Consider the following 250,222-nt stretch of genomic DNA (forward strand, 5'->3'; position numbering starts at 1 on the left):
CTCAGGACTCGAAACTCATAGAGACCAAAAGGGCTGCAAAAGGCAGTCTTTTCTTGATCCCTGGGATCAATTCTTAATTGCCAATATCCCTTTACCAGGTCCAATGATGAGATGAACCGACAACCCCCTATGGTTTCAATCAGGTTGTCTAGCCTGGGCATTGGGTAGGCATCAGGAGTGGTTACACGGTTTAATTTCCTGTAATCGACACAAAACCTAATGCTCCCATCAGGCTTGTCCACAAGGACTATCGGAGAGGACCAAGGACTAGAAGAGGGGACGATTATGTTCTCCCTAAGCATCTCGTCCAGCTCCTTCCGCACCTTGTCCCTATAGGGTCCCGTTACTCGGTATGGGGATACTGCCTGCGGGGGTGCATCCCCTGTGTGGATCCGATGCATCACTCCCTTCACTATCCCCGGCTTGTTGGAAAACACCTGTTGATATTTACTAAGCAGCATTTTTAATTCTTGCTGCTGGTCTTGGGTGAGTGCAGGACTGATCTTTACCTCCTCTGGGTTGTATTTTACTTCCCCTCTACCCTCCCAGAAGGGTAATTCAGCTTCCTCACTCTCAGCTGCTTTTATAGCAAATAGAACCCTCTGTTCCCCTCTGTAGTAGGGTTTTAGGGCATTCACATGAACCACCCTCCTTGCTTGGTTCTCCTCCTGCTCTATTAGGTAGTTCAGATCTGACATCTTGGAAATGACCCTATATGGTCCTGCCCATTTGAGCTGCAGCTTATTCTCTCTGCAGGGCCTAAGCCAAAGCACTTCCTCCCCTGGGTCAAAGTGCCTCTCTCTAGCTTTGCGGTCATACCATGTTTTCTGTTTGACCTTCTGCGCTTGCAGGTTTTCTGCTGCCAGCTCTAGATTTCGCTTTAGGTCATTCATCAAGGTGTCTATGTAAGTCACAACGTCTTGTGGGTCATCCTGGGTGATCTGCTCCCAATTTTGTTTTATCAAATCAAGGGGCCCTTTCACCCTTCTCCCAAATAAAAGTTCGAATGGACTGAACCCGGTACTGGCTTGTGGCACTGATCGATAAGCAAACAAAAGGGATTGCAGCTTCTGGTCCCAATTGTTTGGATTCTCTGCCAAGTAAGCCCTAATCATGCGCATTAGAGTCCCATTGAACTTCTCAGTTAACCCATTACTTTCCGGATGATAAGCAGTGGTTTCCTTGTGCTTTATTCCACAGATTTGCCATAAGCGTTTCATGAGCTTTGACGTGAACGATGCCCCCAAATCTGTGATTATCTCTGAGGCAAATCCCATCCTGGACATGTACCCCACCAAAGCATCTGCCACTGTGTTAGTTTCAATATTAGTCAAGGGTATGGCTTCAGGATACCTTGTGGCATGGTCCACAATTGTTAGGATGAACCTGTTCCCCCTCTTTGTGGCCTTGGGCAAAGGTCCCACAATATCCACCCCTATGCATTTGAACGGAGTGTCAATCACAGGCAAAGGGCACAGCTTTGCTTTGGTCCTGTCGCGGTTATTCCCCTGCCTTTGACACACATCGCATTGTTTACAGAACTCCCTGATCTGCTTCCCTATGTCAGGCCAGTAGAAATTCTGTGTGATTCTCTGCTGTGTTTTGTTGACCCCTAAGTGTGCAGCAAACATGTCAGAGTGCCCCCTTTGTAAGATCATGGGGCGATACTTTTCAGGTACCACCAGTTGACTTTTGATCCCATCTCCCCCTTTTGAGATGTTCCTCAGGGTTTCTCTATATAAAATCCCCTTTTTCTCCAGAAATCTCACTGGGGTTTCAGGTGTTAGCTGGGCGTCAGTCACCTGTTCAAAACACTTTTGGAGAGTGGCGTCTGCCTTTTGCTCCTGTCCAAATCTGCTGTCTGTGGTTAAGGTTTCCACCACAGCTTCTGAACTTCCCCCACCTGCTTCCGTCTCTGGCTCATCATTACCCCCCTGAACTGTCCCTGTGGTGGCTTGTGAGCGTGTAATCACTAGCACCCGTTTCACATGTTCAGCCAGGTCATTTCCCACGAGCACAGCTGCTGGCAGAGTCGATGAAATCGCTATCCGCCAATCTCCCCTCCAGCCTTGAAAGTTGACAGGTACCTCTGCTACTGGCAGAGAGATTATCTGCCCCTCAATCCCTGCCACCTTCATGCTCTCATTTGGGATTATAAACTCCCTAGGAATAATATCTGGATGGCACAGGGTTACCTGGGAACAAGTGTCCCGCAGCCCCCTATACTGACGGTCAAGTATTCCTACGTCCACCCCGGCTGTCTCAAACAACTGAGAATCTGTTTTTACCAGCAAGCAGCGCTTTACCTCCCCAAGAGGACCATTTTCCTCAGCCTGATCAGCAGAGGTAGCTGTTCCAGACTGAGTAGTCATGGCAACAGGCTCCCTCTGTGACAATGAGCTTTGCTCTTTCTGGACACAGAACACAGCTTTTGGCTTGGTCCCACTAGAATTCTGAGGCACCATTCCTTTTAGCTGCTTTAATTTCTCACACTCTGAGATCAGATGACCCTTTCCCTGACAGAAATAGCATTTTCTAGTGTATTTGGATTCTCTCTCATCTTGTTTCGGTTTTCCCTCCAAATTCTGAGGGCTTGGTTTCATGCCTGAGGGCTTCCCTTCACCATGGGCCCCTCCCCCTTGCTGGCTTTTCCCTGGTCCCTGAGAGTACTTGCTGTAGGTTTCTTTGGGTTTACCTACAGATTTCCCCTCACCCAAGGGCTTTCTTATTTGGGAGATAAAATCCGCGATCTCTGCGGCTGCTGCCACAGATTTCGGTTTCCTTTCCCTCACCTGGAATTTCAATTCCCCATGCAGAACTGAATAGAACTGTTCCAGGGCTATCAAGTCTTTAAGCTGTTCATAGGTCTCTGTCCCCTCCTGCGATAGCCATTTCTCAAGCAGCCTCACCAATTGGGCCCCCACTTGGGTAAAAGTCTGTTCTGGCTTCTTGGTAAGGGACCTGAATCTTTGTCTCAGCTGCTCTGCATTTATCCCATGTCTTGCAAACACCAGTTTTTTAAACTCTGCAAAATCTTTCATCCGTTCCTCAGGCATCTCGGCATAAACCTCAGCCAGGCTACCACTGATTAAAGAACGCATGATGGTCATCTTCTCAGTTTCCCTCACTGAGAAGTCCACAAACGCTCTTTCCACTAAGGAAAAGAACACCTCAGGACAATCTCCCTTGTGGTACACAGGGAATTTCTTCAGGTCAGCCTTAGACAGTTGGCCTCCCTCAGAATCCCTATTATTATTATTGTTCTGGTTCATCATTTCCAGTTTTCTTAATTCAAACGCCATTCTTTCTTTTTCCAGAGCAATTCTCTCTCTCTCCCTCTCCATTTCCATTCTTTCTCTCTCTCTCTCTAATTCAAATTGCCGCTGTTTCTCTCTTTCCCTTTCCTCCATTTCCCTCACCCTCAGTTCATGCTGTTGGGCTATGAGTATTTTTCTGAGTTCTGGGTCTTGCTCTCCTGTGCTGTCACCTTGCACTGAGCCAAATTCATCCTCAGAACCTTGGTCAATCTGGGGGTCTTTCACTTCACCCATGTCTGTTACTTGACTTCGAGTCAAGGGCATAATCCCCCCTCAGAACAGGCTGCTTTAAAAAGTCAAGCCTCAAAATAAAACGACCACTTTTTTCCTTCTTGCCTCAGAACCAGCTCTCCTAGAGATTGCTGCTGTTCTTCAGCACTAAATTTGCAACAGTATCGAGTCAGAGCCTACCCCCCTCTGCTGGGCCTCTCAGCTGGCAAGCTAGCTCACTGTTGCTACGCAGTTTTGCCTCAGCGTTTTCCCGCCAAAATCAGGCTGCCTCAGAGCACCTTAATCTAAGTCTCCCCAGTTGGCACGTTCTTCTACTAGCGCACCTCCCCGTGAGGTACACCTAGAAGATTACCTACGCGCCTCAGACTGTCCCTGACTAGACCCCCCTTGCTCTGGGCACACTTGCCAAGGCTTTGCTGGACCGCTGGACAACTGGACCAGTCGTATCCCACACGCTGGACACCAATCAATGTGACAAACCCAGACCTACTGGGATCTATCACACAGTTACTAAGCTGCCACCAACCATTCCCTATAATAAGTCACACAGACCAGGGATGGATTTTTAAACAACAAAAGAATAAGGTTTATTTTAAATACAAACAGGGTAAATAAAACAATCAGGTGAATAAAATAAAGTAACGTGGCTTATTCTCACACACACAAGCATACAGTTTGGTTCACCTAGAACCTTTAACTTAAAGCACAGACCCTGAACCCATCAGTTCTGGCTAACCAACAGACACCTGAACCTTTCAGGTTGGTACTCTGACACACAGTAGTACCCTGTCAGACACCCAGACTCCCACAACAGCTTCTTCTTCCCCAGCTGCTGCTTCGTCCCTCCCAGTGTCTCACAGTCTGTCTCAGCATCCCCTCTTCACCACACAGGCATCACATATTTATACAGTACAGCCCCTCCTCCTGATGTCCCGCCTTCCACTCTCCATAGGATGGAACTTTCCCTCCAAACCCATGACAGACAGGTAACATCAGTGCTGTTATGTAACAAGATGAACAGCAACAAGTGTGAAGGAGAGTGACTCCCACTCATGTACGTATATGCACTACATGTGAGCAAGAAGCCGGGGTTCTGGGGTTCTTGCTTGTGTGTAGAGCCTACACATGGCCAGGAACGTATCTCTACAGGAAATAGAAAGACCGAATAGTGCTATAGTCTCACTCTTCCTGGAGGCACATTTTGTGGCAATGTGGGAAAAAGTCTCCCACAGCGGTTGTTCTTCAGCTCTTGCCAAGGGTAGCTAGACGGGTCCTCTCCCTGTTCTACTTCTCCTGGCAGGCATTCCACCCCCGGCCAGGCCTCTGAGGGTGTAATTTATTCTGTCAATGAAGCAGAGTTTTAAAATTATTATTTGGATGCGATTTCTTTTATTATTGTTCCTGCAATTATACTTTAATTGGTTTGTTTTCATGTTATGTTTTAATTAAGAGTTTGTTTTTAATTTTATCATTGTGTGCCAGCTTGCGCACCCTTTTTGGTGAAAAGATGGGGCATAATTTTTTTAAATAAATAAACAACCTTCTGTTGCCACATTTTTCTTTCTACCTCCAATTCCTTCTGTTCTGCTCATTTTGGCACAGTCCATTTTTTCATGTACATTACAAGGTGGAAAAGTTATTTATTTGTAACTGTATCTCTTCAAGTGTTTATCCATGAAGTCATTCTGTGTGCAAGACCTGTTTGTGTGTAATTCCTAGAGACCACAAAGAAGAAGGCCTATACAAACAAGCAGAGCGATGCTACCATATTGGCTTGCATCAGGTGATCATTTGAACAGCTGGACAGATATTGGCACATAGATCATCTTCACAGAAGACGTGGAAGCTTTAAAAAGTAATGTGAACAGGGGGAAAACTGAGGTCCTCCAGAAGTTGTTGGACAACATTATCCAGTACCTATCCCATGAAGGAACAAAAAGGTCACCTACATTTTTTGTCACTTTCCTTTGGCAATTCTTCCTTTTTAAAGAACATCTACTGAGACATGGATGTGTGGGAGGCCCTGACAATACCAATCAATCCCACAGCATGATCAAATGTTTGAGGCAATGGGAGTGGCAACCCACAGATATCTGGAGTGCCACAGATTCCCCAGCTGTGAAATAATGGGGAATATTGAATGGAACATCGACATCAAAAAGACTAAGATCATGGCCACTGGTCCCATCACCTCCTGGGAAATTGAAGGGGAAGATATGGAGGCAGTAACAGACTTTACTTTCTTGGGCTCCATGATCACTGCAGATGGAGACAGCAGGCATGAAATTAAAAGACGCCTGCTTCTTGGGAGGAAAGCAATGACAAACCTTGACAGCATCTTAAAAAGCAGAGACATCACCTTGCCAACAAAAGTCCGAATAGTCAAAGCTATGGTTTTTCCTGTCGTGATGTACGGGAGTGAGAGCTGGACCATAAAGAAAGCAGACCGCCGAAGAATTGATGCCTTTGAATTGTGGTGCTGGAGGAGGCTCTTGAGAGTCCCCTGGACTGCAAGGAGAACAAACCTATCCATTCTAAAGGAAATCAACCCTGAGTGCTTACTGGAAGGACAAATCCTGAAGCTGAGGCTCCAATACTTTGGCCATCTCATGAAAAGAGAAGACTCCCTGGAAAAGACCTTGATGTTAGGAAAGCGTGAAGACAAGAGGAGAAGGGGATGACAGAGGATGAGATGGCTGGACAGTGTCTGCGAAGCAACCAACATGAACTTGACACAACTACGTGAAGCAGTGGAAGATAAGAGGGCCTGGCGTGCTCTGGTCCTTGGGGTCACGAAGAGTCGGACATGACTAAATGACTAAACGACGATTGAATGGAAAGCCCTTCTTCAGGCCCAGTGCAGCAGGAAACCAGAGACGCAGAATCAAAGCATCAGTAGAACCCATTTCTAATGCATGCATTGCCCCCCTTCCATCTGTACAGCATCTCTGGGCTATCTTGATTCCATAAGTAGTGACATAACAATGTCATTATGCAAGAATATCTCTCTATCCTTTTAACAAAAAAGGAGGAAAAATCTGCACTATAGAGTGACTATGATCTGCCACGGTCACTTAGTTTTAGTGCTGCTGACTCATGGGCTGAACTTTACAGATGACAGAAGAGCACAGCTTAAACATCAGGAAAGAACAACATGTTTGTTTTAGATAAAAAGCCCAGCCATCTTTATTTAACCTAATATTTGGCAGTGTTGCTTGGATATACAGCAAGAACAAAGCTTGCCTCTGTCTTCTCCAGGAGTGCTGTGTGAGGAAGTGTTTGGAGATCCTGCTGCCTCCAGTTATGGCAGGCAAACCTTCTTGTCTTTGGGCACTTAGTTTGCTGGGAATAGGGAGGAAGCAGAGGGAATGGCAAAATGGACGCCCCCTGTACTCTGCCGCCTGAGGCAATTGCCTCAGTTCATCTCACAGCAGAGACATCTTGATTCTGTTCATAATTACTTTAGCCCGTTCATAACCAGCCTTCTGAGGAGTTTGTCTGCAGTTTGTATGATGGTTCCTTGGGCAACCAGTCCACATGCAGGAACACACCTGAAGTGTTTACCATTCTGGCACAACTTTTGATAACTTGCAAGCCACACTGATACTGTAGGGTAGGAATTTATGGAGCTAGAATAATCTCAGCTCTGTAGTATAATCAACAGGAAAGTTCAAGATGGGTAATTTTATCCTCACTCTTTCTCTGTGTGTGTCTGTGAGGATCACTACATGGGCATTTAGCTTGCTGTTTTGGTCTGCTGTGTGGAGGGGCTGGTTTGCTCCCCATTGCCAGCAATCAGATGTAATTGAGCAAACCAGCTCACTCCAGCCAGAGCATTCCTTCCTGTCAGGGGCTACTCTTTTTTAGGTGCACACTCTTTTGGTTTGTTTCCAGCACATGCGACCACTCAGATTGAACCAAATTGGTGGCCTGGCTGTCCCTTTGGAGAAGCTGCTTAGTTAGAAGCTTCCTCTGGGCTCTCTTTTGGAAGGGTGATGCTTTAGATTTCTCTTTAATTGTTGCTAGGGTATCAATGATGCTTTGAAAGGTTTTTTTTTAAAGAGCTGCCAAAGTATCACTGATTCACTGTATCAGTTAGCAACAATGAAAAAGAAATTGCAAGCTTTGTCTCCATTCCCCTCCAAAGGCAAGAAAGATTTAATAGGAAAGCTTCCCATTTCTCATGGATCATTAAAGCTGCTTGATGAAATGGAAAATTTGCCTTTTAAATCTTCTTTTTCTTTGGAGGGGAAGGGGGGGAAGCTTGTGATTTCTGTGGGTGTATCCAGGAGAACAACTCTTTGTTCAAACAAATCGTGGATAAACAACGATTCGTCAGAAAAACTTAGCAATGTGAGTGCTTTGCTCTCAGGTACTGCTAGTTTCTTCATGACACTTGTTGCTTTAGGATCATGAAATATCTTTTCAGCAGAGGGCCCATAAGCAAAAGTACATTATTTGAACAGCTGAAGATGACTTCTGAGAGTTTACGATGGGAATACTCTGACCTCCAAACACCATATATTGGCAGCTGTTCTAAAAAGCGGGGGGGTGGGGAATACAGGAGGCATAGAATTCTTTTATTCATTCAGTGAAGACTTTAAAGACATTTGGCCAAGAAACCAGAAATGTATTTTATCTATTTTTAAAAAAATAGCTGACTATTCTAATAGATTGATAGCAAAGCTGTGAGACATTCTTGTGTACAGCCATATTGTCTAACCTGAACAAGATAACATCATGCCATCATAACAGTATCTTCCACCCTCAAACGAGGAATAAAACGTTTTGCTTTCAAAGCAAGAAGTCAGGATTGAAACTGGAGCAACAAGAGTAAGGAAATTCACACCAGAGATCATCCTTTCCCTAGCCTTACTGGCAACAGGGCACATGGATGCGTCCTCTTGAGGACTCCTCCTAGTTCTCAGTTGACAAGCAGTCTTCCAGCAGAGGTGTGACATATACATTTCTAAAATGGAAGGGGCTCAGTGTGCTCATTCCAAAGCAGGCAACCCAGTTCTTGCCTGTACACCCAGATAACGCCTGTAACCTCACAGGCTTGGATAGTAGCGTCCTGCATGACTGGACCACATGCTTGACACTACACCCCAGAACCCTTGATCATGACCAGGTGCTCCTTGGTAGATGCCCTTGGGCTCTTCACTGGACATGTGCTTGAAGGCAGCACGTTTGAAAACCACACTGTGAGGACAATAGATGTGGTAAGTGTTGGAACGGGGGGCATCACACCAGGCAAAGAAAGAGAGAACCAATTTCAGTGTTGCATTTTTTTAATGAACAAAAGGCCACAAGAGCAGGTTGAAACACACTTTTAAAAATACCTTAAAGACCCACTTTAACAACTGAACTCCTGAGAAAGAAGGGTGAATTTTCAAAATGAACTGATGTTGTAGCTCAAAGGGGATGGAGTTTAGGTTTTGCTTAGGTTTAAGGAAGAAGAAGAAACAATATATGTATATGATTGTGTTGCAGAAATAGCTTTGTGTAAGTTTCAGGAAGTTTAGGTTCATAAGAGAGGGTCAATATATTCTAGAAGGAATATAGCTATACATTGGGCACAGCCTTGTGGAAGCGAATGTATAATTTGCACAGCCATAAGAATTTAGAAGCAAAGCAGGTTTAACTAAAACAGTTATACTGGAAATGGTGACACTGTGGGCGTTTACTCTGAATTAGTGGAAGATTCTGATAGTCTGAATTAATTGCCCCTTTTTTTATAGAAAGGGGGAAGAAGACGCAAAAACATGACATGGTATGTGCAGGGATCTTCCGTTGTTGCGGTCATGTGAGATTGTCTTCCATAACAACACTTCCCTAGCCATTTTTACTCAAGTATTGGATGACATTTGGTGCAGTGGAAGTTGGACTTTTAAAATCACTTATTTCTTTCATATCTAAATGGTTTCAGTGCATGAAGTTGAGTGGAACTGGGTTTGAGTCTGTTTCTTCCTGCAGGAATAAGCTCCTACTTCAACAGAGCACAGAACATAAATTTTACAGTTGACACTGATGAAGAAAAGTTTGTCTGTGTCACAAACTCAGAAGAGAATGACCTCAGTGGAGGGCAGTAGATTTCTGCACTAATACGAAGAGGCTACCCTGTGCACTGTAGTGTGGGAAAAGAAGGGAGTGTGGGAAAAATCCAAAGAGCGCTGGGAGGTGACATAACTTAGGGTGACCTCTGCTGTGCATTCCCAGAGACAAATTCAAAGTGTGCTGTAACTCATAAAATCGGGAGTTCTTTTTTCTCAAAATCACCACATTTGATTTGTGAGTACCATTCACTTCCTTAAAACAGAATTACCAAGAGGAGAGATTGGGCAAATTTTTGCCTCTAGCCTTAGAGGGGAAAAAACATTTTTTTTCCATCTCAGTGTGACCTGTCACCACTGTTAGCCTCCCACCCACACATGAGATGTAATAAACAGAATCGGTGCTTAAAGATCAGCTATAGATCTTACAGATCCTCCCACTTATTTTCTCCTCCCTACATCAATTATATGGTCTCTACCATTTTCTTCTTTAATACAATTCTGGCCAACTCCTTTACCTTCACTTGTAGCTCCTACTATAGTTTGGAAACAAATTCATTTTTTGGATAAGAATTCCCAGAATTCCCCAATCAACATAGCCAGCAACTATTTCTACTCAGCAGCTCTCAATATGTGGTCCAAAACAGTAATCCTTGCAAGCTTTCATTCCTTCGACTTGTTTGCTGCGTGACCTGGTACCTGCTTCAAATGCTACGGGTCAAATGGTTTTTGAAGTGAGGGGCAACTGAGTTCTTTTCCCTTCCCCATCACTGTGGCCTTAGTGTGTCATGTGGGAGGGAGTTCCGCATTCAGTGATCACATGTATGGGCCTCTTTGTATATATTACAGCAGGCATGTGTTGTGTCTGGAAATGGCATGCAGGCCTTGCTGGGGGAATTGTGCTGCCCAAGGTTAAAAGGAAGCATCTCTTCCGCATGCCCATGCCACACAAAGAAGCCAGCTGGACTATGGGCAAAAGTATTAAGCATTAGAGGCAGGATAGCATCTTCTCCTGCTTGAGTGCAGCAGCCACAGGCTGCTTTCCCCCAAATATTTCCACTGCTTTGTGATAACACCCCTCCCAGCATCTGCCACCTGATGTGGCTGCAGCATTTTACCTAATGGCGGGGGAAATCCTACTATGCTTCCATCAGGCTGGGTAAGCGCCTGATTCTGAATCATAAGTGAAAGTAAACTGCCTTAGATGGAGTCCGTCCATTGGTCCAACCCACCTAATGGCTGAGTGGGGTCCTTCAGGGCCCGTGGCAGAGTTTTTCCCCCCCCCAGAACATTTCCACTAGAAATGTCAGGGATGGAGTCTGGGTCCATCGGCACACATAACAAGTCCTGCTCTATCACTCCAGCACCGTCTCCAAATCGGGGGGGTGTCGCATCGGCTGAAGCAGCAGGAAGGATTTTGATCCGAAGGTTAACATCTGACCCGAGGTCAATGAGAAGGGAGACAGCTTCAAGGAGCACATTGGAAGATTTATATGAATTGGGCGGCTGCCATCTGCATATGAAAGTTAAATCAGTCCTAATTGCCGAGTTCGTTTTGGAGAGGAACCCTGCTCCCGGGCGAGCCAACAGAGAGGAGCATCAAACCTTATGAAAACATTACAAACACATGGCCCAGCTGGAAGGTTCCCTGTGTGAGAGCTAAGGGCTTAAGAAACCACACTTCAAAGAGATATGAATAAATGCTTCCTGGAAGCAAAGAGACAAGAGAGGCTTATGTTTCCCCGCAAATAGACACGGGCTTCTGTGTACCATCTTTCACCTTTCTCCTTGCCCAGACCAGTTGTAGCCTGGTGGTATTAACTGATGCCTTCAGTTTAAATGGGGACAGAAGGAGAGGGGACTGCTCTATGAGCTGGGCTGGAGAAAATGGCTCCCCCTCCAACTGAAAATCCACCCCTAAGGTCTTTCCCTTTTCTGCCACGCCTGATCAGGCTATGCTCTTTCCATACTTTCACAAATTGGTAAGTCCACTACAAAGCTGGGAATTGTTATTTTTTTTGAGGATTCTGGGAGTTGCAGGGGTTTTTTAAGTAACTTTTCAAAGCTGGCATCTACTGGAACTGGGCTGTCCAAGGACTTATTAAATCAAATTATGGAATGTATTAAGAGCTAGTGTGGACTGGAACTAATATGAGCTGCATTAAGAACTATTTGCAGAGTGGTTGTTTGCCCTCAAACAGTTTCTGCTCTAGAGATGGTCATGCATTTTTTTAAAAAAATGAATCACCAAATTCATTTAAAAATCACTAACTCGTTGATTTATATTTGTATGAATCAATGCTCCTGACGAATACGAATCAATGAATTTTTAGTGATTTTTTGATTTGTCAATTCATTGGGCTATAGAAATGGGTTTCAAATGCAAAAATGAATCAACAAATTGATTCATCAATTCATCAAGAAAAAATGTAAATTCATTATTTGTGATTTTTTTTGACCTTGACAAATCACGAATCAAAACAAATTGCCATTTTTTCTGATTCATGCCCATCTGTAGCCACCTCTCTAAGTCTCAGTTAAAAAGGGAGATGTCAACAGATGTTTTCAGTAGACAGAATGGATGAGCAAGGAGCCTTGAAATATGTAGGTTGAGGGTGGGCAGTTTCTTCCCAAGAACTAGAGAACGGGCTGCTTAGGTAATGCCATTCATACCCACACACAGTTCCTTGTGGGAAGCAGTAGTGGGTGCATCTAGGGCTTGACCTCAGACCACATTGTAGGGACCCATGTCCCAGGAAGTCCCTGAATGATTACCCCAGGAGCAGGTGACAACTCTCAGTGGCAAACAGGCCTGACACCTTCACTTAGGTTACCACGAGCCTGTTGTAACCTAACCCAGTGGTTCTTAACCTTGGGTTACTCAGGTGTTTTTGAACTGCAACTCCCAGAAACCCCATCCAGCACAGCTGGTGGTGAAGGCTTCTGGGAGTTGCAGTCCAAAAACACCTGAGCAACCCAAGGTGACCTAACCCACTAAAGATGATTTAGGTGAGCTTAAAATGTGAAACCTAACACATTCTGGGTATTTCTTTTTATCATGGTTGTCAAACCTTTAAAAAAAAGAACTACTCTGCTTTTAAAATATTAGGAATATATTAAATATTAGGAATGACATGGAAGCAAGGAGATGAGAAATATTGCTGGTGTATTTCACGGGTGAAATAATTCGTATGGTTGTTTAAAAACCCCTCACACTCAATAAGATCATTACCATCAGCAGCTAAAATGGTTTGGAAATAGGACAGGGCCTGGGGCTCCATCAAAGCACAAGCTTGCTCCCAAGTTCAAGGGCCCAATCATTCTTTACAAGGGTCAAGGGAGAATCCAGGAATTCACCAAGGAAGCATACAGCTTCTTGAAAGCTGGGCCAGCGTCCTGCTGAGAGAATGCAAAGGCCTTCCTGAAATAACCCGAGACAGGGCTGCAGATGGCACGGGTATTGGCACAGTCGATTTTGTTCTGTCTGTGTTTGTTGCTCGGTAACTGAAGCTTACAGAAGCCTTCGGGGCTGGCGTGCGCAGAGCTTCTTACTCAGAATCTGGAGGGAGGAAGGGACCAGCTGTCCTTGGTCTGGCTGGTTGCATCAGACGGCCAGATCCCCTCCTGCTTTTGTTCACAGAGAGGACACCTCTGCCGTTCCTTATCAACCTTCAGGTTTCCAGGTGAACAGAGCCCCTCTCCCCTCAAATGCATCAGGAAGCCTCTAGGCCAGGGGTCTCAAACATGCGGCCCAGGGGCCATTTGCGGCCTGCCGGATGATAGTTTGTGGCCCCCGCCTTGCCTGCCCCCTCTGAAGTGCCCATGTGTCATCTACTGTCAAGAGTCAAAAAAAAGCCTTGCCTCGCTCGCCGGCTCTCTCCCAAGACAGCGCCTCTTACACCCTCTATCCAGAACTGCAGCCTGCCAGCCAGCCCGCCTGTCTGCTGGCTGGCAGGTTGCAGTATCAGCCCGGCCAGTGGCTGCCTCAGCGCCTGGCGGTGCTTCCTCCTCCTCTTCGTCCTGCTTCAGCTGCCTCGGCTCTGGAGGCTGCCTGGGCTCGCCTCACAGAGTTTGCTCCTCTGTCGTGCTGGGGGTAGCTGCTGCTGCTGAGTGAGCCTGTTTTTGAGGGGGGCTTCAGAGGAAGGTTGCCAGACCTCCGTGTGTGTGTGTTTGTGTGGGTGTCTGCACGCACACCTGTGCCCCCCACCACATTCTGTTTTATTTCGCAGGTACCAATGTGGGCTTTTCTCATTTGGCAAGGCGATTCTGTGAGGGTTTTAAAAAAAATTATGTCGTACCCTTCCCCCTGGCTAGGCGGCTGCTGGCGCTCCCTCCTTATCTGCTTCTTTGTCCTGCTGCTTCTGCTCATGGTGGTGGTGAAGAAGGAGCCGGAGGGGGTTGTGGCTGGCAATGAAGGCTTGCGCACTCCCCCTCCTCCTCAGAGCCCCAGCCGGGCTAAGGAAACTCCTGGGCGTCTTCCTCGGGTTCTTGCTCCACTTGGTTGGAAATCTGATGTGGCCCAGCCTCACCCAGACTCTGCCTCCAGCGGCCCCCAGGTAAATTGAGTTTGAGACCCCTGATCTAGGCTTTCCTCCGAGTAGGTTTGCCAAACCGCAGGGTACTCCTGGCTGAGGGGATTGTTATGCTTTTCTGGGTAGGGAGACCAATCTCAAGGCAAGTGATGCCCAGAGGAGGGGAAACTTAGATTTTTGTATCTGAGAGTGTGTTTTTTTTTTATAGCCTGCTCACCCTTTGGTACTCATGCCCTGATGGCGCCAGGACACAAAAGTGTTGGAAGATGTTGTGCTTAGCATCCTCCCAAGCCTTGTCTGCTCTGCTTCTGTGACGCCGCAAGGAGCCACTCACGTGTGACCACCTTCCCTATAATTTTTCAAGGCCCAACTCTCTTGACTTAGGTGTTGGCCCTGAAATCTCAGGGAATGGGAGACTGCTGCCGTGGCAACCCTGGATCAAAGACAGCCTTGGGAAAAGAAGGAGTGAAGACGACATCTCTATGTGGTGGAAAAGAGGTCGGTAACTGTTTAAGTTATGAGAGCCAAGTTACATGATTGTAAGGCATACAGCTAGCGTCATAGTAGAGGCCACCTGCTAAGGAGACCAGTGCCTCTTCCCTTCTCTTCCTCTCCATACTCCTCTGTACCACCCGTAAACCTCTCCAGAAGGTTTCTAAGGGCACTGAGGAGAGGAGTACGCTGGGAGACATGGCCTTGTCTCCCCTTCCATTTCCCTAGACAGAGGCATTTCCCTCTGCGGAACAACAACATGAGATCCTGAATTAATTCTCAGCCTTCATGCAGCACTTGCAACCATGTGCTCAAAGAGTTTCGGTTCACTACATACATTATGCCAAGGCTCTTCCAGATGGAGGGTTGGTTCTTCGTACAATGCCAGGATTGTCCCTGGCAGTGCCTGTCTTCTTCCTGACGGAAGAAGCTTGCTTCGACATGTTTGCTGACAACATTTTTGTCCTCTTCTGAAGTTCAGGTTTCATTTTTGCTTTGGTGTGTTTGAGGAGGTGGCATTTAGCCCTGTGATAAAGAAGCAATATTTAAACTTTGTTGCTGTTGAAGTTAAAAACAGTAAACGTACCCCCTTTGCTGTCCTTTTGTGTCCGAGAAACCAACTCACAACATCCTGACACTTCTCTCTTGCTTGCAGCCTGACGGCTGTGCCCGCAAGGAGACTGTGCTGGCTATTACCGGGACGAGCTGAATCTCAGCTGAAGACATTGCCGGGGTTGCTGCCACTGCTGCCCGCTTGTTGGTGACCCTTCCATGGCATCCAGCCACTTTGCATTGCCTCACCTTTAGCCTTCTCTTCAGTGCCACCAACCTACCCGCCTCCCTCTTTCTTCCTTGTTTTGTCACCATTTCTGCCTCAGTGCCTCTCTTAGGCCAGGCAGGAGCAGTACCAATTGGCCCACTCTTGTGTGGTTAAGCCCTAGTCCAAGCAAGCAGCTTGAGTGAGAATCGGAGAGGGCTTGCACTCCTTTGCAAGGAACAAATGGGGGTGGGAATGGGAAGAGGTCACCCCTGCCTGGAAATGAGCCCTCAGTCTCCTGACCCACACTCCTGTCAGGCAAGTTGTTACTGAAGAACAAAGAGGAAGCAAAGTCCTTTAGATAGAATCAGTGCCAGCTACTGGAACAAAACAAAACAAAAGGAGCCTCCCCCCCCCCCCCCAAATGATGACAATTCCTACTCAAATTCTCTCAAACAAGTGTTCTTCAGTATTTCTAAGAGCATGAGAAAAGCAATACTGAATGTGGTAAAAGGCTTGACCAGTCCAGTCCCGGGCCTGACCCTGGTCAAGCAGATGTCTGTAGAAAGCCCACAAGCAGGACATACGCACCAGAGTTTGGAAGTGTTGATTTTTTTTAATGACAGCTCCCATTGTTCCCAAGTGTGCATGGCCATATCCATGGTGAATTCTTGAAATAAGAGTCCAAAAAATGTAATGTGTCTGAGCTTTAAGGAGTACAATAGCAGCTCATAACTGGTAGGCCTACAGCTATACCACCCTGAACGTGCCCGATCTCATCTGATCTTGGAAGCTAAGCAGGGTCAGGCCTGGTTAGTACTTGGTTGGGAGACTGCCTGGCAATACCGGGTGCTGTAGTACTCATAACTGGTAGGCACAGATAGTTCAGGTTGGCAGCCAATTCCATCATTCTAGCACAGGTTGTGTCAGGAACCACTTTTGGTTTGCCCCAAGTAGGGTTGCCAGGGCTGAAATGTGAGACATTTGTGTTCAGGTTGCTGTATCAGGAAAAGGTGAGCAAGATTTGGGAAACGCCACCGCCACCCCTCAGCCACACACTTTGCACTACGGATACCAAGGTTTGTGCAACAAGAATGCTTGCAAGTCAAGATGGTGGTGCTCCACGCCCTTACTTGCTGCAAACAGTACAAGGTTCCTAGGGTTAGCACACCAAAAAGCCAGGAGTGTGTGGGATGGATCTAAAAGGGAGACAGAGAGGAATACACACTTAAAGACTTCATGCTGAGACAGCAAATTCTGGTGCCAGCTGGGAGTGGCAAAAGGTGAGTGCCCTGGGTTCAAAGCTACCTCACACACAGAAATCAAACCATTGCCTCCACTTGTGCTCCTCATTCTGTGATTTGGACAGGCATAGCAGTTTGCTGAGATTTTATCTGGTGGCCTTAGATCTGGCAGCCCTAATCCCAAATCTCTTATACAGCTCTTAAACCTATGAAGAAATACATATGCTGGAGAGAGGGAAATGGAAACTGTACATGAGAACTTGCCATTCAATGGATTTCCTGGAAGATCAAGTATGAGTAACATTCTGCACTCTGAACTTTTTTTAAAAAAAGGAATTTATCTAAAATTAAATGCTATATATATTTGTTTTATGTATTTTTAATTGGTACTACTGTGCAGCGATCTGCCAAGAAATAAACTTTTTAAAATAACAGATACCACTAGAGTCAGGATCCAGTTTGGTGAAGGCCAAAACATGCTTAGTCTACCGCATAAGATGCATAAGAGAAGTGGGAAGATTCCTGTGCTCTGGCAGAACCTGCTAATACAAAGATCTGCGACTCCCTCTTGTGACGGATTAGCTGCAAGTAAAAATGGATAAATGTTGTGGCCGGTGACAGCATACATTCCACAGCAGAACTTGGATGTAAAGAGACATAGTTCTCTGTAATAAGTTGTTTTTGAAAAGGTTGGGTGGGAGAGTGCTAAAGTTACATTTTGAGTTATCTTACAAGTGAAAATGAAATAACTTCTTTGGTGTAATGAGTACTCTTTTCTAGTTAGTTTAAAAGTTACTTTGAAGAGCATTTTATGATATTTTGGGACAGTTTTTCAAAATCTTTCTAAAAATTCTTTTGTCAAATCCTAAATTCTTCTACCTTTGAAAAAAATATAATGAAAAATAATGTGCAAGATAAGTTATTTTTTTAAAAAACAGTATAACGAGTAACAACACCAAATTACTTTTTGAATATTGTTGTTGTTGTTCAGTCATTTAGTTGTGTCCGACTCTTCGTGACCCCATGGACCAGAGCACGCCAGGTCCTCTGCCTTCCACGGCCTCCCAGAGTTGGGTCAAATTCATGTTGGTAGCTTCGATGACACTGTCCAGCCATCTTGTCCTCTGTCGTCTCCTTCTCCTCCTGCCTTCACACTTTCCCAACATCAGGGTCTTTTCCAGGGAGTCTTCTCTTCTCATGAGATGGCTGAAGTACTGGAGCCTCAGCTTCAGAGAGCTGTCCTTCAGTGAGCACTCAGGGTTGATTTCCTTCAGAATGGATAGTTTTGTTCTCCTTGTAGTCCAGGGGACTCTCAAGAGCACATGTACTAACAAGATTGAGTTACTTTTTAAATGCACTTTTCCAAGTTTTGTTCCAGAGAGCACCAGTGAGGTCTAGTGAAGAGTATTGGACAGTGACTGAGGACATCTGACCTCAGATCCCTACTTGCCTTTGAAATTCACTATATACAAGTACAGAGTCAGGGTCCTCTCTGTGTTTGCCTCCTGCTTAGTATGCATGCATAGCTTGGCTGGCTGGTTGGCTAGACATGGGGACAAATTTAAAAAATGAATTGTGATATTTGTGAAATATCGCTGATTCATGGGATATTCATCCGTTTGCATTTGTCAGGTCCGCAGACCCTGACAATATGAAGGGATGAATACTTCTCCATTTTTATTCATCCCTTTGTGCAGGCTGGCTGTGAGAATTGAAACCAGGGTTTGCCTTCCTGCAGCCAGCCTGCTTTTCAATGTCCTGCTGATCAGCTGTTTGGCAGGACATTGTGTTTTAATGAAAAATTGATGAATCTTCACTAATATTTGGTGCATTTTCAATTTGTCCATTCGTCAACTTTGATGAATGATAATTGTTCATAACTGCACATAATGCTGGCACACAGTTTTTTACAGAACCATTCCTGAAATGTACAGTTGTAATCATATTTATTCCACTCCCATTGCAAATCCAGTTTACTGTCAAAATTTACAGTCTTTCAGCTGTTTGCAATGAACAAATCAAGGAAAAACAATTGAAATTGCTCAACACAATGAATGTTTCATGTGCTTTCCTGCACATATACCATATGTTTCTAAGATGCTCACAAGTGCAAAGTAGTAGTGAGGGATAGTCAACACACCCACACTGTTCATTTCAACATTGGACATAGATGTGTATTATCTTTCTCTGTTAACCAAAAATCTGCATAGCACTGGTATGGAACACACTTGGCAGGAGACACAACGAGGAGAGAAATGGGACCAGTAGATCTACCCGTCCCTACATTATTTGCAGGTGTATCTGCAGAAAACCGAAACCACAGAATTCAAGTGCTCCATTAGCTACATGATGATGTTGCTAATATAGAGGAAGGAAAAGAGAACCTTCATTACACACAAACAGTAAAATGAATTCACAGAATAACTTGAAAAATAATGCATACTTCATAAAATCCACCCAGAAAAGTCTCCTTTTTTAAGTGTTAAAGCCATCTGATTGCTGATAGGCACACAGTTGAACCCAATGAGATTGCATCAGTGGAAATAAATGACTATTCATGTTCCTTTCCATAAACAAAAGTGGCAAATTTTATCATAGTTATTATTTATTCATTCAGTTTATTAGTCACTTTCTAATAAATCATTTTATGTTTCCCAAATCAAAACTTAGGAAGTCTCCAGACCAGGATGACATATGCATTTTGGCAAGTTAGAATATAAATATAATTTTTAAAAAAACTCTATAAAATCCACATACGTTTTTGCATTTTGCTGATGCAAAGAGAACCAGAATTGTACATTGCTCCTCTCAAGGATATTATTATCTCATCAATACTAGGAAAGGCTCCTGGATCAATGATCCATCAGTTGGAGTACTGTTTTATTACGAGCAAAGCAATAAATACAACTCTGAGCAGAATGTGCCCAATTGTTGCAATTGTTCCAATATTTTTGGCATCCGTGCAAATTGACATTAGATTCAACATTTTCTCAGCACTGTGAAACATTGCACACCCATGACTGACAATGTCTAGCAGAGTGAAATGTTAGTTTGGTGTAATTTTTCCTATTTATACGGATCCCTGGTAGTTTGTGTTGTTACTGAGTGTAGTGTAATAAAACAGTTAATAGCAGGGGGGCACAATTGAAACTGTGCTGCTCTCACAACAGCAAAATGCCCCCCCTTGTACAGAGACTTTTCATCCCTCACTTGTATTGCTTCATGGTCACGTGGCATATATACCAGGATGTGTATGCCAATAGTGGCAACAGCCTCCCATGGCAACTTTCCCTCAGAAAAGTTTCAGCACAGTTGTGCACACATGCCATAACAGAACTAAATGGTTCACAATGTGACCGGAACAAAACCATTTTGGGCAGGCAGGAAATTATGCATGGTTGGGGGACAAAAGATTTGGAAATGGCCATGCATTGTGTGACTGCAAAATTAAGATGAGAACTCAATGCGGCATAACTAGAAAACATTTCACTGGTGTGACCGCAGCCACAATTGTGCTTTTAACATCATCATTATCAACAACAGGCCTTCGTTTATCCAGGTAGAACTATTAAAAATAATTTATGGATACATACGTAGCATGCCTTCATATTTTCCTCTCCTTTTTTGTACATTTGTGGTTTGTGGCTATTGATCCTTTGTTGCTGAAGCCTCTGGGTCATTCTTGTTGTGACAACTACCACTCTTGAAGGAAAAGCTGCAGCTGCTGTTCTCGGCATCCTGGTGAAACTTTGGAAATGGTGTGGAAGTTGAAGAGTTGTATCCTGGTACCATGTTTCCCCCAAAATAAGACAGGGTCTTAAACTAATTTTTGCTCCAAAAAACATGTTAGGGCTAATTTTCAGGGGATGGGTTTTTTTTTCATGTACAACAATCTACATTTATTCAAATACAGCCATGTCATCTTCTTCTGATTGTGCACAATGGTGGAGGGTGGGGTTTCACTAAACTGGAACTTATTTTTAGGGTAGGGCTTATATTACGAGCATCCTAAAAAAACATACTAGGGCTTATTTTCAGGTTAGGTCTTATTTTCAGGGAAACAGGGTATTATCACAACTATAGAGACAGAATTCTATGAAGATTTACAACACCTTCTAGAACTGACACCAAAGAAAGATGTTCTTCTCATTCTAGGGGACTGGAATGCTAAAGTAGGGAGCCAAGAGATAAAAGGAACAACAGGGAAGTTTGGCCTTGGAGTTCAGAATGAAGCAGGACAAAGGCTAATAGAGTTTTGTCAAGAGAATAAGCTGGTCATCACAAACACTCTTTTCCAACAACACAAGAGGCGACTCTATACATGGAAATCACCAGATGGGCAATATCGAAATCAGATTGATTATATTCTCTGCAGCCAAAGATGGAGAAGCTCTATACAGTCAGCAAAAACAAGACCTGGAGCTGACTGCGGTTCTGATCATCATCTTCTCATAGCAAAATTCAAGCTTAGACTGAAGAGATTAGGAAAAACCACTGGGCCACTCAGGTATAATCTAAACCAAATCCCTTATGAATACACAGTGGAAGTAAAGAACAGATTTAAGGAACTAGATTTGGTGGACAGAGTGCCTGAAGAACTTTGGATAGAGGCTCGTAACATTGTCCAGGAGGCAGCAACGAAAACCATCCCAAAGAAAAAGAAATGCAAGAAAGCAAAGTGGCTGTCCAACGAGGCCTTAGAAATAGCAGAGAGGAGAAGGGAAGCAAAATGCAAGGGAGATAGGGAAAGTTACAGAAACTTGAATGCAGATTTCCAAAGAATAGCAAGGAGAGACAAGAGGGCCTTCTTAAACGAACAATGCAAAGAAATAGAGGAAGATAACAGAAAAGGAAAGACCAGAGATCTGTTCAGGAAAATTGGACATATTAGAGGAACATTTTGCGCAAAGATGAACATGATAAAAGACAAAAATGGGAGGGACCTATCAGAAGCAGAAGACGTCAAGAAGAGGTGGCAAGAATACACAGAGGAATTATATCAGAAAGATTTGGATATCCCGGACAACCCAGACAATGTAGTTGCTGACCTTGAGCCAGACATCCTGGAGAGCGAAGTCAAGTGGGCCTTAGAAAGCCTGGCTAACAACAAGGCCAGTGGAGGTGATGGCATTCCAGTTGAACTATTTAAAATCTTGAAAGATGATGCTGTTAAGGTGCTACATTCAATATGCCAGCAAGTTTGGAAAACTCAACAGTGGCCAGAGGATTGGAAAAGATCAGTCTACATCCCAATCCCAAAGAAAGGCAGTGCCAAAGAATGCTCCAACTACCGTACAATTGCACTTATTTCACACGCTAGCAAGGTTATGCTCAAAATCCTACAAGGTAGGCTTCAGCAGTATGTGGACCGAGAACTCCCAGAAGTACAAGCTGGATTCCGAAGAGGCAGAGGAACTCGAGACCAAATTGCTAACTTGCGCTGGATTATGGAGAAAGCCAGAGAGTTCCAGAAAAATATCTACTTCTGCTTCATTGACTATGCGAAAGCCTTTGACTGTGTGGACCACAGCAAACTATGGCAAGTTCTTAAAGAAATGGGAGTGCCTGACCACTTTATCTGTCTCCTGAGAAACCTATATGTGGGACAGGAAGCAACAGTTAGAACTGGTCATGGAACAACTGAGTGGTTCAAAATTGGGAAAGGAGTACGGCAAGGCTGTATATTGTCCCCCAGCTTATTTAACTTATATGCAGAATACATCATGCGGAAGGCTGGACTGGAAGAAACCCAAGCCGGAATTAAGATTGCCGGAAGAAATATCAACAACCTCCGATATGCAGATGATACCACTCTGATGGCGGAAAGTGAGGAGGAATTAAAGAACCTTGTAATGAGAGTGAAAGAGGAGAGTGCAAAAAACGGTCTGAAACTCAACATCAAAAAAACTAAGATCATGGCCACTGGTCCCATCACCTCCTGGGAAATAGAAGGGGAAGATATGGAGGCAGTGTCAAATTTTATCTTCCTGGGCTCCATGATCACTGCAGATGGAGACGGCAGCCCTGAAATTAAGACGCCTTCTTCTTGGGAGGAAAGCGATGAAAAATCTTGACAGCATCTTGAAAAGCAGAGACATCACCTTGCCAACAAAAGTCCGAATAGTCAAAGCTATGGTTTTTCCTGTCATGATGTATGGAAGTGAGAGCTGGACCATAAAGAAAGCAGACCGCCGAAGAATTGATGCCTTTGAATTGTGGTGCTGGAGGAGACTCTTGAGAATCCCCTGGACTGCAAGGAGAACAAACCTATCAGTTCTAAAGGAAATCAACCCTGAATGCTCACTTGAAGGACAAATCCTGAAGCTGAGGCTCCAGTACTTTGGCCATCTCATGAGAAGAAAAGAGTCCTTGGAAAAAACCTTGATGTTAGGAAGGTGTGATGGCAAGAGGAGAAGGGGACGACCGAGGATGAGATGGCTGGACAGTGTCTGCGAAGCAACCAACATGAACCTGACACAACTCCGGGAGGCAGTAGAAGACAGGAGGGCCTGGCGTGCTCTGGTCCATGGGGTCACGAAGAGTCGGACACGACTAAACGACTAAACACACATAGAGACAGAAATATTTGTGTAACACTTTATGAACAAGAAAAGGAAACCATTCCTCAAGAGTAGCAGGCAAATCCACACTGGCCAATTTCTGGTCCTTGGTAAGAACAGTGTTTGGAAGGAGCTAGTTAGAAATGGATAGATAGCGTGCATTCCTGTGCCATTTATTATTTATTTTCTTAAGGTTAGTGGAAGCAGCCAATGTTTCAATGTACATTTGAGGTTTGTATTACTTCCTTTCTCAGTAACTTATAATTATGTTACATTATCATTACAACTTAATGAGGGATAAATTTACTCATTTTGGAGTGTAACTGTCAGTCTTAACGTTACTTTTAGACTTTTGGAATTGTCCCTTCACTAAAAGGAAAAGAATAATGTGGTTCCCCTCCTGTCTCACACTCCATCCTGGGTGTTGAGGTGGCAATGAAGAGGATATGTGGAGATTGTGTTCACTACTACGAGCCAGTGTTTACTAAAAGCATTTAAAACAAATGTTTACTTTTCAGGACAATAAGCAGAAATGATTTTTTAAAAAAATGTAACTATAACAGTAATGGTAACCAAACACACTATTACAAGATGGTGGATACTTGGCCCAGTAATACAATGAGCAAGAAGAATCTTGGAATCGTTGTAGATTATGCATATGAACCAACCGTGCAATGTGGCTGCAAAAAAAAAAAAAAAAAAAAGAGCAAAGGCTATTTTAGGATGCTCCAAATCCTGAGGTACTAGATCCTCTCTATTTGGCACCAGTTAGGCTTCATCTTGAGTTCTGTTCTGGACACCACACTTCAAGCAGGATGCCAACCAACTGGAGCATGTTCAGAGGGGGTAACGAGGATGTTCAGGGGGCTGGAAACCAAACCCTAGGAGGAAAGACTGAAAAGAACTGAGCGTGCTCAGCCTTGAGAAAAGAAGACTGAGGGGAGTTTTGATAGCACTCTTCAGACAATTGAAAGCTTGTCATGCAGAGGTGGAGAATCTGTTCTCTGTCATCCCATGGTGCACAACACGCAACAACAGGCTCAAGTTACTGGAAGCTAGATTCTGGTTGAATGTTCCAACGACCTTGGGAGGCGGTGAGCAACACTGGAGATATTCAAGGAAAAAAAAAATAGACAAACATGTCTGATATACTTTGATTTGGATTCCTGCATTGAACAGGGGGCTAGACTCGCCTTACAGGCCCCTTCCAACTCTATTACAATTCTATATATTTTTGTTGTTTTGTTTTGGTGCTGTAATTGTAATTAATTACTTATAGAAAGTAGCATTCCAGGCTCCGGCATGCAAAAAGGACATGTGATATTGCCTTGCTGATGTTTTTCAGCGTGTTCATGGGACTGACTAGAACATGTGTACTCTGGAATCTGCTTGTTTGAGTGCCCCACTACATAAAGCCTCACAGGGTTTAGGGCTTTAAATGTGTGTGACGTTATGAATTTTAAAAAATTGTACCTGGTGTGGTGTCGTAGAGTAACAGACTGGGACTCAGGAGGATTGGGTTTGATTCTCCTCCCCCTTGGCCATGAAAACTCCCTGGGGGGAGTGGAACTGGTGAAACCACTCCTTCAGTATCTCACGGACCTTGAAAAACTTGTTAGGGTTGCTACAAGTCAGTTCCAACTTGAAGGTAAAGGTTCCCCTTGACAATTTTTGTCCAGTCGTGTTCGACTCTAGGGGGCGGTGCTCATCCCTGTTTCCAAGCCATAGAGCCACCGTTTTGTCTGAAGACAATCTTCCGTGGTCACATGGCCAGTGCGACTTAGACACGGAACGCCGTTACCTTCCCACTAAGGTGGTACCTATTTATCTACTCGCATTTACATGCTTTTGAACTGCTAGGTTGGCGAGGAGCTGGGACAAAGCGACGGGCACTCACTCTGTCGTGTGGATTCGATCTTACGACTGCTGGTCTTCTGACCCTGTAGCACACAAAGGCTTCTGCGGTTTAGCCCGCAGCACCACCACGTCCTTTCGCAGTGCCACGTCCCTTCGCAGCGCCACCACGTCCAACTTGAAAGCACATAACAAATCATGTTTTTTGTCATGGGACTTGACTAACTGCAGCTCTTTTTGGTAATTTTGCACTTTTTAATCTAGGAAAATCTATAGTGTTCTCAAAGTTTCTACAAGATTCCCCACATTTGGGCCCAGTTCAGCAGTGACAAGGCAGCTTTTCATCCAAATCCATTCTCTCTGGTATTCTTTCCAAGGAGTCCTGAGAATATTCAGATCTGCTTCACACCAATCAAACAAGGAGTAGATGCATCAGCTGTGGGATATTTCAACAGCCACTGGTTGCTTGAGACAAGGGAAGGAATTCCTGTACTAGCACTATGTTGCCCGAATGTGTGAATGAAGTGTTAGACCTTGAGCCCAAAGCGAAAGCTCTCCACTTCAGGTACTTCCAGGTGGACAATAGCCACGCCGGCTCAGTCTGGGAAAGGCTATCCAAGAAACCAGTTTCCTTGAACTCTGAAAGAACTCAGGAAGCATGTCAGTGAGAGAAAGAGTTGCCAGGAAGAGAAACTTTCTCTCTTTCTCCTTCTTTATCTTCTCTCTTTTGTGTAAATGTTGGAAATTGTTATATTACATTTTTTTTATTCTATGTTTTGTGAGCCACCCAGAGTAGACTATGTCTAAATGGGTGGCATATAAGCTTAATAAATAAATAAATAAATATAAATAAGAAAGAGAGGAGTGAAAAAGGGGGGGTCACAATGGGATTAGAGAGAGAAAAAACTCATAATTTCTATCTATTTTTTCGCTCCAGCCTCATCTCTTTTATAGATACTGAATTATCACCCCAAGGAAGGTTGTCAGCAGGAGAAGAAAACAGTTCCCCACTCCTTTCTTAAGCAGTGCAGACCTAGATGTATGGTGTGGCATTAACCATATAAAGACATTGGGGATACTTGAAAGTCCCATTTCTGCACCAAGCAGAAAATGTGTAAAACTGAAGATTTGTTGGTGTAGTTTGTTTCGGTCCAGAAAAATAATTCCATTTTTTATATATGAAAGATTGTGAACAATTAGAGATCTGATGTTCTATTGCCCACTTATCTGGAACCCCCCCTTTTGGGGTGTATGTGATGGCTTTGCAGTCTCAGAGGAAGGCAGGTGGGAGAAAGGAAGGAAGGGAAGAAAGAAGGAAGGGAGGAATTCACTTGGACAAACACCACAGACATAAACCAGAAACAGTTTTATCTAATATTACTTGTTTCGACACAACATGTAGAGCTCAAAATCCTATTGCACAGCTCTGCATGTTCAAAGGCAGTGTTACATCATGGAAAATCACTGCTGACTGAAGGGAAAGTATAATTGATTTAAAGGCAATTTTGGGGTGCATATGACTTGCACACAACCCAACAAAGTCACATGCACCATGAAATCACCAAAGGAAACTTTTAATCAGTGGCAATTTGCCAATGATGATGACAATCCATGTTGCATACACAGAGAGCTGCACAATAGGATCTCAGCTATTATGTGCTACAGATACCAGATTTTCAGAAGAGAATTCCAGATGTGTGATGTATCTAGCAGGGAGCTTAGAACCAAAAATAATATTACCTGTCATCAGATTATTTCGAATTGGTGACCCTTCCCAGGTTTTTCTAGCTTTAGACCAGGGGTCCCCAACCCCAGGTCTATGGCCCGGTGCCGGTCCGTGGTCTTCCTTTAACTGGGCCGTAGACATGGAGCTCCACCCCCCACGCGCACGCACGGGGACCATGTCGGGCTTGTGGAGGGGCATGTCATGCTTGCGGGTGGGCGTGTTGTGCTTGTGGAGCGGTGTGTTGCATTTGAGCGTATGTGCATGAGTGCAACATGGCCACCTGCAAGCGCAACATGCCCACCCACTCTCAAAATCTGCCTGGCTTCTAATTTCAGCCCAACTGGGAGCGGGAGCAGCAGCGGCGGCACCTACTTGGCAAGCACGGGGCTTCCTCCCCGCCTTGTAGGGGCTGGGTCCCGCTTGCCCCCCTGAAGCGCCGACATGTCCAGAAGGGGATCCTTCTCCCTGCCCGGCAGTCTTCTCCCTCATGGGTTTGGCACCACTGGGGCTTCTGCTTTTAGGTCTCTCTCTCCCCCCCCAGCTCTTCGTGGGTCACCTGGCGAGGCTGCTGCTGCTGTCACCTTGTCCTCTCTGCGGCTGAGGTGAAGGGGGGGCCTGCTCGCAACCTGGCCACACACTTTTCCTTCATCCCGGCTGACACTCCTCCGCTCCCTGCCCAGACATGCCACGGAAGGGGGTGATGCCAAGAGAACAGCCTTCTCATGCACGCTCCCCTCCCCATCTCCTTTCGCAAACTGCTGTGGAGAACTCACGCCCGTCCATCCATCTGTCTTGACGGTCTGTCGCTACTCCCTCCCTCCCTCTCGCTTTCTTTCCTTTTCCTTTCCTGTTGCTGCTTGTTTGCTGCCACCGCCAGGGCCGAAGAGCTGCGGCCAACAAGGAACAAACAAAAAGGAAAGGACTCTTGGTATCTAATAGAACAGAACAAAGTCTATTTTATATTTATTTCTACCATATAGGCAGAACACAACATATTTCAAAATATATTGTTATTGTCACCCAGTAGTTGAACATGTGTAGCCCCAAAGACTGAAAGGGAGCAGTTTTGCTTCAGTGTGAGTAGAATTCTTTCTTCAGGCCCCGATGTAGTCTAGTTGTATGTAGGGCCCGCCATGTACCACAAAGAGCTCTACCATCCATTACTCCACTATTCCTTTCCATCGTCCAGTATATGATTTCTGAATCACCCATCCCCTTCTGCCTAACTAAATGCGGACTGAAAGAGGAAAAAAGGAAATTCAATTTTTAAGCAAGGAACATCTTACTTCAACATGTCCCATTGAAGAGACAGTGGTCTTCTCATCCTTTTCCTATTAGAGGCTGGATGTCATTGTGGCCATTCTGACCATGCATGCAACAACTCTAAACAATGGTATTGTGTTGTATCCAGACCAATAATTGATTATTCTTCCTTCACTGCTTCTTCCATTGATTTTATCTTTTACCTGTATGATCAGCGGTAACAATCTGTCACAAATTGCTACAAATACCATCTCCATCTGCAGCTCTTGGAAACTTCTGCTTAAAATTTATAAGGGTCCAACCGTTGGATCTCTATCCTTCAGGATCAAGAGGAGAGCTTTTTTTTTCTTATGTCCAAATGGGAACGCCATTAGTTTGATGTTTTCTTGATAAATAAGCAGTGCTGATTATATGAGCCCTGTCTCGGTAATTCACTTCTTGTGTGATAAGAGGCAGAATCAGTAGGAAATCAGTATAGTGTCAGGCCTGTGATTATTCTTGTGGATATCTTACATTTGGAGGGGTGGGAGATGGAACGTTGCTAGTGGCAATCAAGACTGCTTTTGGGATGAAGTATGAACCTGAATGGCTGAGAAAGTCCACGGTTAAGTCCGGATGAAAGGTAAATGTAAGTAATTTTGAAAAGCCAAGGTCTCTCTAACTTACTCCGCTCCCAACGGCTGTTGAGGCAGGAAAGCAGCAAGTGGGCAAAGACCAACTGTCAAGAACTTAGAGCACTGTTGCTCCAGCAATCATGTGACATCAGAGGTCATGTGACACCTCTCATTATGTCCTCAGCAGTATGTAAATAGTTATTTAAATGTCTCTCACATTCTTAAGCCCAACCAGGCTGCTTGCAAGAGTGAAATAAAAGTCTTGTCCTGTGGATCATAAATATTTCTGCATCGGCTGCTGTTTTGTTTTTGTTTTTGTTATAAGCTCATAAATGATAAGTAGTATCTCCAAATGAGCATCCATTAACTACCTTAGTTAATGTCGTGGAGCTATTTACCTACTCCTTTTTAGGTCAAGAGTCAAGAATGGAATATTAGAAGATGTTGGAGAACTCATTGCCATTCAAAGCACTATTTATGTCACAAATTCAGGTCCAAATTCAGAAAATGGTAGCACTAAAATAAATCTTTCTTTTTCTTGCCCTGACTTAGAGCACAATCCTAACTAGGCAGGCTGGCCTTAGGCTGGCTGAATCAGACTCTCACAATTAAGAGGGAGATGCCTGTTAAAGGTACAGTATGCAATTTCCCTCAAATGCAAGTCCTTTCTGCATCTGCCATGAAACCCATTGCAACACCAGTTTGCACGGTAGAAGGCTAAGCCCCTCCTAGTGCATCTGGTGCAGTCAGAGTGCCCCCATGACATCTGCCTTTCTCCACCCACCCCACTGTTTGAGAGAACCACAGGAGGCAGCCAAAGAAAACTTCTGTTTATTGATCTATAGGATGGCCTCACATTACTCCCTCTTCCCCCTGCCCTAGCTCATGATTAGTGGCAAGGTTAGTGAATAGAGCTGAAGTTAAACTTCAGGCAAGAATTCTAAGGCTGTGCTTTCCAGGGATCCTATAGTCTGTTGTCCATCTGACTCAGGCAATCCCTTGCAGCTTCAGATATTGTATGGCTGAGGTTCTGAAACTTAGGATGGATTATAAAAGTCAAGACAAAGCTTTCATTCTACAACAGCACTGCTTTATTCACAAAAATTCACAGGGGGTCCAGATGACATCTTCAGTTTCTTGTATCTGATATGAACATAAACATTCTAGTTCTAAAACAAAGTATCAGCAGGCAGTCTGGTTTTTGTTAACTCTCACCAATGATCACCTAGAAATACTCATTGGATTAACTCATCACAACTCCTAGTGGGTTGAAATGCCTGCCATGGTAGAGAACCGCAAGCTAAACAACCACCAACTGATCTCAATGGGTGGATTTTATTCTTAATCAGTGCTTCATCTGATCCCTCTCAGAATGTGTTAAGGAGCAATCATGCCCACATTTTGATAATCACACATTAGAATAATAATTTGAAAAAGCAATCACTCACTTTTATAATATACTATTGAAATGAGCCTTTCAATTTTGAAAATGTTCAAATTTCTTTAGAAGTTCATTTTAAAACCCACTGATATATTTCAATTGGGAAAAAAAACCATGCAGGCACGTACCCCAATTTGCGCCCCATCCATTTCTAAATTGCTTACTTTTTCTTTCATAATTTTTTCTCCACAACAGTTTACCAATGTGCCCTTGCCTGACAGCCTCTCTGTTGTAATCACCGCCCCCTTACAGGGAGGGGGACTTGCAACTTGTGTGAGTCACTGTAAAGCTCCACTTCAGGTGCACTGGTTTTTTGTCGTTCTAAAGACTCGGTCACCCATTTGTCTTGAGTCCTGTGGTTGGGTCCCTAGGAAGAATGGGCCTCCCTACCTGCCCCTTCTCCTGCCACCGCCACCATCCTCAGAGGCGGCAGGTCGGCTTCCCCTTCCCAGAGCTAGGCCTGCTGCCTCTCTGCCCACGCACTTGCGACCCAGCTGACAGGCAGGCGCAGAGGCAGGCGCTGGCTCCAGGAAGGGGAAACTGGCCCACTGTACACGTGCCTCCATGGCAGCTGAGGGAGGAGGGAGGCAGGAGCAGCAGGACAGGGAACAACAGCTTCCCCTTCCGGCCCTGCTTTTTTGCTATCCCTGTTGTCTACTGCCCGCTCACTCCCCTGAGAACAACGGTCACCACCTGGACACCCAGTCTGGAGCTGTCATGTTGGAAAAGCACCTCCTGCCCCGGGGAAGGCGGGCCCACCAGCCAACACATGGTGGGTGCAGCGGCAACAGCCGGTCTGCCAGCCAGAAGCTCAGGTGAGGCAGAGTGGAAGGGGGCCGCCTCACAGCAGGTGGGCACTGGCAGGACGGAGGGCCCACCCTCAGGGGCTTTCTGACCTCTGGAAAGGCTCTGCTGGTGAAGGGGTCCTGTTGCCTCGGCAACACTGGCCTTGCCTTCTGGAAGCGAGGAGGGGAGGTGGGTCTCTTGTGAAGATCTGCAGCCACAACCAGAGCAGCAGCCGCCTGAGGGTGGATGCGGAGGGACTGCCGCTTTTGGCCAGGCTCCCTCTCCCCAAGACAGGACACCCACCTTCGGGGTAGCTGGTGGGTCTGCTGGGCCCACACTTGGCAGCAGCTCAGGTCCTCACCACCCACCATGTGTAAATCCCCTTTGCAGTGCAGACGGCAGGCCTAGAAGGGAAGCCAGGCCTGCTGCCTCTGCCCATGCAGCTGCAGCCTAGCTGACAGTCTGCACATGGGCAGAGACAGGGCTGGCTCTCAGGTGACAGCCCACTGCTTCTGCGCATGTGGTCAGTCCTGGCTTCCCTTCCGGGCCTGCTGTCCAGGCTTGCATCCCTTGGGGTCAGGCGGGGCCATCAACCCAAGACCTGGACTTGAAGCTTTGGATTCAGACTAGAGACTAAGACCAGAAGACTTGCTAATGTCCCTGGTGGCTTACAGTTATTTTTTTTTCTCCTAGTTTTTGAACAATTCGAATCCTTTTTAATGCTGCCCTCCATTTATCAAGTGACACATCCCATCAGGGAGGGTTCCCAGGCGTCAGGCAACCCTACCTGATGGGAGCCTAATGTCCTCCGTCCGGCAGGCAAAGATAAAAACCTTTAAAATGTCAGGCTTTTGTATATTTTATAATTTTGGATGGGAGGGGGAGAGGTGGAAGGACCCCCCTCCCCCTGTCTTACCCCCACCCCCCCGTTACCTGCAGCCAGCGCCAAAGCGCAGTCCTCGCCCCCTCCCGCTTGCTTGGCGATCCACCATGGCCGCCCAGGCCATGTGGAACCCAGAAAGGCAACGCGAGCGGAGCACCGCCCACCGAGCCAGGCAGGAGCAAGCAGCGCCTGAGCGCATCAATGGGAAGGCGAGCAGCAGGAGTGTTTGTATTCAAAGTCTCTTTCGAAGACTCCAACTCCCACACTCCCCAGCCTCGAACTTATGACCCTTGGGGGAGGGGAGGCTGCCTCATTCAGTTTTGCCCGGCGCCGCTTTCCCCCTGGCTGCGCGGGAGCCTTGTTTGGACATCCAAATTAGCAAGGTTGCCTCTGAGCCTGTGCAGAATGCAAGTAGCCGGGGGATCTCGTAGCTGGGCTAGGGTGGGTTCGGCTACAACCGGCTGTTTAAATAATATTTTTTGTTATTTTGAAAAAACCTCCATTGAATTTATTAACATGACTGTTTCTTGGTCGGTTGACTAAGATACATTTATTGGCAGCTATTGTAATAAAATTGTATTGATTGCAGGTTTGATCGGGAATGATTCAAATGAAACATTCATTAGTCTGCCTCTGTCCTCTTTTTGTCTTATGTCCTCCTTTTTGTACCCATGTATCTGGCAACCCTACCATCAGGTAGCACATCAACTAACAATCGGAAGTGACAAGAAAATGGCACAATTTGGCCCGTGATCAGGGCTGATGGGACCTGCAGATCTCCTGTACCTGAAAGGCTACATTTACAATAAGAAAAGCAGGGGTCCACAATTCGAGATGAAGGCAGGATAAGTAAAATCAATATATCTCAGCTGCTCTGAGTTTATGACCCTCCCTGCAGGATCCCATCCAGGGACCAGTGTGCAGCCTGAAGAGACGCCTCCCTGTTTTTTCCATTTGTCAAGAGGATGTCAGCCACTTTCATAGGCTGCTGCCTTTGCTGTGAAGCCATTATCACGCTTACAAGACTATGTAATTAACTGAATATATCTCAGCAAACCTTCATTAGGTTTTAACTAACCTGATATTCTTCCTGCATTTGTGTTCTATTGAACACACGCCAGTACATAGTTTCCTGTGTGATGTGGAGAAGACATGCCTAGCTTTGTCCCTGCCTGCTGAAGTGAAGGAGAAGCCAGTGCCTTCTGACCTCTGGAAAGTGGCAGAGTCTTATCAGATCCTCTCCAGATAGTTCTGAAGGAAGTAGACAAGTAGGGTTGGTCTTGCCAAGGAAATGTGCTTTCCCTCCCTTATGCCAGTAATAATCTGTTTATACTATCATCACTTAACTCCTATACACACCGGACCTTGCAAGACAATGGACTTTGTAGTACTGTATATCCACCAGAGTAAACCAGCATGTCAAATATTTGACTCAGCACATTGCATAGAATTTCTTCAGTGACAGATCTTCTGACACATGTGTTTCACTATAAAGTGCCAGAATCCCAGTCTTTCTATCCTTTATTCTAATTCTGCGCCTCTTACTTATTTCAAGGTTTCCTGCTATTTCGCGTGCCTTTGTCCTCTCTTTTTTGCTGCTCCATAGACTTGGAACCATCTTCCTAAACCTTTGTGGTCTCCTCCTCACTCAATGTCTAGTATCCTATTGCCTAAACCCAGAGTGGAAAGGAAATTCCATAAGCATCCTTCCCGCCCAGGGTAGTGGCCTGTTGTGTAACCAGTGACAGGACAGATATGGCAAATCACACAAGAAAAGGCATGTAACAGGGAATCTGCCAGAGCAGCAGGATGCTCAAACAGTGTTCCTTCTGCTCTGCATTTAAACAACAAGATACTAGCCAGTGTTTAAATCTCTTTTGTAAACCTCTCTCTTTTCTGAGATTTTTCAGTTCTGAGTTTATTATTTCATTTTTATTTGAATTGTTTTAAATGACTTGTTAGTTTGTATTTTATTATTACCCCCCTCCTATTTCTATTTTGTGTAATAGATTGCACATCCCTTGGGGCACATCTTTCTGATTCTTGTTTAATTTTTCTATATGGAGTTATATGCACTAATTCCGCTATATAAATTAATAATAATAATCAAAGTAAACTGAATAAATGCTCTGGTATATGCTATTAAGAAGCCCTTGTCTTTGTTCAAGCCTCTACATACAAAGTGGAATTCATGGACATATCCCAATCTTGGGTCCTCAGATGCTCTTACACTAAAATTCCCAGAAGCCTTCACCATTAGCTGTACTCACAAGACGATTTTAATTAATTCCGTGGAAATCGCTGTCTTGTGAAAACATCATCTTCCGAAACCCAGTTCCCCATTGGAATGCATTAAAATCTATTTAATGCATTCCAATTGGGGAAAAAAATCACTGTCTTGTGAAAATTATCTATAGAAGACATCGTCTTGCAAAACACAGTTCCCGTACCATATTGGGAAAAAACAATCCCCTCACCTGCACTGCCTTTGGAAATTCAATGGGTCTCAGATGGCCTCCCCCTCTTTCTCTCTCCAACAACAAAGAAACAAGATAAAAGGAGTCAAAGCAGCCCCTGCTCCTGATAATAGTGACTCCTTTTGCCTTGTTCTTTTTTTGGGGGGGGGGGGGAGAAAGCAATATAAAACACAACCAGAACTTACTATGTTTGCAATAGATCCTGATGAGAAAAAGTAGAGATGAAAAGAAATTAAGAAAAAACAGGGAAATCACAAATGTAATCCCCATTAACACAAATTATACAGTTGAGTTCCACACATTTGGGGAAATCACAGGGATCAGCAACATACTCAAAATATAATAGATGATTTTCCCCCTAAGAAAACCACTTTTATGACATGGTATTTTCTCTGCAAGGCATGAGTTGAAATGGCCCTTGTACCTCATATGCCCTTCTGTCCCCTGACCCCCCAAGGCATGGTGACACCCCGGCTGCACCTCCCACTCAGGATAGGGCTGCACAGCCCTAGTCCTGCCAGAGGCTGAGAACTCCTCAGCATTTTGGGATGCCCTGTGGGACCCCCATCAGGGGCTACATGTTCCTCCCACAATCCTCTAGTGCACAGGTATTAGCATATGCTAATACCTTATACTAATACCTGTGCACTAGAGGATTGTGGGAGGAACACCTAGCCCCTGATGGGGGTCCCGCAGGGCAGCCCAAAACACTGAGGAGCTCTTTTGGCCTCTGGCAGGACTGGCGCTGTGCGGCCCTGTACTGAGTGGGAGGTGCAGCCAGAGGGTCACCACGACTTGGAGAGTCAGGGGACAGAAGGGCATATGAGGTGCAAGGGCCACTTCAATTCATACTTTGCAGAGGAAATACCATCTCATAAGAGTGGTTTTTTCAGGAGGAGGGTCATGCATTGTACTTCGGGTATGCTGTTGATCCCTATGATTTCTTCAAATGTGGGGAACTCAATTGCATAATTTGCATTAGTGGTAAATTACATTTGTTATTTCTTTGGGCTTTTTAGAATATCTTTACTCTTTTGTTCCTATTTTTCCAAGAGGCACCACTGTAGTCAAACAGCATGCAGCGAAACAAGGCTGGGAACCACTGCTCTAGAAAGTGTCCTGGAATGCTGAAGTGTTTTGCCTAAGCATGGGACTTTAGTTTCTTTTGGCCTACAATTTCCATAATTTGCCAAGAATATCCCACTAGACAGAATCCTGGGAGGTGCAGTGTAAAAATAATATTTTAAAGATAAGCTTTTCCATGTGGGTCTCCATCACCATTATGCTGGCCTTTCAAGAAGGGAACAGATTCTGGAAGTGCCTGGGAGTGGCTTGGGTTCATCGGAGTCCCGAAAGATTGTGGGATATCGCTCATTGCCTATTAGGTTCAAAGAACTACCTGTGCCATGGTCCTTTGAGACCCCCATAAACCCTTGCATTCCTAGCTTCTTCTCGAAAGGCCAAGATAATAGCAACAGAGGCCCACAAGGAGGTTCTTCTTTAAAATGTTATTTTAGGCTGCAACTCACAGGATTCTGCCTGGGGGGGAGTGTTCTTGGTAAATTCTGCAAGTTGCAGTCCAGAAGAATGAAAGTCCCATGCCTAATTCTGTTACTAGCCTTTGTGTGCTGCCATTTCAGATCTCAGATTAGTGCCCATTTATTTTAACTTTTTTGAAGACTGTCCTACTGGTTGTATGTAAAGCACAAAGAGGAACTGTGGGCAGAACGAGGACGATTTGCCCCTACTAATTTAGTGTGGTGTCAAGACCTGTGTTCACTTACAGACAGCCCTAAATTTAGAATAGATAGCTAATTGGCCATAATGAACCCCAAACCCCAACCCATGCAGGAAGGGGTAGGGACAAGAGGTAAAGGTAAAAGTTCCCCTTGACAATTTGTCCACTCGTGTCCGTGTTAGGTACTGATTCCCCCTTATCATCCACGAGATTAATAAACACTGGGAGGCCGCCGTCTTCAGGGGAGCTGCTATACAGCTTGGTCCTTTGCCTCCACGCAGGTGATGTCAGTAAAAATTATTTAAATCCCCAATACACCTGTTCATTGGCTCTTTGGGAAGGTCAGGAAGCTGTGCACCACCACCTTGGCGGTGGGTCGTTCCACACGCATTAAGAACAGCACCTACGTCTGGAACGACACACGAAAAGGGGTTGGGAGTCCAGCGACCTCCCAAGGGCTCCGTTTGCCCAACCCCGGCTGGGGGGGCGCGGCAGGGACTCTTCCCTCCTCCTTCTCACCCCGCCTCCCCCCCCATATTCGATGCAGGCGGCGCCTCGAAAGGACCCTCCGGAGGCGGCCTAGAAACTCAAAGCCCACCACGCGAGCCTTCCCTCTCCTATAGGCGCAGGCACGCGGGCTCCGTCTCCAAGGTAACCACCAGTAAATCCTCCTCCTCCTCCTCCTCCTCGTGCCCATCATTCTCAGGCCGAGGGAGGAACCGAGGCGGGGGGGGGGGGAGAGGCGGCACCTCCAGAGGGAACGCCCATCGACCCGCCCGTCCCTCCCTTCCCCGTCTCCATGGGAACCGCCGGCGGCGTCCCTCCCCCATTCTCAAAGACGCCGTTGAGCCGAAGGAGCCGCCGCCGCCGCCCGCGGCCTCTTCTTTTCCATCCTCCTCCATGGCGCGGCGTCGTGTCACGGCTAGCGCGGCGCTGAGCCGGCGGCAGGAGCAAGCGCTGGGCTGCTCGCTGCGCCTGGTGCGGGAGCTGGGGCCCACCGCCTTCGTCCTGCGGGAGGAAGGGCCTCCTCCTGCTGCTCGGGCGGCGGAGCACCGGGTACGGCCCGGCTAGCGGCAGGCAGGCAGGGAGGGAGGAGGGCGAGGGACTGAGAGGAGGCCTCCCTTCCCTGAGGGCCGCGGCTGTTCGCCCCACGGGCTCTGCCGGAGCGCCGTTTCCCTCACTCGCCGTCACAACCCACCCCCCCAAGCCGGCCGGGTGGGCTGCCGGGCCGAAGGGCCGAGCGTCCCGCCCGCGACGGGGGCTTTTCCTCCCGCGACCCGGAACGAAGAGCAAGGGGAGGCCTTCACGCGAGGCAGCCGGCGCCTCTCGCTCAGGGGGCCCCATTCGCACGGCCGGGCCTTTCGCCTCGGGAGCCTCTTGCGGTGCTGGTCCTCCTACTCCAGCCGCTGGGAAAAGCGGGCCGCGCTCCGCAGACGGCGTCCGGCGGCAGCTGGGTTTCCAAAGGCCTCGGCGCCCTTTTTTCTTTCCGTGGGGATCGAGGCTCTCGCTCTTCGCTAGCCGTGGACACCGGGGGGGGGGGGGAGGGCTCGGCTAAGGGAAGATACAGTACCTCGGGGCGCGTGCAGAGCGCCCTTGGCGTTGGGACAAGAGGCCTTCCTCTCGTTTGGCCGCCCCCTCCCTGCCTTTGAGCCTGGGGCTCTGGGAAAAGCCTCGCTGCGAAGGAAGGAAGGGTTTCCCTCCCAATAGGAGGGCCTGGGGGGGGTGTTTCCAAATACAGTACGTTGCTTTCACCTGGAAAGGGGCGCCTTCCAGCGGGCACACCTTGCATGGAACAAATGTATTACTTACTTACTTAAAATATTTTTATCCTGCCTTTTTCCTTAAAAAGAACCCAGGGCAGCTGGCCTCATTAAAATACTGTGTGTAGAAGCTAAAAACCGTAGGTACACAAGTACTAAAAAAGAATGAAACAAGTATTGCATTTAAAAGGGCAATAAAATTAATACTAAAACACGTTTAAGACAACGAAACACCACAATCTATTTTAAAACCCCTCTCAGACCACCAGTGATTAAGGGAAAACCTGCCTGAAGAGGAAGGTCTTTGCCTGCTTAGGGAAGGACAACAAAGTGTGTGGGGGGGGGGGGCAACCTAGAAAAATAGCAAAAGGGCTGATACAGGAAATGTATATGGCCTGTTCTGTCAGTTTTCTTCCATCTTCTCAGTCACTTTCACATTTTTGAAAAGACCTTCGGGTAGTGTGGGCGGCATATAAGTTAAATAAATAAATTAAATAATAAATAAATAAAGTCATTTTGGAGTTAAAATTTTTCCATGTCCGTTGACAATGATGGCTTTGGTCAAAGGTGTAGCCCAGACTATATAGAGGCTACCATCCACTGCGAACACTCATACTATAATGTTTGAGGTGGTTCATCATCTGTGTGGCAGAAGTAATCCCTGAGACTCTGGTACCGTTTATGTGATTATCCTTAAAGAGAAAAATAATGCATTTGGGCAAACATTGCAGGCACTATGTTTGTGTATCTTAAAGTGAGAGAAGTACACTTCTGGCAGCCTCTTGTGGAAGCAGAGCATAGAAATGTTACTTTTTCCTCTCTAACTAGAGATTCTCCCCTCTCATCTTGTCCCTAGAGCTATCTCTTCCTTCCACCTGACCTTTCCCAAAAGTCAGTTGTTGATTTGTTGCAGGATCTTTCTACAGGCTACATCTCTCACACCCTTCCTTTGCATCTTCTTTAACGTCGTCACCTTGTAAAACCACTCAATAAATACTTCTCTTATTTATAAACCACAATTATGGTAACTTTACAAGTACTGTCACCTGCACACAAATTATCTTTGCCCACCCTGTATAGCTTTGGATGACAGTCACTGATGTTTGGCAAGGAAAAAAAGCTATTTGTACATAGAAATCTGTGTCATACAGCACAGTGAAGCTCAGCACTCAGAGGTCTCTATTCGTCCTATTGACCTTAGCTGTTCCTGTCCTCCTCAAGCTTCTCTCAAAGACATTATGTGACTTTATCTCAGTATTTCTGCATATATCTACCCTTTCTCCGTTTCAGTAGAGACACATATTGACCTCTATGTTCAGTCTCTTTCCTTTAAGTACAATATCAGCTCTTTGTAGACACGGGGGGGGGGGGAATCTGAATCCTATGTTGTAAAAGTCAGTCATGAATCATATTTCTCAAGTATAGTCCTATGATTGATTTAAAGTGTATAAAAATACTATTTGCATTTTCTCCATTAGTTATCTTCTGGTTTCTTAGAACTTGAGTAGGATCATGATTCCATTTGAAGATTTTCAAGGGTTAGACAAAATCTTAGCTGTAAAATAGCAAATAAGTGCTTTAATTATGTATTAGGAGATGTAATGCTTTCAGGAAAAGAAGAGATGGTTACACAACCACCTCTTCCATGCCTAGAGAATAAAGCTGAGGGTGCAAGCTGAACAGCAGTTTTTTCCAGCTGGGCAGTATATGAAACATAATGTCCCAGTCCAAAAAAGAGGCATGTATGTGAGAAGTCTGTATATGGAGTCTTTGTGGAAGTCATCCAGAGAAGTGAAATCCAGACTTCTATCTTCTGGATGCAGCTGGTGATTCTTGTTAAAGCAAATCTGTGTGTGGCCCCTTCAATACCTTTTTATAGTACAGTAATTTATTCTGAAACCATTAGTCACATAATTGAATCCAATGCCCCATTTTCTTGCCACCACAGATATTTGGTACTTATAGTTCAAGCCTGTTCGTCCATGCATGCAGGTGTTACAGGTTTTGAGAATTAGGAGCATTGTTTTAAAGAAATATTGCGTAAATCCACAGAAAAAAAAGTTTCAACAATTTAGTTAACAGCTTTGTACCTCACCTGTATGTAGTCTTTAATATTCTCCATTGTTTAGTATCTGCGTTATAAAATTTAAAGACTGTTTTCTCTTTCCTTGATACAAGGTTTTCCTTGGGAACCCTCACACATGCAGCTGTGCAGTATTTGTGAACGAGAAAGACCTCTGTAAACATATCTGCTGGTAAATTGATCTCTGTCTCTCTCTCTCTAATAATCCAAGTGATATTTGAATTTTACTATGTTATCTTAAATTTGTATCGATTTTTATCCAGCTTTTTTTAAAAAAATGGTACTTATTCTAATAGGCAGCTGACTGGATAGCTGAGTGGTTCAGGTATCTGACTGTGGAGCCAGAGGTTGGAAATTCAATTTCCCACTCTGACTCTTACAAGTAGAGCTAGCCTGTGTGGCCTTGGGCAAGCTGCACATACCCTAGCCAATCCCAGGGTGCCCCCAGAAAAAGGGAATAATAGACCACTTCTGAGTATTCTCTATTTGGAAAACCCTGAAAAGCGTCGCCATAATTTAGAATTTATTTGATGGTAAATTATTAGTAATTATTATTATACAATCAGAGAGGAAATGGGTAGCCTCAAAAGGAAGGGAAAGGAGAAAGGGGTTTAAGAAAGTAGGCAGTGGTTGAAGAATTAAAATGGAATGAAGCAAAGGAAATGAGTGAAGACTTGTGTGAATGGGGACAAAGGAGATGGAAAATTATAGAATTGCTGTCCAGGGTATCCTTAAGTGAATATGTGCATCCAAATCAGGCAATTACTTTTAAGCAAGTAGTGTAGCATGATATAGAGGTCTACCAGCTTTTTCAGACCCAAGACCCACATTCATCTCAAACATGTTGTAGGACACTTGCAAAATAATTTATCATTGTATATTTGTATAGAATAAAGATGGGGAATGTATGGGCCTCTAGATATTTTTGGACTGTATTTTCCATCAACCTTAGCCAAACTAGCCACTGGAGAAGGATGGTTGGTGTTACACTTTTGATTATATCTGGAAGGGCAATGTTGTATGTTGTCCCTGATAGTGATGGTGCTGCTGTTGGAATCCTGCTTAGGTCAGGTTGTGACCTAGAAATGTGCCCTAACCAATCAACTGAAGGCATAGTGAGTCCTGAACGTCCCTACTTTGCATCTTGTGTCTTTCACGGATTCATTAAATCATAGCAAGAAAGATGCTGCTCCATGAGTTTTGTAGCATCAAAAATAGTGGAATAGAACAGATGTGTTAAGAAGAAAAGGATTTTTTTAAATTACATTTTTATATAATAAAATGTTTTTTCTGCTGTACCAAAATTATAATGTAAATTTAAAACTGAATATGTAGCTTGAAGTCCATTGTTAAGTTAGTGAAAAATTGCTTCTCCCCCCCCCCCCCCACTATTTTATATGTAGGTTATTGCTGAAAAAATTCAAACTTCCAAGAGACCATGAATGTAAGTACTGACAGTCCCACATTTTTATGTCACAGATTGATACACTGAATGCTAGTTTTATATAATAGATCTGCCTCTTACAAGAATACTTTTCAATGAATAATTTTGGGCATCAGTCAGCATGGAGTCAATTCTAACTGTTTTTTTCCATATGTATCACAAACAAGATTTGAAAACATCTTCATGTCTGCAGTAACTCCAACACATACTCTAAGTGTGTGGGAAATCTGGCTTCCTAATGAATACTGAGTGGTCTCCATGTTACTACACTTGGCTTTTGAATTCAGTTGGGAACCAGTTACGAGATTGTATTATGAGATATTTTTAATCTTTTCTATAGATGCTTTGCAGTTGGGTCTTGTGGAAAGTGAAATAAATTACATGCTTCAGGGCCTGCAAGTCACTTCCCAACCAAGAGAAACCATTAATTCTGCTAAGGAGTTGCAGATAGCTGATGATGGGTACATTGCACAAAAAGAAATTGATACCGAGGATGTATGCCCTATTTGTCAGGACACACTTCTCAAGAAAATGCTTCCTGTCACATATTGCAGGTGAGTCAATGTTCCTTTTAGCCAACCTATCAGAAGACAAAAGGAGGCATATGCTCCTAATATGAGGGGCTTCCTTTTCATCAGCAACATGCAGGAATACCTGTACACATCTTCTGAACCAAAATTAGGCCCCTACAGGTTGATTAATAATCACATGCCATCAAGTAGATTCAAACTTATGGTGACCTTTCTCAGGGTTTTCTGGCTGTCAGGTATTCAGAAGCAGTTTACCGGTGCCATCTTTCTGGTGGTTTTCCAGGACTGTGCACTTTGCTTGAGGCTATACCATTTGGCTCTTCTCCTGACTCTTGGCTCCCGAGCTGGATGCCCACTCTCATTGAACAATCTCACAGCTTAGTTTCCTCACAAGTCCAGGCACCAACAAATGGGCCAGATTCTCCAGTCTGCAATAACACATTGCTTCTTCTCTTGTTCTGAGAATCTAAGTTTAAAATAAATCTCTAAACGTTTTAAAACTAATATGTGGCATAGCTTATTCAGAGAAAATGGAGAGACAGTAGACCTCCTTGGGCATACAACTTGTTTAATTATCCACACAAAAAAGGGGACTGTTGTAGACCTACCCTAATCTTGCTTTTCTTACACGGAGAATAACAATCAGAAGTGGATAGCCTCTCAGCGTGGAGGCTTACTATAGGAAATATGTCAGAAAATCAGGATTAGGAATTGCATAAGAAGCATCCACATGTCATGGTAGCCCTCCATTGTTGCCTTCCATATGAGGAGTGACATTGGAGTGTTAGGTTACAGTGCTGTGTCCTTCTCATGTGCTTCCTTAAATCGGTTTGAATATAATGCTTTGGTTTTAGTGTCTGGCAATCTTAGTAAATGAAAGAGAACTGTCTGTTTGCTAAAGGGAAGTTGGACACTGTTGAGTTAAGAGGTGTTTCTTTGCTCTTGTTAAGTTTTGACTAGTGTATGTTTGTAACAACACTTACAGCTTCTTCAAAAATTTTATATATGAATAACTACTGATATAATTGATGTTGACTATCCCATAGGTTTGGTTGTGGAAACAACATTCACATAGTATGTATGAAAATCTGGACTGATCATCAGAAAGAGTTAGAGAAAGACTCTTTGGTGAAGTGCCCTCTGTGCAGGGAAGACTTTGCACCTCTGAAGCTCATCTTGGAAGAATTCAGAAACTGCAAAAGACTTGTGACTGTAGCTGAGAAGCAGCATCTTGACAAACATCTTGGAATCCCTTGTAACAACTGCAGAGTGTGCCCCATTGAGGGGAATTGCTACAAGTAATCATCTTGAAGCAGCTCAATTCTTATATTTTCACAAATTGTTCTGTAACACTTTAATCCTTCCCCGCCCCCATCAGTAATTAGCAGACAAATATTAAGGGTTGTCTCAGGCAGTGGCAGGTGATGACTCCAGCTTTTGGGGGTGCTATGAATCCACAGTTCATAGGAACTGTCTAAGCTGCTGAAAGCCCATCCCCAAAATAGGTTTAGTACTATGGGTAGCACCTGTAAAGTGCAGTCTATAAAGTCCAGAGTGGATTCACAGCATGCCCATAGTCAGTCCCTGTTTATTTTCTGTGATCAACTACAGCAACAAGCAAGCTAAATGAGATATATAGTTGAGGAAAGACATCATGTGGTAGACATTTTTTTTATCTAAAGGAACAACTCTTTTAAGTACATTCTAACTAGACAAATCTAGCAGAGTGAAAGGGAGGAGAGGACTGGTTTTAAAATTCTATTTTTTTTATTTCCCCTAATAGTTTATATCAGCTTCAGGGTTGGTATAATTTTCTCCCAGGGCTGGAGAAATGTTTGCAGTTGGGAAGACTTGGTAGATGCTTCCTTGGATTTCCTCTTCTGAAGTTGGGTTTCCTCTTTGCTGAGGCAGAGATCTAAGGATTCCAGTGATCTTTCGGATGCTGTGCCAGGGGCTACAGGAATGTAGCACACAAAAACATACAGGTGGAACTTCTGCAATTATAGATCTTCTTGTATGGGAGTTGCATGTGTTATAAACCCTTACATTTTAATATGTTAGGTATGTACAGAATTCCCATGCTTGCAGTGGAACTTGCTTCTCATTAAATGTGCACAAGATCAAGCTATTAGAAGAAAAACTTCCTCTTACTAAGAGCAGTGACCAAGCTATCATTTTACATGTGAATCTGAATCCTAGAATCAAATATAGTGAATCCTTTAGTTAGTAACGTCTTTTATATAGGTGGTTAGATGAGATTTATCAGTGAGAAACTTTAAATGATAGGTGCTAGAATTAGCACTCTATTTCACTTTTTCTATTTTTTATTTAGATCTCTATCAATGGAAAGTGGCCAGTTTGAGAACAAAAGTAGAAAAAAGGATAGAAATTAACATTTAGAAATAGTGGAAGAAAGTCTCCATCTAGTGTCCATTTGAGGATTTGTCCAGATTTGCTCTTTGCAAAGAGAGAGAATCAGGCAGCATACAGGAACTCAGGAGATCTGGGTTTAAATTCTTGCTCAGATATGGAAGCTTACTGGGGAGTGGCAGTGGTAAATTGCCCCACAAATATCTCACATACCTTGTTGGCACATAACATACAGATAAGACAAGTTTAAGAAGAGGTAGCCACTTTAGTCTGTGCTAACACATCAGGCCAAAAACAAAATATATTTTTAAAAAAACCAAATAAACATTGTGGCACCTCAAAGACTAACTGCTATATTATACAGTAATGCAGACTTTTGTGGACAAATCCACCTCCCCAGAAGTTGGAAACTAAGGCAAGTTGCACATACAGACACTGCGCATCCTGATGGAGACCTAAATGTTGCACTTTGCACAATGAAGAATATAAAAAATATTTTGAGTTTTTGATTCTGAAATTCCCAGATAACATGGTAGAGATTAGATTTTACATGCCCATCTATTTCCAAAGGCAGACAGATGGGTATTAAATGTAAGCTGAAATAGCTGCTTTCAGAATGATCACTTTTGAGAATGGAGATGGAGAGTTTTCACCTTTGAAAACAGTATTATGTACAGTATTATGTATACTCATGCTGGGAATATCTAATATTTTATTGATAGGATTCAAAAATATCAAAAATTCTCAGGTAGATGAAGGTATACTGTTTCACCTAATAAATTAATATGTGATATTCTGCTTATAAGCTAGCAAGTGTCAATCACATTTTATGACATGAATTTGAATGCCAAAAATGAATTGAATTTAAAACTGAATTAGGAAACGACTGACCTTTTTAATTTTGTTCCAGGTGCACTGACTGTAGTGAATACCACCTGTGCCATGGATGTTTTAGAAGCTTTTGTCATCCTTCACATAATTTTGCTTTCAGAGAGGTACAGTACAACCCTGTCTTTTCAAAAGTTATCTTAATGTAGGGGTATCAAATAAGAAGACATACAGGGAACCATTAACTCAGCTTGTCAGATGTGGCTGTCAGTCATCTGTACAGAGAAGCATCTGTGGTGGTTTTTTGTGTCATTTTTGACATTTCTAAAGGTCTTCCATAGATTCAGGGGTTAAAATAGAGACTAAGGCTGAAAATTAATACAGTGGTGCCTCGCTTAACGAGCGCACCGTAAAACGACGAAATCGCATAGCGATCCCTTTTTTGGGATCGCTAATGCGATCGCTCAACGACTTTTAGATAGGGTGAAACTCGCTTTGCGAAGATCGGTAAGTGTTTCGCTTACCGATCTTCGCAAAACGAAGCCCCGGCGACCAGCTGTTCGGCGGCCAAAATGGCCGCCGGAAGCCCCGAAATGGCTCAAAATGGCCGCCGGAAGCCCCGAAATGGCTCAAAATGGCCGCGCGCAGTGTTTTCGTGCCCTTGTTAAGTGAGGGGAGGGCGCGAAAATGGCTGCCGCCCATCCCGGAACATCGCTGAACGGTGAGTAAAGGCGCCGATTGGAACGCATTAAACACTGTTTAATGTGTTCCAATGGCTTTTCCTGCCCCGTTCAGCGATGTTTCGCTATAGCAAAGGTTAATCCGGAACGGATTAACCTCGCTATGCGAGGCACCACTGTATGTATCTACAAAACAACACCATTAAGAAAATACAAATGAAAGATAAGGAAAAAATGGAACAAGAAATAAGTGAGGAGGAAATAAAAGAGACAATAAACTTTAAAAAGCTAAGACGTCAGGATCAGATGGAATAGGTTCTGAATTTTATAAGATGTTTAAACGTGTACTCCTATCAAAAATGAAGAACTTATTTAATAAAATATTAATGGGGGAAGAAATCCCAAAGTCTTGGAAACATTCAATGATAGTATTAATCTTGAAATTAAATAAAGATCAAATGAATATGGATTCCTACAGGCCAATTTCATTGATCAACCAGGATGCAAAAATTTACAGCAATTTTAGCAAAACATTGAATGGATTCGTTGATAATTATATAGGTAAGGACCAAAATGGTTTTATAAAAGGTAGACAAATGGGAGATTTAACGAGAAGAGTACTTGATGTAATATATGTAACTAAAAAGATAAATATAAAAGCAAATATACTATCACGCCACACGCCAGGGACGCGGTGGAGCTGCGGGTTAAACCGCTGAAGCCTCTGTGCTGCATGGTCAGAGACCAGCAGTTGTAAGATTGAATCCATGCGATGGAGTGAGCTCCTGTCGCTTGCCCCAGCTCCTGCCAACTTAGCAGTTCGAAAGCATGTAAAAATGCGAGTAGATAAATAGGTACCACCTTGGTGGGAAGGTAACGGCATTCTTTGTCTAGTCGCACTGGCCACGTGACCACGGAAATTGTCTTCGGACAAATGCTGACTCCATGGCTTGGAAATAGGGATGAGCACCATGCCCTAGAGTCAGACACAACTGGACTAAATGTCAAGGTGAACCTTTACCTTTACCTATAGTGTCATTGGATATTTTTAAGGCCTTCAGTTCTGTGGGAAGGACAGCTTTAAAGATACTAATAAAAGAATTAGGGTTTGGTATGTTTTAGAAACACTATACAGCAACTATACTCCGAAAACACAGCTACAATTAGAGTAAATGATGGAATTACAGAAAAAAATAACGCTAGGCTGAGGAACAAGACAAGGATGCTGTTATCACCAATACTGTTTATTTTAGTAATAGAACTATTGTTGTTGTTGTTTAGTCGTTTAGTTGTGTCCCACTCTTCGTGACCCCATGGACCAGAGCACACCAGGCCCTCCTGTCTTCCACTGCCTCCCAGAGTTGGGTTAAATTCATGTTGGTCGCTTCGATGACACTGTCCAACCATCTCATCCTCTGTCGTCCCCTTCTCTTCCTGCCTTCACATTTTCCCAACATCAGCGTCTTTTCCAGGGAGTCTTCTATTCTCATGAGAAACAGAACTATTAGGAAATGCAATTAGAGAGGATACCAAAATAAAAAGAATAGGGAACACCAATTAAATTAAGGTCAATCTATTTGTAGATGACACATTGTTGACAATTGAGGATCCAATACATTCTATAAATAATAATAAAATGCATTTAAAATTATTTGAGAAAGTTACAGGGTTAAAGGTAAATTGGAATAAATCAGAATGTATGTTAATTATGAGAATGATGATAAGAGTAAAATAAAGCAAAAATTTGAAGGGAAGATAAAAAATAGTATTAAATATTTGGGAATAAAAATTGCTTGGAAAATGCAAGAAATTATTAAAACAGATTTAGATAATGTGAATAAACAAATTAAAGAACAAATTCAAGATTATCAGAGATTGAAGATATCATAGTTTGGAAGAGCTGCATTAGTAAAAATGAAGATAACCCCCAAAAACTTTTTACAGTCGTGCCCCGCTTTACAGTTGCCCCGCATTACGACAAAACCGCATTATGTTTTTGCGATCGCAAAATGATGGTCTGAATAGGCCTTTTTTCACTTTGCGATGATCGGTTCCCTGCTTCGGGAACCGATTCTTCGCAAAACGATGATTTTCCTACAGCTGATGGGCGGTTTCAAAATGGCCGCTGGGTAAATAAAATGGCTCCCCGCTGTTTTCTGGGATGGATTCCTCGCAAGACAGCCACCGAAAATGGCCGCCCTATGGAGGATCTTCACTGGACGGTGAGTTTTTAGCCCATTGGAACGCATTAAGCGGGTTTTAATGCGTTTCAATGGGTTTTTTATTTTCGCATTACTAGGTTTTCGTTCTACAGCGATTTCACTGGAACGAATTAACGTCGTAATGCAAGGCACCACTGTATTTTTGGATGCTGCCCATAAAGATAGAGGATAAGGAATTAAAAGAATTGCAGAATTTGATTAATAGATATTGCAATGAAAATAAAAGGGCAAGAAGAAATTAAAAATTATAGTTATCTACCTCAAAAGAAAGGAGGATTGGGTATACCTGAATTATACTATATAGCTAACCAATTGAGGCATGTCCCAGGAATTATAATAAATAGTAAAGGATTAATATGTAGTGACCTGGAACTTTATAAGATTAAGGATAGTATAACAAATATGTTCTATAAGTAAAATCTAAAAGAATTGATGAAAAATATAGATAATCCATTCTTAAGTAACATGTTGGAAGAAGTATAAAAGAATATTAAGTCCACAAACTTCTGCACTGAAGAGTGTGGTGGATTTACCTAATTTCCCCAGAAAATTTGAGGAAAAATTTAAGTAAGGTTTTGATAGAACAGAGAGCAATTAAAATTAAAGACTGGGTAAAGATCTTTGATACAATGAGAATAAAAGAAGTACAGTGGTGCCTCGCTTAACGAGCGCACCGTATAACGACGAAATCGCATAGCGATCCGTTTTTTTGGATCGCTAATGCGATCGCTCAACGTTGTTTAGATAGGGCGAAAATCGCTTTACGAAGATCGGTAAGCGTTTCGCTTACTGATCTTCGCAAAACAAAGCCCCGGCGATCAGCTGTTCGGCGGACAAAATGGCCGCCGGAAGCTCCGTAATGGCCGCGCACAGCGTTTTCGCGCCCTCCCCTCGCTTAACGAGGGCGCAAAAATGGCTGCCAGCCATAGGAAACCTCGCTGAACGGTGAGTAAAGGAGCCTTTTGGAACGCATTAAACGATGTTTAATGCGTTCCAATGGCTTTCCCTGTCCCGTTCAGCGATGTTTCGCTATAGCGAAGGTTAATCCGGAAGGGATTAACCTCGCTATGCGAGGCGCCACTGTATTATGAAAATAAAGATTTACTTGGTTAAATATAAGACAGACAACTGGACTAAGGTTTGGATAAAAAAGAATGTAGGGCAATCACTGAATTCGAAGAAATTACTGAGAAAAGAGAAGAGATGAAAGATCAATACCAAAGAAAAGGGATAATGAGTGTAAGATGTAAGATGTTACTTGAGGATGAATATAAAGCAACACCATTAAAACAGGTATGGCAGGAGTCTTTAACAAAGAAATTAAGGAAGTAATTTGGAATGCGATAAGGGGGAGAAGAATAATAAAAAACATGTCAGTGAAAGTAAAGGAAAATTGCTATAAAGTTATATGGAGATGTTACTTTACACTAGCAAAACTGCATATGATGAATAAAAAGGTATCACCTCTATGCTGGAGATGTAAGAAACTGGTGACATGTGAAGAAAAACAAAAGGAATGGAAATCAGTAGTAAGATAAAGGAAATTATAGGGATATAGAAAAATGTCCAAGGATAGCTTTGCTAAACATAGTTAGAAACTGCCAAATAGAAAAAGGGGTAAATTAACTGATTATAATTATGGTGAGAGCTGCAAGATTAATAATGGCAAAGAACTGGAAAAATAACAAGCAGTTGAGTTTAGAAGAATGATATGATGAAATGTGAAATTTAGCCATCAATGACAAACTGACATGTGAACTGAAAGTTAGGAAAGGGCACTTGAAAGAGAATGTTTTTAGTCAAATTTGAAACAAATTTATAGAACATGCATTTTTCAAACATAAAGGATATACCCCACCAGAAGAATCAATATAGTTTTGTAAGGAGATGGGATGCACAAGTTAAAACAAGAAACGAAATTCTGAAAACAGTTATAAGTACATGTAGTAAATGTATTGTTATATAAACCTGAGGGTGGAGAGCAATATAGCACAAATGTGTTGTGGGGAATATATGTGTTTTTATGTTGTAAATAATAATAATAATAATAATAATAATAATAATAATAATAATAATAATAATTATTATTATTATTATTATTATTATTATTATTATTATTACTACTAGTAGTAGTAGTTGTAGTTGTAGTTGTAGTTGTAGTTGTAGTTGTAGTTGTAGTTGTATAGGCTCTGATGCAGCCATCTGTGGTATCTGGAGAACATTTGGTCCGCCAGATGTTAGAGACGAAAACTCCTACCCAGATCTTGGGCTGTGACTCCTTCACAATTGGATATGCTATTTAGGGTTTATGGGAATTGCAGCCAAAGAACATCTGGAAGGCCCCATCTTCTTCAACATTGTTTGATACTATTTGTCACAGTTCAATTGCTTTGTTTTGATAAAAGAAAGAAAGTATTTTTCAATTGTCAGGGTCTTTGAAAAAGCCAACATGGTCAATTTTTGTCAAGTAATTTTTGCTGTGGCTTAATTTTCATACATCCTTTGTCCATTCTTTAGAAACGGAATCAGAAATGGAGGTCAGTTGAACCAGTGGTAAAACCGTCAACTTCAGAACAGCTGCACAGGGTTGATGCAGAGCAGAATTCGAATGAGAAAGAGAAGTAATAAGACAGTTCATTTGAATTTTTTTCAATTACGGGAAATGAGTTTTGAGAAGTCATATTTCTGAGGACAGTAGTAAATCCCCCATAATTGAAGACCGATTTAAATATAGTGGCTTAAATATATAGGGAAGGACAATTGTATAAGCATCCCCCCACTGCTCCGGGAGCTCTCAATGCATGCCTGCTCTCATGCTGCTGGCAAGGTTGGTCTCACAACCGATTGTGGGATTGATTGTGCCACAGTGGCCCTGCTAGAGTAGAGAACATTTACACAGTTAACAAATATAAGACAGGCTATTATAGATCACTAAATCCTATGGTCTTGCTGAAATAAACACTATTGTATTATTTACGAGAACTGATAGGAAATTCATGTTGGGGGAAAAACCTATGGGATATAGAAGAAATCCATCACAGACCTTACTTTTTAATTTCAATAATATTTCTTTTAGCTATAATTTAACTTTGCTTGTGCTAACTTTTACAAATGAGTTCAACAACAGGAGTATGGACTAACCAATGTTCTCTTATTTGCTTTTCAGGGTTAGTTGTGTACCAGTACAGATAATGAACTCATTACCTACTATGCTGGTTAGGAAATGCAGCAGTTTACTTGATCCAGGTTTGCAATGCAGACTCTGCTTGAAGAGTTTCTGCATTGGCCAGGTCACAAGATTCTTGCCATGTGAACACAAGGTAAATAAAAAAATGGTATCTGGTTAAAGAGCTGCCTAGCATTATCTCCTCCTCCAATCCAGTTTGCACTGATTCAGTGGTGCTCTTCAGCAGAAGCAGTTCACACTTTCTATTGACTCAAGCTGTAAAAATATAAAACAATTGTATATGCCTCTAACATTTAGTCTAAAAATTGACAGCTGCTGTAGCACCTTTTTTTGTTGTCTTTTTGCATTCAGGAACTGTTGTGCTATGGTATCTTGAGACATTTGGTCAGTTGCACAAAGGAAGATATGCTCAACTAGCTTGTAAACATTTCCCCAGGGTCAAAATATTCCTTGTTAGCCTTGTGTGTAGCCTGGCATGATACTTTTTGATTGTTTCCATTTATAGAATCTGAGTTTCCATGCATAAAATGATTTGTTAACTGCAATGCGATACTGTACCAGTCACATGTGCTCCTTGTACATATGGCACAGGATATTTCCACATATGCATATGATGTCCAAAACCCTGTTGTTTCATGTAGTAAACAACATTACAGGCCCAATTAAGCAATGAGGACTGGGTGAGTTAAATCCTCCGTTAAGTTCTATTGTTTCAAATGTTCTTACTTAATTGTGACCTACTTTAATATAGTCACAGCTACAGTAGGCCTATTCGAATCAGTGCGGTTTACGGAGAAGATGGCTTACTAAATCCCTACAGATTCAATAGGTCTGCTCTAGTTGTGACTTACTATGCAAAGTAACAGGATTTCAGGCATTATTTCCAAAGATGTTGCTCTCATTTTTCAGATTTGCATGAAGGTTACCGTGTTTCACATCTGTTAAGAAACTAGCTGTAGACCACACACTTGAGATGCAGTGGTTTACAGTCACCCCTAGGCATCCTCAGTTGAAGGACCTTGAGAGAGCAGAGCCCTAGTAGCCCGCTGCCAGAGCATGCAGCGCTTGACTATGCAGACCAATTGTCCAACTGAGTAGAAGGCATCTGATTCAGTGTTACATGGTTCATTGTTTAATGCTGGCCGGATTTTAATCAGTTTGTTACTGGAAATTATATTTCCCATTACTTTATACCCCCTTCCATGTTAGAATGTCCACCAAGACCATCTGGTCCAACCCACCATCTTTTCTGTGTAGCAGAGTTACTGCTTCCTGTTTCTTCCTCTTGTTTGGAACATAGACAGTTAATGTTCAAAACATTAGGGCTTTGTAGTGCTCATGCCTTAGTTACATCCCATTTGGATCACTGTAACATACTCTATGTGGGGTTGCCTTTGAAGACGTCTCAGAAACTTCAGCTGGTGGAAAACTCTGCAGCCAGACTACTGACTGGGGTTAGCTACAGGGAGCATGTAAGTACAGTGGTGCGTTGCTTAACGGGCACCTCATTTAACGACGAATCCGCATAGCGATTAAGTTTTTGCAATCGCTTTTGCGACCGCATTGCAATGATTTAGATAGGAAAAAATCACTTTGCGATGATCGGTAAGCTGTTTCGCTTACCGATTTTCGCATAGCAGTGTTTTCCTAACAGCTGATTGGCGGTTCCAAAATGGCCGCCGGGTAAAAAAAATGGCCGCCCGCTGTGTTTTCGCGCCGATTCCTTGCTTACCGGGCAGTAAAAATGGCGGCCGTATGGAGGATTTTCACATAACGGTGAGTTTTTCGCCCATAGGAACGCATTAAACGGGTTTTAATGCATTCCTATAGGCTATTTTATTTTGCATAGCGACGAATCCACATAGCGATTTTTCCGGAACGGATTATCGTCGCTATGCAGGGCACCACTGTTACAAGAACTGCACTGGCTACCAGTCTGTTTCCAGGCCCAATTCAAAGTGCTGGTCATTACCTATAAAGCCCTATATAGCTTGGGTCCAGGCTACTTGAAGCACCATATCTCCCTATATGTGCCTTCTCGGTGATTTAAGATCAGCAGAGAAAACCCTCGTCTCGGTCCCATTGCCAGCACAAGCACAGCTGATGGGGACACTGGGGGGAGGGCCTTCTCTGTGGCACCTCCTAGGGTGGAACACTCTCCCTTGGGAGATCAGGATGGCCCCTTCCCTGTTACCCTTCTGAAAAAAGCTTAAGACCCATCTCTTCAAGCAGGCTTTTAATGATTACAACTGAATCCCTGAACCCTATTTCAGGAAATAATTTTAATCTTTTCCATGTCTTAATGTTTTAATCTTTTAATGTAATTTTTAAAACATATATTGTTTAATTTATCTTTTAATATTTCACTTACTGTGTTTTTAAATTGTGTGAATTTTTTAATGTTGTGAGCCACTTTGGGTCCCTTGTTGGGAGAAATGCGACATGGAAATAAAATTAATAATAATAATAGCTTGTAAGACAAAAGATCTTATGAACACCATCATCAATATTTGGAAAGCATCACCTCAGTCAATAAATTTATTTAAGAACTTCATGACTATTTAAGTGTATTGATTTGCAGCAGTTAGTTCCATTTGAGCTAATGCATTTTCCACAGTAAATTAGCCTGTGCAGGCTTAATTCTCCTGAGATAAGTAGATCTGCATCAGTATTATTCCAGTGAGACCATGTATGTTATGCTTGATTTTCTCTAATGGGGGAGGTGAATCCTGCCTCATTACAAGTAATGTGTTGGTGCTCTTGCTCATAAGAATTGATTAAAATTGTATTCAGTTGGGAAACAAATGTCTTTTGATGAAAATTTTACCAAGGTACAGTCCCTTATGCGTGTGTTTTCTCAGTTCCACAGGAATTGCATTGACCACTGGTTGCACAAGGAAAATGCATGCCCTATTGATGGACAAACGGTGTATAATCCATTAACCTGGGAGATGGTACCAAGAAAAGACAAAGCAAATTTGTTAGCACCTAAAGCAAAGAACAGTCCTACAAAGCAGACTGAGCAGCAGCTTTTTATACCGGGGACAGGATTGCTTGCCAAGCAAATGAAGCCTGGCCATATTGCTGAAAAGACACAAACTAGCCCTCAAGGATACCATAACAAGAACGTTCCCTTAGAGTGTGAGCAGAATTTAACACTGAATGGCATCAGTTACACTTCTGCTGGAGACTCTGTCCCTAATCTGTACAGCACTCAGAAGGCTAGAAGTTTGAAGTTTTCTAGGTATGTTAAAGGTTTGGTCCTTATTCCAAAACCAGATGCTAATGTGTTTATGCAGAAATCAGTTGGCACTGGCTTGAGAGGTTTATCTGTATATGGAAATACAGGCTAAAATATACAGTATCATACATTTGCTTGGGGTCAGGATGCAAGCTTTGGTTCAGCAGGTCCAGACAAATGATGGATGCTTTTCAACATTTAAAAGTCTCAACTAGCAGAACCTTTTAATCTTAGTGTATCAACTGTAATTATTTTGGTGACATGATGCTTGCATTTATTTCCATTAATATATAAATTTGTAAGGGTAAAAAAACCTGATTATAATTTATGATCATTGAGACTGTTAAACTGTTGTCCTGGTTCTAATTCTGCCGTTTATAACTCCTAAACTAGGTACAGGAATGATTGCTGCTTACGTATATAGGTCTGCAGCCTGACTCTGCAACTAACATAGTTTATGTCTACTCCTTTTTTTTCTTTTCAATTTTGAAATTCCACACAGAAGCTGTTCAGAAATGAATAACAGAGCTGGCTGAATCCTCCTCTCCAAAAGCAGTATTTGTAAAAATAAAAAAAAAATAAAAATGGTCTGCAGTGTTGAATTGGTCATTTCCTTGTACCAAGTTTCAATCAAAAGGCACACTGTGGATAAAAGAACTTAAAAAAATCTACCGTGCTTGAGTAAGCATGTTTGAAGCAAAGATTCAGAGCCTGTAATAACCTGTAACTGCATAATAGAAAATACTTGAGCTGTAATTTTTATCCTTTTACCTTGAATTGCGAAATATGATGTTCTTGTGCAAACATGTAGGTATGATGCAAGAGAGGAACTGTGCCAGAACATTCTTGGAACTCAAGCTTGGCATTTATGATCTTGCTGTATTGGTTGTCACGTTGCTACTCAGTTATTGCATAATCATTTAAAACAAATGAATTTCATTTGCATATCTAATTTTGCCGTATTTATACTGGTAAATGCAGGCCCTGAAAAAATAGAAAGCTAGTTGATAACATCTTTATTATTCATAGAAACAAAGTAAAATAAATGAAAACCCTAATTTTCTGCAAAAGGAAGTTGCTCTTTTAATTTACAATGGCCAAAATCCTATTGTTTCAGTAAAGTGTACTAGAGTAAGCTCTGTATCAAATGGGGGATTTAGTGAGTCAGTGCCTTGGTAAATTCTCCTAATGGAATACAATGAAGAACTTCTAGGGTTCTTTATCACTGTCAGTAGTGGATTGTCCGGAAATCCTAGCGAGTATCTTATTGCTCATTCCAGGATGTTTAGGTTGAGAGCTGATAAAAATAGATGCCAGTATTTGAGAAGGCTGGTACCTGTATTTTATTCCAGCTTTATCATGATTTCCCAGATTTCTTTCTGTTGCAAAAGCTATTGGATTATTACATACAAATTCTTATTTCACATTTAACAATTATTAATTCAGCTCTAAACTGTCCTGTTCATTGACTAAGCAGTGATTTTTGCCTTTTTAAATTAAGTATCTACATGTCATCCTGGATGGCAGGTACCACTAACATCTGGAGTGGTTTCAAACACAAGAGTTAGAATTGTAGTTAGAAACTAGGATATAGTTATGGTTAGCTCAACACTTTTGCTGCACATTTGTGAGCTTCCCTTCCTTTCTTACTGAGGGGACTTTGCCATTTTCAAGCCAAAATGTTTCAGTTTGCAAGAACAATTATAGGCCTCTTCTCTGTTATAGGCCACCATTTTAGCAATGCTGTAGTGCCTCATTTTCTTTTACATCTACTTGGTATTGACTGTAGAGTTCACATGAAATATTCAGAGCAAGATGGATGCAAAAGTGAACACCTTTTAAAAAGCATTTCAGTGCTCTATAGAAATTCCTTCAGCCCCACCATGTACCAAATTGTCACTAACAATTTCTTTAAAGCCGGGCTGGGTGGGGGGGAGGGATAGATTTATTTACTGTTTAGAGTCAGTTCACAATGTCATGTTCCTGGATTATGTGCAGTGATACAACTGCATGGAGAAATGTTAGCATGAACTGTGTTGAACACGTCAACAGTTTTCTGTGATGGTAATACTAAAATTAAGTCAGGTCACAGAAATGGTTGCCAGCACCTACAGGTTGAACGAGTGATAATTCCACCATTATCAAATACTATATTTGGCTAATTTTCAGGAAGTTACTTTTTTTGAAGAAAAAAACAACTTATACTTTCCTATTCCTGAATTCCAGCTACCAGCTTTTCTTTTGTAGTATCAAAGAGTAAATGACAACACAGAGATCTGTATACAGCTTCCTGTGATTAAAAAACCAAACCCTAAGGCAGGATAGGTAGTATATTTGAACAAATTAGATTTACTTTCCATGAGAAGAATCCATTGCTAATTAAAGTACAAGATGCATGCTTACCCAATTTGGATATTTTAATCAATAAAATTATTCAAGGATCACAAAAGCCAAGAGGAAGTTTTTAAAATTATTTTATTTCATGAACTCTTCCAACATCTTACAAATTTGAGAAGCACTATAGCACTAGATCCATGAGTACCATAGTACATGCACAAACATGAAAAGCCACCCGTGACAGAATAGAAAAACAATGTAGGCACACTTTTTAAAAGGGTCTCAGCACTTTTGAAAATAATATCGTTGGGATGAAGATCAAACGGAATTCAAACTGTGTGGCAGTGGAGTGCTTGTTCTTCATATTTACAGTTGAAATCTAGTAACAAGTAAACAGTGCAGTCTTAGGAATACTCTTAGGCTGAAGCTGACCTTTTTGGGAGGCATGTGTGTTCCTGGATGCTGAAAGCAGCAGCTCTGCAGTATTCCTCACGTTCTTCCCCCTTCACAGCTAGCACTACAAACAATGGTGGTTCGTGCCTGTTGGAGGAGTTTCTACACCTTACATACGTGTGTGGATTGCTAATGCTAAACAGCAATGATGTACAAGAAAGCCAACGCCTTCTTTCTTCTGGGTATTAATTGGTCATGCAGGCTGGCCGATGTATAATTCAGAACAGTTATCTATAGCTGGATTGCTGCCTCTGGCCGCAAAACCTGTGGAGGTGGCTGCAGCTGCAGTGCTAGCACCCTGACAGGCAGTGGGCCAGGATCCGGGGCAGCTGGCACTGGTGGCAACAGGCCAGGCCAAGCTATAGGTAGTGGCGGAGGTTGAGCACAACTGGAGGCAGATCCATGCTCGGAATTCCCTCTTTTGTTGCCACTTCTGCCACCGCCTGCTGGGTTGGGGTTTTGGTTTGGTTTTTTGGGAAGGTTGGGTACTTGGGTTCAAAAAGGTTCACCATGACTGCTATAGACATCTACCTTTCTACCAGGTCAGCTCCACTGAAATAAGACGGGCTTTATTCCAAGTAGGTGTGTATAATAGGACTGCACTGACACCATGGACAGAATAAAAAGATTTCTTCAATGAGCTGCTAACATGTAAAAATACCCTTTTTAAAAACAAGGATTCTGCGTTTGCCAAACTACAATAAACTGTTGTGCTTTAAAATTGTAGAACAGTGAATCACCAAGTGAAAAAAACATACAAATATTTGACAGATCTTTCATCTGCAAAATCCTGTTCAAGTTTCAGTTGGTAAAATTGATCGATATAAAATTTCAAAATGTTATGAACCTTAGGAATTATTTCAGAAATATTCATTATGAAATGATGGACTATAAAGGGGTGGGATGGCTTCAGTTGCTCGCCATCATTAATGCTTCAACGTTCCTTAAAAATATAAAAGAGCAAATTTTAAATAAACGTTTTCTGGCCAAAAATTATTTTATAATTCCAAATGTTAGAATGTTTAGCCTATCTGAACCCAACAAATCTCTTTACATGTCACTCATTAAGGCTGCAATCCCAGCATAAACTTGAATTCACTGGATTGTTCCTGCCCTCACCCCCACCAAGATAATGTTGAAACCATCTTCCGGTGAACATTTTATTCAGACTCCAAGGTCAGTATCAGAGAGCTAGCTTCTACAGATGCAACAATTAAGTGTCATACTTTTTTCTGGAGTGTTCCACTAAGCAGCAGGTGGTGGTACAGGTATTTTTGGAAGAAAACAATAACCAAATCACAAACAAATAACAGAGATATTGCCAACAAAATATGCTTATAATTAAACTTGGATTTGTGGAATATATTACGACAATGAAATTGTTATGAAATGTTTTCAATCCAATGACCAGCAAATAAACTAGCTGGAAACCAGGTCCAGAAACGTGGACCTGTAAAGATGGCAAACAACACATTTATAGCTGCTGCCACCTCAAGAAGATCATGTAAGAAATAGGACATGATCTGAATGCTCATCACATATCAGAGACTGTGCTCACATATATGTATATTCTTGTAGCAGTATTACCATTTCATGCAGATGATTTGGGTCACTTCTTATATAGAAACAATTAGGTATGTGTTTGTATAACCTTATTACTAAGTAATGCAACAATTGTTAGTTGCTTACTTCAACATAAAGCAATTAAAGGCTTATTGCTTTTAATGCATTTTATTTACTATTCTTTTGTCCACCCCTTAATCTTCTGCTTAGTCACACAGAATTTTTACAGGTGGAGCAAAATCTATTATTTTACCTACCACAAGCTGATGCGTTTATTTCATAGCAATTTCAGCAACCCTAATCATTCCATGTGTTTGTTTCTAAGCATTTCTGTGTTGAGCATATGAATGCAAAGACCAATAAAGTAGCCTTATGGATGTAGAAAACCAGCATGTCAGAGAGAGAGAAAAAAAATACCAATAGCCTTACCATTGCACAGAAAGCCTTCCTTATGAGGAACATTCCTGCTCACCTCCAAGCCCAATATAATCTAGGAAAAACTCAAGAAAGAATCCCAATAATGCCACCCTGCAGAAAGTTCCACCACATTGGGTTCGATCCTGTTCTGCTGGTCGGAGTGCTCCTGAGCACAGCTCCTGCTCAGTATGCTATTCACTGCTGGGGAAAAGGGGAATAGGTTTTTTTGCCAACTGTCCTCTTCTCCTCCAGCCCCGAAATCCAGCCACCCTCCCACAAACACACTGTTTGTGTGAAACACACTGAAAATTCCCTCTGACCCTTTGGGAGAGGAAAATTAGCAACAGTCATATCTTGCTCTATTTGGCCACACAAGACGTTTTGCTAAATGAGGGTTTCTGTAGGAGAGAACTCCAGTTCTTTGTGTCCAATTGGACTTACATCCTTGCAGAACATGAAAAGTTGCTTTTCAAAGAAATGAATGCAAAGACAGGCAAAAGCCACCAACACCTCCTCTTAACACTGCTAGTTATGGATGGCTTTAGCCTTCATTATATTCTTAATTCCCTAAATTCTGCTCCCTGGTAAGGATTGCAACCTGATATATAGAATATCCATATACAACCAATAAGGAAGCTTTTGAATATGTTAGCACTGTAGGATCAAAACCAAGAATATGTGATGAATTTCCTATCTCTATGCAAACAATGCTGGCCCATTTTACCCCAAACCCTACAAGAAAATCCCTTCTAGACTAAGTCATGTCTCTTTAATACATGCATATTTCCATTAGATATACTGTGCCACATTTTGACAGGTATGTTCCTGTTCTGACCCAATAAGGGTAAGCCAAGTACAGAAACAGTATTCAACATGAATATTGTCTTTTGCCCTAGTTTCCTCTGTGTTAGGAGGGGTCCAAGAATCTACTTTTGCAAGCCCGAGAGTTTGGAATGATGTTCTGCTTTTTTCTTCCTTGAAAGGAAAGCCCACCATTCTGTGCTACGCCTTTCGAAAAAGACTGGCCCTGTGAAGGTTTCTGTTTCTGATGTACCCCACAGAACTCCTTTGGGCAAAGCAGCTTCTTGGATCCCAGTTCTAAAATTTTAATAACAGACCTGTTGCTTAAATTGAACATATCATTTTTGCCCAGCAAAACATGGCTATTGCTTCAAAGATTCTGTCCGGCTTTCTAAAGTTAAAGAGTAAATGGAGTTTTTAATAATTATTTGCATGCAATATTCCAACAATGAGACAAATGGCACTCCGCTTTTCTCTCGCCCGCCCCCAGAAAAAGGGGACAAAATCCAATGTTTTACAGCAATTTTTTTGGCTAACAGAAAAAGTGCACTTCTTCCTCAGGGAACTTTAACAGTTTAAATGGCGGCTACATTATGAAGACAAATTCTAAAATTTTACTCAGTTTTACTCAAGTAATCACTTCGCAAAACACAAAAGAAATGTCTGGTTGCTAAGAAGACACTCCCAAATAATGTAATAATCATGTGAAGAGGAATAATATTTCTTATCTCAGCCATTTGGGAGTGATTCTTTCTTTGGTTCATATACCTTTGTGATCGTTCATGTACTTTATTTAAGAGGTTAGATTATCCTTGTTTTACATACTGCAACAGCACTGATTTGTTATGTCAGCGTACCAAACCTATATATGTTGTTTCTGTGTCAAACATACAACTGAATTGAAATGTGGCCTCATTTTTGTGCTTGTTTCAACATAATAGATAGAGCGACAGACAAAGACTCAGGAGGCCTGGGTTCAAATGTCTGCTGGTCAGGGTGGCACTGGTAAATAATATGGTAAATAATAACTGTGTGTCATCAATTCAGTTCTGACTTACAGCAACCCTTTTTAGGGTTTTCCAGGCAAACAATACTGAAACGTGGTTGACCATTCCTTTCTTCTGGAGACACTTCTTGGACTGTGCAGCTTCCCCAAGGCTACACAAACTGTTTCTACTTACAGGAAAGACAGTGGAAAACTGAACCCAACCTCTGGCTCCACAGCCAGATACCTAACTTACTGAGACACCCAAATATCCAGGCACTGGTAAAACCATTCTTTAAATATCTCACTTGCCTTAGAACGCTATTAGGATCACTAGCTCAGATGCAACTTGACAGTGCATAACACACAACAGTCTATTTTTTATGGTCTATTGTGATATTGAAATAAATGTATTTTAGATTGGGCACGGTAGGATCCCTATGTGTATTTACTCAAGATTTAAGCGCCAAATATATTTGGTGGCTCTCTGTGCCCAAAAGAGACATCAAATGACGGCCAATCAATCCAGCATGTATGGCCTCTAAATGACTATGACCGAAGACTGTCGGCCAAATTTCCTAGTGCATGTAGCATGGCCTTTGTTCTACCCAGGATCTTGACTGTTGTACTGGAAACTGGAAATTGGAACCAACATTATTTGATTCTATTAGATTTACTTTGAAAAGACATAATTGTTTTCCAGTTAAAAGTCACAGTGCTATGAAATATTTCTGCATGTTAACTTTCTACAAGAGTAAAACACTTTTCTTAATAAAGACCAGCTTTTCTGCTAGCCAAATATGGATCCACCACTGGCAAAACACATGTGTAAAATGAGATGTTCCTTTACAGATGTTCCTTTCCGCTATACGTTTTCTTGGTTTTCTTCTCATGCAATCATTTATTTTGGTGACTGTTTACAACGCTACAATAAATTCAACCCCAAGGATGGGTTTTGTCCTAGAGGTCAGACCCACGGCTTGCCTACTTCAAGAAGTGCCAACAGGTACTCCCTGACATATTCATCATAGTGCACAAATTAGATCAGGAGACACACAGGCTGTGTACAGACATACGCAATGGGGACAGCAAGCCAGCAAGAGAAGCACGTTTGTCCTCCATGCTTTCTAGAAACAATCTTTTTTTCCCAGGAGGGAGCTCAGAAAGAACCTACAGTGGGGTCTTGACTTAAGAATGGCTTGAGTTAAGAACATTTTGACTTAAGAACCGCTCTCATAGGAAAATATTGACTTGACTTACATACTTAGATTTGAGTTAAGAACTGAAAAAAAAACCACGTGGGAGGCAGGGAAAGTGCAAAATTTGAACTTTCAGTTAACTGTTGGCCAGTGAAAAGGGTGCCTGTCTGCTTCCTCACTCCTCCCAGCGTTTAGAGAGTGGATTGGGAGACAGTCTTCAGACTGCCTGCTCCTGTACTGCCTGGACTGTATTTTCCCTGCCTTCCCTGAACCTTTCTTGACGTAAGGAAAAAAGAAACAAAATATCTCCCTCCAGTGGTCGAAGGCGGAATAGCAGCTTCCCATTAGTTTCTATGGACGGAAAAGAGCAGATACGGATCAAATGGTTTTCAATGCCTTCCTATGGGAAATGCAGATTTGACCTGAGAACTTTTTGACTTGAGAACCGCCTTCCAATATGGATTAAGTTCTCAAGTCAAGACCCCACTGTATTGTGTTCTGGCTTCACCCTCTTCCCAGCAGAACCCAGTCATACAGACATGCTAATTCTTTCATCCCAGAAAGGATATGCCAACTCCACCTCTGGCTTTCCACAGGAGTTTTACAACTTTTAAAAAAGATTGGGGTGGGGAGGGAGAAAAATGTTCTATGTCAGGGCTTGGGAACCTATGGCTCTCCAAACTGAACACTAAATCCCCATCAGGCCCAATTAGCCCAGCTAACAGTGAGGCATGATGGGTGCTGCAGTTCATCAACATCTGGAGAGCCACAGGTTCCAACTTCCAATCAATACCTGTTTTCCTTTAAAAAGCCAATCAAAAGCACAGGAGGTGAAGAGTCATACAGATCAGCATCCACACTGCTGACACACCGGTAAATACATAGTTACATGTAATGCAAAGAGAGAACCCAGACTCACTGTATGTGTGTGTGTGGGAGGGGCATACTGTGATCCATGATTTCAGGTGAGTTTGTTTGCCCCCTCAGGCTCTCAACCTGGGCACTCTCGTTTGGAAGCACATCCCCCTGCAATCGGGTGGACTGACATCCAGATAACTGTTTCAGATTAGGAGATCTCATATTCTCTCACAGAGACAGATTAAGACTAAAGAACAGAATACAGATTCGTCACAAGACCAATTCTGTATTACAAAGAAATCTTACCACAGAGAGCCATGATCATGACTTATATGAAGTCACACCATCAATCCCATCAGGCTTGGTACCCTGACCATTGGCCATGGTGGCTGGGGATGATGAAAGTTGTGGTCCAAAACCAAGTTGGGAAGGGCTGGTCTACCCTGACAGGCAGTGACTCTTCAGGGTGTGTGTTAGGCAGGGATCTTACCTTGCCTTAGCTGGAGTGGCCTGTTGCCTAAAATGGAGGTCTTCTGCATTCTGATCCATTTTATTATATGTACTGCTGACCCCTTCCCCCTCATTACAACCTTCTGACAGGGTTACTCTCACATTAAGAGACTGACCTATTGACTAGCTTGTTCATGCCAAAAACTGACTTTTCGGGTGTAGTTATTTTTATTCAACTCACAGTTATGCCCAAGAGATTTCCAGTGGAACTTTTCATACACAACAGATGACTTTTCAGACAGGTGCCAAAGCTAACAAAAAAGAGGCACATAATTCAACTGCTTAAGAACAATACTTTCGTTTTAAGGCTATGAAATAGTAACAGGGCATTGTTTCCAGAGGAAATATTTTCTCCAAAGCCAAACCTTCGGGAACATTTACAATAATATCTACCGTGGACACTGAAGGCCAAGAGGTGCCCTAGCTGTATTTAATATAAATCTAGTTGTTCTAAAAAGGAGCACAATTTGGCTCAATGCCTACTGAAACAGCCGATGAAGAGACACCTATATGCCTGACATACCACCTGCACAACAAGCATGTGATTTTCTGCTTCCCCTAAAGATTTCACAGAGAACAATATGGTGGAATATTACAAAAGATCTCAAAGAAGAGCATTCCTTTAAGGTGAGAACTTGTATTCTCCATCTTGCTAGTGAGCATGGCATCTTCACCAAACAACATATGGTAAGATATCCACTATTAGACATGGATTGTAAAGACAAAAACATCTTTTAAAAACTACATTATCCACCATCTACTCCTTTCCCACTGCAACGCAACATTGCATTGCTCATGCTCCTTCCTTCCCAAAGGTCAAATTCTGGACCAAGCAAATAAGGGTACATTTTAGCTCTTCCTAAGTGATACACATGGTCCCCCTCACCCAGCCAGAAGCATCCCAGAATATTTCCTCTTTTTAACAACCTAACACTCTGTTCATACAGCTCGTATTGAGAGCAAGGAACACAGCCTGTAATTCCAATCTTTTTGTAGTGTCATGTGTTCTGTTACTTTACCTGATTCTGGTTGTCCCCTATTAAAGTGAACACTGCAAGTTTACAAACGAGAAGTGGGGGGAGGTAAACCGGACATCACTCCCATCAGAGACCGCTGTATTTTTAATTTATTGGAATGAGTGGCCTCTCTTCTCTCTTCTTCCAGATGTTGTTTTTGCTCTCCCTCTTTGTCAAAGGGGGTCTTCCCCGTTTCTTTGGTGGAGGAGGACTGGTCTTCTGGTCTTCCGTTGTGGTTCTCCTCTGAGGCGCCTCTTCTGCGGGCTGTCCGACGACTGGATCGTTCCCTCCCTCTGGCGCATGCTTCACAGTCGGGTCCTCTGGGGAGCAAACGGTGGTCCCACTTTCGCTGCTGCTCAGATCCAAGTCCTCCAAGTAAAGGACCTTGGAATGCTGCACACTTTTAATGAAGGTCTTCTCCCTCTCCAGCTTCCGACCAGGGTTATGCTCGTTCATGTCCACACCCGAATCCAAACTTGTGTCATTGCTCTCCGTCTTCCTGCCCTTCTTGAGATCAATGAAAGAATGCCTCACTTGAGCGATCGGCTTGCCATCCAGGGACACAAACCATGCTCTTGGGTGGGGAGACTGCTTCCCTTTGGAAAGCTCCAGCAAGGTTTGCTCCGAGATGCCTTGAAGTTCGGAGGAAAACGGCGTCATTACCACCGCTTCGTTTAGTGTCCCTGGGACAGAAACAGACTCTAGTAAGCTATTGGTGTAACGTCCCCAGTTGGCACCTTGAGGAGACAGGCCCTGCTGCCTGTCTAAAGCCGCTGATTCCTCTCTGGAGGTTGGTACCTGCAGGTGAGAGTGACCTGGCATTTTGGGCAGTGTTTGGGTGTAACTCTCTCGACTCATGGGCTCCATCATCGGGCTGTAAACTAACTGCCCTTTTCTTGGCAAAGTAGCAGACTTGGCAGCATGCAGTTGCTCCTGGGAATGGAAAAGGTCCGCTGTCTGAAGGATGGCAATAGGCTGGCCATACAGGTGTATCAATTGTTCTGGCATGGGAGAGAGCTCGTACATTTCTTCGTTCATTGGGAGATAGTTGTTCTGTTCCTGTGAGTCTCTAGACGGGGGAACACTCCTACTGATGTGTTGGGCTGGCTGTAAAGGCCTCCCCTCAATGTGAGGTTCTAGAGACTGGGGCGGCTTCCCACAGTGATTATTCTTGATGGAGGAAGGATAGGAAGACCCTTCAGTATAGATTTTAAGGCTGTCACGAGCTTTCCTCTCCTCTCCTTCTGCTGAAGTCCCCCTCTGAGGGCTGTAAGACGCTAATCCCGGTGAATACAACTGAGATTTGTCCTCTGGCTTCAGCGACACCTTGGCAATGCCTAGGTGGTTGATGTGAGTTGTTGATGTTGTCTGGTCCTTTCTTAAGGTGTCTGGTTTAGTTGCAGTTCTCCTCTTCTTTTTTGACTGGCCACACTTATCCCTAAGAAAGAAGGGGAGAACAAGGAAGGCTGAAAATTCACCTTGCACATTATTTGAAACTCAGGATGCAGTTATGCATTAAATGGAATATGCCTGCTTTCAGGATTTCAGCCTATATACACCAAGCCTACATTTTATTTGGGATCTTACCAAACGATGCCTGTGTATCTGCATATATTTTACCTCTACAGAAAACAAACTTCACAGAAAACAGGAAAAGCACAGAAAACTCCTTAAGATCGTAAGAGGAACTTTGCTTGACCAGACCAAAGACACATCTAGTCCATCATCCTTGTTTTTCACAATGACCCACAAGCATCCCAAAAGCAGGGCAAGAGCCCAAAAGCAGCCATCTGCTCATGCTGTCTAGTACCTTGTACCGAGAGACATTCTGCTTTTGATAGCAGAGGTATTACATAGCCACCAAGACAAGTAGCCAATAAGAACAGTATCCTCCATTGAATGCATCTAACTTCCTCTGCTCATGGCCCAAGGGGCATGCACAGGTCATAGCTTAATTATCTTTCAAGCTGCACACCAATTCCAACACTTTAACTACTAAGGAACAAATGCATCGAGGCATGCCAGAATTGGCTAACACCGCCACCTTACCTGCAGTAGCAAAGGAGAACTGCAAAGAACCCAATGATGATGATGATGGTGCCTCCCAATATGGCTGTGAGGAACACTGTGTGATATGCAGTTATATCCTGAGTAACCACTGCAATGATGGAGTCTGTATTTTTCATAATTTGGGGGAAGGAGAGAAAGAAAGAGAACATGATTTTGTACGCCATAATAGTATTGTCTCATCTTTCTCCTACTTCTGCAATACAGAAAGGTTTTTCTAATGTTTTACTTATTCTGGTCATTTTTTCACACTCTACCCCATGTCACTTAATAGACAACTGGGGCTGTGCTGGCTAATTCTATTCCTCCCTGCCAATACCACACATGTGACATCAACCCCTGCTCCCAGTACCTATTTCCACAGGAAGACAAGTACAGTACTGGTGAAAAGAGTATCAATAATCCAGCAGAAACAGAGAAGGTGTTAAGGACCCTTTTAAACAGAAGGGAAAAGGTAATAATGTAGCAGCTTGGTTCATGGTTACAAATGTCTCTATACTAATGCACAGAGCACAGGAAACAAATATGATGAGCTTGAACTCTTTACACAGAAGGTAAAAGTTCCCCTTGACAATTTGTCCAGTCGTGTCCGACTCTAGGGGGCGATGCTCATCCCCGTCTCCAACTCATAGAGCCAGCATTTGTCCAAAGACAATCTTCCGTGGTCACGTGGCCAGCATGACTAGACACGGAACGCCGTTACCGTCCCACCATGGTGGTACCTATTTATCTACTTGCATTTTGCATGCTTTCAAACCGCTAGGTTGGCAGGAGCTGGGACAAGCGACGGGGGCTCACTCCGTCGCGTGGATTCGATGTTACGACTGCTGGTCTTCTGACCTTGCAGCACAGAGGCTTCTGTAGTTTAACCCACAACGCCACCACGTCCCTTTACACAGAAAGGTGAATATAATTCAACAGGCATTACATAAACCTAGTAAATGGGTACAAACAGGGAAGTGAACAGCAAAAGAAAAAAAGAAGGGAGGTTGGTTGACTGGTTTATTTTTATGAATATTAAATTGGTCTAGAACTTCTCCCACCCTAGGGTGTCCCAGGTGTACTTGAGCTGCAACTCCCAGAAATCCCAGCCAGCACGGCTGGTGATGAAGGGTTCTGGGAACTGCAGTCCATGAACATACATATGGGTTACTCAAGGTTGGGAACCACTGCTCTACAAAAACAAAGACTTGTTCCTTTTCCTGAAGGAGTACTGTATAAAAAACAGCATGTATTCCCAGCTGATCGTAATATATAACAAGACATTTACAACATTTAATTAAAGAAAAATGCGAACATTTAGGGCAGCAATATGTGGCATAGTTGTCTCTCTTCCTCTGCTTTCCAGAGAGATGCCCCTCTTTGAGAAAGAATTTTTTACTCCAGGGCGAGTACACTGTTCTTGTCTTCTAGAAAAATTCTAGGCACACACCGATGCTACTGCACACTTAATTTTGAAATACCTCAGCTGCTGTGAAACCCATTTTTATTATGTGGCAAAGTAACATGCAGCCTTTCTTATGTGTTTAAGAAACAAGCCCCAAATTATCAGGAGACTGAAATTATAATCTGAAATAAATCTAGGAACGAACTCTTCTTCCCCACATTCTGATCTTCATGTCACACAGAATGACTGCCCTTAAAAAAACAACAGTCAGTAAAGCAGATTCCAAATTATCTCACGATTCCATGATATACCTCTGGAGCCAGGCAGAGGAGCAGCTATCCAGTAGCCCAGGCTTGGAGCCGTGTATGTCCACACTAGATGGTCACCAGCATCCTTCACCATCCCCAACCCACGATTTACCCAAGCACCTGGGAGAGGAGAAGGAGGGAAAAAAAACTGGAGGGTCAAATGGATTCAACTCAGAAAGAACCAAAGTAATCCAACACAAAACCCTGCAGTCTTCCGATGTGCACATGATGTTCTTGGCTGGCCGAGACTAATTCCTGTCTCATTCAACTTCCTGTTTTTAACAGCAGATTGAGAGAGACCTCTGCATTAATGTTCATCTCCAGCATCTGGTGCTCAGAGCGGTACTCCTCAGAACATGGAGGGTCTATTTCAGTTTTAGATCTTAAGCATGATTAAGAAAACAGATTGGCTTCCAAAGGATGCAGGTCAATATAAGTGAGACAGTGAGCCTCAGGTATGCTTTTTTAACAAAAGTAAATACATGAAGCCTCCTATCTAGGTATACTGGTGTAACACAAAACATCAGTTAAGCACAATTCACTTTGTGACATGAATTGCCCCAAGCTAAGAAATTCCTGTAGACATTGTTAGTTGCATACAGAGTTGTGTGGCTCAGATTGCAACTGATCTTTATTGTGATTTCTTATTTGTGGGCAACTTGCCTCCAAATGCCGTACCATTTGTGCAAGATATGTAAGAGAATTTTGACCACTGTCTGATACTGGAAGTGTCTTGGATGTTGTGGCACCATCTGTGTATGCATTCAACAGGAATCTTCAATCCACTGTGCTTGACTGATTGCCTGACCTAAGAGAGGACCGAGAGGACCTACCATTTTTCATATCAAAGGTCCATGCTGGAATGGCGTCTCCAGCTTCTACAGCACTCGTAGGCAAAATAGGTAATGTTATATGAATGGGCCCCTCCACTTCCAGTTCTTTCCCAGCCGAAAGCAGGTTCACACATATTGCAGCAAGAGGGGTTAATTCAATACTTTTGAAACCTATAAGTATTAAAATAAAGTAAAATAAAATAAAAGTGTTTTAGTTTCTTTCCTTCCTGATAAATAACAGTAATAACAACAATAGCTGCTATTCTGTTTCCTGAAATTTCAAAAATCAGTGATTTTGCAAACATGTCATTTCACCCAGAAAGCAGCCTCACACTAAGGGTGAGAGTCAGATCACTGGTCCACCCAACACTTTATTGTAGGCAATGATGGAGTACACCCACCTTATGGGATTTCAGACAAGGATCTTTTTCAAAAGCATGTGTTTCACATTTAACTGGATAAAACTGTCTACAAAAATTGGAATGGTGCCTGTATTATTGCACTTATATTGGAATAGATCCATAATCACGAGCCTACTGAACATAACACAGAAATTAATTAATTAGGCATAACCTTTACTTTCTTTTCACTTGTAAATAGGCACATGGGACAGGGCCTCAGTTCTGGGTCATATCCAACACACAAAAGACGATTAAAACTTTTCCCCACAGCTGACCACAACCTCAAATATGCTCTCTCATGGGGCATAAAGGAAAAAAGAAGTTCATTTACACCAGTGTAGTTCCCCACAATACACAAAATGAGATATAGTAGCACTCCCCCCCCCAAAAAAAGCACACAGTAATCTTCAAAGGCTAGGTTCTCCAATCCAACTCTATCAGCTTTGATTCTTTATGTACCTTCCTAGTAGCTAAGTATCATTACAGGTAACGGTATTTCCCTGCATGATTGTTCTGCTAGTCAGCTCTCCAACATTCAATAAACACAAGTATAAGTCAAACACAGGCAACCTCCCCCCCCCCCAAAAAAAAAGCCTTAGATAGCATCAAGTTGCAAAAAGAAGAGAAAAGAAGAGAGTAAGAAACGGGAAAAAAGAGAGGGAGGAAAAGGAAAAAAGAAAGAAAAGCAGACCTTCACTAATCTGCATGTTTCCCTGCAGGTTCAGAAAACTGAGTATTTTTAAAATATTAACTTAACTGACTGAAGTTAATGTTAACAAGGTAAGAGGCTCCTGTAATTAACTTGCTCTTGTAAAAATGCAAAGCTCCCCGCCCCAGCCTTCAAAATGTTGTAAAAAGCCCTCAGCCTTGTGGAGTGATGCTGCACAATAACATATGTTCCTCTCACATCCTATAATATTGCAAAGTCTGTGCACAATGAGTAACGTCTGTATACCCTGCAGGGGGATGACGATGAGAGAGAAAGGTTGCCAAAGAAAAGATAAGGACATAATTTTGACATATGATAAACCTTTCTTCAGATTTGCAGATCATCAGATGGGGGTGCAAAGAAAATTGTCCAATTTCATGTATTAATTACCTTCTACCTGCCTCTCGGATAAAACTCGTTTTCTCATGAACACATAAATGATTCAGAAGAACACATCAGAGAGATTTCATGAGAGTGAAGGGGAAGAAAAGAAAGCTGCTTGGTTTGCTTATTCTAAAAATGAAGAGGTTCAGATATGCATTGTTCTGAGGAGGCGCAGAATTAACCCATTTCTGTGCATTCACTGAGACCACGAAGAAGAACAGGGAGCAACACTTATGCAAACATGGACACACGAGTCAAAAGGCTGATATTAGCACTTATTTTGTGACTGTGCAAGTGCTGGTCATAAATGAATCTGATATTCTATGGATGATGTGTCACATAAAACTGATGGCAAGTGCACAGAAATTTTTAATGAAAACAAAACTGGTTTAACATAGACTATTTCATATTAATTACGTTTCTTGTTCTTTATTTTATTTACCTGGTGTTTTAATATTTGTGAGAACTGTCACAATGGTCTTGAAGCCAAACAAAAAGAAATCCTCAAAATTCTACCACTTGCTGTCCAACACAATGGAAAGCAACAGAAGGAGGGAGCATTTCACTTCCTCTCCCCTATACCCTCTTGCAGCAATCTCAAGGATACAAAATCAACCAACAACCAAGCTGTACAAATGTTTCCAAGCAATGGAATGTGTCACACAATGTATACGCTACTCCATCTCTAGGAGCTGGGCCTATTAAATCTAGTGGCAAAAATTTCTACTGTGATATTGAAAAAAATGTCAAGTGGAATAATCCTATCTCAAAGACGTAGGAGTTTCGAAATAGCAGAAATCCCCTTGATCAATATTTTATCCACCTTTATTCACCTACAATAATGTGATTTTGTAGGCTAAACTTCTGCCTACAGGCCCTAGAGAAATCCTGTTCGGATCTCTAAGGGACTAGGGATTTACTGCCAGCGTATGAGTTTTAGAAGAACATGGGGAGGGTATGCAGAAAGAATTATAAATATTCAGGAGCTGATAGTGATTCTGACATACCTGATTTATTTAAAAGAATTCCCATTGTGTAAAGGAAATGCTCCACCTTCAAAAACTGCTGTGGTACAGTCAGATAGGCTGTTACATTTGTGATATGGTGGGTGATAGGAAGTTTAATTAAGTATTTTGGAAACTGAACACTTGGTTGAGATTTGGCATCTGAAAGAGAGGGGGGAAAAAACCTAAGTCAGCAATTCAGAAATGTTTCATTCACATAATCAGCAGAATTATTCAAAAAGCTCATGTTCAAACAAGCAATATTTTGTTTCCACACCTATCAAACATTCATATTCACAAATATTCAAGTAACATGGTGAATTTTTAAAAGATAATTATCTAAAAAATGACAAGAGTCATCTAATGAAAACCATGTACAAGGTCTATGATAATAAAACCAACACAGATAAAAATAATTTCTGATTGCTTAACTAAGATTATAAGACCAGAATGGGTCATGAGCTGATGCTCTCACTCCCAAGAATTCCCTCTCTCTTCTCTCGTCAACCTTCACCACAGTCCAGATTGCTGATTTACAACCATACTTGAAGAGTGATTTGAAGTCAATTTACAAAAAACAGTCTGGCTAGCATTGATACAGCTATGAAGTTGCACCACAGTAAATAACAGTTGGGAAAGAGAGACAGCATCCGTGCAAGACAGCAGGCAAACAAGAGGAGACCATGTCTTACCTGCGATTTTACCCATGAAAAGAACATGCTGTCTGGACAACCAACTGCCATTGGACCATTGCATCACCTTCATTCCACCAAATACATCAACAAGAAAACCAGTGTCTTGACATCATTAGGATATCTCTAAACAGCCTTTGTTTTATCTGCATTGTTAATATGCTCTCACTCTTCTCCCGCACCCATACCATTCCCCTTAAAGGAAGGCTATATAACAAGACCTGCGGGGGAGGGCAGCAGGGGTCTAGGTCTATGTATATATACTCCACAATGAAATAAAAGGATATGAAATCAAAGAACTGTTCCTTGGAATTTGTAAACAAGACCCACTTTTTGTGCCACTTTCTCTTGTGAACTGTGAAAATGGGCAGGTGAGGGACAGAAGGAAAGAAGGCAGCTCCATTGTTGATCAGAAATAGATGGAAGTGAATGACAAAACAGTAGGAAACCAGGTGGGAAACAAGCTCATCTTTGTGTTTTGGTTTTGTTTTTTTTTTCCTGTGTCTGTATAGAGTGAACAGGGATGGGACATAAGCTATTTACCTTGTTCCATTAAAGCAGCCCAGCATAATCCTACTTCCATACAAAGGAGCTTAAAACGCTAAAACAGAAATTAACTTGTAACATACACATGCAGTCAAGATCCAGACCAGATAAGAATGAATTCCCATGACTACCGCAAAATGAGAAAGAAGCAATCTATGAAGTCAACACTCAGACCCGTTTCTAGAGCAACAAACCACATGAGAAAGCAACATTTGCACGGACAGAGTTCTGACTCCTGTCCTCTGAAGATGCTGGCCACAGAGACTGGCGAAACGTTAGGAAGAACATCCTTCAGACACACGGCCAAAGAGTCCGAAAAACCCACAACAACCATCAGATCCCGGCTGTGAAAGCCTTCGAGAATACATTTGTTCAACACTTCCTCTTCCCAAAAAGTTTCCTGAAGACCTTTTCTTTATGTGCAAGTTCTCAAAAGAGGGTCAACTCTCACAACTGTTTGTCTCCATTACCCATGGCAGTCTAAGAGTGTGGGGGGTACAAGGAGTGTTATTCTCCTGCACTCTCTGATTCTCTCCTTCTTTCTTTGCTTCTTGTTACAATCCCTGGATGGTTCTCCATGGGTTCCACAGAGACCTAGGCTGTCTTTAGAAAGGAATCAGAACTCTGAAGCCATCACATTTGCAACAATCTGCGGAAGAAATCTTGCTTGATGGAAACACGTGCCCATCTCCTTCTCATAATTAAATATATAGCAAAACTGTCACACATCCATTTCAGTGTAACATATTACCTCGAAGGAAAATATGTTATAACCTTGTCTATTCATTGCTCCTACTTACCAGATAGTTTCCCAGTAATTAAAATTGTATCCTCAAACAGCCATATATTGGCCTGGCTTTGGGGGAACAGTGAAAGTGTAACAGATGAATATACTGTGGGAAACAAAGCATTAAGAATACATTACTACACAGAGATGCATTGGAAATGAAGGCTAGAAAGAATTAAGTTCCCGTGAACGGTTAAAAATGTAAGGGTGCAATCAAATGAAACTTTCATCTGGGAAAAAGGTTTATTGGCCCAAATCCTAGAATGATGGAGTTAGAAGGTCATTGAGTCCAACCCCCTTGTTCAAGTCAGGAATCCAAGTCAAAGCAGATCTGACAGATGTTTGTCCAATGTTCTTTTGAATGCCTCCAGCGCTAGAGCATTCCTCCTATTGTATAAATTTATGCCTGCATAATTTATGCTCTTTTGACCTGGGGAAGTCTTTAGGAGCCTCCAGAGAGACCGGGGGGGAGACTGTAACGCCCAAGTCACTGCTGATGGTGTCAAACCCATGATAAACTGTAGTAAAGTAGGCCCACTGAATCAACAGGGATTTTCTGAGTCAACTCTTCTATAAGTTCTCTTGATTCAAATGAGCCTACTTATTTGAATACTGTGACTTCCTTTAGCACAGTAAGTTGCAGCTACCGTGTCTCCCCGAAAATAAGACAGGGTCTTATATTAATTTTTGCTCCAAAAAAATGCAGTAGAGCTTATTTTAAGGGGATGTTTTATTTTTTTTCTTGTACAGTGGTGCCTCGCACAACGAGCGCCCTGTAGAGCGACAAATTCGCTCTACGGGGACATTTTTTCGATCGCTAATGCGATCGCAGAGCGACGGCCCCAATGGGCAAAAATCGCAGAGTGAAGGTCGGTAAGCGGTTCGCTTACCGACCTTCGCTTTGCGACCCACCAATCAGCTGTTCCGCGGCTACAAAATGGCCGCCAGAAGCCCCAAAATGGCCACGCGCAGCGTTTTCGCGCCCTTGTTAAGCGAGGGGAGGGAGCGAAAATAGCTGCCGGCCATAGAGGAACATCACTGTACGGTGAGTAAATCAGCTGATTGGAACGCATTAAACTAAGTTTAATGCATTCCAATGGCTTTTTTCTTTCTGTACAGCGATGTTTCACACAGCGAGGGTTAATCCAGAACGGATTAACCTCGCTGTGTGAGGCACCACTGTACAACCATCTACATTTATTCAAATACAGTCCTGTCATCTTCTTGTTGCAGACTCACAAAATTTTGCTGGCTTAGGCCACTGAGAACTGCAAGCCAAAACATCCAGGGTGGGGCACCCGTTTGGGGAAACCTGGTTTGCTGTTATGGGCCATTATATACGCAAAAACAACAAAACTGGAAAATTGCTGTAGGGATTTCCAGAACATTGTGCTCATCCACAGATTTCTTCTGACGTGGTACCGGAACCTTTTATTAATTATTAGAATCATTCAATCTATAAGTTTAATTCTACACCTAAACTGTTCTCTTTTTTTCAGCCTTGTTACTTTATAAAAACGATTTGGAAAAACAGAAGGCATTTTTTTTCTTTCACTTCTATTCCTTTTCTTTTTAAGGACACACAGCATTTAACATACAGTAGCAACAGGGATACAAATGCAAAGGTTCTAAGCAGAAGCCCAGGAAGAGAACTGCAACTTTCCACATAACCTTGGCTAATGTCACTTACATTCCTCCTACTGTTCAAAATGCTGAAGAGGTTTTCACTGCATGTACTGGGAAAAGATCTTTGGTAATTAAAATCATCCAATGGATCCATTTCATGTCTTTTCCAAGACAATGGCATTTACCTTTCCTGATGCAGCTAAACATGACCTACTTTGGGCATATTTATTAAGTCGTAATCATTTGGTGACAATCAGATGGATTACTACCCAAGGGAAGAAAGGCAGTTCAAGTGTATTCGGTTTTAAAGGTTTTTAAGAAGAGGCTTACTTACTTGGCATTCTCCCAGTCTTCCATGGCAAAGGTGTTAACATATAGCCATCTTTATAAGAGACAATAGTTAAACTCAGACCAAGCTGATAGGGAACTTGGATCAATACTGCTCCATTGTTTCCAGTGAAGGTGGAATTTGTTTTCGTGTAGTTGACAAAAACTTCCACCGTGGCTTGGCGTAGATACTGATGACTGATGATGTCATTGACTTGCACTTTCAATGTAAACATAGATCCTGAATAAGAGCAAAAGACACAGAGGATTATAAAATTATAATATTTGTTATATTCGCATACACTTCAGGAGGACAATATTCAATCTGCCAGTGATGGCATGTTTGAATCCTAGATATAATTGTTTAACTGGAAGAGAAGATACTCAGGGACAAGCACACACCTCTCTGTAGTAAAACACACCTCTTTTACTTAGTGCAGTGGCTTTGCACAGCCACATAAAAAATCCAGCGCAATTCCACTTCCCTCCTAACAAGAAGGGAGAAGAAGAGATTTGAACTTGGCTACTGTATTTCCCAATGCACACTCATCTATGCTATACATGACAGGAGATGAACAGGTTTATGTATCCTCTCCACAACTGTCCTGCTTCTTGTTAAAAATTCATCTATTTTTCAAACAGGCATGCCATTTCACTGGCTGCTGTTATATTTGAGACATATTAACTTGCAAGTCAATGGAACCTTTATACCATTCTTGACCAAAATGGTATGCTCCGGATACACTGGACTGTTGGCCACAAACTCCCACAGGCCATGATAAGTGGGGTTCATGAGGGATGTAGAACAACTGAAAAGCAGCTGATTAGGAATGGATGCTTTTTAATTATTCAGAGTCTCAATGCAAATGCAACACGCACAAGCTGAAATCCTGTTGCTTAGTATAGTAGGTCACATTAGAGTAGCCCTACTGGATCAGTGGGGATTTGGTGAGTCAGCTCCTATCTATGTTGATTCAAATGGGTCTACTCTAGTTGCCACTGTGAGAAGGAGCAAACCACCACCAGAAAGAAGGAGGGTGAGCTGTCCCCTCAAACCACTACTACGGAGGGTTATAAGACCGTCTATACGCTGTTACCGGCAAGGACTTATTTGGGAATACAGGAGGCAAAGAGCGAGAAAGAGGAGGAGAAAAAGAGCAGGAAAGCAACGGTTGGGGAAGACACAAACCAACAGAAGAAGGGTATCCGGTGATGGAGGTGGAGGGAGAGACAGAGGTAGAACAGGAGGAGGAGAGGAGAAAGAAGAGTGAGGAAAAGGAGGAAGAGATACCCTTGGGATGAGAATGGCTGGAAATTGAGGATCCATGGACCAGAGAGAGAGAGCCAGGATGAAATTACCTCTTGAGGAAATAGGGAGGAAACAGCTGCTCTGGCCGAGAGGGAGAGGAGATACACAGAAAAAAGGGAAAGAAGGGATAGTCATGCAATTAGGAAAAACGGAACCTGTAGAATGAATGTGCATCCAAAAGGTGAGGATCTCTAGAAGAAGGGAGGCAGACGACCAATGACGCCTACAGAAGGGGAGTGGTATCAATACCCTTGTTGTGGGACCATTTGCCCCAGCCTCTGGAACCCGACCAATCACGAACACTGTGGGGTGAACCCCCCGTTGGTGAAGTCTTTCTTAACAGCTGAGTTCAAGGACAGTTGGCATAAAAAGGACCGACAGTATTAGGCGGACCCGTTGGTCCTACAGAAGTTGTTGTTCGTGGTTCTCTGTTGTCAGTTAATAAAACGTTTATGCACCTTGAAGAGTCGTCACCAATTTCTGGGGAATGAAAGGGAGGACGGAAAGAGCCCAAGCCTGAAGCCACTTACAGCCACTCATGTTAGTGTAGCATGTATGTAAGTATGTAGCAACTACAGTAGGCCCATTTGAATCAAATGAACTTATATATGAACTGACTCCCTAAATCGTCACTGATTCAATGGGCCTTCTCTAGTGTGATTTAAATTACTACACTAAGCAATGGGATTTTAGCCATAAGTTCATTCTGAAACTGTCCAGGACACTCCACATGCAGGGTGTCGTAGCAAGTAAGCAAAATCACATTCATCCACAAAATGAAAAAGCTCTGTCCAGATTGTTTGCTTAGTAAAGTCTTCATCAAAGTCCATATTTTGAGAACAGGAAGATATTGCTATGCTGAGGCATAGAGATGTAAAAAGAGTGCAAGATCGTTCTATGGGTGAACTTTTCTCCCTCTCCTTTCTTTCCCTAACATTTCTACAGGCCATCCAAACGGCAGGATGCTTTACACATAAACAGAACACAATCTGTAAAAGCAGAGATTTAAAAAAAGTTGTCTGAGAAAAAGCAGGGGGTGGGGCATCAAAATATTAGGAAGTTAGCAATAAACCTGAAATGAGAAGAGCAACAATAAATATAAAATCCTAGCTTCTTAAGGAAGACTTCACAAGTTCTTCTTGGGGAGGTATCCCACAAACAAGGGGAACATCACTGTGATGGCTCTTTCTCTAGTAGTCGCTGTGAGCACCGCCAGACCTTCCTCCAGGGGTTGCTGACGGTGTCTTGAGTCTTCTGGCAATACTTCCATGGGCTCCAGGTTGTCCAGCACCCAATTCTTCACAACCCTTCTGCTGACATCCTGTTGGGCAGCTGGATGTGAAAAATGGGAATGACTCTATCATCAGTGCAAACTGAAAAGCCTCCTTTGATGATTTGGGGGTTCACGTGAAATGATCACATTGTATACATTTGCAGTCCCCCCAAAAATCACCAAAGGAAGGTTTTAATCAGTAGCAATTCTGACAACATTGTTCCTGTTCTGCATATGGAGCTGTACAACAGGATTTCAGCTTTCGTGTCAAAGGAGTTAAGTAGCTGGACATCCCTCTGAAGGCCCATTTTAACTCATATTCCAAATAATAACTTCCATGGAACAGATTTTTCTCCCAGAAAATAAACATTAGACTTTCGCAAACTTTTGTATTTCTTGAACATTAGCCCTCAGAATTCACCAGAAATTTCCCTAGCCACAATTCTGGGAGCTTTAGCCAAAAAACTGAAGTCCTCACAGGAGTTTTTCAATTAAATACAGGTTGATAATGAAGGTTCCTACAACTACTGTATTATCTACTTATGTGAAAGAAAATGGAAGGGGCTGGAAGGGGCTAATCTTCATTTATAGAAGGCAGATTTTTGATCCATACAAGTTGTTCACCAGATGGATGGGCTGTAAGAACAGAAAACTTATTAATACCGGTACATTCAATGTTTTGCAAAGAACTGCACTGTGAGTTATAGCATAGCAAGTTCACTATAAGCAGCTCACGTAAAACAGACATAGCCCGTTCTCTTTTTGCTGAATACTACAGTGCACACATTACACAGTTGTTGCAACATCTGGAGGATAATCCTGTTTGCAGTATTTAGGTTTTTAATCCCTGCTATCTTAAAATTCATACTATTGAAAGTATGCAGTCAGATTAAATACTTTTAGGTAGCTTATGTATTTTTTAAAAATATTGAAACCAACATACAGGATACCAATATCAAAAGCTAATAACCGTTAAAAAGAACTTCTAAAAAGAGGGTCACTTCACCGTCTGGGAGCAGAGGAATATTCTGAATATATTCTATGTACACATAATGGCGGGGGAGGGGGTAAGAGCAAATACATAAAACCCATGGAACCAGGCTTTCGAAGAAAATTAAGATAACAAATAAACTCCATATTTATTTGAAGCCTAACACAGACAGCTAAAAATTCCAAATATTTTTCCTGTCTTTAACTGGCTGATATCTAAATAGTGATAACAAGAATATTTATTTATGAGATTTAAAAAAAATATTGCCATAAAATTCCACAGATCCCTCAGGAAGTTTGAGAAATATGTTTTCAGCCTTGCAGCAGGCTAACTAGCCTACATTTTAACAATCTTTTGCTGTCATTGGTAAAATTACTTCTTTTTTTGTTGAAACAATAAAAAAACTTTTCAGCTCTTACTCCTATACACCCATTTCTAGGCAACAAGGATTGATTAGCAACACAACAGTAGGAAAAAGATACATTGCTATGTCAACATCCATTATTTCCTCTTCAATATACAGATCCTCCTTGAGGAACTCAAATTATATTTAATAAACCTCACACAAAACAAGTACAGTAACATATTTGGTTGTAGCCAGATCTGCAAGAATGCCACAACAGTTGAAGAACTAGAGACTTTAAAATGCTGACTGTCAGGGGGAGAACTTTTTCACTCTTTCCTGGGCAAAAGAGCTTGCAAGCATAAATCCCAAACAAGGCATGCAAGATATGATAGCCTCAGTGTACTCATTTCTGCTCTAGTGAAATTTTACTCGATTCCCTACTTTTCTGTCTTTTTGGTGGTCTATGCAACATTCCCTCTAATTTTCCACCAGCACTGAGCAGAAACCCCACTCCGCACATGAAAAGTTCGAGCCGTCTCCAGAACCAAATAATCGACAACACTAACTGCAGGTGTGTGGCACCAATACAGTGCTGCACAGCCGTACAGCTCAGAGGGAACTTGGGTGCACGATATCTGTAAGGCTCTTTTACAACACATTTCAAATGACCTGATTTTTCTCCCATCTCTTTCTGTCTGTCTTTCACATAGTATGGGTGATTCTGACCTTGGTTCCCAGTGGCAATCCTTGCTAACTTCCAGATCCCCATTTTTCGTCCAAAAGCCAAAGAGACATGTTTTGGAAACTGGAGGATAGATATGTAGTCTGCATTCTGTGGAGACAGCATTAGTTTACCCAAGAGTTAAAGGGTATGTGTTTTTCCTTGTCTGTGTTGCACTCCCTCATACTTTTGCTTCACTGTTTCATTAAGTCCAAAAAATATTTTGGCACAGACAGACTGCAGCCACATCCCAGCTGTTAATGCTTCTGCTCCCACTCCCAGCAACTGATCACATGATCACCTTCTGGGATCCCCCTACCACTCGGTAGTCCTATGTGAAGGAAGCTGCTGTTGGACTTTGTGTGTGGTGTATGTATATTCCATTTTAAAAAGCTTCCATTTTAAAAAAAGCCAGGAAATGCAATTCTTCAACAACCTCTCAGTTATGAACATGGGACATTGTGCTTCTCTATCCATAATTCAAAATGCCAGGAAAATATCTGATTTTTTTGGTGCCAAATCATGTTCATGATGCCAACAGAAAAAAAAGGATGCCGAGCTTTACATAGCAAAGGGCAGCCTAAATGGTGACAACACCCATGTTAGCAGTCAAGATTGGTCTTACCAGATACTCTCTTGTGCTTACAACTATTTACAAAGTGACACCAAGCCGGGGGGGGGGGAACCCCACAAATTGACTCCTTTTTTCAGCAGTTAAACACTTCTCACCCAAACACAAAGCAATCGTCAGGGCTGCTTTTCAATAGGTTTTTCAGCAAGTCAACCCGTTATAGACAAAGGCTGAAATCCTATACTGACAGTACATGTTATCAAGACCCACAAGATTGTTACAGTGGAAATTTATACATCTACTCCGAGGAAGCTTCCCTTGGTTCAGGGATGGACAAAGAGTAGGTCCTGAGGTGCACCCCAGAAACTCTAGTTTAGGCTGGCCCACAATGATTAATTTAGTGATGCTTACTCCCAGGTAAGCATGTAAAGGATAAAACCCTCAATGGTTTTAAACACGCAGTATATAAAGTATTTGGCAGTTCACAGAAGAAATCGGTCCATATAAACTGAATGCCGTGCAATTTGAGGAAATAATAGAGTAAGGGCACTAAAATATTGCAAAGTAGTCTTGAACTGAAAGGAACAGTGATACTTACACAATATCACTACTCAGAACACTTAATTTCATCATGACGATTCTCCCTCTGCACCAAAAAGTGCAGGTTAGTCATGGATATCATCATGTCAGACACTGAATGTACTTTAGAAAATAAAAATCTAATAATCTATACAGAAGCCTATGCAATCCTATAAAATTAAGGTGCCAATCCAAGAGCAGTGAAGCCCAATTAAGAAAACTTATTAAAAAGAATATTAATATAGTGTGTCATCATATATTATTAGAACTGATAGTCTTTGTTCCTTAATGAGCTGCCATAATCTGGCTGCACAGGAATTTGAATCCCCAAAGCGCCACTGGGAAAGGAGCTGGCTGAGATCACCCGGAAACTGTGGGGATGGTGCTAGAGTGCCCCTGCCACTAGCATACCGGCCTAAAGCAGACCTGGGCAAAGTGCGGCCCGAGGCCCACATACAGCCTGTGAGCCGCTCCTGTCCGGCCCGCGGACAGTTTTGAACATCAAAACCATTTATAGATTTTTTGTCTAAAGTTGATCAGTTGCTTATCTTTAACAGACTGCAAAAAACCTCTTTAGTATTTGTGAAGATTAACAAGTTTAAAATAAAAGCAATCATAACATCACTGTTTCATTTTATTTTTAAGTAAAGTTGGTTCGGCCCCTGAACACAGTTCAGATTTTTCATGTGGGCCCCCCTATAGAAATTAATTGCCCACCCCTGTCCTAAAGTAAGGTGCACAGTTTCAGAGAATCATCTGAAGGAGGAACTGGTAAAGCCCTTCTGTCTATTTTTTAAAAATGTAGAAAACTGTGGTCACCATAAATCAGAATCAACTTGACGGCATGTAACAAAAGTAGCCTATAGGCTACAATTTATTTGATCTACAATTTAAATACGGTATTATCTTTATTTTTACTCTAGAACTCAGAATATGCTTGGTGCTCCACAGAGGTCTCTGCAGAAAGGCCTTACAAGTTATATAAAATGGAATTCTAATCCATTTCACATTAAGTTTTGGAGAAAGCAAAATGGTTGTTTCAGGTGCTTTCTCCCCTCATCCCACCAGAAAGAGAAGGGGGCAAAAATTACAGGGACTGGCTTTACAACTGGGCAGCGTGAAGGAACTGCCAAACTATTGTTTGTTCAATGACCGTGCTTTCCAGACTAGACTACTGGCTGAGGTATGGTGAAGACATTATCCAGTAAACACTCTTGAAGAGAAATAAAATTCAGCTGCAAGCCAGAATATGGAATAAAACTCAACCTTGGTTCAGCCTGTGCGCATATCTCACCCCTTGTGCGCATGTCTCACCCCTTGTGCGCATATCTCACCCCTTATCTCTCCCTAGCTCTGCAACGTGACATCAGCAGACCAACACAACAGTATTCACTATCTTCTCTGTTTTGGATATGACTTCCCAACCTAATCCTGACAAACCGCAATCCTGTTCTATGGAATGGTAGGAATCTTTCCTGAGGATTGGCAGAGATCCTGCATGCATAGCCTGTGGGCATGAGCGCTGGAATTCTCCATGAACCTGATGCTTAAATAGCCCTCAGTTTGAAGGAGGCAGGATCAGATCTCAGTGTAAAAGCAGAAAAAAACAGTAAATTTCCTCTCACAAATGCTGTAGGTACTATACACAGCACTGCCATATAAACAGCGATTTTTTAAAAGTGGTATCAAAAATAAAGGTGCAAACAGGACTTGTGAAAAATGACCAAATTCCAACAAAAGTGGCAATTTGATTGTTGTTCCAGGGGTAATCTGAGTCTCTCTGCTTCTAATATCCTGTTGAGCAATCGGAAACAATTACCTTCAAGGACTGAACAATTGAGCTGTTTTGTGTCCATTTGCTGTTAGTTAAAAAGTGAGGAGGACTAAAGATTTTGAAACCAGTAGGAAGTAAACGGTTAAATTACCCTTTGTCTGACAGGTATTCCAAGTGTCTGCATAAATACCAGATAAATGATTTAAAGCAGACTAAATTATTATTATTATTATTATTATTATTATTATTATTATTATTATTATTATTATTATTATTATTATTATTATTATTATTATAAAGCGGCTCAAAGTTGTTACAAAATCTCAAGAAAAATGTAAGTACATTCATACACATCTGTTTGTGTTTGTGCGTGCGTGCACACACACAGAGAAAAGTGCAAAAATCAAAGGTTTTGTTCCTTTGGGGCAGGATTAGAAGAGCTTTTGTACATATTTTGTTTCCTGTTCTGGGACCTTTTTTTTTTTTTTTTTTAAAGAATCTGAAGCATCTTTGTGAAAAAATATTTTGCACAAAAATGTAATTTGTGCAAACTACAGGGTTTTAATGATAAAATACATGTTTGTGCTCCTAATTTTTTTTAAAAAGGGGGGCTAGTGTATTTGCTCTTCTGTGAGAATAAAAAATATCTTCCTTTTTTATTGGACAGGGTGTCTCCATGTGTTTGCAAATGGTCATTACCAACCTTACTATACAGCTGATTTGGAAATGCACGTTTCTTCCTTGGCTTCAATCCTTCCTTTCTGTTATCCTATCATACATTAAAAGACAACCAGTAAAGAATATTAAGGGATTCAGATATGCAGAGGTTTTTCTTTTATGACATATATTTTTAAGAGCAGGCAGCAGGTATAACCTTGGCCAGTTTAAAAGCTTGCCGGAATAATAACAGCTTCAAAAAGGCATCCCAGTCAGTCCTCAATGGGCAGTCATTCTACCACTCGTGGACTTCCATGAGAAAGACCTTTTGAGGTGTGTCTTCCCACCAAGAGATGACGGCAGAATGGCCAAAATAGTCTCTTCCAGCTTACAGTGGATGGTGAACACCATACAAGAGAAGACGGTTATTTAAATATATGGATCCCTGGGTACTGTATTTAGGCTTTGAATGGAACAGTCAATGCTTTTAATTCTATAGTAATGTTGATACACGAAGCAGAGGTTTTGCTTAAAACTCTAAAGGGTGGAAGATCCCTCTTGCAGCCATGTGCGCATTTCTTGCATGGGCAGAACATCCAAGTCATGGCAGGAAATACCTCTCTGTTTCTACATTGACCCTATCCAGAAGTCGACACTACCATTTCTATATGTCACTAGAGGGCACTGAAGAGCCAACATATTTAATGATTTTGCTCAGCCCAAAGGGCTCCTAGAGCAGCTCACCAACAGGATTAAATAAGCAAACATTAAAAGAATTAGAAACAGAGTGATGGGAAATGTGTGATCTTCCCCAAGTCAGACTTCCATCATCCCTCTGCAGTGTCCCTGCTGGCTAAGGCTGACAGAAGTTGACGTCTAACAATATTTGGATGGATACACATCCCCCAACCCCAAATTAAAAGATCACAAAGGTATCTGCAATTAACAAGGTATAAGAGAGATATGAAACGTAACAACAAGAAAGTTTGTCTGCTGAGAACACCTTCCAGCTCATAGCAACACACAGTCAATGAAGTTCAATCACCACCCAGCTCATGTCTGCTTTGTGACACAGATGCCCCTTTTGGTCCACAAAGAGAAGACACGGTCTAATTAGTACACTAGGACTGTGAGCTTCATCCAGTCTATAACAAATTCTACAGCACCACCCAAGAGAAAAGAGCCAACTACAAACAATATCTCAGTCTTTTCTAAACTGATCTTCAACCGGCCCTGATCCAGCACTTCCATAACTTTACCTGAATCTGATGATAAGTACAACTGACAGAAATGGCCCATGGACAACACTCTTAAATCCTCAGTCACTAATCACCCAGAGGTTTCATGTGGATAAGAAATGCAACAGGGACAGAAAGGAAGCCAGGCAAAATACCACAGGAGGAGACCAACGGACCCTGATCCATCGCTTTCTGAAATGACTACACACGGAAGAACAGATTTACAGCTAGTCGTTCAGACTGACTGCCAGAAGGAGACCCAACTGGTACCTAAAGACAGCCTGAGGTCCAGGAAAAATAGCCAGATCCTCTGTCAGGGCAGGCAGTGTTACTTAGAGCAAAAGCTAGGCCTGTATTTAGATGAATGGATCCAGAAAACCACTGTCTCCACAGGAATTACCAACCTGAATACTCTACCATAAAAAGCAAGGTGGGGGGGGGGGGGAGAAATTTGCCATCAGCTGATAGCTGGAAAAATCACTGAGTTTATCTGCATCTCTGTGCAATACGTAGCTGTGACTGTTTGGGAGGTGCAACAGCCCAGCCACAGGGCATATATTTTTATGCTAGACTGGCATCTGTGGTTTGCCAATTTTAAAGAGCAGCTTTGGGAGAGATCTCTGCCAAATATCTCCTGCTGTCAGGACTAATTGGACCAATAATCGGACTCAGACAGTAATAGGCAGCTTCAGATGTTCATGATTTTTAGTCTGAAACATGAAATATAAATATTTTAAATGTAAAGCAAAGGGGGGGAAAGCATTCTTATAGAAGCAAGACCTTCAAATCAAGCTCAGCGTCAGGAGACTAGTAAAACTGGATGTTCACAAAAACAGCCGACTCTTAAGAGCAAGTTATAAATAAGAAGGCTTATATTCCAAGACTGACTCTGTTATAACAAAATAAAGTTTAATTAAAGGCTGAAAATCTCTAGTTTCCTGTATTCTAGGTAGACCAGTATGCCTCAGGTAGGATCCTTGAATCACATTTTTCGAAAGAAGCAGACAATCATCATACAGTCAACATTAGAAGAGCACAATACTGTAATGCTGAAACCGATGCATGGTTAGAGCAGAGACTTCCAACAATTGGCTCCTCATAGGGCGAGAACCACTGAAGGGGACATGATTTGTGAAGCATCCAGTAACTGTCACTCAAGGAAAACTAGAGGGAACACCCTCATCAGGAACTGTTAAGGAGGAAACAAGTGATGCGGTATCAGGCACTCCCATCTTCTCCCTGTCTTTTCTGGGACAAATTCACAATGAGCTACAGCAGATATAACCAGGGTGCCCAAAGAAACTGGTACTGTACCAATTACATTTCCAGACGCAGTTTGGATGTTTCCAGAATGGTTCAGATGCATGTGCCTGGAGATTTCCACATGAATTACCGAAGCTGAATGTCATGCACATTATATTACGGGATTCATAATGAACGGAACCTGTATCACATACATGCATGAAACAGGGCATGTCTAAAAAATTGAATCTCCTGACATCTCTTTTTCTACTTCAGAAATGCTATGCAGGAGACACCTGCTGTCAAATTAATTCAGAGACTGCCCATGAAACATAAAAGCTACATCCACTGTAATAAATAATACATGTCTGATAAAATATTTACAGGCCAAAGTTGATATTTACATGAAAGCAGGGTGATTTGCAGAAACAGTATGTTCCTTCAACATTGTTCAATAATTTTTTCACGGAAGAATAATCAATGGAGGCAAATATCGAGGCATGAATAAAGATGTGAACAGCCAATAAGCTATAATTCATTGCCTTTACTCCTGACATACAGTCTTTGTGAAATGCACTCTCTTAAAAAGAACAATTCAAGGGAAAAAATGAATAATGTTCCCTAGTTTCAACAACATTTTGAGGCTGCCTTAAAGACTGAGAAATGTTGTATATTATCTGGGGGGGGGGGAACCCAAGCAATTCGGAAAACATTATTCTTACCAGATGATTGTAGAACCAGAAGAAGAATTTTTTTTAAAAAAGCCAAAGGCTTCCTTACATAATCATTTTTCCCCATGCAGGAAAGACATGGTTCAGTTGTTCTGTCAGATTCAGACAGCACAGCAAATCCATCATCACCGGGACATCTGGGTTCAAAACCTTTCCAACCATGAAATCCTTGAGATGGGCAAGGACCATCTTCAGGGTTGCTATGCAATAAAATGAGTTCATCTCATGGACCCGGTCTGAGGTGTCTTGACAATACTGCCGAATATAAAAGCACGGACAACCTGCTTCTTCCATGTGAGGCTATCACTCTTGTGGTGAATGCTGTGAGCAGTCAGAGGTAAAGCTTAGGAGAGGTCTCCCTTTAGGACTACAATTCCCATAATCCCATCTCCTCCCCCCAAAAAACTAGAGAGAGGCTAGTACGTTTTTCTGATGGCGTGCCTTTTGATACTATATAGTCACAAAAGACCTTTAGGACCTAATTGGCAGGATCCTACACTGGCCGTTGTCAAAGATAAGCACGGTTCTCTCAGACTTTCCTCCACAAGTCCCCAAGCATGGAGGTTGGATCGGATTCACATCAGGAGATACGAGATGCACACTAAATGCTACGAGGGACCCTCTGGAACTTCAGATCATTTTTCTGAGCATCCCAGTTCATATTTGGAAAACTCCCATTGGTCTATCCTCATTTAAAAACTCTGCTTCCTACTACAGACTAAAACATGTGGACCCCACAAAACCAAGGAGCATCATCAACCGCTTAAAAGCTTAGCAGAACAGCACCATCCCCATGCCTAATTTAAAGGCCTATACTGTAATAAAAACCTTTCCAGGAAGTCCTGCTACATTAAGCCCTCAACTTCACCTTCCTAGAAGGCAGGACATGTAACTGAACCTTACAAGACAAAGGTTCATGGGTGGGGAGACTTGATATATCAAGCAACTTATAATTTTCTAAGAAACAACCCTCACTCTGAGGTGGGTTCAGAAAAAAAGGGAAGCCATCTGACCTGTTTTAAGACCAGTGTTATGAAGCCTAAATAACATGTAGTGGACAAGTCTCTGGCTGTGGTCAATGTTTGTGCTAAAGCTAATACCAGGGCTCAATGGTTTAATGAATGCATGTGTGTTGTACTTACGCAAAGGCAGTGCCAACACACCAAAAAGCAAGGAGCAGAAGTGGGTGAGAATGAAAGCTGGCGAGCACTGACAGCTGCACTCATCCTGCCCTTTGGAACAAGGCAGGAAGTGGACCAGCCACATCATCAATTGCGAACCATTGCTTGCAGAAGCCCTGAGATCAATGACACAGAACCTGGGGGGGGGGGAGATTCGGGGGGGCACGTGAACGTTCCACAATACCCAACAGCAATGTAAGGCATGGAAAAACTGCAAATTCCATGTAGTTGAGGTTGTGTGGAATACCAGCTTTAGTAGAAATGGCAGGAACTGCTGGCGTTTTTCCCCACCTGCCTGGCTTTTTTTAAACCATCCCCTCATGTAATATAGAGAATACAGATTTTTTGGAAATTCTAGGTACCTAAGAAAAAGGAATTATTGCCCATGGATATGAGTTGTCGTAGCAGCTTTTGATGCAATCTCTAAAATGCAGATATTCTACAGGGTGATTAACTGTTTTTGCAAGGCAGTCAAAAGTCTTACTTTTGGACAAAGGCCAGAAACAAAAAGGTAAAACTGGAGCATACGTTCAGAGACCTTCTGAGCTCTACTACTGGATTAATTTCTTTAGCTCAGGGAAAAAAAATTCTGTTACCTTAAATGACTCCACATTTCAGATGCTGGCATTTACACTATTTGCTACAAAAGACATAACTGTCCTGTGCATGACAAGTTAATGTCACAGCTGAATGAATGGGATTTCAAAATTGCATTTTAATCCTGTCTGAACATTAATTGAGGATTCTGGACATTGAAATGAAGATATGAAATCTGTGGGTTGCAGTCATATACCAAACTTCACCAAGGAGTAAACTTCTTGAATTCAAAAGGACTTACATCTGATCAGCTGGCTGGTTAGCCCAATTGTTTCAGTACTGTATCTGGCTGCAGAGCCAGAGGTGGAGAGTTCAATTCCCCCACAGTGCCTCCTGCAATAAGAGCCAGCCTTGGTGGGCTTGGCCAAGCTGCACAGACCGAGGGGGCTGCCAGAAAAGTTGGAAAGTCACCATAAGCCAGAATCGACTTCACAGTACACAATACATACATACATACATACATACATACATACATACATACATACATACATACATACATACATACATACATACATACATACATGCGTGCGTGCGTGCGTGCATGCATGCATGCATGCATGCATACATACATCTGAGCAGGCCATTTACAGGGTTCTACAGTCACTATTTAAAAGAAGCTAGTAAAAATGTGCAGTCCTTGACATGGAAGATCATTAGCTAGTGAGGAAAATGGGACATGGAGGTGAAGGCTGCAGATTTATTTATTTATTTATTTATTTATTTATTTATTTATTTATTTATTTATTTATTACATTTCTTTGCTGCCTGATAGGAGCTCTCCAGCAGTGTCACAAAACAGATCATAAAGCCACAAAAATATAAGAGCATAATAAAACATAGCATAAAAACTGAATGAAATACAGTAAAATAAAAAACCCGTCACAGAACAAAACAAAAATACACGAAACAGAAAGTTCTTCGGTCTAATTCCATGATGCTGAAACACAACATCAGAATAATTTCCTCCAAATGTTGGAAGACATGTCATGGAAAAACCCACCCCACTTCCCATGTAGCAAACGCTCCTCCTCCTTTTGGAAATGGGGAAGAAGGAGACATTAGGAGCAGATGGTGATATGGCATGTAATGGGAGCGTACTCTTCCAAGAAGATGTTTTGAAAAGATCCCACTGGGAATGCCTAAGGTTTTGGGTGTAGTTCTTTGAATTCCAGCCAATCAGTTTTCTTAGATGTCAGTGCCAACAGTTCCACTGGAGTCTGCTTCCAAACTGTGCATGCTTAGGATTTCATATTTCTGCGTATTTTAGAAGCTGCTACTTGTTTTCTTTCTTGTGACTTTTTAAGGATCACAAAGCATTAGAATTTGAACAAGCCTAGAAAAATATCTCATCACAACTGAAGATGGGGAGAAGGGATTACAGAATGGTTAAAACAGAATTGTTCTGGACTGCAATAAAACAGGATAAGATGAGGGGGAGAGGGGAGCCCTCCTTAATGGAATAGTATGATTTATGTTGTCATTCTAAATTCTTTGGCCTGGGCCGTAGTGATATTCATGAAAGATATGCCTAGCTTGTAGTAACTAGTTGTAGCCAATTGACATAATGCTAGGTAGCCATGTGGCCAGGTACCTAGCAGCACAATTAGCTGCAGCAAGCCATACACAAACACCAGTAAGATTCTGGGCGTTACCTTAGAGGAAACATAAAAAGAGTCCTCTGAAGTTCCCTTCATTCTAACATCTTGCTTCTCAAACAGGTAGTCCCCATGGTGTTGGCAAAAAAGCTAATATGGCTGTTCAACTACCCAGGCTTGGAATAATAATAATAATAATAATAATAATAATAATAATAATAATAATAATAATAATAATAATAATAATAATAATAATAATAATAATAATAATAATAATAATAATAACAACAACAACAACAACAACAACAACAACAACAACAACAACAATAAAGTAGTAGTAGTAATAGTAGTAGTTTTATTTATATTTCTAAAGGGATTTGCTGTGTTACTTTGTGCAATGAGACAGTTAGGGATTGCTCCATTCACCAAAACAAGCACATTTTTAAAAGTAGCACAGTATGTTATTAACACACTGTATGGTCCTTGCCTTTCTAACAGTAGACAAGCTAATGTTATTGAAAGGATCCGTTTCTGTTCCTTTCCTTCAATTTGAGAACTGTTGGAAAAGAGAAGCTCACAATGCAGTGAAAGGCCAGCCAGGGCAAATGACAACCTAGAACAGTGGTGGCAAACCTTTTTGGGCTCACATGCCCAAAATTTGGGGGTGGTGGACAGCGGGTGGCGTGCTATTGTGGTGGCGACAGACCCAGAGGACCCAGAACTGGAAGTGGCAGTTTAAGGGGGAATCATGGCGATGGACCTGGAGGACCCGGAAGTGGTGGCAGAAGGGGGAGTTCTGGCTGCAGCCACCTCATGAGGTTTGGCTGGGCAGAGGGCGGGAGGGGGGAGTAGCGACCTATGGTTTGCGTGCCAGAAGGGCTCTGCATGCCAGCTGTGGCACGCGTGTCATAGGTTCGCCATCAGTGACCTAGAATGACAAAGGGGCAAACTCCAGTATTTCACTGCAACCAGAGTAGGCCCAATGAATCAGTGGGGATTTGGTGAGTCAACTTCTCCACAAGTTCCATTCATTCAAGGATCTACTCTAGTTGCAATTTACTACTGGATTTCAGCCACTAAGTCATTACATATTATTGCAGCAGCTAACTCCACAGCACAGTCTATAAAGGACACCCAGCTCAAATCATGTTATATGGACTTTTCATTGGACTGACAGCTTGAAATGGGAGTCCATAGGAAGACAATTCAGAGCAGCACTGCTGTAACAGTGGCATCTGCAAAGGTGTACCGTCAAGCTCATCCTCAGCTCTAATAATAAACGATTTTCAAAGGCAGTTCCCACAAACACTAACCAGTAGCTATTAGTATCTAGGGAACAAATAACCAGATCATGTTCATGCAGATACAAGGTTCACAGAGTGCTTCTTCTGAAGGCTATATATATATCTCCAGTCTGGTAACAACCTACACTTGATGATGGGAAAACAGGTTAAGTTAAAACACTGGCTGCATTATGCAATTCTCGTTAAAATAAATAAATAAATAAATAAATAATAATAATAAAATTCGGCATAGAACATTTTAAGTGTTCAGTCTGAACTCCCTCTTTCCTCATCACCTTCTATGTCAGAGATATTATTGTAGGAAATTACTTTCACAAGTGCTACTGGCTTTGATAGATAATACAGTGTCACTGACTATGTTGTTTGCACCAAGAAAAACTGGCACAACACAGGAAACTAGCTCATGTGGTGGAAAACCCATTGATTTCCAAACGAATTTGGACTTTTTCTTTCAGAGCTCCTTATTGCTTAAGTGTGAAAAATGCTTTCCGATGTGTAACCCCAATGAAACAAAGAATTCTTAAAGTTATAATTCCATTGAGTTCCACAGGGTTTTTTAATTATTATTATTTTAGTTTTGTTATTGCTATGAAAGGCGTGTACTCACTTCTCAAGAAAAAGAATTCATATCCACTCGTAGACAGTGAGTACTGTATTATATTTTACAACACCAAATGACTCCACATCCTCTCCATGATTCCACTGGGCTACCTCACAATTTCTTTTTCTTTATCTGAGAGTTACAATGCCTTGGGGTTTGTAGCTTTATTACAATAATCTCCCATCTTCAAGAGGCTTTAGTGCTTATCTTATAACATCAGTAAATCTGATCTTCCCTTTCTGATATGACTATATTCTTTAAATGGCTTTAAACTGATATTGGTTTATGTATCTGGCGGTAGAGCCAGAGGTTGGAAGTTCGATTCTGCACTGTGCCTCTTTGAGAAGGGTTAGACTCCATGATCCACAGGGACCTTTCCAGTTCTGCAGTTCTAAGGTTATTATTGTTACAGTATTAAAATGACAAAAATCACACAAAGACCAGTACTAAAATCTCTACTGCAGGTATCTAACAAACAGTGCTACAAGAAGGCAAAGTCAGTTATCTCAGAGTTTGGAAAAGTTATTATTATTTTTAGACCACAGGTTCAAGGAAAACCCCCCTCCAGTTAGCACAGGCAGTGACCATATTTTGGAATTTTAGCCTAAAAACATTTTCCCAAGCTATAGATATGTGCCACATGCCTTGTTCCTATTACAGTGTTGCACTGTAATGAGAACAGCTTGATGAAGCTTAGCCGGATTCCCTCATTTCCATCTAAAAGCAAAACCAGGGAGGGGGGTACGAGTCAAAGGTGATGTGTTCCCCCTTCTCCAAAAACCACGTCAATCCCCCAGAAAACACTTTATGACTCCCTTGGGTGTCACAACCTACAGGTTAGGAACCCATGGTGTAAACAAACCAGCAAAACAAAAATAACCCAGTTTTCTTCACCATGCACATATCTGTCTACATTTCTTTAACTGCAGAGCTACAAAAATACTTTTTGTTATAACCTGACAACATCTAGCCCCTCGATTAGGTAATAATACAGTGGGAAAACCACATTACTTTGTTGAATTTTTTAAGCCACATCATTCCATTATGTTCACTCATTCACTCTGGTTTTTTTTTTATACTATATTATTACATGTAACTATTATTATTATCATAGGGGACATGGTGGCGCTGCAGGTTAAATCACTGAAGCCTCTGTGCTGCAAGGTCAGAAGACCTGCAGTCGTAAGACTGAATCCATGCGACGGAATGAACCCCCATTGCTTGTCCCAGCTCCCGCCAACCTAGCGGTTCAAAAGCATGCAAAATGTAAAAATATGAGTAGATAAATTTTTCCACCTTGGTGAGAAGGTAAGCGGCATTCCATGTCTAGTCACGCTGGCCACGTGACCACAGAGGATTGTCTGCGGACAAACGCTAGCTCTGTGAGTTGGAAATGGAGATGAGCACCGCCGCCTAGAGTCGGACACGACTGGACAAATTGTCAGGGGGAACCTTTACCTTTTTTATTATTATTATCAGTGGTTTAGGTATCTGGTTGCGGAACCAAAGGTTGGGAGTTTGATTCCCCACTGTGCCTTCTAGGAGAAGAGCCAGCCTGGGTGGCCTTGGGCAAGCTGCAGAGTCTCAGGGTGCCCCCAGAACTGACTTGACAGCACACGATTATCCATGCTCATACTACAACTGATGTTTCTGTAAGCTGTAGCTAAATATGCTACTTGGTTTGTCAACTATGGGCTCAGGTTTTGATGAAACAAATCCTCAGTTTGAATGTGCTCCAAAATAGGAACAAAGCAGAGGAGGAAAGACAAGCATACAAATGAAGTTACGGTAAGTGTTCAAAGAAAAAATAAGAACAATTTCTCATAACCTGTTTCCCCGAAAATAAGACAGGGTCTTATATTAATTTTTGCTCCAAAAATGCGTTGGGTCTTTTTTTTTTTCATGTACGGCAATCTATATTTATTCAAATACAGTCATGTCATCTTCTTCTGGTTGCTGCACAATGGTGGAGGGCGGGGTTTCACTCAACTGGGACTTATTTTTTGGGTAGGGCTTATATTACAAGCATCCTGAAAAAATCATACTAGGGCTTATTTTCAGGTTAGGTCTTATTTTCAGGGAAACAGGGTAGGAATGACCAACATGGACTGCCCAACATCAGGCTAGTAATTTCCTAATTAAAAATCTAAACATATTCCTGGATGAGACTGAAGGCGCATCTTCTACTGCAGCTCCCCTTAATCTGGTGAGGTCCAGATGCACTAAATTACCATTTTACCTAATCATGAGAGATTAGAAGAATGAGAGTTGTAATGCACTACATTTAGATCCTGCTGAGTTTGAGAAGATTGTTGTGGAAGCTTACAAACAGGCTTACAAATACAACAATGCCACCAAGTGTTGCTTCCTCCACTTTCAGCAACTAAACTTTACAGCCTTAGTACAGACCCTACAAAGTTATCTTGTATAAAAACCACTCATGGATCCACCCTTAATCATCCTGTGGCAATGAGTTCCACAAAATACAGACTGCACTGAAATGTTTCATTTGTATTTTCTGAATTCATTACTAATCCACTTCACTGGGTGCTCCTGTTGGAACTTCTTTATGTATGTGTGTGTGCGCGTGCATGTGTGCAATCCTCTTGGATATATGTCCAAGAGCATTGCACATATATATGTGTGTATGTGTCATGTCAATTATTTCTCTAAGATATATTCTCCTATGTGTTTAATTACTCCCACTTTAAATGACGTTGCCCACCACTTTAAATATCTTGATCTAAAAGATCTGCGGTTTCCTGGATCCATTCTCTCTTTCTCTCTCTCTTTTTAATACTGGGTGTCTTCAGGTAATCTGATGACCTGACTTTATTGGAATGTCTATGTTTCTGATTTTGTCAGACAATCAACATTTTTACATCTGAAATGTTTAGGAACACTCAGATGTACACTATCTAGAACAGGCTTGTCCAACCTGCGGCCCATGGGCCGCATGGGGCCCCGGTCGGCTCATAATGCAGCCCAGTGCAATTTACATCTCTAGACACCAAGAGATATGAAAATAATGCATTAATTTTTCCATAATCTCCTCAATCCTTTCACACTCCTATACAGTACTCCTAACAGTCTAACTGCCAGTCAGGTTTCTCAGAAGAAATTGTTATTGACTAGAATCCTATTGGTGAGTTAGGCCAGCTCAACAATGGAATGCAATACAGGGCAGCAATAAACTGCTGCAGATGAAGAAGCCACTGCTTCCGTTCATCCTCATGTACCACATTAAGCAACTGACATGCAATGAAGAGTACAAGCGGTATATCATTAACTAGTGGCAATTCACTTTGTGACTTAACACCACATTACTCATACCTGCATATTTCATACAAATCTAGCCACTGACTGTCTTAATGTTATTTTTAAAAATACTGTATGTTCATTTTGTCTTATTGCCAGGCTAATTTCTTCTACAATTTTGTGCTTCTTTTTTTTATTGTCTTTAAGACTCCTAATTTAAAAGGTGCTCTCCTTACATTTAACAATTTCTGATATATTATTCAACCACAATGCAATCCTCTTGGACATCATCATATCTTTCCTAACATGAGGTGTTCATTATATATTAACTTCCGTAATGGTGGCACAAACCACATTCTAAGTCCATTAAAGAACATTTTTTTATGCACACACAAACACGCACACACACACTTAGAGAATTAGGTTTATAAACCTAGCAAAAATTCAGAAAAAGCCTTTAAACGACTTCCCCCCAGTGACACATATGTGGCATCCACGGATACAGGACACAAACAAGATTTGGTCTCCTTCTCTATTTTATCCATATTTTGTTCACATTTATTTTAGGAAAATAAAATAAAAACCTTTCCATATTTAAAGGAAATATTACTCAAGTTCAATAAAGCTGTAAAACGCCTATTTTTTTTTCTGAGCAGTAAAACTGGACAGGCTTTCTCCTGAACATATCTAGTTATTGTTATGTGATTACCAAGTCACTTCCAAGTTATGATAGCCCTATGAATTAGTGACTTCTGCAAACTAAAAGCTATAGTTTCTCCTGTGGAGTCAAACCACCTCATGTCCAGTCTTCCTTTTTTCCTGCTGCACTCAACTTTTCCCAGCACTGCTCTCTTTTCCAGTGAATCTTATCTTCTTATGACATACCAGCACTCATCTTCCTCTGGGGAAAAAACTTTTCCTGGGGAGACCTGTATTTCTTTCTTTCTTCACAGCTTTATGAACGAATGGGGGTTTGCAAAATGGGTTCATAGCATTACTGGAGACTGAAAGCCTTCTTAAAAGCACTTCCCTTGAATCATGGCCATCAACAGGCACTTCACACAGAACTGCAGGGTGTTGTTTTTTTTCTCCCCAGCCTATGTGGCCACTTATACTGAAGAGAACCAAATGTCCTGGCACAAAGTTACAGCAAAAGAATGCAAGTTAATTTGCCTTTCTCTCGCTGTGTAGTCACACCGTACACGTTACACCGGGATATCAGCTTCCTTGCATGTTTATGAAGAAAATTCCACTGACTTCCATCACACTTATTCCTAAATAAGTGTACACAAGACTGCAGTCATACATCATGACTCCAGTAAAGCAAAAGCATCTTAGAGTCTCCTGCAGGAAAGGAATCAAGGTTCATAGAATGAACACTCTTCTTCCTCAGGCCTCAAGGCATAAATAATAAGTATCTGAAAGAAGTCTACTGAAAAGCATTTTCATGTTAACACCAGTTATTCCTTATCATGGACATAAAAAACATAGATTTGACAACAGGGCTTCAGGTACCACTCCTTAGTTACCAACACTGTAACCTGCAAACATCTGCAGTGAAAGACTCACATATGACATGCCGAGTGGATAGAAGTAGTTTTTTAAAATCAGATTTTAAAATTTATATATTTTTAAAATTTCTGTTGTTAAAATTATTCCTTTTTTCCCTCTCCTTTTTTTAAAAACAGCCTATATGATGATAGTTTCAATTTACAAGTATAAGACTGGAGAGTCAGCGTTTGGGAGTTCAATTCCCCCCTGTGGCTTCCAGAAGAGACAGCCTGTAATGGCCTTGGGCAAGCAGCACCGTCTCAGGGCACCCCCAGAAAAAGGGAAAGGTAAACTGCTTCAGAGTACTTTTTACCTAGAAAACCCTGGAAAGGGTCACCATAATTCACCCTAATTGACAGCCCATGAGTATTATTTATTATTATGGAGCACAGCATTGGACCATCTGGCTGCAGAGACAAGGGTTGGGAGTTCAACGCCCTATTGTGCCTCTCAGGAGAGTCAGTTTATGTGGCAAGTCACATCATCCCAGAGTGCGCGCGCACGCGCACACACACACACACACGCGCGCGAGAGAGACAGAGACAAACAGAGAGAGAAAAAGGGAATAGCAATACTTTGCTCTCCACCTTGAAAACTCTAAGAAGGGTCACTAAAAAGTTGGGCTTGACCTGGCAAGACACATAATTATAGTTCAAGGAGCTAACGAAGGTAAGCAGATTATAAATTCTATGTATTTCTATATTATTTTTTAAATGTTTTATCAATAAGGTCCAATAGAATTTGGGTCCTCAATCTTTATGGGGTTCTAAACGCTCATGTAAAGATTATACAGATTATCTGTCTCTCCCCTTGTATTATCACCCTTCATTGGCACCATCAGAATACTGTAATTTACAATTCTGTAACTGCTTCTGTGCCTCCAGATAACACTTGGTAACAGCAATCTATGGTAATGAGAAGTAACAGGCCTGATCAGCTCCATTTTCAAATTCTGACTGAATTTATTCTTGAAGTTTTATTTCTTATAAGAGACACTGCTGGAAATATTCAGGACTGCTTTTAATGGTTTCCTCAAGTGGTGCAGATCCCTTTGCAGTGGCAACCAAAGCTTTAATCTCTTTCCAACTTTGTACAAAATCAAACTCTGCCTCTCTCTCTCTTTAAACAAACTCCACTCTCAGGAAGTGAAAATAGGAATGCATGAAGGACTACTGGAGTAAATAAGGGCAAGGAGATTGTGAAAAATATATACGTATTAAGGTTATGAAGAGCAAGACTTTTTAAAACAAAAACTGCACAACTAAAACAAATTTCTCTGACAAGTGATTTAATTTATGACTGAAATATATTTGATTTTAATCGGAACCACCCTGATGGCATTAGTCACATTTCTGTATTCTGTACTGCTGGGATGGAGAGATTACACAATTTTCCTCCTCAGCAGATTGCTCTCAAAAACAAGCAAGATCATAGATTGAAAAGGCCACTGAAGGGAGTTAGACATATGGGTAGCTATTACAGGCTAGATGAATTTGCTGACCAGAAAGCATTATTTTATTATCCAAACAACACTGCCCTGAAGCAGACCTATAATGTGACCTTCCCTCTGGCCCTTTTTTTTCCCAAAAACAAAGAAAAGCAGCAGTGGGTTTCAAGATAAATTCTGACTAGTAATTAAAACAACACGATTCTTTGGCATGAGAAAATGCAGACAGATGTGCCAGAAACCTGCACTTCATTTGTGCAAATTAGATCATCAATGATGCATCACAGATTGCTCGGATGCACAAGTTCCTCGTTAGATGTGTCATGCACTGCGTGCGTTCAAGCTTGCTCCAACTAAGAGCAAAAAAAGATCCATTTTGTTTTCTCCTCGAACCGGATTTAAAACCCAACCTTTTCCGCAAAGCACAGCACTGAGGACGTCCAGGAAAACAACAACAGTAACAAATGATGCAAGGTGGATTTTGGTAGTATGTTGATGAGTGGTGTATAAATGAAATAAATCTGTTTTTGAGCATCAAGAAATCCAACTCCCTCCCTTCCTCCTGCAAGATGCAAGGATTTTCCTTCCTCTGGTTAGGGGGCAGTTGCCCAGGCGGTTCAAGTCACAGTGTGGGAACAGAACCGCTCTCCTTCAGAAGCTTCACAGCACCTGCTCTTCTCTCCCTTCCTCCTGCAAGATGCAAGGATTTTCCTTCCTCTGGTTAGGGGGCAGTTGCCCAGGCGGTTCAAGTCACAGTGTGGGAACAGAACCGCTCTCCTTCAGAAGCTTCACAGCACCTGCTCTTCTCAGGGAGCCATGAAACCTCAGAGAGGGGAAAGAGCAGCAATGGGGGGGGCTCATTTGCCAACCCAAGGGGCAAGAAAGCCGCTTCATTAAACACACACACAGAGAGAGAGAGAGAGAGCAGCCCAGACCCTTCCCCAGCAACACTCGCCATAAATAACCAACGGTCCATGCCTGCCTGCGATGCTCCCCTGGGGAAAAAGGGAGGCTGCAGGCTTGAAAGGGGAAGCAAACGGAGGCTGTGAGAAAAACAGGGGAAGGGGCAGGGCGTGCAAGGGGTGCAGCTGTAAAGGGGCCAAGATGCAACTGGGGGGGTGGGGGTGTCACCTGATGAAAGTGCAATGAACGGGGCCCACGAGGAAGGAGATGTGCCACTGGGGTGTGTGTGTGGAGGAAAGCAGGAGGAAGGGCTGCCAGCAAGCTGTCCGATTCCCCCCCCCTCCACGGAATCCTTCCCTGAAGGAGGGGGACCCCCCTCTTCTCGCCAGGGCCGGAGCACAGAGCCCCCAGGCGTTTTCCTCCTCTCCTCTCCGCCCCGGCCTTTGCCACCCGGAGAGGGAACTGCCCCGTCTCTCTGGAGGGGCGGCAGAAGGTCGGGCTTCTTGGGGGGGGAGCCCTGGGAGGGAGAGGGGATGGGGGGGGAGACACGGAGCGGGGGCAGGGCAGGCTCGGGGAGAACTGCCAGCCCTGCAGGGTTGCCAGAGGTGGGTCGGGACCCTGTCAGGGGGCGACCCCCTGCAAGCCCCTCCCGAGGTCGGGCAAGGAGAGGCGGCGGCTAGGCGGGTCCGTTCCCTTCTTGCTCGGCCGAGACCACCGCCAACCAGGCAGCGCGGGGGACGGACGATGCACGGGATGACCTGGCGGGAGCATTGCGGTCCCCCGCCCCGTCCCGACCCCACAGCGTGTGACACACACACACGCCTGGGCTCCAAAGGGGGAAGGGGGGGTCCTAGTCGCATACACCCGGCTCGGCCGTGGCTGGCCACCCCAAGGGTCCCTTCTCGGGGCCCGGGAGCCGCCAGGAGGACCAACGGAGCGGGGATGAAGGGGGGAGTCGCCTCCCCGATGCTTCCCCCCCCAAGACAAGCAAGCACACAGGAGCCGGAGCCGAGCCCCGCTGCGCGCCCCAACGCCGACGCCACCCGCGAGGGGAAGCGGACGTACCTGAAGGAGCCGCGGCGGAGGAGGCGGAGGCGGCGGAGGGCGCCCCGGGCACGGCGGTTCGCGGCGGCGGGCGGCGGCCGAAGCTCACCTCGACGGCGGCTGCACCGGCGCCCGGGCAGCCCTGGAGGAGCAGCAGCAGCAGCAGCAGGAGCGCCAGCCCCGGCCAGGAGGAGGAGGAGGAGGAGGGCGCCCCGCCAGTCCCCGGCATGGCGGCCAGCCAGCGGGCAGCCGAGGCATATTGCGGGCGGGCGGGCAGGCGCCCGGTCCACCACCTCCCCGCGCAGGGAGAAGGCAGGCGGGCAAGAAAGCGAGGGCGCCGCTGCCACTGCCGCTGCTGCCTCCGCCTCCCTCCCTCCCGCTCGCCTTCACACGCGTCTTCCCGCCCCCGGGCACGCAGGCAGGCAGGCAGGCGAGCGGGCAGGAGGCGGCTCTCCGGCGCCCACGTGACGAGGCAGAGGCGGCGGAGGAGCGGAGAGGGAGCTGCCAGGCTCTGGCGGAGCCCTTCTTCTGGCTCGGCTCCTTCCCACGTGCGGGGGGACGCGTCTCCCAAGGCAGCGGCAACGGCAGAGGCGCCCTCCTCTCTCTCTCGGGAGGGAGGCGGCCTCTCTGGGCCCGGAGAGCGGCCGAAGGCTTTCCTGGCTGACCCCTTGCCCTTCTCATCTTTTGCTACGCTGGGTGCGGGGGATGGGGGATGCTTTTCCCGCTGTTTCTCAGCTTGGTGAGGCCAACACCCCCCCCACACGGAAGGTTTCTCGAGGGGGGGGTTGGCAAACGCCACCCGCCAGTAAGCTTGCATGGCCGAGCCAGGAGGGGTTTGGAACCAGATCTCGGGAGGTCCTGGGCTGACCCACTTGCACCATACTGGCTTTTAAAGGAAAGAAGCAACGTCAGGTGTGTGTCTGTGTATACCTGGCGTATATATAGGTGGTTGAAAGATGGGCTGCCTATGCCCCATCATCACCCCCTAAAGGAAGGTGCCTTAGTATCCAATCCTAGCGAAAAGAGCAACGACGTTTTGCGGCCGATTGGGGAGTAACGCGTTTTCGTTACTACTTGGGTGGATTGTCACCCATCCCATCGCCTGCATGTGAAGCGTGTGACTGTCGGGCAGGGAGGGGCAACCTCCAGAGGTCCGTGGGTGGCACCGTCTTGGAAGAGGGCCCCTGCGCCTTCAGCCCCATGCTCAAAACCTTTTCTTTTTTTCTTCTTCACGAAAGTCCACTTGCACCTCCTTATAATTTAAGTCCTTATGTAGGTCATCAGGCCAGTTCTTGGGGCGACCCTTTGCAGGAGATTCCAGGCACAGAGCGCTGGGGACTCCTTCACTAGTCTCTCTTTCTGGAAGAGCTCGGAGACTGTGTCGCTGGCCCAAAGCCCCACAGACTGGTTCTTCTCCCATGTGCCACGATTGGGCGTGTGAAGGCCTGGCCCCTGGCTCCACAGCCAAGCGGTCCAACTCACTGAGCTGTCCCATTAACTGCACCCTCTTACAGACCCTTCCTCACACTTAAAAATGGTTTGGGGTGTGGAGCTGGTATGCTTGGGACCCCTTCTGAGCGTGGCAAAAATGTACTTCACAATATTTGGTTTGGGGGAGGGGGCAGCAAGGGAACTTTGTGAATCCTTTTTACTTCATTTTTTAAAAAAATAAACACAAAACTCAACGTAAAACACATGATGTTTGTAAAAACAGGAATTAAAACCCTGCTAGTTTAAACATATACAACAAATGTTCAAATAAGTTGCTAAATATAGACACACATAAGAATTAGATCAAAAGAAGGATCTATATTGAAACAGAAGCATAATACAAAAAGCATATAAGTACTGTACAGTACTGTACTGTACTGTAAAGCGCATTGTTCCATAGAAGTGCCTGCGAGGAGGGTGGAAAACCTTAATTTTTTTAAGGACCCAGCAGGGCTGGTGGCCGGAACAGATTTTTCAATGTTTTTGCTGCAAAAGATCCCTCTTTTGATTTTGTCAACAATGGCAGAAAATCCACAATCTGCAAGCACAGTTTCCCACTGCTGGCAATGAAAAATGCAGCAATGAAAGGAATAGCAGCAGCTCACAGGTCTCTGCCTTCCTGTGACACCCCCCCCCCCAGGCCTGATGCCTGATAGGACGGATGCTCCTTGCCTTAAAAATCTAACATGTTTGTGCCTTATATTGTCAGGTGCATTGTTGCCATCTCTCCATCCCTGCTGGAGCAGGATGTAACCCGTTGGACCTTTTGCCACAATACTTCTGTTAGTCTCTAAAATGGTGTGCGATAGCTCTGTATTTTTCTGTAAACAACTTGGCTCCTCTGTCACTGTGTGGCAGATTTTATATTATTGCAGTTGTTCTTGCTAATTTTTTTCTGGTTCGCTCAGAGATGGAGGGCTCAGCATGGAGTGAGAGTGGAAGGTTAGGTTTGTTTGCCACCACACAATGAACGTTTTCCTCATGTTTGTTTTTCGAATTGCCAGATAACTGGGAATTGATCAAAATTCAGCTGCTGTTTGAGGGAGTTCAAAGAACCATTATGTAGCAGCCATTTTTGGCAGTTAGGTTGGAAAAAAAATCTACCTTCTCAATTGATGATGAGGGAAACAGGGTGATCTGGAAACCAAGCCCTAGGAGGAGGAAAGACTGGAAGAACTGGGCATGTTTAGCCTTGAGCAAAGGAGACTGAGGGGAGATAGGACGGCACTTTTCAAATACTTGAAAGGCCGTCGTTTAGAGGAGGGGCAGGATCTGTTCTCGATCATCCCAGAGTGCAGGACACCCAACAATGGGCTCAATTTACAAGAAACTAGATTTCAGTTGAATATCAGGAAGAACTTTCTAATTGTTACAACATTACAGCAATGGAACCAGTGACCTCAAGAGAGGTCAAGAGAAATTTAGATGATCACCTGGTGGATATCCTTTGATTTAGTTTCCTGCCTTAAGCAGGTGGGGTTGGACTCTATGGCCTTCTAGCCTCCTTCCAACTTATTCTATGATTCCAATCATTCTATGAAAATTTTGTTGCTGCACTGTAAAAAATGCAATGTACATTTTTGCACATTGCATTTTTTATGCCAGAATTGTTTTTAAAGATATATTTGTACTTAAATATTCATTGCTTCTATGCCCTGCAGAAACTTGAATCAGCCTTTTCTATCCAATGATTCTTAAGCCAATCTGTAGATAAAGAGAGAGAGAGACTCATCTCAGAATTTCAGTGGGGGGGGGGTGCCCCAAACATCAGCCATCACTATCTATAGACTAAATAACAAATAGAGAACAATGCTGAAGAAACTGAGAGGTCTTTGAAGGGGTAACTGCAGAGGTAAACAATAATGAAAGTGGAGTTTAAGCTTTTTCTAATCTCAAATGCAATTGTAGTTAAATAGTGACATGAATGGAATCTGGAAGAATTCCTAAGCTTCATAGGTTCCATTTCATAGAAACCAGAGATTCTGTTTTTATATTTTGCCACCATGTGGAAGACATGTTGAATGGATTTTGTGGAGAGATAGTAACAGTTATATTCTTGGGCTAAAAACACTCCACTCAACATGGAATTGTAATCCAAAGGGGGGGGGAGTCATTTCCCGTCAGTGGTTCTATATAACAGTGGTCCCCAACCTTGGGCCTCCAGATGTTCTTGGACTTCAACTCCCAGAAATCCTGGCCAGCAGAGGTGGTGGTGAAGGCTTCTGGGAGCTGGAGTCCAAGAACATCTGGAGGTCCAAGGTTGGGGACCAATGCTATATAAGAGTTGTTCCAAAATTGTACCTTTAATGTGTGACAGCTGTTCATTATTATTAATTACTATTTCCAAATGTTCATCCTGCCTTTCTGCTAAAAATAGCATCCAAAATGGCCAATAAACATAGCTAAAAGTCAACCTAGCGGTTCAAAAGCATGCAAAATGCGCGTACATAAATAGGTACCACCACGGTGGGAAGGTAACAGCAGACAAATTGTCAAGGGGAACCTTTACCTTAAAATCAGGTTAAACAATGCCATGATTAAAATCACAGTATTCAGTGATACTCATCTTGAAAATTGCCTTGGGACAGGAGTATTTTGAGGTCAGCATGTTTGCCACTGCAATATTGCCAACTGAGAAATGCCAACCTGCTTTTGAGTACTCATATCATTTCCCATTAGCACAAAGATTAGGCAGTTCATGGTCATCTATCACTGTTGGCCCTACTGGCCATGACTAACAGGTGCCAAGATCGAAAAAACCTCTTCAGGGACACAATAGCCTTAGCAGGGGGCATTCATGACTCTAAATGGGAGTACAGTATAAGCACAGATCAACATTCAAGCAACAAAAGATTCAAGGATTGAAGAGCAGTCAGCATTTTGATGGGGCCATGTTACAGCCCATCTGATTAATATGGAGCAATGGCATAAACATGTGTGGGGTTCAGTCCCTTTTGTCTGGCACTTACAGATTTAGGATGTGCAGAGCATAAGGCTGAACCCTAAACCATCTGTCTGTTAGCCACTAATGGTCCTATAACCCAGACGTGTCCACACTGCCCCCTTTCAGAATAGGGTGATTAGAATTTCTCAACAATTCAGCTTTAAGTTTAAAGAGACAATAAAATCCTCCTTCAAAGCAAACAGTTTTAAGCCTCAGACACACTGGAGCAAACAGAAGATGATGTTTCAGTCTGAAAGTTTTAGGGCACCAGGAGTTGCAAAAAAGATTAAACACAGACAATGCAGAAATCTGTAGGTCTCTTTCGTAATAAATGGGAAATGCATGTTTGCCATCCCTCCGCTGCTGATCAAATTCTTCTTGCTACTTACAATGCAGGATGTTGCAGATAACTGGTTTAGAAAATAGCCAGATGATATGTACTGTGTTTATCGCATCCCACATTCTGCCTTTCCTCCATATAACTCAAGGTGGCTTAATTGGCTGTTCTTTAAGGAGCCTCCTGGTGCAGTGGTTTAACTGCAGTCAAAAATTCTGCACACAACCTGAGTTTCATCCTGGCGAGCGCAGGGTTCTCTCAGCCTTCCATCCTTCTGAGGTCGGTAAATTGTGTACCCAGCTCACAGGGGAGGGGTAATGTGTAGGCTGCCTAATTAAACTGTAAATCTCCCGGAGAGTGCTTTAAGTGCTTTCCTTTGCTTAGTACTGTGAGATTGGTGAGGCTAAGACAGTGACTGCCACAAAAGAAGCCAGTGAGCTTTCATGGCTGAGTGGATTTTGAACCCAAGTCTCCCCAGACCTATCCTAGCACTTGAACCATTCTACCATATATGCCATGGACAGGCAACATGCGGGCCATAGAGTGCAACTCCCATCATCCCTAGAGCTTCTCTAATACAGAGAGCAACCATTTAGTAAAGTGCCATCTGTGACCATCCATCCACCCATTCCCGAACCCACCAACAGGTGAAGGAATGTGACTTCAGCACAAGGAATTCCGACCAGAGGTCGCTGCTTCCAAAAGGATCAGATCGGGATCGGGTGACTATCCCTCCTCCTGTTTCCTGCAACTCCACATCCCGACCTAAGGTTCTCCTTATAGGTGTTCTCCTGGGGATCTGGGGCAGAAGATGATGTTCAAACGGGTTTGCCATGTGAATTCAGCATGCATAAACTTGAAGGATGATTGTGTGGTGTATAATCTCTATGGTCCCCAGATGTTTAATATCCAATCCATGCTAAACTCATGTCATCACAAGTTAGATCTAGTGTCTTTCACACCTGACAGACCCCAAGGCCTTGTTATCTTGGGCAAACCCACTTGGTGATCCTCAGGGTCATATCCCGAGACTGTGCTTTGCAGCGGCCGGCTAGTAAGCAACTGCAAATTACAAAGAGTGTGAAAAGCATTTTATTCACATTTTTTTCAACATTAATTATCCTACTATTTACAATAAAATGATTGCTTAATTCCTTTCAAGGAACAGTTAAAAAGAGATATCAGATGTTCTTTTCCAAAATAATACGTTTTTAACATCAGTGGTTTATGGGATAAAGGAAAAATCAATTTAGAAAGATAAGGAGTAACGTGTCTCTATCTGCTGTAGTCTGCATTGACTACTGCCGGGAACTACAAGATAAGTTTACATTATTTGTTACCAACAGTTAAGACTCACACAGCTTTACATAAGGCTTACACTGTAAGTGCCGATTAATGTTGCTTATTGCTTCTCTTACATGATTTTTTTTAAAAAATCTTTGGAGCATAACCAGTATGACCCTGCTTTCCTTACAAGATTATATTCTCCAGCATGTCTGCTGTTTCAGTGTAATCTTTTGGAGGGAGAGATCAGTTCAGCTTCTACAAAATTCAACTGGTACAAAGTGCATTGAAGACATTGACCAAAAGGATCGAACTAAAACTATTTGGGGGTTAGATCTCCAACTTACCTTGAAATTGGTATAACAGCCATTCCTTTTTTTTAAGGAGTCCTGAAAACTGCAGTCTTCAGATAGAGGGGCTACAGATTTAAGATTGTTCTAAAAATGAACAAACAGCTCAACATTTCCCAGAGTTATTTGGGGGCACCCATGGTAGTTAACATGACATGCCTAATACACGGATTTCAATTGTAGGCATAGATCTCTCTTTTTGTTTCATACACAGAAGGGCTGTGGTAACTGCAGGGGATCAATTCCAAGCTGCCACACACACACACACCCATGGATACCGAAAAACGTGGAAGTATGGAACGCTATTTATTGCCTGATCTCTGGCCCCCTCTAGTGGCCAGTTCAGATGAATACACCCTGGAAATATGTATAAATACTGTACATATTTCTGAAGCATTCATTTAGTACAGTATTTTCACGCAGCCAATAAATGAATCAGCCCATACTGATTCTGCAGGTGAAAGGGGGTGTCCTACTGTATTGTACAATGTCACATATTCCATTAGGCTGGGAGACTTCTGAAATACTTGGTGACAAGCTTGAATGCTTGACTAAATAGATGAATGGCTTTTTTAGCATTATGTGATCATGAGACAAGACGACCCAGGATGTCAGAAAAAGAAAGGTTACTTACCTGTAACGATGGTTCTTCAAGTGGTCATTCTGTGAATTCACACAAAGGGTTAATACCAGCGCCAGCGTTGGGCCTCTCGGAACGTTTTCTAGCTGCAAGAGAAAAGTAACAATGTTTAGGACTACCCCTACTGCGCACGCCCAGCCTAACCGTCCCTCAGTTCCATTTGTCCGCCATAGGCCCTCGAGTCATAGAGATGCCAGTGACAGACAGACAGAGGGGAGGCCGGGCGGGATTGTGTGAATTCACAGAATGACCACTTGAAGAACCATCGTTACAGGTAAGTAACCTTTCTTTCTTCATCGTGGTCTTCTGTGAATGCACACAAAGGGTGATTAGCACGCTTACTAACCGGATGGTGGGCTGTCACTGAAGAGCCGATGCTAGCACTGCCCTTCCGAATCTGGTCTCCTCTTTTGCCCTCACGTCCAACCTGTAGTGGGTTATGAAGGTAGAGGCATTGGACCATGTAGCGGACCGGCAGATGTCGGGCAGGTCAACGCCGCGGAGTAAGGCAGTCGACGAGGCTACAGCCCGGGTAGAATGGGCTTTAAGTCCTTGTGGAGGATCTCTGTGGTTGAGCTCGTAGGCGAGGGCGATGGTCGATACGAGCCACCGAGAGAGCGTGGACGGCGAGGCCGGGCAGCCCTTCTTTGGGCCAAAGTAACAGAGAAAGAGTCTGTTGGCCAGGCGAAAGTCTTTGGTCCTGGACACATAGAAGGCTAAGGACCGTCGAACATCAAGCATGTGGAGCATGCGTTCAACGTCAGTAGTTGGGGACGGAAACAAAGTTGGCAGGATAAGCGGTTGATTGACGTGGAAGTCGGAGACCACCTTCGGAAGAAAGGAGACGTCCAGGTAAAGCATAACCTTGTCCTTAAAGAATTGGAGAAAGGGTTGGTCATGACGGAGAGCTGCCAGCTCGCTAGCTCGACGGGCAGAGGTAATAGCTACCAGGAATAGCGTTTTTAAAGAAAGCATCTTGACGTCACAGGTAGCCATGGGTTCAAATGGGGGTCTGGATAGGGCATGCAGAACCAAGTGTAGGGACCACTGAGGGAGTGGAGGACGAACGGGAGGTCGGAGGTTAGAAAGACCCCTCAAAAACATCCTGACAGTGGGGTGGGAGAAAAAACGGGAAGAGGGAGAAGCCCTGGGCTGGAAGAAGACAACCGCAGCCAGGTACACCTTGATAGTAGAGATAGACAGGTGGAAATCGAAGAGGTAACGGAGATACTGCAGAAGCGTAGACAGAGACACAGGGGAAGAGGTGAGATCCCTCTGCTGGGTAAATTTCAGAAAGCTTTTCCACTTGTAGGCATACAAGCGAGACGTGGAGGGCTTGATGGCGTTGGTCAAGACCTCCTGAATTTCTGGACGATCCTCCACGCCGTCAGATGGAGCGTGTCGAGGTCGGGGTGAAGGACTTCGCCTGCTTCCTGGGTCAGTAGGTCCGGCCACATCGGAAGGGTTACTGAGTCCACAGCCATGCTGACTAGAGTGGGGAACCACACTTGGCGAGGCCAAAAAGGTGCAATGAAAATGGCCGGAGTCATTGAACGCCGGAGTTTGATCAAGGATCTCTGTATCAACGGGATCGGTGGAAATATGTACAAGAGACCCTGGTTCCATGGAATCATGAATGCGTCGCCGAGCGAGTGGTGACCGAGACCTGCCCGGGACGCATACCGGGAGCATTTTGCGTTGTGAGGGGATGCGAACACGTCCAGCACTGGGGTCCCCCATTGGCGGCAAAGGTCCTGGAAGACCAGAGGGTTCAGCTCCCATTCGTGAGTCTGATAATGAAGCCTGCTCAGAGTGTCCGCAAGTGTGTTGTCCTCCGTGGCTACATGGATGGCAACTGGATAGATATGATGACGGTAACACCATTCCCAAAGGAGGATGGAGAGATACAGGAGTGAATGAGAGCGGGTTCCCCCCTGCTTGTTGACATAATGCATTGTGGTAGTGTTGTCCGTCACCAGCTGAACTCCGCGGCCGTGCAGGAGAGGAAGGAAGGACTTGAAAGCCTTGATAACCGCCAGCAGTTCCAGGTGATTGATGTGGAACATGGCTTCCTGTGGCGTCCAGAGGGAGTGAATGGTGCGACGCCCGCAGTGCGCCCCCCAGCCGGACGGACTGGCGTCCGTTGTAACTTGAACGGTGAGACGGAGTGGACGAAAGGGCCGGCCAACCGTGAGATGGGGTGTGTACATCCACCACTGGAGCTGCCTGGTGAGCTCCGGGGTGACACGAAGTCGTTTCCTTTGACTGTCCATCATGGGGTCGAAAAGGGTGAGAAACCAAGATTGGAGCGACCGGAGTTTGAGGCGAGCGTGCGCGAGCGCCGGCGTCGTAGAAGACATCAGGCCGAGGAGGTGTTGGGCGTGGTGGGCTGTCACCCGAGCACCGGGAAGAAATTTCCTGATGGCTCGTCGAATCTTGTGTATTCTTTCTGGGGGAAGAAAGACTCGACCCTTCACAGCGTCCAAACAGACCCCTATGTATTGAACTGTTTTGGAGGGAATGAGCTGAGACTTCTGTTTGTTGACAGTGAGACCGAGATTGGAGAGAAGATACAGGATGAATTTTGTGTCTTTCAGGGATTGCCTTCGCGAGGTGGAGACTACGAGCCAATCGTCCAGGTAAGGGTAGACGTGAATGCCCCTGAGACGAAGGTAAGCTGCCACCGGAGCCATGACCTTGGTGAAGGTCCGGGGAGCTGTGGACAGACCGAATGGTAGGGCCTGGAATTCGTAGACCGTGTCCTGAAAGATGAACCGAAGGAACTTGCGGTGGTCGGGGTGGATAGTGACGTGAAAGTATGCGTCCTTTAGATCTATAAGGACGAACCAGTTGTTCTTTTTCAGCAAGTGCATGATGGACTCTAAAGTGAGCATCCGAAACCGCCTGGGTCGCAGGTAAGTGTTTAGGAGTCTGAGATCGAGGATGGGCCTTATGCCTCCTCCGCTTTTTGAGACAGCGAAGTAGCGGGAGTAAAACCCGCATTGTATGTCGCGAGGTGGTACTGTAGAAATGGCATCTTTTTCCAAGAGAGATGATATTTCTTCCTCTAGTGAGGAGTCGAAGGGAGAATGAGTTATGAGACCTAGCGGAGGAGATCTTATAAACTCCAGCTGGTAACCGTGCTGAATAATTTGTAGAGCCCAAGTGTCGTTTGTGATGACAGACCAGTTGTGAAGAAACGGTTGAAGACGGGTGGTAGGTGGTGAATGGGTGAAAACGGGGGGCCGAAAGTCAAAGATACTGTTTTTGTTTCCTGCCAGGTGGCTTGAAGGGTTGGCGGCGATGGGGAGGACGAGGGCGGTATCCCTGATAACCCTGGACAGAAGAAGAGGACTGGCCAGAGCGCTGCTGAGGTAGGTGCTTGTAAGGACGGTATTGCTGGGAAGATTGATACTGTCCATAAGATTTACGCCATTGAGGGCGTCGCTGTCTAGATTGAGTCTGAACAGAATAGGACTTAGCAGTTCTCTTAGCCTTGTGAAGGTCTTCCAAATGGGAGTCGGTCTTTTCGTTGAACAGCCCGGTAGCGTCAAAGGCGAGGCTCTCAACCTTTGACTTGACGTCCTCCATTATGTCAGCAGAACGGAGCCAAGCATGGCGCCGGATAGAGATGGCCGACATGAGGACTCTGGCAGAGATTTCTGCTGCATGTCTGATGGAAAGACGTTCATACTTGGATACCGTCTGAGCTTCCTCATAGGAGTTAAGAAAAGCTTGCCGGGTGTCTTCAGGTATCATTTTCAACCCCGGTAACAGCTTGAGCCACAACTGTTTGTGATAAGCTCCCAACACAGTTTGATAATTTATGACTCGAAGTAGCAGGGTGACAAGGGAGTAGATTTTCCTGCCGATGAGTTCCAGCTTTTTACCCTCTTTGTCAACTGGGGTAACATGGGCTTTGGCCGAAGGCCTTGAACAGCTTGTCTCAACGATGAGTGAGTTTGGAATGGGATGCTTGAGCAGAAAATGAGTGTCAGCCCCATGAATCTTGTAGAAGTGCTCTGTGCGACGAGGGACATTAGGTGTAGTCGCAGGCTGAGCCCAGAATTCCTTGATGGCCTCCATAACCACAGGCACAAAGGCTATACTGGGGGGAGCGGTACTGTCCCTCTTGATGTCCCCAAAGAACAAGTCCTCTCCCGGAGGGGAAGGGAGATTCAAGTCCAATTTGAGCGTCTTGGCAAGCCTGGACATCATCTGAGAATAAGAAGAAAAATCCTCAGATGGAGAAGGAGCGTGAGTATCGCCGGTATCGGAAAGCACCAGATCACCAGGAGGTAAATCATGCGGTGGCAAGGGTGGGGGTTGCTCCTGATCGGAGTCAGAAGACCGCTCCGTGGACACCTCATCTGGATCAGAGGAGAAGACATCCCTCTTCTTCTTTGGAGGGGGCTTCTCGATGCCGACCTGCGTTGTCGGGGGTCGAACTGGGACCACGGATGGCGCCGAGGTGGAAGGGGCCGGTTGCGGTGGAGGGGCAACCGGTACCGTAGGAGGGTGGTCTTTGGCTCGAATAGCCCGGCGTCGGCGTCGAGGGCGGGTCGACTCCGAAGAAGAAGACACATATATGTACCGGATCTTTTTGCGGTACCGGTCTCGGGATGCGGATGTCGACGACGAAGAAGGAGACCGCGAACGGTCGCGCCGACGTCGATGGTGTTTACGACGCTTAGGGCGGTCGGAATCCGCTGAACGGGAAGAAGAGGACCGACGTCGATGCTTGCTACGACGTCGATGAGAACGGTGCTTCTTCTTAGAGCGTTTACGCTTAGAGGATTTCGAGTCCGAGCGATCGCCAGAGTCGGACTGAGTGGAAACTCGATGCCTCTTCTTCGATCGTTTCCGTCGAGGAGACTTCGACCTCGAGCGGCCGGAGGAAGGGGACCGACTCGGGGAGCCATGGTTCTCCGTGCGAGAACGTTTGCCTCGAGGAGATTTCGACCTCGAACGCACAGGTGATCGAGGTATCTTCTCTCGAGGGGATCTCGAGTCCGAGTGTACGGACGAGATCGACACGGGAGGCGACCCCTGGCCCGCAGGAAAAGGGCTATGTGGGGCAGAAGCGAGGCCAGTAGTGACAGCGACTAACTGGCTCGGTGTCGGGGAAGACCTTCCCGAAGGCGGTAACACTTCAGTACGTCGAGCAGGAGGAGGCGCGGGTGCCTCGGACGAGGCCCCGAAGCGCCTCGACAACTCCTCAAGAATCGGCGATGGGATGGAACCCGAGCTCGGAGAAAGTGGAATGGATGTCATCTTAAGCTGGGCGGCCGCCTTAGCTTTGGACGATTTCGACGGCTTAGCTTTCGGAGCCGGAGGCTCGGGGTTCGGAGCAGGAGCGGCCGATTTCGACGACGCGGATTTCTTCGACATTTTGGAAACTTTAGAGATGACTGACTGAACAGGAGCTGCTCGAGAAGTGGAAGCCATTTCCCCCTCCGAGGGCGCCGTGGAAGACAACGTTGACTCCCACAGATGAAGTTTAAGGCGCTGTTGGCGAGCCTTGAGAGCGGCCTTAGTGAAGGCTTTGCAGTGTGGGCAAGCTTTAGGATTGTGCGACTCTCCCAGACAATACAGGCAAGTATCGTGGCCGTCCTGATGGGGAATTTTGCGGTCGCACACCACACACCTGCTGAACGGCCCGGAAGGGGACATAGGGCAGTAAGGAAACCGAAACGACAAGTCCAAGGATAAGGCAGAGCAGTCCGAAAACAGTCCGAGTAAAGCCAGAAAAATACACTGGGTCGTCAAATTGAAGGGAAAAAGCGCTAGGGTAGTCCGTGAGCGAAGCTGAGGTCAAAAGCCAAAATCAGATAGATAGATCGCAATAAACGCAGCTAAGACGAGAGGCTCCAAACCGCTAGGCGGAAAAATGGAACTGAGGGACGGTTAGGCTGGGCGTGCGCAGTAGGGGTAGTCCTAAACATTGTTACTTTTCTCTTGCAGCTAGAAAACGTTCCGAGAGGCCCAACGCTGGCGCTGGTATTAACCCTTTGTGTGCATTCACAGAAGACCACGATGAAGAATTCACATTATCAAAATGTATTTGTGATATGGATGGTGGGCAGTTCAACCAAGACAGATGTGTGGCAGTTATTTTGTCAGTTACCTGTAAGCATAAATGATGTGTCGTAAGAGTTTTAACAAGTAGTGCCTATATGGAAAAATAAAAACATCCTGGGAAATGGTATAGTCAGCATGGGGAAGGGCTGGCTGAGCAGTTCTGGGCACTGCAGTACAAAAAATAATAAGAAAACAATATAAAACAGAGCTTTGTACACAGGAAGTTTCTGGATTTAAAAACAAACAAACCCTGTAGACAAAAATGTTTCATTGAGTCAATTCATACCTTCAGAGTTCACAAGTGTACTCAAGACTTGAGTGTGTGTTCATATACGGATTATTTCATGGAAAATTCACACATACATGACATTAACATTAAACTGTGGCTACATATTGCATTTGAAATTGCCATTGAGGGCAAAGGTTCATGGATCATTTCAAAAACAATGCCTTTTTAATGAACGCTCTGTGACACTGAGCAATGAATCAGCTTGAAGCGACTGGAGGTTACGCATAACAGCTGCCCCCCCCCAAGGGAGAGTCCCCCTCCCCAGGAGAATTACAGGCTACAGCTTTTTGGCAGCGATGCCTGAGAATATGGATGATAATGTGGGAAGTAAATTAATTGAAACTGGTTTTAAAAGATGCTTTGTGCATGTGATTTGCATGTATGTGTTGTTGTTTTTTTAAAAAAACACAACAATGAAACAGAGAAAGCATTCCTGTGGCCCATCCACTGACTGAGTTCCAATAACATTAGATATTCTGATGAAGTCAGAGGGAATTGAATTATAGGAGTACTTCTCAAATTATGGTATGAAAATGAAGCCGTAGGGTGCCGGTATTAAAGTATAAACACATTATCAATGGATAAATAACACCCTTATCTAAAATATGATGAGAGTCTTAGGGAGATGTCTTAAAGGATTATTGAAGGGGATTTTTTATGAAGACATTGCATCTTTATTTGTCCTGGGGCACTTTAGCTCGCTGTGTAAAGCATCTGAGAAATGCGAAGGGGCTATCACAGAGTTACAGATTCACCAAGAAAACATTTCACCACCATTCTGCGGTCTCGCTAAAGAGATTTTGCAGGGTTTTTATAGCGGTTCCAAATTGGTTAAACCAGAGATGACAGCATGACCAAAAATAAATAAATAATAGTATTTAATGCAAAGACTTTCATTATTATCTTTTAGATAGCTGGTAGAAACTATATTGTTCTGCTAAGCTTTTACTGACGAAAGCTGCCCTTCGATTTTAGAAGGCTCCTTATTTCACTGCTACAATTAAGTTTGATTTAATTTTTGTGCACAGCTGTCTTTTAGTGAATCTGTAACTTTACTATCAATTGTCTTGAGCACTGGAGGGAGAATTGAGAAATCCGCCCTTTAAATAAGCATACTACAGCATATTCGGCTCTCTCATACGGTTTGGCCTCTGCCATCAGCATATTGTCAACTAGATCACAAGGGAGTCCCATATTAACAAACACCTATCCTTTGGCGCAGAGCACTTTTTAAAAACAACATAATGGCTGAAATCCTGTTGTTTATTAAGTTTCACTAAAGTAGGCCCACTGAATTGGAGGATTTGATAAGCCAACTCCAAAAATATGTTCTATTGATTTAAAAAAATATTCAAGTCACAACTACAGTGAGCCCTTTAGAGTCAACTGAACATATGGAGGCATTGATTCATCAAATCCCCACTGATTCAACAGACCTATTCTAGTGTGACTTACTACATTAAGCAACAGGATTTCAACCAATACCTCTCCAATTTCACAGTGTCACTCACATACTATATCGATGCCCACAATGGAAAACCTAGTGCCACAGTATCCACTTCTCCCCCGCCCCCTTAACATATGCTGGATGATTTCCTAAATCTTGCTGGGATACATATTAAGAGTGCACAATTCAAAACTCCAATCCCTATTTGATTATAGTTGCTAGCTACTAGTGGCACAGGTAACAGTTTGCATCTGTGGTGCATCTGTGTCTCTACACGCACACCCTCCTTCCTACATAGGAAGCATACCACTTTAACATGCCGTGGTCAGTTCTGAATTGAAGGCACTCCTTATGACAATCTCCACAGCCACACTCTGGAATCTAGACAGGCAAGCACCTATGCTGACTGACATCACTAAACTAGTTCTAAGACGTTCCAGCTCTTCGCAGGTTATAGACCTGGTGACACAGTGGGCTCACGTGCAGGTCTGTGAGTACATTACAGTGGTGCCTCGCTTAGCGATCACTCCGTTGAGCGACAAAATTGCTTAGCAATGCTGTTTTTGCGATCGCAAAAGCAATCACTTTACGATGTTTCCTATGGGGAAAATTCACTTTGCGATGATCGCGGGGAAGTGATCATCGCAAAGCCCCCATTTTCGGCCAGCTGATTGGCGGTTCCAAAATGGCCACCGGGAAAAAAATGGCCGCCCACTATTTTGCCTCGCTTTAGAGGCACCGAAAATGGCCGCCCCTATGGAGGATCTTTGCATAAGGTTAGTTTTTAAGCCCATAGGAACACATTAAACGCGTTGTAATGCATTTCTATGGGCTTTTAAAAATCGCTTAGCGATGTTATCGCTTAGCAGCGATTTTTGCTGCACAGATTAACATCACTAAGTGAGGCACCACTGTATATGTTTGTTTATTTTAGATCTGCCATTTCTCCCAAAGACTGGCACTTTAGGGGGCGAGCAATATTAAACAGAACAAGTATCATTAAAAACATAAAACACTCCAACATAAAGGTGCAACCTTGGCGGTAGGAAGCAGCATGTATGGATCAAAATGGCACTTACTTCAGAATGGACTTGCATGGGGCTGTAAAAAGGTAACTTTATTGACACCTCTATGTTTTGATGGGTGTGCATTATGTGCTGTCAAGTCCATCCCAATGCAGGTCTTCATCTTTTCCTGCTACCTCATTTCTTCCTAATCTTACTGTCTCGTTTTGACATTTTGGTTTGTGTTTTTTTTTTTGTTTTTGTTATTTACACTGATTGCTTGGGTATGGACCAATAACACTAGGAAGAAAAAAAAGAGTTTTTATGGGGACCCTGTTCTTTGCTCCTTCTGCTGGATTCTGTATACAATATATATTATGGGGAGGGAAGGAATGTTAAGTATAAAAAATCTACCTTTCGTTTCATCAACTCAGTAATTTTTCCTTTAAAAATATTTATATCCCGTATAATTCATCTGAATGCCCCAGGGGACCTCTAAGAAGGAAGACAGCTATATAAACTAGACTATTATTTACACAGAAGTTACAGTATCACTGATCTACCTGGAAGAATACAAGAAGAGAGTGGCCTACCAAAGATACCTTAAGAATCTTGGAATGGGAAACTATAGCGCATACTGAGGGGTTTTTTGAGTTGAACTTTCTGGCTAGAGCACAAGCTTCTTCTTCAGCCTAGTGCTGATAATTATTTATCAAACATACAGAAGCAACTGGTTGGCATTATTGCCTCAATTTCCGCTGGTGACCAAGGCAGCATACATCTGATTGCACAAAAAGAGCTTTCAAATCTCTTAACATCTTTTCCTACTCTCCGTACCAGCCAGACTTTCAGCAGCTAGTCATCAAGGCCTCAATACATTTGTTAGTCCCAACAAGAACACACCTTATTGAATCACTGGGGTTTTGGTAAATCAATGATTCCAATCTAGTTGGGACTGACATCTGAATTTAGGCCTCAAGTCTACAGTACCAACGGCAAGGTATCAAGGTACAGTATGTACTGTCCATGTGTATGAACTAGACCCAGGATAACATTCAAACACATTCGCTTTATATTTCCCTCACACGTGTAATACAAAAGATTATTTGGAAACAATTTCTAGTATGGAACCATGCAACTCTCATAAACAGACTTGCTTGTAAATTTTGGCAGCTCATCTGTCTGGCACACGTGTGCTTTAACCATTCCCATCCACTGTGGTTTTAGCCGTGTGCAGAAAGCAAACCCTTAAATCTCCCCAGTAAAGAGCCATATTGGATGACAAGACAAATGGCCTAAGATCAAGACGTCAAATGGCACTTTATGATTGCTTTCCTGAGTTTGGCCCTGATGGTCTCTCCCTCTTGCTGCTCTCCTTTCCATAAAACCTCTTCAGGGGAGTTCTTTGACTTTCTGGTCTACTCTCTCTAATGAGATTTAGGCCCAGATAAAATCTTGGCAACAGTATTGGAAGACTTAAGGCTTGGCTCCACATCATCTGAAAAAAAAATCCTGGCCAGAATTCCTCTTCACTGTAATGGTTACACAAAGGAGTCTTCTTCACCAGGGGCAGTCACACAAACTGCATTCCTGCATGTTTCCTGCAAAATATTGAGAAAGTCCTTGTCTGCCCTTACTCCATTATTTTCAGCTCCTGCCCAGAAAACCTAGGGATTCTGCATGGTTTTACATTCTGATGACCTTTGTCAAAACCTGAGAAATCTCCTAATATAGGAAAATCATGGAATGGAAACAGGACGCAGTTGCAAAGTCCAGGAGAGGCAATGGCATCGTATTCTGTTTTCATGAGGCCAAAACCTAGACTTTGAGTAAAACGAAACATCTCCTTTCTCTTCCCTTAGATATACAGCCTGGAATTGTAATACTGATGTGTACACCTGTGAATGTAAAATCTCTGGCACCTGGAGCAATTTCCTTTTCCTTAGCAATCCTGACCCAAGAATTCTGGGAGTTGTAGTTGAAAAGCCTCATGGAACAGTAGTTAAACTGTGGTCATGACTTGGGGTTCAACCCCGAAGGAGTTGGCTCAAGGTTGACTCAGCCTTCTATTCTTCTGAGGTCAGTAAAATGAGTACCCAGCTCACGTTGGGGGTTGGGGAAAATATGTAGCCTACAAAATTAACTTGCAAAGCGCCCAGAGAGTGCTTGAAGCGCTATGGGGCGGTAAATAAGCAGCATGCTTTGCTTTGCGCTTTGAAAAATAAACATCTTCAGAACTTACCCATGTGCTAGTTTAGAATGGGGCTGGACTGGACTTTGGACTTCAACTCCCAGAAAACCTAGATGTTACAGCTAACAGTTAGAGACATTGCGAATTGTAATCCAGTAACATGTGGGATCTAACATTGGAGATTACAAACTCTACTCCCCTTTTGTCTTCTGGCTTTGCTAGGAAGAGTGGCATTCTGTTTGAAAGCCATGCTTAAACTGTGCAAAGGAAGGATAGGAAAATTACCTAATTGGCATAAATTATTCTGAATGTCTAATTGGGTTTACTTGCAAAACCTTTGACTCTTCCAAAGTGCAGAAACGTTACCAGCAAATGATGCCACACAGAATGGTAAACGGCTGTCCAGAAAAAGGATAGTTGATTTCTTGTTAAAAAAAAGAAAACACTGGAAAGCAAAGGGCGTCTCCAACATGACTCAGTAAAACAGACAGCTCTTGCTTAAATGGATCCCACACGACACAGAAAGGATAGTTCTCTTCCAGAATGGGCTCATTGGTCAAGAGACAGCTGAAGGAGATCTGTATCGAACTTGCTGTATCTTTTGCAGTCAGATATTTCTGGTCCAAACAGTCCCCCCGCATCCTTATTTCCAAGAACGAACAAATACCTCGGGAAAATCCATCTGAAAGGTCCAACTGCCAACTCTTTCGTTACTTCCCATGTCGTCCATAAAACAGAGGTGATTCCTGGAGGTGCACCAACTTGGTCTGTAGTTCAATTTGTACCGATTCATAAACATTCAAAAAAAAAAAAGACCTTTACTTTCTGGAGCTGGATAAGCAAAGTCATGGCCCTAAAGTATTCTCATCAGTGCACACGGTATTAGTGACGCAGGTGAACGTGATTAATAGAATGGAAGCTAAAATATATTGCTTTCATTTTGCAGGTTGCTTCAGAGTATTGTCAATGCCTCTGAAATGCAGTTCCAGATCTCCAGAAGATGACCATTCTAAACCTTCCTGGATGCAAGACAGTCGAAACACTGCTTAAGCTTCCGATGTCCCTTCTCCATTTTCATGTGGTTGCAGCTGTTCCCTTTCTTGCTCTTCCTGCGGTGGTCGCACGCGTTTGAAGAAACCCACCTGCATGGCAGAAGAGACAGGGGGGGAAAATTACAGTATCCACTGGGAAGAAACAACACCTTCAAAAAATAAAAACTGTCTTCAATACAGAGCTTCGAAAAGTTCCTTTTTGGGGAACTCAGAAACCCCCCAGTCAGCAAGGCCATGCTAGTAGCTGCAGGATTCTGGCAGGGCCTAGTTAAAAAAAATATGAATCTTCAAATCTCTGTTTGCTAGGAGCTTACTAAGACACTGACTGATGAATGAGATGTTCAGATGGTTAGGGTATTATCACAACTTATAGAAAAACGTGACCTTCAGTGTCAAGATGGTTGGGTCAATGTTGCGTCAATACCTTCAAGCACATATCCAAACACCTGTGCATTTCTAGGTCATGATAATAACCTACTTGTTCAGAACAGTAACATAATACAGAAAGAGGAAGAGAAGGAAAGAAGATGTAAACATGTATATGTTTGTATTACACATACCTATCTGTATATAATATACATGTAATACCTACCTACCTTGGCCGGAATCTTACTGGTTATTTGTGCCAGCATAAACACAAAGGCATAAATCACAGTGGTGACTTGTCATTCATTAACAAATCACTGGTTGCATTCCTTGTCCCCTACCAGTGGTGCTACTTAGACTTAGACACACACACCATTGTCATTAGGCAGGAAGATTCACACAAGCAGTCTCTAAATGGACCTTACAGATCTTGCTCTGCTCTCTGCCAAAGTCCTTCCCAGGTACAGCACACAGAGCTGCCCACAGGCCTTGGAGCCGCAATGGAGTGTAACACGTCAGAACACAACCACCTTGGAAATGTTAGCACAAAAAGTTTTGTTTTTTTTTAAATTTTCATTCTGTGAGGTTTTCCAGAAAAACAGCCTATAAAAACTTTAAACAGCTTTTTTTTTTTTTTTTTTTAGAAAACTAAAACCAGTTCCCACCAGGACTGGACAGCTTTTAATGTCTAAGATCCATTTCCCTGGATACACAACGGGTCATATTTGTGTCCCCCGCCCCAACACACACACAGAGCCGTTGGGCCACTTCCTGTCCTGCCTTCAGAAAAAGGGAGTGGAGCTTTTGTTTCCATGGCTCTTGCTTTGCTAAAATTAAGGTCTTGGGGGGGGCATCTCTTGTTTTAACGGAGAATCAGGCATGATGTCTTCTTTTAGAAGAGAATTATGCCCTCTGGACTGCCTTGAGATGCAGTTTCTCCTGTTTTGTTTTGTTTTGTTTTGTTTTTGCAGGTTCCCTGCAATAAGCGGCACAGAGTTTGACAAAGTTCACTCCTAAACTAGGCGTGCACTCGAGATTGCAACATTCAAACCTTCTATTCTAAAGTCAACCCAGAAAAAGTACAGTGGTGCCTCGCATAACGAGTGCACCATAGAACGACGATCCACACAACGGGGCCATTCTAGTGATCGCAAATGCGATCGCACACCGATGGCCCCTATGGCTCAAAATCGCAGAGCGAAGGTCGGTAAGCGATTCGCTTACCGACCTTCGCTTTGCAACCCGCCGATCAGCTGTTCGGCGGCTTCAAAATGGCTGCCGTAAGCCCCAAAATGGCTGCGCGCAGCGTTTTCGCACCCTCGTTAAGCGAGGGGAGGGCGCGAAAACGGCTGCCAGCCATCGGAGAAACATCGCTGTACGGTGAGTAAAGCTGCTATTGGAACGCATTAAACTAAGTTTAATGTGTTCCAATGGCTTTTTTTGATCCGTACAGCGATGTTTTCACACAGCGAGGGTTAATCCGGAACAGATTAACCTCGCTGTGCGAGGCACCACTGTACTTGTTGGAGACAGGCATCTCCCCGACAGGCTTGATGAGTTGTGGCAGACCCATCTCCCATTACAACTGCTTGCTCTCTCCAAAATAAGAGTTGCAGCAGAATGAGCATTATTTCATATTTTGTTAGTACGGCGATTAAAGAAAACGAACCACGTTCTCCACTTACCTTATGCATTATAAAGACAAGAACGCCCAAAAGTAATAAACCAGCCAAGACGGCTAGTACGATTACCCAGACTTGCACCGTCATGGGCGCTGGCTGAATGCCCCACAAGATATTGGTTGTAACCTAAAGGGATTTAATAAGAACAACATGTTTTATAGGATGAACGAAATCAATGGCATGTTTTGGGAACACATCAGAATCCAATGAAAGATTGGTGGGATTACCTGAAACAAAGAGTGACCAGAATCCTACCGGTGTTCGCATAACGTTTGTTGCAGCAAATTGATGAGGTGCCTGGGCATGTCACATTCGCATGCCTGATCACGCACCCAACTGAGCACTTCGCTGATGAGCTGCAGCAAGTTGTGCAAACTTTAGCAAACACGGCTCAGAATCTGGCCCCTGTGTAACAAACGGGGGATTTCCTGGTTGCACGTATGCAATGATCCAGGAAAAGATGGGCACTGTCTAAGAATTCATTCCTCTGAGAATCATGCAAAACAAACAAGCAAGCAAGCAAGCAAGCAAGCAAGCAAGCAAAGAAACAGCGGAAGCTTTTAATCTTGGGTGGGGAACTTTATCGGTCTCAGTAACAGGGTTGTACCACAGGACCGATGTCAATGGCTATGTCCCACCCCTAAAGTTCTGCCCCTTTCATGATGTCATCAGATCCTCCTTCTTTGTTAAGATATGCTTTACGGTCTATGGAGGATGCCTACTGAAATCTCATAAATCAGGGTTACTCATCATGATTCCCAGGGTCTGCGCGGAAGTTTCCAAAGCTCCTAACAGAGCAACGTGCTGCTGCCCATTAACAGCAACATCGGAATTATGCACCTATCTAAAGGACAGAGTAAAAATTGGACAAAATAAGAAGTTGGGCACAATTGTCATTGTATAACTCATATATATTTCCAACCTGTCCCAAAGGTTTTGCCAGTTGGGTACTATATAAGGACATTGAAAAAAGAAAAAAGAAAAAGAGGTTCTGAAAATGCAATGAACATTCCATATTCCAGATATTACATATACTGTATACTGGATACCCCATATACATGCTATATTCATAAACTGTAAAAGATCAGAAGCAATCAAAGTAGAGAACTTAATGAGCAAAAAAGGCAGGAGAAATAGTAGAATTCAAATAGCTCTCTATGTAGAAACAGGACCTAACAATAGGATCCAGTTTTTATTTAGGAAGGAATGAGCTTTGATCCATGATACAGGTTTTATCGGGTTCGGGATAATCAGTAGTTTGATAGGCGCCTGATGTGATGCAATCTATGCTTGTTTTCTCAGAAGCAAACTCTACTTTGTTCAATATCATACACTCTGAATAATACTGCAGTGTTTATTTACACAACACAGTCCTAAGTAAGATGGAAGGATGCTGTCTCACTAGAGGACAGAACATTATAATGGTCAGTCCGCCATTTCCTCAGGATTCATTAAGATGAATTCGGAACACGGCGTCAATGTTCGTCATCGTACAGTGACTTTTGTCTCTTGCAAACGGTTCTGTGAAAGCTAAAAGAGGACCGAGGGGGGAAATGATAGCACTTTAAAAATACTTGAAAGATAGTTGTACAGATTATGTTCTCACTCATAATAATGGCCTCAAGGTACAGGAAGCCAGATTCAGGTTAAATAACCAGGGAAAACTTAACTGTTAGAGCAGTACAACAATGGAACCGATGACCTCAGGAGGTGGTGAGTGCTCCAATGCTGGAGGCATTCAAGAAAAAGTTAAGATAATCACCTGGCAGGTCTGCTTTGATGGTATTCCTCCACCGAGCAGGGGGTTGGACTTGATGGCCTTCTAGGCCACTCCCAGCTCCATGATTCTATGACTCTAACCCTGGCATACCATATCAGATAGACCTCCTGCCCTTGCCAGCTTGGATCCTGCGTTTGCTCCTGCCACCAAGAGCAGCCCTGAGCAGATTACTGGCTGTGGGACACCTTCTGCTGATGAAAGCAGCGGGTGAGAGGCAATCCTTAGGGTTCCTCTTCCCCCTCCAGTCCCTTTGCTACTTCCCAAAATTTGCTTCCCAAGAGCTGAGAGATGCTCTGAAACTCTGGTTGGAGTGGGATGCAGGTAGGAGGGAAATCCTCCCCTTCTACAGCAGAAATATCCTCTGCTTACCTGGAAGGCTTTCAGTCGGCCATTTGCATAAGGCTATTTCATGGTTCAAGCCATTTGCATGGCCGAGGGCCAACCCGACACCCCCTCCAGGAACCATGATTTCTGTTCCCTCATACTGTCTTTGATGGAACTACAATGGCGGACTAATATGTCTGCCACTCCAAAGGTGGGAGCATATACCTGCGAGTGAGCTTCCCTGAGTGTAATCATACCGTCTTCTGAGTAAACATGCAGAGAGGATCAGGCTGTATATGATTTTAGACCACACTTGCTTGGCTACAGAAAAGCATTTGTGTACTACAGCATCACCGTTCTGTGTTGTCGCACTGGTTCTTTTGAAGCAACTGTATTCAGTGTGGTGCAGCAGTCTGAAGACCTTGTCTAAAGCATGGAATTGAAGACCAGAATTTAATTAAAAGCTTAAGCAGCGTGCAATCAAATTGAATAAACCCGACAAGCAACAATTTAATACTGCTTGGTAGAAACACTGGGAGCCGATCAGAGATGTGTTTCGTTTTGATGATTCTCTTTTCAGCTTAAATCTGCAGCTCAATTACTCTGCTCTGGGCCAAACTAATTTTGAATATTAAACAGCTTACTATTGTAGAATTCTGGACGTCTTCCGGAAAGGTCAGGTTCTTGTAAGGGAATTCGATGACACTGAAAGAAGCGGACGACTTGAGAGAATAGGAATGGTTCTGATTTTCTTTCTGTGATGGGAATAAGAATTTTAAAAAAAGAGAAAGAAATGTCAAAACAGAACAGATACAATTCAGGAGGCAAGACACCGCAAACGATGAGAAGTCACTCACATTCATGAAGGTCTGAGTCCAAAGGCGTGATTTTAAATAGAGAATTGCAGTCTTCCCCCTCTCCAGGCGGCCAACTTGGCAGAATATCTTTAAGCACTCTGCAGTTCCACAACCCTAAGATTAAAGGGGGAGGGCGGGAAATAAATTAGAGATAAAAAGTTGAGTACTTATTCCCCTTATCTTTTGACCCAACTGGTAACATGACCCACACTGATGTTATTTCTGGATCTTTTCCTCAGGTCCGTGATGCTACTCTAGTTCCCCATTTAAGCCAGTCTGGCTGTGAGTTTAATAAGTGAAACATGACCAACAAACAAATATTGGTTGTCCCCACATTAAATGGCACTGGTTGTATTCATGGCTGAAGTGTGACTTAAACCAGTGAGGTTCCTGGCTCACAGCTCACTCTTACGATATGCCTAAGCCCCTTGTTTAGTCACAACTGCTAGAATGATACTACAACAAAATAAATCTATATTACATGTGGTTTTTGTTGGCCTGAACCCAACTGGCTGTCCCAGCTAGAAAGAATCCCCTTAAGTCAATGGGGTTTACAATCCAAGCTGCTGTTCTTAATTTTTGTATGTGTATCTGTAAAGGTGCGTCGAATCATTTTTAGGGGGTCAAAATAAGATAATGTTTTGTGGCATGTTGCTGGTGTTCCTGTTGCCATACCACATTTCCACACAGGTGCCGCAAATACTGAATTGGAATTTTAATGACTTGTGTGGAAAGCCCCAGTCATACCAAATATTGAGGTTGGGGTTATTGAGTGAAATGTGAATTAAAAGTAGGTGTTGAAGTTTGGGACTGATGGAAGAGGCTAGAAAAGCATAGGAAAAGGTGTCTAAACCATTTTTAGGCATTACATTTCTCTAGCTGCACAACAGTTACCTAATCTGTCAGCATGGTATTTATTAAAACAATGAGAAACAAAAATCAAATAATTTTCCCATTTTGGGACAAGCAAATAGATGCAGCTAAGACATGGGACTGGGTTTGTGCCCTTGCTTTGTTTCACTATAATTGCATTTTTTTGTTTCTTTTACATCTGTTTTAGTAACACTTTTATCTAACGTTTTAATGTTTATTTAATTCTTTTAAAATATTTGAGTAAGTTACTGTTTTCAGCTTTTTATTGCCTTTTTAAATGATGCATGCCAATTTGGGTCCTTTTTTAAGGAGAAAAGTGAAATAAATATTTTTAATAAATAATAATTGGTTGAAGAACAGACTTTCAGAGCCGTTCTCTGACCTCAAGAAGGCATAGATAGGCCTGATCCCCACTTCACCTTTTTTAGGTCTTATCCACAGGAGACGTCCACTTTAACAAATGTGTGCTCGCTCCAAGTGGAATGGAATGTAGAGAGAGGGAGAAATTTGCACCATTTTTGTTTGTTTCACCTAGTTTGCATTGTCCTCAATGAAACATGGAACCAACACAATCTGCTATTAGAAATTCATACATTTCCAGGCTATTTGTGGGAAGGTGATGTAATTTGACGAGACATCTATATTTTGAAAGTACGTGAAGAAAACCACAGGTTGTTCTAAAAGCTACATAAGCACACTTGTAAGCATGAGTATAAAAATGTATACATAAGAGAATGGCACACAAAAGTGCATACACATTTTTGCACTGTATAAAAAGCTTATGTGGAAGTGAGATGGAAAGAGGTTGGCAGTAGAGAAATAAGAAACTCATCAAAGCCAAGTTTGACAGTCACCCACGTCTAGTGGAAAAAGTGGAGAAAAGCAGCTTAAATCATGTTTCTGAAGTATTTCAGCTTAGGACAGAACTGTTTGGATAAGTGGCACAGTAAATTTAGAAAGCACACTGGGTTACCCATGTTCCGCTCTCAGTTAAAAGCCAGCTAGGATATTAATATCCAAGATATGCCTGGAGCGATCAAGCAGAATAGAGAAAGGGAAAGAAATCAAGGTGTATCTTTCCTGTGCCTGCCCTTTCATGGCACCGGCAACACTAAAGCCCCTTTCTGAACCCAGGCGGCATCACCCTCGAAAGGAGAGAGAAAGCCCAAAACAAAGATAAGGTGTTGGCACATTCTTTCAGAACGCCTATGTCCTTGACTTTATCCTATTTCTAGAAATGCTGGGAACAAGGTGTTATTTGTCAAGCTAGCACATCAGTTGTAGTGGCTTCCACACCATAAGTCGCAGGCCTCTGAAGTGCAATAAGCATGCAGCATGAAATCATCTCCTGCTTAGGGCTATCATGATCCAATACCTTCTACACCGCTGTGGCTGAGGTAATGCAACATCTTTGCCTCCTGACTGTGGGGAAAAATATGTTGAGGTGGCTGCAGGCAGGCATGTTGCATTTCAAATTGCAGCCACAAAAGAGAAGGCCGCAGCGGCCACAAGGACATTAGGAAAGCTGCGTGTAATTTTTGGATCTCCAGTGTTAAGATTTTGTTGCTACTGGTTGATATAAGTTGCATGTTAAGATAAAAATCATGCTTAAAATATTTATACATGTGTTAACACCCTATGAGAGACCCCTGAAGTGGCTTTTAATGCTCAGTCTGACTTAAACTAGTAGCACTTGATAAATCAGAACTGCTGGATACCTCAGTGGCTGAGGCCTCTGGCTGTGGAGCCAGAGGTTGTGAGTTCAATTCCCCACCCCCACTGGGCCTCCCTGACAGGGGCTGGACTCCATGATCTCTGGAGGGTCCCTTCCAGCTCAGTAGCTCTAAGTTGGTGGTGTTTCCCCTACAGCTGTTTGTCTCAGGAATTAGTAGTCAAGCACCCTGGAGAACTGGAACACTCCAGAAAACTCAGGGGCCAGGGCTTAACAAGTTTTAAGTTGGAGAAATAGTGCATAACAAACAATATATACTAACCTCAGTGTCAAATAGCCCTCAAAACCACAATTAAAAGGAGAAGATGGAGGAGGGAGGGAGGGAGGACCAGCTGGGGAATGAAAGACAAACTCCAATGCAGCTCCACAAAATAGCTGGCCGAGAAACTGTGAGGGGATACATGTCACACAATTGCCTCTCTCTAAGATCTTCTCAGTGCCTCAGTGAGTTGAGTGACCCAGGGAGATCTTTATTGGGGGTTCAGCTGCCATTTTTTTTCTCCTCTCTTTTGCCACCAGCAGATCAGTGTCCCAATAACGTGTACACCTTTGATCCTTTCCGTCCACCATTCAAATTGCTGAGTTTTTGATTAAAACCTTTTAGCCCATGAATGGCAGATGGAATGTGAAGGACTGCAGGTGTATGGCTCCACCCTCAAGGGCGATCAGAGGTGGGTTTTTTTATCCATGCCATTGTTGCCACCAAATCAAACTAACACCCCTGATCTGGCTGAAAAGCAGTGTACATTCCTATTGCAAAATACTTTATATATAGCTCATTTCAGGACTTTGAGGACTCATCTTTTTAGACATTCATTTAATGCGACTCAGGAGTTTTACAAAACACACAGGAACAGAGTCAAAGAGATAAAAATTCTACAAACCTGTCCACTCACCTGTCCGCCATCAACAGTTTCACCTCTTTTCTCAAAATTGTCTCCTTGTCCATCCATGTTAAATTGGCCAACCCGTCTATACCGGTAAACAACGGCCAGGATGCTGTCGGTGTTTGTGTAAACTTTGTGTCATTTGCCACGGCTAATTCCAATTAATTGATGAGGAACCAAGTTGTCTCTTGGTCATCAAGAGACAACTTGAGGTGCCAGAGAACAGGTGAGCTGTTCTCTGGCACCTCACTGATTAGCCACAATTAGCCACGGCATGTTATGCAACCCTTATGTGAACACTAATAAGATTCCAGCCAATGTAAGTTCCTAAAAACTGACACTGTTCTGACAACAGGGGCAGGTGACTATTTGCAAGTGAAACAGCATGAAGCCTTTACCAAAGTTTGCACTTCTCCCTCGGCAGCACTAAGGTCTCTTCGGTTGACATGATGATCGCGATTCTCTTCCCCGTTAACGGTTTCATTCTTTTCATCTTGTTGTGGAGTGGACATCTGTGTCATTAAGAAAGCTTTCGTTACTGGCAAACATCCTGAAGCAGCTCGAAATGTTTTGTGAATGGATGAAAAGGAAAGAAGGGAGCTTGGGAGAGATCATCGGGTCCCCAAAAGTCTGGGAACATGCAAACTCAAACAGACATTAGGCTTCCCTGTGATGGAAATAAGCCTCAACAAGCTTTAGATTCATACATCACGGGTATGCAACGTTTCAGAAGTATTCGCTTCAATTTTAGATTAACTGTAGCTCATGGTTATCTTCCATGAGACAAGACTGCCAACATGATTCACTGAAAATGCTCTTTGGAACAACTAATCAAAAGAAGGCATTTTTCCTGTTATGACAGTTCAAACATGCTCACAGCCTTTGCACACACACAAACCAAAAAAAAAAGAAAATACCCCAAACCATCTTTGGAAAGAACAGTGTTGTTCACGGATAATGATACACGAAGCTTGTTTAAATCATTCATTCATCTGAAATCTTTAAAATAACTAATCTGCACTAGTAGAAAAAAGCACTCTAAAGGAGCTTCTTATACAGTTGCTCTGCTGCATTTTTACATTTATTGGTCAGTTTTCTACAATCCTTATTATTTGCACACAGCTCTTATATCTATATGGATAAAGAGTAGTTCCAAATTTTTAAAGAAACAAATACAAAAATAATTTTGCTACATCGACTAGGGGATTCTGGGAATTATACTGTTTTACCAATCTCTGGCCAAAATCTGGTAGTAAGTCACAACTAGAGTAGGCCCACAGACACAGTAGGGAACTGGTGAGTACATTCCTTCAGAAGTTCCACTGATTCAAATGGGCCTACTCTTGTTGTGTTCTAGAACCAGATTTCAACTAAGCCGTGATGTTTCAACCCAGGATCCTGGGATCTGTCTTTCTAACTGCACTTGGAAGTTGCCCCCCCCCCCCCCATTTTCTCAGATGGGTCACTGCTCATAAGTTGGGCTCCTTCATCAACTCAGTTTTAGAGAGCTGCAAGGCAACATTCCATTTTAAAAGCCTGCATTTCTTCCTTTTTGCAGCTGATGATTATGGGTATTCTTTATCACTGCTACCAAAATATTGATTATTTCTTTATTTCTGGAACTTCTGTACCGCCCCACTAGGGCACAGCACTCTTCTGGGTGGTGAACATAAAACAACAAGATAAATAAAACCACAAACAAAGCGTAATCGATTGTAATAATAAAACCTTATCGCTTTGGGTTTGCGTAGGACAGAGGGGTTGCTCAGTATGCAGGCAGTCTATAGAGACTTTCCACTGACCTTTATTTTTAGTGGGTTAATCTCCATATCAGAAGTGCAGTTCATGGGGCCTTCAATTTCATAGTTGACAATATACAAAAGGGTGTTATTGTTGTACTTGTAAGGCCACTGAAGATTTAGCATCACTTTGCTGACGGCACTTGGCCCGTTGTTCCTGAGCTGGAGAGAAGAAGGCAAAAAAATAAAAAATAAAAGGAACATGACAAAAGACACCTTTTCACTCTGACACTGCTCTCCTGTTCATTGCCGCAGTCATGATGCTCCAGGAACTTACACGACAGTACAACTCAGCAGAAGTGATGGGCCCACAGCTATGTGGGGAGAATCCCCATCCTGCCTCCTTGTTGGAGTCGTTGGCTGCCTGAGGAGGCAGGGAAGGGCAACCTGAGCTCCTGCCCAGACTGGTGCACCACCAGAGAAGGAGTTCCCCAGTGGCTCGTGAAGAACGGTGAGTGAGTCAGCTCGCTGGGTGGGTGGGCGATAGTGCCATGTGGCACACTTAGTACAAAGCACGACAAAGTGCTTTGTGCCCATCACTACTGCTGAGCAGTGTAAGTTGCTGGGGGCGGGAGATAGTGTTGCGCAACACGCTTCATGCCCGTCTCTACTCAACAGTCTTCTCACTGCTATCTCTTAAAGCACAGACAGGTCTTCCAGCTACAGCGCTTACTTTCCTTAAAGCTGTGGGGCATTAGTCAGGAACTCTTGTCTTGAAACGATGAATGAAAAATCCTACTCTATTATCTCCTCCCAATTCACAGGACCACCTGTGGCATGAAATAGCTCCGGCAGGATGAATGGTTGTTGTCACGTGGTGGGTTATTGTGAAGTCAGGCACCCACTAAGACCGGACAAGAGTCAATGGCCCAAATCCTCTTGCATAATTATGCTGGAGGAAGGGCAATGGCATAAGTCACAGCAGCAAATCGCCAATAGTTAATAAGTCTCTGCTTGGATTCCTTGTCATACACTAAGCCATCTGAATGAAGCGCAATGTGGAATCCAAGCAGGGACTCATTAATTGGTGGCAATTTGCCACTGTGTATTACAGCATTTCCCTTCTGCCAGTATAACTAACTGCACGAGAGGATTTCGGCCAGTGTGGTTTTACAGGATAGATTCTTAGTAATTCAGATCAGCTCCTGAATTCCATTCATAATTTCCTGGCTACAACCTTGGGCTCAGACTTACCTCATAGATGTGCTGAACCAGAGGCCCTATGTCATCCTCTGTTTCTGGGTTCTCCTTGGGTTGCCAGTTGGGAATTGGGAGGAAGATGTGATCAGGTGAAGAGACCCTAAATTGTACAAGGAATACTCGGTAAAGGCTAGATGTAAAGCCTGCAGTGTAAGCCGCTTGATTATACAATAAAATAAAGAGAACAAGGTCAGGATCAGCACTCACCCTCTGATTTCAACTGCTGCTAAGATGGCCAAGTCCGCCTGATAAGATGTCACAGGGCTTCGATTGTTGTTCAGGTTAGAGCTGGAAAACAGTAGAATTTGACAAAGGGAGTCTGAATTATGTCTGGCTGTTAAAACAAGAACAACAGCTTAGTCCATAGTGTGATTGTACAAAGGGTATGTTCCCAAAGAACTTTAAAAACATGGCACAGCTTCTATTCCTGTGCCACTTGAAGGATGACAAGATAATATCTGTTACACGAGGGGTGGGCAACACACAGCTTGTGAGATGCATGCGGGACCACCAGCCATTTTTCTAGCTCCTCTGCCCGCTTTCAGGGTTGAAATTTGGCTGCATTTCCAAAACAGAGCCTTTGCCTCCTTTCCAGAAGGGAAGGCGATTCCTTGCCAGTCTGGCACCCACCCACTCCACCCACACCAGAGGAAGGCTGATACACTGCTAGCAAATTTCTGTGGCAGCTGCAACAGCAGTGGAGATCCTGACACCCTACTGTCCCAATTGTACCCGATTTAATAAATTGGAGTATCCGTACCCAGAACTACTGATCTGGAGCACATCCATCAGAAATGATACCTTCATGCTTCCGCTAGCAGCCAACAAGACCTCTCGCTTTTATCATAAAGGAGATTTCTCTGACTAAGGTCGACTTGCAGAAGTTTCCGCAGGGAAGTGACAAAACTGAGAGTCATATAGAGTATTTAGGTAATTCCCACTCATAGCACCGCAACACTCTGTCTGCCCATGTGCACTAAAATAATAAAGAAATTTAGGATTCCAGGGAGTAACCTTTTTCTTATTCCCTGCTGTGGACTCCTACATCTCTGATATTGCTTGAGGGAAGATACAAGACACACGTCTTTGTCTCTGTTTCTGCCCCTAAGTCCTGGGAGCCTCTGACAATGGAAAAAGGTGGGGTTTTGTTTTGTTTATGCCTCAGTTCCCAGTATATTGTAAAGTATCGGGGCAATCCATTTTGATCTGGTTTGCTCTGGATGTTTAACCCAGTGGCACTCCTATTAATCTGTGTAAACATGCTAGAACTTTGGATCAAGTGTCCCAGTTTCATAGCGACTGGTAGGAAGATACCACTCAAATTAGTTACAATACCTCAGAGATACTTCAAATTGGTTAAAATATCAGCTTTCGATAAAACCCTGCTTCCCTTTATAACACCTTCATATCTCTTCCTCTGTAACCTATCCTCACTGAAAGAGAGTTTATTGCCCAGAAAACAGAAAATGGGGACAATCCTGGTTCCGTGCTTTCCTATTATTTGATTGTCAACATGAAACTATAGAAGGACTGGACTGGGGTCCTATCATTTATACTTCATTCACAGAATCTCATTGGAGGAACAACCCTCTGTGCATACATTTTCTATGACCAATTATTTATTTGAATATGACCCCTTTACAAACAAGAAAAACCACTCTTTGGTGACAAGCATCATGGCACAGAAAGGCCTCTTAACTCACCCTTACTCACTTGTTAGAGCAAAGCCTCTAAAGTGGATCTGACAGAATCTTTGTGTGCCTCTGCCCAGGAAGATATTCAGGGATCCTGATTGGCAGAAGTCCCAGAATTCTGACAAACGCACTCAAAAAGGACATGTCCAATGTATTACTCCCGAATCCCTTATGATTAATAGTGGTATTATATGAGAACTGAATATTGCCCTGGTAAAAATGATCACTTTCACTCCTTGCTGACTCTTTAGACGCGACAGGTTCATTTTGTCCACTCCCTTACATTAATTTTCAGTGGTTCTATCAGGTTTTTTTTTTATCTTGTCTTGATAATCTGAACTAAGTCAAATCCTGTTTCAAAGCCATCTAAGATAGTGGCTGTCACGGCATTTAGGGTCAGCAAATCTCATTAATTAATTAATTGCGCCGTGGAGACAAATTACTTTCTCTGTGCTCAATGAGATTTGGGGAAAGGACTAAAAAGGGCAGCTTATTGTCCATTTACAGAGTATTACTTATGGGGCAGAGAGACCGAGCAGATGAGCAAAGTTTTCCTATGCTCTGCCTCTGTCCTCATTCATTCATTCTTTCATTCGTTTGACGAGCCATTTTTCTATCCCTTGCTGTTTTCTGCCATTGCTTTCAGTGGGAGGGAAATCCACCATATCAACTCTGTGACTGACATTGTTTCACCCTGCTGACAGGAAAATGCCTGAGCAAGAGAAAGGCTACGGGTAGGCCATTCGCAACAAAAATGGTGACGATACTGAAACCAAGTGGACCGGCCATATTTTTTTCATTTTTATTAGATCTAAGACAATCAGTCACTTGAAACAGGAATGCAGTTTATTACTTAGACACACACACACACACTTCTTTCACCAACTCCCATTTCAGACCCATGCAAATCAATACCTTCTTTCTAAAATATATCTGGACAGATAACTTTGAAGATCTAAGCTTGTGTAGTTAAAAGTAAGAGATGAGCTATACGAGACTGACTGTTGCTGCCTATGTCCAGAACAAGGATGGCAGAACAGAGGCAAAACTGTCAAAGGCCACAGGTATGAGAAGGCTGTTAGTAGGATTCCATTTATAACACCCTCCGCGTGTATTTCTGAAACACAGCAACCACTATCACACCAACTGCTGCCCTCCTCTTTCTGCCTCTTGTTGAGCAGCAGCCACAATTATTAGACAGGTAAGTAGACATACAGGTGCCACTTACCTACAAATCTGCAGATCGAACTTCACAAAAGTGTCCATCTCCGATTCTTGGTGAACACTGAAATGAAGACCAGCTGAAAGCTGCAATACAAAAGTAGAGGCACGCGGGATTTTAATGTGTGAAGCAAACAGAGGTGTTGGCTGAAGAATCCTGTTAGCCGTGCCTAGCCCTCCCAAAAATTGACATGTCAGGGTGCTGCTCTGTGTTGCTCACTCCTGTTTGGCTGCCCCTGAAACTGGGAGCATGAAAGGAACCTGGAACATCCATGCATGGTTTATTTACCATAATGTGTGAACTGAGTACAGTGGTGCCTCACTTAATGATTACCTGGTTAAACGACAAAACCACTTGATGTTGAAGTTTTTGTGATTGCTTTTGCGATCACAAAACGATGTTTAGATAGGGAAATTTCGCTTGACAATGATCGGTTCCCTGCTCTGGGAACCGATTTTTTGCTAGATGATGATTTTTAAACAGCTGATCGGCGGCTCTAAAATGGCCGCCTGCTGTGCCAAATGGCTCCCCACTGTGTTTTAGGACGGATTCCTCACTTTACAGGCACCAAAAATGGCCGCTCCTCTGGAGGATCTTCGCTGGACGCTGAGGTATTTAGCCCACTGGAACGCATTGAATCGGTTTCAATGCATTTCAATGGGCTTTTTCGTTTTGCTTGACGAGGATTTCGCTTAACAGCGATTTCAACAGAACGAATTATCTGTGTCAAGCAAGGCACCACTGTATGTCTCTTCTCAACACTCTGCAAGTCAACAACAGCTTATGACTCTGGCTTCCTGGGGAGAAACAAGCCAGAGTAGCCAGCTCCGATCTCACGGATGGAAGCTCTTTCAGGAGCAGCCATGTGGGAGCACCTGACTACTGTTCACTACCATGCTGGCTTATTCAGGGTCAATCCAATTCATCAAGACATGGAAACGCAACTGATGTGAGGCTTAACCAACTAACAAAAAAAGGCTGACTCTTTATTTAGACAATACTGGCCCCAACCTAGCACCCCTTCTGGCACACAGAGGGTTCTCTATGCTTTCATTAACAGCAACGAACAAACAACTCACTAATTCTTACTTTTGTTCCTGCTTTCATAGGATTTCCAAGGTCACAGACAACCAGCCGAGTCTGATTCTCAGTTTTAAATGCACACGAGAGTCTTGCTAAAGCCTGCAGTGGTAAAGGAGGCAACATCGTTATAGAGATTGTTTCATTCTCTAGCAACACTGCAAGAAATAAAAATAAATCTAGATACATTCCCTCTATTCACAAAACACAAGCTGGTTTTGATACAATAATATATTTTCAGGCATGAACATGATTCATGGAGGTCCTTCTGTCCCCACTGTTGCATAGTAACAAATTCCATTCCTTCCTTTTGTTTCTTCACATTGAGGGCTCAACAAGAAGCGACATAATCATGTTCTTTTAAAAAGAAGAAGTAAACACTATTACGGGGGCCAGGGATGAGGAAGAGTCTGGGGGTCACCACCTATAACGAGCTAATTCTGCAAATGAGGCAAGAATATAAAATTACACACACACACCCATCCTGTTCCCCAAAAAGAGTGGAGGGAATGGGAAGAGCCATAAGCCTATGCAATGGCACATGAAGTTTCCAATGCTTCAATCCCTTTGAGTTTTTAAGCCCTGTCTAGTCATTCCCTAGCAAGGGAAATGTTTCGGCTTATGTGTAGGCTCTATGTGCAAGCAAGACATTTAGGAAACTGGGGCTCCAGTTCATGTGCAGAGCTTGCACACAAGCTGGATTGTCTTCCCCGCAGCTTAGTACCTTTCCATGCGTAGATAGCCATGATGGAGAGCAGACGGCCAGTTTGGTGAACATATCCAGGTAAGGTATGCCTTAATCAATTGTGAAATGTGTCTGCTTCTTAGTGGCAAAGCATGCTTGGGATTACAGATGCATCCTTCATGCCTGTTTTCTGCACTCATCAGCTCCTCTTCCATGCCTCTTTAGCCACCATTTCCCCCTTGCTCGAAACATGCCTGGAATTGGAAGGCTTTGGCCTTGAGAGAAAGGGAACCCAGTAGCCAGGGGACTGGTTTTTGCAACGCAGATGACCATGGCATGGAGCTAGGACAATACAGGCCCTGAGGCAGCAGGGCTGGCCGAAAGGGCCCAGTACAGTGGTGCCTCGCTTAACGGGTGCCCTGTTTAACAACGAAATCGCATACCGACAAACTTTTTGCGATCGCTTTTGCGATCGCATTGCGATGTTTTAAATGGGGAAAAATCACTTTGCGATGATCAGTAGCCTGTTTTGCTTACCAATTATCGCAAAGTGATGATTTCCCCCAGCTGATCGGCGGTTCCAAAATGGCCGCCGGGTTAAAAAAATGGCCGCCCGCTGTGTTTAGGGACGGATTCCTCACTTACCGGGCAGCGAAAATGGCCGCCGTATGGAGGATCTTCGCTTAAAGGTCATTTTTAAGCCCATAAGAACGCACTGAAGGGGTTTCAATGCATTCCTGTGGGCTTTTTAAAATCGCATAGCGACGAAATCGCTTTGCAGCGATTTTTGCTGCACCGATTAACGTCGCTATGCGGGGCACCACTGTATACGGAAACGAAGCCTGAAAGCAGATAGCAGCCATCACGGAACAGGGGAGCAAGAAGAAAGAAAGGAGGAAAAGGACCCGCTGAGCCAATCACGGTGCTGCTCATCTCTCCTCCTCCCCCCCTGCTTCCTCTTCAACACAGGCCCATTCCAGGGGAACCCCTGATTTGTGGACTGTCCCTGTGGCAGCCCTTTGAACGTGCAAAGGCTTACAGAGTATCAGTTAGCCTCTCAGTCGTCCTCTATATGCAGAACCAATTATTTTCTAGTAGGAAGGCACCTGTGAAGAGGTCAGAGGTTCTGCTCAATGCTATCCACTTAGGGGTTTGTGTGTGTGTGTGTGTGTGTTTTAATAAAGACAGTTTAAGAGTTAACTGCATGCCTAAGATGACAATCATCCCACCAAAATGGCTCTTGGATGAGCAGCACCCTTTAAAGAAGCTGGTGGGCCCTTTGCCTAATCTGTGAGCATATGAGTTATTTCTTAAATTTCACATAATACATTCAGGACAGTGATACGATCTGTCGCTAATTGTGAAGTCATTCTGAAGTAAATGTCCTAGGAAGAAGCCTTGACCACAGCACCATTTTCAAGGGCACCCAATGGGTTTTACAAACTTTTATTAGGGTCATGTTGGGAAAAGAACGGTGATAGCCAGACACACTGGTGCCCGTTGCTTGGGATTGTTCTGTTCCTTTCCCAGGTGATAAGAGGATGAGTCTGAATTAATTTAATTATCAAAAGTGTGGCTTTAAGCACGTCGGCAGAAACCACTTTGTCTTAGCAGCCTGGCTCAGGATGTGCAGACTGTTCACTCTTGCTAGACAGACGCCTCTTGCCCTCTTCAGGATGAAGATCATCCAGCTTTACAGCTCCAGCTGGCAGCTCCACGTTAGTCATGAATACCATCATCTGATCATCCCAAGGGATAAAGCCAAATCGCTGTGACAGGTCAAGGCAGAATCAGCAACACTTTACTGGAAGGGCATTAACCCCTTTACCGCCTACGTCCTCTAAGAAAAGCTATCGAAAGGGAAAATAGTAATTCTGTTTATACGTTTGAAATGACTGAGGTCTGCAGTGAAGGTATAATAAGGCTTAAAGTATTGCAAAGCCAGCAGGTGGGACTCAAAGCATAAAATTCTTCTACAGTGTCTGTTCTTCCTTAAAAGTCTGGGACACACCGAACATATGCTTGAGGTGAGGGTGTATCACCGCGGATGATGCAGGAAGTGTGGAGGAGGGAGTCTCAAGCCGTATGACAGCCAGCAGGAGTCAAAGAGTTGTAGTGGTTTGGGACTGGTATCAAGTCCCCCGAGGCATGAAACTCATTGGATGACACTGGGCCAGGCACTCTTTCTTAGGCCTGAACTCTCTTACAGAGCTGTTGTGAGGATGCAGTAGAGAAGAGGAGAGCAACGTAGGCCACCATGAGTTCACTGGAGGAAATACAGGACTTATATGTTACTAAGAGATATAAGTAAATCAATTTCCGAAGATGCGGTCATGATAATCTCTCTCAACACAACGGCAAGATTAAAGGGAAAAAAGGGGGAGAGGGACAAAATATGATGACACTTTCATGTCTGATAGGTTTGTTTTAGTGTGAACTTTTGTGGGTCAAAATCCACTTTTCCAGAATTCTCTCATTTTCATGTATCTGAAAATGTAGATTTTCAATCAGAAAATCTACCACCAAAGCAAATCTGTTACTCTTTCAAGTGTCACAATATTTTATCCTTGGGTTTTTTCTCTTTCCTTTTCCCCCCTTTAATTCACACCTCTCAGCTGTGGTCCGACTCATCTTTACCGAAGTCTCATAAGGCAAGCTGCTCTTCCCATTTTACAGACAAGGAATAGAGGACAGCTGGAAATGATCCACTCACTGGCCCCAGCTTTGAACAAAGGCTTGTTGCTAAATTTTGTGCCATCAAAATATAATTATCTGTCTCCTGTCTTTATTACCTTAGGAGAACTCATCTGAGGCCATCGTATAAACAATAATGTTCTTTTGTTGTCCCAGAATCAAAAGCTTGAGGAGGTTGCATTGAAGCAGAAGAAAGCTCTGGAACTCTTTTGCCACTTAATACAGGTCTGCTTTCCACACCATTTTCCCACCCGGCAGCTACCACCACACTCCTCACCGCCAATAATGCTGCTCGTGGGCTAGGCTTACCTCATTGTTGCGAACAATGCCGATGAAGTCTGCTTGAGGTGGGACAGTAACAAAGAGCTCGGCTTCATAGGCTCCCTCCCCTAGGTTCTCAGCATTGATGATGAGGGTTAAAGGGTTGTCATCCCCAATGTATATCTGCTTCTGATCACTGCACAAGACCGACATGGAACACAGTGAGCCTTCCAGACCAAGACGCATCTCTGCTTACAGTATATGAGCTGATTGCAGAGGTAGATAAAGTGGGGCCTGCCATAGGTCATTAGGGTGAATTCTCAGGACCCTGGAAGACTGCACGTGATTTTCAAATAAATAACTTCCTTTGCAAATTACAGTGGTGCCTCGTTTAACAAGCGCACCGTTTAATGACGAATCCGCACAGCAATGCGTTTAGATAGGCTAAACATCGCATTGTGATGATCGGTAAGTGTTTTGCTTACTGATCTTCGCATTGCGATGTTTAGAAAACAGCTGATCGGCGGTTCCGCTGATCGGCGCTGGGTGCAGAAAATGGCCACCCGCAGTGTTTTTGCGCCCTGCCCTGGCTTATCGGCAAGTGAAAATGGCGGCTGGATGGGGGAATCTTCGCTTACTGGTGAGTTTTTCCCCAATAGGAACGCATTAAACAGAGTTTAATGTGTTCCAATGGGTTCCCCCCCCGCATAGCGACAAATCCGGATAGCGATGTTAATCCTGGAACGGATTAACGTCGCTATGCGGGGCACCACTGTACAGATGTATCCAAACAGAGAGTGTTGGACAGTTGATAGCAGCCTTTAGGAACTGCCTCAACAGAGGAAAACAAGATCTATTTCATCACGCTCCCTGTTTCTATCAACACTCAGTTAAGTCAGCCTTTGAAACTTCTCAAGCACAACATAAAGATGGTTGTGTTTGTAACGGAGAAGGCAGAAGGTAAATGCGTGCCCAATGTCAAAGCTGCAACGTTCCTATCAGAGTTCAGTTCCCCCCATCTGTGCCTCCCTGACGGGGGCTGGACTTGATGATCCATAGGGGCCCTTCTAGTTCTGCAGTTCTAAGATTATGATGATTTCCAGGTTCCCCTGGAGTGGTAGAATATACCAGATGGGCAAGATATAAATCGAGTAAATTGAATAAATAAATAAATAAATAAATAAATAAATAAATAAATAAATAAATAAATAAATAAATAAATAAATAAATGATTATGATGATGATTTCCTGGGGAGGGGGCCCATAGTTGTGCCAGTCGGTTGCAACAAAAACAAAGAGCCTAAAAGGTTTCATTTGGCATAAGCTTTTTGAGGACCGATTAGCCCACGTCTTCACATACAATCCTAAAAACGTATGCCATGCAAGTTGTGACAGTCTTTAAAGTGTCACAAGTTTCCTCGTGTTGCTGCATCTGTTTTTCCCCCACCTCACCCCACATGAATAAACTACCGAAAAAGGGCCAGGCCTGTAGAATTGTCCCTCTTTAAATGATGCTGCCCTCTGCTGGATAAAGGAACACAGAACCATTTGTATGAACCAGTGGAAATGTCATCAAATGGGCTAGTTCTATACCATTCACAAATGCATGGTAACATACCCCAGGGCCTGTTTCCCATTTTGCCCCCCCCACACACACACAATCATCGCTTTTTACCTGTTGACCGTCACTCGCAAATCTGGACGGCAGACATTATCCCCACCACAGTCCAAGAGAATGTGAGCCTAAATTTGAGAGAGAAAGTTTCCAAGACTTTAATTGCTCCTGCTTATACTCTACCACAGTATTTGTAGATGATGTATCTCCTGTCTTGTTTGTTTTACTCTCAGGTGCTCAAGTCACTAAAACCATGACCTCTTCCCTTGTGGGAATGAACTCTGTGGTAAGAGGCAGTAGCAAAATGCTCTTTCACAGCCTACATCTTAGACAAAGCAACAAGGTACACCTGCTACCCGGCACTGACAAGTAAAAACATCTCTTTTCTTTTTAACGTGGAGGCCCTATTCCACATTTCCTCCAAGAAAGTCACAGAAGCATGTAAGTGGGTGTGCATCTATATCTATCACAAGAAGATTTAATTTACCTCTTAGAAGAACCTCTATTGCAGGGGTCTCCAAAGTTTTTACAGTGATGGCCACACTGGATATTTTCACTTTTGGGGGGCTGAAGAAACAGGAATGTGTGCGCGTGCATGCATACACACATATGTGCAGCCACATGCCCACCCGCCCGCCTGCCCACACACCCGTCCCCATGCCTGCCTGCAAACACCTGCACCCCCCGCATGCACGCACGTACCCCCCCGCACTGATAAGCCCACCACCTGCCCCCGACGAGCACAGGCTGAAGGGAATGGGCTGGACCTGTTTCCGTACCTGTTTGCTCAGGTTTGCAGGCGTAAACTGGTTAAGGATGGGCTGCAAACCCGAAGAATCAGACACTGTTTTGTAATCCAACTGATATTCCATGAATACGGTGATTGGAGTAAGCTTGTCTCTAAATTCCGATTCATCCTACAAGGAAATGAAGCCAAGATTTTTTTTTTAATTGCAATGTATCACAAAAATACAATAGAGCTCGTATCAGACATACAAAATCCTAATTGTATACGTGGCTGGAGCCACTTAGTGTGTCCCAACGTTGTATGTAATGATATTGTTGTCCCAACCTGAAACCTATACATAGAGTGCCAACGTCTAGAGGAGAGTATTTCTTCCATGTCCATAGACAATGGTCTCCACATGAGTCAGAGGCTCATGCTGTTAGAATGGAAGCACCACCAGCAGCAGCCAGAGTTAGTAATTTTAAGAAGAAGAAAAAACGAGGCATGCCACTGGAAAAGAGGTGGCAATGCCTCAAACTCTAGCACAGAATCAAATGCTGCGATTCAATGAAGAGAGCAAACTCTCCACACCCCTCTTTCTATATGACATCTAGTTTTCTTTGGACTATGTGATAAAAATAAAACTGCAATAAAACAGTTCCAAGTATGACTAGGAGAAGAGAGAATACATTTTTTGAAAAAATTGGGAGAAACCAGACAGTGCAAATATTACTACAGTGGTGCCTTGCATAGCGACATTAATCCGTGCAGCAAAAATCGCTGCTAAGCGATTTCATCGCGATGCGATTTTTAAAAGCCCATAGAAATGCATTAAAACCTGTTTAATGCATTCCTATGGGCAAAAAACTGACCTTAAAGCGAAGATCCTCCATACGGCGGCCATTTTCACTGCCTCTTAAGCGAGTAATTGGCGCGCAAACACAGTGGGCGGACATTTTTTTACCCGGCGGCCATTTTGGAACCGTCAATCAGCTGTTTAAAAATCATCGCTTTGCAATGATCGGTAAGCGAAACAGGGAACCGATCATCGCAAAGCGATAAAACCCCATAGAAAACTTCGCAATGCGATCGCTTTTGCGATCGCAAAAAGTTAATTGCTATGCAGTTTCATCACTAAATGGAGCGCCCGTTAAGCGAGGCACCACAGTATTTATTTATTTAATTTATATGCTGCCCACACTACCCAAAGGTCTCTGGGCGGCTTACAACATTTAAAATACAATAAAAATTCAGAACAATAAAAATGCAATTAAAAATATATATATATAAATTGCCATCGGACCCACAGCTAATATTATTTCAATTAAAAGCCTTCTGGAACAAGAAATGTCATCAGTGTCAGCACCAGACAAATCTCAGTCTAAAGGCATAATCAAAATCGTATTTAAGATATACATAGAAAAAACTTCTCCAGGATAAAAGTGGGCCAAAACCTGCCAGTCAGCCTTGCATTGTCAGTCTCTGATTCCAGACATGGCAAGGATCAAACCTATTCCTACAAAGTACATGGGTGGTGGGTTGTAATCATGTGTTTATTCTTACCCTTAAAAAAGCCTGAAGTTCTTCACAGCTCATTCGACCCCCTCTCGGGACAGTCATGTTTTTAGAGTGAGCAGGTTGCCTGCTGTGGAGAAAGAGGGCTCTCCTGATGGCCCCTTTCTGCTTCAGTTTGTCCAAGAGCAGCTCCACGTGGAAAGCTGTCACCAAAACATAAAGAAGCATTTCGGTGAGGCAACCTTTTGGTTCAGAGTCGGCCAGCAGAAGCGGCAGTTGCAGTGATCCATTACCCTGACTGGAGGGAGATTTGGATTTGCAGTGAGTGCCGGGACAGGTTAGGGTCTGCAGCGTCCCAGCCGTGTGGCTTCGCTTAGCGACAAAGGACTCTCACTGCAAAGTGCCACTACAAAGTTCAATGTCAAGACTCCCACTCAGTTTTCCCAGCTACTGAGCAGCTGTGCCACCAGCACATGTCAAGACTCCAGCTGCTCTCTGCTTCCACCTCACATCTCCACACTCTGCTTTCTCTCTAGATCACATAAACCCTTCATCATTCACCTCATGTCTTCCAGTGTTTCTGCTGCTCACTGGAGATGGCCCTGTCCCGCTTCTAACCACCAAGTACACCATTCCTCTGGTCACCATTATCAGAAGTTCCCTGAGCTACCTAGAGCAGGGGTCCCCAACCCCTGGTCTGCAGCCCAATGCCGGTCTGTGGCCTGGGCTGGGCCACGGAGAGAGATCTCCCACCCACCCCCACATGCACTCCCCTGAAGAGATTTTTTTTGGGGGGGAGCCACTTTTCTGCACTTAGAAGCTCCCCCCCCTTTTCATCATTTCTGCTCCTTCAGAGGAGCTCCTTTAAGAGAGCCACCAGTGGGTCCTGGGAGTTAAAGGACTGCAACTGGACCTTCCAAATTTGTCCACTCCTTCCCTATGTGTTAGCCACTGTAACCATTCTCTTCAGGTTCACTCTTAGGCCTTGCTCTTTCACAAATGGGGGTACAAGCCTTCATGTACAAATGTACCTTTTTCGCTAACATTTAATTAGGCACAGCCTGAGGCAACCTGTTTATCATGCAGCCCAGTTTGCCACTTTAATTGGTTCTTTGCGGAAACATGGCTTCAGGCAACAAAGAGGCTGTGTAAAAATACGCCCCCGTCTGCAGACTCTGTAGCAGCTACAACTGGCAGCTACATATTAACTTGCTTGGTCTTCTGTGAAAATTTCACAGAGCCTCACCCAATTGTAACTTGCCCAATTTTGCCAATCAGTAATTCATGACTGGAATTATTAGCCCATCTTTGGCTTTTATATTACTCACAGAATCAATTACTGACACCTTCAAGCATAGCCAGACATTGTTTTCTGGCATTCTCTATAATACAAAGGAGATTCTTCTGGTCAACAGAGCAGCACAAAGCTATCTTCCACACTCTGAGCACTGCTTTGGGGTGGTATCTCAGCCAGAAGACTGAAAAAATCTGTGCATGCTTGAGACGGGTGAGGCCTTGACCGACAATAACAAGGGTGGGGGTGGGGGACAACTGCATTGTAATGGCTTCAAGATCTGCTGATCCAATGACCAAATCTTAACTGAATAGTAACTAAGTCTACACGGGTATAGCTCAGTGGGTTGCGATATCAAAGCTGGTGAATTCAGATCCTCACTGGGTCTCCCACGAGAGGGGCCAGCTGAAATCTCCCAGAGAGTCTTATGTGCCCTGCCCTCTGCGAAGCCTTGGAAACGCTGCCTGGTCTCAGAGTGACACCAGAAGGAAGAACTACTAGTAAGCCACTTCTGAGTTCTACCTTGAAAGTCCAACTTGGACCACTATAAGTGGATGTCATGTAACTAACATAATTATTAAGTGTATCTGCAGAACTTACTGAGGTCCCTGGGGAGACTTCCTTTGCCGTCAACTTTTAAGCAGAACTTGACAATAAAACTGTTGAGACAGAAAGAAAGATGGGTTAAAATGCAACCCACTTCAGTGCAGAGGCAGACCATGCTGAAACTACCAAAAATAAGTGCAGAACGGGCTTGTTGCTGTTAAAAAATGCAGCAACATCTTCTTACCTCTGAGACTTCACAGCTAAGCTATTCTGCAAGATCCCATGGCATGAACAGAGTCAGTGTCGCCGGTTTTAAGGACCCTTTCCAAATAATTTATGTTCCTTCCTTCAATTCTGTTCCTAAATATATTCTCTTAAAATATGAATGAACTGAATACAGCACTTTTCTTATAGTCACACATGTAAAGAAAAAAACCTAAAATTTCCATTACACTTCAAGGAGTCCCAAACTACGTTGGGCATTTCAAAGAAATGACAAGAGCTGCAACATCAGTGATTCACACCTTCTCCCCCCTCCCCCTGCACACTTTTAGGTAAAGCCTGGGAGGGGTGGGGTAGGGGTGAGGAGTCTCCATCTTTCCCTCTGGGGTGGGCAGCTCTCCACCACCTTATTTAGCATTGGCCACTGGGTTGACCCAGCCCCATTTTCTGTTCCACCTGTCTTTTGGAGGAACATAGGAAAAGGGAGCTCACATCCCATCCGCTTCCTCGTTATGGCTGCCTCGAACTAGCTGCCTGTTCATTTGTTAGCTTCTCGATAGCTTTTTTCATTCTGAATATTGTCGCAGAAAACACATGGTTCAGCCTTCTTGATTTCGCATTTGTGACAAAGCACTCTCACCAAGAAACTTTCCGGCCACTTTCTTCACAGGTTTTGTCCTCTGGATTTAGAATGGTTGGCGTGACTTCTAGTCCGGGGTTTACAGTAATGACTGGTCGTGCCCTTTTAAGGAAAAGTAGACAGGGATCAAAAAAGAGGCACCTGTCAGAAAGAACCATACCTTCTTCTCTACCAGTGATAGGTGACCTTTTGACCACTGGACGTGTAGACTTACACCTGCCTATATCCATGGTTGGGTTCCAGCTGACAGAGGTTATTTAGACTGTGTTATTCTTAAGCACCAACATCCACCTCATTGCCTTACTTGGTGCAAATGTTCTCTTTTGTAAACACATCTGTTCTTTCCCAGGATTCTCACTCTCAAAGCTTACTTTCAAAACTGACCCAGGCTTTGGTCAGGATGCCCAGTATGACGGCTGATGTTACGCTTCTTGTTGCTGGGCACACTACTTATTTGGAGGACTAGGAGCAAGATTTAAAGAGATAACATCACCTGCCAACAGTTTTTTGGCTACAACAACACTGGTGTGCTGTGGGAGAGTGTGCAAAGGAAAACAGAAACCTTAACCTGGAACTTCTGATAGGATCCAGGGAAAGACCCTGATAGACTCGTTCTCACTTGTCCTGCAATATTATTTCTGAATACTGTATATTTACATATTTAAACATCACAGACCTTCATCCCAACATTCGCCCTTACCTGTACAAAGCAACTTTGTCAACGCCAAAAGCTCCTACAATCAGATCTGAAAACAGAATTAAATAATACAGGTTTCACATTTGATACCTGGTGTTTATAAATCTGATCAACAACATGTCACTAGAACATGAAGTCAGAAGAAGATGCCTTTGTTATCATAACAAAGGGACCAAAATTTAACCTTGGATACAAAAGGTTAAAATGGAGGATACATAGGCAATTCACATCTGATGGAAGTCTGAGAATCTGCTTTATTGGACACGTTTACCAGAGGCGCACTTAAATTATTTAGGAATCATATTTTTTCTGATTCTTGCAGATGGAATAAGAAATTCCCACTCTTTGTCTTCTGCATTTTTCCAAACACACATTAAAAGTAAATACAAAATAGAAAGGAGTGCTTCCCTAAGTCTCCTGGAATTGCCTTTTTTAAAAATCTACTTTTGTGCAATTATATAATTGCAATGGCTGAAATCCAGTGGCAATTTGCAGCAAGAATAGGGCCACTGAATCAATAGGGATCTGGTGAGTCAACCTCTCCAGCTTCTTCAGTTATTTCAACGGGCCTTCTCTCATTGCAACTTACAGTGCGAAGCAACAGGTTTTCAGCCTTTGCATTTTATTTTCAGTTTAAGCACTGTACATTTCAACACTGGAAACATTATTGTGCATTTTTATTTCCCTAGTTTTTCCCTAGGAGGATGGGGAATTCTACAAAAACTGTAATGGATGTTTTGGAATCTGAAATTCTAGACCAGTGGTCTGAGAACAGGGGTAAATTACCCCAAACTGGGTAAAAATGAAAATTCTGGGGGTAATGAGCAGAGCTACCTTGTAGGATTTTAAGCATAACCTTGCTAGCGTGTGAAATGAGTGCAATTGTACGGTAGTTGGAGCATTCTTTGGCACTGCCCTTCTTTGGGATTGGAATGTAGACTGATCTTTTCCAATCCTCTGGCTACTGCTGAGTTTTCCATTGATGATGATAAAAAAAAATAGCGTACTGGTCTTTGATATTGGACTGTGGCACCAGGGTGGGTGACATGACCTTTAGCCTTTTTGCACACCACATACAGAATAATTAAAGTGGTAGGAACCCCCCCCCCCAACTGTGCCTTGGCTGTCTCTAGGAAACACGTCATTGCTAGCACAACTCTGGTAGCCACTGATGATGATTAAATCCTCTGCGAGCTAGCAAAAATTTAATGCAACTTGCTAGGCACGTTGGACACCTTACTACTCCCTATACCACCCCATGGCTGGAGTGCAATGTGTTTCAGCAAAAATAGTGCACGTCTTTATTAAATTTGGTGCAGCCTGCTAGTTCGGTACATAGCCTGGCAGCCATTGATACTGATGATATATCCTGCTAGTTTGGTACACAGCCTGTGTAGATTCAATAATATTTTGAATTCAAATAATGTATGATTTCCTTCCTTTCAAATCAAGGGAGTAATGTCGGCATATATAAATTTTTTGGGGGGGTAAAAGGTAAAAAAGTTCCCTGACCCCTTTTCTAGACCAAACTCAACAAGAGCAAAAACCCAAGAGATACCGTGAATTATAAACACAAAAACAAACTGAAATCAAGAGATCTTCTGATCCTTAGTGAAGACCCAAACTCAAGCTCGGATCACACGTTAAGGGAAACGTGTACAGTGGGGTCTCGACTTACGAACTTAATCCGTATTGGAAGGCAGTTCTCAGGTCGAAAAGTTCTTAAGTCGAATCTGCATTTCCCTTAGGAATGCATTGAAAACCATTTAATCCGTATCTGCTCTTTTTGTCCATAGAAACGAATGGGAAGCTGCTATTCTGCCTTCTGCCACTAGAGGGGGATATTTTTTCTTTTTTTCTTTTAACCTAAGATGACTTAGCTTTTAAAAAAAGGGAAAAAAAGAGTTCGTAACTCGAATCTAAGTTCGTAAGTCTAGTCCATATAGTCCTATGAGAGCGGTTCGTAAGTCGAAACGTTCGTATATCGAGCCGTTCGTAAGTCGAGACCCCACTGTACTTCATTCATTCTCTTCCTCTTTACAGTGAACCATACCTCATGAGGAGTTCCCACTAGACTATATAGGTCACATGCTCTCTTTATAAAGACACAGTACTGCTTGTACTGCCATTACTGCAACATCACCTGGATAGCCATTTTTGTCCACATCAGTAGCTCCTTTCAGTGAGTATCCAAAGCTGGGTGGCATTGTCGCAGAGGTCCACTGCCCTTCAAGGACTTGGGACGGCACTCCATTCAAACCTGTAGCTCTTCCATTGTAAATGTAGACCAGCCCTTTCTTGTCTTCTCCACCATATGGAGCTGCTACTGCAACATCTACAAACCAAAGAGAAACATTTCAAACTTTTCAAAAAAGAGATACACATTTACTTAAATACAAACTAACGTAGGTGTGGGCACGGAACACATTCCACTGACAAAATGCTTAGTCCAAGCCTTCCTTCCTTCACTTACAGGCAGGCTTCGCATCCCATGGATTCTGAAAGGTTAATAACAATGCTGACAACTGGGATAGACTCAAATAAGAGATACAATTTTAAAGTCAGCGAGAGTTTGAGTTTCCTCAATAAGCTTCCTCAGTAAGGGGGAGGGGCTGCCTTGAAAATCAAACACACACACACACACGCACACGGCCCAGCAGGGGGATGGTGGGGGGAGCCTCGGAAGGGTCCGAGAATGCCTTCCAGGATGCTTCGGAGGCTCCCCCCGTGGAGCCAGCAGGCCGAAATTGCCAGAATATTTTTTTCCTGTTTTCCTCCCCTAAAAATGAGGTGCGTCTTATGGAGAGGTGGGTCTTATGGAGCAAACAATACAGTAATATACAATGGAAATTGTTATTTTTTAAACATAAGGGACTTCAACAGAATTCTCTTCAGTACAGAGGAGACAGTGTTAAATAGAAACAGTACTTGTATGGCCCAATCCAATAACTCATTCCTATTTGTCATCAAAAAGCCTTGCTACCCAAAGCTATAAGCATGTGATGGCTTTTCCAAAGTAGTCGGGTAGCCAACAGCTTTAAGAAGAAGGTGAAGCAAATAAGATTATAATAACTACTTTGCTAGACAAGTTCCACTAATCTGGTATTCCTGTTGTTTGCAGGCGTGAGCCAGACATGCAACTTGGTGGTACAACCCAGAAATAACTTTACAGGGGCTTGAAATTCCCTACACCCCTGGCAGGCTAAAGTGTTGGGAACGGTAATGGCGTAGCACTTTACCATTGAAGCCATCCTGGTCAAGGTCTCCCAAAGGTGCGATGGAGCTGCTGAATCTTGCAAAAACCTCAAAGCCATTCAGCTTCATGACCTGACTCTGAAGGCCTCCAGCAGCTTGCTGAAGATAAATGGACACCTGACCTACTTCTAGGAGCTTGCCATCTGAACCACGGTCCATGAAAAGTGGAGCTCCAATCAGCAGATCTGCATAGCTGAAGGGGAGAATGAGGGGAGGGGGGGAAGAGAGGAAGAGAGAGAGAGAGAGAGATGAAGAGTCCTTCAGCCACTCTTGTCCTATTTTTCCCATGAGCTCAAGACAGCCTATATGGCACATAGCTGTATCTCTTGCTAAATAAGCAACCAGCAGCAGCCATGGCGGTACTGACTCACTGTCTGGAAGCTGTGACCAGATGGCAGAAGGCTAGCAATCTCATGCTTCATCCAGACAAGATGGAGGTGATGCTGGTGTCTTGGCAACTGACAAACAACTCCCACAGGGCTAATGGAGAAAGAAAATTTTCCTTATCAGCCGAGTAAGGAGCTTTGGTGTTTTCATAGATGCAAGGCACCCTCCGGAAGAGATCAGTGGGCACGGAGGCCAAGTCAGCTTGTTCCTGATCTGAAAATTTTCTCCTTACCTGGAGAAAGCAGATATGACTGCACAGATTTATGCTAGCATAAGAGTGTGATCAGATGACTGTAATTCATTCTGTGTTGAATGAGGTCCTTCGGGAACACTCAGAAGTTTCAAACAATACAGCACACAATAGGCTGCTAACTGTCTCAATCTTAACGTCTTGGATTCTGTCTCAATCTTAACATCTATTTTGGACCAGTTAAATTAGCTGCCAGTGGTTTCCCAGGTTCAATTCAATGTGTTGGCTATTACCTTTAAGGATGATCAAGGACTAGAGACCAAGTCCTCTAACGAAAGACTGCCAGATCTGGGCATGTTCAGCCTTCAGAAAAGAAGACTGAGGGGAGGAGTGATAGCACTCTTCAAATACTTGAATACTATCACACAGAGGAAAGGCAGGATCCGTTTTCAATCATCCCACGGTGAGGTTCACATAGTAATAAGCTCAAGTGACAGGAAACCAGACTTTGAATGAATATTCCTAACCATTAGTGTGACAATCAAACAAGCCATCTCACCTTCCACTGAATTCACAACAATGCTGTGGAAGATTTCATGGGGTAAGTCATCAATGCATTAAAGGTTTAGAGATTTATCTCATGCACTTCAAATAAAGGATTGTGAAAAGAGAGGGCAGTCTAGGTGGCTGCTCCTAGGCTTTGGAATAAACTGCCCCAAGAAGCCAAGCTGTCTCCCCTCCCTCTTGTCCTTTTGCTGTCAGGCAAAGAACTTCCGCTTCAAGCAGGGCTTTTAAGCAATAAGTGAGGGGAACACTCAGTTTATGAAATGTAGATAATTTTATATGTTTTTATAACTGCTTTTAATCTTGATAAATGTCTTAATATCTTTTAATATAGTTTTGCATAGTTTTTAAAACTTGTTATTATTCTACCGTTTAATTACTGTGACCTGCCTAGGGCTCCCTAGGGGAAGAAAGGCAGCATCTAAATAATGTAAAAATATAAATAAATAAAAAGTCTGGCAAAACAATAAATAAAAAGCGAGGGACGTGGTGGCGCTGTGGGTTAAACCACAGAAGCCTCTGTGCTACAAGGTCAGAAGACCAGCAGTCGTAAGATCGAATCCATGTGACAGAGTGAGCTCCCGTCGCTTGTCCCAGCTCCTGCCAACCTAGCAGTTCGAAAGCATGTAAATGAAAGTAAATAGGTACCACCTCGGTGGGAAGGTAACAGTGTTCCGCGTCTAAATTGCGCTGGCCACGTGACCACAGAAACTATCTTCGGACAAACGCTTGCTCTATGGCTTGGAGATGAGCATCACCCCCTAGAGTCAGACACGACTGGACTAAATGTCAAAGGGAACCTTTACCTTATAAATAAATGCTAAATAAAGGATCCCAACAGAACAAGCCAATAAAATGAAATAACGCCACTAAACATGGATATTATGGGTTTTTATTATGGGTTTTATGCTATTTCTAATCTTAAACAAACCTTTAAACACTTACCCATCCCCATTGATATCTGTGACAGCCACAGAATATCCAAAATAAGCAGCCATCTGGAAGACAAATTAAAACGGCAATAATGTTGCATTAAAAAAATTTAAAAATAAGGCATCACAGCCATTTTTGACCACTAAAAACTCCCTTTCCATGCATACTTTAAAAGCCACTGCCAAATAGAAGTAAAAGTGAAGGGAATCCAGTCTCTTTTATTCTCCATTACTCTGGTTCAAAGCAGGGGTAACACATGGATGTTGTTGGATTATAACTCCCACCAGACCTCACAAGCACAGCCAGTGGTAAGGTGCGAACATTTAGAGAGCCACATGGTCCCCATCGCTGGTCCAATGAACATCAATTTGCATTCTCCAGTGACATCTCCAACTAGTCACAGGAATTCCAGTCCTAGGAGTTAATTCTAAGGTAGGGAAGGAGGTAAGGAATATTTACAAACACTATGGCAGCCGCCCTCAGTTAAAATGAGAGTGTGGTAGCAGAAATAATTCACAGCCATTTCATTTGGCTGCTTTAGAATCAGAACTTGGTGAAGTAAATACAAGACTTTGAAAATTGGAAAAGGTGTCATGTAGAAGAGGAAGCTGAGCTTGCTTGTGAGACAAAATTAGAATAATTGGCTTGAAATCTTGATGAAGCCGATTTCCGAATGTTATCCAGAGGAACATACTGCCCTGGGATGGTGGATTTTTCCTTCTCTGGGCACTTCTAATTCAAGGTTGGACAGCCATCTGTCAGAGATGCTGTAGATCTTGTACTGCAAAGCCTGCACTAGGCAGAACTGGTTTAGATCAAACAGTGGCCCTTCATATATTGTGGACTTGAATTCCCAGAACATACAACTAGAAGCATTAGGGGTAACGGATTGTGGAAGTGGTAGTCCACAATGATCTGGAGGCCCAAAGCTCCCCAGCACTGAAGAAAATGATACCTTGACCTCTTGTGATTTAGAAAATTGAGACAAGGAAGTCCCATCCATGGAGCTGATTTTGCTGAGTGGCTATCTAGCCCTCTTCTCAGAATGGCCTTCATCAACAGTCATTTTACTCCACTGCATCTGAGGGATCCATGAGATGGCAGGGTCTCCTCTACCAGCTCAGAGAGGACAATCTGCCATCAAGCACCCTCCTTCCCCGAAGTGCCTCATTCACTTGTTGTAATGCATGAATTCGATTATTTCCTGCTTGCTGGATAGCTCAGTGAGTTAAGTATTTGGCTGTGGAGCCAGAGGTTGGGAGTTCAGTTCCCCACTATGCCACTCGCAAGTAAAGCCACCCTGTGTGGCCTTGGGCAAGCTGTACAGCCCCAGGGCACCTCCAGAGGAAGGGAATGGGAAACCACTTCTGTGTTAACAGCACACCGTTATTATAGATTGCTTAGGGAACTGAAGTGCAAAACATGCTTTTGGATTCTAAAAAGAGAACAAAATCCATCAACCCTGTTCCCCCCTCCCCCCCAAAAAAACCTTTAAAAATCTACTCAAAACTTCTTAAAATCTTTAGTTTACCTTATCTGTCTTGTGTTTTATACTTCACTGGCCAAAGACAAACATGTATATCAAAACACTACCCTCTTGTACAAGAGAAAAACATATCTTGGGTCCCCTTATCAGGAGAAAGGCAGCATATAAATAAAACAAAGAAATAAATAAATACCTGCTCGCCGGTAAAGTTATACATGGATGCCATAGTTTTCCCATTATAAATGGACACCTGAAGAAGAGGTATCAATAAAAAAAATCTGTGTTATGGTGTATTTCAATGGCTGGTGGAACAAAGATCTGCCACTGAAGAAAGAAGGCATAAGTTTCCTACCATGCCCAAAGTCCGTGCTGCTCTTGGCACGCCAGACACAAAATCTGAAAATAAACCAGAAAAAGTAGCTTCCTGTGACTTGTGCAAACAGGAACCAAGGCTCTTCAAAAACCCTCTCCACATCTCCCTTTTAAAAACAAGTAATATAACATAACATATAACACAATATCACATCACAGAGGCAAGCATCTGTTTACTTCTTCTTCTTTCCCTCCCTTCCTTCAACACCAGACTGCAGGAGCCTGGATGGGGTCTTTCGGAGTGGGGGGGATGGTCAATTTCACCCCCAGAGTCTGTTCTGTTGGGACAACAGGGGTTACAACCCTATGGCCAGAGTCCTGCTACAAAGCTCCACTGATTCAGTGGGAGTGATGTCACTGCCCGACTGCTGCTAATTAAAGAGTTCCTGCTTTGATTTTCAGTTGTGCATGACTCATGTGCAATGAGACAAAAGTGGCACCCCCTGAACTCAAAACAAGAGCTCTTTAACTAGTGGCAATCTGTGACTTCTACTGAGCTACACAACAGGACTTTGGCCGGGAGATTAAAAATGGAAGCAAAGTACAAGATTGCAGTTTGGGGACACTTGATTATTCAGCTTTTCAAATCTACTAGCTGCTAACTTTAAAAAACAATGTAGATCTTAAAACATTACACAAATACAAACAAGCCATACCTTCTATTCCATCACCACTGAAGTCTCCCACAGCGACTGAATAACCTGTCAAAATGAAGAGAAACCAAGAGTCAAGAGGACATGCAAACACCTATAATGGTAAATAAGCACAAGATCAGATTTTTCAGCATCGGTCTAAGTCTATCCACCTGTCTGCTTGTAATTAACCCACTCAGATTAGCTCTCCTCCTGGATGCTGCTGCTGGAAGGGTTGCCATCTCACTGTGTGAGATGGAAAAGGAAGCAGGATCCTCTTCTGCTTGGTTAGACTTTTCTAGCTAACACATTTTAGACACAGCAATGAAAAAGTGCCACCATAAAAAATACCAGTTACTTTATGCTTTCTTTGCCCAAATATAGACATTTGTCTATATTTAAGAATCAGCAGATGCATACACAACACTAATCGATACAGAAAACATGGCCTTTCAGACATTTTGTTGTAGGCTGTTGCAATGTGTTTGGCTGCACTGATTAACGCCGGGTTTCACCCCCCTCCAACTCATCAGGAGCATGATGGTCCCAAATGGCCCACAATATCTCCCTCCAGTCCATCATACTCATCAGGATTTGGCAGAAGCATATCAAGGCAGTAAGAACAAGTTCATAGGTTGAATTCTGACACACACAAAAAGAGCTCTTTTGCTTTCAAGACACTCACCCAAGTAACTGTCGTCGAAAGCAGCGCTGGCCGACCGTGTTGCTAACTGGTTGTCGTACTTGGTAGTATAGACTCTCGCATTGTATTTTGACACAATCTCAGCCACTTGATCAGAAATTAGTTGACCTGGACAAACACAGAGGAACTGACAGGTAAACACAGCAGAGGCAGAAATAAAAGCAAACAAACAAGAATATAGGGTAGTGAAAGATTTGTACTGCAGTTGAGTTTCTGTGGATTATAAGCCATAGATTTGTAATCCACAATTACTCCTATTGGTAGTTATACCTGCAGAAGGCAACTGTTTAACTCATGAAGGCTTGTCACTGGTAATTACTGTACTAAGTTCCTGCTTGGATTTTCTGACATACACCTGTTCAGTGAGTTTGTATGTACCCAACATTTCTTCTGGAGGCCCTTATTGGCAAATGAGAAGCTGCTGTGAGTTGTGATGTTTGTCTTCTGCAGGTGCAACAATGCATTAGTACTTCGGCCCCATCCACAGATGCATGGAGCATAATCATTAGCCACAGGTACTACCCATACAAATATGTATCTTAATCATTATATTATGTATGTCTAGACTATAACCAATGAAAATTCACAATGAAATACACCAGTCTTGAAGGTGCCACAATACTTTGGTTTTTCTATTTGTTACACATGCTATTGAACATGTATAAAATAAACTGTAAAATAACTGCATTTCTCACAGTTAAAAAGAAAGAGAGAGAGAAAGGAAAGTGTCAATTTCTAAGACTAGCCATGTTAAGTCTGTTGCAGAAAACCAATAGCGTCTTATGGCACATTAAATAACAACATATTCATTGTAGCACAAGCATTCAAAGGTAACAGCCTAATTCATAAGGTGCTTGAAAGATTGTTGTCTACCATATTTAATGTTGTTTGTTCTGGAGCTTATAATTTAATTTTAATTGTTTTGGTCTACTTTTTTTAAAAAAAAGAATGAGATTCTCCTTCATATACTGTGATACATGAACTGAAACCTTCATCATCATCAGCTACGTAGTGTGTCAACTGAATCACAACAGTCCCTCTCCAAATAAGCTTTAAAAATAGCCACTTCGGGAGTTTCAGCAGAAAGGTAATCAGGTGGACATTCACCCTTTCAAATGCCAACCCTCCCAATCCTCTACCCGTATCTGCTTTTGATCCCTGAAGCATTCCAAATGTATAGCAGCACCCACTTAATTTTTAAAATAAATTTAATTTTTTTTAATGACAAGTACACATAGTACTACACACACGAAAAATCACAGCCTTGATTGGTACCCTATATTTCCCCCTCACAAAGTAAATTTATCAGGAAAAAGGATACTCAGGGTTTAATTGTGCATTTTATGGGTAACACAGCATTAGTCCCTAGAAAACATGACTGTTTCGATAGCCACTGTTTTTGCAGCAAAATGCCTTGACTTACCTTGCCAATAGAAGCTTCCCGGTCCTCCCAAAAGTACTCTGTCTCCCTGTGGGAAAGAAATAACTAAGTTTTTTTTGTTGTTGTAGAATATAAGCAAACATACATTCCAACAAGTAAGGGAATGAAGTATTCCAATGTGCTGCCGTCTAAGCTTCAAGTTCCCTCTTTGTGTTAGAACCATCAGAGTCTGAGCAGAAGACAGTGCCTGCATATAATCCCATTTTTTGTGTGTGGAAATTCCAGGTTAGCGATATTTTGCAGATAGGTAAAACACTTATTCAGTAGATTACAAGCTACCTAAAATGATTACATATTACATTTAATTATCTTTACATGTTGTTGCTTAACTTAGATTTACTTGTGAGTTTTCAAAGGTTACACTTGGTTAATACATGATCTGTGAACAACCTGGATTTTGTCTGTAAGAAAAGCTGGGATAAATGCACGGATATTTATGTGTGAACAAATAGGGGGTGTGAGAACATGCAAGTACATGTAGGCATGAAGCATAACACCCAAGCTGTTATGAACCAAGAAGTCCATTTTGCATCCCTCAGTGTGTGGCAGGTTTAAGCTATGGTTTCTTGAAGCAAGCCAACATCAAATTGTGGTTTATGAAACCTGCTCAATAAACCAGACTCTGAACAGGTCACAGTTCCTACAGTAGATAACTACAATAAACGTAGGTTCAGTCGTGATAGGACAAAGCCTCACACACTGCTGGTCTTGTTCGGTGTCTTCCTGTCATGCACGAGATGCTTTTTAAATACAGCATTTTCAAATTATTGTTTTAGATTAAATAGGCCCGTTAACAACACAAAACAAAATACATATATTTAACAGTTGTTGTTTTTTAAAAAAATCTGTATCCAGATTAGCAAAGTTGGAAAGAGGACATGTTATTTTTATTAACTCCTTTTCTTCCCCTTTTTTCTCACATGGTCTTTGAAATTCTGAACTAAGGAAATCACTTCCATCTGTTGGTGAGGCTGAGAAGTATAGATTGAAGAGACCAGGCTTGTCATGATGATGACTCCCTTGTTAAATTGCTGAGAAGTACTATACTGTAGACATGCACCTATCGAAGTGGTTACTTCAGATTCTTCTCGCTTTTTTTTTTGTCAAGCACAGAGAAAAGAAGACAAACAACAATAACTTCCATACCTGGGCAAAATCAATGCTGAATCCCCCCTGACAGAAGCCCTGCCCTTCGGCATCAATGTTGGCTGTGGGAACAAGAAGAAAAGGAAACAACGGATTTGTCAGGATGTGTGACGGACGGAACAATAAAAAACGAAGCCCTTCTCTGCAAATGGTGGGGAGGCTGTCAACACTACGTGCGTGGATGGCGAAGAATTTTATATGTGGTGAAGCTGAACAGATAAATACCTGGGCAGATTTTATTCTTCTGTGCTGGGGCTGCCTTAAAAGTCATGTGCGGGGAAAAGTGTAAAATAAGCCTGCAAGGTGCTTAAGAGTCAGGGACCAGCCTGTAGCTCTTGCACCAGATTCTGAAATATCTCTGGACAGTGTCCTCTCTGATTTACCATGTGGGGAAAGGCAACGGCACAAGTAGATTCCTCCGTTTTCCAGAATGTCTGCCACCTAAGCGGGGTGAACCACTGTGTGCAGTGTATCAAAGAGGACACTGGGCTCCGCTTCAGAAAAACATAATCGTTCCAAGAGAAGGAGAGGTAAAATTCTAGTTTTAATGGCGGAGAATACACCTTCATTCTGGCACAACAATACCAAAAGCCATGAAGGTTCTAGATGCCTCAGCAATTTTCTCCAGATAGCAACACCTCCAGCTATGTGCCCCAGAGCTGCCCTAATTTAAACAGGATGCAGTTTTCCACACTTTTTACCAATTAAATTAAATCTCCATTCCATTTTCCCAATGTCACTACAAAAAAGAAACAGCCTGCCATTCAATCTGTCCTTCAATCTGTTTAAGAAACTGTTCTAGTTTCTTAAACAAAGGGACTCTTTTTTAAATAATAAAAAAGCACCTTTATCAATATGGCGGAGTTACATTTTTCAGCTATGTAAATCTCTATTTGCAGAATAAAGTTTTATCACCTCACTTGCTGGTTGTGAGCACAAGGCATAACCCCATGGCCGTGCTACAGGACCTTGTGCTTACCGTGGCTATGCTTGACAACTGCCCTGTTTTTTAACATAGCAGTTAGGCTTTAACAATAAGCATTGTGTTTATTAATATTTAAGTTTCCAAACTAATATCTTATTAGATTTTAACTCCCAAAAGTCCCAGTCAGCACAGACCATGGTCAGGGTTTTGACGGGGCTGGGTGGGTTGAGTCCAACACAGTATAGAGATTCCAGATGGAAAAGTACTGTTTTAAACCATCTACCCTTCTTCTGCTTCCCAGTCAAAATGGCAACCAAAGTGGCCTTTAGTTAATCAACAGAAGACTGGTTTTGCCTGAAAGCTTATCATCTAAAAACAGACAAAAAGGAAGGAAGGAAGGAAGGAAGGAAGGAAGGAAGGAAGGAAGGAAGGAAGGAAGGAAGGAAGGAAGGAAGGAAGGAAGGAAGGAAGGAAGGAAGTCCCATGATTACAGTCTGCTGGGATGGCTGCCCACGATAGTTCACCAAAGACCTTTCTCTATTCTAGTGAGAACTGGGATTTCGTTTCTTGTTAAACTATGGCGAATTATAGTAGCACAACGGGCTGATCTCAACTGTATGTTGTGTTTCAACAAGCCACGCCTGTCTTATGGCAACCCTAAGATGATTTTCTAGGGACTTGCAATATATAAAGAGTAGATTTACTATTTCCACCCCTCCCCATGAATATTCTATGGCTGAGCAGGGATTTGAACTCAGATCTTCTGAGTATACATTGGCTTTTCCCATCAGCATAGGCTAACTGAATCAGTAAGACTCGGGTAAGTGTTGACAACAACTCCTAATAATTTTAATGGGTCTCTTCCAGTTGGAACTAACAAGTGGACTCAGCTCAGTTTACAACACTTCCTGCCTCAAAACAGATGCAGAGAGAATCTAAAATGTCAAATGGAAACACCCACACACTTACGTAGTTTGGAGATATCCCTGGTCTTCAAAACAGGAAAGGAAATGGAATTCCGGAGCTGATCCTTTGCATGCCACAACTGAGCCCAAGGAGGCTTTTTATGATGCAGTTAATCCTCTGAATACAGAGCTTTACAACAGAAATGCTAACCGTCTCTTAGCCTTATCAGTAGGTGCCTGTCATATGGTGCAATTTTTTTATGTCCCTGGAAAATTATTTTGGAATGCTCTCTCTCTCTCAGCTTTGCGATTTAAACAGAAGGCGTGGGAGAACAGGTCAACCATTCCACAAGGGATCTCCACCCTAAGCCCCAGAAGGAATAGGCAAAATATGTCTGCTCCAATCCACTGATAAAAGTGCATGTTTTGGATTACTGTTCCTTTGGTGCAGGAATATTGCTGGAGATCCAATTGGTTGTCCCAGCTTAGTGGGAAGAGTTGCTTGGTGCCACCTGGGGAGTCACAGACCGGATGGAACATAACAGGATGCAGCTTGCTTCCTAGTGGCTGGAACCTTGCTATACAATTTGTGGCTCTCCAAGGTCCCTTACTGGGTGCTTGCTTGTGCAAATAAAACCTTACATGCAAAGGATTCAGAAAACTGTTATCCAACCTACAATTTTCTATTACCTGCTATTTTTTATACACGTATGAATATACAGAGAGAGAGAGAGAGAGACTCTTATACACATATATTTAAGATGAGGGAACATTCAAATGTTCAGTTCTTCTAGGTTAAGACAATTGGGGGGGGGGGAATGAAGGGCCACAGGGCCAGGATTGTAGACTAGACATTTAAATACTCCATATTATTTGCCCCTTGGCTTAACCACTGAAATGAACATGATCAGACTAGTATTGGGCAATTTCTGAGGACCAAGGGCTATTTTTTATATTTTCTGGCAATTCAAAGGGTTTAATCTCAAGGTGAAGGATTAATAAGGAAGGGCATGGCCAAAGAAGCTAATCTGTGTATTTATTTTTATTTTTTTTATTATCCCACTGGTTTTTATTTTGCCATAATGTGTGTTTTTTGTTAACTGGAAAAAACAGATATACTGTAACTAAAACAGAAGCTTTAAGACAGTGGTCTCCAACCTCGGGCCTCCAGATGTTCTTGAACTTCAACTCCCAGACGCCTTCACCACCACCTCTGCTGGCCAGGATTTCTGGGAGTTAAAGTCCAGGAACATCTGGAGGCCCAAGGTTGGGGACCACTGCTTTAAGAAACTGAAAATGCTTGAGCCCTCGAGTGGCCAAAATATATATTTTAAAATATATGTAACATTTTTGGTGCCTACAAGGGGGGGGGGTCCCAGGCATGCTGGTGAGTCACCAAAACATGACAAAATTGCCTCAGTGTCCCCAAGTGGACAGGAGGGATCTTTCTGGACTGAAAAAAACAAAAGTTCAAAAAACAGAGTGACACTTTTTTTTGTGGTAGGGATATAAAAATGTTCCCAGAGGATCCATACGCAGTCAAATTCAACTCTTTCTACTTTGTATGAAGTCTGAATCCAGACTAAGAATTAAAAAGAAAACTCTGCAGAACATTCTATTTCCGCAACATTTTTTCCCTGGCTGCGCCCTATGAGATCACTGTTGTGCAGGAGAGAGAGAGAGAGAGAGAGAGAGAGAGAGAGAGAGAGAGAGAGAGAGAGAGAGAGAGAACAAGATACATCTCCTCAAATCATGCTTAAAATATGAATAATAAATAATAATTAATAAAGAAGAATAGTTTCAGAACTGCAATTACAACAACATGACATTATCCACGTACTTGACCTGCAGGGAGCATATTCAACTATTTTAGACCCATCATGAAGATAACAAGTTCCCACAGGCTCCCTCTCTGCTTTCTGTTCAGTTCTCCAGTGATACAGTGGAGCGCATGCCTGTGGAGGAAGCAAAACTGCAATATTTAGAAAGCTCTTCTAGAAAGCTAATTGTTTCATCCAGCCCTGGAAAATGTGGCGGAAAACAAAATTAACAAAACAAAATACTTTGGTTGAAAGTTACTGTATATACGGATCACACAACTCTATCCATTCTAGAGGAAAGGGGCTCAGCTCCTACTGCAAAAAATGTATTCCTCTTGGCAAAATCTCTCCCAAATTATGTACTTTATAAACTAATTGGGTAGGAGGTGAAAATGGATGGGTAATTTCAAGTCCTATTGTCAGCTGAAGTTCGCTGATGCCAGCAAACCGAATTTGCGAGCACCACCCATCATTCATCAAGGCCATGTCAGCATCTGCCACAACCTGCAGCTCACTTGAGTGCCCAAATGCTGCCAGCAAACTGGAAACAGCTGTGTATGCCCTATGAAGCAGAGCTTGAAAAACTAACTTCCCCAAACTCGGCAGGGCACAGATGCGCAAAGGCAGCTATGGAATTCTGGAAGCTGTCCTTGCATTTGGGAAGCTGTACCAGCAGGCAGTTTGTCCAACCTTTTGGGTTTCTAAGTGCCTTCAGCTTGATCCCAACTTATGGTGACACTTTCTAGGTTTTTTTTTTTTTAAAGATATAGGGCATTCATGAGTGATCTACCGTTCCCTGCTTCTTGGGGGCTTTCTGGGACTGTGCAGTTATGCAGATTGGCTCTTCCCCCTATCTCGATGTGGGGGCGCTCACTACCTTGGTGCATGCGCTCGTAATCTCGAGATTAGACCACTGTAACACGCTCTACGTGGGGCTGCCTTTGAAGTTGACGCAGAAACTCCAAGTGGTGCAGAATGCGGCGGCCAGACTCCTTAGCGGAGCGAGAAAATTCCACCATATTTCTCCTATTTTGGCCGCACTGCATTGGCTGCCCATTCGGTTCTGCGTCGACTTTAAAGTTTTGATGCTTACGTATAAAGCCCTAAACGGTTTAGGGCCTCCATACTTGGCAGAACGCCTACTCCCACCTAGCTCTACCCATGTCACTCATGTGAGTCAGGAGGTGAGGCTGAGGGAGGCCTGGAAGGAAAAAACAAGGAACCGGGCCTTCTCGGCGGTGGCTCCTCGCCTCTGGAACAACTTACCTCCTGACATTCGTGCAGCTCCCTCACTGGGTATTTTTAAGAAACAACTGAAAACATGGATGTTTAGGCAGGCCTTCCTCCCCAGTTAATTCCTGACCTTTTCTCTCCTCTCTCTATTTGATTTATTTTGTACGCTTCCCATCTTTCAGAATTATTTAATTGTGTAATTTTTAAAATATTTGTTATGTTTTTATGTTGTAAGCCACCTAGAGTGGTCGAAATGACCAGATAGGTGGGGTATAAATAGAATAAATAAATAAAATAAAATAAATAAGGCAGAGTGAGGAATCAAACTCTCACCTCCAGACTCCACAGCCAGGTGTTCCAGCTCCTGGAGCTAAGCACTCAGTGAGCTAACCTGCCAGCCCTTATTTCAGATGAAACGATTGCCCAAAATGTCCCTTTCCCCAGGGCAGCTGTAGGGGCTTGCAGAGGGTTAAAAGAAGTTGCTGTACAACATGTTCGCCCCCTGCCATTGTGCACCATTCATGATTGTGGGCGGCCTTTAGTTCTCCTTGACTCTTGCATGTGGTGCAGCAGCAGCAGCAGCTGGAACTGCACCACAGCCCTAAAGCTATGGACAAATAACAACCTCTATCTTGCTCATCTTCACACCAGCTTTGTGGGTGGGCTCAGTCCTACTGATCCGGGATGACAGAGAGCATGCTATAAAAGCTACCCATTTGGGGCAATGGAGGTAAAAATAAGACTCCAAGGCAAACCCCTGGAGCCAATCTTTTGTTTCTCTCGGCTTTCACGAGTTTCAAAGGAGGAGACAGAAGATGGTGATCCAGAGCCCTGTCATGGGCGACCTACCACCACGCAATGACCCAAATCCTATCTCCCCATCTCACACCTCTCTTTTGCCTCTCAAGGGTAAAACAGAGGTGGGGCAGACCTCTGAGGCCTGCCTTTGGTCCCGAGGAGTCCAATGGCTGTTCTCTGCTCTCTATCCTCCAGATCGGAATTCTCTTGCTCGGCAGGCGTGTTCTGCTCTTTCCCAGAGATCACACCATGTATGGGCAACAGCACCCCAGACTGATCCCAATCCATGTGCAAGATGGATCTCTTTAGACCAGTGGCAGGGCTACTATGTTTGGGGGCCAGGCTGCAGCAATTCCCCGACAGATGGAGCACTTGCTTTAAGGAAGAGCATTCCCTGCAAAGTGACTCTCTCGGGTGTAATTACTACACAGGATCCTTTTGATCACACATCTGGGCAAAACTAAGGACCTGTGATGGCAGGTATACGTTATGGGTATGGGAAAAGGAACATGAGTCTAGAAGCCTGCATCCACAACTACTCACAAAAGATTTTACATCACTCTCCTTAGCAATCAACGTACCAATCAAATTTAAATCCACAAAATGTTGCAGTGCAGAATTCTGTCATTCAGGATTCCAGAGATTCAATTCTATCCCTCGTTTCAGTTTTAAGCCCCAGAAGTCATCAGCATTCTCCATCCATAAAAGATGCCCAGCTTTCATTGGGCTTTGCATTTTTTTTCTTCCTCCTGTAGGGCCCCTCCATCTATACCTAAAGCATACTGGGGCTTCCCCAGGTCTGCAGATAACTGTTACAGTGGTGCCTCGACTTAGAAAATTAATCCACATTGGAACAGTGGCCATAACTTGAAAATTTCGTAAGTCGAAGCACCTTTCCCATTGGAATGCACTGAAAACCATTTAATCCGTTCTGGCCAAAGGGGAAAAACTCACAAAAAAATTCAAAAATTTGCTGTGGAGGCTTCCCGGCAGTCGGGGTGGCTTTGGAAGCCCAGGAGGCTGAGCCTCCCTCTTCCTAACCGTTGGGGCGAAGAAGCAGCCTCTTTGGCACCCACAGTTTGAATTTCCCGCCCTTTCCCCCTTTCCGCCCTTTCCCCCTGCCTTTTTTTCTTTCGTAGGTCGAAGCTCCAGCCACAAGTTGAAGCAAAACTTTGTGGCCGGAGCTTTTCGTAACTCGAAATTTTCATAAGTAGGGACGTTCGTAAGTCAAGGCCCCACTGTATATGGATTGGCTAGTACTGAGAGATGTGAGATCAGGAAAGGGAGAGAGAAAGAGAGAGCTTATAGCATATAGACTTACCAAAATTTTGTCATCTTTAGATCTCACTGATGCTCCAAACCACTGATTAGACTTAAATTCCAAGGGGTCATTTGGACCAAAATCCCGGTTGCCTGAAAGTCAAACACATTCAATCAGGATAACTGTACAAAAAGGTACCATCAAGTTGTACCCAGCTTGTCCATCATTCTGTCCACGACATCACACTCCCCTCAGTCTTGTTGGAAAATATAATTAGACAACACAGTACATATATGTGTAGCTGTGTGTTTAAATGTGTTTGCTATGAAAGACGAGACTGTTGTATTTGCATAGCATAGCATTCTGACCAATCAGAATGTGTCTGGAGTCAGCCAGGCAGCTATATAAGGCAGGCCTCAGAAGTCTGTCAGATTGAGTCTCAGAGGCTATGTAGCTCAGATAGGGACATGTACAAACATGTGACACAGACAGGGTCCAATATGTGACAGGAACTATTACAGGGTTGCCGCTGAAATTTTATTTTTCATTTCCCTGACTTTCTCTGACCAACATTTGTCAATTTCCCTGACCACCATTCAAATATAACCACCAGTTTTAAAAAATGAAGATATCCTGTTGCATTCAGGCAAGTCTTAATGAAACGTTCCACTCTACAACTACACAAGTCTCAACTGCAAAAGTATTTGTCAAAGTAAGAGATTTATTTTTAGCTTCTTTCAACATTAACTGCAGCAACATCTGTTTTGCAATTGCACCAAAAATTACACCAAGATACAAACTTCAAGTAAACTCTGAATGCTAACAAGTGACATAACATTTTTGTTATTATTTTCAAGGTACACTAAAAATTATATAAATGTTCCATCTAAAATCTTTGAAAAGGTCATACATGTTGCACAAGACTGAATTCAGGTCCCATTTCACTGCTTGCAATCCTGTTTTCAAAGACCCAAGTACAACGTGAAGGGTAGAAGTTCTAAAGTCCATCAATTCTTTTCCTTTTCCTTTACAGCAGGTGTCCCCAACCCCCAGTCCACAGCCCGTGCCAGTCTGTGGGCATGGCAAAAGCAGGCCGTGGAGACAGATCTCCCACTCACCCTGCAAGCACTCCCCCATGCACGACCTGCCCCCCACACGCATGGCTGCCCCTCCCCTCCGCAAATGCCCTGCCCATCCACACATGCATGCAAGCATTCCGCCCCTCCGGCCGCCCACCCCACACAGACCCTGCCCCCCAACCGGTCTGTGGTTCAGAAAAGGTTGGGGACCACTGCTTTAGTCAAGGTTGGTTTCAAATTCTTCTTCCAGTTTTCTCAGAAAAAGGTGATTTACATTTGGCCCATCCATAGATACTGGTAATAATTTTGCAGCTGATGAAGAAGACATGCCTTCCTGAAGCTTCTGAAGAAGGTCTTCAACAGTAGCGGTTTGAAGAAAAACACTGGTTAGATACTGTGTGGAAATTTTATGGCAGTAATCATTCCAAAAACAAACCACTAAATCCATCTGTCCCTTTTGAACCACCTTATTCAAAGCTTCATCAAAACAGATAACAGATGTTTGGCATTGTTTCAGCTGTTTCAGTAAAAGATCAGAGAAATACGGTGCCAAGCCAAAAGCAAGAACATACACTGCTTTTGTTTTTCCAAGGTGAAACTGTTGAGCTGTCTGGCTATCTGAGAAAACATTCGCTTGAATAACTCACTGACGTCGCTACAAGAGTTAAATGACGTCTTCTTCATCACCAGTTGCAAAGCCCACAGGCTGTCCTAACACAGTCCTTGATTACATTAGTAGCCATACTAGTTGGTGTGGTGGGTAATTCTTTGCTATTTTCATCACTCTGATCATGTTTTGCAGTTTTCGCAGGGGCTGCCTCTTCACCCTCTCTGGTTTTACTATCTGAACTTGTATTTGGTTTTTAACCTAAACGTGTTGCAATGGACTGCTGACTTGATTTAATGTTCAGGTTCTTCTGATGTAATGGTCCTTGTGCTTGAGATTCCACAGCTCTAATTCCCATATTACTTAGTTCCAAGTTAGTTTTGTAACACACTTTACAATAACCTTTGCATTCGTCTCCAGCAACTGGTGCCAGCTATGGGACAAAGTCGGGATGAAATTTGAAATCCAGCCACTGCATACAGGATTAAAACTGTCCTCTTAGAATAGAGGTCTGTGGCCTGAGGCGGACTGGCCCGCGGAGTCAGATCTTCTCACACACACACACACACACACACACACACACACACACACACACACACACACAGAGCCCCTTTGAGCATGTACGCGTGCACCAGCGCCCACATGACCACTCCCCCACCCTTTTGCACATGTGCCCGAGTGCTGGCCATGCCATTTGCACATGCGCACGACTGTGCGCCCACCCCACATGAGCACCCTCCCATTCCTTTGTGCATGCACACATGTGCGCACACCATGCGAGAGAGAGCGCTCCTTCGCGCATGCGCACAAGGGGGTGCCCCGCCTTCCCCAGCTGGTCTGCAGGGTTAAAAACGTTGGGGCCCCCTGTCTCAGAAGAAACCTTCAAAATGTGGTTTCAGATACAGCCATACACAGAGCCACTTGTCTGACACCAAGTTGTTAGCAGATTTATTTTCTGGCAAGTCGGAACTTTCCGAACCTGGGAAAGTTTCACTTTCACTTTCTGCTTCCAGAAAGTGTAATGAGCAGATCAGCAGCAAGAAAGGAGGTGGAGATCATTTCTGCAATCTAGAGAAACAGACAACCCTCATTTGCAACCTTTACGCATGGGAGAAGTCAGGGAAGAGGGTGAAAGAGCTGGTACTCTGTAAACTCCAGCAGGAACAATCAATCACATTTAAAATTTTTACTTTGCATAGTGCAGAGCAGAAAGTGCTAGTTGACCGTGAACTCCAACAGCAGCAAAATTCATTTGCAACTCTGTGCTGGGTTTAGCAGGAGACAAAAGGTCCATTCCATACACAAGCATGACCCCAAAACATCCTTATCTTTATATGTAAGTTAAATGCAGTAGTAGCAGGTACGGATGAAAACGATGTTTAAAGTTTGTCTCTTGCTAAACGTTTAAACTAGCCTTGCTTTGCAAAGGCTACAGGAAGACCTTGGAAGTCATGCAGGGACAGAGCTCAACAGACCCATGAGGCTGGTGTCTGGGGGCGGAGCTGAGAAAAAGGCGGAGCTGGCAAAGGGCATCACCAAGTGTTACTTGTATTCTGCTGCTTCTCTATTCCAGTTGCCACAAGGACAGATCACACTCTTGCAGCAGCAGGTCAAGAATCCACTGCTTGAATACATTTTAATCACAATTTCCTTGACTTTCCCGAAAGTGGCAACCTTGTAATTATTATACAGTATGCTGATAGGGCTGACAAAGATGAAAGATGTAACTGACAGAATCTGAGAGGGCCAGAAAGGATTTATGAATGTAACAGTGTAACAATGAGACAGTTAGTTAGCTATTAGAGACAAATATGTCTGTCCAAACTCTCAAGAATATGTATGACACAAATTAAACGTCTAAGCACTATGAATTATGTTTTACATACGTTTCTAAGCAGTAAATACTATTTAATGTTTTAACCAAAAGACAAAAGTGATTATTTTACTATCAGTTGCTGGCACAAAAGAGAGAACATCAAATTTAATTCTACCAAGTGGTTTTGTTTATCAATACAATTTAAAGCTCCTGTGTTGCAGATTCTGCAAGTTAGAGGCGATACCTTATTTAAAGCAGCGGTCCCCAGCTTTTTTCAATCCACGGACTGGCTCGGGAAGGTGGGCACCCCCCGCGCTTGCACGCATGCACGAACAAGTGCACGCTTTCTCTCGCATGGGCGCAGGCGCACTCGTGTATACACAAACAGTGGTGCAGTGCTCGCACGGGCATGCTGGAGCGCGTGTGCAGCTGCAAATGGGCTATGCGGGGGTGAGTGATTTAATGTAACTAAAAAGCCAACAAATCCAACAGCAAACTATTAAACAAATTATTAGACAATAATGAAGAGGCATATATACAACCCTAATAGATCTGCCAAACGCTTTGTTCGTTTGCAGTATCCTCTGAAGAAGCCTTAAGAGGAGAAAGGTCTTCCAGCCCCATCCAGACTGGGCAACGAGGAAGACGTGGAAGACTCACTAACCACATCAGCTTTGGTCTTTGCAAACTTCCTCAAAAGATGAGCTTCTACTTCAAAATGTGCTCCGTTAGTTTAACTCCATCACGGCACTGCCACGCTGAGTGACTAATCACCTCATTCCACACTAGCAGTGAAACGTGTGCCTGAGCTGCCCTACAAATTCAGTGAGATGGTACTTCAACTCATTGTGTTTAGAAGTGTTTATTGGTTTTGTATGTTAACAACACATTACAAAATATCCACAAGTAGAAAAGGAAGATCTTGTCCCAGTGTGTTTTTCTACAGTTTCAAATAAATCACAACTTGCCCTGAGGTGTTTGGTTTCGCCTCAGTGATCACCAGATGACAAGTTCATTGACCGTTGCAATTTGGTTACATTTGTCAGGAGCCTACAGCACTTCTCAGGGCGTCTAGGACAGTGGTTCCCAACCTTGGGGTGCCAGATGTTCTTGGACTACAATTCCCAGAAATCCTTGCCAGTACAGCTAGTGGTGAAGGCTCCTAGGATTGGTTGTTGTGGGTTTTTCGGGCTTCTTGGCCGTGTTCTGAAAGTGGTTCTTCCTGACGTTTCGCCAGTCTCTGTGGCCGGCATCTTCAGAGGACAGCACTCTGTTTGCTGTCCTCTGAAGATGCCGGCCACAGAGACTGGCGAAACATCAGGAAGAACCACTTTCAGAACACGGCCAAGAAGCCCGAAAAACCCACAACAACCATTAGATCCCGGCCATGAAAGCCTTCGTGAATACATTGAGCTCCTGGGATTTTTAACCCAAGAATATCTGGAAGCCCACAGTTGGGAATGACTGATCTAAGATGACCACAAGCCCCACATCTGAGAAATATTGGTCCGTAAGGAAAACAGTGGTTACTCCGGGTTACACTGATCTAACGTAACACCGCAGGAAGGTCTGACTGAGCGTGTGATTTGCCTCAGAGCTCTTACTACCCATCCAAGACAGCTACTTCGGCAAGCTGCTGTCACAGGCAGGCAAAGACTTTTCTCTTCAGGCCACCTCAGAAACTGGCCACCTATGTGTGACTTTTAAATGGGTGCTTATGCATTACTGCTTCAATTGGATTTCTAGTACCACTTTTGTTTTCCATTTCTGCATTTTCCATTTCTCAGAATGGCATTTGTGGGGTGGTATTTTTTATTTTTAATATTTGTACACATTGTTCTTAGCTTTAAAGTTGCCTTTTCATGATGTTAGCCACCATTGTGTACTCCCTGTTTTCAACTTTAAATACTGTCTTTCAATGCTGTGAGCCACCTTGATACATTTTCAAGGAGAAAGGGTGTCCGTGTGTGTACAAATATTTTCAATAAAAAAAATAAATAAATACTGAGATTCTAAGGACAAATTCCTGGTACACCCAAATCACTTCAAAGACATTTGAAGGAGGAAAAAGACATCTCAGTCCATAAAGGGCTACTGCTGACCAGTCAAAAACATCGAGATAAGTTACTACATTTTGAACCCAGTTCTTTTAGGGCAGTTCAACAGTGTCACTTCTACTATAAGAAAAAGAAGCCCTATTTGCACCAAAAGAGCTCCCCTTTCCCCCATATACTTTAATAATTTAATTTTGTGTCTGTTGCACTCGAGTGTTAATTTTTACAGCTACTCTTGGTATGGTCATGTCAACTAGGTCTTCAGAAATAGGCTTGGTTCCCCCCCCCCCCCCCGTAGTCTAGAGAGGATGTTAGGGGAGGGTGCGTACAAATCATCCCAGCTTCATCTTGCACAGAAACTGCTGCACTAGGTATTATAGTTCAAATACATTTACAGGACTAAGGTTGGGCTACCTAATATAAATTAAGCTTTGGAAAGGGAGGCATAGGCCATTTTCACGTAGGGGAAGAGAACATAGATTGGTATACTCCCTCTTAAGCAGGCAGGGCAACAATATATATTTCAATCAATATAGTAAAAACATTAATTTAATGTTTTGTTTTTTAGCATGAATAGCAGAGAGTTCTTTCTTGGGATTCGAATGTTTAATTTATTGATTTTTAAACCTAACTTTCTAAGTTCTGGCTGTAGAAGCCTGATATTAAAAATCACTGCATGGTCACTAAAGCAAAATTTGGAATTGACAGTCTTAAAAAATGCAACAAAGGGGGCAATCTGATATTTGGAGGTAGAGAGTTCAATATCATTTATTGGAAGGCCTGCAGTATCTACGCAAGATGTATTATATCAGCCTGGAATAAAGCTGCTTGCGGTTCTGGAGACTACACAAGCTGGAAATGAAGCTTGTGCAAAACGTTTAGAGAAAAACAAGCACAGGCTGCGCCTTTCCTTTTATTATGTACAACCTGTCAAGCAATTCCTGATTATTGGTCCAATTTACGATCGCAAGCAATGGCAAAACATAGAATGGATGAAGAACCGCATCATAAATTACGGAAGCATTCTTCCTTTGCATTAAAAAGAAAACATAAATAAAACCTCCTTTTTTTTGAAAAGGACAAAACTATCCCTGGAAATCTCTCACACTTTCAGACATTTGAAAGGTTTTTTTCCATCCCTGGGGTGAAATCTTCCTGGCCTAACTTGACGCCATGCAGGTAAGATAATGTCATCATCCAGCGATAGTAGTATTTAATTGCATTCACGGCTCCCTCTAAGCTGGGTGCGCGCACGTGTGTGCCTCTACCTCCCTCTGTGCAGCTTTTTCCCCCCTCTGTGCAGCGATCGCATTAGATTCCGGTCACAACAGAATGCTGCACACAGGGGGGCGGAGTCACACGCATGCGCACAGGAGCAAACTCGCAAATGCAAGAGGCAGAGCCCTGCCCAGCAGAGCTAAAAGTTAGAGGGTACATTGATTGCACTTAATTGAAAGCCTTTTGTCCCCTGCTTGCTGGTTCTGAGGCTCCTTAGGGCTCCCTTTCAAGCTGAGAAAGATTTTGGGAGCATCAGGATGGGGAGGGTAACCTTTAATAGTGGCAGTCCAGATCCCACCAGCAGCAATATGTTGGCAATTTCTGGATATTAAAAGCTCCCTCCAACCCAACAGTCCCAAAGGCTTCTCCAGGTTGAAAGGAAGCCTTGGGAACCCCCCAGAACTTCAGGGCACATGCTCTTGGCAGTCTACATTTTGGCTTAAAACCTCTTATTATTTATAGTTAATCAGATGAAAAACAGAATGCAGGACTCCCTATCCACAGAATCAGTATCTGCTGAATTCACTTATCCGCTGCCTCAAAATATTAAATGGAAAACTTCAAATGGGGTCCAGAGTTTTGCATTATGCCTCCATAAAGATGCTTTGCACAGAATACAAGGCAAGTAGGGAAGGTTATGTCTAAAGAATATCCAGGCAACCCTAAATATTGTTCTTGTTAAACATGGAGGGCAATGATTAGAAGCATTCTCTCTTCCATGCGCCGGGAGGTCTCTTGTTACTCTGCATGCTGCTGGAGACTAACCTAAAGACCTCTTCATATGCTCTCTGCCTTTTAAGGAAATGACTAGCTCTTCAAGTGTTTTATTGCTACCTGTTAGGGGAAATTCTGATGGAACAGGTTTATCTTTTGGCAGCCAAATGAAAATCTTGTCCAGCTTGTACGCCCACGTGCTTAAAAAGAGATCATTTTACATTCTGCGTTGTTGCTGTACAAAATCTCTGGAGACAGAACACAAAACTGGCCATTTCATTTCACCTTCATTTGCTTGATGTGGATAAGATACTCTTTTTAAATTGCAGCATGTTTATTCTGTCACATGCTAAAGTACTAAAATATTAACACAGGGAAAACAAAGAACCGCCTTTTGGCACTTTCAAACAAACAGATTTATTTTACTATGAGCTTTTGCAGATTGTACCACACTTTTTCAATGGGCTGTGATCCATCCAAGCACATGCTGGAGAAGATCTCACAACCTTAAAGGTGATTCAAAACACAGGCTGAGACCCAACTAATACTCCCATCTCTTTTAACATTTATAAGCTAGGGAAAGATTCTGTCGACCTCACAACCTAGTTCTACGTGCACTTATTCAGAAGAAACCTCCACCATGTTCAGTGGGATTTATACTCATGTATTTATATAGTTGCTACCACACATGGGGTTCAGATGTCTTCATGACAATGCCAAGAGTCCTCTGCAAGCAGTATTAGGTAGAAAGCTTAATCAGATGGAGGTAACCAGGGTCAAGAGAGTTGGCACATGTGGGATTTTCAAGTCTTCTCCCCATGTAAACTGTGCACCCCGGGGCTGGTGCAAGAACAATTTCCATATGAGGCAGAACAGTAAACGCGGACCCCTGCTCAGCCAAGAAGGACAGTCCTCAAAGCTGGCAGAGTTATTCTGGCACCTGATCAAGCACATCCCCAAAGCACCTCTTCTCCTCTTCCCTGGCTGTTAAAATAAAAGAAGGGGACAGTATACAGTATATCTATTTGCCAACCACCTATTTGCTATTAGTGGGGACGTGGTGGCGCTGCAGGTTAAACCGCTGAAGCCTCTGTGCTGCAAGGTCAGAAGACCTACAGTCGTAAGATCAAATCCACGCAACGGAGTGAGCTCCCGTCGCTTGTCCCAGCTCCTGCCAACCTAGGGGTTCGAAAACATACAAAATGCAAAAATGTGAGTTGATGAATAGGTACCACTATGGTGGGAAGGTAAACGGCATTCTGTGTCTAGTCGTGCTGGCCACGTGACCACGGAGGATTGTCTGTGGACAAACGCTAGCTCTATGGGTTGGAAACGGAGATGAGCACCGACCCTAGAATCGGACACGACTGGACAAATTGTCAAGGGGAACCTTTACCTTTTTTATCTGCTATTGGAAGTGGATGTCTCACTTTGCCTAACAGGTATTGATTGATTGATTGAATGATTGATTGATTGATTGATTTGATTTGATTTGCAATATTTTTACCCTGTTTTTCCCCTTGAAAAGGACCCGAGGCAGCTGGCCCTTGTATGGACACGGGATGAAGCTGACCCCACCGGAAATACAAAGCTCCTGTTTGTAATAAGAGGGGAAATGGTCAAAGACATTTCCTCTTGCAACTCTTAAAAGAACTCTATGACATCCTGACTCTTAGGAGGAAGTCATGGTACTGTCTTTCTAGTTACCATCCAAGTCAACCCAGCTGAAACTATCCAGGCAGGAATCCGCCTAGACACATGATGCTACTCATTAAAGAAGCAAACCTCATGCTTTTGTGACGTAATGTAACCCCAGCCTGATTAGAAATTCGTTTATATCCCTATAAATTACAAAACCATCTGTATCCTATCATAGCTTGCTCTTGGAACCAAGGGTTTTGAACGATACGTACGGGCCCTGCCTAGAAGGAGAGGTAGTCAACAATTCTCTCTCTCTCTCTCTCTCTCTCCCTCTTTTTAAAAACACCACTGTTGTTTGTCAGTGAATAGAATACACATTTTGACTGTAGTTTGCCAGAAAAAAGAAGAGGAAGGAAGAGACTGGGAAATACGCAACTTTATACAAGAAGAACAGTTTAACTGGGTCAGGTCAATGATCTCCTTCTGCCAGTGATTAGTTCCAGACACTTCTGAAGGATGTACATAGACAGAAGGAAGTTACCACTGCTTATGTCATAGCATAACTGTGCAACACAGGAACCATACAGCGCAGTAAAGTATTTACTTCACAAAGTCATGATACGTGAATCTGTGTTTATCAGCTCACAGTGGCCATGCTGGCAAGCAACTGGGAGTTGCCATCCAAAAAACCCCACAACTTCTCTAAGTAGTACCCCCGAGCGATGCATTGGGTGCAATCCTATACACAGTTATCTGAAGGCAGGTCCCACTAAGCGTCTGGTTATAAGATTATAGTTGTCATATGCCATCATTTCGAATGTATGGTGACCCTACAAACTAGTGACCTCCAAAAAGAGCTTGCTCAGCTCTTGCAAACTCAAGGCCATGGGTTCTTTTACTGAATCAATCCATCTCATATTTGCTGTTCCTCTTTTCCTGCTGCCATCAACTTTTCCAAGCATTATTGTCTTTTCCAGCGACACTTGCAGTGACAAACCCAGACCTACTGGGATCTGCCACACGTTAACTAAGCTGCCACCAACCATTCCCTGTAAGAAGTCACACAGACCAGGGATGGATTTTTAAACAAATAAAAGAACAAGGTTTATTTAAATCACACACAGGGAAAATAAAATGATCAGGTGAATAAGATTTAGTAACGTGGCTTAGTTTCACTCATACATACACACAGTTTGGTTCACACAGAACCCTTAACTTGAAGCACAGACCCTGAACCTATCAGTTCTGGCTAACCCCACAGACACCTGAACCTATCAGGTTGGTACTCTGACACACAGTAGTACCCTGTCTGACACACAGACTCCCACACCAGCTTCTTCTTCCCAGCTGCTGCTTCGTCTGCTTCTAGCATCTGCTGCTTCTTCACATCCCAGCGTCTCCTGAACTTCTCCACACAGGCTTCACCTATATATACAGTACAGCCCCTCCTCCTGATGTCCCGCCTTCCACTCCCCATAGGATGGAACTTTCCCTCCAAACCCATGACAGACAGGTAACATCAGTGCTGTATGTAACACCTCCCCTCTTTATAAGTTGTTTTGTAGGGGGAAAGCTAAGGTGCTTTTTCCCAAAAAACAACCTGGATAAAACACACAGCAACAGTTATACATACCATATCATACTTACTTATACTTACATTCTAAGTTAACCATAGCAATTAGGCATTTAAACATTTACCATATACATTACATCAATTTACCTTTATTCATACAAACCAAATTCAAAAACAGGTACATTTAACTTTTTGTTCACCAAAATATATACATAGTCCATGTTTCTTTCGCCGTCTTCATTCTTCAGGTCTTCTTGACAAGGCGTCAGCAACACAGTTCACTGACCCTCTGACCACCTTCCCTTCAAAGTCATAGTCCTGTAGGTTTAAAGCCCACCTCATAAGTTTGCTATTGTGGGTTTTCATTGTCTTTAACCATTGCAATGGTGAATGGTCAGTGCACAGAATAAAATGTCTTCCCCAGATGTAAGGCTTGGCCTTCTGGATCGCGTAGACTATGGCCAGACACTCCTTCTCCACGGTTGCCAAATGTCTCTCACCTTTTTGAAGTTTCCTACTCAGGTAGGACACTGGATGCTGGTCACCATTCTCATCCTCCTGGCACAGAACTGCTCCTACCCCGCTGTTAGAAGCATCGGTGTAGATGATGAACTCCCGGTCGAAGTCTGGAGCACGCAGCACTGGATACTGGACGAGCGCCTGCTTCAACCTCTGGAACGCCTCCTCACAGTCGCTGGTCCACGGGATGCGGTCATCAGCCTTCTTCCTCGTCAGATCGGTCAGCGGAGCCGCAATCTCGCTAAACCTCGGGATGAACTTTCTGTAGTAGCCCACCAACCCAAGAAATGATTTGACTTTTTTCTTGGTGTTGGGTCTAGGCCAATCACGAACAGCTTCTATTTTGGCCTCCAGGGGTTTTATCACTCCTCCCCCTACTATGTGACCCAAGCACTTTACTTCTGGGCTACCCAGCTGCAGTTTGTTTTCTTTGCAGAGCCTAGGCCAAAGCACTCCCTCCCCTGGGTTAAAGTGCCTCTCCCTGGCTTCCTGGTCATCCCAAGCTTTCTTTCTGACCTTTTGAGCTTGCAGGGTCTCTGCTGCTAGCTCTAGGTTTCTCTTTAGGTCCTTCCTTAAAGAGTCTATATATGTCACCACGTCTTGTGGGTCATCCTGGGTGATCTGCTCCCAATTTTGTTTGCTCAAATCAAGGGGCCCTTTCACCCTCCTCCCAAATAAAAGTTCAAATGGACTGAACCCGGTACTGGCTTGTGGCACTGATCGATAAGCAAACAAAAGGGATTGCAGCTTCTGGTCCCAATTGTTTGGATTCTCTGCCAAGTAAGCCCTAATCATGCGCATTAGAGTCCCATTGAACTTCTCAGGATGATAGGCAGTGGTTTCCTTGTGCTTAATTCCACAGATTTGCCATAAGCGTTTCATGAGCTTCGATGTAAATGATGCTCCCAAATCTGTGATTATTTCTGAGGCAAATCCCATCCTGGACATATACCCCACCAAGGCATCTGCCACTGTGTTAGTTTCAATGTTAGTCAAGGGTATGGCTTCAGGGTACCTCGTGGCATGGTCCACAATGGTGAGAATGAACCTGTTCCCCCTCTTTGTGGCCTTGGGCAAAGGTCCCACAATATCCACCCCTATGCATTTGAACGGAGTGTCAATCACAGGCAAAGTGCACAACTTTGCTTTGGTCCTGTCGCGGTTATTCCCCTGCCTTTGACACACATCACATTGTTTACAGAACTCCCTGATCTGCTTCCCTATGTCAGGCCAGTAAAAATTCTGTGTGATTCTCTGCTGTGTTTTGTTCACCCCTAAGTGTGCAGCAAACATGTCAGAGTGCCCCCTTTGTAAGATCCTGGGGCGATACTTTTCAGGTACCACTAGCTGACTTCTGATCCCATCTCCCCCTTTTGAGATATTCCTCAGGGTCTCTCTATATAAAATCCCCTTTTTCTCCAGAAATCTCACTGGGGTTTCAGGTGTTAGCTGGGCATCAGTCACCTGTTCAAAACACTTTTGGAGAGTGGCGTCTGCCTTTTGCTCTTGTCCAAATCTGCTGTCTGTGGTTAAGGTTTCCACCACAGCTTCTGAACTCCCCTCTGCTTCCGTCTCTGGCTCATCATTACCCCCCTGAACTGTCCCCGTGGTGGCTTGTGAACGTGTAATCACTAGCACCCGTTTCACATGTTCAGCCAGGTCATTTCCCACGAGCACGGCTGCTGGCAGAGTCGATGAAATCGCTAGCCGCCAAACTCCCCTCCAGCCTTGAAAGTTCACAGGTACCTCCGCTATTGGCAGTGAGATTACCTGCCCCTCAATCCCTGCCACCTTCATGCTCTCATTTGGGATCACATATTCCCTAGGAATAATATCTGGATGGCACAGGGTCACCTGAGAACAAGTGTCCCGCAGCCCCCGATACTGACGGTCAAGTATTCCTACGTCCACCCCTGCTGTTTCAAACAACTGGGAATCTGTCCTCACCAGTAGGCAGCGCCTGACCTCTACAAGAGGACCATTTTCCTCAGCCTGATCAGCAGATGTAGCTGTTCCAGATTGAGTAGCCATGGCAACAGGCTCCCTCAGTGACAATGAGCCTTGCTCTTTCTGGACACAGAACACAGCTTTTGGCTTGGTTCCACTCAAATCCTGAGGCACAATTCCTTTTAGCTGCTTTAATTTCTCACACTCTGAGATTAGATGGCCCTTTCCCTGACAGAAATAACATTTTCTGGTGTATTTTGATTCTCTCTCATCTTGTTTTGGTTTTCCCTCCAAAATCTGAGGTCTTGGTTTCATTTCTGAGGGCTTCCCTGCACCATGGGCCCCTCCCCCTTGCTGGCTTTTCCCTGGTCCCTGAGAGTACTTGCTGTAGGTTTCTTTGGGTTTTCCTACAGATTTCTCCTCACCTAAGGGCTTTCTTATCTGGTAAATAAAATCTGCGATCTCTGCTGCTTCGGCCACAGATCTAGGTTTCCTTTCCCTCACCTGGAATTTCAGTTCCCCATGCAGGACTGAATAGAACTGTTCCAGCGCTATCAAATCTTTAAGCTGCTGAAAGGTCTCTGTCCCCTCCTGAGATAGCCATTTCTCAAGCAGCCTCACCAATTGAGCCCCCACTTGGGTAAAAGTCTGCTCTGGTTTCTTTGTGAGGGACCTGAATCTTTGCCTCAGCTGTTCCGCATTTATCCCATGTCTTGCAAACACCAGTTTTTTAAACTCTGCAAAATCTCTCATCAGTTCCTGTGGCATCTCTGAATAAACCTCAGCCAGGCTACCACTGATTAAAGATCGCATGATGGTCATCTTCTCAGTTTCCCTCACTGAGAAGTCCACAAACGCTCTTTCCACTAAGGAAAAGAACACCTCAGGACAATCTCCCTTGTGGTACACAGGGAATTTCTTCAGGTCAGCTTTAGACAATTGGCCTCCCTCAGAATCCCTATTGTTATTATTGTTCTGGTTCATCAGTTCCAATTTTCTTAATTCAAACGCCATTCTTTCTTTTTCCAGAGCAATTTTCTCTCTCTCCTTCTCCATTTCCATTCTCTGTCTCTCTATTTCAAATTGCCTTTGTTTCTCTCTTTCCCTTTCCTCCATTTCAAATTGCCTTTCCCTTTCCTCCCTTCTTTCTCTCTCTAATCTTTCCTCCACTTCAAATTGCCTCATCCTCAGTTCATGCTGTTGGGCTATGAGCAATTTTCTGAGTTCTGGGTTCTGTTCTCCCGTGCTGTCACCTTGCACTGAGCCAAATTCATCCTCAGAACCTTGGTCAACCTGGGGGTCTTTCACTTCACCCATTTCTGCCATTTGGCTTCGAGTCAAGGGCATAATCCCCCCCCCAGAACAGGCTGCTTTAAAAAGTCAAGCCTCAAAATAAAACGACCACTTTTTTTTTCTCTTTTGCCTCAGAACCAGCTTTCCCTATAGATTGCTGCTGTCCTTCAGCACTAATTGCAACAGTTGCGAGCTAGAGTCTACCCCCCTCTGCTGGGCCTCTCAGCAGACAAGCTAGCTCACTGCTATTTCACAGCTTTGCCTCAGCTTTTTCCCGCCAAAACAGGCTGCCTCAGAGCACCCTAATCTAGTCTCCCCAGTTGGCACGTTCTTCCACTAGCGCACCTCCCCGTGAGGTACACCTAGAAGATTACCTACGCGCCTCAGATTGTCCCTGACTAGACCCCCCTTGCTCTGGGCACACTTGCCAAGGCTTTGCTGGACCGCTGGACAACTGGACCAGTTGTATCCCACACGCTGGACACCAATCAATGTGACAAACCCAGACCTACTGGGATCTGCCACACGTTAACTAAGCTGCCACCAACCATTCCCTGTAAGAAGTCACACAGACCAGGGATGGATTTTTAAACAAATAAAAGAACAAGGTTTATTTAAATCACACACAGGGAAAATAAAATGATCAGGTGAATAAGATTTAGTAACGTGGCTTAGTTTCACTCATACATACACACAGTTTGGTTCACACAGAACCCTTAACTTGAAGCACAGACCCTGAACCTATCAGTTCTGGCTAACCCCACAGACACCTGAACCTATCAGGTTGGTACTCTGACACACAGTAGTACCCTGTCTGACACACAGACTCCCACACCAGCTTCTTCTCTCAGCTCTCCTCCAGCTTCTTCTTCAGCTCTCCCTAACTTCTCCACACAAACTCCACATATATATACAGTACAGCCCCTCCTCCTGATGTCCCGCCTTCCACTCCCCATAGGATGGAACTTTCCCTCCAAACCCATGACAGACAGGTAACATCAGTGCTGTATGTAACACTTGCCTTCTCACGAAGTGCCTAAAGTAGGACAGGCTCTGTTTAGACATTTTTGCTTCCATGTATGATTGAGCTCCCTCACAAAAAAGATTGTGTGTTTTTTTTAAAAAAAATCTTGACGAAATGACATTTAAAACAAATTTTTGTGAGAAATTTTATCAAATGACATTAAAACATAGAACTATAGAGCTGGAAGGGACTTCAAGGGTCAACAAGATCAACTCCATGATAAAGCAGTAAGTCCACAGCTAAAATATCCCTGAGAAGCGACCATCTATGCCCTGTTCAAAAATCTCTAATAACATTATGTATAAGGAGTTTCATGGCACAGTAGCTAAAGTGCAGTACTGCAATCAAAACTCTATTCACCGCCTGCGTTGAATCCCAAGGGATTTGTGTATCTGGCTCACGGTTGACTTAGCCTTCCATCCTTCTCAGATGGGTAAAATGAATACTCAGGTTGCTGGAGAGCAAAATGCTGTTTGCATAATTATGTTGTAAACCACCCAGAGAGTGCTTTAGCACTATGGGGCAATATATAAGCAGCACACTTTGCTTTGATATGTATGTTGTTGCTTAGTCATTAAGTCATGTCCAACTCTTTGCCAGGCCCTCCCGTCTTCCACTGCCTCCCGGAGTTGGCTCAAATGCATGTTGGTATATTCGATGAAACTGTCCAACCATCTTGTCCTCTGTTGTCCCCTTCTCCTCTTGCCTTCACATTGTCCCAACACCAGGGAGTCTTCTCATGAGATGGCCAAAGTATTGGAGCCTCAGTTTCAGGATCTTTCCTTCCAGTGAGCACTCAGGGTTGATTTCTTTTAAAATGGATAGGTTTGTTCTCTTTGCAGTCCAGGGGACTCTCAAGAGCCTCCTCCAGCACCACAATTCAAAAGCATCAATTTTTCGGCAGTCAGCCTACTTTATGGTCCATAAATCATTTTTAATAAACAGGATACGAGTCAGCCACACTAACACTACAGACCTAGACTCATACTGAACATAGTGAGAGTTTCTTTTGAAATAAACCACACTAGATTGCAGGGTACACTAATACTCTTTGGTGCAGTGTATCTGAACGACAATCTCACCTGATACAGTGGACCCTTGACTTACAGACGGCTTGACTTACAGACTTTTTGAGTTACAGACTTCTCTGGCCGCAAAATTTAGGTTTGACTTGCAGACTGAGATTTGACTTACAGACCAGAAAAAAACCAAAATGGAACAAAAACGGCCTGTTACGGGATTAATCGGTTTTCAATGCACTGTAGGTCAATGGACACTTGACTTACAGACTTTTTGACTTGAGAACCGCCTTCCAATACGGATTAAGTTCTCAAGTCAAGACCCCACTGTAGATGGATGAGGAAAGGGGACATGGTCCAAACACATCTTTTGGACGCTAGTTTCAATGTCAACTATCTCCAGGTAGGGAGAGGAAAGAATTCTGCCTAAAACTCTGAAGAGCTGCTAACCATTAGGTCAATGGTTCCCAGCCTTGGGTAATCCAGGTGTTCTTGGACTGTAACTCCCAGAAATCCCAACCAGCACAGCTGGTGCAGAAGGCTCCTGGGGTTTTTAGTCCAACACCTGGGTGACCCAAGTGCCAAATGGGACAAGGACCCATAAGGTGGCTTCCTGTGTGCCATCAACATTTCAGTCCTTCAGAGGATGTTCTGCCATCAGGTGATGGGGAAGAGGGTTCTCCACGTGGGATGCTTCCTATGGAACTGAGTGTCGAAACTCTCTGGGTAAGGCTGGGCTAGCTGCTCTCTCTTAGCCTGGCTCTTCCTGTTAAGATAATAAAAGGAGGGGAAAAAGACAGCCCTGGACACTGACTTGAACTCGCTTGGGAAAAAAAAAGATTGGGATATAAATATAGCAGACACATTACCCTAGAGGGGCTCATCTACTTAGCACCGCAGAGACTTTTCAAGAAAACCATAAATACCTCTGGTTAAATCAGCAGTTGCTGGAATTATTTTACCCGACCCTGTCTGACCAGCAACGTTGCTTAGAGCTTTTTGTGGCTTTTCTTTTGTAAATGTTTTTGCTGGGTTTTTCATTTTGTATTTTAATGTGCTGCTGGTGCTGCAAAAACCTTTTTTTTGTGTGTGTGTGGGCTGTTTGGCAGCGGAACTGTTTTAGTTTTCATTCTGTTCAGAGAGAGAGAGAGAGAGAAGAGTATAAACTATAATAGGAGAAGGACCTTCCAGTGACCCTCGGCTCTAGCTTTTTAACGATGATGCTCTAGACTGGCTCAAGGGCCATTTTTGCCAGCCTCTTCCACTGTCTGATGGAAGAAATCGGCATGCCCCTCCTACACCATTTCCCCTCTCCGAGACCCCGATGCACATTTTCTGCATGACTTCTCAACGGTTGCCGCTCTTGAGCTGGAGAATGTTGAAAGGATAAAGCTGCAGCAGGCTCTTGAAATATGTCAGACGCTAAATGGGTCACAGAGGCAACGAGGCCTGGTGGAACGATGGTGTGGGCTCTCAGACAAAGCTCCCTGTTGTCGGCGCTGGGGGTCACCCACATGGCAACGTGCCTGCATTGCCCTGGGAAAGAAATTCCTCTTATTTTACAAGTCTGTTACTGTAAAGCCGCAATGGAATCAGAGCCACTGAGTTGCTCCTTATGCACATAGCTGTACTTATGTGAAAAGAAGCGGAACTAACTGGGTTTGTTCTGCAGTGCATCTCACCCACGTGGGCCTCCACAATGCTTTCTTGGAATTCAGGATATACAGCTGGAGCCGGATGAAATGTTCATTTGAAGGATAGGGTGAATAATATCTCTCGTTTTGGTTTTGTGGTGTTTCTCTCTCTGTTTTTTTCCCCAATCATCTCAAAGGCAACATGAAAAGGAAGTGATACAATGAAGTTTATTTGCTTGCTTGTTTTCTGTTCCTCAGCAAAAGGACTGAAAACCTGGCCCTGACTCAAAAGAATGACATCTGAAACAACCTACTTATTTGAAAACTCCAAAGAACACAATATTATACAGGTACAGATATATGCACACATATATACCTCCAAGGAATTATGAAGTTACTTCTGGTAGGCCAAAATAGACATTGGGGGGGGGGGGTTAAAGTTTTTGAAACCACCATTTTTCACTGACATAACTTAAAGCATCTTTTGCAACTGAGAACATTACATAAAACATTCATTCAAAAAAGACAAGACAAGACCAAAAGTTATTTACATTTCATTTGTTTGTGTGGTACACGCAGGGGTGATTTGTCAATTGTATGTGTATGGGGGGGTTTACACTCAGCCCCAGTTATAAGGCACTCCTTTCCATCAGTTTCTCCTCATCAACTCAAGGCGACGTACAAATCTCTCCTCTTCTCCCATTTGTCATCAAAACAACCCTGTGAGGTAGGACAATATGAGGAAAAAGAGTCTGGTCCAAGATCACTCAGGTAGTTTCATGACCAAGTGGAGGCTGGAACCTTGATTATTCCAGCACTCTGATTACTACACCTCACTGCCCCTATTGCTCACAGAAAAGCTTCCTGAATTCCAGCTATATGTACTTGGGCCTCCCAACTACTTAAAAAACTTTCTGGTGTTGTTCAAGAGCAGCTCTCGCCAAATCTAGCTGGTACAGCCCATGAGGTACAAGTCATTGGCCCACAACATCTGGAAGGCCACACATTCCCCGCCTCTGCTTCAGACAGTCCTGGGGTTGTTACAAGACAAGGAATGTGCCTCAGCTCAGTTGCTCAGCAGACGCCACCCTCAACATGAACGTTTTTCATTTCTTCCCAACTCATCTTTTCCTGCTCAAAACATTCCCTGCTTAAAGTGAATAGCATGCATATCCTTCCCTTCCTGTACATGGGGATGGTGGGAATGAGCAACAAAGTGAGGGCAGAGTGTTTGAAAAAGGAATACAGGGTAACCCTGTCAGGCACAGCGCTTTCTGCCCTGCGGGGAGAGTCAAGACAAAAGGTCCTCTGCCCTTGATCTCACTTTGCATTAGACAAGACCAGGAGGAGAAAGACTATCCAAAGCTTGAAGTATAGGGGCTGTGTGTCTGAACAGAACTAGGCAGTCTTCTGTTCCCCAATCCCTTTGTCATTATAAATAGTGTCCAATGCAATCAAATTACACTGCCCCCTGATAACAGAAAACCCAACCAGCACATCACCTGACCTAGTAATAAAATTATAGAAACAGCAATAGAGAATAATAAGCTGTATCAATTGCTGGGGAGGCATAAGATAGAGGGCGCACCCGTACCCCATCCTCCTGGAAGACTTCTGGTCACCCTCTGGTGCATCATTTTGGGAACAGAACATTGGAGGAAACAACAGGCCTTTGGTTCGATCCAACATGTTCTTCTTTTCCCCTTTTGTTCTTGGAAGCTTTTTTAAATAACAAACTATTGATTCAGTCAACTGCCTTGGTGCTGCCTTAATGGCAGGGATGGTCCAGAGTAGGAGATTAAAAGAGAGAGGTCTGGTCTTTTGTAAAACCTTCCAAACCTGTTTAGAACAGGGGTTTTCCCTTATGTACTCCATTTAGACAGGAAAAAGCAAAGCCAGACAACAAGTCAGCTGATGTCTCAGAAGACCGGCCTCATTGTCACAGGGGTTTAAAGCAAGGGGAAGCCCAACAAAACCGGCTGATCTCACAAAGAACTTCCTAATCCTCCTCCCAGGGTGATACATGAAAACCATACCACATGCCTATTTCAAAGAAGCTATGAGAGATCGGATTCAGCAGGGTGGGGCGAGGGAATCGTACAACAACTTTGTACACAACTGTGCAACAACACAGTGCAATGCCACAATTCCACACTTGATCTGTTATTTAACAATTACCACTTCCATCATCACAACTTCCCAACACTAAGTGACAACTATCTTTGTATCATGTTACTGGTTTCTCTCAACCTCTCCCAGGTGCGCACTTGCTACCCCATAGCAAGCGGTGTCCAAAAAATTGACTAAAAAGTTCATATTACGTTGGGGACACACCTGTAGAGGCAATCTTTATAGGTGCTTGAAACATTTGGGTTTTAGTTTCAAGACCTGAATTATGAGCTCCAAATCTTGAACAGTACTACACAGAAATACTCTGCTTTAAAACATTAAGTAATAAAAATTAAACTTTTCTAAACCAAATATTACTGTGAGCCTGAAAGACGGGCTTATGCAACTCCAACCCACATGAAGATCATGAAGCGGGATTTGACCAGAGACCTATGTAATGCAGTATTCCATTCACATAGCGCCGACTAGATTACCTTACTCAAAGACCAAAGCAAGGCTCGCCCACCTTCCTCAGCAGACGGAATTCGAAGAAACAGTCCACCTCTCATACTGGAGGTCATGTGATAACTACCACCAAAGAAATGACCTACTTTTAAATTTTGGGTATGGAGTCCTACAGCTCACAGTGTAATCAGTGGAGAAGAGTAGCCACAGAATATACTGACTGCCGATCCCAACCATCTCAATACGCTTACATTCACAAGTATTACCAGGAAATGCCTCCCAGAAGCCACGAAAGAGTTTTGACTATTCTGAAGAAAGGTGACATAAAGAGATGGCAACACAGATAAACCTTGGTCAGGGCACTCCTTATCAGTATCCAGTCATTAACTGGTTTTGCCTTTCGTTTCTGCAGTTCATTAAAATCCCAAGAAAAAGCAAGACAACCGTCCGTCAAGATACGTCACCTGTAGCATCAAATACGATCGGCTGGCAGTTTCTTCTGTTGGAGCTCCAGTTGCATTTCAGAACATGGCCTCCTTGTACAATTCCAGGTTGACTTGTGTTAGCCTTCGGAGCACCCACAAGAAGAAACGTCCTGCAAACAAAGAGGCATTTCTAGCATGATCATAATTTCACGGAAAGCAACCAAGTAATTAAACAAAGTGCGAAACTAGAATGGATAAAAAATTGATTTTTTAAAATATTCAACATTTTTAAAAAAAATTTAAAATGCCATGGGGCAGGGTCCTGCTGTAAATTTAGAAATAATCACTAGCATGTAAACAGAAATGTAAAACATCTCACTGCGCCTCAGTGCGACGTGTTTGCTGGCTGCTCAGTCCCTAAGTGCTAACTATTCATGGGTAACCAGAGGGCTTTCTCAAGGTTTCCCTTCTTGTATGTCTTTACTTCTACACCAGACTTGGATTGGACAGTCCTTCAAAGCGAGGGTCCTTTCAAACTTTGGACTGTCCTTCAGAAAGAGGACTGTTCTTCATAAACAGGCCATGTCCTAACTAGACTAGAAGTGGCTGGTCTCTGGTCTGCAGCATTGTGGCTCTTCACTTTATGACATGACACAACTTGCACTTGCAAGGCCTAGGATAAAATTCAGTTGGACTAGCAAAAACCATTACTTACATCACATCAACCAGCAATAATCTATAGAATCGGGTTGTAAGGCCCCAAAGGGCAGTGACAAAAAGCAGTGTGCTATATGAGATCCATGATGTTGTAGAAAGACGGGTGTTTCCATGAGCCATGTCTGAGGGACCAGCAGCAAATTATTAGTCATTTCCTAACTATACTGGAATTAATCTATAAATTCCATTTCACTAAATTCAGTATAAAGCTATTCTAGCCTTCAAGTCCATGCTCTGACAAAAAAATAAAAAAATAAAAAAGCTTCGCAGCAAATAAATACATTCAAAAAATTAAAATAAAAAATCTCTAGCAGTCCTTGCCTTATATCGTAGTAGTTATATTTATATTTCTACCCTCCACATCCCTCTGAGGATTAACCTCTACAAATCATAAGGCACAATTCCAACTGGTCACACCATCGCTGCTTCATTAACTCCAGATTCCCCAGCTATTTACTCTCACTTATAGTTGACAAACTCTGACCATGGCATGATTTAGCCCAGTGGTTCTTAACCTCTGTTACTCAGGTGTTTTTGAACTGCAACTCCCAGAAACGTCAGCCAGCAGAGCTGATGGTGAAGGCTTCTGGGAGTTGCAGTCCAAAAACATCTGAGTAACAAAGGTTAAGAACCACTGTCAGTTTAAAATATAAAAGAAACAGCCATTTCCAAAAGCAGAATAAAAGAAAACACTGCAATATCCCAATTCCAGCGCTTGTGATGCCAGCAAATAAATGTAAAACATATGAATTATGAACTACTGTACCAAGTCTAGTATCCTACAACACGACATTTTGCCAGAGCCACCTCTGTCGGCCGAAACTAACGTTACCACCTGAAATATTAAAAGCTGATCCTTCAGATATGAACAGCTCCCATGGTCAGCCACCTGGGTCAACCCAAGGCAGTGTTGTTTCAAAATATGGAACATGTTTACAATCACTCTGGGTCAGAGGAAGACAGAGAAGTTCAATTAACACAAGTTTCCTTGTTGCTATTTATTCCTGCATTCCTTCATTTATTGATTTTTTAAATCATATTTATAGGCCTTTTTCTTCCAATCAGGGGACTCACAGTATCAAAAAGAACAGAATTAAAAACACAATAAATTATATATTAGAAAACAATTGAGCTATAAAACTCATCAAAATACACTGAACGATTAAAATATGTAAAACGTTAAAAACGATCTCAGCTGAAAAAAATGGCATTCAGGGATTCTGTCATGATTTTTAAAAGCTTGCCTGAAAAGGTGGGTCTTCAGCTGTCGGAGGAAGGATAGAAGGGAAGAGGTCAGCCTGACCTCCCGAGGGAGAGCCTTCCATAACCCGGGAGCTGCCACAGAGAAGGCCCTCTCTCGTGTCCCCCATCAGCTGTGACTGCGCCGGCAATGGGACCAAGAGGCGGCTCTCCTCTGATGATCTTAAGAGCCGTAAATCCCCAGCAGATATGGAGTCCTACTGTAAATGGCCCCGTTCAGCAGTCTGTCAGCTTGCTGCTGTTTGGACTAGCTGAAGTTCCAGAATTGTCTTCAAAGGCAGCCCCACTTACGAGTGTGTTAGAGTAATCCAGGTGCGATGTCACTAAGACTCATATCATTGCCCTCCCAACCCCAGAATAAAGACACAAGAGAATAATATGGGTTAAATACGGGCCACACTTTATTGATTTAAATTCAAATTTGCCATCCTTTGGCAAAAAGGAGGGGGCCTGCTGTAGTGCGGAAACAGGTAAATGGCAGAGGTATCCAAATACCCCTTGATCAGCAAATGGGTGAATCCCCAGCCCCAGGGGTCTTAAAGACAGCAGGAACCCGGCCGGCCGCTAATAAACACCCCCAGACCTCAAGCCATCTTTAGTTGATGACTGTTGTTCCAGAAGTGGCCAAGTGCATCTTCCCTGTAATTACAGTGGTGCCTCGCTTAACGAGCACCCCGTACAACGATGAATTCGCATAGCGATCCCTTTTCTGGGATCGCTAATGCGAAGGCATCGCGTCGGCCCCAATGGGCAAAATTCGCATAGCGAAGACCTTCGCTTTGCGACCCGCAGATCAGCTGTTCAGCGGGTCCAAAATGGCCGCCAGAACACCCGAAATGGCCGTGGGCAGCGTTTTCGCGCCCTTGGTAAGCGAGGGGAGGGTGTGAAAACGCTGTGCGCAGCCATTTCCGGTGTTCCGGCGGCCATTTTGGACCCGCCGAACAGCTGATCCACGGTCTCGCTGCGGCCGAAATGGCCGCGCGTAGCATTTTTGCGCCCTCCCTTCGCTTACTGAGGGCGCGAAAATGGCTGCCGGACCCGGAAAACATCGCTGTACGGTGAGTTTTCTGCCAATTTGGAACGCATTAAACGATGTTTAATGCATTCCAATGGCTTTTTTTTGATCCGTACAGCGATGTTTTCGCATAGCGAAGGTTAATCTGGAACGGATTAACCTCGCTATGCGAGGCACCACTGTATACTATCTGCAGTGTCAGGAGGCCGGATGCGCTGTTGGCTTACCTGAAATTACATTGGGACACACTGGAAAATACTTGTTTTTTTTCTGCACTACCCGCCAGTGTGACCAACAGTTCCACCGAAAATGCCAGCATCCTTTTTCCAGTGTGGGATAGGCGAAAAATCCCCCCATCCAAAGGACAATCAGGATGAAGGTTAAAAATTCCTATCCAGTGCCTTAAAGGAGACCAGAAAAACTCACACTAGAAATATTGCAGACGGGTGCATGCCTGAAAAAGAAGAGGACAGTGCAAGGAGGGAACATCCCTTAAATAACCTAGTGTTCCCTCCCTCGGCCTTGTAGCTCTTGGAGGCTAGCTAGTCCCACGTTATCTGGGGTGCAGGGCAAAGAGTCAGCCACGCTGTTCGAAGTCTTTCAGACTCAACAGCGGCTGCAGCATTGCAGCCAAATCAGACATCTCAACAGACAGGTACAGCTGGCATACCCGTTTTAACTGTGCAAAGGCGCTCCTGGCAGCTGGCAAAATCTGGGCATCCAGGTAAAGAGATGAATCCAGGAGTGCATTCAAACTGTGAAGAGTGGTGAGAAAAACCGCACCTCGAAACATCTATACACCTGTGCCTATGCCCAGTTTTGTTCCATTTCCCTTTTATCCCTCACAGTCCCAGAGTTGATAGCTGTGTGCTTCCAGAACTCACACTCACATGTACACAGATACTGAAAATGGAATAGATAGCTGTGGGTCTATCTCTTTCATCTTCCAGAAACTTTTATTTCTCAACAAATGCTCAGTTTATAAAACTACAACCATGGCTTCAGCATTGCAAACACATTTCTTATGAGAATCGCATCACAATTTATAATGCTATACTGCATCTTGCAAATACTGTAATGCTTCTCTCGGAAAGTGTATTGTTCTTGCATTTTTGAAATAAAAATCTCCTGAGAAGCAAACCTGATAAGAGTGTGAGTTTGAGGGATAAATCCACTAAAACGTGCTATTTCCAAAGTTAAGAAATCCCTTATACTGGTGTTTCCCAACTTGGGGGTTGTGACACCTCCCCCCAAGGGGGTTGCAAAGCATTTTCTGGGAGGTTGTGGCTCACCTTAAATGTTTTGTAGGTCTTGTTACATAATTTCTCCCTTGATCTTTCAGAGCGGGATAATAAAGTTAGCAAATACATATGAAAAACAGGCCCTTTGAAACAGTTTCAGCTTTCTGAGAAGGGATGACTGTACCCCATTAAAGTGCCTATATATGTCTGGAGACAGCACTTGTTAACAATCAGGGAGGACTCATTCAATTAATCCATTCATGTTTCTCCACAGCAGGCACTGCAGCCATCATTTATGTTAATTAAATATAACATTCACACTATCAAGTTCTCAAGACAAAAAGCAACTACAGGAACAAACACTACAGGCATAGCCAAAAGAAAATTACAAACATATAAAATTAACTGCTCAGGCAACTGCCAAATGCTTCATAACAAGTCAACTAATTTCCATCCAGGTAATGCAAACAGAGGCCTTGTTTTAAATCAGGGTGTCCAACCTGGAGCGCTCAAGCCACACAAAGACAACGGTCTGATCTCATAGAGGCAGGGATGTGCGTTTCTGGAAACATTTCCAGGATTCTCAACAGAGCATAATCTGATTTAGCCTGTTTATTTAGCCTATATTTACTGACTTTTTTTTTAAGGTCCCAAGAACTCGTAAGTAGCTGGAAATCTTTGGTATAAAGCTTACGAATGTCAGGAATCTGGAAATAGGGATTTTCATCAGCTGTTCATTCCTTCTTCGCCTTATTTTCCTCCCAGTGATCCTAGAGGATTCTGCGAGTTAAACTTGTTTTGCACATGATAACAAAACGTTAATAAAGGGTGCAAGTTTTATAATTTGCACTCTTTAAAATTACAGTCTTCAGGTCTTCCAGGTTTTGAGAGGGTCCAGATCTTTTCTGCTACTGGCCTTTATTTTTCCAAGCTCTGTAAAATTTTAGTCATAACAATGTCAATCAGTGGAGTGGCAACTTGCCAGATTTCAATTTATAAACCTCCTGGAATTACAGAAAGTGCAGAAATAATACAATTTCTCATTGAAAAATAATTCTTGGATCTCTAAACTTTTGGGCCTCCAGCAGGTTAAGATTTTTTCCTATATGTTGACGTGATTTTAGAATTGCTTACACTCTAGTCTTTTAATTACATATCCTGTTAAAATACTTCACATAGATTTGACTTAACTAAGAGTTTAACTTAGAAAATATGCCTTTGTATAACACTTTTTAATGATTTTTTTCTTTAACACTGGAGATACAGTCTTATTATTTCATTTCGAAGTAACATATACATTTTTGCTAGAGCAAACGTTTTGTTAGGTTAATGACTTATATTTCTCACTTAGTTCATTAATTTTTTACAGGTACATTCCTGTAACACTGTATTTGGTTTTTATAGTTACTTTTTTGGATATTCATCAGAGGTTTATGCTTGCATATGCCTATCCAATAAAAGGAAGAAAAATAAAATAGGCTTTTTTGATGTTCAGTTTATCTGTCTTGCATGGGGAAAATAAATTAGAAAGCTATTCAGAAGAAGTGAGAATTTAATCCATGCCCATCTCTAGTGGAAATCCTTGTCTGGGTCATGGAGCCCTGTGGCCTTTCTAAAATGACTCTTGCTTATTTCAATAGAACTAATTTCAAAGTCTTTGCTTCCAGGCAATCCAGAGATATATACAGTAAATGAGTCACATCATTCTAAAAATAACAAGGGGATTCAAATAGTTTTAACACCATTGATTTTCCTTTCCCTGCAGCCTAATCAATCTCCACAGCCTCTGAGCTAAAACATCTACAGTATGCATAAAAACAGAGGAGCAAAATAGCCACTCAGCACCAAACCCACCAACCGAGAACTACTGGAGGAAATTCTAATGACCCTTAAAGGCTTTGCTGTTGCTGAAGGCCCAGGCAGTTTCACAAAAGGGGCAGCTACCTGGACGGACCTATAAATCACAACATCTGGTGATTTAAAAATGGGGAGACACATTGTTTAGCATGGCCCTTGAAACTCCTACCAAGCACAAAACATTCCATTTATTGTAGGCGGCCATATTCTTAATTTCTCCTCTTCTTCGATTTTGGCATCCGAGGTAGAAATGGGAGAATTATCAAGTCCCTGGTAGGCTATCGACCTGTACACAGTTGGCAAGGGGACTATGCTCAGAGTGGTAGGTCACAAATTGTGCAAATCTAGGGTAAAGCCATGTTAAGATACTTTAAGCTACTGAATCCAGACCCCTGCTGGATGCAGGAAATCCAGTGTTAGACACTGCCATCTTCCACAAATCCAAGCCATCATTCTAAGGAAATGGCTCTAGAGTTGAGAACAACTCTTGCCACCAAGGCATTTCTCCCAATGTTCAGCTAACATCCTGCCTTCAGTGCCATAAGGCTGCTGGATTGCATCTTTACTCCACTCTGTTTGACAGACCTCTGCGTTTGTCATATTTGAAAGGTATTTCTAGATCTCTATTCCCTCTTCTCCTCTCCAGGTTCATGCAGGTCTACCACCAGGCAAAGTCATATCACCACCTCAAGCAGCAAGCAAGCCACGCTAGAGGTCCATGTTGCACCACCTGCATATAGTATTCTGCTCTGGCCTATCCTTGCTGCCTTCAGTGGAACATCCTCCCTTGTTACTAGTGCTGGAGTAAAAATCAACTGGAAATCCAACCAGCTTTTACATGTGGACTGTGAGTGAAGGTGATGTTATCCTTCATTTCACACCATGCAAGCTTGTGGCCAAACTTTAATTCTTTCAACCTTTCTCCTTCTGTTTTTTTCCTCCCCTTCATCTTCAGTGCCCTTCACTGAACCTGTTCTAATATGACAAAAAGCAAAGAAAGAACAGAATAAGCCCCACTGGAGCTGAAAACACAGAAGATCTTATGACATAGAAAATACAGCTCGGCTGATGCAGCTCAAAATTGCAATAGACCTTTTTTGTAGCCTCAGCCCAATGCTGACTGATGTTCAGACTGCAATCAATAAAGTCCTAAAATCCTGTTTTAACCCATGCCATGCATATGATTCCCTGCACCTACACATGTTTGCATTTGTCTCTTCTAAATGTCATTTCGATGATTTCAGCCCCTTCTCCATACTGCTAAGGTCATTCCGAATGTTATTCCACCTTCTGAAATACTACCAATCCCTTCTCAAACTCTTCTTGTTGGAAGTGGAAAAACAGAATTTAATTTTAGGGTTCTTGGCTCCTCTGGCAAAGAGGAAAAATGGTTGGAGAGAACCCATACATGCAAGTGACTGGCAAATATAAGTAAGAGGTTTATTGGAGAAAAAGGAACAAAAGGGAAAGGCAGAGCCTAACGAAGCAGAGTGCGGTCCACCCATGACTGAAACCAAGCAGCTCAGAGTTGACAAAAGATCCATACGTACATTATAGAGGTGTTCATCAAAACAATGGCATAAGTGATGCTGTCACTCTTGGGGCTCTTGCTAAGCATCCTTGTTTAAAGTTTGCAATCGTTTTTACCTTTTGCAATAGTTACATTGCTGTATAGATGGCATCAGACAATGTCCTCAGGTTTTACCCCCGATCATGTCCGTAGCCTTTGAGAATAGGCCGTTATGTATCCTTTGCCTTCTCTTGCTGACCTAGCCCTTATCTTTAGGTGGTTTTTACTTCCCCTTTGGGCTTAGCAAGTTTACGCATGCTCTTTAGACCTTGTGTTTGTTCTTTCTGGCTACTCAGCAGATGATGTTTCCAAAGCCTTATTGTTTCTTGAGATATGCTTTGTGGGTGAGCTAATTCTAAGCTTTTAAAGTTAGACTAGCTAGACATTTGCATTCTGCGTAATAAATGGTTACTTAGAAGAAGAGAAAATGGGAGCAGTATATAAGATGTCCAACATTCTGATTTGGGATCACTCCCAATTCTAATTTTTCTCGACCTCTCCATCTGAGGCATTAATACAAATCTTACTGAGTGCCAGGCTCAGGAGAGAGTCATAAGGCATACCACCCACTCAAAGACCTAAATCTAAATGGCAGTCCCTGCTAGAAATAAAATTCCCTGGACTGCTGACTAATGTCACCATGTATGCACGCTCCATTCATTGAGGGCATCTGTTCTAGTGGGACTAAAGACAAGAGAGAGAGAGATCAAAAGATTTCTCCAGCTTGATAAGAAACCACTGGTAGCTCCACAGCTTAGTTTCAGTTTTCTGCCTAACTATGACTCTGCCTGATGATTAAGCCTGCATTTAATCAGTCTGCTAACCAAAATATGAGGGGGAACATTATCAGATCCTTTCCACCTAGAGTATTCCTACACTCCATTAAGCTCATCTCATGTACAGTACAGCCCTGCCCAATTTATGCAGACTTCTATAAATAACTACATTATCAAGGTCCTTACATATGGACTTCTTTCTAGTCTTTTCACTGGGATCCAAATCAGGCCATCAAATCTTCATTGTTCCAGACCTTCCTTATCCCCCCTTTTTGAAGATTGGGCCAACATTTGCGTGAGGGAAAGTTTGTAAACCTCACTGAATCTCAACGATTTCTGTAAGGCAATGAATAAAGACTTCAAAGACACGCTAACAAGTTTTTAAGAGTATCCTAGCTTACCAAATTCCATGTAACAGTTTATGGGAATTTCCTAAATCTGTTTCATAACTATCATGCAAAACAGTTCTACAGATTTCCTGCACAAACATTTTCCTTCCAACACACCCTAATTTTTTTTATAATCAGTGTAACTTTTCTGTGTGCACAAAGGCATATAATACACAAAGGCATATAATAAACACACCTATTTTGCTGAGTGTTTCTAAATGCAGAGTATCTAAATAATCAGTTTTATGAGAACATTATGGGATGGATCCAGATTTAGCCATGCTTAAAATATATCTAAAGCACATCTGTTCTCTTTTTTTCAACATTACAGATTAGATCCAGACTAAACCAAGCCATTATTCAGTCCCACTAATTTCAACAGGTCTACTTTAATGATGGTAAAGTCTGTATTTCCTTCATGGATTGCTGCCTTGTCGTGGCGAAGGGGCTTGAGTAACTCAGAGAAGCTATGGGCTATGCCGTGCAGGGACACCCAAGACGGACAGGACATAGTGGAGAGTTCCGACTAAACGCAATCCACCTGGAGTAGGAAATGGCAAGCCACTCCAGTATCTTTGCCAAGAACGCCCCATGATCAGAAACAAAAGGCTAAAAGATATGACGCTGGAAGATGGGCCCCTCAGGTCGGAAGGCGTCCAACATGCTACTGAGGAAGAGTGGAGGACAAGTACAAGTAGCTCCAGAGCTAATGAAGTGGTTGGGCCAAAGCCGAAAGGACGCTCAGCTGTGGACGTGCCTGGAAGTGAAAGGAAAATCCAATGCTGCAAAGAAAAATACTGCATAGGAACCTGGAATGTAAGATCTATGAACGTTGGGAAGCTGGAGGTGGTCAAACAGGAGATGGCAAGAATAAACATCGACATCCTGGGCATCAGTGAACTAAAATGGACAGGAATGGGCGAATTCAGCTCAGATGATTATCATATCTACTATTGTGGGCAAGAATCCCATAGAAGGAATGGAGTAGCCCTCATAGTCAACAAAAGAGTGGGAAAAGCTGTAATGGGATACAATCTCAAAAATGATAGAATGATGTCAATACGAATCCAAGGCAGACCATTCAACATCACAATAATCCAAGTTTATGCACCAACCAGCATTGCTGAGGAGACTGAAATTGAACAATTCTATGAAGATTTACAACACCTTCTAGAACTGACACCAAAGAAAGATGTTCTTCTCATTCTAGGGGACTGGAATGCTAAAGTAGGGAGCCAAGAGATAAAAGGAACAACAGGGAAGTTTGGCCTTGGAGTTCAGAACGAAGCAGGACAAAGGCTAATAGAGTTTTGTCAAGAGAATAAGCTGGTCATCACAAACACTCTTTTCCAACAACACAAGAGGCGACTCTATACATGGAAATCACCAGATGGGCAATATCGAAATCAGATCGATTATATTCTCTGCAGCCAAAGATGGAGAAGCTCTATACAGTCAGCAAAAACAAGACCTGGAGCTGACTGCGGTTCTGATCATCAGCTTCTCATAGCAAAATTCAAGCTTAGACTGAAGAGATTAGGAAAAACCACTGGGCCACTCAGGTATAATCTAAACCAAATCCCTTATGAATACACAGTGGAAGTAAAGAACAGATTTAAGGAACTAGATTTGGTGGACAGAGTGCCTGAAGAACTTTGGATAGAGGCTCGTAACATTGTCCAGGAGGCAGCAACGAAAACCATCCCAAAGAAAAGGAAATGCAAGAAAGCAAAGTGGCTGTCCAACGAGGCCTTAGAAATAGCAGAGAGGAGAAGGGAAACAAAATGCATGGGAGATAGGGAAAGTTACAGAAACTTGAATGCAGACTTCCAAAGAATAGCAAGGAGAGACAAGAGGGCCTTCTTAAATGAACAATGCAAAGAAATAGAGGAAGATAACAGAAAAGGAAAGACCAGAGATCTGTTCAGGAAAATTGGACATATTAGAGGAACATTTTGCGCAAAGATGAACATGATAAAAGACAAAAATGGAAGGGACCTAACAGAAGCAGAAGACGTCAAGAAGAGGTGGCAAGAATACACAGAGGAATTATATCAGAAAGATTTGGATATCCCGGACAACCCAGACAATGTAGTTGCTGACCTTGAGCCAGACATCCTGGAGAGCGAAGTCAAGTGGGCCTTAGAAAGCCTGGCTAACAACAAGGCCAGTGGAGGTGATGGCATTCCAGTTGAACTATTTAAAATCTTGAAAGATGATGCTGTTAAGGTGCTACATTCAATATGCCAGCAAGTTTGGAAAACTCAACAGTGGCCAGAGGATTGGAAAAGATCAGTCTACATCCCAATCCCAAAGAAAGGCAGTGCCAAAGAATGCTCCAACTACCGTACAATTGCACTCATTTCGCACGCTAGCAAGGTTATGCTCAAAATCCTCCAAGGTAGGCTTCAGCAGTATGTGGACCGAGAACTCCCAGAAGTACAAGCTGGATTCCGAAGAGGCAGAGGAACTCGAGACCAAATTGCTAACTTGCGCTGGATTATGGAGAAAGCCAGAGAGTTCCAGAAAAATATCTACTTCTGCTTCATTGACTATGCGAAAGCCTTTGACTGTGTGGACCACAGCAAACTATGGCAAGTTCTTAAAGAAATGGGAGTGCCTGACCACTTTATCTGTCTCCTGAGAAACCTATATGTGGGACAGGAAGCAACAGTTAGAACTGGTCATGGAACAACTGAGTGGTTCAAAATTGGGAAAGGAGTACGGCAAGGCTGTATATTGTCCCCCAGCTTGTTTAACTTATATGCAGAATACATCATGCGGAAGGCTGGACTGGAAGAAACCCAAGCCGGAATTAAGATTGCCGGAAGAAATATCAACAACCTCCGATATGCAGATGATACCACTCTGATGGCAGAAAGTGAGGAGGAATTAAAGAACCTTGTAATGAGAGTGAAAGAGGAGAGTGCAAAAAACGGTCTGAAACTCAACATCAAAAAAACTAAGATCATGGCCACTGGTCCCATCACCTCCTGGGAAATAGAAGGGGAAGATATGGAGGCAGTGTCAAATTTTATCTTCCTGGGCTCCATGATCACTGCAGAGGGAGACAGCAGCCCTGAAATTAAAAGGCGCCTTCTTCTTGGGAGGAAAGCGATGACAAATCTTGACAGCATCTTGAAAAGCAGAGACATCACCTTGCCAACAAAAGTCCGAATAGTCAAAGCTATGGTTTTTCCTGTCGTGATGTATGGAAGTGAGAGCTGGACCATAAAGAAAGCAGACCGCCGAAGAATTGATGCCTTTGAATTGTGGTGCTGGAGGAGACTCTTGAGAATCCCCTGGTCTGCAAGGAGAACAAACCTATCAGTTCTAAAGGAAATCAACCCTGAATGCTCACTTGAAGGACAGATCCTGAAGCTGAGGCTCCAGTACTTTGGCCATCTCATGAGAAGAAAAGAGTCCTTGGAAAAAACCTTGATGTTAGGAAGGTGTGATGGCAAGAGGAGAATGGGACGACCGAGGATGAGATGGCTGGACAGTGTCTGCGAAGCAACCAACATGAACCTGACACAACTCCGGGAGGCAGTAGAAGACAGGAGGGCCTGGCGTGCTCTGGTCCATGGGGTCACGAAGAGTCGGACACGACTAAACGACTAATCTAAGAATTAAGCACAGATCGGCCTGGCTGAAAGAGATGGGGGATCACCCACCAGGGCCAGGAAGGGATCAGAGGGAAAATTAATCACATCCCAACCTTTGGTAATCTGGACGACTCCAAGGACTGAACCAGGCAAACCCCAAAGAAACAAAACAAGGCAAAAACATCTGCCACCTTAAAGACTAACTATTATATTCTAACATGACCTACGGAAACAGACCTACGAAAACAGCATGAAAAGCTGAATGAAAGAACAGTTCAGCAAGCAGAACACGCTAAACTTTCATTGGCTCTTGGGTGTCCCGTACATCCGTGTGAAGTAATGCATGGCCTATGCTGTTTGAGGGCACTGTTGTAAACTTTCCTCGGGGAGACAGAAAACAGAGACCAGGCCTGAAGAAAAACGAGCTGGGGGAGAGAAGGGGTGGGGGAAGACTGGGGTCTCAGTTAAAACACAAGCAGAGGAGAGGAAAGAACAGGTAAAAGCAAATAGGAAAGAGAAAGAAGAGGGCAGAGGGATCCCCGCGTGTTCTTGCAGGGGATCTAGCCAGTTTTGACCGCGGAGCCTTGGGCTGAGAAACGGGCTTGGGACTGTCGTTGTGAAGAAACGGGCCCTGGCAGCAGAAGCGCTGCATCCAGTGATGCCTAAAGAACCCCCAGGGCTGACATGCATGCCATCCATTCCGATGGGTGCCCGTCACGCCGATGGGTTCCACCTCGCCCGCTTCCCCGGGTATCCCCGGGCTGGCCAGGCTCCTGTGTTGAAAGCGGGGCTGCCTTGCGCGCGCGCCCTTTCCCCCCCACTTCCCATGGCAAAGCGCCCCGCTGGCTGGCTGGCTCTCTCTCCCTCTCCCCCCGGAGTCAGGGCAGCCTCTCCCCCCGGGGGTGGGGGGGGTTGCTCGGAAGCGGAGCCCGGCGTCTTGGGTGGAAGCCTCGCTGCGCTGGACGGGGCTCCCTCCGGGGGGGGGGGGGACAGGGGGGACCGCGACACCGCCACCCCTCCATGCTTGGGAAGGGTGGGGGGTTCGGGGACGGCTCGCGGGCGCCAGCGCGACTTACGGGGAGGAGGCGCCGCGCTGGGGGGCGAAGAAGTCCACGGCGAAGCCGAAGAAGCTCCCCTCGGCGCCCGCGTAGACCGTCGGGTGCTCCACGTCCAGGTTGAAGGCGGCGCCGGGCCGCGGGAGGCAGACGCCGCTCAGCGCCAGCAGCAGGAGGAGGGCGAGCGGCCGACGCCCGCCGGGAGCGGCCATGGCTCGCCCCACCGGACCGACCGCCTGCCCTGCCGAGAGGCCCACCGGGCAGGGAGCAGGGGCGGCCTCGGACCCTCCCGCGCCCGGCGCTCCTTGGGCGATGGATGCCGCGCGGGGCCTCTTCGCCAAGGCCGGCTTCGGTAGGGCTCCGGCGGGCTCCCCAGGCGGCGGGCGGGCGGGTCGGGGCGCTCCCTCTTTTCCTTCGGTCGGAACGATCCCTGCTGGGGCAACGCGGGAGGAGGAGGAGGCGTCGGGAAGGCGGAGAGAGAGCCGGGGACAAGGCGATCGGCCTCCGCCTGCCGGGGCGGAGCGCTCGGTCCCGCCGGGCGACTCGCCGGAGCCCCTGTGCCTGGATTTTATCTATTAAAAGGCGCCCGTGGCCGAAGAAGGTGGCGGGGCTGGAGCGGGAAACTTGGGTCCGCTTGGCCGGAAAGCCCCCACCCCTCGCCCGATGTCTCGGCTCTTGTCGGACGCTTTGGCCGAAGAACCGCGGGGCGGGCTGGGCGGGCCGTCGGGTAGGGACGGGCTCCGGCCCGAAGGCGGGCAGGCCTGGCGAGAAGGTTGGCCCGCGGAGGGGGCGGGGATGTATACACACACACACACGCATGTATACACACACGTATTTATTTCAGCGTGAGAAAAAGGGGAGCGCCTGTGAGGGACGGGAGGGCATCTGCCACCTCTTCCAGGCCTCGGGGGTGGGGTGGGTTTGGGGGACACACCCCCGGGTTCACTTTGCCCCTAGGGAGGGAGAGTTGCCCGCAGCTGAAAAGGCTTTTTGGGGACGCATCCGGTCTCCCGCTTGCCCTCTCGCCTTCCACAAGGGAGAGGCGAGTATCTGAGCACCCAGACGTGTAGGGAGAGCGCGGGGCAGCCCGTGAGTCTCCCCAAAACTTCAGCACGAGGCACCCGCCGGCTGCCTGCGAAGGCTACCCTGGAAAGGGTGTTTCTTTTGTCCTGTATTTCCACAATAGTGGCCTGCTTTTTATTCGAGGAGTTCAGAGCCCTCTGATGGCTCTCTCTCCCACCAAAGAGCCCCAAATAACAACCACCGCCATCTATTTGTATCTTAAAGATCCGATCCGATACGAGTGATGGACTAGGACACTGCAGATCAGGGTTCGAATCCCCGCTCAGCCAGGGCAACCTCACTGGGGGAGTGGAGCTCTTAAAACCCCACCCTCAATATCCCACCTACCTTGAAAGGTCACTATCATTTTCTTCTGACTCGGTGGCACATAACAAGAAAATAGCCTTGTCACATTTGTGATGCTGGCTAACATCCTGTTGCTCAATGCAGCTAGAGTAGGCTTCTTTGAATCAACCGAACCTACAGGAGAGTTGACTCCCCAAATCCCCACTGGCTCAGTGGGCTTACTCTAGTGCAGTTTACTACACTGAGCAATAGGATTTCAGCCATGGATAAGTAGCAGCTGAGTCAAGGGAGTTCCATGGGTGAGAAAACTCAGATCTTCCTATTTTTAGTCCAGTCTTTGGACTGCTTGTTGTTTAGTCGTGTCCGACTCTTCGTGGCGCCATGGACCAGAGCACGCCAGGCCCTCCCACGGTTTAGCACTTTGGACTGCAACACACTGAATTTCTTAGCCCTCCAGTATAGCCACTGGCTGAGGGATTCTGGGTATAGTCGCATCAATAAGTAACTTTTGCAATGCTCTGTGCTGGCACAGAGTATCATCATCATCTTTAAACTGAACTGCTGGAAGGGACCCTTTGGGATCATCAAGTCCAGCCATTATCAAGGAGGCACGGATGGGGAATTGAACTCCCAGCCAGATCCTTAAGCCACTGAGCCAGGAGCAGGGTGGGGAAAAAAAAGCTGCGTGGTCATCGGGGCCCGGCCAGTACATGGATTGTCTACACATATAACTCCCTCACATATTGTTACTATGGCTGTGTTTTAATCTCGGTAGAGGCAGCAGAGCTAAAGAAGCAGAGGGATTGTTTTGCTGAATCAGCATGCTGCTTTCTGTCTGGCTGAGTCACTCAAAACTGGGAGTTCCGCTCTCAGTTTTAGTCACTAATTTTTAAAAAAATTCCCACCGTCTAGACATACTGAGGGTGTAGCCATATGTCATTATGTGAATATATGTACCCTCTCTTACAAACATAAGATTAAAAAAAAGAAAAGAAAAGCCCTCCCAAGGCTAGTTAAATACTCTGCTAGTACAGTATCTCTTATTTGTTGATAAAAATCTGGCCAAGCAATTATCAGCCTTGGCCAGCTGCACAATTGCCTTCCTTCTGTTGCAAAACGAATTCATTCTCCCTGCTTTTTAGAATGAATAACTGGCAGATTGGCAGCTAACAAAAGATTACAAATTCTAATTCTAGCCTGAGCAGGCAAAGATGATTTGCAGTTAAGCACTGTTCCTGTAAGTAAGATTCTTCCATCATGGAAAGAGGCAGACATAAATACCGGTACTTCTGATTCTGTTTGCTCTGTGTCTGGGCTCGGCTGCAGAATATATACAGGCCACGACTCTAAAAGAATCAGCTTCCAGACAGTACACGAAATGTGGTGTGATGTCTACATTTTATCTGCTCTTTAATGTTAAGTGCGGCTACCGAAATGAAAGTGGCAATTGAGTGGAGGAGAGCCACCTTCCATTTATGTTGTGTAACAATTAGGAAAACCCAGGAGTCTGTAGTAATACAGAGGTGGACAACAGTGCACCTCTCATGATGCGTTTTGACCTTCCTACTTTCGAACTGCCCCCCCTTCCAAAATCTGAAATGGCACTCTTGGGCAGAGGTTGACAGATCGTTCTACGTACTGCCTTGGCAATGTTACAGCTGATTAAAAAATATATTGTTAATGGGCATATTTGCCTTGCCAGAGCTGAAAGGATCAGTAGAACATTTGATAGACCCCAGAAAAGTTAGTTCTGTGGCTGGTGATTCTGGGAGTGGCAGTCCAAAAGAACTTTTCTGATCTCTAAATTTTGAGAAGATACAAATATGCATTTACAACTGGGACACGTGGCCCTCTGAAGGTTGTTGGATTACATCTATCAGTTTTAATCAGCATAGCCAAAGCTAAGGGATAATGGGAGTTGCAGTCCAGCAAAATCTGGGGTCTTCCAGTTATCGACCCATGTCTAACATGTTCATTTTCTATGTCTAGTGCCTTCAAAACGTGTACATCCATGCTTCTTAGAAAATAAAAAGCCATCTTGCTATAGACTATATCCACATGAATGGTGTTCCAACTTTTACAGTGTAATTTTTACTTTTCTGCTAGTTGTAAATGTTCTGTTGTTTAATTAATTTTATATTTTAAAAGCCAATCCAAATATGAATAAAATATCAGTATAAATATACAAGCGGTGCCTCGCATAGCGATTGCTCCGTTTAGTGATGAAATCGCTTTGCGACGCATTTTTTGCGATCGCAAAAGCGATCGGTTTGCTATGTTCCCTATGGGGGAATTTCGCTTTGCGATGATCGGTTCCCTGCTTCGGGAACCGAGCATCACAAAGCGACGATTTTAAAACAGTTGATCGGCAGTTTCAAAATGGCCGCCCGCTGTTTTCTAGCACGGATTCCTCGCTTACCAGGCAGTGAAAATGGCCGCGCTATGGAGGATCTTCGCTGAACGGTGAGTTTCCAGCCCATAGGAACGCATTGAAGGGGTTTCAGTGCGTTTCTATGGGCTTTTTTAAATTTCGCATTGCGATGTTTTCGTTCTGCAACGATTTTTGCAGAACAAATTAATGTCGCAATGCGAGGCACCACTTGTATACCTAAAACAGTCTTGTGGCTGAGTCTATATCAGTTTAAATAGCGCTCTGGTGACAACTATGTTATCTATTGTAGATAATTAATGTGTGTGTTCGTGTGGTTTGTGTGTACACATGCATATACACACTTTGTTGTATCATGGCTGATGCCATTCCTTTGTTATAAGAGGAAGCCTATGGTTTGGCCTAATATTGCAGGTTTCCGTACAGGGGTATGTGTGGAGGGATGGGGGAAATCAGAAACAAATAGAGTGCATTGAAGTGCAGCATGACTAGCAGCCAGGCTGAAATGCCTGCTTCCAAAGGAATTAATTTTAAATTGAAAAGGTACACTTTTAAAGTCTCTCTCTCTCTCTATATATATATATATAGATAGATAGATAGATAGATAGATAGATAGATAGATAGATTAGATAGATAGATAGATAGATAGATAGATAGATAGATAGATAGATAGATAGATAGATAGATAGATAGATAGATATAGATATAGATATAGATATAGATAGATAGAGAGATATAGATAGATAGAGAGATATAGATATAAAACTCCTAGGCATGCCAGGGACACACACAAACACACACACAAACACACACACACACACACACACACCCCTCTCTTGAATCTTGAGGGTGTAGGCTGTGCAGATCTGGCCTGGGCACTGCTTTCTGTTCAATACCCAGTGTGGTATAGTGATGGACTAGAACTCTGGAGAACAGGGTTTGAATCCCTGCTCAGCCATGGAAATTCCCTGCGGGAGTTGAGCTGGTCAAAGCATGCCTTCGATACTGTATCTCCCTTACCTTGAAAGCCCTGTTAGGTTTGCTCTAAGCCCATTTCTACTTGAGGGCACATAATGGCAACAATTGCTTTCTGACTTCATTGCTAGATGCAGACAGTCATTTGGAGCAAAGACTGGTTTTCATAGTAAAGGTCGCCCGAGTTTTCTCATTTACAGCTGAAGAGCTTTAAATCTGTTTTCACTTTAAAAAATTGCTCAAGTCATTATGGCTGAAGGGCAACCTATAAATGCAGTCCATAAACAAATAGAGCCTGCAACAGCTCACGTTCCTCACCGCGTACACAAAGGTAAAAGATTAGGTTGAAGAGAAAAACCTATGGTGGGTGCAGGTCCTCATAAAGGGAGTTGGTTTAAAATAGCATTTATTTCATTGCCAGAGATTGATCTGTGAAGATTCTCAGTCACCCAGGTGAGGTTATCTGGAAGTTGAGTCACGGCAACTGGACTTCTTGCTTCTTAGGTCGAAATGTTTCGGATAAGCAGTGAAACGTTTAAACCTAATAAGGAAGAAGTCCAGTTGCCATGACTCAACCTCCAAGTAATCAAGGATTGTTTATTATGGCTGTTAAGATACTGTTCAGATTTCCGGTGCTTGGATGAAGTCAACTTGTGTCAGGTTCAGACTGCCTGGCAACATCCTTTGCTTTGAAGCCTTTCTTTCTCCTAAAACCAGAGGCAGTCCCAAAAATTTTGCTGCCCGAGGCAAAGTGTAAAGGGCTCAACATCCCATTTCGCTGCAGATTTAGAAGCTGATTTGAATGGGAAATGACACTTTTCCTTCAATAGTGGTGATGGTATAGCATTCTCCATACACCCCAGCAAGCTTGAGTGGACGCCAGGGGAGGCGCAGGTGTGAAGTGGTCCTTTCACACCACTCTACCTGTTCTTCACACCCCCCCACTCGCTCTCTGCGGCCTAAGGCAGCTGCCAGTCCCAGCCATATGATAAGGCTGGCCCTGTAGTAGGCATGGGTAATAGAGAGGAAGATATTCTGGATAGCGTCTCATAGCTGTAGGCTTCAGAACAAGTCAGACAGAGATAGGCTTCAACGTTAATCTGTCACAAAGTTCCTAAAACGAGGGATTAAAATAGAAACCACATGCATGTTAGCAGCAGGATGTCATGCTTCCTGTAACTTCCTTTCTGAAGGCCAGCACTCTGACTCCAGGGTCAGATGAACTGTATCCGAGAGTGCTGAAGGAACTGGCTGAAGAACTCTCAGAACCACTATTCATTATTTTCTTGAAAGCTTTGGGGGTAAAGTGCCAGAGGATTGGAGGGGGGCCAATGTTGTCTCTATCTTCAAAAAGGGCAAAAAAGAGGAACCTGGGAACTACGGGCCAGTCAGTCTGACATGAATTCCAGGGAAAAATTTGGAACAGATGGTAAAACAGTCATTGTGCAACCCCCTAGAAAACAATGCAGTAATAACTAGAAGCCAAGACGGATTTGTCAAGAACAAACTGGGAAGAGGAAACTAGTGGGTACCCCAAGGATCAGTCCTGGGCCTGGTGTTCTTCAATATTTTTATTAATGACCTGGATGAGGGAGTGCAGGGAATGCCTGTCAGATTTGCAGCTTATACCAAATTGGGCAGAATAGCTAATACCTTAGAAGACAGAAACAAAAATCAAAATGACGTTGATAGGATGGAGCACTGGGCCGAAAGCAACAGAATGAAATTCAATAGGGATAAGTGCAAAGTACTGCTTCTTGGAAAAAGAAACCAATTGCACAGTTACAAGATGGGGGATACCTGGTTCAGCAAAACTATGAGCGAGAAGGATTTTTGAATTGTCAGAGATCACAAGCTAAATATGAGCCAACAGTGTGATGCGGCTACAAAAAAAAAAGCCAATGCTATTATACGGTGCATTAATAGAAGTATAGTTTCCAAATCCCACGAGGTGCTATTCTGCCTCTATTCAGCACTGGTTAGGCCTCACCTTGAACACAGTGTCCAGTTCTGGACACCACTCTTCAAGAAGGATGCTAACAAATTGGAACAGGTTCAGAGGAGGGCGACAACAACAATCTGGGGGCTGGAAACCAAGCCTTATGAGGAAAGGATGAAAGAATTGGACATGTTTAACCTTGAGAAAAGAAGACTTAGGGGTGATATGACAGCACTTTTCAAATATTTGAAAGGTTGTCATACAGAGGAGGGGCAAGATCTGTTCTCGATCATCCCAGAGTGCAGGACACGCAACAATGGGCTCAAGTTAAAGGAAGCCAGATTTCAGTTGAATATCAGGAAAAACTTCCTAACTCTTAGAGCAGAACAACAGTGGAACCAGTTACCTCGGGAGTTGGTGAGTGCTCCAACCCTGGAGGCCTTCAAGAAAAATTTAAGATAATCACCTGGCAGATCTGCTTTGATTTGGATTCCTGCCTTGAGCAGGGGGTTGGACTTGATGGCCTTGTAGGCCCCTTCCAATGCCGCTTTTCTATGATTCTATGGCAAAAGAACTGACGCAAGATAGGATTCTATATCCGAAGCAACAGGCAAGGAGTTGGGTGGGTTTTCTAGCCCTTTGTTTTGACATGTCTGAACAGATACAGCTCATCCTAATGACTGTTTTCCTCTTACAGTTGAAACTCAGGAATCTGGTGCAAGCATTTTGAGCAGCGGGAGGGACCCTTGGAAGATCAAGGCCTCCTGCTTTAATGACGGCCAGCAATGGGGAGACAAATAAGGCTCAGCTCCTCTTGCTGCTCTGTGCTGCCATCACTATAGCTGTCCCTCCCCAATGACCTAGAGTCCTGTAGGGCAGTGGTCTCCAACCTTGGGCCTCCAGATGTCTTTGGACTTCAACTCCCAGAAATCTTGGCCAGCAGAGGTGGTGGCGAAGGCTTCTGGGAGTTGTGGTCCAAAAACATCTGGAGGCCCAAGGTTGGGGACCACTGCTGTAGGGGCAAGAGAAGGAGGCAGCCCCTCACTGGGGCACAGCAGTAGCCCAGGACAGAAGCTACTGCCCTGGGCAACGGCTCCCAGAATCCCTTAGCAAAAATGATGTGGGCATTCAGGATGTGGAGAGTTATAAATCCAACAAGTTATTTTCCCAAGCTGGGGATGGGGTAAGAAGAATTGTTCTCAGGCTCCTTTCGAAATAGCATCCCCTGCTAGTAATGGGACTGCTAATTTATGCCTCCCCCCCGAGTCTCGAGCAGCAAAAGGACCCCGACCACAAGTGGCAGAAGTGACCGTACTCACTGCCTCTCTAGAAAGTTTCTGGTCCTGTGGAAGCAAGAGGCTGGATCGATGGGCCCACAGTGAGTGCTCTCCATCCCTCTGCAAGTGCTCAAATAGGCGACCACAAAGACTTACCCCTTTTCAGGTTTGACCTGGGGATGCTCTTATGCCCCAAGTAGTCAAATTAAGTGAATTGCTCCCTACCTATGTATAGACCCCCCAATACAATATTCAGTAGCCGTTGCATGTTCTCTGAAAATCCTGGACGCTGATTCCCTTCTGTTGCCAAATTTAAAGTATTGGAGGCTTTGGGGGGGGGTGTTCAACCGATCCCATGTGGGTTCTCGCAAACAGCCGTCTTTCAGAAACAGGAGGAGGTTTTATATTCTATGAACAACGGGATCAGAGGACTTATTGTGATGCACGAACAACAAAGTTATATGACAGAGAAATAAGTCCAGAAAGTGCTGAAATTAAAACGAATGCTGTGGCTGCGTTTTCTCTGAACCTTCCCCCTGCCCCCCAACTGACCTAAAACTCCCCTTCTTCCTGTCCCCCATGCTCCACACCCCTCCTTGGTGACCAGCCATGCTCACTCCCTTCTACCACCACCCCTCCCTGTGCTCGGTTTACCGAGCACAGGCTAGATAAACTACCGCCAAGAGCCCAGATTATGAGGGATTTCTAAGTTCCAACCAATTATTATATTTCCAGTCTTACACAACTGTTAAAAGTAATGTACATTTTGGGTCAGGTGGTGGTGTTTTAAAACTTGACTTCTCTTAGGGCCTCTGTCAGCACATCTTCCTCAGTACTGGGAAACTTGGTTTCTGAAAGCCATTTTTGTTCCTGTTACGTACACTGTTATGGAGTATGAATAGTTCCTATTTGCTGTTAGGAACTGTTGATCCGGCTGCACTCTTTCTTTGGGGGGGGGGGAACAACTAGTGGATCCAGCTGCATTCTTTTTTTTGGGTGGGGGACAACGAGTTGCATTGCTTATTACCTGTGCTACATCCGATTGCTTTTCTTTTAAAAAAGCCACAAAAACGTAGGATGTCCCATGAGTTCTGTTACTTCTGATCTCCCTTCTGACCTTGCCCTTCCAACTAATTACCCCATAATGTTCATAGCCATTCAAGGGATCAAGGGTCACAGAGAAGAAATACAGTTGAAGAAGTCCATAAGTTATAACTTATTGAAGTAGGAAGTTCCTCTTGATTTCTGTATGTTTTTTATCTTTTTTTTTAAAAAAAAAAACCAGTCCCTCCCTCCCTCTGTTTTTTTTTTTTTTTTTTTTTTAATTCTGAAAAGATTAAAAGAGTGGCTTAAACGTCATTGCTGGGAACAGTCATGCTCATGTATAATTCCATTAGCTTTTAGAGAGGAACAATGACTTTGCTTGGCTAGGGCATGATTTTATGAGCCCTCGTGCCTCTTAATAAATATCCCCTACCCCGGAACGGTCTTGCAGATGTCCAAAAATACACTGGAGACATTTAGGTGTTTTCCTATTCCTGTTTAAACTTAGCAACAAAAATGACATAAATCAGAAACCAATACGCCAAGATGGAAAATACAAATGGGTGTTCAAGATCTTTGCTCTATTATGGGACTATTTTTTGCTTATAGAAATGTACCTGCTTATGTTAACCTTGTGTGTTCAAAGCATCTACATCCAATTTGGATTGAAATATGGCATGCACTACAGGCTATTTTTGTAAAAACAGTAACCTGGAATGTGACAAGTACAGGATGCTTTCCAGATTCCATATCACAAAATCACATACTTCTGCAGTGAGTGAGTGAGTAATGTCCCGTAAAGCCTTGTGTCTGGTTTACACTGGCATGGCTTTCTCTTTTCATGTGAATGCATGACAGGTAGGACCCAAGTCTAAGTATGATCTACATTTGGTGATGAAACCATTGATGCTGGTTTATCAAGAGCAATGTCAAAATGAATATACCGGATTTACACAGCATAGACTGCTGCATGAACGCACCATCCATGCAATTTCTGTTAACAGGGAGCAAGGCATGCATGCCCACAAAATATATTTCAGGCAGTTGGAGAGGGGCACTGGATTGATATATCTGAGACACAGATGTCAAAACTGAAGCAGGCATGTTTTTAACGCATTTGTTTCTCCTCTTAGAGTTTCAGCTACCAATGCTGTCTTCCCACATTGCAATAAAACGTTGCGATCAATCTGATCTGTGCGGCTGTTTTCCTTCCATGTGGTCATTTTGTATAACATAGAGCTAGTATAACTGTAGTTTAATCAAGATTAGCTTTGTATTCATGCTGCTTTCCAAGCCCATATAGCCATGTCAGAGTACGACTGACATACTTTGCAAAAACATATTCATTCACCGCAAGATTAAACCCATATTCTTCCCGAAAGCCACTTACAAAATATTTGTAATTCAGCCTCAAGGCCAATGCCTCAAGGGTTCTGTGTTTTTCTCTGGAAAACATCCTCACCCTTTGGCCCACCACCAGAGTAGGGCCACTGAATCAATGTGAATTTGGTGAGTCAAATTCTCTGTAAATTCCATTGATTCAATGGGCCTAAGCTAGTTGCGACATTCAGCCTGCTAATTAGGCTGTAATTCCTGTCAGCCCTAGCCAACATGAATCATGGAATGATGGTAGTTGTAGTTTAACAGCATCTGGAGGGTCACACAAATGGCCCACCTGCCATTTGAGAAAGACCACACCTTTCCTGATCAGGCAACACTGGTTTCCCAGGTTCTCAGATCAAGGTTCTTCTGTGTACTTGGAAGTCTCAAGGCTGTCTTTGTAAACAGACTGATGCGTGCTCACAGAGGAAATCCGCTCCCCCTTCAAGCATCACTGATGGGAAAGCACCTTTGAATGAAAATCCAAGTACATGTGCACTCTGGTAATAACCTAACTGCAGGGAGAGGAGGAAAATGAATGGTCTGTCAGCATTCAGCAAGGGCAGCAGCACCCACAGGATAAAACAACATGCTTACATTTCTTGGATGCCAACGCAGTGACCAAAAGGTAATAATTAAACAAGTGAATACAGTACTCTTCTTAGGGAAATGTAAAACAAAGGATGCAAACCAAAGAGGGTGGCGCTTAAGGGAAAACGAAAACATGAAGTTAGGTACAATCTATGGCATGGAGTTTTTAACCTGGAACTGTGGCAGCTAGTTATGATGTGAAATCCTTGCACATTTAGGAAATTTTTTTTGTTATCTGTTCCTTGGTATATTTCATTGAACCTGACATTGTACTGCTGTACATGCTTTGCTGCAAATATACAGCTGCAGGAAAACTCGGTAGCAAAAGTCCAGCTAAGTTTAGAGCTTTGAAGGTGCAGCTAAATGTTTCATTGCCATGAGCTTATCACTGACCCAAACCTACTTTTAAAAAAATGAATTTTATAGACTTTCAGAGGGAGCCTATTTTGAGATACGCGCCCAATGTTTTTGACGGCAGAAGTTTTGTTTCTGTTACACTGCTGTCTTGTCATAATTTTAAAAAATTCATAAGAGCCAGTGTGGTAGAGTGGATAAAGCAATGGATTGGCACTCAAGGGAGCTGTGTTCAAATCTCTGTCTCAGCTACATTAAATGTAGTGGGGGCAGGGCACTGGCAAAACTGCTCCTTTACTCATCTCTCTTTGAAACCTTATGATTGTCTAAAGTCAGATATAACTTGACAGCACACAATTCCAGCCACAGTGACATGCAGAATTCAAATGAATTTGTGGCCCGGTCTATTTTATACCCTGGGGCCAATTCATACACAATGGCATCAGTGTAAAGGCTGCTTTTTACGTGTTCCATATGTCAGCTCTTATCACCATGCGAGTTGTTCATTTTAAAAATGAAAATCACAGGCAATTTTATCACTATAAAGTCCCATCAGTTTTTGCACTCTGCCTGCTTCCCACTGCCCCAAAGCTGAGGGATACTGACTACTCACCAGTCCTATGATAAGTAGGAACTAACCACCACTTTGGGGATAAAAGCGACCATTTTAAAGTTGTATACTATTCACGTTCCACATTCTAGCTATTAAAATGTGTTTTACCTGCATTCCTTTTACTAAACTCTAACTTCTTCAGGTTGTTTCTTCCGTGCAGTTCTAATTCCCAATGCATGTAACAGCTACCATTGCAATTCATCACATCACACTGAGTAAAAAACAGAAATTCATTCAAAAGCTAGTAACAACAAGACTCGGCTGGCACTTGCACATTTGCATTCCTGCCCACATCAAAGGACAGGCATCTGATAGAATGGTATATCCGTATCTCTCCTTTGCATGGGTAGTAAAGGGTCCTTTGCAATATATGCGCAAGCATCAACATGCTTCTCAAAGGACCTGGATGCATCTTTCAGCTTATCAGAATGCAGCACCAGCACCCAATGTTTCTGTTTTTTGAGTTAGCTCTTTCACTAGCCCATAGAAACCAGTAAAGGCAGGCTTGCTTGCCTTTGCTGGAAGGCAAAGGAATCATACCTATACAAAAACTTATGCAAGCAACTTGGTTTTAAGATGCTACAGCAACATTTCTTCTATTGGAAAAATATACCTCTTAATTCTTAAGATATGCCATTATGTCTAGGGGATCATCAGCTATGGGAATATAGAAGACCCTGTAAAAAAAGGGAACCTTACACCACACAGGCCTGTTTAGGTTCTAAGAGAACTGACCACAAAAATCACAGGATTTCTACTTAAGTGATAGCCAGTTGTGTCTGTGGAGCAGACACCCTCTGCCTCTGCTGCCTCTGCTCTGAAGGTTTTGGAGGTTCCTTCAAAGAAAACTTGGGGATCTATGAAGAAAGGAGAGGACAGGAAAGTGCCATTGTATCAATAGAACAACACTAATTCAGCACCAAATGCTGCCCTTTGGTTTTCCCTCCACGGAAGTCATTCTTTGTATCATAGAGTCACAGAGCTGGAAGAGACTACTGAGGCCATCCAGTCCAACCCCCCCATGCGGGAACATACATCAAAGTACCCCCAACAGATGGCCATCCAGCCTCTGCTTAAAGACCTCCAAAGAAGGAAACTGCACCACCCTTCGAGGCAGCCTTTTCCGCTGCCGGACAGCTCTGACCGTCAGGAAGTTCTTCCTAATGTTCAGATGGAATCTCTTTTCCTGTAGTTTGAAACCATTGCTCCGTGTCCTAGTCTCTGGAGCCCTGGAAAAGAAACCTGTCCCCTCTTCGACATGACATCCTTTCAGATATTTAAACATGGCTATCACATCCCCTCTCAACCTTCTTTTTGTAAGGCTAAACATTCCCAACTCCCTAAGCCACTCCTCGTAGGACACTGCTTCCAGACCTTTAACCACTTTCGTCGACCTCCTCTGGACACATTCCAGGTTGTCAAAGTCCTTTTTGAATTGAGGTGCCCAGAACTGGACACAATACTCCAGGTGAGGTCTGACCAAAGCAGAATAGAGTGGTACTATCACTTCCCTTGATCTAGACACTATACTCCTATTGATACAACCAAGAATCGCACTGGCTTTCTCGGCAGCTGCAGCAGACTGCTGACTCATGTTCAGCTTGTGGTCTACCAAGACTCCTAGATCCCTTTCACAGGTACTGTTGTCTAGCCAGGTGTCTTCTATCCTATATCTGTGCAGTTCATTTTTTCTGCCTAGCTGTAGGATCTTACATTTCTCCGTTGAAATTCATTTTGTTTGTTTTGGCTCAGGACTCTAATCTGTCAAGGTCATTTTGAATTTTAATCCTGTCCTCTGGGGAATTAGCAACCCCTACCAATTTGGTATCATCTGCAAATTTAATCAACATACTCTCTATTCCTTCATCCAAGTCATTGATAAAGATGTTGAATAACACAGGATCTAGAACAGAACCATGGGCCACCCCACTAATCACCTCTTTTCAGGATGAAGGGGAGCCATTTGTGATCACCCTTTGGGTTCGGTCAGTCAATCAATTACAAATCCACCTAACAGTAGTACTATCTATCTCACATTCTACTAGATTATTTGCAAGAATATCATGAGGAACCTTGTTGAAGGCCTTACTGAAATCAAGATATGCTACATCCACAGCGTTCTCTTCATCCACCAGGCCTGTAATTATATCAAAAAAAAGAGAGATCAAATAAGTCCGGCATGACTTGATTTTGAGAAACCCGTGTTGACTTCTAGTAATGACAACATTGATTTCTAAGTAATTACAAACTCTGCTTAATTATCTTATCTAGAATCTTTTCAGGAATTGGTGTCAGACTGACAGGGCGATCATTATTTGGGTCTTCTTTTTTTCCTCTTTTGAAGATAGGGACATTTGCCCTCCTCCAATCTGTGGGGACTTCCCCTGTTCTCTAAGAATTCTCAAAGATTATTGCCAATGGTTCTGACATGACTTCTGCCAGTTTTTAATATCCTTGGATACAATTTGTCTGGCCCAGGCTTGTATCGGCTTGACAGATTCCACAGTGCAGTCCTCTGCCTGTTACCTCTTATGTTCAACCATGCTCATTCTGCTGTGCTCATTGGGATTTGCTGATGGGAAGCACACACAGAATTACAGCCTTAGTCTAGCAGAAGCTACGGTCATGTGATTTCAGTATCACAACACAAGAATTCTACATTATCTTGGTTAATCAAAAGCCACCCTACTGCTCCTTTATGGATTCCCATTCATACACTATAACAGCAATTCCAGGCAGTGCATACTGTAAGTTATTTCATGAATGGAAATCGGATTTTATTTTCTACTCAGCTTTTCAAGAGAAGAAAATGTAGGGCAAGTGTTGCTCCTTTAGATGCCAACAGTACTGGCCTACTTCTGAATGGATTAAGGCTCTTTTTCAACAATGAAGCAGTGTTTTTCAAGCTTCAAAGTCTGCATTCTGCTCCATTCTCTATTCCAGTCTGTGCCACCTGCTCCCAGGGACCTTGAAACTCAGCTACATAGCTATAGCTCTGTGGATGGAAGTACTGTACTAATTTAATACTGGATAGCTAGATAGCTCAGTGGTTTAGGTATCTGACTGTAGAGCCAGAGGTTTGGAGTTCAATTCACCCACTGTGCCTCCTGCAGGTAGAGTCAGCCTGTGTGGCCTTGCCAACTACAGTGGGGCCTCGCTAGACTATTGCCTCGCAAAACGAGGAATTTGCTAGATGATGACTTTTTTTGAGCAATGTTGCGCTTCGCAAAACAACTGTTCCTATGGGCAATTTTCGCTGGATGATGTTTGGGTGCTGCTGGCTTTCCAGGGTCTGCCTCCTAGAAAAACAGCAGCATATACTTTCTACCCCACTTTTTTGAGATAAAAAAGTAGGTCCTATGTAATTAATGTATTTCAATGGGGGGAAAAAACCATCTTGCAAAGCATCACCAATGGGGCTATGGATGCAAATGTAAATGATAGAGGATGGTGAAAATACCCAGTAACCAAAGGGTAAAGAGATTGTAAAAAAGCCAGGGAAATCACAAATGTAATCTTCCATTAACACAAATTATGCAGTTGAGTTCTTCACATTTGGGGAAATCACAAGAATCAGTAGCATACCCAAAGTGCAATGGATGAGCCTCCCCCTAGGAAAACCACTTTTAGGACATATTTCCCCTGTAAGGTATGAGTTGGAATGGCCCTTGCACCTCATACCCCCTTCTGTCCCCTGACCCTCTAAGGCATGGTGACCCCCTGGCTGCACCTCCCACTCTTAGTACAGGGCTGCACAGCCTCAGTCCTGCCAGAGGCCAAGAGAGCTCCTCAATGTTTTGGGGTGCCCTGTGGGATCCCCATCAGGGGCTAGGTGTTCCTCCCACAATCCTCTAGTGCACAGGTATTAGCATATGCTAATGCCTTATGCTAATTGTGGGAGGAACACCTAGCAATCCTCTAGTGCACAGGTATCTACCTGGAAAATCCTGAAAAGGGTTACCATAACTCAGAACTGACTTGATGACACATTTATTATTATTATTATTATTATTATTATTATTATTATTATTATTATTATTATTATTATTATTATTATTATTATTATTATTATTATTATTATTATTATTATTATTATTTAATGGAAGAAGGGATTCTGTAAATTTATGAATAACAGGAAAGGAGAACCTCAAATTCAGAAAGGGTTGGAAGCTAGCCTGCCCAAGGCCCATTGCCAACCTCTCTTTCTCCCCAAACTCATACTTCTCTTTAGGATGAAGATGGGTTCCACACACCTATCAGAAACAAGGCAAAGATTCCCTTGAAGAAAGGAACCTTTGCTTAGCTCTACTTATAAATGCCCGACTCTCAACCAGTGCATCAATGTGATGGCTGAATCTTAGTCTGGGGCTGAGCCAGCTCCTAAAAGCACTAATGGAGAGCAGATGGCACCTTCCCTCTTCTTATGTGCGGAAGGGGGAATAAAGCAACGTCTCTGGCCAAAGTACAGTATAGAAAAACACTGACTGGAGACTATGGCCTAAATCCAACTGGAGTAGGTCCAAAGGATCAATGGGATTTCCATAAAGTGTTGACTCACCAGGTAACAACTGAGTCACTGAGTAACAATTGGAAGGATCAGCTGAAGTTAGATGAGGTTACTGCCATGTCAACCTACAGAGATTTGAAGGAAAGGGAATCTGGTGCTTAGTCCACTGCATTTCATCTTCATTGAGTAAGAATTTTAAAAAGTAGAAAGCCAGGAAGCCAAAAATCTAATTTGGATCTATCAACATTCTGTACGGGGGGCGGGGTGGTAAATAATCTAGAAATTTAGAGGGTAATTAAAAAAAACTGCAGCTCCCTCAGCATGGGAGTTCATTTCAGGGGCTCATCCAATAATTATAAAACTACAATACTAAAGTTAAAAATTTCCCACTGGGTTTGAAACATCCCTAAGAACAACAATATACATATTCTCTCTGGCTTTAGCACATAGAAAGGTAATGGATATAAAGCCATTAATGTGGCTTTTCCTGAAAAAAAGAAAAAAGAAAATCTTCCAGTGCTTTAAACAGAACCTGATTTAGCATATTCATTTGACTTACATTTTATGGGTGACAACCTTTTCAGGCCCAACAATCCAGAAGTATTTGAAGTGTAGTATCTGATACAATAGTTATGTCAGGCTAAAACTGGGGAGACCTACATTCACATCTGCAATCAATCATGAGGCTCCCACTGTCCCTGTAAACTTCACATGACTAATCTAAAAAAACATTTATCTCATAACAGCACAATTTATCAGCATTCTGATTTATGTCTGACTGAAGATTTCAGAATGATTACTAACTCAGAAACTTTGAAATTGAAAAGGTTACTTATAATTATAATTAGGGGGAGGATTTCTATAGCATGCCTTATTATTTTCTGCAACCTACATTTTTAGTTTATGGGTGGGTTTGAACATGTTTATGAGCAATCTGGTGAGAGAGGCCAGATTACTCAAACAAATTTGAACATGCTTATGGGTTCACATGTAGGTTGCAGAGAAAATGTGAAATGTCATCAAAATCCTCCCCCTGCATAATAATACTGCCATCTACTCACTGTTATTAACAAATTATAGGAAACAACCTTCAACCCCACCCCCACCCCCCCAAGACAAGGCTTTCCTGGTCTCCTTATATGATAGTTCTGGAAATCTCTCCAGAGACATTATTACCTGGGGCTTTTCAAGCAGTGTTTCAGGAAATCCTAACACTCCTCAGAAGCTTCTCATGAGTTCACTGTTAAAGAGATCTGTTGTGTCAATTATATAAGTGAATCTATACCTGCAGACGGTGCAGTACAGGCTATGCTCAGTGGCACAATGCCAAGGTTTAACAAGCTAGATAGTAATTTGAAAATCAATGCTTTCTTAGCATATCTAGAGGATTATCAAACACTGATGATCTACTGCAGTGGTCAGGGAACAGGGGTAAATTACCCCAAATGGGGTAAAAATGAAAATCCTGGGGGTAATGAGGACAGTTGCGGCAGCGCGACCGTCCTCATTACCCCCAGCCATTTTATTTCCAATGGTACTGTTTGTAGGTGGGCATTCCATCGCGGGGAGAGCAAGCCCTGGCAAGGAACTGCACAGGGCACCTGCCTACCCTCCTTGCCTCCAAAGTGGGGGGAGGGGGGGTGGACCGGGCTGGCTGGACTCTTTGCTTGGCGGAGCCCTGGCTGGGGCTTTCTTTCCTGCCCATATCTGCCTGCCCAGTGCGCTGGTGAGAGGCTCCTTCTCACCCTGCCTCACCTGAGCTCATGGCCAGTGGACCTGCTGGCCCTGTGGTGCCCACCTTCCCTCGCCAAGGATGCGATTTCCCAGCGGCATGCTGGCTCTAGACTGGTTGCTCGGGCGGCGGCCGCAGGTCCCGGGTGAGCGCAGAAGTGGGGAGGGGGGTTGGCTGCAGACAGCGAGAGCAGAGTGGCAGTGCTGGGAGGGGGCAGGGTAATGTTGGCATATATAAATTTTTTTGGGGGGGGTAAAAGATCAAAAAGTTCCCTGACCCCTAATCTACTGAGATTGACGCCCTCTCACATGCTTCAATTTAAGTACTCTGTAACAAAGGGTCATTGCTCAACCAAGACTACTGTAGTAAGGTGCTGTTTGATATAACTGAAGTATTCAGTGAGAAAATACTTTGTTTCTGAAAGGGAACATTTTATAATATACCTGTGAAAACAAGTCAAAATGCTAATGCCTTTTCACATTGATTCCTATGTTAAAGCCACCAAGACCTATTTCTCCATGTGATTCACTGCACACTCCTTTAAACAAATTAAAAGGATTCAATGCAACTCATGTATCATCGTGTATTTTTCTTTGCTAGAACTGAGCTTAAAGTAAAAAGCTATTGATGTATTTTAGCACAAATATGAATGCAATGATCCAAAATCACTTTCAGTAGCAAATACTCATGAGTAGAGCTCACTGCACCTCATTAAAGGTACATTGGCCAAGGAATAATGTAACAATTAGTACAATATTCCGGTAAGTTAACAATCACATTTTAAACTTGCGGCAAGGAGAAGTAGTTGGCATCCTACTTCATCTCAAGTCTACTTTTTAAAGGAGATGAAAGATTTAAGGCTACAGAAAAGCCAAGATACGTGTGGGAGAGCTCTTTCTGTTCCTGCAATTTACTCTGCCTAGAATGTGTCTGTCTTGCTACAAAACAAGTGAAAAAAGTAGTTTTTAATTTGATCCAATTGGTTCACACACTCCATCTAAAATACCACCGTAATACAAGAATTCTTCATTCATATATGCAATTAAAAGCATATCCCACTGCCTCTAGAAACTAAAGAATGTAAGAAACCCCTGCTCTTCACATATTTGAAGCAAAATTCCAAAACATCACAAAGTTTACACTCTGTATGCACAGATCTGCATGAAACCAGGAAGGAAAGCAAAATGATAAAAGTTGCATCAGGTGGCATTTTACATACACTTCACATTTTTAAGAAGGCGGAACACGTCTTTTGACACAAGGACAAGCTAGAGGCCTTTAATACATACCAGCAGAATGGCTTTTCTTTAGGACTATTGCTTATGTGTAGAATATGCACATTCAATAGAACCAGTGCTTTTTTGAAATCAGATCATCTTTATTTACACCTTTGTGGCTTATGCTTAAATTTTAGAATTAGAGCCCCATTCTTGAACGTCATTTTACAGATCTCTACATGAAGTACTCGCTTGCTTTAGATTACAAGATCTTTTCGGCACTCGTAAGAGCATGGCCGCTTCGAGCTGCTATCACCTCCATTTTACAGTACACAGTTCAACTGCCAACCATTCAAACATACTTCTTTCAAGTGCAGTTCTGCTGAAGGACTTCACTTTGACTTCCTCATGGACCTGGTAGCAATATTCCCCTTCACACATCCTGGAAAAGGAGTCAGACTTGTGGTGGGAGTTTCATTACAACGCCATTGTATATCAGGGAAGTCCTCTCAGCATCTTATCTGGGTTGTTTATTTTATGAAGCAGGTTAAGAGTAGATCAGAAAAAAAACAGGAGGGGGAATATTTTTGTGCAGTGTTTTTCCAGAATCACACGAGAAATCAAGAACTCTCCATTTAAGAATTTTAGATAAAACAGATGGAGCCTTTGTTCACTTTGTCAAATAGATTTATATTCCTATACGAACTGGCTTGTTCATTCCTCTAAATCAAGTGTGTTTAATTCTTCTTCTAGCTCTTCCAAGTCCTCACCAGTAAAAAGATTTTCATCAACTGGTACTGCATCGATTATTCCGTTTTGTTGGCTGCCTTCTGTATCACTGTCAGCTTGAAAGTCATTTTGCTCTCCGTTCTCCAAACCGCCACCTGAAGCTTCACTCAGTTTGTTATCTGAAAGGGAAAACAGTTCTCACTAGGCACCATTTCAACATGCCACCCATCATTTTCCTCTGCTGATACAGAACTAAAACATATTGACTATGCAACTCTTGAAAGTGAATCTGATGAATCTGAGAAATACCCTGGAATACAATGAAGAGACAAAAACATTCCTAATCGGAAATAGGGGTCACAACATTGGTCACAGTTTTTGCGATCCGACAGCTGTTTTTCAAGAAGATCTTCTGATTTGCCAAACTCTCGATACAGCCTCAAAGAGTCCACCACTCTTCAAGTGTAAATAAATATGGCCAAAGAAATAACACTTGTGAATTAAACCAAAAAGACAGGTCACTTCTAATTGGCAGGAAGCTCCACAGAACTTAGGTTTTACCAACTCCACTCTAGGGCACATTTAACTAAAGGCCACAGAGTTTTTTAGGCTTGCTTTTTAGCAAGTACAGTGGTGCCTCGCATAGTGGGGTTAATCGCTGAACGAATCAAAAAAACCCATTGGAACGCATTAAACATCGTTTAATGCGTTCCAAATGGGCCGAAAACTCACCGTTCAGCGATGTTCCGGGATGGCTGGCAGCCATTTTCGCGCCCTCCCCTCGCTTAACGGGGGTGCGAAAACACTGCGCGCGGCCATTTCGGGGCTTCCGGCGGCCATTTTGTCCGCCGAACAGCTGATCGTCGGGCTTCGTTTTGCGAAGATCGGTAAGCGAAACGCTTGCCGATCTTCGCAAAGCGAGTTTCGCCCTATCTAAACAACGTTGAGCGATCGCATTAGCGGTCCCAAAAAAGGGATCGCTATGCGATTTCGTCGTTGTATGGTGCGCTCGTTAAGCGAGGCACCACTGTATATTTGCTCAGGATCAAGCTCATTTTCAAATACAAATTTCAAGCCTTCTACTAATTATTTCTTCTTCTAGTTTCTTGAAATAGTGTTTTACATTTTTCAGCTTGTAATGGAAACATTAATTATGCTCTGTGCTTTCACTCTCTGTAAACTTATAGTCTACGTGCACCTAAAGGTGTAGAAGTTTGCATTCCTCTTCCTGAACAATGCAAAAGGAAGTTAATCCTTCGCTATGGCTCATTTAACAGACTAGCTGCCACTGAGTTCTTCTTTCTCTTAAATACTAGCTTGCTATCCTAAGAACAAAAGTCAGTATCCTGTTAGATTTTCTATACACAGAAGAGACATTACAGATGTCTCTGTGGTTATGTGATGTGAAATAACTGTGGCTGCTGCTCTCATTTCCAGTCCAAATTTGAAAAATTCGAAATGATGGAAGGAAAGAACTGGTGCCTGAGTTTGCTTGTTTTCCTTTTTCTCTTTCCTCTCTCTCTCTCTCTCTCTTTATTATTATCTCTTTTTGATGATTAAGTTTACAGGTAAGAACTATTATCTGAGAAAACAGTAGAAATTTTGCTATGTTCAGTACTAGCAAGCTCCATCTGACTTATGTGGAACTGATGAATTAACCTCCAAAATGTCCTGTTGTTAACTGCCTTGCTCAAGTCTTGCAAATTAAAGGCTGTGGTTTCCCTTATTCAATCAATGCCATGTTCGGTCTTCCTCTTTCTTTCCTGCCTTCAACTTTTCCTACCATTACTGTCTTTCCCAGTCAGACTTGTTTCTTCATATATGGCCACACAGAACAGCCACAGTTTGATCATTTGAGGTAGAAAGATTAGACATAATAATACATTGTTATATTCAGGATCAACTATTTGAAAGAGGGGCTAGACTAGCACTATTCACAGGCAACTTTCACACTGCTCCTCATTTTCCCTATTTCAGAAAGCATGAAAGATTACAGGGGGACAACTGTCCTAATCAGAATACTCAATTGACTTTTATGTTGATAACTGACAGAATTCATATTTTATTGGAATTAAGTGGAATAAAGCCTTGATTTGGATGGCTCATGATAGATGCGATAATGGATACATTTATGTTTACCTGAGCACCATATATCTTACAAAATCAAATGACCGCTGCTATGGCATACTGTTTTAATAAAAGTACAACCTATTCAAGCTAGCATTTTATAAAGTCTGTGCCATACTGGAAAATGAAAAACCATGAGAGAATAACTGCAAATTTGGGAGGGGTCATATTTTGGCACTTAGATGTTAGATATAAAAACTTCCAAAATCTACAGACTACCAAGTCTTTACCAAATAGCAAGCTTTTCCAAAATCTTACCATCCTGTTCAGCTGAAGTGTATGTGCTAAATCGTTCCAGGCTAGCTACAGTGATTCCAGTCTCATCTACAGCCTTTGGAACATACAGGTTCAAGTCCACGTCATTTACACACACCTGTTCATCAACCTAAAAAAGAAACAAAAAACATTTTCTAATCAGTCAAACTTCATCTTGTTGACAGCAAAATTCTTGCATGGTGACCCAGAAATTAAACCCCACTGCATTCAACGTAGCATAGGTTGCATATGTATAACGGTTTATGATTGCAGCCTTAAGCATCTACTGAGTCCATATATGAGTCCACCTGGCATGTGACATTCACAAAAGATGCTACAATTATGGATGTGGATTGTCTTCAGACGATGGTATAAAAACAAACAGAACCAGTGGAATTTGTGCCTTTCCAGTTCCAAAAAATAGCCTAGAAACATTAAAAGGATGGAGCACCATACCCACAAAGCCCTCTTGTCAAATTTGGCACTCATAAATTGTAATCAGAACTAAGGGAAGAGAAAGAAGAGTTGCTGAGAAAGGAACATTTTTACCTCAGAAATGAATCTTTCTTGTCTGTCCTGTAGCAAAATCATTGATTAAAGCATCAAAGTCTCTACTGCGGCCAAAGCACCAGTAATTTCAGATGCACAAAACAGGAACAGGGATAGGAAAAAGAAGGATAGCAAGTACAGAACAGTTGAGGCTCCCTGCCTTGCCTTTTCAAGTAGAAATCAATGAACAGTGCACCAAGTTCCCTTCTGAAGTCCCTCACTCCTTCTTTCCCAGTTATGCCTTAGGAAGTTGATGGGGGTCTCTCTCTGGTCAGCAGAAGGGTAAAAATAATAACAAAAGAGAGCACCTGACTTTGCAGACAACCATCACCTGACTCAAAGCCTTTTTATCCGGCCTGCACCATTCACCTATGACCTGGCCTTGCCACTTACAAAGGGCCCTCACCTCCCCCCCCCCACAACTGCCCCCAAGAACTGGAAACAGAAATATTAGAATGAACTTAAATAAGCATGGGGTTGGATATCTCCAAAAGGGCATACGGAAAGTTGGACACCAGTTAATCCATGCTTTTATTCGGGCACTGAACAGATTGAGGGGCTAAGACACCTTCCTGATTATGAATATATATATTTACAAGGTTTGTGAACCATGGGATGTTATTCTTTGCCTGACTAATATAATATAAAATCTTCTTGTAGCTGCCTTACCTCATCTTCACCGGTTCCTTGAATATAATGAGTGTCATCAGCTTCCTCATCATCTGCGTCAACCAACTCTGGTCGGAATTCAAACACTTCACGTCCACTGATCTGCCCACAGAAAAAGAGCACACAACATTAAAGAGAAGCAGAGAACTTAGAAGTAGAGCATATCATCTGAATGTGCCACTGCCTTGTTATATACTCCTGTTATAGACCACACCCGACTGAAGAGAGGCACTTACCACCAATGCTTTGCCAGCCTTGAAGTCTGCTTTCCTTCTTTCCATATCTTGCTCAGCCTTATTAATTTTTTCTTGTCTTTTCCTTTTCTTCCACGCCAGGAAAGATTCTAAAGTAATTTTAGTAACATTTGCTCCCAAGGCAGCACGCTGCAAGGCAAAACAAAACTCTACTCACTGAACATGCTTTTAGAAGGCTACCTGTTCACTCCAGACCTTTTTTTGTTGTTTCTGCTGCAACAGACTTGTTTTTGTCCATTTGGCAAATTCAGAAAAAATATTGTAAACGTTCTATCTAGTCCTTTTGCAAAGACATTCAGGAAATAAATCTCATTTGGATGACAACACCCAGTTGCAGGCGCACAGAGTCCTATGAATCTCTATGGAGTGACTTGGAACTGAGGGTGAGAATCCCTTCTTTATCCCAATTTCTACTGAGCCTGCAAAGATTAGATAAATATTACAGTCAGAAGGAAACAATTACCTGCAACCGTAGTATCAGTAAACTTGCCCATTCAAACATTTGAATTGATCAAACATTTTCAAAGCACATGTAAGCCAATTTCTTGAGGATTGGCAATATTTAGTTTATAATATATTAAAAGTTAATTTCTTCCATTACACTTGGGTGCCCTCTAGAGACAGGAATTTCATATTCCTTTTCAACCCTGGCATTAGAGATTGCAAAGTTTTTTTTTAAATACTTGCCCACTGGATTATGAATAGGTCTACGATGATCTGCTGTGTTCCTACAAATCCACTCCGATATTTGAAATAGTAACTTACAGCGAAAAGTGTCTTTGTCTGTATTACCATATTTTTCCATGTGTAACACCCCCCAATGTATAAAACAACCCCCAATTTTGACCCTTTTCCGGAGGCGGAGACAAAGGAGCAGCTGCGCTTGGCCACCTCTCACGGCTGCCCATTGACTGCCGCCACCGCTGCCCGATCACTTCCTCCAGCGCCACTCGCGGGGCTCACCTCCAGCTCATGCCACCGCCTTGTCACCTGCCTGAAGGGAGCCCGCAAGTGGCACTGGAGGAGGTGATTCAGCAGCAGCAGTCAATGGGCCATTGCAAGAGGCAGCAGAGTGTAGCTGCTCCTCTGCCTTTGCCTCCTTCGGTGTATAAAACGACCCTCAATTTTTCCCTCTAATGACTTTACGAAGAAGTGTCATTTTATACATGGAAAAATACGGTAATTTCCTCCTGTATAGAAACTCTATTAAATAAATTATCTCTTATTGCTACAACAGCTTCTGGTACACCTGCATTCTTCCTTCTTTACATGTAAGAGACACTTTAAAGAACCCCTCAGGTCTTCAATGCAGACATCCACTGATGCCTGGACCTCCCTGATACAAAAACCTTCTGACCTTCATACAGATTGCTCATTTGCTTAGGCGACTATCACCAAGGAAAGAGTTATTTAAAACAGGGTTGGAGGGAAAGGCAGAGAAAAGGGGTTCCACTGTCAGTGTGGAAAGAGGATCTCTAGTGCGCATGGCCATGTCCTGAATCAGAATCACACATGGTCCTCAGCAAGGTGGATAAAAATATATATATTTTTAAAAACCATGTATTGAAAAAAAAAAACCAATTTTTTTAAAAAGACACAATTTTTTAAAAAAAATCAATGATTTAAAAAAGGCAAATTGATTTAAATAATGATTTACCTTAAAATCATTTTTAAAATTTAAATTATCAAAAAAATTTTTTTTTACTATTTAACTATTTTTTAAAAATTTAAATCGTCCCCTCCCCGCCGGTCCACAGGATTAAAAAAATTGTGAACCTGTATGCAAGCAATTGTAGCCTTACCTCTTTCTCTATTAGATCTTCTAAAGAAATTTCTTCCTCCTTTTCTTCCTTCTTTTTGTCCTTTTTGAGTACAAAGCCAGGAGGGAGTGCATGGCGGTACATACAGTTGTCTCCTCCACCAGGACAGACCCAAAACCATCCGTATTTATTGTTTTCAATAGCATCAAGGAAGTACTTGCAGACCTGCATTAAATATTGTCAGCAGTTAATTCTGTTTTCCAATCCTCCACTTTATGCACATAATTACATTTTCTTAATTTCTGACTACTGCATCTAAAATAAGCCAACATTTGCCTGTGGCAAAACGTGCCAAAGCAGACCGAGAAAAAAAATCTATCCTGTCGAATAAAAGCACACCCAATGCATTTTAATAGGACAAAACAATTTAAATTGCAAATATGAAGTTAAAGGCCACAAAAGTTTAAGAAATTACAGCACTATGTGAATTCATTCTCCATTTAGATTGGTACAAATAATTAGAAGTTGTTTCCATTAAAAAAATTACCTGATGTTGCATAAGTTATGCCTGCAAGAGGATGATAACATCATGAACAGGGAGATTTCCAGTAATTAAAGAATTCCTCCTCCTTTCCTAGAACTCTCGTGCAATTTATTACACGCATCAGACAAGCCACAGGGTAGAAACAGGAATTATTTAATTACTGAAAATCTCTCCTTGCTGATGACATCATCACCACCAACTTATACAGTGGTGCCTCACTTTACGACTGCCCCGCATTACGATGAATCCGCTTTACAACAATCTTTTTGCGATCGCAAAACGATGGTCTAAATGGGGGAATTTTGCTTTGCGATGATTGGTTCCCTGCTTTGGGAACCGATTCTTTGCAAAACGATGTTTTTCTAACAGCTGATCGGCAGTTTCAAAATGGCCACCGGGTAATTAAAATGGCTCCCTGCTGTGTTTAGGGACGGTTTCCTCGCTATACAGGCAGCGAAAATGGCCACTGTATGGAGGATCTTCACTGGATGGTGAGTTTTTACCCCATTGGAACACATTGAATGGGTTTCAATGCGTTTCAATAGGGTTTATTTCACTTTATGATGTTTTCGCTTAATGGCGATTTTCCTGGAACGGATTATCGTCAAGTGAGGCACCACTGTACAACAGGATTTTGGCTGGACAGTACTTAAGTGTGACAACGCTAGTTCCATGATGCAATATTCAGAACAGGTTAAGTGTCCCTTATGGAAACAAAACATTTAGACAAACTGAGTCTGTGAAGCAAGATTTGATATGGACTTCTGTTTTAAAATAGCAGCCTCCTTCATCTTCCTCCTTATATGGCAATGTCCAAGGAGTTTCACAAATTGTATTTGGGGGGGCTGCATTTCAAAAGGGCAAAATTTCACTGAATGTGTGCAACACACTGGGTGTGGTAAGCAACTCATTGTAGTTTATGATCAGAAGGCCAGTTTGCATTTACATTTCTAAAAACTATACTTATACATGTAAGTTGTTATTGTTTCCATGAACTATTTAAATAAAATATATGTAATTACTATCATGTTTCAATCTTTCTGCACTCATTTCAAATTACAACAGCTATTTCATCATAAGAGGTGTAAATCACATCACATATTAAATGTACAACTGCACAAGGCAATCTACATTAATCTCATTCTACAAATTGGATGTCATTAGTATTCACTGCATCTTAATGGGCTAAATCTAACTGCTTGCCCCAACTACAGCAGACCTTACAGAACTGTTAAAATGTATACAAGTTTTGATTTAAACCCCATTCCATCAGTGGCTCTACTCCAGCAGAATCTAACAATTTGATTTAGCCCGTTAGGTTTGTCTACCATCACTAAGTGATCCCTGAAGTATTTTGTGCAGTTAAACACCTTACGTCCGAATCCTGAAGGTCTTAGTTTAGCTTCTTCCATACAAGTAGTTAATAATTCGTGTGTGACTGTAGAGTTCTTCACCGCAGCCATGATTTAAATACACAGGCTATCAGTGCAATCATTTTATAAACTACTTTCCCCCTACCAAAGCATAGTCTGTATATGAAGTCATGACAAGGGGCGAGATGCAACGGTCAGCCTGTGGTAAGACTGGGAATCGCAAACACACTCAGAAAGTGTTCTTGTTCAGTTTGTAGGGGCCAAAGGGGGCCAAAAGAGGGAGGTGAGCTGCTGCTTCTACTCATGGAAGTGCACCACTGGATTCTGGCTAAGATCTTAGCTAGATCCTGCAACTCGGCGTAAGAAACAGACATACTATCTGGGTTTTGGGTTTTTTCTTTTCAGCTTCACCATGTTTCTTGTTCACAACCTCTTCCAACTTCTTCTCATCCCAATTATCCATTGTGTCTAGACAAAAAAGCAAAACATTTTACTAGGCAGGAAGAAAAACATTTAGCTTCCTCAGTCCCACTACCAACCTCTCTGCTATAAATGAACATACAAACAAATAACCAGCCATCCACTGGACTTGCTTTTTGTTGTTTTACACAATAAAGAGGGTAAAGCCAAAAGAAGTCAATGCAACAAAAGAAGTCAGGGTGAAGGGTCAAAAATATTAGTATGAAACACCAATAATTACTGAAATCTATTGGATTACAAATGTTAACCACCAAAAACAGAATCTGGTTATCACACAACAATACTGAAATTTATGTTATGTAGCTACATTATGGCAGATGCAAGGTTTTTTCATGTTTTTCAGTTTTGTGCACATGACACCATCTTTTTCCAAACTTCTTCAAATGGCCACCTTGCCGATAAAGCTTGTAGCAAAGTCATTTAATTTTAAAGCATATTTTTTGTCAGAATTAAGCCCAAGTGTGTTTAGCCGAGCCTTCTTGCATAAAAGATTTCAGTTGTAAGAGCCACTGGACTTGGTGACAAGGGAATCTGAATTAAAATCTTACTTTGGACACACTTAAGTTACTTACATTGCAGCTTTCTCAATAGTATATTAAATCTGGTGACCTACCTCAAAAGTTGTGTGAGATAAAGATTACAACTGAAGGGCAACTTTGAACACAAAAACTTGTATAAAATAAGGCAAATATTAATATGCCCAATGCCTCAGAGTTAGAGAGGTAGGATTGTAAAGATGGGTATTTATAATGTCAGTTTCCACATCTGGATAAGTTTTGGGCTAATTAATTCATAAATATCATAGAGCAACTTATTTTCATGTACATAATTTTTAGCGTTACATGAAAGAGCCTGAGCGGGTCTTGAGTTCATTTGTTTTTCCAACTACTCTCCAGGTGCAGCTGTGAGAACAGCAGGGGATTTCACCCCCCCCCAATTAACTGAAAATTACCTTTATGTTAAAATATGGGGAAGCTATAGAGTTAGGTTTAAGAAACGTTTAATGATACAAGCCATCTTCATGGCTTGAAACTGGCTTACATGAGGAAATCATATTCAAAACTACTTGCAATTTGCCTGAGTTCAAATGTAATATTCTAAGTGAAGAAAGACCCTGTTACTTTCTGTTTCCTCACAGTCACACCGGAAAATTGTTAAACCCAAGGGAGGGTCTATGTTGGGTTAGGGTGGCCATTTAACAGTGTAGAAATCACAACTTTTTTTGAAAAATCTATAAATTCACGACGTGCACTTAAAGCCACATCAGAAACAAAGATTCTACTTCTGTTCCAAGATAAAATCTACCTTTTTCAAGTTCTTCATCTCTTGCATCAATGTAAACGCTTCTCTTTTCGCACTTTCTCTCCAGAGAGAGGTCATGAGAAAACTTGCATTTATCTCCTTTTGTGCACTGCCCTTGCTTGAAGAAAGCACAGACTACAGATTTTGGATCGGCACCTGTAATATATTTACATTAAACTCATTTAATATTATTCAAGAACAATTAAAAGCAGATCTCAGAGACACAAGACAAGTCAGCCAAAGGAAGCTAACCTTTACTTATTTTCTGTGCAGCAACCACAGGTTTGAAAAGCTCATTTAGCTCCTGTAGTTCTTTTTTCTTATCATCTTTCTTGAATTTCTTGTCACCATCCGCTAGAGCAGCCTATAAGAACAGATATAATAATTAATAATGGCTAATTGCAAAATAACAGTGCAAAATAGCATATTATCACTGCTAAGGTGCAACATTTTATAAACTGAATTTATAAAATTCTCAGAATGTCCTTAATCAATTCAAACAATAACTCACGTATTACTCTTATGAAAAAAGCCGCATGTATACCTTAAGCTTCCATACTTCTCTACCCTTTTCCACCTTTAGCATGGCTGGAAAGAGGAACCTGGAAGCCCCTCACTCAACATTTTTAACTAGCCACCATTTGTCATTCCATACATTTGTGGATTAACTGTGGCAACTATTAACTACGCTTTATTGACACAACCCATCTCCACCCTTTAGTTCATGAAGTTGGCTTGTTTTGTTGTCACAGTTAATTATAGTAGAGGGTTCACAAATAACTCCCTTTAAAATAATGATGCAACTTTCTTTAACTTAGAGAGTGAAGGAGTGAGTGAAATAGGTTCATTCACTCCTTCACTCCTGGGCAAAATAGGTAGGCGGAGAGTTTACAACATGGTGGCTGAAATCCTGTTACTGTAAGTTTATGGGGTGCAACCTAGATGATGCCATTAAACAGCAATGGAAATCCTTAATTTGAATTTAAACCTCTACTATCACCTCTTCATGTTCCAAGGCTCCCTAGGGATCCCTTTTGCCTTTGGGAGTCCCGGGACAGGTGGTGGGAGGAGAGTAAAAATAGAAAATCTTCGCCAGTACTTCATAATTTTAGGCCACCTAAAATTAACTATGCCCACTTTGTCCACACAAGAACTGCCAACTCTGCTGCACTTCTTGTTCACCTATCACCCCTGTGCTTCCTCTCAGATTCAAGACAAATATGGGTGATGGGTGGGTTCTGAATTTCTAAAAATAACTGTTCAAACACTGTTTATTTGATTATGCCAGTAGTAATTGAAAAAGTTCTAAATGTTATCTAACTACTGAAGCATTGACTGTAGCCCTCTATGCCAGGGTCGTCAACCACTGGTCCGTGGGCTTGCTAGAACTGGGCCGCTCCCCTGCATGCACAGTGGGCGTGTCATGCTCGCACACTGGGCGTGTCACACTTGTGCACGGGCGTGTCACGTTCACATGCATGCACGCGAGTGCGGCATGCCCCCACGCGATCGCAACACCCCACTGCACATAGAGCTCACTCCCCCCAGCCAGTCCGCAGCCCCAAAAAGGTTGTGGACTACTGTTCTATGCAATATCTACTACATTTTCTTGATTTCTGTGCTGCAAGAGTGTAACTAAAAGCAAAGGGTCCATGGTTTCACCACCAGCTAGCACTCTTCCAGTTTACCATTTAGCTTGATAATGAGTGCTTGAAGACCGAAAGCTGGTGTTGTGACATTTTGCTTGGCCCAAAACAAGTACTGCAATTATGTGGATTTTTGAATAATTTTTAGTTGTGTGAACAGACATATTTTAACTAAACCTATTCTCATCAACAAGCTACCACTGACAATTAGTAACATGAAGTACATATTTGTTTGTTTTAGCAGAACATTCTCCCTGGGCCTAGCAACAAGCTATCCAATTGCTTCTTCTTTGCTAAGAGTTGGATCGAACATAAAAGGGCAAGCCAAAGCATCATGCTTGCCAATAACTGGCATCATCCCTTGGCCATATAATTTATTCAGTAAAGAAAAACATACAAGACTTGGAGCTAAAATGCCTTTTTCAAATATGCAGATGCATCATGACATATGCAAAGAGTGTAAAAGCAAAGCCAGATAAGCATTTCCTTACCTGCCGTGGGTTTTGCTGGCCAAACTTAACTTGGTGGGTTACAGCCTTAATAAACTTCTGTTGTTTTGCTCCTTTTTTATTCTTTAAACCAAAAGTCTTATCCTACATGAGAAAGAATTATGAGACTGTTTGTAGTATTTAAATTTACATAATGAAGTTTTATATTCATCCACTTCAAAGTTAAGTCAAATATTCAACAAGTGACTGAAAATATTTCATTCTTTTATATTTTGCAATATACAGTAATTACATCTTAAAACACTGTCTACAGTTAGGACACACTTATTCTGACAGTGAATACTATTTAGGAGTACACTTGCAAACTTGCTTCGCTCTGCCTCCATCAGTGCAGAGTTTGTTGCATAAGACATTGTATTTCCACTCCAGTAACAAGGTCATCTGATTCAATACAGCCCTGTGCATAAAGATGGAGTGTAACTCATCTAGTCCTCAATGAATTTATATAAGAAAGCCCCAAAAGAAAAAGTTCTCAAAGGTTCTCAACAGTTTTCTAAACCACTCTGAAGAAACACCAACATTACCACATTTAAATCACCAACTGTAACCCGATAAACATTTTCTGCATGTTGACAGCATTTACCTTCTTCATGGATTGCTGCCTTGTCGTGGCGAAGGGGCTTGAGTAACTCAGAGAAACTATGGGCTATGCCGTGCAGGGACACCCAAGACAGACAGGACATAGTGGAGAGTTCCGACTAAACGCAATCCACCTGGAGTAGGAAATGGCAAGCCACTCCAGTATCTTTGCCAAGAACGCCCCATGATCAGAAACAAAAGGCTAAAAGATATGACGCTGGAAGATGGGACCCTCAGGTCAAAAGGCGTCCAACATGCTACTGAGGAAGAGCGGAGGACAAGTACAAGTAGCTCCAGAGCTAATGAAGTGGTTGGGCCAAAGCCGAAAGGACGCTCAGCTGTGGACGTGCCTGGAAGTGAAAGGAAAATCCAATGCTGCAAAGAAAAATACTGCATAGGAACCTGGAATGTAAGATCTATGAACATTGGGAAGCTGGAGGTGGTCAAACAGGAGATGGCAAGAATAAACATCGACATCCTGGGCATCAGTGAACTAAAATGGACAGGAATGGGCGAATTCAGCTCAGATGATTATCATATCTACTATTGTGGGCAAGAATCCCGTAGAAGGAATGGAGTAGCCCTCATAGTCAACAAAAGAGTGGGAAAAGCTGTAATGGGATACAATCTCAAAAATGATAGAATGATGTCAATACGAATCCAAGGCAGACCATTCAACATCACAATAATCCAAGTTTATGCACCAACCAGCATTGCTGAGGAGACTGAAATTGAACAATTCTATGAAGATTTACAACACCTTCTAGAACTGACACCAAAGAAAGGTGTTCTTCTCATTCTAGGGGACTGGAATGCTAAAGTAGGGAGCCAAGAGATAAAAGGAACAACAGGGAAGTTTGGCCTTGGAGTTCAGAACGAAGCAGGACAAAGGCTAATAGAGTTTTGTCAAGAGAATAAGCTGGTCATCACAAACACTCTTTTCCAACAACACAAGAGGCGACTCTATACATGGAAATCACCAGATGGGCAATATCGAAATCAGATTGATTATATTCTCTGCAGCCAAAGATGGAGAAGCTCTATACAGTCAGCAAAAACAAGACCTGGAGCTGACTGCGGTTCTGATCATCAGCTTCTCATAGCAAAATTCAAGCTTAGACTGAAGAGATTAGGAAAAACCACTGGGCCACTCAGGTATAATCTAAACCAAATCCCTTATGAATACACAGTGGAAGTAAAGAACAGATTTAAGGAACTAGATTTGGTGGACAGAGTGCCTGAAGAACTTTGGATAGAGGCTCGTAACATTGTCCAGGAGGCAGCAACAAAAACCATCCCAAAGAAAAGGAAATGCAAGAAAGCAAAGTGGCTGTCCAACGAGGCCTTAGAAATAGCAGAGAGGAGAAGGGAAGCAAAATGCAAGGGAGATAGGGAAAGTTACAGAAACTTGAATTCAGACTTCCAAAGAATAGCAAGGAGAGACAAGAGGGCCTTCTTAAATGAACAATGCAAAGAAATAGAGGAAGATAACAGAAAAGGAAAGACCAGAGATCTGTTCAGGAAAATTGGACATATTAGAGGAACATTTTGCGCAAAGATGAACATGATAAAAGACAAAAATGGGAGGGACCTAACAGAAGCAGAAGACGTCAAGAAGAGGTGGCAAGAATACACAGAGGAATTATATCAGAAAGATGTGGATATCCCGGACAACCCAGACAATGTAGTTGCTGACCTTGAGCCAGACATCCTGGAGAGCGAAGTCAAGTGGGCCTTAGAAAGCCTGGCTAACAACAAGGCCAGTGGAGGTGATGGCATTCCAGTTGAACTATTTAAAATCTTGAAAGATGATGCTGTTAAGGTGCTACATTCAATATGCCAGCAAGTTTGGAAAACTCAACAGTGGCCAGAGGATTGGAAAAGATCAGTCTACATCCCAATCCCAAAGAAAGGCAGTGCCAAAGAATGCTCCAACTACCGTACAATTGCACTCATTTCACACGCTAGCAAGGTTATGCTCAAAATCCTACAAGGTAGGCTTCAGCAGTATGTGGACCGAGAACTCCCAGAAGTACAAGCTGGATTCCGAAGAGGCAGAGGAACTCGAGACCAAATTGCTAACTTGCGCTGGATTATGGAGAAAGCCAGAGAGTTCCAGAAAAATATCTACTTCTGCTTCATTGACTATGCGAAAGCCTTTGACTGTGTGGACCACAGCAAACTATGGCAAGTTCTTAAAGAAATGGGAGTGCCTGACCACTTTATCTGTCTCCTGAGAAACCTATATGTGGGACAGGAAGCAACAGTTAGAACTGGTCATGGAACAACTGAGTGGTTCAAAATTGGGAAAGGAGTACGGCAAGGCTGTATATTGTCCCCCAGCTTATTTAACTTATATGCAGAATACATCATGCGGAAGGCTGGACTGGAAGAAACCCAAGCCGGAATTAAGATTGCCGGAAGAAATATCAACAACCTCCGATATGCAGATGATACCACTCTGATGGCAGAAAGTGAGGAGGAATTAAAGAACCTTGTAATGAGAGTGAAAGAGGAGAGTGCAAAAAACGGTCTGAAACTCAACATCAAAAAAACTAAGATCATGGCCACTGGTCCCATCACCTCCTGGGAAATAGAAGGGGAAGATATGGAGGCAGTGTCAAATTTTATCTTCCTGGGCTCCATGATCACTGCAGATGGAGACAGCAGCCCTGAAATTAAAAGGTGCCTTCTTCTTGGGAGGAAAGCGATGACAAATCTGGACAGCATCTTGAAAAGCAGAGACATCACCTTGCCAACAAAAGTCCGAACAGTCAAAGCTATGGTTTTTCCTGTTGTGATGTATGGAAGTGAGAGCTGGACCATAAAGAAAGCAGACCGCCGAAGAATTGATGCCTTTGAATTGTGGTGCTGGAGGAGGCTCTTGAGAATCCCCTGGACTGCAAGGAGAACAAACCTATCAGTTCTAAAGGAAATCAACCCTGAGTGCTCACTGGAAGGACAGATCCTGAAGCTGAGGCTCCAGTACTTTGGCCATCTAATGAGAAGAAAAGACTCCCTGGAAAAGACCCTGATGTTGGGAAAGTGTGATGGCAAGAGGAGAAGGGGACGACCGAGGATGAGATGGCTGGACAGTGTCTGCGAAGCAACCAACATGAACCTGACACAACTCCGGGAGGCAGTAGAAGACAGGAGGGCCTGGCGTGCTCTGGTCCATGGGGTCACGAAGAGTCGGACACGACTAAACGACTAAACACACACACACGACAGCATTTACAACAAGTCAACACACGTTCTCTGTGCCTCCCAGATTTTTCTATAATGACAGTAACATAATAATAAGTATATGCTCTTAAATTGATTCTGACTTATTGTTTCCTTTTCCAGAGTTTTCTAGGTACTGGATACTCAGAAGTGGCTCATTGTTCCCTCTGAAAAACCAAGGCCACACAAGCTGGCTCTTCTCACAAGAGGCACAATGGGGAATCAAACTCCCAATGCCTAACTCATTAAGCTATCCAGTCAGCAGCAGTTGCATATACTGAAGCCTTAAAAATAATCTATTAATTTTCTCCTAATACAAATAAAAAAATTCAGCTCAAATTCTTCCAATATTGAACAAATGCATATACAGTGGTGCCCCGGATAGCAAGCGCCTGGGTTAACGACGAATCCGCATAGCGACGCGTTTTTTGCGATCACAAAAGCGATTGCATTGCGATGTTCTCAATGGCTAAATATCGTTTTGCGATGATCGGTAAGCGTTTCGCTTACCAATTTTTGCATAGCGATGTTTTGGGAACAGCTGATCGGCGGTTCCAAAATGGCCGCTGGAAAAAATGGCCGCCCACAGCGTTTTTGCACCCTTTTCTCGCTTACCGGGCAGCGAAAATGGCAGTCACATGGAGGATTTCCGCATAGCGGTGAGTTTACAGCCCATAGGAACACATTAAACGTGTTTTAATGCATTCCTATGGGGTTTTTTATTTTATTTATTTATTTATTTATTTGATTTATACCCCGCCTATCTGGACCGATGGACCACTCTAGGCGTATAGCGACGAATCCGGATAGCGATGATTTTTTTGGAACAGATTATCGTCGCTATGCGGGGCACCACTGTAATACTAATCATGTGTTGTCAAGTCCATTCCCACATACAGTATGTTGAAACTTTCCAGGGTTCTCCAGGTATACGAGTACAGTACTCAGGAGAGGTTAATCAGTCCCTTCCCCTGGGGGTGTTCTGGGACACAACAGCTTACGGAAGACCACAGCGTATGGCTGTTCTCCCAGAAGGATCCCTGAGGAATTGAACTCCTAGCTCTGAAACCTGAGATCCAACTCAGTGAGCTATCCAGCCAGCTGAATAAATGTATATCCTCACTATAACTTATTAAACAAAGAAACAAAAAAATACAGAGAATGTATCAATAACAAAAAAGATTTATATCTACATTCTTTTTCAATTAACACTCTTTCTAGAGGATTTCTTCTGAGCCATGATTTTCCTGCATCCCCACCAAAACAAAAACCTATGAGAAACTTATGAAATAGTTTTCTCATGCAAAAAGCCATACTTTAATCCTCAAGAAGCAGTTCTGCAGATTGATATCCAGAAGATCACAATTAATATCTAATCTTACTTTTAAAAGCTTTTAACTTCAGAAAGGAAATAGTATTGACACATAGAGATCTACAATATTTTCAGATTTCTATTCTCCGCTTCCAACTATAGCATGTTGTACTATATCTGAAAAGTCTACTTAAAGCCTTTGATAAAGATATGGAAGTGTATAAAAATCTTATCCGTATAAAATATTCTGTTACACATAACTGGAGAAAACCTCTCAGCTGATTTACAATACAGTCCTATTGCATGTTTAGTCAGAAATCAAGTTTCTCTGTATTCAACAGAGCTTACTTCTACCAACCACAGTCCTAGAGAGAAACTATACAGACTTTTTCATAAGGAAGACTCACTGCATTTGGATTTACCTCTAAACAAATAACTTAGGAACTGATCTGTTACAACTAAACAGATGCAAAAATAAACATTTGAGGAACAGTTCTTATGTCCCCTCTCAAAGAAACCTGGGATTTCACAGAAGAATTATTAAATTAAGAATCAAAAAGATTTTAATTAAATAGTTAAACTGGAAATATCTTTTTCCAGCCCACTGACCTTAGACATCAATTTAACACATCTAAATGACCCATCCTTTGCTTCTAAAATTACTTGCACACAGAAATGGTATTTTTCTTCAGGTATCACAAACTAATACAGTGGGGTCTCGACTTACGAACGGTTCTACATACGAACTTTTCAACTTACGAACCCGCCGATAGGGAAATAACTTGACATACGAACTTCCCTCGAGTTATGAACAGGAAAAAAGTGCCCCCTCCCTCCCCTTAGAGGCTTCTGGAGGGGGAAAAAGGGTCAGAAACTTAAAAATAAACAAAAGAAAGTCACTTACCAGGCCTTGGTAGCCCCCGAACTACAGGAAAAAGAGCAGGAAACAGCCAAAAGCTGGCACCCAGCAGGGAGCCTGGCAGCCATTTTGTGCTTTTCTCCGCTCCTGCCCCCTCCTCTCCCCGCCTAACAGCTGATCGGCTGGCTCTGAAGAGGCTTGGGGAGGCTTGCTCAGCACCTAAAAAGGCTGAGATGTGAGTTCCAGACTCCTGCCTGTGTGTCTTTGGGCTGAAAAAATCAGCACAACATGCTTTAAAACATGCTTTAAAATTGGCTTTGTTGAAAAAAAAGATTTCAGAAGCGCTTTTAAAACTGTTCCCTGCCTCCCCCCTCCTTTCCTGAACTTTTCTTGACCTAAGAAAAAAAAGATAAAATTTCCCCCTCTAGTGGCAGAAGGCAGAATAGCAGCTTCCCATTAGTTTCCATGGACAGAAAAGAGCAGATACGGATTAAATGGTTTTCAGTGCATTCCTATGGGAAATGCAAATTCGACCTACGAACTTTTCGACCTATGAACCGCCTTCCAATACGGATTAAGTTTGTAAGTCGAGACTCCACTGTATAGAATGTCATATGTACAACTACAGCTCACATTAGGTGGCCAAGAATTTAATTCAGTGAAGATTTTTTAAAATTATTAAGAGACACACTACTGGTATTTTGTTGTCCCTTAAAATCAAACTGTCCGTCTCAGAACATGATAATAACTTCAAACTACATGCAGTATCCTGGCAACTGAAAATCATTATGGAACTGATACATCATCACCATGTTTACTTAGCACAACAGCTGTTATCAATGGGCACATCACAGTTGTTTATTTTACATAAAAATGATCTCCATCTCAATCTACATGCTCCTGAAAATAATCTTCCAACATCGGTTAAGAAAGAAAGTACAGTCCTGTTATACGCAGATGATGTTATACTGCTCTCTCGGACAAATATGGGCCCACACAGACCAATGGTTCAGTTTTCAAATTACTGCACAGAAAACATCTTAGAAATGAATTATCAGAAGGCTGGGGTACTTGCTGAAGAACATAAGAATAACTTGCATATGGATAGCTAGAGTATTAAAAAGTGAATCATCATTTGGATATTCATCCATCACCACAGGTACCTAGCACAACAAAGCTTAGCAACAATATCAACACGTGTAGTGTTTTTTTTTTTGTCTAAAGGGTGACACTACATACTCTCAGTTTTAAAGGTCTATAAAACTAAGTCGATAATTAAATTATCATAGTTCGTACTGTAGCACATACTGTAGGTACAAACCAGGTTATAGAAATACATCAATCTAAAATTTTAAAGTCTTTACTAAATCTGCTTCAATGTGTAAAGAACATTGTGCTGAAACTAGAAGTGGGCTTTCCCTTTGTACTGCTTGGACATATGGACTTCATTTTTTGATTCATCCATATATGATCCTAATACCCACTAAAAATCTAGTGTGCCAGTGGATTCTTACACTAGTATTTAGTAAAGAAATTAAATGATAAAGCCACCTGGAAATTTTGTTTAGCCTCTCTCTATATTACACAGAGAACAAACTGTAAAAAGGCTATTGGACACAGATTAATAAGAGGCATACTTTGAGGCAAACTATGGTTGCTCATTGTTAAATTGGGACACAAAGCCGCAGCTGGATTATTCATCAACCAATTTCTTTCAGACTATCCATATACAAATGCTGAAAAACATTTACACCAGTCCAGTTCAGCTGTTTGTCTCTTGTAGTAGTGGAGAAACATCTTTAAAAATGTCCTTCAACTTGAGATTCTGCTCTTCCACAGAGGAGATGTGCAAACCACAGAACATTCTGGAATGTTGATTACATAATGACCTGAGGATCTGCTTTATATGTTCACTGCTTACTCCATGGTTGGAAAGGACAGCTAGATCTCATGAGACATATTTGCTAGAAGACATAATATACCATTGCCGTTATAAGAATGAAATTAACTAGTGCCTGTTTAGAGTAGGAAAAATCTGGACAAAAGTTGAAATACATTAAGATTTTATATAAGTACCCAGTAAAATGGTTTCTATTTTTTAAACACTTCCATTATGCATACATTTTATGTTTTATGTTATGTGTGTGTGTGTGTGTGTGTGTGTGTGTGTATAAATATATATACATACACACACACATATATGTATGCACATGTATATATTTGTGTGTGTAAAGGTTAACAGATCAAATAGATATTATAACTTGTATATTTACAGCCCTCTTCAATGTGTGTTACCTTAAAAATACAAGTACAGTACTTTCTCTTAAACACACACATCTAATCCCTCAGCAAATTGCAAGGGTTTGCAGCTGCATAGTATATTCTTTAACATGCTTGTGTGTGTGTGTTTAGTCGTTTAGTCGTGTCCGACTCTTCGTGACCCCATGGACCAGAGCACGCCAGGCTCTCCTGTCTTCTACTGCCTCCCGGAGTTGTGTCAGGTTCATGTTGGTTGCTTCGCAGACACTGTCCAGCCATCTCATCCTCGGTCGTCCCCTTCTCCTCTTGCCGTCACACTTTCCCAACATCAGGGTCTTTTCCAGGGAGTCTTTTCTTCTCATTAGATGGCCAAAGTACTGGAGCCTCAGCTTCAGGATCTGTCCTTCCAGTGAGCACTCAGGGTTGATTTCCTTTAGAACTGATAGGTTTGTTCTCCTTGCAGTCCAGGGGATTCTCAAGAGCCTCCTCCAGCACCACAATTCAAAGGCATCAATTCTTCGGCGGTCTGCTTTCTTTATTGTCCAGCTCTCACTTCCATACATCACGACAGGAAAAACCATAGCTTTGACTATTCGGACTTTTGTTGGCAAGGTGATGTCTCTGCTTTTCAAGATGCTGTCCAGATTTGTCATCGCTTTCCTCCCAAGAAGAAGGCGCCTTTTAATTTCAGGGCTGCTGTCTCCATCTGCAGTGATCATGGAGCCCAGGAAGATAAAATTTGACACTGCCTCCATATCTTCCCCTTCTATTTCCCAGGAGGTGATGGGACCAGTGGCCATGATCTTAGTTTTTTTGATGTTGAGTTTCAGACCGTTTTTTGCACTCTCCTCTTTCACTCTCATTACAAGGTTCTTTAATTCCTCCTCACTTTCTGCCATCAGAGTGGTATCATCTGCATATCGGAGGTTGTTGATATTTCTTCCGGCAATCTTAATTCCGGCTTGGGTTTCTTCCAGTCCAGCCTTCCGCATGATGTATTCTGCATATAAGTTAAATAAGCTGGGGGACAATATACAGCCTTGCCGTACTCCTTTCCCAATTTTGAACCACTCAGTTGTTCCATGACCAGTTCTAACTGTTGCTTCCTGTCCCACATATAGGTTTCTCAGGAGACAGATAAAGTGGTCAGGCACTCCCATTTCTTTAAGAACTTGCCATAGTTTGCTATGGTCCACACAGTCAAAGGCTTTCGCATAGTCAATGAAGCAGAAGTAGATATTTTTCTGGAACTCTCTGGCTTTCTCCATAATCCAGCGCAAGTTAGCAATTTGGTCTCGAGTTCCTCTGCCTCTTCGGAATCCAGCTTGTACTTCTGGGAGTTCTCGGTCCACATACTGCTGAAGCCTACCTTGGAGGATTTTGAGCATAACCTTGCTAGCGTGTGAAATGAGTGCAATTGTACGGTAGTTGGAGCATTCTTTGGCACTGCCTTTCTTTGGGATTGGGATGTAGACTGATCTTTTCCAATCCTCTGGCCACTGTTGAGTTTTCCAAACTTGCTGGCATATTGAATGTAGCACCTTAACAGCATCATCTTTCAAGATTTTAAATAGTTCAACTGGAATGCCATCACCTCCACTGGCCTTGTTGTTAGCCAGGCTTTCTAAGGCCCACTTGACTTCGCTCTTCAGGATGTCTGGCTCAAGGTCAGCAACTACATTGTCTGGGTTGTCCGGGATATCCACATCTTTCTGATATAATTCCTCCGTGTATTCTTGCCACCTCTTCTTGACGTCTTCTGCTTCTGTTAGGTCCCTCCCATTTTTGTCTTTTATCATGTTCATCTTTGCGCAAAATGTTCCTCTAATATCTCCAATTTTCCTGAACAGATCTCTGGTCTTTCCTTTTCTGTTATCTTCCTCTATTTCTTTGCATTGTTCATTTAAGAAGGCCCTCTTGTCTCTCCTTGCTATTCTTTGGAAGTCTGCATTCAAGTTTCTGTAACTTTCCCTATCTCCCTTGCATTTTGCTTCCCTTCTCCTCTCTGCTATTTCTAAGGCCTCGTTGGACAGCCACTTTGCTTTCTTGCATTTCCTTTTCTTTGGGATGGTTTTCGTTGCTGCCTCCTGGACAATGTTACGAGCCTCTATCCAAAGTTCTTCAGGCACTCTGTCCACCAAATCTAGTTCCTTAAATCTGTTCTTTACTTCCACTGTGTATTCATAAGGGATTTGGTTTAGATTATACCTGAGTGGCCCAGTGGTTTTTCCTAATCTCTTCAGTCTAAGCTTGAATTTTGCTATGAGAAGCTGATGATCAGAACCGCAGTCAGCTCCAGGTCTTGTTTTTGCTGACTGTATAGAGCTTCTCCATCTTTGGCTGCAGAGAATATAATCAATCTGATTTCGATATTGCCCATCTGGTGATTTCCATGTATAGAGTCGCCTCTTGTGTTGTTGGAAAAGAGTGTTTGTGATGACCAGCTTATTCTCTTGACAAAACTCTATTAGCCTTTGTCCTGCTTCGTTCTGAACTCCAAGGCCAAACTTCCCTGTTGTTCCTTTTATCTCTTGGCTCCCTACTTTAGCATTCCAGTCCCCTAGAATGAGAAGAACATCTTTCTTTGGTGTCAGTTCTAGAAGGTGTTGTAGATCTTCATAGAATTGTTCAATTTCAGTCTCCTCAGCAATGCTGGTTGGTGCATAAACTTGGATTATTGTGATGTTGAATGGTCTGCCTTGGATTCGTATTGACATCATTCTATCATTTTTGAGATTGTATCCCATTACAGCTTTTCCCACTCTTTTGTTGACTATGACGGCTACTCCATTCCTTCTACGGGATTCTTGTCCACAATAGTAGATATGATAATCATCTGAGCTGAATTCGCCCATTCCTGTCCATTTTAGTTCACTCATGCCCAGGATGTCGATGTTTATTCTTGCCATCTCCTGTTTGACCACCTCCAGCTTCCCAGTGTTCATAGATCTTACATTCCAGGTTCCTATGCAGTATTTTTCTTTGCAGCATTGGATTTTCCTTTCACTTCCAGGCACGTCCACAGCTGAGCGTCCTTTCGGCTTTGGCCCAACCACTTCATTAGCTCTGGAGCTACTTGTACTTGTCCTCCGCTCTTCCTCAGTAGCATGTTGGACGCCTTTTGACCTGAGGGTCCCATCTTCCAGCGTCATATCTTTTAGCCTTTTGTTTCTGATCATGGGGCGTTCTTGGCAAAGATACTGGAGTGGCTTGCCATTTCCTACTCCAGGTGGATTGCGTTTAGTCGGAACTCTCCACTATGTCCTGTCCGTCTTGGGTGTCCCTGCACGGCATAGCCCATAGTTTCTCTGAGTTACTCAAGCCCCTTCGCCACGACAAGGCAGCAATCCATGAAGAAATTCAATGGGTCTTATTCACAAATATTCATAGGTCTATAGCCTTAGTATGAAATCCCCATTAATCAAGATAGCTGAGCGCCAGCTAAAGTGTGCTGTGTCAAAACCTTCCCTGGCCCAAGTAAGTGGGAAACTATATCTGCCCTCACCTTAGTCTAGATGTGTCCCCCCCATTGTGCTGGAGTAGGTGAGGAGACTGATATTCCCTCCAAATGCCTAAACCCTAACCCAATCCTGTTGATGTATAACATATTAATCGATGAATCTACTCATTCTAAATCTTATTAATTTATTAGGTAAACAATATACAGTGCATTGTAAAGAATATAAATGTAATTTGAGGGTTCACAAAAGGACAGAAAGAAAATGCTGCAGTGTAGGCTTGCAACAGAGCATATCCTAACAGGAAATGCTCAGGGGATTTATAAGCACTAATGTCAGCCCCTCCTTGGGTTCTTTGGCTGAGGTTTTAGACAGTTGAGCATATTAGGCGGGCAGGGGTTTTTCTTCTCTCAGAAGTAATATCTGCCTATTCCACCCTTTCTATGGTGAATACATCTTTGGGTTATGACTGTCTGACTGAAAGTCTTATTTCTTTGTAGCACTTAATCGGTATGAGGGATGATGCTGATGTGTGTGTGCTGGCTGCCTGAAAACACCATCCTCAGATCTGGAGATGATTTGACTAGTCCCTAAATATGCACAAAATATTGAATTGCAGCTCAGAAGAAGAGGACACATGCTGCTCAAAATTTAATTCCTGTCCTCTTCATGTAAGGATGGAGATGATTTTATTTGCCTTGAAACTTGGGGAGTGATCCTGCCACTCCAGGGCAGCCCGGATCTACTCCTGCCACCCAAAGATCCTCTTGGACCTCATTCAAAACAAACACTGGCAGTCTCCAAAAACTGAATTATGTCCACATGTGACTGAAAGGCGATGGAGACATATGGGAGGGGGGAAATATATCCTCCTCTTCTTCCCATTGAAGTGGAAGAAGTTCACACAGCGTTGGTGGCAGACCCGGGTCTAAGTCACCACACTTCTGTCGGCCCAAGGTGGATGCTGTTCTGCAGCAAAAAAAAATAGCAGGGAGGGCAGAGAACTGACCTGTCCACTGCCCACCTTCTTAGCTCCTTACAAACTTACATCTCTCTCTCTTTTTTCCCCTGTATATGTATGCATGTATGTGTATGTCTCTCTACCCATGGACACAGAATACAACTCCATCTATGTGTGTATTACACTTTACACACACCCACACAGACATCAGGGGAGGCGAATCCGGCCCTACCCAGCCACCCACCCACATGAGACCTCCAGGGATGCCGGCCAGACTTCACCCCCACCCCGCCCGCCCCCCTCCCTCCCACTGTCGCGGAGCTTTTCGCTTCACCTCGATGATCTTCTCCTTCTTCTTCTGGTCCGCCTTTTTGCTGTTCCCGGCCGCGGCCGCCGGCGGTTGCTTCTTGGGGGGCATTTCGGAGGGAAGGGGGAACGGAGGGGGAGGGGAGGAAGGGAAGCCAAGCCGGGCAGCCGGGCCGGCGGGCGGGCGAGCAGGGAGAGGGAAGAGACGCCGGCTGAAGGAAAGTTCTCAACGGCCCTGAGAGGAGGAGGAGGAGGAGGCGGCCGGGAGGGGGGGGAGAGTTCCGGCGACGGCCAGCAACTTGTTGGGAGGGGGGGGAAGAAAAGCTAAGAGAAGCGCGAGGGGGAGCCCCACACGGCCGCTTCGCGTTTGCGACAAGCCGTCAGTGACGGAAGCCCGAGAGCATTATGGGCCAGGAAGGGAAGGAGGGAGGGAAGGAGAATAATTCGACGCAGCGATGGCGTCAGCCCGGCGACGACGACGGCTCCCCCTCCCTCCCTCCCTCCCAGGGTGCCCCGCGCGAGAGCCAACCCAAGGGGCGGATCTCTGGCGGAGTCCCGAAAAATGGCCCCGGGGAGGGATTACGTCACGCGGACGGAGCTGCGAAGAAGGGCGGGGGAAGGGAAGAGAATAAGTGCGCATGCTCATACAGCTGCCGCTCTTGGAGCGGGTTTACCGGGTGTGTTTGTGTGTGTGTGTTGGCACGCTGCTAATGGGGGCTGTCTATGGTCGAGTTCCCGGGCTTCCAGGTTTGGGTCTACAGCGCTGCTTGTGGTTGAATCCTTATGGATCGAGTTCTGTTTCCATTAAGTTAATGCGTGTTTCCCGTTTCGTAATAGCGGTGCCAACTCTGGGGCTATTAATACACAGGATATTAATACGCAGGTATCTTGAAGCACTTATTTGCTGCATTCCGGGAAGTGTAGATCAGAGGTTATTCATTACTGTATTTATAGCCATTTTTAAAATCCTGCCTTTCCACTCAAAAACCGTGCTCAACTAAAAGGAATAGGGAACACCTTTGGAAACACAATTATTAAAAGCAGCCCCGTGGACAAAATCATTACAGTACAGCAAGCACTCTGAGCAGCTTTAAAAGGCAGAGGCTGGAATCTTGTTAGTTAATGCAATAAGTTGCAACCTGAGTAGACCCATTGGCTCAATGGGAAAGTTAATTTTTTTGAATAGCAGTTCCCAGAATCCCTTACTCAGCAAGGCCAATGGCAGTGCTAGACAGGATTCTGGAAATGGTAGTGGAAAGAAGCAATTTTTCCAAGTTTTCCTCTCAGGATGACTAATTAAATGCACAATTCCTGCCCCCCCACAAAAAATCTTGTTGCTTAGCATAGCCAGTTTCAACTAGAGTAGGCCCATTGAATCAGTATAAATCACAAAGGACTTGACTTATTAGATCCCCACTGATGGGCCTATTCTAGTTGCTGCTTACTATGCTAAGCAGCGGGTGTTTATACGGAAAAGTTTGTGGCTGTGAGACAGAGGGCCAGAGGGATACCCCACTTGCTGGAGAGCTGTCCCTCCTCAACAGCAAAACTAAGGAAGAAATATTGACACCCAAGACGGAGGGCCTTCAGCACCAATAGGCCCTGCATAAGATTGGCTCTGCAAAGTAACAGAGGGACAAGAAACCCTCATAAAACAACTAGCGGAACAGCAACAATTGCTGATTACGCAATTTGCACAAACAAAGCTGACCACACCGGTATGGTTGGGGACAGCACAACAGAAAATGATGATATTGGGACAGTCACCCATAAAACTACAAAAAATGGGAGCACATGATGACCCAGCAGTGTTCCACAGCACGTTTGAATGATTAACTACAATGGCCAACAGAATACTGGGCACTGATCCTCACTCCATATTTAACGGGACTACCGCAAGAGATAGTGGACACGCTAGACCTGACAGAGGCAAAAGTCAAAATGGCGATTTTGAATACATTGAATCTGAACGAAGAAGCATACCGAAGGTGGTTCAGAGAACTGCGCTTACACCCAGGAATCCATCCAAGAACCCTGGCACAAAAGATGAGGGCCAATGCCACAAGGCAGGTGCCACCCAAAGGAAAAATGGCAGACCAAGTGTTAGAATTGTGATTATGGAACAACTTATTTCAACGCTAGGAGTGGGTCCCAGAAACTGGGTGATGAAAAACAAACTCGCCAAGCTAGAGGTTGCTATAACCTTGTTGGAAGACTATTTAGGAGTGGAACAGCCATGGTTTAATAGAAGAATGACGCAGTTAGAAAAACCCAGAGGCAAAGACAAGATGGCTGACTCAGCAGGGAGCGCGAATCTGAGAGGGCCGAACACCCAAGGATAAAAGAAAACCCAACCAGACCAGATAGAATTTGTCAACCCAATGGATAGCCGGATCCCAAGACCCATGATAATGGCAGAACCAAGAGACATGGAAATTGGGGTGATCCCCAGGTTGGGAAGAGAGATGTTATTAGGAAGAGACTGGCCAGGAGTGGAAGGACTGATGCAAACAATAGCCAAGGCACACAATGGGTAAGCTGAAAATTGTATATTAGAGGAAGAAATGCTAAACCTGTCTTGAGGTCAAATGAGGAATTGGCAACAAGATGACATGAGACTGGAAGAAATTTGGCCAAGGACAGTTCCGGAAGGAACTACATAAGAGGGAGAACTAAATTTTGAAATGCTGGACAGAGTGCTGTACTGCATAAGCAAAACAAATCTCGGGAAAGAAGCCCAGATGGTTCTACTTGAAAGACTTAAAGGATTGGTATTAGAATTGGCTGATGATCTGCTGTTAGCTGGACACTTGGCCGTGCAGAAAACTGGTGCGACAAAGGTTTTTCTGGCCACACATGGCCAAGGAAGTAGTGGACTATTGTCGGTCCTGTCATGAGTGCCAAATCACTTAGGCAAAGCCTCAACCGGGAGGAGAGTTAATACCTACGCCCCGAGTGGACCAGCCCTTTGATCACATTGCTTTAGATACTGTGGGACCGTTGGTGATGTCTGCGGGGACACAGATATATACTGGTAATAATTGGCTATGTGACAAGGTACCTGGAAGCGATACCCCTACGCGCCATCATGGCTAAGGTGTTAGCCAAGGATTTGTTAGGTGTGTTCTCTAGGATGGGGTTTCCTAAAGAAGTCTTCATCAACCAAGGGTCCAACTTTATGAGTTTTACCAGATGTGGGAATTGTTAGAGGTTAAACTGTTAAAAACGTCTATTTACCACACACAGGCAAATGGCTTGGTAGAAAGGTTTAATAAGACTCTAAAGGGGATGCTGAGAAAGTTAGTGCAGGATAAGCCACGACAATGGCATATGTTCCTGGCCCCACTGATATTTGCTGTGAGAGAAGCCCCTCAGTTGTCAACAGAGTTTTCTCCTTTTGAATTATATGGATGAAATCCAAGAGGGGTCCTTGACTTAGTTAGGGGGAAATGGGAAGATGGAGAAGACCTCTCCAGACCCTTGCTGCAACAGATATTGAAAATGAGAGAGCACCTGCAGGCAGCTTGGGAACTAGCCAAGGAAGTTCTGGGCAAGACTCAAGAGAACCAAAAAAGTAGATATGACAAGTGGGTAAAAACCCAGGAGTTTGAACTGGGTCAAAAGGTCCTGGTACTTTTGCCAACAGAATCCGCTAAGTTATTTGTTAAGTGGCAGGGACCTTATGAGGTTGTAAGAAAGGTTAGTGAGGTGGATTATGAAGTGAATATGACAGATATGAAAAAACAAGCTACAAGTATTGCATGTTAACCTATTAAAGCATTGAGTGAATAGGGAAGCTCTATTTGGAGATTGTGAAGAAAGAGTTAGGACCCGAGGTGGGAGACGTCAAAATGAAAGGGGATGCGCAGATAGTTGTTGATGAAAGAGTAGACCCCCAACAGATGGCTCATGTTCGACAGATCGAAAGGGAGTTCCCCGACTTTTTCACTAAGAAGCTGAGACACACCTAATTGGTAGAGCATAGTATTGCGACCAGACCAGGTGTGGTAGTGAGATCGGTGGGAAGGTCTTGGCCCCAGCAGTTGACCTCTGTACTAGAACAGGAGGTAAGAGAAATGCTGAGCCTTGGTGTAATAGAGCACGGTACAGTTCTGTATTGACTACTGCAAGGTCAATGCGGTGTCTAAAATTGACGTGTACCCCATGCCCAAAGTGGGGGACCTTTTAGATAGACTAGGGGGTGCTACGTACCTATCATCCCTAGATCTGGTCCCTTAAGGGACCAGAATAAAGAGAAAACTGCCTTTTCTACCCCAGGAGGCCTCTTCCAATTCACCTGATTTCCTTTTGGATTACATGGGGCAGCTCCAACTTTTCAACGCCTGATGGACAAGGTCTTACAACCAGTACAAGATTGCACTGCTGCTTACATAGATGATATCATCATACAGTGGTGCCCCGCATAGAGACGATAATCCGTTCCGAAAAAATCATTGCTATCTGGATTTGTCGCTATGCAGGAAAAAAAAACCCATAGGAACACATTAAAACATGTTTAATGTGTTCCTATGGGGGAAAGGGGACGTGGTGGCGCTGTGGGCTAAACCGCAGAAGCCTGTGCTGCAGGGTCAGAAGACCACGTGATGGAGTGAGCGCCCGTAGCTTTGTCCCAGCTCCCGCCAACCTAGCGGTTCGAAAGCATGCAAATGCAAGTAGATCAATAGGGACCACCTTGGTGGGAAGGTAACAGCGTTCCGTGTCTAAGTCGCACTGGTCATGTGACCACGGAAGATTGTCTTCGGACAAAACGCTGGCTCTATGGCTTGGAAACGGGGATGAGCACCGCCCCCTAGAGTCGAACACGACTGAACAGAAATTGTCAAGGGGAACCTTTACCTTTACCTATGGGGAAAAAACTCACCGCTATGTGGAAATCCTCCATCCGGCCGCCATTTTCGCTGCCCGGTAAGCGAGGAAAGGGCGCGAAAACACTGCGGGCGGTCATTTTGTTTACCCAGCGGCCATTTTGGAGCCACCAATCAGCTGTTTTAAAACATCGTTATGCGATAATTGGTAAGCGAAACGCTTACCGATCATCGCAAAGCAATGTTTACCCATTGAAAACATCATTATGTGATCGCTTTTGCGATCGCAAAAACCTCATCACTATGTGGATTTGCCGTTAAATGGTGTGCTCGTTAAGCGAGGCACCACTGTATATAGTTCTATGTGGGAGGAACATCTGGTACACTTACAAAGGGTCTTGAAAGAATTAAGAAGGGCAGGGCTTACAGCAAAACCCAGAAAATGTAGGATAGCTAGACCGAAGGTAGACTATTTAGGCTTCCTAGTGGGAGGGGGTGAGATACAACCCCCAAGAAGAGAAAGTCTTTAAAGTTACTCAGTGGTACCACCGAAGGTCCAAAAGGGAAGTACAGCAATTTTTGGGTTTGGTAGGGTACTACAGCCACAATTTTCTTCCATTGCAGCCCCCTTAACAGACCTTACCAAAAAGAGGGCTGGTAAATTAGTTCAGTGGGGCGAAGTCCAAGAAGGAGCCTTCCAAATGCTAAAGTCTATATTATGTGAATTATCCATAAGGTTTGCACCGGATTTCAACTATCCCTTTGTACTTTTCACTGATGCTTCTGAAAAGGGCTTAGGAGCCATCTTAGTGCAAATGCGTAATGGGGTGGAATATCCTGTCCTCTATCTGAGCCGAAAGTTAACCGTGAGAGAACAGAAATATGCTGTCATTGAAAGGAAGCATTGGCAATCCATTGGGCCACACATGCCTTATGGTATCATTTGTTAGGGGCACCTTTCACATTAATAACAGATCACGCCCCATTGCAGTGGCTGGCCTAGATGAAAGATACAAATCCTAAACTCACACACTCGTATCTTGCCTTCCAACCTTACACCTTCATGGTTCAGTATCAAAAGGGGAAGGAACATTCTAATGTAGACTATTTCTCCTGGCAGGATCCTTGGGTGAGAAGCAGTGAGGCATGGATGGCCCTCTTGAATGGGGGGGGGGTGTATGTGAGACAGAGGACGAGAGGGATACTCCACTCGCTGGAGAGCTGTCCCTCCTCCACAGCAAAACTAAGGAAGAAAACCCCACACCCACACCAGAGTCAACAGAGAAATCTCGGCAGGAGACAAAGTTAGAAGAATTGACAGAAGACATGCAGAGAGTAAAGATGGGGGAGGTTTAGGGAGAAAAGGCGGGAAAGGAAAGGAAAAAGAGGGTGGAGTTTGAGGCTGGAGCAGGGGAGGTAGATAGGAAAGAGGAGCAGTTACCACCTGGTTGGGAGTGGGTGTGGATGCAGGATCCATGGACTGGACTATGAGAAAGATTACGGGTTCCCCAAGAAGAGACGGATTATAGAAGATCTGAGATTCCACCCAGACCTCTTATTGGGGAGAGGCAGAGGTGAGAGAGTGGAGGAGAAGACTGAAAGAACGCGTAGAGAGAGGAAAGAGAGAAAAGTTAGAATGGAGAGTAAGGGAGATGAAGAGAAGGAGTTAAAGGGAGGATCCTGGGAGAGTGGAGACCCCGACAGAAGGATCCTGTGGGATGACAACGTGGATGAGGAGACTGTGCCCCTGTTGGATGGCCCGACGGGGCAAACCATAAGAGACTGGGTCCCCCCCCTGTTTTGCCAGGTCCGTGGAACAATAGTTTTGGAAACCTGTTCCTGTGTGAAGTTTGGAGACGCCTTCTGGCCCTGTTGGCAGATGGAGAGAAAACTCATAATCATGTTCAAGACACTTGTTTATTGTTAAATACACCAATAAATCTTCCAAGCAACAAAAAAACGACTGATTTCTTGGAGTCAAAGATGGAGCCAAAACCCGAACCCTCACAGTGGCATCTCTGATACTGGGGATCAGAGTCTCGCATTTCCATGACTGAAGAAATTTGCTACTTCCGTTTTTTCTTACTGAAAGCATCAGTTTTTTTGGGGGGGGGGGGGAATTACATACATGGGTGAACTGAGGCAGACGAAGGAGTGTTCTGTTTCAAAATTTTCCTTCCTTC

At 43.3% G+C, this 250,222-nt stretch overlaps 4 protein-coding genes, 3 non-coding genes and 1 pseudogene across 10 annotated transcripts; 3 read left to right on the forward strand and 5 right to left on the reverse strand.

Moving 5' to 3' along the window:
* Positions 1-16,124: 16,124 nt before the first annotated feature.
* On the forward strand, positions 16,125-16,243 carry LOC140703310 (5S ribosomal RNA; annotated as a pseudogene).
* Positions 16,244-34,472: 18,229 nt separating this feature from the next.
* On the reverse strand, positions 34,473-34,637 carry LOC140703548 (U1 spliceosomal RNA). Its single transcript, XR_012082883.2, has one exon. It is a non-coding gene; the product is annotated as a U1 spliceosomal RNA (small nuclear RNA).
* Positions 34,638-35,074: 437 nt separating this feature from the next.
* Positions 35,075-35,238, forward strand: LOC140703582 (U1 spliceosomal RNA). Its single transcript, XR_012082903.2, has one exon. It is a non-coding gene; the product is annotated as a U1 spliceosomal RNA (small nuclear RNA).
* Positions 35,239-36,764: 1,526 nt separating this feature from the next.
* ZSWIM2 (zinc finger SWIM-type containing 2) lies at positions 36,765-54,898 on the forward strand. 4 transcript variants are annotated; one of them, XM_078393626.1, is made up of 10 exons: positions 36,765-37,024; positions 39,907-39,983; positions 41,215-41,255; positions 41,596-41,809; positions 42,832-43,083; positions 45,066-45,150; positions 50,403-50,506; positions 51,052-51,205; positions 53,934-54,316; positions 54,816-54,898. In XM_078393626.1, the coding sequence occupies exons 1-10, from the start codon at positions 36,869-36,871 to the stop codon at positions 54,847-54,849; spliced, it is 1,500 nt and encodes a 499-aa protein (XP_078249752.1). In that variant the 5' UTR covers positions 36,765-36,868; the 3' UTR covers positions 54,850-54,898. The 4 variants fall into 4 exon arrangements, with proteins under 4 accessions (XP_078249752.1, XP_020666287.3, XP_078249753.1 ...); XM_020810628.3 differs by lacking the exon at positions 54,816-54,898 and having other exon boundaries at positions 53,934-54,661; XM_078393627.1 differs by lacking the exons at positions 42,832-43,083; positions 54,816-54,898 and having other exon boundaries at positions 53,934-54,661.
* An 8,687-nt stretch (positions 54,899-63,585) lies between these two features.
* FAM171B (family with sequence similarity 171 member B) lies at positions 63,586-101,127 on the reverse strand. The gene is made up of 8 exons (XM_072981204.2): positions 100,458-101,127; positions 75,531-75,764; positions 73,584-73,676; positions 71,549-71,707; positions 69,048-69,218; positions 68,218-68,334; positions 66,502-66,625; positions 63,586-65,890 (listed from the first exon to the last, which is right to left on the reverse strand). Exons 1-8 carry the CDS (start codon positions 100,663-100,665, stop codon positions 64,558-64,560), a joined length of 2,439 nt encoding a protein of 812 aa, XP_072837305.2. The 5' UTR covers positions 100,666-101,127; the 3' UTR covers positions 63,586-64,557.
* Positions 101,128-116,536: 15,409 nt separating this feature from the next.
* ITGAV (integrin subunit alpha V) lies at positions 116,537-199,237 on the reverse strand. Its single transcript, XM_072981262.2, has 30 exons — positions 198,693-199,237; positions 185,226-185,356; positions 164,050-164,141; positions 160,718-160,832; positions 157,048-157,109; positions 155,884-155,929; positions 154,443-154,568; positions 153,782-153,826; positions 153,106-153,149; positions 152,947-153,003; positions 151,280-151,332; positions 149,178-149,386; positions 148,082-148,273; positions 145,942-145,987; positions 145,242-145,343; positions 144,434-144,492; positions 142,588-142,742; positions 141,077-141,214; positions 140,358-140,425; positions 138,731-138,878; positions 135,052-135,144; positions 133,969-134,048; positions 131,254-131,334; positions 131,041-131,146; positions 129,850-130,008; positions 128,446-128,559; positions 124,556-124,669; positions 124,343-124,453; positions 121,598-121,720; positions 116,537-119,636 (listed from the first exon to the last, which is right to left on the reverse strand). The coding sequence occupies exons 1-30, from the start codon at positions 198,881-198,883 to the stop codon at positions 119,541-119,543; spliced, it is 3,156 nt and encodes a 1,051-aa protein (XP_072837363.2). The 5' UTR covers positions 198,884-199,237; the 3' UTR covers positions 116,537-119,540.
* A 14,860-nt stretch (positions 199,238-214,097) lies between these two features.
* On the reverse strand, positions 214,098-214,258 carry LOC140703439 (U1 spliceosomal RNA). Its single transcript, XR_012082836.2, has one exon. It is a non-coding gene; the product is annotated as a U1 spliceosomal RNA (small nuclear RNA).
* A 3,939-nt stretch (positions 214,259-218,197) lies between these two features.
* Positions 218,198-243,471, reverse strand: ZC3H15 (zinc finger CCCH-type containing 15). Its single transcript, XM_072981258.2, has 10 exons — positions 243,242-243,471; positions 230,237-230,338; positions 228,352-228,463; positions 228,103-228,255; positions 226,694-226,785; positions 224,443-224,625; positions 222,623-222,769; positions 222,387-222,488; positions 221,172-221,298; positions 218,198-218,965 (listed from the first exon to the last, which is right to left on the reverse strand). Exons 1-10 carry the CDS (start codon positions 243,323-243,325, stop codon positions 218,772-218,774), a joined length of 1,296 nt encoding a protein of 431 aa, XP_072837359.1. The 5' UTR covers positions 243,326-243,471; the 3' UTR covers positions 218,198-218,771.
* Positions 243,472-250,222: the final 6,751 nt, after the last annotated feature.

This window comes from Pogona vitticeps, chromosome 1 (genome assembly GCF_051106095.1).
Source record: "Pogona vitticeps strain Pit_001003342236 chromosome 1, PviZW2.1, whole genome shotgun sequence".
Classification (NCBI taxonomy): Eukaryota; Metazoa; Chordata; class Lepidosauria; order Squamata; family Agamidae; genus Pogona; species Pogona vitticeps.

Bases quoted from the DNA above. Each gene is read 5' to 3' on its own strand.
- FAM171B (XM_072981204.2), bottom strand. From the start codon at position 100,665: ATGCCGGGGACTGGCGGGGCGCCCTCCTCCTCCTCCTCCTCCTGGCCG. The intron at 68,335-69,047 runs GTAGGTCCTCTC...CTCCTCTCCCAG, and splicing joins GACCTTTGATATGAAAAATG to GTGCTTGGGTAAATCGTGGG. The intron at 65,891-66,501 runs GTAAGGTGGCGG...CTTCTTTCTTAG, and splicing joins GTTCTCCTTTGCTACTGCAG to GGATAAGTGTGGCCAGTCAA.
- ZSWIM2 (XM_020810628.3), top strand. From the start codon at position 36,869: ATGGCGCGGCGTCGTGTCACGGCTAGCGCGGCGCTGAGCCGGCGGCAG. The intron at 43,084-45,065 runs GTAATCATCTTG...ATTTTGTTCCAG, and splicing joins ATTGAGGGGAATTGCTACAA to GTGCACTGACTGTAGTGAAT. The intron at 50,507-51,051 runs GTAATAAGACAG...TTTGCTTTTCAG, and splicing joins AATTCGAATGAGAAAGAGAA to GGTTAGTTGTGTACCAGTAC.
- ZC3H15 (XM_072981258.2), bottom strand. From the start codon at position 243,325: ATGCCCCCCAAGAAGCAACCGCCGGCGGCCGCGGCCGGGAACAGCAAA. The intron at 226,786-228,102 runs GTAGATTTTATC...TTTTTTGTCTAG, and splicing joins AGATGAAGAACTTGAAAAAG to ACACAATGGATAATTGGGAT. The intron at 218,966-221,171 runs GTAAGATTTTGG...TTTCCCTTTCAG, and splicing joins CACTTCAGCTGAACAGGATG to ATAACAAACTGAGTGAAGCT.
- ITGAV (XM_072981262.2), bottom strand. From the start codon at position 198,883: ATGGCCGCTCCCGGCGGGCGTCGGCCGCTCGCCCTCCTCCTGCTGCTG. The intron at 164,142-185,225 runs GTGACGTATCTT...TTTGACTTTCAG, and splicing joins GATCGTATTTGATGCTACAG to GCAACCGGGATTTTGGTCCA. The intron at 142,743-144,433 runs GTAAGTTCTGCA...TTTTGGTGACAG, and splicing joins AAGTCTCCCCAGGGACCTCA to CTTTCCACGTGGAGCTGCTC.